Genomic DNA, 267,721 nt, shown 5'->3' with positions numbered 1-267,721 from the left:
TTCAGTCCCGGGAGCTCTGCTCGGGGCAGGAAGGGAAGCTGGAGCCCATCCCCTCCGAGGGGCCCCAGGGAAGACAGCCAGGCACACATGCCAGAGACTCTCTCGGTTCATCATTACTGATTATTAAAATATAAGTGAGCTATAACCTTTTACCAGGGAGAATGGCCTACATCCCAGAATCAGAAAGAACCAGCTTAGTGAGGATCTTGTGGACAACCCATATTCACTGTGCTGGAAATGAGCCTGGGATCCCTTCCTATGGAACATAGTGTGGAGACCTATGAAATAGAACTCCAATTTGACCCAGTAACTCCAATCATGGAAATATATCCCATGAATACAAAATAATAATAATAATAATAATAATAATAATATATTATTATTATTATTATTATTATTATTATTATTGAGTCTCTGTCTGACTTTGATTTTGATGCAATATATACAGAAGCTGGAAGGATTCCCATTTATTCAACTTTCTCAAAGAACCTGAAAGGACTGGACATAATCTTCTTCAAAGATATGGAAGAACTCACTTGTAAACCAGTCTGAGCCTGGACTTCTGTTTCATGAATAATGTTATTTACTTTTTTCATTTCCTTCTTAGCAATTGTCCTGTTCAGGTACTCTATTTCCTCTTGATTCAACATTGGGAAGTATTAGAAGTCCCAAAAGTTTTCAATTTATACTAAGTTCTCCAGTTTTTTGGTGAAAAAAAAAAGATTTTAAAAGTAATCTTTGATGATCCATTTAGTTTTTGTGGTATCTGATATGATAATGCTCCTTTAATGCCTGATAGTTTACTAGAGTTTTTTCTCTTTCTTTCTGAGTATTGTGAATGATTTGTTATTATTTATTTTCTTAAAGAATTACTCATAGTTTCATGGATCTTTTGGTTTCCATTTAATTAATTTCTGCTATCACACTTGTATCACTTGTCTTCCCATTGATCTTCGATTTGCTTGAGCGGGTGCCATTAACATCTCCATTTGTCCCTGTCGCGTGCTAGTGTAGCCCAATGATATCTGCTTGCTCCAGGAACAGGAAGAGCCTCAAACCATTCATTCAGGGTTTTGATGAAGAAGTCTGACCATCTCAGAGGTGGGCGGCCATGTGGTCTTTTGACATCCTGTGGATTCCAGCCAGTAACAGCTTTAGTCCAGCGGTCGTCTCTAAATCGCATTACATGCCCAGACCATCTGATTTTTGATGTCTTGGCAAAGTGCCCTTGATTCTTGACTGTCGATGGAGGTTGGAACTCTGGATTCTTTCTCTCACTTGAATAAGACATGATACTCCTAGCATAGCTCTTTCGATTCCTCTTTGCAATCAAAATAGCATTCTCATCCTGTTTGTATAGGGTCCAGGTCTCTGAGGGTCCCTGTATGTTAGTGCAGGAAGAACAGTGGAACAAAAAGTTGTGCTCGGAGTCAGAGGTCCTTTGTCCTCTTTACCACTTCTTGACGCTCTTGAAGATATTCCACACTGCTCTCTTCCTCCTGCGCAATTCTAGTGCCAAGTCATTCCTTATGTTGAGTTCTCGACCGAGGTGTGCATAGCTGCTGCATTCGGAGATGTCCATTCCATTGAGAGCAAATGGAACATCAGGGACTAGTTCATTTTTCATGAGCATCGTCTTGTTGAGGTTCAGCTGCAGTCCGACCTTTCCACACTCATGGTCGAAGTTGGTCATCATTTGTGCTGCTTGGCTAATGTTTGGCATTATGAGAACGATGTCATCAGCAAAGCGGAGGTGGTATCATTGCTGACCGTCTATCTTCACTCCCAATCCTTCCCATTCCAGTTGTCGCATGACATTCTCAAGGGTGGCACTGAAGAGTTTCGGTGAAATGGTATCACCCTGCCGAACCCCTCTCTTTAACGTCAACAATCACTTCCTTGTAGAATGGTGAGATCCTGATGGTGAATCTCCAATATAGCTCGTGGAGGATCTTGAAGTACTGAGTTTGAACATCCGGTTTGGCTAGGGCTTCAATGACCACTTTAGTCTCAACAGAATCCAAGGCCTTCTTTAAGTCGATGAACGTTAGACAGAGTGGCATCTTGAATTCTTGCAAAACTTCAGTAAGTTTGGTCACTGTGTGGATATGGTCGATCGTGCTGAATCCTTTTCAGAACCCACTTTGCTCACATGGTTGTCGTTCGTTTAGTGTTCTGCCTATTCTATTCAGGATGACTGGAGTGAACAACTTGTAGACGATAGACAGCAGTCAGATTGGGCAATAGTTGCCGATGTCGTGGATGTCTCCCATCTTGTACAACAGGACAGTACTGCTGGTTTTCCACTGGGACGGAATCTTGCATTCAATCAGGTAGCGTGTGAAGAGCCGAGCCAGTGTATTGATGAGTACTGGGATAAAAAAACTTATAGTTTCTGCTATAAGTTTTGTTATTTCCTTCACTCTGCTTTCTTTGAGTTCCTTTAATTGGTCATTTTATAGATGCTCAAGCTGTGCTGTTAGGATACTTATGTGAGTGCTTTCTCTGCTTCCTAATGAACACTTGCATTTCTATGAATTTTCCCTCTCAGAACCACTTTTGCTGAGTTCCATACATTCCAGTAGGTCATATCTTCATTCTCATTCGTTTTCCAAAATCTTGACTTCCTCTCTGATTTCCTCTTTGACCATTGGTTGTTCATTAGAGATTCATTTAATAGCCAAGTGCTTGAGCCGCACACCCCCATTTCTGTTTATAATTGATTTCCATCTTCAAAGCCTTGTGATCTGAGAGAATAGTTAATACTGTTTCTATCTTCTTGTCTTTAAGGAATATGTTTGTGCTCCAATATAATTGCCTACCTTGGAATATGTCTCATGTGCACAGAAGAATTTGTACTCAATTTTGTGAGGGGCAGTGCCATATATATATATATATATATAGACACATATATAGACATATATATGTCTATGTATATGTCTCTATATATATCTATATCTATGAACACACATATATAGGAAATGAGCACATATATAGAGACATATACATATACATATGTCTCTATATATGTGTCTATATATATGTCTGCTAGACTCATCTTTTCCTTTTTTTTTTAAACACCAGTGCTTACTTATTAGGTTTCTGCTGAGATAAATTATTTCAGCTATGAGATAGGAGTGTTAAACTATCCTACTACTACTATTGCATTACTTTCCATGTCTTTCTTCGTGTCTATTAGCAGTTGTTATAAATATTTTGATGGACCATCTTTAGGAGCATATATGTTGAATGTGAATGAGTTCTTTCTGATGTATTGAGAAATGATCCCTTTATCATTAAGAAATGGTCATCACCGTCCCTTATGGTCTTTAATGCTTAAATTTGAATTCTATGTTTTATGATAGAAGTATGACTACTCTGGACCTTTGAAAAGAGTTATTTTCCTGTAAATTATTTTTCCAGCCCAAGACTGTTACCTGACAGTTTGGGGATCTTTCATGTGGCAACAGAAAGTTGGGTTCCATTTTCTGGCCCTCCCACTTTGTCTCTTTTGTTGGTGAGTTCAATCCCCTGACATTGAGTTAGATTACTGAGATGAAGGGATTTTTTGTCATCATTTTGTACAAATTTTACATGGTTGTGAAGTCTTTTTGCATTTTAAGGTAGCCCCTTTAATGCTTCATGCAAAACTGGTTTCAAGGGTGTGAAATTCCTAAGCTGTTGCTTGTTCATAAAATATTATATCATTACTTCAAATATAAATGATAATCTAGCTTTAAATATGAATGATAATCTAGCTTTATAAAGTACTCTTGTTGAAGTGTTCATTTCATTTAGGTATTTTACTTTATTACATCCTCCTTCATTCTTTTCCTGGCCCATAGTATCTCATTTGATTGGTCTGCTGTGAATCCTCTGGGATTCCCTTTGTATGAGTTCCTTTCTTGAGCTTGTACTTGCAGTATTCTGTTACTGTCTTTGGCTTTTGTCATCTGATTACAAGGTATTTGAAAAGATATAAGAAAACAGATGTGCATCTCTTTATTGCAACACTATTGACAATAGCCAATATCTGAACACACCCTGAATGATCAAAAGATCAGTGGCCTATAGACAAAGTAGAAATACTACTCCAACTCTTTTTTATAGTATATAATTTTTTATTCATAAGCTTTTAAAAGTATTAATAAGAAATAGGGGATGAAAGATAGAGCACAGGGGTTAAAATACTACTCCAACTCTTGACAAAAAAAAGAGATATCTCTCTTTTGTGGCAACTTGGATAGAACTAGTTGGTATCTAGTTAAACAAATAGGAAAGACAAATGCAGTTTAATCTCATTTATCTATGGTGTATAAAGAAACTAAGAAAAGAAATGTATAAAAACAAACCCTTGGACTCTGACAAATATAATTGAGCTTATAAAATGAAGGGGTAGAAGTAGACTAAAAGTCACATAAAGACACTGGTCTTTAATAAATACTTTTGGTGGTTGGTACTAATACAATAGCTTTAATCACCAAAAGCATGAAAATTTGCACCATTATAAAAATAAAACCCAATCCAAGAAGCTAAACTATTAAAAAGAAGAAACAAAGTTTTAATTAATTAATTAATTAATATTATTATTTGCTGCAACTGCTGCAGCAAAGTCATCCAAAAGCCTTTTCCAATAACCAGATAAAGTCAGGGGAGTGACTTTTATGGTAACCTTTATTATTCAGAGTCGACTCCATTCAGTTACCTGTCTCCAGTTCATCCAAAGCTTCTAAGTTCATTCAAAGTTTGTTTCTCCCTTCCTGCTGTGATCTCTGAAGGCCCAAGTGGACTACCAATTAATTACTCTGCCAGTTATTCTCTGCTCTCCTTCCTAACTCCCTAGCAAGATAAGAGAATGGAAAGAACTGCAAAAAAAGGAGTTTGTCTTATTTGATTGTCATCGATCTATGACGAATATTTAAAGTTGAGTTTTTCCTGTAGGATTTTCCTTGTTCAATGAAAATGCTCATTCCTAGGAATTTGTTGTCAACCTTGATGCCCACACACGATTTCACTAATCACTTGGCTTTTTCTAACATCCTCCGGAGTCTGTTGAATGTCTTTGATTTATCTCCTCAAACTAACTGCTGTATCTTCCAAAAACACAGCCCATTTTCCATTTAGCCACCTAGCTTCAGTCACACATGTTGTTAGTCATATGAAACTTTTTCTCAGGTGTAAGTTAAATACTTATTCTACTTTTCAGAGATCATATTGTAGGTATTACTTACGCCCCATAATTAGACCTCAGTCAGAGGAAATGAACACCAATTCCGCTCTCTGTTGGGATTTGGGAAAGAGCATGAAATACAGAAATTGATAATTATAGTTGTGAAAAATTTCTCTAAGAGAATTTCACCTCCTTGCTATTTTCCAGATGTTTTGTTTCCAACCATTTCATATATCCTGCCTGTGAGAGTGGTTATAGGTTCAAACACTGGATTGAATCGCATCCATTGCACATCCTGTGATTTTCTTATAAATCTGTCTCTTGTTTTAGAACCTCAGCTTAAACTGAGACCAAATCCTATTTTATCTCCCATTGTACTCCTAGAAGACAAATCTGTTGGAGTGGCTGGCAGGGTGGTGCCCATAGCCCCGTTTCCAGCCACCTCTGTGTTTTCTCATGCCCTGGTCTTCTCTTCTTTTCCATTTTCTGCTAAGTGGTCCCTCTGTCTGGAAATTCACCTCCCAAGGCACCTCCTTCACATTAGTTATTATTTGATTCTGACTCTTCCCGATTGAATATTTCCTTGCTATATACTCCCACAAACCTGAAGATATGTTGCTTTTTTTATCTTAACATTTAGTCATTTAAGGCTCCAATATTAAGAAAGAGCCTATTCTACAGGAAATTGGAGAAATTCCCCGAATACCTGGGGTGTGTGCTCTCTTCAATACTTGCCACAGTTCTTCCACAGGTCCCTGCCCTTTGAGGGAACTCTTCCTGCTTGGAGAGATGGATGAGCCTGTTGCTTGTTGCCTACAAATGCATAGAATCAAACGTTGCAAGGTCTCATGTGGTGAGCTCTACTGTCAGTTGTGTTACAGCCTTTATGTACTTATTTTGTTCTGGTTCTTTATTTGAAGTAAAAGAGCAAACAAAGGCAAACTTTGAAAAATGGCTTTGATAAAATAACACAAACCCAGCATAGCCATTTTTTGATAAAATAATTTGAAATATCTTATTTACTAGTGAAAGGGAAATAATAGAAATAGATTAACTGTTGTACATATGAAGTTAGGAAGATATTAAAAGCAACACACTGCATTTTATTGTTACCAATGATTTATTTGACCACATGATAAATACTATAAAGATTCAACTTTCCTCTAGAGCCCAAAAAGGATGCCTTTTATTCACTTTAGACTAATATACTTTGGGAAATTATTTGAGTTTAAGAAGCTAATATTTAGAACAATTTTGATTAGATTGCATATTAAAGAGGGCTTATATATTCACTCTTAGTAATTCCCAATCTAATACTGCCAATGAGGAAACTCTGAACATCTGCCATCTAGAATACTAAAACATCACTCATTGATAAATGTGCAACATAAGCATCATATCTCACCCAAATGATGCGCATTTTTTTTTCTTCAGTCAGAGAAAAGAGCAAGTTCAAGATTAGTTATGTATTAAACAGTCCATTTGGGGAAGCTAATTAGAGAGAGAAGACCTTGAAAGAGAAGTCATCAGAAAATCCTTTCAGATGAATCTTTAGAAACTTAATTTGTCCTTTGTCACTGAGAGGAACACCTATGAAAAGTATGGGTTGCCCTCATCCAAAGACTGGTTGTGAGGTTCCAAAGATTTTCTGATCCTGAAGAAATAAATGAACAATAATGTTTATAAGATTGTCTTTAGGTGTACTGGAACCTTTTTAGTATCAAATCAGTAACAGGTGTGCAAAGTAAATGCCAAAAAATGTGAGATCAAAAATTTGCATTTTTCTTCTTTCCTCAGGACTTTGCAAGGTAGAGAATAAATAGAGCACATGCGTGGTCCAGTGCTGCTCGCCCAGCTGGAGTGGCCCGGGCCGTGGGGCAGATGAAGAAGGAAATGAGGGCCAAGCCCGTTGATGATCGGCTACCGTTTATTCAATTCTCCTCCCCATTCACTCCTGTCTCTCTCTCTGCTTCTCTCCAGGCCCTCAATCTGGAAGCCCCCAGCCCACTCTTCCAGCCTAGATAAATCCCCAAAGCATGAGGGGTTGGGGCTTACACATAGGTGTGGTTACAATCATAAAGTTAAAGTTCTTTCCCTCAGGGGATGCTGCTTCTAGGACAGATTCTCTGAGCAGGATGACCCACGCAAGGGCAGAATCCCATGGGTGTGTTTCTCCTCTCCTTTTCCAACAAACATATAAGCATTCATAATATTAATCATTTTGTATGGACACAAAAAGAGATGCATTAAACTTATAGACTTGCTCTCCTGGGGTCACTTCTATCACAGACTACAGCGCTTGGGCCAGATTAGTGTTTCCTATCCCTAGTAGGGTCCTAGTCTCGTTGTTACTTTTGGATCATGACAGAATTTGTCCATGATCAAGCTCTTAACTTATAGTTAAGAATCGTGGTGCTTTGGCCTGGCCCATTTCTTTTCTTTTTTCTTTTTTAAATTTTATTGAATCACCATGAGATAGTTACAAGCCTTCATATTTGGGTCACAATCTCACAATGATCAAACAACCATCCCTCCACCAGGGCACATTCCCCACCATCAATATCCCGAGTATACCCCTTTTCCCACCCTCCCCCTGCCTCCCTGGCAGACAATACTCCCCATACTCTCTCTCTACTTTTGGGCATTATAGTTTGCAACACAGACACTGAGAGGTCATCATGTTTGGTCCATTATCTACTTTTGGCATGCATCTCCCATCCCATCTGGTTCCTCCAGCCATCATTTTCTTAGTGATCCCTTCTCTATTCTATCTGCCCTCTCCCCCCCGCTCATGAAGCAGTTTTCCAGCCATGGGGCAATCCCCCTGGCCATTGTATCTACTGTCCTTGGGTGTCAGCCTCATGTGATGCTACCCTACACTCCACAAATGAGTGAAGTCCCTCTATGTCTCTCTCTTTCTGAATCATTTCACTTAGCATGATACTCTCCAAGTTTATCCATTTATAAGCAAATTTCATGACTTCATCTCTCCTAATAGCTACATAGTATTCCATTGTGTTCTACACAATGTACCAAAGTTTCTTTAACCAATCATCTGTTTTAGGGCACTCGGGTTGTTTCCATATTTTGGTTATTGTGAACAGTGCTGCAATGAATATATAGGTACAGATGTCATTTCTACTGTGCTTGTTTTGCATCTTCAGTATATATTCCCAGAAGTGGTATTGAGGGGTCATATGGAAGCTCAATTTCCAGTTTTTAAAGGACTGTCCATATTGTTTTCCAGAAAGGCTGGAACAATTGGCATTCCCACCAACAGTGAAGGAGCGTCCCTTTTTCCCCACATCCATGCCAGCACTGGTTGCTTTTGTTCTTTTGAATGTGTGCCAGTCTCTGTGGTGTGAGATGATATCTCATTGTTGTTTTGATTTGCAACTCTTTGATGATTAGGGATGTGGAGCATTTTTTCATGTGCCTTTTGGCCATTTGTATTTCTTTTTTGAGGAAAGTTCTGTCCCTTTCTTCTCCCCATTTTTTGATGGGTTGGAAGTTTTTTTCTTATACAATTCGACAAGAATCTTGTATATCCTGAATATTGATCCCATATCAGATGAGTATAGGGTAAATATTCTTTCCCATTCTGTGGGCTCTTTCTGTATTTTGGTCACTTTCTTTTGAAGTGCAGACGCTTCTTAGTTTGATGCAGTCCCATTTGTTTATGTATGCTTCCACTTGCATGGTCAGTGCTGTTTCATCCTTAAAGATGCTTTTAGCTTCAATGTCATGGAGAGTTCTGCCTACATTTTCTTCTATGAACCTTATAGATTCATGTCTGATATTGAGGTCTTTAATCGACTTTGATCTGACTTTTGTGCTGGCATTAGACAGAGGTCAGATTTCATTTTTTTTTTTTTTTTTTGCAGGTAGCTATCCAGTTTTCCCAGCACCATTTGTTGAAGAGGCTGGTTTCCTTGTTCCACTTTGCATTTCTTGCTCCTTTGTCAAAGATTAAGTGGCCATATATTTTGGCATCTGTGACAGGATATTCAACTCTGTTCCATTGGTCTGCGGGTCTGTTTTTATCCCAATACCATGCTGTTTTAATTACTACTGCTTTATAGTAGAATTTGAAGTTGGGGAAGGTGACGCCACCCATCTTATTTTTTCCAAGGATTGCTTTTGATATTCTTGGGGGTTTATTGTTCCATATAAATTTCAGGAGTGTCTTGTCTATTTCTTTGAAAAATGTCATGGGTATCCTGATAGGGACTGCATTAAATTTGTGTAGTGCTTTGGGCAGTATTGCCATTTTGATAATGTTAATTCTCCCTATCCATGAGCAGGGGATGTGTCTCCATTTCCTAGTATCCTCCTTCATTTCTTGAAGTAGTGTTTTGTAATTTTCCTTGTACAGGTCCTTCACCTCTTTGGTTAAGCTGATTCCAAGGTACTTGATTTTATGAGGTACTATTGTGAACGGGATTGTTTTTTTAATGTCTTTTTCTTCTCTTTCATTGTTTGTATATAAGAAAGCCATGGACTTTTGGGTTTTGATTTTGTAGCCTGCCATTTTACTATATCGACTTATTGTTTCCAGGAGCTTTTCTGTATAGTCTTTAGGGTTTTCCAAGTATTGTATCATATCATCTGCAAATAGTTATAACTTGACCTCTTCCTTTCCTATCTGTATGCCCTTGATATCTTTTTCTTGTCTAACTGCTATGACCAGGACTTCCAGTACTATATTGAATAGGAGTGGCGAAAGTGGGCAACATTGCCTTGTGCCCGATCTTAGAAGGAAGACTTTCAGTTTTCCCCATTGAGAATGATACTTGCCGTGGGATTTTGGTAGATGGCTTTGACTATATTGAGGAAAGTTCCTTCTATGCCCATTCTGCTGAGAGTTTTCATCATAAACGGGTGATGAATCTTGTCAAATGCTTTCTCTGCATCTATTGATATGATCATATAGTTTTTATTATTTCTTTTATTAGTATGATGAATTATGTTGACTGACTTGCGAATGTTAAACCATCCTTGCATCCCTGGGATGAATCCTACTTGGTCATGGTGTATGATCTTTTTGATGAGTCATTGGATTCTATTTGCTAATATTTTGTTGAGGATCTCTGGGCCTGTGTTCATCAGACATTACAGATATCGGTCTGTAATTTTCTTTCTTTGTGGTATATTTGTCTGTTTTTGGTATCAGGGTGATATTTGCTTCATAGAAACTGTTTGGTAGTGTTTTTGATACTTCAATTTCCGGAAAAGCTTAAAGAGGATTGGGAGTAAGTCCTCTTTAAAGATTTGGAAGAATTCACTAGTAAAGCCATCTGGGCCTAAGCTTTTGTGCTTGGGGAGACTTTTTATTACCATTTCAATTTCTTTGATGGTGATAGGTCTGTTCAGGTATTCCAGGTCTATTTGGTTCAGCCTTGGGAGGCTATAGGAGTCTAGGAATTTATCCATTTCTTCGAGGTTTTCATGTTTCGTGATCTCTGAGAATCCTTTGAATTTCTGTAATTTCTGTTGTAATGTCTCCCTTTTCATTTCTAATTTGGTTTATTAGGATTTTCTATCTCCCTTTTTTTTTTGAGTCTTGCTAGAGGTTTATCGATCTTGTTTATTTTCTCAAAAAACCAGTTCTTGGTTTCATTGATCTTTCGGATTGTTTTTTTGGTTTCCATCTCATTAATTTCTACTTTGAGTTTTATTATTTCCTTCCTCCTGTTCGGAATGGGCTCCTTTTGTTGGTCATTCTCCAAGGTCTTAAGCTGTGAGGTTAGGTTACTTACGTGAGCTCACTCCTCCTTCCTGAGGAATGCTTGTAGAGCTATGAACTTTCCTATTAACACAGCTTTTGCTGTGTCCCATAGGTTTTGGTAACTCGTGTCCTTATTGTCGTTTGTTTCCAGGAATCTTTTGTTTTCCTCTTTGATTTCCTCTCTAAGCCACTCATTGTCCAGTAGTGAGCTGTTTAATTTCCAGGTGTTTGATTTCACTTTCTGTTTGTGTGTGTGATTTATTTATAATTTCAGCGCATCGTGGTCTGAGAAGATCGTTGATACCATCTCTATCTTCTTAATTTTATGGAGGTATGTTTTGTGGCTCAGCATGTGGTCTATTTTGGAGAATGTTCCATGCACACTTGAGAAGAATGTATATTCAGCTTTTTGATGATGAAGTGTCCTGTATATATCTACTAAATACATTTCTTCCCTCAGATGCTGTATGTCCCTGCTAAGCTTGAGTCTGGTTGATCTATCAAGAGGTGTCCTTGCTAAGCTTGAGTCTGGATGATCTATCAAGAGGTGATAAAGAAGTGTTGAAGTCTCCCACTAGTATTGTGTTGCTATCAATGTCTTTCTTCAAGTCTATAAGTAGTTGTTTTAAGTACTTTGCTGGTCCTTTATTAAGTGCATATACATTTAGTATTGTTAGTTCTTCCTGTTGTACAGATCCCTTTATCAATAAGAAATGCTTTTGACTCTCTCTCGTGACCTTCTTCAGTCTGAAACCAATGTGGTCTGATACTAAGATGGCTATCCCAGCTTTTTTATGAAAGTTTTTCATCTTAGGATTGTTTTCCAGCCTTTAATTTTGAGCCTGTGTTTGCTCTGACTGTTGAGATGTGTTTCTTGCAGGCAGCAGAATGTTGGGCTCAATTTTCTAATCCATCCTCCCACTCTGTGTCTCTTAATTGGTGCGTTTAACCCATTGACGTTGAGAGAGATTATTGTGATGGGCTTGGTCCCATTTTTCTGTCGAAGTTTGGTTTATTTGAGGGTACTGTCTTGTCTTAAAGAAGCCCATTCAGTTGTTCTTGTTCAACCATGATTTTGAGTCTATGAAGTTTCTGAGCTGTTGTTTATCTGTGAAACTGTGTGTTTTTCCTTCTGTTATGAATGAGCTTCTAGCTGGGTAAAGTATTTTTGGTGAGGCATTTACTTCATTGAGTTCTTTCACTATATCCTACCACTGTTTTCGGGGCTGTGAGGGTTTCATCAGACAAGTCGGCTGTGAATCTTAAGGATGCTCCTTTATAGGCAATTTCTTTCTTTGATCTTGCTGCTTTCAGGATTTTGTCTCTATCTAAGATTTTGGTCATTTTGATCAGGATGTGTATTAGGGTATTTTTATTTGGGTTTCTTCTAGCTGGTACCCTTTGGGCTTCCTGAATGTGGTCACATGTTTTCTTCAGCTCTGGAAACATCGTAGCAATGATGTCTTTGACAATTTCTTCTTCATCAGTGTTTTCTTCCTGTATCTCTGGGATGCCAATAATTCTTATATTACTCTTCTTGCCTTCATCACGATCTTCTCTTGCCATCTGTTCCTGGATTGTCAGTCTCTTTTCCATTTTCTGTTGTTTTCTAGAGAGTCTCTGGACTTCATCTTCGAGCTCACTAATTCTGTCTTCAGCAGCTGTTACTCTGCTGCTGAGGCCATTGGTCTGGCCCTTTTCTATGCCAGGATAGCTCAGAGCTTGTCCTGGGTCTTTTCAGTCCCTCAATGGGACCCTGCCTTTGGGGTGCTAGGAACTGAGGGAAACTGAGGTTCAAGTCAAAAAAGCAGATGCCCAGGAATAAATAATATTCGAAGCCAGTTAAATCCCAAATTACAAAAGCATAATTCAACTGTCTTCCTTTCTCCATACAAAAAGGACATTGCTTTAAAGTAAACTATTCAAAAGACATAAAAAGAGGAGAAAGGCAATATTAACTTACAATATAAGTTCAGTGTCCTAGAAAGATCTGACCTTACAAATTAACAGAGTCTGATTAGGGGGGAAAGCTGATTAGCTGGTTGGGGAAGAGAGCATAGAGAAGTGGATACAGATCAACAAAGGAATGGGAGTGATTCGGGAGCACTTTAATGGGTGTGACCGGATAAACCTAAGCTCCCTGTGGCTATGTTATCCTACACATCTTTCTTTCTCTCTTCCTCTTTCTCTCTTTCTCTTTCTCTCTCTCTCTCTCTTTCTTTCTTTCTTTCTTTCTTTCTTTCTTTCTTTCTTTCTTTCTTTCTTTCTTTCTTTCTTTCTTTCTTTCTTTCTTTCTTTCTCTCTTCCTTTCTTTCTTCCTTTCTATCCTTTCTTTCTTCCTTTCTATCCTTTCTTCATTTCTCTCCTTTCTCTCCTTTCTTCCTTTCTCTCCCTTCTTTCTTTCTTTCTTTCTTTCTTTCTTTCTTTCTTTCTTTCTTTCTTTCTTTCTTTCTTTCTTTCTTTCTTTCTTTCTTTCTTTCTTTCTTTCTTTCTTCCTTCCTTCCTTCCTTCCTTCCTTCCTTCCTTCCTTCCTTCCTTTCTTTCTTTCTTTCTTTCTTTCTTTCTTTCTTTCTTTCTTTCTTTTTTTCTTTCTTTCTTTCTCTTTCTTGTGGTACTGGGTATTGAACTCAGGGCCTCACAAAACGCTAGGAAAGTTCACCACTAATTATCCACATTCCTGTCCTTCCCTCCCCTTCAATGCAGCTAAACTTGACCATGCCTCTGAACTTGGTATAGACAATACTTATGTAAAGGCCAATAGAGTCACTTCTAGGTCAAACTATTGCTATCGTTTTATCTTCTCCTCAAATTCTTTTTGCTTTTTTAGAGGCAATAGCTCTGTCCCAAAAGACAAAAAATATCCTATTGCCTTGGGGAGTTATTGCAGATATAGTTGTCAAAAAAGCTACAAATGTCTACAATCAATAATCTCATTTATGTGATTCTCTTCATTTATGTTTAGTTGCCAAACCAAAAATAATAGCCAAGATGTTAACAATCAGGCTTTATCAATGATTTTATAGTTTCATAATTCACAACCTTGAATCATTCTGGAGCAGAGATCCTGGAGCTCCTATTTATGTCTTAAGTTGGAAGGTTGAAGGGTGAGTAGGGGTCAGTTTGATCAAGTACAATTTGTACTTAATACAATAACTTTAAAATCATATAGCAATCAATTATCACAAAACTGACTTTCTCTTTTGACTGACTTTTATTGTTAATCAAATGCAAATTTGATATTTGCCAAATTGTACTCCAGTACTTTAGTATTTTAGCCTCCAATACAGCTGCATCAGCCCTGCCTGCACAGAGTTTGTAGTACTGTGGCATGGAAATAATAATTTCTATTTTATACCTGATGAAATTAAAACTTAGGGAGGTTAAGTAATTTTAATCTGGTCATTTGACAAGAAAGAACTGGTGAGAAAGAGAAAAGTTCTGAGACTGGCCTCATTAGAAAATATTTCAAGAAGATCAAGAAATTGAGTAATTGACCAGGAAAAGTTTGCTCTCACCTTTGCCCTGCAGCTCCTGCGTGAGACCCTGGGCGCCCAGGCTGTGCCACTCACTGCCATGTTCAAGACCTGAAGTCCATTCACAGGACAAGTTATTTTTCTGTGCTTGTTTCAGAGACAGGAAGCTGTAGTAAGTGGAGTTTACAAAAGGAAATGTATTTTTTTTTCTGTAAAAGTTCTACATTTTAAAAACATGAGTGTTGGGGCTGGAGACATGGCACATAGCAGTTAAAGTACTTTTCTTGCATGGGACCTACCCAGCACTTTCCCACCGCTGCTAGAGAGCAATCCTGAGTGCAGAGGCAGGAACTGTCCCTGAGCACCTCTGCTGTGGTCTACATACCCCCAAACTACCAAATAAACAAAAAAATGTGGGTGTTGCCTATAAGGTCAGCAGAAACACATTTTAAATTATTGAGAAAAAAAGCTGAGGTAAAAAGATTTATGTTATATTTACTATGCTATATTTATTTACATACAATTTCTTCGGGCCATGTTTTTAGAATTCTAAGGTTTATGAAAGTCTCAGCTTTTTTCGCAGGAGCTCTCCCGATAGAGTTCACAGGGCCTGCTGGGGGCATCTTGGCCAGTAGCTCAGGGCCAAGGGAGGAGCATGGACTACTGGACACTGAACTCTGGTCTCTGCTGCAAGGTGTTTGTGACCTCCCTGGCTCCCTAAAACTATTTGCTTTTATTTCCTTTAAAATATATTTAATAAACACCATGATTTACAAGTTATTCATAATACAATTGTATCAGGCATACGGTTTTCCAACACCAAACCCACCAGCTGTGTGACCTTCCCTCCACCAATGCCCCCAGTTGCTTCCCCTCCCCTGCCCAGCACATAGCCTTAGCAGGCAAATAACAAACGTACATTATATTGCTAGCTCTGAGAAGACTCAGAGCAATGACAATGCACTATCTGGAAATAAATCAATGGAAGTCCGTTTTGTGATGATTGATTGCTATATGATTTTAAAGTTATTTTTAAAAAAACCAATAGGATGAGGCATGTCTTTTGCATGCTGTAGGCCTTGATTTGACTCTAACACCACCTGAGTCACCAAACACTCCTAGGGGTGCATCTCTCTCAGAACCAATCTGAACATACTTTATGAACACTATGAGGTCTGGTTAAAAACAAACAAACAAACAAACCAAAATCCAGTTCTAGAAACTTTCTACCCCTTTTCATTACATTATCTTTAAATTTATCTGACTATGCTTTTATTGTTGAGCATTCAAGATATTTCCAGATGCTTCCTACATAATGCTTCATCCAGCTCATAATAGCAGGAATCTGACTGATAATGGAAGATATGAAATACCTGTTCTTAGAAAAAGCAGCAAAATTTAAGTTTACAGAGATAAAAGTATTAATAGATGGCAAGTTTATTTTCTATTTTAATACTCTTATTGATTGATTATTGGCATACAATAGTATGGAATATTTTCCTTTACTGATCACTGGTTTACAATAGTATGGAACTTCATAGGTTTAATATCACACCTCTGTGTGCATACTTTTCAACCACTTACATCAACAAATTCTAGGGCTGTCCCATGTGCAAGGTTATTTTGTAGTAATAAAAGCCTTGCTCCCACCACAATATTTTAAGCATGTTTAATCTTATCCATGCCAGTACTGATGATTTTGAAAAGATGCTCTAAGATGAACAGTTAAAAATGCTATATTAGTGGACTATTGGCATTAACAAGAAAAAAATGGTATCTTATTTAAAAAGTAGTTCATATTTAAAAAATTCTATTAGTACTTTTAATTAAAAAATTATTATTAGTGGTTCTGTAAGACATTACAGTGGGCAGGCTTCTTGCCTTGCATGCAGCTGATCCACGTTCAGTATCCAGCATCCCATATGGTTTCTGAAGCATTACAAAGAGGCATCCCTGAGCACAGAGTCAGGAGTAAGCCCCAAGCACCACAGGGTGTGGCCCCAAGAGACAGTGAATAACTAAATAATAATAATATTAGCATTTAACACAAATTAATTCCTTTACATTGACTCAATCTTGTGGAATCATTATTGTTCTTATTTTACAAATGAGGAAATTAAGGTAGAGACTGGAACCAGGGCACTTATCTTAGACTAGTAGGTATGAGGATCAGATCTGCACGCAACAGCTTTTGGGGATAGTTCTCTGAGCCTCTCTGGGTACTATTCTGCTTTCTAATTCTTTGATCGGTGAACAGTGACCTGTTTCAATATGAGTTCCACACTGACCTTCCCATTACAAAAAAAAAATAGACATCTAGAAAAGCTGGATAGCAAACCAACTTTCAGCAACTCAGAGTTTTGTAATGCTTCCAGCCCACTTGTAAATAGATATGTATGCACACAAATATGTATATGTATTCCCCACTTTTCGACAGTTCATGAAAAATAATTTTAAGTACCTTACCTCTTTAAAATAGGAGCCGAAGGCCCAGAGTAAAAGGACAACAGCTCAGGTGCTTGCCTTCTTCCTAGCCAACCTGGGTCCAGCCCCCAGCATCGCATATGGTTCCCTGAGCACTCCAAGTAATGCCTGATCAAGAACCAAAAGTAAGTCCTGAGCACTGCCAGATATGATGATAGGATGAACAAATAAACATAAGAGAACCAGAACGGACAAACAAACAAACAAAGATAAGAGCTGGGAAGCCAAGAGCCACACCTGGCAGTGCCCAGGGGACTGTGCAGAGCCAAGGCGTTCAGGACCTCAAGCTGCAAGACATTCGTTCTACCACTTGAGTTATCACCCCTGCTTGTACGAAATGCAGAAAAGCATCTGCTTTTATGAAAGACATCAATTACTAACTTTCTTCCAAAATTGACAGAACACAAAAGGAAGTTTTCTCTTCTAAGACAAAACCCAAAAAGTTCCATCAAGGTCTTGGTGTTCCTTGAAGTCTAATGTCTGAGTGAGCTGTGTTGATGTGGGAAATCAGGTGCCAGTGACCTATGAAGTGCTGCACGCATTCCCCAAGGCACTTGAGGCTCTGCCTGAAGCTTTACCCACTGGAAAGTGGGTAAAAGCTGAGAGGGGGGGAGGACTGGTGTGGGAGAAGGGCCCAGTCAGGCAACATTCTGCTGATGATGGTGATTTGATGAAGTCACAGGAGCACTGACCTGTCCTTTCTAAAACTCAAGAGAACAGCACCAGACAGCTCCGGCCCTTATTGGGCAGCATGTAGGACCAGACACGAGCAGTTTTTTCTTTAATTTGTGACTGACACCCAATTTCACACCAAGCACACTTTATAGGAACAGTTCTTTTTTTTTAAATGTTATTTGCTTTTTTAAAAAAAAATCTTTTTTTTTTTTCTGTCAGTGTGCAGGGCTTACTCCTGACTCTGTGCTCAGGGATCTTGGCAGGTTCAGGGTACCAGGGATAGAAGCTGGGTCAGCCATATGCAAGGCAAACTCCCTGCCCATTGTACTATCTCCAGTCCCTACAAAAACAGTTCATGCCACTAGAGGAAAGGCGGAAGCAAGAGGTGAGCAACCTAGCGCCTGCAGAGAAGGAGCTGTGAGTCCACCTACAGCAGCAGCATCTGCTTCCCCGCACTTGGACAGCATCAGTGCTGGCTTCACTGCAGCCATGTGACAGAGGTCTGAGAACCACAGGGAGGGTTTACTCTGGAAAACGTGGTGTTCCCTATAAGTGGCATTGGCTGAGAGGACAAGTCCCAATTATCTCTTTTAGAGATCTGGAAAGCCATGACATAAACCTGACAATCATTGTTGGAGATCTTTCAAAAACTTTATTTGAGGCACTGTGATTTTCCAATGCTGTTAATGATCTAGCTTCATGCATCACACCATCCATTATTCTCCCTCAGTGTCCCCTTTCTGCCACCTTTTTTGTAGTGTCCCTCCTTCCCCTCTTCCCCTTCTATCTCTCCCATGTGGTGAGCTTCCCACTAAGGACAGTTCTCAGTTTCCATTGCTTGTGGACATTCATTATTCCCTACTATGTTTCTTTATAGCCTATGTACGGGATAATATTCTATAGCTATCCCTTTCCTTATGCCAAACTTCACTCAGCAGGATATTCTCCATATTCATCCATAGGGCAGCAAATTGCATGATTTCATCTTTTCTGATAGCTGAGTAGTATTCCATTGTGCTACAACTTTTTTTCCCAGTCATTGATTCTTGGACATTTGGATGGTTCCCAAGTTTTGGCTAGTGTGTCTAGTACTATAATAAACATCAAAAAGCAAATGTATTTTCTGAATAGATTTGTGTGTGTGTGTGTGTGTGAGGGGTGGGTATTGATGCCAAGCAATGGAACTTCTGGGTTATATGGGAGCTCATGTTCTAGTGTTTTAAGGAGTTAAAGTCAAATTAAAGTATGATTTTAATTTTAAAAGTACATGTAGGTTTAGAGTTGGTTTGCAGGAAGTTTTGAATTCCTACCAAAATCATCTAATAAAATGCAAGAGCCAAAATAGTTCAGTTTATTCTATTTCAACCTTCATGTCAACAACAACGGGCCATAAACTTTTGTTATGAATAGCAGTTTGTTTAGAACATAGTACTGTTCTATTTTTGATTAACTATAATTCATGATGACAATTAATTGAAAATTTTATCTTTTTTGCATTTATTTTACTTTCTTTTTATGATTTATTTTATGGTGTAAATATATTGATATTCACATATTTTAGTAATTTTTTTGAGTTGGAGGAGACATACAACTCACTTGTCTAATCCTTTAGAAGGAATGGGTGATTTTTAAATTGATGTGAAATCTTTGTGTCTGTGAAGAAAAGGAGAATTCCGGAATTCCTACTCTACCTTCTTGATTATGTAAGAATGAGTTAGCCTGTATCTGTAATTTACATCCAGAACCTGGTTGTCTCAGTTTCTGATCCAGTTATAGCAATAGAAATGGGGTATTAAAATCTATGTTTCATAGTAAGTAGCATCAACTGGTTTATTTTTTTTATCACCAGCTTGTCAGAATTTCAAAAGAAACAGAATAATTTCCAGTCCTTAGGTGATGTTAGTAATTCATAGAATTAGCTTCAGACTCAGAAGCTAAGTTCATCTCAGTAGTCTGCGTCCAAGGATGCTTAAACTTAGTGTAGCCGTCAGAAAACATGAAGTCATGAAATTTGCATATAAATGGATCAACATGGAAAGTATCATGTTGAGTGAAATGAGTCAGAAAGAAAGAGACAGACATAGAAAGATTGCACTCATATGTGGAATATAATGTAACTGAGAAGTACAAGTTGGCAATGATGCAACTTCTGGCAGATATCTCTCTGGACTTAGTTACTAAAATACTAAAATACAGAAACCCAAAACCGAGAGGCCGCTAAGTGTGGTCACTCGACCTCATACCTCTTCATCCTCAGCAATGGAAAACAAATTATCTAATGCTTCCTTTTCAGCAGGTCTGACTTTAGGGGAGAGACTCTCCAAACAATAATAGTGAGTTTTGTTGAAATATTGTATGCAATCAAAGTGAAAGTAAAGTGAAATTTATTAGTTACACAGGGGGGGGGGCTAGGGGCGTGGGGGGTTAGGGGTGTGGGGGTGCGGGATGGAGCTATACTGGGATTCTTGGTGGTGGAATACGTGCACTGGTGAAGGGATGGGTATTCGAGCATTGTATAACTGAGATTTAAACCTGAAAACTTTGTAACTTTCCACATGGTGACTCAATTAAAAAAAAAAATCAAACTTAGTTCAAAAGGACCGTTTGGGAAGCAAAGCTGCCAGCTGCTGCTCAGCGCCTGGCAGACAGGGAGGGCCACTCCTCTGGCTCTTCTCTAGCATAATGTGCTCATGGCACCTGTCAGAACTCATTGCGTACCGAAGTCAAGCACTTACCTAGTCAGCATAAGCACAATATGAAGCATAAAAAGTAACTCATGTGGGGCTGGAGAGATAGCACAGCGGGTAGGGCGTTTGCCTTGCACGCGGCCGACCCGGGTTCAAATCCCAGCATCCCATATGGTCCCCTGAGCATGGCCAGGGGTAATTCCTGAGTGCAGAGCCAGGAGTAACCCCTGTGCATCGCCAGGTGTGACCCAAAAAGCAAAAAAAAAAAAAGTAACTCATGTAATTTAAGCAATTAAATAATACCCAAAAAGTTGAGTTAAGGGCGGAAACCAAACCCCATCTCTCGCTTTCTATCTCACTTCTCTTCTTCTTGTATCTCAGTTCTCATTCTCAGTTGACATTATTTCAGGTATACCCCTTACACAGAGCGGTTCCCTGGTGTTTCTGCCAGAGATTTCATGTCCCTGGGTTTCCAGCCCACCAGTGTTTGTATTGGGACTGATCTCTTGGTTCTCTTGGTTCTCAGGCCTTCAGACCAGACCACGGACTCTCCTGGACTGCTCTCCTGGGCCTCTACCAGGCACTCTCCTGGGCCTCCAGTTTGCTGACTCATCCCAGAGCTCTTGCAGCTTGTCAGCTGCTAGAATGTGAGTCAATTTCTCACAATCAATATCTGTATCTATTACACATCTATAATAATTGTTTCTATCTCTGTCTAACACTACCTTTCTCTCTAACCCTATGCCTCTACCTATATTTCCTAGTCGTTCTGCTTCTTTAAAGAATGAAACAAAAAGCAATGAAAACTCTCTACATTTCTTTTCTCTTAACATTTATACTGTGTTTGTGTGTGTGCACATGTGCCAGAAATTGAATGCAGAGCCTCACATATTAGAGGAATTTATGCTACCCTGTGCCACATTCCTGACCCCCTATATTCCTATTAAAGACCTGTGTTCTACATACTAACACCTTTTGCAGAGTTTATTCTTATCTTTTGGAATGCTACTTCATTTTATTCTTGGAGAACTTGGTTTATCCCATTTATAGATTCTAGAGGCACTGGAGTTTCACCACATGGACTCCTTTGGTTTCCTTGTGATAAAGGATATGTATCTTCATTTCTTTTTGGGGTGGGGTGGGGGCATACCTGGTGGTGCTCAGGACTTCCTCCTGGCTCTACGTTCAGGAATCACTCCTGGCAAGCTTGGGTGACCAGATGTGATGCCAGGGATCAAATCTGAGTTGGCTGCAGGCAAAGCATGCCCTTCCCACTGTACTATTGAGCCAGTGCCAAGATGAACCTTTCATTTCTGTTCACCTGCTATGTACTAACATGATATGAGGTGCTTTATGGACCATGACTTGAAAATACTTGGTTCTAAAAGCAACCAGTGCTGGTGTGGATGTGGGAAAAAGGGATGCTCCTTCACTGTTGGTGGAGATGCCGACTGGTCCAGCCTTTCTGGAAAACAATATGGACAGTCCTTCAAAAACTAGAAATTGAGCTTCCATATGATCCCTCAATACCACTTCTGGGAATATATCCCGAGGATGCAAAACAAGCACAGTAGAAATGACATCTGTACCTATATATTCATTGCAGCACTGTTCACAATAGCCAAAATATGGAAACAACCCGAGTGCCCTAAAACAGATGACTGGTTAAAGAAACTTTGGTACATTGTGTAGAACACAATGGAATACTATGTAGCTATTAGGAGAGATGAAGTCATGAAATTTGCTTATAAATGGATAAACTTGGAGAGTATCATGCTAAGTGAAATGATTCAGAAAGAGAGAGACATAGAGGGACTGCACTCATTTGTGGAGTGTAGGGTAGCATCACATGAGGCTGACACCCAAGGACAGTAGATACAAGGGCCAGGGGGATTGCCCCTTGGCTGGAAGACTGCTTCATGAGCGGAGGGGAGAAGGCAGATGGAATAGAGAAGGGATCACTAGGAAAATGATGGCTGGAGGAACCATTTGGGATGGGAAATGCATGCTGAAAGTAGATAATGGACCAAACATGATGCCCTCTCAGTGTCCATGTTGCAAGCTATAATGCCCAAAAGTAGAAAGAGAGTATGGGGAATATTGTCTCCCATGGAGGCAGGGGGAGGGTGGGAAAGAGGGATATACTTGGGATATTGGTGATGGGGAATGTGCACTGGGGAGGGATGGGTGTTTGATCATTGTGTGATTGTAACCCAAACATGAAAGCTTGTAACTATCTCATGGTGATTCAATAAAATTAAAAAAAAAATTTAAAAGAAAATACTTGGTTCTTTCACACAAAACAGGACACATTGTGGTCTTTTCCTCCCTTTTCCTGACCTTGCTTTATTACTCATCTGACCAACCAGTTCTTAATATTTTCAGACCTATGTTTGTTCTGATAATGGCTTCTTAGGTTCTGAGACCAGTCTCAGTAAACTAGAGTGATGACTAGAAAGAATGGTGAGACTGGATTGAGTGGCATGTTAGAGGTAAGTCATAGCAGAATTGGCCTCATAGGAGGATGTGAAGGTCAGGTAAAAAGCAGTAATGGTGATGCTTGCCTTACCTGGCAGTGAAATTAATTTCACTTGAGTCAGTAAGCCGTCTCTCCAAATGTCTGGTGCACCTTATAGGAGCCAGTTACTGTAAATGATCTGACGGCCCAGGTGGAAGGTCTAGTGCCATCACTGACTCTATTATCTGAAATAATAAAAAGTGACCGCCTCATTTTTCTTCAAGTTTTTCTCTTTCTAACTTCCAGGCTAGTTTTGTCCTCTTTCAGTCTTTGTTTAAACATTCTGTTCTACCTGGATTTTGTAAATTTTCATTGTCTCCCACACGCTGATCTACCATTACATCTCTCAGTTTCTGCCTTATACAAAAAAACATTCTAATGAAAGTACCAATGCTAGTTTCCAAATTCTCCTTCCAGCTCTAGCTGGGTCTCCACATGGCATTTCAACTTGATTTAGATTTTAAAAATGAAATTTAGCCTCATAAAGGCCACTGCCTAGCTTAAAACCCTCCAAAGATCCTGCCGCAACTAGAATACAGTCTGTACCCACTTCCATGAACAAAATGCCTTATCAGACATGATCTCACTTTTAACTCTAGCTTCTTTGACCTGCTCTCTGTTCCAATTATCTACCCAAGGTAACTTTTTAATCTTGAGTCCCAAGTTATTTTTATTTTAAGGACTTTTAATTATTATGCCTAGGATCTTGAAAATTCTGGCCTCTGTATTTTAAATTTTGGCCTTACACATACATGTTTCCACAACAGACACTGTCTCAGCTAGAGTTTTCTTGGCTGCTTTGCCAAATAGTCACCCTACACTCCACTTCATCCCCATGAGCACTACCTACATGGAACAACTATCAGTGCACTCTGCTCTTTCAATTCTTTGCGTTACAACAAGCTGTAATATATATTTTTTACTTGCTATTGTCTTGTTGACCACTAAGCAGGTGCCTTAAGACGAAGGGTTTTGTTCTAGTGCCTTCCGCTCTTAGAAGGCACCTGGTGCAGGTAGATGCTACTTAAGCATTTGTTGACTGAATGGATTCCTAAGGTCTGTACCAAATGTTAGCTTCTCATTCAAGGTGCCTTATCTGACTTTGCTAAGTCAGAAGTGGTAGCTCTTTTATCTGAATTCCTACGGCTATCTGTTCTCCTTTCCAGCTATCTTGGTCTCTGCATTTGCTTGTGAGTTTATTGCCTTCTCCTGGTTTCTCAAAGTCCTGGAATAGAATTTTATTGATCCTTTCATCATACCCCTGTGGTGCCTGGCATAGAATGGGTGCTCAATAAATTCCTATTGGACCAGTTTAAATAATTGAGATACTTTCAATAGACTAGGTGACTAAAAAATGTTCAAAAGGTTTATTTAAAAATAAAACCACAACGAGTAGTGGACTCTTTCCAAAAATGGGCACATTTCCCAGTCATTTTAGAGGTCTTGGAGAACAGCCTAAACACTGATCTTCACTGATCCAAATCGGCTTCATTAAACACTCCCTGGGCATGTGAGATGGATGGAATGTGAGCAAAGTCCTGACAGGTAAAGAGATGAGATCTCCTGCCTCCAGGTGTGCCTCCACTGCTCTTGGCCTCAATTAATGGCTCTGCCATGTAGCTTTCAAGAAGGAAACTGCTGTTCGTATGAGGGCCAAACAATGCTCCTTTGTCTGGACATTTTCGAAGTTCCCTTAGATAGAGGACAAAGTATGGATCTATGTTCCATGGGTAGGACTGCACTGCAAATTTTTGGAAAAATAAGGAAGGCTCTCCGGTCTGGGTGAGCGACTCAGATCGAATCTGGTGGACCTTTACCACTCTGGGTACATTTTATGTTATCTAAAAATTAATTAAGACATCTGAGACATATCTATGTTGTAGAAGGTAGATGAGTGTTTAGATTTCTTCTCTTCCTTTTATTATAGGTGAGAGCTCTACCTATTACCCCCTATCCCATCCCAGGTGGGCACTTTGACACACCTAAAATAACACACATACCTTGTGTGTATGTATATGTTGCTGATGGTTTAATTATATTATATAAAGGGAAGCTAATACTTGCCCTGTTAATTGGTATGACTAGTTAACAACAAAATGGTGTTCTCTTAGCATCTCTTACCTTTGTACCCATAAACAGAGAGTAGTTGAACTCTTGACATCATAACATGGAGAGAAGTGGCATGCTAGGTTAAGGTTAGTGTAGGGGAACAAAAGTTACACATCCTTAAAGAGGGAAAAAATGCTTATTTTTAAAAATTATTATTGAAGTTTATGGTGGTGCTAACATACTTTAGTTATAATATCGCTGCATTGCTGCATTACACTTAATGCCAAAATGCCAGTGTCCCTCCACCACTGTTCCTAGATCCCTTCTCTTCACCACTCCTTCCACCCCACTTTTATCATGGTAACTTCAATTCTGTTGTTAGAGTCTAAGAGTTTATTTCCAAGGGCCCAAGGATAGTACAGCAGGTAGTATGCTTAACTTGCATGTTGCTGAGCCCAGTTGAGGCTCCTCCAGCACCAGGAGCAGCTCAGAACAAGTAGTGACCCCTGAGCATAGCCATGTGTGGCCCAAAGACAAACAAGAGAGAGCATGCTCACTGGACTTAGTCATTCTCTCACTTTACCTCATTATATATAACACATGAATGGATCATCTGTAGTCTTCTTCCTGATTTATTTTGCTTAATATAAAAATATTTGGTTCTATTCAGAATAAAGCAAAATCAAGATCTCCTCTTTTCTCATAGCTGAGTAGAAGTAATTTTTCTGTTCAATCCAGGAATGAGAAAGAATTTAATCTGCGATAGACTGGCAATTAACATCAAAGCAATTACAATTCTCCTTTGAATACTCCACGGTAGCCAGAGTGAGGGGTCCCAGACATGGAGCAGCACCCGGGCATGTTCAGGGATTGCCCTGCACTCAAAGACACAACATGAGACACATGGAGACTACTCAGCAAATGAAGAACGGAAGTGGAGTAATACATTCACATTTTCATTCGTTCCCTAGGGCAGCCTGAAGAGTCTGTTACAAATAGGATAACTGAAACAAGCAGCAATGTGTTATTTCACAGTTCTGGAAGCCAGAAGTTCAAAATCAAGATGTTGATTCTTTCTGAAGGCCATAAATGAACTTTATGTTCCAAGGTTCCTTCCTTGACTTATAGATGGTGATCTTTGTCCCAGTGCATGCAGATCATCCTTCCTCTCTTGGTGTTTGTCACCACATTTCCCTTTATCTAAGAAGTACGTGAGATGGCTTGGAAGCTGCCCTCACATGCTGGGGGAGAGGGCAGCTCAGATAGAGAAGGGAACACCAACTAAAGTGTAGTGGAGGATCCACTCAGGATGGGAGAGGCAGGTTAAAAGCAGACTATAGACTGAACACGATAGCCACCCAGTATCTCCATTGCAAACCATAACACCCAAAAGGAGAGAGAGAACAATAAGTAATTCCCTGTCACGGGGGGTGGGGGTGGAGAGGACAGAACGGGGAGGGGGGGACACTGGGGCCATCAGTGGAGGAGAATGGGCACTGGTGAAGGGATGGGTATTCGAGCATTGTATAACTGTAACACAAGCATGAAACTCTGTAACTGTACCCTCACGGTGACTCATTAATAAAAAAATAAAATAAAAAATAAAAGTACATGAGAATACTACACTAATGTCCTCATTTTAATTTTGTCCCCTTTGCTAGAATCGCATGTCCAAACACTGTTGCATTCTGACGTACTGAGGGCTAGGAACTTCAACATATGAATCTGGGGTGGAAGTGGGCAGTATAACTCAATTGAATTTTATAATGATTCTGATATATGAAAGTCACTGATAGATGCTGTGCTCATAGCTCAGTAAAAGAGGAACTGAATTATAGTAAGATGACCATTTTTGTGCCAGAGGCTATCAGCTTCTGGGTCTAGACATGGAAATGAATTACATGGACACAAAAACTTCTAGTAGGGACTAAATAAAGGTTTAAGAAGTATACAAAATAGTAAGATTTATTTCTCCTAATAAATATTTGTGGCAAATTTATCTTTGGGTCAGATCATGGTGGACCAGAAAGGCATGTATTTCCTGTTTTCTTGAGGATTTATCCCCATAACCACTTGACCTCAGTTTTCATGTTCTGTCCTATCTGCAACATCTTTGTGCATTATATATCCTAGCCTGTCTTAGTATGTTTATGCCATTGTAAATATAACAGATAGATACATATACATCTCTCTCCCTCAGAAGCTCAGCTATGTCTGGGTATAACAGATTTAATTTGTGTCAAATCCATTGCAATGTCAGCTGTCAAGTAAAATAGCTATCTGTTAAAGTTTTGTTTAACAGATATTAAGGTGACAGGTGAATTGGTTAAGTTCTGTGGGTTTGTTTAAGTTTCATTTATGATTGTAAGATGTGAAAAATAACATGAATTTGTCTTGTTAATGAAGTTTATTAGAAAATGATAGAATAATGAAGGAAGTTCATAGGAAGAAATGACCATCTGCACTGACCATTCAATACTGTAAAAGTAAACGTAGAAAAATAATAGGAAACTATGGTGACATGTTACAGAACATTAATATTCCAGGGAACCCTCCCCACCTCTTTGTTTCTTTAATCATCCAGTTGCTTCTGTGGCTCAAGGGCACCAGGGCTACCCATGCGATGCACCACTAGGGCTTCACCCAAGTGAGACACACTTAGTACTGGAGTGAAGACACAAGCTGGTAATGGCACATTTTTCACAAGAAATTAGAAAAGATGACAAGGGCTGACAGACAAAAGGACGTTTTCAGTAAAGGCTTTTAATCATGTGTTAACAATGAACCACTCACTTTAGAGCCCTCTGAAATTTTCCCTGAAGCTTAACAAACAAATTTGAACATACTCTTAAAAATGGCTGCATAAATATTTTTCTTTGCCCATTTCAGAGCCTGCTATTCAGAAAGGCTCTTTGAAAACAATATTTTTATCTGTACCTCAGATTTCATCCATACCCATTAGCTGCTCAATTAGGCGAGACAAACTTTTAGTTGCATGCCAGGGGCTTAATTTAATTTGCCTGGGATAAGCAGTTGCCATAACTGTGAAGCCCTGGGTTTTTTAGAAATTAAACCAGAGTAGCGAAGCAAAAACTCTTCAAATACAGTGTGGAAATTGAAACAGACCACAGTTCATATTGTACAGGACGTTCAAAGCAATTTAGCAAGTACTATGCAGGTATATTAGGCATATCTGATCTTGTTTTTTTCAGTTACAGCTTTTTTTTTTCTGTTCTAATCATGTGTATTTTAAAGGAGAGCAATGGAAGTGACATCAGTTCATAGAGATGAAAGGTTTCCTGTGTGATTCTGTTTGCATTAAGCAAAAACAGATAACAATTTTAGCCTAAAGGAATATTTCTGGAAATCAAATGCAAATTCTATTAAGAACTTTAATAATCATAATTTTCAGTACTTTAGCATTTCTAAATACTGAAATCATTTGGGACTAAATGCTAAGAAAAAAATAAATTTTGAGAGAAGCTTCTTATTTGGTGATTTTAAAAAAGAATTTAAAACAACATTTAAGGTATATAATGCTTAAAGAAGGGAAACTTCTTTAACATGTTAATTCTTTTTTGGTGTGGGGTTTCCCAGCTCAAACTCAGAGGACAGAGGGGCCACTCTGGTGATATTGGCCATGTGGACTGGGCATTTGATTTCTAGGCGAGGTGATGCTGGAAGTGTGGGGAGTGGGGCCACTGCAGCCTAGCACCAGGGCAGGGTGACCCCAGGGACACTGACAGCAGGTAGAAAGGCCTGGCATTGAAGCCCTCACTCAGTGTGGACCCTGAGCCAGGGTTAATTCAGCTCCCAGATCCATGTCAGTCACTTGACTTCAGGCAACTCACATGACTATGTCTCGGTTCCTTGGCTTGTGAAAACATGAAAGAAGCACTTTGTTCTACAGACACAGGGTTGTCTTTATCAAAGGAGGAAAGGATAAATGTGACCAGCGTATTTCAGGTAGGGAAATGTGCAGGAAGGGTATAAATTGAAGTTGTGAAATAGCAGTCGTTTTTGAGGAAACTGGGAGTTGAACACCAATGAATCCGAGGAGTAGAGATGCCCCTGCAGAAGGCAGACTGGTTTTCAGCAGCATGAAAAGTAGAGCCACTGAGGAAGATGAATGGAGTCTTGTACCTTGAGGTTTTTTTTTTTTTTTGAAATGTGTTTCTTCTGCTGATTGTCGTGCTCTGCTGTCACTGATGGTGGAATTTGTTAAGAATCTTTGTGGGATCAGGGCCAGGGAAGAAATCATTGCAAATAATTGGCTGGCATTGATAACTGAGTCCCCTGACTGGGTCTCCCGCTAAGCCTGGTAGATGGGAATAATCCATGCAGCGTCTGAGAGTGATGAGGTGATAATTGAAGAGACAGAGTTAAAGTCACAGAAATTCACGAGATGTTCCATGCCCAAAGCTTCTCAGCATGCAGAATTTATTCGACAGGAAAACAGAATAGCAAGAAGGGATTGGCTGATGATTTCTTATTTGTAGATTCGCTTGCTTAATCACCAGTGAGGGAAAGTGACTACTTACAGGTGAGTTGCCAAAGTGAACAAACATGAGTTATGTTAAGAAATTAACAAAAGATGAATTCAGGACAACTTTCTGGAAAACTCAGTCTGGTGATAAGAGTCACTGGACTGTGAAATAGTCTTTCAGTGGAAAGGGGAGGCAGTGCCATCATTTAGGACATTTAGAACAAGACTAGCTAAAGCATCTGCTAGAATCTTATCCAGAAGGGAAAAATCCAGGCCTGGCAAGAACTGAGCTCGCTGATGACTGTCTGGGAGCTCTCACACCTCTCATTCTTGATGTTGAAAAGTTGTGGTCAAATCCCTGAACATTTTTGCAAGCACATTTAAGACTGTAAGCGGAGTGACTCATTAGTCATTCCAGTAATCTCGAGGATTCAGTGCCAGCTGTGGAATTTCAAGCAGATGTGGCAGCATAGAAAAGATCACCTTTTGGATTCATATTCCTTTTGTCTCTCACTTTGGATTTTTCCTTGGGAGAATATGAGCATATTTTTAAAGGGCAAGTTAGGTGGTGGGAGAGATGTTCAGGGAGGGAGGAAAAATCTGTCTCAGAGAGAAAGCTTCCAACTTCTAATTTATATTTCAGAGGAGAAAAATTTCAAATGTTCATATTTAAAAATGAGCTGTGCATTGGTACATTGATCTGACCATTATAGGGTTTTCCTCACCTCAAAAATATCGTCAACTTAACAGTTATATACCGTTAAGCATTATTCCTTTGTGCATTAGGTCTAGGAAATTGATAATTCCAAATCATCTTCTGTCTACTGTCTAGTTTTTAGTCTCTACTTTGACTATTTTTAACAGAATGAACTATATCCTTGATAAGACTTCTATTGGAGAAGAAATGCATTTGCAAGATCCTGCTGAAGAGAAATGATAAGAGTGCTCTCTTGGTAAGTTGCATGACCATCTTTTGGCTCGGGGTCTCTGGACTAGGTTAACTGGGGAAAGGCAGGTGCAGATGAAAACTGAAAACATTTGTTTTGAACAAACTTGTCAAAAAATTGCTTTACTTAATTTCCATAAGATTCTAAACAAGTAGCTTTGAAAAACCACTGTAAACTAGTCTAGTATTTCCATTGCTAGTCCCTGGTGCACAGACTGTGAGCAGAAGCAGGAAGAACCATGAATGAGGCCTGCATTTAAATGAGTTCTGCCCTGGAGAATTGCTACCAGATCTTTGACTTAAGAGAAGTTCCTTATCAGTATTTTTTTTCAATTTCTTTGTATGTGAAAATGTAAAAGAATTAATGTCCCTCTGTTATATAGTCCAGTGTTTTCATTAAAGGGAGAAAAGCACTAGAAAAAATAGTATACTTATTCTGAGATAAAAGCACTGGTATTAAAGAAATATTGTTCAATTAAAACCAACTCCTGTATCCAATTAAGAACTGGAGATCATCGACGTAAATATCATCATAAAAGGTTGCTGCATCTTAACTGCAGCAATTATGCATTTCCATCCTGCGTTATCTTGTCAGCTTGAGTTGTTATAACACAAATCCCAAAGATCGGCTGGCTTAAAAATGAGACATTAATTTATCACTATCTGGATTCTGTAAATTTCAAGACCAAGGTGCTGAAAGATGCAATTCTGGGTGAGTTTCCTCTTCCTGCTTTGCAGATGACTATACCTTGCTGTGCCCCCAGATCTGAATAGGAAGCATTTCTCTAGTGCTTCCATATATGAGCATGAGAGCCCCATTCTTGTGATTTATCAAATTATATCATCAATTTTCTCATCTCCACTGCATTGTCCAGGTCTACAAATATCCTTGATATTTTCTAACTTCAACTACAAAAACAAAAAGTGCTGATCTCAATTCATAAGTACTTTCCCACCAATGATCTACTTTCACTGATCACCAATTAAAAAAAATTTAGTGAAGAAGCTAGTTTTTATTGGAACTTATTTAGAAAGATGTGGGAGGCTAGAAAGGGAGAAATGTGTGTTCTCAGAGTGAAAGTAATTAGGCAAATAAACATAGAGTCAAGCAAGCAAGATATATGCTCAAAGAAAAGCACGGGCTGGAGCAGCAAGACCCCACTGATCATCTTGATGAAAAAAAAATAGCATTATCTATATTCTCCTTGCTTATCTTTTGGGTCTTTTAGCTCTTTCCTTTAGGATTTGTACTTAGTTGAATTTGTACTCTTATCATTCTGGCAAGAAGCACCAATCATTTCTGTATAGCATGATCTAGTCATCTTGTAGCTCTGATCATTGTGAAGTTTTAGCTTCATATAACAAAGATTTTAATTTGTTATTTTTTCAATTTTTCACTTATGATTTATAAAGATGATTAATTTTTTCACCAATTCTAGGTCATTGGAGTTTTTGGTTGCTCATTCTACATTTACACATCTATCTCCACACATTTATTTCCTTCCTTATCACAGTTTTGGGGTGCTCTATTATTTGTGTCTCATCTCTGTCTATACCTAAGGAATTTAGTTTTATGCATTTATATATGACTACATTTGCTAAACCCTATTATTTCAGTCTCAACTTCTCTGAATTCTAAACCGATACTATGGTACCTCATTGATGTCTCCAACATCTAAGCATTTTCTCGCTTACTATTTCTAGTACATCTACTGAGTTACTCAGATCAAAATAACAGGAGTCATCTTTGAATCATTAGCTTCTTTCATTGTCTAGACTTTTCCCATCAGCAAATCCTAGCCATTGTTAAAATGCCCTAATCTAAGCTACTTATACTTGAATTTCAAGCTACTATCACATTATGTCTATAATATATTTCAGATTAAGGCAAAAGCTTCCTAATGAATCTTCTGACTTTTGTTGGAGACATACAAATATCCAAGGTACAAATATCAACTTTAATCATCTTTATAAATCATAAGTGAAATCCTGGCACTTCTCATTTAAAATTCTCTATTATGTTCCTATTATACTTATTATAAAATCTAGATTCTTTGTTATGTCAAAAAATTATATATATATATGTAATTTGGTGGGCCACACCCACCTGTACTTGAGACTTACTCCTGGCTCTGTGCTCAGGGATCACTCCTGGTGGTGCTCAGGGGAACATATAGGGGACTGGGGATCAAACCTCAGTTGGCCATGTGCAAGACTTTACCCATTGTACTATCTCTCTGGCCCAAGTCTCATATAATTTAAATTTTACCCATTTATTGACTCTAATTTCCTATTATATGTTCTTGTTACATAGCCTGTTCTGGTTATATGAACTTTCTTAAGTTTGATCGATATACCCGAATAACTTCCTTAAATGTTCTTGCAGTTACTGTTTATTCTATCTGAAAGAATTTGATAGAAGAATAATTTCCTGTCACCTATCTAAAGTAATCCTTGACCTTGGTTCCTTGAACTCCTCAAATATATATAAATATATAAAAAATATACATATATATTTTTAGACCGCATCTGTAGTGTTTGAATTTACATATTAATCTTCTTTTTGGCTGTCTTCACAAATGAATATAAACTTTGGAATAGTAAGTAATTTTTTAAGTTTTCCATTTTATTTTTTTGTTTGGGGGTGGCACCCCTTGTAGCACTCCAGGCTTACTCATGATTCTGTGCTCAAGGATCACTCCTGGTGGTGCTCGGGGGTCCATATGGGATACCAGAGATGGAATTTGAGTTGGTTGTGAGCAAGGTAATTGTCCTACTCTCTCTGTACTTAGACTCTGGCCCCTGAGTTTTCTACTGTATCATCATCAGCTAGTAAGCCCAACATATAGTGTTGCTCTCCTATGGCCTGAATGTTTATCTACCCCACACTTCATATGTTGAAATTAGAAAGAGCAAAGGTAATGGAAATAGAAGGTGGGAGATTTAGGAAGTGATCTGGCAATGAGGGTGGAGTCCTCATGAAGGGAATTCTTGTTATTATGAGCTCCCTCATAGCCCCACAGAGCTCTCTCAATCCTTCTATCAAGTGACGACATAAGAAGAAAGTGCTGGCTATGAATCAGAAACCAAGCTTTCACCATAATAGGTTAGTTTTGGATGTTTCAGTCTCCAGAATGCTGAGAAATAAATTTCTATTGTTCATAAGATAGCCAATTAATGCCATTTTGTTCTAACAGACTGAATAGACTAAGCTCCCTACTAATCTTTTTGTATCATGGTAATTCACCATAGTCTTTCTTTTATTTTCAAAATTGCTTTATGCTTATGTTGAATGAATAGAGACTAAATCTGTTCTCTTAGATAACAGCAGACTAATTCCAAGCATGTTAGTCTATATTCCCATAGTGATGATGAATATCAATGTTTGTTTAGTGATACTCTTTATACCTGTGATTTTGTTCCTAAGAAGTCCTAGAAATATCAGTATATCTTGGATCACTGTATCACTGTCACTGTCATCCCATTGCTCATCAATTTGCTCTAGCGGGCACCAGTAACGTCTCCATTGTGAGACTTGTTACTTGGATGACAAAGGAAATTCACTACTTTGATGTGCCATGTGCCATGAAGTTGTGTTTTGGGTGAAGTTCTACAAAATTTGGGTTATTCTTTGTTGCTTACATTCTTGACATACAGATGTGTCAGTCTGGGGATGGTAGGTTGAAGAAATAATTCTAAGATTGGAGGAGAGTGATTTGGTAAAAGAGGTATTTAGGTCAAGGATTAGTCTGGTACGTTGAAGGAAGCAGAATCAAGGAGGGATCAAAGATCCCTGGTATAGGTCCCCTTTCCCACCCTCCCCATGCCTCCATGGCAGACAATATTCCCCATACTCTCTTTTTACTTTTGGGCATTATGGCTTGCAACATACACTGAGAGGTCATGGTGGTGGGGAATGTGCACTGGTGGATGGTGGGTGTTTGATCATTGTGTGATTGTAACCCAAACCTGAAAGCTTGTAACTATCTCACAGTGATTCAATAAAATTAAAAAACAAAAAGGAGGGATCAAAGAGATTCAGTGGGTAGAAGATGAAAGGTTACTAACAGCCAGAGACCAAGCGTGGCGGGGGCATAGTGCAGAGCGGAGGAAGAGACGCCCCCCAAAGAGGAGAGGGCAGTGGATAAAGGAGGGGCCCATCTCAGCATTCCCTCAGACAATTCTTTCCGGGACACTAATGATACTTAAGTATTCAGGAATTTATTAAGTGCACATATCTGTCAGGGTTTCTGATAGGAAACTAGAAATGCTCAAAGTGATCACACTATAACATGTATTTTGTCCTCAACAAACTGATATACACAGAGAAAATCTGCATTAAACCAAATAAATTTGCTAAATTTGTGGGAAATTAAAGGTAGTGGCAATTGAGATTATGGACAAGAGGAATGTCCGACAGATAAGGGGAAACTTTAAGTAAGTGTCCTTGGAAATAAGGAATCATATTTTAAATTATCTCATTGTGGAACAAGTGCTTCACTGTCAATAGGGGATTGTTTTCCTCTTTGTCCTTGCCTCACATCAGTAAAGAGTATGAATGATGAAATAGAAAATCTGAAGACAGCTAGACAGACACATTATTTCCCAGAGTGTCTGAAAAGTTTTACACAGGGGATCTCAAATGTAGGCAAATGTTTATAAATGATTTTCGTATCTTCTACATTCTTCATTTTTCCCCCTGGAACTCCTTGGAGAAGTTTACATGATATTCTGTTTGAAGTAAAATCAGCATGTGTCCCAAGTAAATCAACAACAGCTGTTTTCAATAGCATAGTGTATCCAAAAATATCATCATGAACCAGAGAAAGAAGAGCTTGAATGCTTATGTTTTCAGGTTTTGTGGGGGGACCGAGTATGACCATGTTGGGGGCCACAAGTGGACACAGTTCAAGTTGCTAGGCTATTTGGGCCATATTTAATAGAACAGTGACCTTTGGGGGAAGTTTTGGTATGATCTGAAGGTAGAAACACCAGCCCAAAGGGATCCCAGGTACATTTAACAAGTTCATGCATCTATTGGCTGAAGTTTTATTCAGAATCCTGAGTATTTTTCTAAACTGTCCAGAAAAATATCTCAATCTAAAATTTTCTTGAGAGAGACTCACAGCAGGGACTCTGTCACAAAACACTTGCCTGGACTGTGTGAGGCTCTGGTTTGTATCCTCAGAGCCCCGAGCCAGCTCTTGCTTCTGAACCCTACTGGAGGCAGCCAAAAGTGAACACAAACACTAAAATCTGCTTGTCTCCACCAGCAGTTCTTAGTATAATATGATAGTTGATTTTATTTTCTGTTGCAATGAATATGTAGAGTCGATGAACTTTACATTGCTTTAGGCTTAGCAGAGAACCAGCTGTTTCAAATTTGACCTTGCCTTTCATTCACGGGAATTCCTTGGGTGATGAATCTGGCATCCAAATCTGGCATGGAGTTCAGATTTTGGAGCAGGGGCTAGACCCTCATTTACCTCTTAATAGCTTCTTTGAGGAGAAGAAGATGGAGGAGGAGTTGTAGGAAGGGGAAGAGGAAGAAAGCTTTGCTTAAACATGGCTGCCAAAAAAGGCCTCACTCCTGAAACGGATCCACTGAGCTACAATAAGGTAACATCAGATTGAGTGGCACAGCCTAGAGTTTCAGAGTCTGGCAATTTTGCCTGAATGAGGGAGCTTAATGCTGCCCTACTTTGCAGATGTGATGAGGAGGCATCTCATATTAGTATATTAGTGGCAAAGCTACAACAGCCCCTTGTCTTACAGCTACCATCACCCCTCTTTTTTTGGATGGGGCACACCTGGCAACAGTCAGTGGTTATTCCTGACTCTGCTCTCAGAATTACTTGGTGACTCATCACAATTTTAAAAGTAGAATGATCCATTAATTCTACTCAATATTAGAATGAAAAGCAGTGTCTTAAAGAAATATTTGTATGGCAAAGCTTATTGCAGCATTATTCAAAATAGTTTCCATTGACAAACAACTAGATAAACAAAATATGGTATGCACACGTAACACACAGACTTACAAGAGAGAAAATTCTGACATATATTGCCACTTGCATGAAACCTGAGGACATTAAGCTAAATAAAATAAGTCATTCACAAAAAAAGACAAATGACTTTACTTCAACTAGAACTTAGTCAATTGTGTAGTAACAGATGGGGAGCCATGGTCGCTAGGAAGTAGGAGTAGGGGTTACAGAGAATAAATGAATATAAAGCTTCAGTTTTGTAAGAAGAGTGCTGAAGATAGGTTACATAACCATGTGAAAGGACTGTTGAATGGCTTTCATAAAAATGGTCAGGAGGGTATATTTTATGCAATGTAACTTCTTGCCATCACTCCTAATAGAAAAAACGATCTTTAAAAGAAGTTTTGGTGAGCTTTCTGAGCATCTCAGGGAACTGCTGCATTAGAGCCCGTGCTCCAGAGTCCCCAGACCTTATCCAGCGGTCCTTGGACTGAGAGCTATAAGCTGCACCACTGTCTGAGTGCTCTCTTGCACTAGGCCCTCCCCTGCCTGCGCTTCTGCTGGGAGAAGTCGCTTATCCTGCCCGTGCCCCACAAGTGACCATGGGCAGGGCTTTGAGCTCCTGCATCTGCGAGTGTATTTAGAACATTTATCAGTTAGACATATATGGCCCAGAGGAACTCATGAGAAAATTCCGTTTCTACCTCATATCAGAATTTTGCCTGATGTAGGTAGTGATGTGAATCCATAAAGGTCAGCGGCTCAGCTGGTGTCTGTCCCATTTTGGTGCTTTCTTCTTTGAAGTGCTTACTGTGGCATTTGTTTCAATCAATTCTTTTCCTACCTCATGCTCATTAGAATGACCACTTTTAATAAGTCTAGAGTTGCAGCTTGTACAGAAATTTGAACTTTTGTACACTGTTTGTGGCAATGTCAAGTGGTGTAGTTCAGTGGCTCATAAAAATTTGTAATTTTGGCCAGCATCTATTGCCACAGACAAAATTTGTAAAATCAAGTCACTCATTTATTTTAGAGTACTTTATGTTTAAAAAATTAGAAAAAAAAGCTTGCAAATGTCAATGTCTCTAGAAAGTTTTCTAAGCTGTAAAGTCCAAGTTGTATCCACCTATGAAAGCAGAACTCAAATGCCAAAGAAGCCTTTGAGTCTGAGGAGATAAGAGATTTTGCTCTTGTACATGTCCATAGCATTTTTATAGAAAAGTTCCTCCAACTATTTGTTCTTGTATTCTAGGTTCTGGTTCTGGATTCGGATCTATTTTCTATGTAGAGTCTGTAGATATGTGCATCTCTCACAAGGCCTACACACAGGAATGCTTACCAAGACTGAATACAAATACAGAACTAAAAAAAACAGATAAAGATGTAAAAATCCTATCAATTACCCCCAATGGCAACATTTCTGGCCCCAATCTCTGGGGTATTGCAGATATGTTTGGGTGCAGGTAGTGGATCCTTCCAGGTTCATTCCAGATCACCCTCCCTGGCAGCGGCAGCTCCCTGAAGGTCTGACATCAAGTGTGAAATTATTAATGAGACATGCAGAGTGGTTTCAACCACTTGCCCAGACCATCATGGGATCCAATTAACAGGTGTGGTCTTGAGCAGTGGGTGAGAATATTGCTCACGTGCATTCTAGCATTGCCAAGGGGGCCTTGCTGAGGACAAAGGAGGGGCAGAAACAAAAGAAATCAGGTGCTTCCATGCAGGAAGCAGAGAGATCTGTTGTGCTTGGAGCTCTAGACTTTTTTGTTTGTTTGTTTTTTGTTTTTCAAGCAAAATCATTTTAATGAAGAAACTGAAATGTGAGCATATTCAATTGATCAAATAAGGGATTTTTAAAGTGTTCAAAGGCCAGCAGCGGTATGGAGCCAATGCCACCACTAGGGAACAGGTTTTAAAGTATCACTCACAGGTCAGAGCTCAGGATAACTGGGTCTTTAAATGAATGCACAGAAAGATTCACACTCCTCCAGGACAAATCTTGTGCCAGTTCAGTGATTCCAAAGCAGTGAGTGTGGAGAATACATGCCCTTATAATTTTCTCCAGGTTTACCTCTACTTATTTCTGCTGCCTCTAGTTGACTGAAAGCAATAAGTGATAATCAGCAAGATAGCTTAGTTACAACAGTTTCTTAAGGACTGGAGAGAGTACAGTGGGTAAAGCACTTGACTTCACATGGCCAACCAGATTCCTTGGCAATGCATATGATTCCTACCCCCAGCACCACCATTAGTAATCCCTGAGCACAGAGCTAGGATTAAGACCTGAGCCTCACTTGGGAAAACAAAACAAAACAAAACAACAGGCATTAATATCTGTCATTTCAATTACAAAACAGAGAAAAATATGCAGGTGATGGAGAATGAAACTATTTGTGAAACAGAAGCAGTAAAATAGAGTAGTACAATGTCTAGGTATCAGGTCACAGTGGTTAAGAAGGGGTCGATACAGAAGGGTAAGAATTCATGAGCTTTGGGATATTTTGTAAAGATCATGCAAATGGAGTTGTGTTACAGATGTACATTGGTAAATATAAAGAAAGACAGGGACTTAAGGCGGCATTTTTACAACTTCACTGTCACTGTCACTGTCACTGTCATCCCGTTGCTCATCGATTTGTTCGAGTGGCACCAGTAATGTCTCTCATTGTGAGACTTATTGTTACTGATTTTGGCATATCAAATATGCCACGGGTAGCTTGCCAGGCTCTGCCGTGAGGGCTTGATACCCTCGGTAGCTTGCTGGGCTCTCTGAGAGGGGCGGAGGAATCGAACACAGGTCGTTTTACAATTTAAGCAAAATTTATAGAACTATTTTATTTATATGGCAATGCTCAGCGGTCACTCCCAGCTCTGCACACATGATTAGTCTTGCTGGTGCTTGGGATGCTGGGGATAGAACCTGGGTTGACTGGGGGCAAGGCAGACACTCTACCTGCAGTACTATTGCTCCAGCCCCATAATTTTAAAATAAAAATTTTAAGGTATTACCAGTCAACAAAGTTGAGGGGTCAAGTTGACAGTTGAATGCACAAGTCTAAAGTATATAACATAATATACTTTACGGGGAAAGTATTCACAATGCGCGCCTGTTATTCGCCAACTACAAAACCACGATGACTGCCATACAATGTTTTGATGGATCTATTACATCTTGCAGAAGGGCAATGGAGAAGATTATTCACAACTTCTACTTGGATCTCTTCTATAGCCATATCCACCTGCCCAAGTAGCAAATTCCGCAGGATGGATACGTAGTTCCCAATGCTCTACCTTCTGAAATCCAACATGCCATTTCGTTGGTAAAGTTGTGTACAGTACCTGGTCCAGACAAGGTCAGACCCTAACACCTGAAGAATATGCCACCAGTACTCGTCAATATGCTGACTAGGCTCTTCACACTTTACCTGTCTGAATTCAAGGTTCCATCCCAATGGAAAACCAGCAAGACTGTTCTGTTTTACAAGAAGGGAGACATCATTTGGGGTCGGAGTGATAGCACAGTGGGTAGGGCGTTTGCCTTGCACATGGCTGACCTGGGTTCAATCCCTGGCATCCCGTATGGTCTCCCAAGCACTGCCAGGAGTACTTCCCGAGTGAAGAGACAGGAGTGACCCCTGAGCAACGCTGGGTGTGACCCAAAAAGAAAAAAAAAGGAAGGGAGACATCCACGACATCAACAACTATCGCCCAATCTTCCTCTTGCCCATAGTCTACAAGTTCACTCAAGTCATCCTGAATAGAATAGGCAGAACACTAAACAAAGGACAACCATGTGAGCAAGCTGGGTTCTGAAAAGGATTCAGCACAAACAACCATATCCACACGGTGACCAAGCTCATTGAAGTTTCTCGAGAGTTCAAGAGGCCGCTCTGTCTAATGTTCATGGATTTAAAGAAGGCCTTTGATTCTGTTGAGACTGAACCCATCATCAAAGCCCTAGCCAAACAGGGCATTCAAACTCAATACATCAGGATCCTATGTGAGCTGTATTATGGATCCACCACCGGGATCTCACCATTCTACAAGGAAGTAATCATCAATGTAAAGAGAGGGGTTCAGCAGGGTGATACCATTTCACTAAAACTCTTCAGTGCCACCCTTGAGAACATCATGGGATGACTGGAATGGGAAAGAATGGGAGTGAAGATAGACGATCAGCAATGACACCACCTTCACTTTGCTGATGACATCATTCTAATAACACCAAACATTAGCCAAGTGGCACAAATGCTGACTGACTTCGACTGCGAGTGTGGAAATGTCAGAGTACAGCTGAATCTCACCAAGACAATGTGCATGAAAAATGAACTAGTCCCTGACATTCCATTTGATCTCAAAGGAATGAACATCTCTGACTGCAACAGCTATGTGTACATGGGTTGAGAATTCAACGTGAGGAATGACTTGGCACCAGAACTGTGCAGGAGGAAGAGAGCAGCGTGGAACACCTTTAAGAGTGTCAAAGAAGTTGTTAAGAGGACGAAGAACCTCCGGCTCTGGGCACATCATTTTGACTTCACCATTCTTCCTGCGCTAACATATGCCTCAGCGACCTGGGCCCTATGAAAACAGGATGAGAACCGTATTCGAATATCCCAAAGAGGAATCGAAAGAGCTATGCTTGGAATATCACATTTCACTCAAATGAGAGAAGCAATCTGGAATTCCAGCTTCTGTCAACGATCAAGAATCAGGGACACTGTCTCGTTTGCCAAGGCGTCGAAAATCAGATGGGCAGGACACATAATGCAATTTGGAGACAACCGCTGGACTAGAGCTGTTACCGACTTGATTCCACGGGATGTTAAAAGACCGCGTGGCCCCCCATCTACAAGATGGTCAGACTTCTTCATCAAAACCTTGAATGAATGGTGTGACTCTCTTCATGTTCCTTGAGTGAGCAGACACCATTGGGCTACTCTAGCTTGCGACAGGGATGAATGGAGATATTACTGACACCTGCTCAAGCAAATTGAAGATCATAGGATGAGAAGTGATTCAAGTGATATAACATTGAATCTTATTCTGAGATACAATTTCTAATTATCATTACTCTTTTTTTATTAGTGAATCACTGCAAGGTACAGTTACAGACTTACAAACTCATGCTTGTGTTTCAGTTATACAATGACCAAGTATCTATCCTTTCACCAGTGCCCATTCTCCACCACCAATTATCCCAGTATCACTCCCACCACCTCCACCCTATCCCCTCCACCCCACCCTGCCTCTGTGGCAGGGCATTCCCTTTTGTTCTCTCTCTGCACCTCAAAAGATACAGTGACCAAAGTACAAAGACAATCTACAGAATGGGAAAGGATATTCACTCAATACCCATCTCATAAGGGGTTGATATCAAGGATATATAAAGCATTAGTTGAACTTAACAAGAACAAAACATCAACTCCATCAGAAAATGGAGTAATGAAATGAACAGAAACTTTCTCAAGGAAGAAATCCAAATGGCCAAAAGGCACATGAAAAAATTCTCCTCATCACTAATCATCAGGGATATGCAGAAAAAAAACAACAATGAGATATCATCTCACACCACCACAGAGACTGGCACACATCCAAAAGAACAAAAGCAACCGCTGTTGGCGTGGATGTGGGGAGAAAGGGACTCTTCTTCACTGCAGGTGGGAATGCCGATTGGTTCAGCCCTTTTGGAAAACAGTATGGACGCTTCTCAAAAAATTAGAAATTGAGCTCCCATTTGTCTCAAGCAATACCACTTCTGGGAATATATCCCAGAGACGCAAAAAAGTATAGTCAAAATGACATCTGCACTCGTATGTTCATTGTAGCACTGTTTACAATAGCCAGAATCTGAAAAAAACCCGAGTGCCCAAGAACAGATGACTGGTTAAAGAAGCTTTGGTACATCTATGCAATGGAATACTATGCAGCTGTTAAAAAAGATGAAGTTATGAAATTTCCATATAAATGGATCAACATGGAAAGTATCATGCTAAGTAAAATGAGTCTGAAAGAGAGGGACAGGCATAGAAAGAGTTCACTCATTTGTGGAATATAAAGTAACAGAATGGGAGACTAACACCCAAGGATAGTAGAGATAAATACCCAGGAGGTTTGCTCCATGGCTTGGAAGCCAGCCTCACATGCTGAGGGAAAAGGCAGCTCAGATATAGAAGGGAATATCAAGTAAAGATTCTTTGGAGGACCCTCTCAGGAAGTGAGATGTGAGCTGAAAGTAGACTATAGATCGAACATGATGGTCACTCAATACCATTATTGCAAATCACAACACCCAAAATGAGCTCTAGACTTTTAAGTGAAGGACAAAGGACATGCTAGAAAAGCATTTCTCAACAGGGGCAAATGACTTCCCTGTAGGGCCTTCAGAATATTCCAAGGGGGTCACAGATAAAAATTGAAAATATGGAGGAGTCTGCAGCATGAGACTTGTTGCAACTTGTAGGACAGGCATCATAGGAGGGAAACAAGGTGGAGAAAGCAGATCGTAGTTAGAAAAAAGTTTGTGAAACCCTGTTCTGTATTTCACAATGGTTTTCTTCTCTCTGCTACACTCTTCTACCTTATGCTAAACTTCAGAGAAAAAAATGAAGTATACCTGATACTCAAAAGAGAAAAGGAGGTGTTTATTACTAGTGTTGTTACTTTCCCCTTGGAGGTTAATTTCTGTTCAGAATTCACTTCACAGTAGAATTCAGGCAGAATGTAAAATAAAATCAATAGAAACAACATTCCAATTGCAATGGGAAAGCAATCTTAACAAACCCTTCGTGATTTGCTCTGCAGGCAGAGCACCCTCAATTTCTCCTGTTGCAACTAGCCTGTCAGACTTCTCTGAGCACTTAGTACCTGCCACCTTATCTCTGCCCTTTCATCCACGTCCTAAGCCACTTTTCAGTGTCTATCAAACACAATGAATATAGAAAATGTGTTGTTTTGTGCAGTCTGGGTTACTGTATTTATCATGGAATCTTGAACAACCGTAGGGGTTATGAATAAATTCTGAAAACTGAAACCTTCTAACTTCCCTTCTATGGGGCATGTATATGTCTCTTTGGCAGCCAATGGTGAGAGGTGCTTCTCTTTGTACAATTTTCATCATTAGTCAAAGTTTATTTGTTTTCCAACTATAAGCAAAGCCTGGAGGACTCATTTGGATATTTCTGCTTGTTGGGATGTAGCATGGTGAATATGGAACAAAAATTACTAACAACAAAAATAGTACTTATAAGATGAGGGCAAACACGTGGGATCGTTCTCAGCCATCCCCGTGAAGAACCTGGCAGAAACTCTGTCTTTCTGTCTTCTCTGTTTCTACTCAACTGGCCCAGTCTTTTACTTTTGTATCAAAAGTGATTACAGATTTGAGCATAACTTGACTTTCCTGACTTCTGGAACTCTATGTTTAAATGATTTGGTTTTATGAAAGGTGATTTAGGTTTATATACTAGAAATACAGACTAGCACCCAAACCCTACAGTAAGTGCACACTAGGGGCAGCAGTGGTGATACTTATTGAGAGCCATTATCACCCGTATATAAACTGATTATAGGGTAGTCACAGTGCATTCAGAATATCCTGTGATTTAACATGTGTGAGATGGATAGAAGAGTTCTGGAGCTTTCCCTGCAGGGAACATAAAAAAAGTTGGACCAGATTTATGTGGGAACTTCTTCCTCCCTGACCCCTCTCCCCTCTTTAAAGCTTGTCTCCCCTCAAAATATGATTCTTAAAAGTAAACCAGTAATCCTGGGATGCTCCACTCATTTATTAATTTGTCTTTTAAGCATTTTAAAAGCAGCTTTAATGCACTGGCATGAAACTCTGGAGAGAGAAGCAGAATAGTAAGATATAAATACTAAGATATAAAATCTAATGACATGAAAATGTATCTTTCAGTTATCTAGTTATCTTTATGGGATTTATTCTAAGTATTTTGTTCACAGGATTGTAGAGGCTGAAAAGTCTCATGACCTGTAATTTGCAACTGGAGACTCAAGAAGGCTAGTGGTATACATTTTAGTCTGAGTCCAAGGGTCAAAGAACCAGGAATGCTTGGTGTTTGCTAGAACCTTATTTTTTAGTGTGGGGTGGGTTTGAGCCACATCCTTCTGTGCCCAGGGTTTAGTCCTGGCTCTGTACTCAAGAATCACACCTGGTGGGGTGTTGTGGGACCATATAGAGTGCCATACAGTGTGCTGGTGATCAAATCTAGGCCGGACACATGCAAGACAAGTACACTATATCTCTAGCCTCTGGAACCTTACTTGAAAGGTTTTTCTTCTTTTCTCACCACTTAAAGTGATGAGGGCCTCTCGGGCCCAAGGACCTTCCCTTTGCTTCCTGGGGTAGAATTCCCATTCTGAGGGCAGGATATGAGAGTTGTTTTCAGTTCAAATAGACATAGAATAGAATCAGCTTTCCTTTGCCTTTCTGTTCTATTTGGGCACTTTATGGGGTATTAGATGCCAGTTAAGCTTTGGAGAGAGGAATCTATCATATTCAGTTCCACCAATTAAGTTGTTATCTATTTCTGGAAACATATTTAAAATACACCCAGATATAATGTTTAACCAAGTGCCAACTCACCTTGTAGCCCTGTTAGTTGACATATAAAATCAGCCATCATAGCAGGTACCCATGTAGGACTGTCTTAAACTCAGCGTGTAAGACCACTAGACTCACTACTCTTTTACAGAGAGGAATGGCTTTTATCTTTTTACTCTTTCCTCTTTCCTTGACCTCTCCTCATTTGGTATGATGGACCCATGTGTAGCTGAGCTATGTTTTCCTGGCTTCTCAACACTGTAACACTCTCGTGCTGTTGTTCATTGATTTGCTCGAGTGGGCACCAGTAATGTCTCCATTGTGAGACTTGTTACTGTTTTTGGCATATAGAATACTCCACAGGTAGCTGGCCAGGCTCTGCCATGCAGGATACTCTCTGTAGCTTGCTGGACTCTCCAAGAGGGATGGAGGAATCGAATCCAGGTCGGCCACATGAAAAGCAATCACCCTACCTGCTGTGCTATCGCTCCAATCCTCAACACTAGTGCAAGCAACAATCTCCTCCATTTGGAATGGCCTTGCTGCTCTGCGTCTTCTACACATGCTTACCCTTCACATGTGAGCTGAGGGGCTCCCTCCCCTACAAAGCCTCCTAGAGCTCTTTGATTAAATATGGTTGATCCATTTCCAGTACTTGCTTTGGACCTTGTATACACAGTTTCAACAACTTGCTGAGAAATACATCTTGTCTGCGACTCTAAGTTCTTTGCAGACATGGACCACATATTTTCATTTCTCTACCTCCAGTGTCTTTCCTACAAGCTTGGAAGGTGCTTAACAAAGCATTGCTGAATTGCTGATTGAATAAGTGAATGATTGCATATATATATATATATATATATAACTAGTCACGCCCTAAGAGAGAAAGTGCTAGTTAGGAACTACCATTGATTAAATACATATATATATCAGTCATTGGACTATGCTTTCTGTGTTTATTATTCTGTCCAATATTATGCTTTCTGTGTTTATTATTCTGTCCAATATTATAGATGAGGGAACTGAGCTTGAAGTGGTTAATGAACTTGCCTGATTGGACATGGCTAAAAGACATTGGACTGGGACCAGACTGTGTCATCCTTATGAAGACCCAGCTGACCTGGGAATGTGAGCTTGTGATTTAGAATGCTATGGCTCTTTCTAAATGTAGTATCAAGCCCTGATGTATTGATGACTTCTCAATGTCTGTGTTGCAAGCCATAATGCCCAAAAGTAGAGAGAGAGAGTATGGGGAATATTGTCTGCCATGGAGGCAGGGGGAGGGTGGGAAAGGGGGGTATACCGAAGATATTGGTGGTGGGGAATGTGCACTGGTGGAGGGATGGGTGTTTGATAATTGTGAGATTGTAACCCAAACATGAAAGCTTGTAACTATCTCACGGTGATTCAATAAAATTAAAATAAATAAATAAATAAATAAATAAATAAATAAATAAATAAATAAATAAATAAAAACCCTGATGTATTGTTGTCAATGTATGGCCTATAATATTGGAGTCTTACCTATAACCTCTAATGATGATTTTAGGAGGAAGCAAAGTCCAGATGCTGTGTAATTGCAGTGCAGGATGTGCCTCATCAGAAGTTAGGTTACTGCATCATGCACTGTGTTTAATTGATGCCTGATCAAGTGCAAATCTCATTTGAATGTGGAAGTTAAAGTTCTCTAGAGTGAACTTGGAAGGACTTTGTCAACATGAGATAATTCTCTTCTAAGATAATGACTAAATTTAATATCATATAAGCCTGCTAAAGGAAATTCTCTTGAAGGCTGGGGTTCTGTTACACTGGTGTAAAAGTGTGTAGGGGCTGAACTGCCACAGAAGTCCTAGGGTGTGGAATGTGGTGAGCCAAGTATTTCCAAGAAAAGAAAGACCCCACTGAAATAGTGCCTTGGCCAGTTGGGCCTCTTGGAGAAAATGTAGTTCTATCCCAGGTAGCCACGAAGATGATATCTGAAGTCTTTTCCTGCTTAGGCACTTCTGGGAGTGTGCATTTTTAGTTAAGACTGTAGCACTGCATTGTTGCACTGTCGTCCAGTTGTTCATTGATTTGCTTGAGCGGGCACCAGTAATGTCTCCATTGTGAGACTTGTTGTTACTGTTTTTGGTATATCGAATATGCCACGGGTAGCTTGCCAGGCTCTGCCATGAGTTAAAGCTACTAAAAGTAATATGTGCACTATACAAAAATCTTATTTGTAATGTATTTTATGTATTTTATTTAACATGTATTTGTTGAATATTAAACATGTATTTTATGTGCGTGCAAGCATTTAACTGTCTTCTGTTATCTGGGTGCAGAAAAATTAGCCAATGAGTTTCTAGATCCTTTAAAAAGTTAATTTTTTTCATTTATTTATTTTTTAATAAGTGAGTCACCCTGAGGGTACAGTTACAAATTTACCCTACTTTGTGCTTGTGTTTCCCTCATACAATGTTCAAGAAACCATCCAGTGTCCCTTCTCCACTGCCAATGAACCCAGTATCACTCCCACCCTCCAATCCTGTCCCCCCCGCCCCACCCCGCCTCTGTGGCAGGGTATTACATTTTTTTCTCTCTACTTTTGAGTGTTGTGGTTTGTGATAGGGGTATTGAGTCGTCATCATGTTCAGTCTCTAGTCTCTCCCCAACCTTGATCATACACTTGAGGTTGTGTGTAGGGATATTCCATCCTGTTCCACTGGTCTGCAGGTCTGCCTTTTTTCCAATACCATGCTGTTTTAATTGTTACCACGTTGTAGTAAAGTTTAAGGTTGGGGAGGGTGATGCCTCCCGTCATCTTTTTCCCAAGAATTGTTTTAGCTATTCGTGGGCATTTGTTGTTCCATATGAATCTTAGGATTGCTTGATCAATTTCTTTGAAGAATTTAATGGGTATTTTTATAGGAATCGCGTTGAATCTGTATAATGCTTTGGGGAGTATTGCCATTTTGACAATGTTGGTTCTCCTTATCCATAAGCAAGGGATATGTCTCCATTTACTCATGTCCTCTTTTATTTCATGGAGTAGCGTTTTATAGTTTTCTTTGTAGAGGTCCTTTACTTCTTTAGTTAAGCTGATTCCAGGGTATTTGATTTTCTGGGGTATGATTGTAAATGGGATTGCTTTTTTCATGTCCCTTTCCTCTGTTTATTGTTTGCAAATAGGAAGGCCAGGATTTTTGGGTATTGATTTTATAGCCTGCAACTTTACTGTACAAGTCTATTGTTTCTTAGAGTTTCTTAGTAGAGGTTTTAGGCTTCTCTAGATATAGTATCATATCATCTGAGAATAGTGAGAGTTTGATTTCTTCTTTTCATACCTGGATGCCCTTAATATCTTTCTCTTGCTTTACAGCTCTTGCAAGTACTTCCAGTACTATATTGAACAGCAGTGGTGAGAGTGGGCATCCTTGTCTTGTCCCTGATCTTAGAGGAAAGGCCCTTGGCTTTTCCCCATTCAGAATAATACTTGCCACAGGTTTGTGGTAGATGGATATGACTATCTTGAGGAAAGTTCCTCCAAAACCCATTTTGGTGAGGTTTTTCACCATGAACGGATCTTGGATCTTGTCAAATGCTTTCTTTGCATCTATTGACATGATCATATGGTTTTTAATCTTTACTTTTGTTGATATGATGGATTGTGTTGATTGATTTCTGAATGTTAAACCATCCTTGCATCCCCAGGATGAATCCTACTTGGTCATGGTGTATGATCTTTTTAATGAGTGGTTGGATTCTATTTGCTAATATTTTGTTGAGGATCTTCACATCGGCATTCATCAGGGATATTGGTCTATAGTTTTCTTTTTTTGTGGTGTCTTTGTTTGCTTTTGGTATTAGGGAGATATGTGCCTCATAGAAACTGTTTGAAAGGGTTTCTGTTTTTTCAATTTCCTGGAAAAGCTTGAGGAGAACTGGCAACAGGTCTTCTTTAAATGTTTGGAAGAATTTGCCAGTGAATCCGTCTTGACCTGGGCTCTTGTTTTTGGGGAGACTTTTGATTACAGTTTTTATTTCCTTGATATTAATGGGTCTATTCAGGTATTCCAGGTCTTCTTGGTTCAGTCTTGGGAGATTGTAGGAATCAAGGAATTCATCCATTTCTTTTAGGTTCTCTTGTTTCGTGGCATACAGACTTTCAAAGTCTCTAATGATCTTTTGAATCTCCTTGGCTTCTGTCGTGGTGTCCCCCTTTTCATTTCTGATTTGGTTTATTAGGGTACTCTCTCTCTCTTTGCGAGTCTTGCTAGCAGTTTATCAATCTTGTTTATTTTCTCAAAGAACCAGCTCTTGGCTTCATTGACCTTTCAGATTGTTTTCTGGGTTTCCATGTCGTTAATTTCTGCTCTAAGTTGTATTATTTATTTCCTTTGGTCAGGTTTGGGTTCCTTTTTCTGGCCCTTTTCTAAGATCTTGAGCTGTGAAGTTAAGCTACCTTGTAGGCCCTTTCTTCCTTCATAAGGAATGCTTGTAGAGCTATAAATTTTCCCCTTAACACGGCTTTAGCTGCGTCCCATAGGTTTAGGTAGCTCATGTCTTCATTCTCATTTGTTTCGAGGTATCTCTGGATTTCTTCCTTTATTTCCTTCCTAACCCACTCATTGTTCAACACCAAGCTGTTTAATTTTCATTGGTTCTCCATGTTTGTGTGCGATTAACTTCTATCTTCATTGCATCGTGGTTTGAAAAGATAGTTGATACAATTTCTATTTTTCCGATTCTATTGAGGTATGTTTTGTGGCCCAGTACATGATCTATCTTGAAAAATGTTCCATGTCCACCGGAAAAGAATGTGTATTCTTTCTTTTGGGGGTGTAAAACCCTGTATAAGTCTATTAGGCCTCTCTCTTCCATTTCTCCTTTAGAATCAGTGTTTCCTTGCTGAGTTTTGTTCTTGTCAATCTATCTAGCGGTGATAAGGCGGTGTTAAAGTCTCCAACTATTATTGTGCTGCTAGCAATGTCCTCTTTAAATTCGATTGGAGTTATTTTAAGTATTTAGCTGGTCGTTCATTAGGTGCGTATACATTTAAGAGTCTGATTTATTCCTATTGTACATATACCTTGATAAATAGAAAATGACCTTCAGTGTCCCTTCGAATCCTTTTCAACCTGAAATCTATGTTGTTGGATATTAGTATGACCACCCCAGCTTTTCTGAGGGAGTTATTTGCCTGCAGGATTGTTTTCCATCCTTTGACTTTGAGTCTGTGTTTGTTCTGATTGTTCAAGTGTGTTTCTTGCAGGCAGCAGAATGTTGGGTTTAGTTTCCGGATCCATTTTGCCACTCTGTGTCTCTTAATTGGTGCATTTAGGCCATTGACATTGACAGAGATTATTGTCATGGAGTTTTGTGTCATCTTCTTTTGGGGTTTGTCGTTCTAATGGAGTTCTTCCTTGTCTTACAGTAGCCCCTTAAGTCTTTCTTTTAAGCTTGGTTTTGAGTCTATGAAGCTCCTGAGCTGTTGTTTATCCGAGAAATAGTGTATGGTTCCTTCGAATTTGAGTGAGAGTTTAGCCAGATAAAGTATTCTTAGTGAGGCATTCATTTCGTTGAGTTTTCTCACTATGTCCCACCATTGTCTTCGGACTTGGAGGGTTTCCTCTGATAGGTCTGCTCTAAATCTAAGGGGTGCTCTTTTGTATGTGATTTCCTTCTTTGACCTTGCTGCTTGCAGTATTGTGTCTCTATCTATGGCATACATCATTCTGACTATGATGTGCCTTGTAGTCTTTGTATTTGGTTCTCTTTTTGCTAGTACTCTTCGGGCTCCTTGGATCTGGATGCCTGCCTCCTCCAGCTCTGGGAATTTCTGATCAATGATGTCTTTCACTGTGTTTTTTTCATTAGGGTTACTTCCCTGTGCTTCTGGTACTCCAATGATTCTTATATTGTTTCTCTTAAGGTCATCCCATAGGACTCTGATTCACTCTAGGGACATTTTTTTTTATAGTTTATTTTTAATTATGTGAGGGTACAGTTACAGATTTATACATTTTTGTGCTCATGTTTATCCCTTACAAAGTTTGATAACCCATCCCTTCACCAGTGCCCATTCTCCACCACCAGTAAACCCAACATCCCACCCCCCCTTCCCAGTCCCGTCTCCCCCCACCCCACACTGCCACTATGGCAGGATATTCCCTTTTGTTCTCTCTCTCTGATTAGGTGTTGTGGTTTGCAATAAAGGTGTTGAGTGGCCATTGTGTTCAGTCTCTAGTCTATATTTGGCCCGCATCATCTTTCCCCCACATGACCAACAACCACATTTTACTTGCTGTTCCCTTCTCTGAGTTGCCCAGACTCTAGGGACATTTTGAGGTCTTTTGCCATTAGTTGTTGTTGCCTGCAAACTTTGTGCAGCTCATCTTCGAGCTCACTGATTCTATCTTCAGCTGTAGTCATTCTACTGTTGAGGGCACCTACTGAGATTTTTAATTCATCTACTGATTCCTTTACTTGTGTGACTTCCGTTTGTAGATTTGAAATTTATGCTCTCATTTCTTCCTGCATTTTTTGGTGGAACACTCCAATGCTTCATTTATATCCTCCCTTAGTTTATTGGATGTCTGTTCCATGGTTGCTTGGAGTACATTTACTCTCCTCAAGATTTCCTCTCTGAATTCTTTTTCTGAAAGGTTGTATATGTGGGTAGCCTCTGTTGAAGTTTCTGGAATCTTTTCTTCATCCTCTCTTCATGGAGGCGATTTTCGCTGTTTCTTCATATTGGTATGGAAGTATAGAGTTGGAACGTTCTAGTTGTCTATCCCTATTCCCTCTTGCTGCAGGAGGAGGGGCTCTCTTTGCGCTAAATTGATAATGGTAGCCTTGTTCCTATTCTAGAATTCTTCCTTACTCTTAGGCATTCATCCTGATTTATGTGGGGCCTCTAGTGAAGGTTTAAGGCTATGCTCTCCTTGCAAAGTTTCTATTTTTCATGGATAGTTTTTGTGAAGTTAGAATATCCTAATATACTACTGACATAGAGTGATTGAGATGGCCAGGGTATTTTTCAAAGGAACAGGTTATACAGATTATACTAAAAAAAAATAATAACTGTGTCCATGAGTGGCTACCGCTCTGGCATGAGGCCATGCCCCTTTCGATACCATGCCCCCTGAGATACAGGCCACACCCACAGTAACCACTTGGGACACTGGCAGTGCTCAGATCTGGGGGATCGTGGGAGAGTCAGGAAGAGCGGGGCCCATTTGAGAACCATCCAAAGCCCAGTAGGAGGAGTTCACGGTGGACCGATTACCTGCAGGACAGGGGCAATGCAGTTGGGGAGCGAGTAGAGAGGCATGGCGATGGGAACAGGGTCTCAATATTTTTCTTTTTGGATCACACCTGGTGTTGCTCAGGGGTTACTCCTTACTCTGTACTCAGGAATTACTCCTGGTGGTGTTCAGGGGGGACCACATGGGATTCTGGGAATCAAACCCAGGTTGGCCATGTGCAAGGCAAAAACACTACCCGCTGTGCTATCACTCCATACCCCCCAAATTAAATCTTCTTATATAGACTTTTAGCTTAACTGGGGAAGGATTTTCTCCTTTTTTCTTTTTCTTCCACTAAGAGTTACCTAAGATTTTAGGCTCATAAGAGTGCTTATCTGTAGATAATGGACTAAACCTGATGACCTCTCAGTGTCTGTGTTGCAAGCCATAATGCCCCAAAGTAGAGAGAGTATGGAGAATATTGTCAGCCATGGAGGCAAGGGGAGGGTGGGAAAAGAGGGGCATACCGGGGATATTGGTGGTGGGGAATGTGCACTGGTGGAGGGATGGGTGTTTGATCATTGTGAGATTGTAACCCAAACATGAGAGCTTGTAACTATCTCATGGTGATTCAATAAAATTTTTTTAAAAAATTTAAAAAAAGAGTGCTTATCTCTTGATTCCTAGGCCATTTGGAAGGTTGGACCATACAAGGATATGCCGTGGAGATCCTGGAGTAGGTGTTGGGATGGGGATAGTAGACTTACTATGAGGGCATTTTATTTACAAGGGACCATACAACTAGCTTCACTCAGAATTTCATTACAAACTTCATTTCCTGTTTACCTCAGTTTCTCTTTTAGGAAGATCTGGTATCTCAGAAAGAGGCAGCAGGATGTGCAGATGGACATAACTTACTGAACCTTTGCTGGTTGTCCACCACCACTGCTTCTGAAATGACAAAGTTCTATGTTCTATGGCCCAGTGGATTCAGAGGGAGGGTGGCCAGGCCTGGACTGAACAGTCATCTCTTGATGCTGGTTTTTCTGAGCATTAAGGAAGTAGGAGGCTGGAGAGAGCATAGAGCAGACAGAATGTGTAGCTTGCATGTATTAGGGTTTGATCTCTGATACCCCATACCCTTTAGCACTACAGGGAGTGATCCCTGATTCAACATCAGGAGTAAACCCGGAACACCTCCTGATATAACCTACCCCCTCTAAAAAGAAGAAAAAAGAATCAAGGAACCAGGCAACCCAAGAGTGTGCTAAAATGATTGGGGGTCAAAATTTATTTATGACCCCCAATCATTAGATTAGATATCATAACTCAATATTGAACAATATAAGAAAGTCTAAAATGACTGTAGATGCATACAAGCCTCTGAAAGACTGTAGGAAGAGGCCTGGGGTTGTGATAAGAAGCCAAAAAAGGCTTTGAACAAAATTAACCAAAGCTGGGTCTTAGCTAATAGGTCTGGATTGATGGAAGAGAGAAGGACATTCATATTCACAAAACCAAGAATGATTCTTTTCTTTAGAGACAAAAGAAAAATGCAGCGAATCTGAATCTAAGCCCTAGGATAAGAGAGCAGGTTGTGAGGGTCTGCAACTGTTAGCTCAGTTCTGTAGGGTCCTCTTGGGCAAGGAAAAGCACCCATGAGTCTCTGGAAAGCCCTGAAGGTCACTGAGCAGCCGAATTGCTGGATGCCACAGAGACTGTGCAGTCCCGGTCATAGCTTCTCCCTTAACCAAGTCACATTTGCTGCCACCGTAACCCCTTTGAAACCTGCCAAAACACAGGTGCACTTTTGTTTTGATTACAGACCCGGATGCTGGTGGGACGGCTGAGTCGTGAGGCCTCTGCTGCTTCTGCAGCTGTTGGATTCCTCGCGAGCAGGAGCGGGAGGGCTGCCCGTACCTCTGGAAGCTTTGGTGGGTGGTGCCTGGGAACAGGGTGCCGGCCTCTTTTTCGAGGAGATGCTGAGCGTCCTCCTTGTCCCCAGTTCTCTACAGTGCCCAGTGCTGACAGGAGGTCGGGACTGCTTTCAACTGAGCATTAGCCCTAATGGATTTGGCAGGATTTTAAAATAATCAAAACAAAGCAGGTTAAAAGGTTTGTGGGGGAGGGATGTGCTGATGGCCTGGACTCAGATCATAGATATGCCAAGCAACCAGGCCCAGAGCAGTGCCAAGACCTGCTGCCAAGGGCCTGCACTGAATAGAAATCTGGAGTGGCTTTATCAAAGAAATTATTAGTCCGTGATTAGAGCTGAAAAGAGTCACAGTCTTAACTTGTATTTAGCATTTCAGGTATAAGGTGTCCTGCATGGCACTAAATTAATCCCTCTGGGTCAGACCTACTCCAGAATGAATGGGGAAGCTTAGCCAAGTACTTTGGTGGAGAAAGATGGGGTGGTGAGGTAGCAGGGTGCTGTGGATGAACATACTGTGGGGAGGTGAAATTATTTGGTCTCTAATTTCAAACACCTAGGACATGTGTTACCACTAAAAAAAAGACTAAACGTTGGCCAGATTGGGCACTTAATTAAAAGAAAAATAGAATTGTGATTTTCCAAAAGTTACAAAAAGTACCTTTGAAAGGGTAGACCTTCATATTAGGGAACTTAAATTAGTAAACAGTGGGGTTGGGATGAGGGGACAAGAGGTGAGAGTAGTACAGGACACTGGGGTCTTGCTCCCCTTGATGGTAAAGGGGCAGGCTTTGTTCATCAAAATCGTAAATGCTAACTCTATTGTTGCCATGTTACTTAAAGTTAGAAAAGAAAGTGGAGGAGAACAAAAGAAATGCTTGGTCTTCATGAGGAGGGAGTACCCTGGAGTACCTAGGAGGAAGGTAGTCTTCCTTCACGTGCCCTCAGATCCACGGCCTTGAGTGGAGACACTGTCATGCAGGAGACATGGGCTTGCTTCTTCATCCCCAGAACAGAACCCAGCAATGCATCCGAGCAGATGCAGTGGGTTGCAGTGGGACAGCAGCTGGCAGGGGTGGGAGGGGGAATTGCCAATGGCAGATCCTGCTTTTGTTCTCCTTTCTGCCAGAGGCTTCCACCTTCATCTTGGTGCCTTTGTGCTCTAGCTTCGAATGCTTCTGGCAGAGACAAAAAGTTGTTGAAAAGATTCTTTGGAGGTGAGCAGGGGCATCAGATTCTGAAATAGGCCAGGCACTGGGCAAGCCGGGCAGCAAGTGGACGGGATCCCGGCCCAGCATGGCTTTGTAAAGAAAGGGCTGGCTCTGAATCGGGGCTGGGTTCTACCTTTGCTTGGCTCTGGTCATCTCAAACCAAGCAGAGGAGAGGACTGATACTGATAAAAAGGAGCTATTGCTTGTGACCTAAAGCAAGAACATGTGATGAGGCTTGGGCCAGGCTGACTCACCCAGGAAATGATGAGTCTTGGGCCTGGAAAGCAGTCAGAAAGCAACACTTTTTTTTTTTTTCTTTCTGTCTCACTTGGGGCCTTGCCAGACTCTGCTTGCCCATTTATCGCTGTATAGCTGCTCCATTTTCCTTTCACGGCACCAACTCTTGCTATTACTTTAAGTGTCAGAAGATGAACACCAGTTAGCCTCCAATTTTACTGTCTTCATTTCATGCAAACAGTTGAGCTGGTCCTCTCAGGGCCCATTGCAAGCCACAGAGAGGAATTTTTCATAGAAAGTTCAGATTAAGTTAGAGCGGGCTAAAAGGGTGCTGAGGGAAGGATGTGATGGCCTGAGTTCTGATCATATTATTACAGGCCTAGGAACCTGGGTCCAGAGCAACTTCAAGGTTCTGGTGAAAGGGCAGACAGGGAGGTGCTTATACAGAATGTTGGCTGAATTGACCCATCTTCATTAGGATTCAGTCTTGTGTGTTTGCATGTGTGTGGTATGAGTGCTAGGTAGAGATCTCTGAAGACTTAGATAGATAACCAGAGAGAAAAAGGAAAGGTGGATTCATCTTCTTTCTAGAAATTTTATTTTTTGAAGGTGCCTTCCTGCTGTGTAGGTCTGCAAAATTCCTCATTAGCATGGTCCTCCTGAATACAGAGATTTGATCCTAGATTATCTAATCATCCTCTGTCTTCCCTGTGTGGATAAACTGATATATGCCAGGAGCCTTTTGTGAATTTACATTTTCTTTAATATGCATTGGGCACAGATGGTTACCAGGTTGTCTCTGATACATAAGTCTTCTTTCATCAAGGGCTGATCAAAATTTAGTGCGAGCAGGTTTAAAGGGACAAGCTTTTAGGCTGGGAAATGTGCATATAAATAAAAATGTTGCTGTAGCGGCTCCATTGTTAATGAAGGAAAAATGATCCACGTCGTCTGCTGGGATAACAGTGTCTCTGAATATATTTATTTCAAGATTTAGGTGCTGGGGGAGCCGACCACAAATCACAGAGAAACCATTAATGAGCCTCTGTCCCTACCTGTTAAGCTTATTAACTGCCTGTTACCTACAGTTCTATATCCCACCTGGGGAAGCAAAATGGATGCTTTGGGAATGCAAAGGCTGAAAAATACAGGACTTAATCAAAAGCACAGGGGGAGCTTGGGTATGCAATCAGGACACTTGTGCTGCTGAGATTATTTGGGACTAGGAGTTTGCTGGGAGGAAGGAGATAATGCTGTCTGATCTGAGCTTCAGATAATTCAATTTACCCTTGTTTTGCATGTTTTCTCCCTCCCTGCTTGCTGAGGACATGAAAGGGACAGTCCTTGCCCTTAAGGAACCTGCATGTTAGTCAGGTGGGCAAAGTACACACCTGAATGAGCTCTGGCAAAGAGCAAGTTCAGGGTAGTTATGCAGAGGCTGCATGAATAAGTGATAAGGTAATAAAAATAGAAGTGATAGAGTGTTATAGTCCTTCAGTGGGAGAGAGGTCTTTGGTTTGGTGCTCTAGTTCTTTATTTTTTTTTTTCTTTTTGAGTCACACCTGGGAATGTACAGGGGCCACTCCTGGCTCATACACTCAGGAATTACTCCTGGTGTTGCTTGGGGGACCACATAAAATGCTGGGAATCGAACTGGGTTGGCTGCGTGCAAGGGAAATGCCCTACCCACTGTGCTATCACTCCAGGCCCTTGGCTCTAGTTTTTATAGATGACATTGGCTGTGAAATTGGTTTGATTCAAGCATTGGTTTTCACATTAATAAAAAAGTTTGAACTTGGCCATTTCTAAGAAATACTCATAAAAAGGACATTTTTAGGTGATGCTATTATGGGAACCATACCTGGCACAGTGCTTGGCAGACCAAGTCATTCCAGGTGATATTCTAGAAGCCATGAGGTGCCAGAGATCCAATCCAGAGTCTTTATTGCAAAGCTTGTGCTGTACCACTTGTACCACATTCTCAGTCCACAAAAAATCTATTTTAACATACTCATAAAATAGAAATAGGAGTATAAAATTATTGAGAGGAAGGGAGATTGATTAGCAAAATAATCAAGGGAAGTACAGGTCTTAAGTCCTGGTGAAGTAGTTGCTCTTGGCAGGCACAGGCCGAGGGTCCGAGAGCTGCAGATACAGAGTACCTGTATTGCCTTGTGGGAATGAAAGCCAGAGGAAAAGGAGGTGGTGGACGAAGGTGTATATTGTAGGAAATGAGTGGGGCTAAGGTTGTGAAAATAGTAAGCAATGGAGAGCTCAACACTTGAACCTACAGCTATGTTCTTTGACTTAAATATTTCAGAAATTTTCCCAGTTACTTCCCCACTATGGGGAAAAGTTCCACGTACTAGAATCAGAAACCATCCTTTTAAAGTAATTTGAAAGTGCAGATGAATAATGAAAATGAAAGATCCTTGGCTCATGATTAGCTAAAGGAATCATCTCAAATTTAAAGGACTGCTTAAATGAAAGAAGACACAAAATTGCATCAATGTGTCTCCATATGCTAATTATGGTGAATCTTCCTTGTTTTTATGCTGTTGTTAGAGTCATGTCACATCTATCACTTGATTTCAGATGTCAAGACCAATTGACTGTACCATAAACAACATGCTGTACATGTGGTAAATAATATTATTTAACTCAACTCTGGGGGAGGGGAATCTCACTTTCACCCCAATCACCATACTCTCTCAGAAGAGAATCAGGAAAGTCTTAAATTAATTCCTTACCTTCTGAGTCATTCAGGCATGTTTTGGAGATTCCATTGGGGTGGGGAAACCCTACCTCCAAAGTCCCACAGTGGAACCAGATCCATTTGGTCCACACCTTGCTTTAACAGGAGTTCTGGATCTGGGGGACTTGTGCAGGTGAGCACTGAGCCAAGGGATGGGGCCAGAGCCCTACCATCATGTGCACTTGTCCTGGAGCAAGACGAGCACCTTTGTGGCTTTTGTGGTGTCCCAGGAGTGCCCGCCATTTACCTGAACGCATTCCTTCCTTCTCCCATAACTCACAACAAACACTTGTTGGACTCGGGCCATAAATTCAGGCTCTAGAGTGAGCTTCACTGCTTACAAATACAACAACTCATCGTAGCATAACACTAGCTCCCAACACATATATTTAGAAAAAAATCACAAGGTAGTCATAGAAGTCAGAAATCACAAAACCTTAAATTGCAGCCAGAGAATAGAATGGGACATCGATATTAAAAGTCTTTCTGGAACCTTTATCCAAAACTCTAAACAGCTATCTAATAATAATAAAAGTGTCAGTGTCAGTTTCAACTGGGAAGGAGGTTAGAAAACACTCATCCAATTCCCTCAGAGACCTGCGTGGGGGAGGATAAGGGAGGTTAATTAGAAAGACTAAACACAGACTGCAGACAGAAGCAATGGGGAAACAGTTTAGAGCCCCATCAAATTAATGGAATGAAGATAGAAATCCAGAAGGCACTCAGTAGGACCTAGCGATATAATCTCTTAGATAAGGATTTCAAAAATTACATGCTGATATATTTAATGAGTGCAGAAAAACAATGGTGCAGGCAGTCAACAGAGTACAAGAAACTGTGAGAGCAGGAATGAGGAGACTGCAATCAGAACCGCTAGAACTGAAGAATCAGGTGGGTGATATAAAAACTCAGCACAAGGCCTGAGCAGCAGAGTAATAATAGCTGATTTTAAAATCTATGAGCTTCAAGATGAGATCCCAGAAGCCTCTAAAAAAACCAGAAAATTTGAAAATGTCTCATTTGCTTAAATGAACAGTACACAAGAGAACTGTGGAGTGAGTTCAAGAGGAACAATGAATTCCTGATCACTGAATTCCCTGAAGAAGTAGAAAGTGACACACACACAAAATATCATCAGTCGAATAAATCGTAGTTGAGAAATTCCCAGAATTGAGGAGTGCAAATGCCCAGACTCAAGAAGTCCTAAGGGTCATAGCCAAGGGAGACTCAAATAAAAACACTCATAGGCATATCACAATCAGAATGATGAAAAGACAATTTGGAAAATTGCAAGCAACAAGACTGAAGAAGTAAATTACACACAAAGAAGTTTCCTTAAGGGGCATTGGTAAGAGATAGGTTTGGAACATTGTATGATTGAAACCTAACCATGGACAACTTTGTAACTGTCTCTTTCATGGTGATTCAACAATAATTTTATAAAACTGAAAAAACCCTAAAATGAAAAAGATTTGCAGAGGACACTACAGGCCAGAAGAAAATGGTGGAATATTGTTAACAGAAACTCAATGATATGAACACCTCACCAAGAATATTCTACCCAGCCAAATGCTTCATATTTGAAGGATCAATACAGACATTTGCAGATAAGCAACTGCTTAAGAAGTTCATAGCTTGAAAATCAACTCTATAAGAAGAATGTAAGAGGTTTCTTTACAAAAAGAAAAAATCCAAACACACATAACTGCTGCAGAATTCTGGCAAGGAACTACATATGTCAATGATCTAATTCAGTGTAAATAGTCTAGAGGCACCCTTTAAGAGACACTGATTGGCTGAATAGTTCAGAAAACTGAACCCAATTTTCTAATGTCTAGTGACACATTATAATATTTAGGACAACACAGGCTCAAAGTTAAAGACTGGAAAATAATATTTCAAGTAAGAAAATATCTTTTAAAAGCCTGGGTTGCTCTGTTTACATCAGAAAACATAGACTTCAAGTAAAATCATCATAAAATCGTCATAAAGAACAGAAATGACCATTCCTCAATGTTTAAAGCATATATACATTATGAAGAACTCACAATTAACTGGTCAACTATTTCTCCTGATTGGTAGCAGAAATAAGAAGTTCTACAAAAATTAATCAGTAAATTTAAAACGAATGTCAGCCTCATGTTGTTATTCTATCGGTGTCGCAAGTCATAATGCCCCAAAGTAGAGAGAGAGTATGGGGAATATTGTCTGCCATGGAGGCAGGGGGAGGGTGGGTAAGGGAGGTATACCGGGGATATTGGTGGGGGAGAATGTGCCCTGGTGGAGGCATGAGTGTTTGATCATTGTGTGATTGTAACCCAAGCATGAAAGCTTGTAACTATCTCACGGTGATTACAAATAATAATAGTTATAATAAAGAATGAAGGACACAGAAATTGGTGTGTATTTCAGCTGAGGAAGCATGTGTCTCAGTCTGAGCCAGATGCAGCAATGAGAGCTTAGAACCATCTGACACATGACTCAACCTGCAGATTACTCATGAGCGAGGGTGGTGCCTCAGTAATAGTGTGTTCTGCAAGCAGAAGGTTGTTTGTTTTATGCATAGTTCTTGCTTCTATTTCCCCCTTTTTAACTTTTAGAATTTTTTCCAAGATGATATATTTTGTAATTTTTTCACGAATATATAAAGTTGAAGATTTACTGTAATGAGCTTCCATATGTTCTCTACCTACTTTCACCAATATTTATAATTTGTAATTGTGACTTTATTTCTCGTTTCTCTGTATTCACCATAACACATCCACATTTTTCTTCATCTCTCCCACTTCATGCCTCACTATTTTTCTTACTCTACTTGTTAAGTAATTTGAAGTAATTTAGTGTAGATATCTGAAAAATGAGAATACAAACCTACTCTATAATAATGATCAGATTTGGGAAATTTGACATTGATAAAATAATATTCTCAAATGCACAGCTTGTTTTTATTTATTTATTTATTTATTTATTTAATTTTTGTCTTTTGGTCATATCTGGCAGCATGTAAGGCTCATTCCTGGTTCTGCACTCAGGTATCACTTCTGGCCGTGCTCCGGGGACAATTTGGACTGCAGGAAATCAAACCTGGGTTGACTATATGCAAGGTGAGCACCCCAACTGTTAGTCTATCTTTCCAACCCCACCCACTTTACTTAAAACCTCAATGATGTCTTTTATGTCACTTATTTTTTCTTGATGCAGAATCTTATCCTGCATCAAGCAGGAACAATCTGCTCCTTGTTCTCTTTGAATCTGGTATAGTGCCTCAGTCTTCTGTCATCGTTTCTGGCACTGACATCTTGAAAGAGTACCTGACATTTGTTATGACAAAAGGACCCTCCATTTGTGTTTGGCTTCATCATGATCAATTCCAAGCCAGGCATCTGGGGCAAGAGCACTGCATGAGGAAGGCTGTGTCCATCTTCGTGTGTCATTTGGTGGGGAAGGGGGAAATGCTTGATGTCATTTTGTTCTTTTACTGGTGATGTCATTCAGGATATGATTACAGGGAACCCACTGTAATTTTACCACTTTCTTCTTTGTAATTAGTACTTGCAAACTGTGTAAATAACCTTTTCCCCATCAAGCTTTCATCCACTCGTCTAGGTCTTTCCAATTTAGTTCTCAGGGGGCCCCTGGGGCCATTCTCAGTGAAACTCAGTCCTGGTTTTCCCAGGTCCAGCAGTACAGGGGGCCACAGGTCTACTCGAGTAGTGCTTGGGAAAATGTGCAGTGCTGAAGACTGAACCCACAGCCCCCACATGCCACACATGCACTCCAGCCCTTTGAGCTATTCCCCCACTTCCCACTCAATGTTTTTTATAAGGTTTCATCCCAGGGTGCAGACCTGATGTTTCAGTATTTGAATTTGAAGGAGGCCAAAGACTACTAGGGCTACTCCCAGTGGTTTTGAGAGGGGTGGGGGCTGCATTATTTGGGATGATCTCAGCCGCATAGTCTACCATTTATGCTATCTCCACTATTATCTTGATAAATCTTGACTAGACTACGTATTACTGTTACAGTTACAGTTGTTAATGTTATATCAGTTTTTCTCTCCTTGGAATCATGAAACTATTTGAATGAAAATAGAAATGAGAAAAAGAAAAAGATCATCTACTTCCTCCAAGCCAGTGAAGCAAAAGGGATTCCTTAATCTCTTCAATTTGCCCCTTAATTGCACTTTTAGACTCTTGGATACCATACCATATCCTGGATCATTGTTTATTCTTCATTTTGCCATGGTCCCTACAATTTTTTAGTTGTTTTAGACCCTTGGTTTCCAATCTCTCAAGCTTTGGCTATTTCCTATGTCGGGGCTCAGAACAAAGGTTCTGAGCTGTGATAGCTGCACTTCATATTAATTGAGAAGGGAAGGGGGTGAAGCCCCTCCGAGGTCTGTCCTCAGGGCAGAATAGCTAAAGAATCCTCAGACATTGATTATTTCTGGACACATGACATCTGTTTATGCCTCATTATGCTAATGACGGTCTGCTCTCCAACTTTGGGTTATCCCTCTGCTTTACATAATGCCTATGTAGGAACCCAGAAGGAAAAGCTTCCCTTGTTCCCTTTGATACTTTTGGGCTGGTCTCAAGCATTCGAATGAATATAAGACTTATTAGGAGGAGACAATAGCACAGTTAACTACATACATATGGAGGCTCTACTTAGATCTAGATCCTTAAGCCAACAAATCAAAAACAAAGGTACATATATACCTTGAGCTAAAGAATGGGCTTGGGGCTTGGGGCTTCAAATCAAGAGAAGGGGAGTTGAGGTGCCAAGAGAACTCAAGTGACTCTCATGGCGAAGATCAGATATTCTGCAGCTGAATGTTTGCCATGTCATGCAGGTCAATTTCTCTAGCAGAAAGGTTTCACAGCACTGACCATGCAAGTGGAAGCAAACATAAAAAAAAATGGGACCACATCAAACTAAGAAGCTTCTGTATTTCAAAAGAAACAGTGACCAAAATACAGAAAGAGCCTACAGAATTGGAAAGAATATTTACCCAACACCCATCTGATAAGGGATTAATATCCAGGATATACAAAACACTAGTAGAATTGTATAAGAAAAAAACCTCCAACTCCATCAAAAAACGGGGAGAAGAAATGAACAGAAGATTCCTCAAAAAAGAAATACAAATGGCCAAAAGGCATATGAAAAAATGCTCCACATCCCTAGTCATCAGGGAGATGCAAATCAAAACAACAATGAGATATCATCTCACAGCACAGAGACTGGCACACATTCAAATGAACAAAAGCAACCCAGTGTTGGTGTGGATGTGGGGAAAAAGGGTTGCTCCTTCACTGTTGATGGGAATGCCAACTGGTCCAGCCTTTCTGGAAAACAATATGGAAAGTCCTTCAAAAACTAGAAATTGAGCTTCCATATGACCCCACAATAGCACTTCTGGGAATATATCCCGAGGATGCAAAAAAGCACAGTAGAAATGACATCCGTACCTATATATTCATTGCGGCACTGTTCACAATAGTCAAAATATGGAAACAACCAGAGTGCCCTAAAACAGATGACTGGTTAAAGAAACTTTGGTACATCTACACAATGGAATGCCATGAAGCTGTTAGGAGATATTTAGTCATGAAATTTGCTTATAAATGGATAAACATGGAGAGTATCATGCTAAGTGAAATGAGTCAGAAAGAGAGGGACAGACATAGGACTTCACTCATTTGTGAAGTATAGAATAACATGACATTAGGCTGACACCCAAGGACAGTAGATACAAGGCCCAGGAGGTTTGTCCCATGGTTGGAAGACTGCTGCATGATGGAGGAGAGAAGGCAGATGGAATAGAGAAGGGATTACTAAGAAAATAATGGCTGGAGGAATCATTTGGGATGAGAGATGTGTGCCAAATCTCAGTGTCTGTGTTGAAATCCATAATGCTCCAAAGTAGAGAGAGAGTATAGGGTATATTGTCTGCCATGGAGGCAGGTGGAGGGTGGGAAGGGGGTGTATACTGGGGATATTGGTGGTGAGGAATGTGCACTGGTGGAGGGATGGGTGTTTGGTCATCGTGTGATTGTAACCCAAACATGAAAGCTTGTAACTATCTCATGGTGATTCAATAAAATTTAAAAAAAAAGAAAGGTGTTTCAGGGGAAAAAATTGCTAATTCTGGATAAGACCTCAATTTTCATATAACTAAGAAAGTACTAAAACACTTATTCTTAGGCTATAGAGCCTTAATTGACCTCATTTCAAAATTATTCACTGACCAAAGCAGCATGTATTAGGAATACGTTCACTGGGGGGATATAACAGGCTCCACGGGAGCCTGTCCTTCATCTGGTGCACCGGTGCTTTGTTCATATCTCTCATATCTTGGAATAGCTGTGCCTCATAGATATTGATGTTAGACCTGTGAGGCGCAGAGTGGTTGACTTGGGATCATATAGTAAACCAAAGCGGCTAGATTCTGAGACCATTCTGATTTTTTGCACCATGTTTTTGAGACTGAGAAAATAAATTTCATAAAGGTCATGGACACAAATGTAGAATTACCTTCTGGCTTTCCAGCTAGCCTTCACAGACTAAATTTGGAATAATGTAGTGCTTTCCAGTGTAATGGTATTTGTGAGGTTATTCTCCCTGACAACCAACAACTCTTCTCAAATCATATTTCTCATGAGACAAAACAATGGCCACTGACAGACGGCAGTGGACAGCTGGAAAGGAATCAAGAGAGGATCCCAAGTGGCCAGTATAGAGCAACTGTAGTGGACGTCCTGACACAGAAACCCCTGAGACAAAGCTCAGAACGTAAAAGATGCTCTCACACTAATAAAATTGAAGAAAAAATCATGTATCATGCTTATTAATCTTGTTGGACAAAATTTTACCCCTGCACATCTGCTCTGACTCTAATAAAGACAGAGTGCAATGGTGTGAGGAAGTCATTCCATTTCAGTTTCGAAATAAGGAAGCCAGATACAATGACCCTTAAAGGTCTCCCCTAGTTTTATGAATCTAAACATGAGTAGTTACTGTAATCATCCTGCTCTAGAACATCAATAACTTCTTTGTTTATGTGACCCTGAAAACACAAGCTACACTGATGTTTAAACCACAATAAAAGTTTTTTAAGACAGCACTATCAAAATTGATTCACTTTCAGTAAAAATATTCTCCCAAGGCAAGGAAAACCTCAGATCATGACATATTCAGAAAACCAATTAATCACTTCATGAAAATATTAATGGGCCACAAAAATTGGAAGTAGAAACTAGGCAGGGAGTTTTCTGCAAAGCCTGTGACCCCAGGGGTGCTGGGGGAGACATCTGAATAGGTGACATCTTTGTAGGGTCAGCAGACAGTATTTGAAACTCCTTAGACTTCCTGATCTTCCTTCTTTTTCAGTCCGCATCTGTCCTTAATTTTCACTTCACTCTCTTCCTACTCGTAGCAATGTTTTTCTCATGTCTGCTCTATAGATCAGGCAGGAACATTAAGAATAAACAATGAGAAAGAAAGAGATAGAAGACACAAAAAAGAACAATAATAAGACATCAATCTGAAAATTATTTAAGAAAAGACTAACATATATTATAAGGCTGACAGCATGCAAATTCACTTTCCCCGTGTCTCTGCTTAGCTATTGCCTTTCGTACTGGTTCTTTGAAAAGTCAATTTATAACTTTAAAAATACAAATAGTAAACATTCTATCTTATTTTTTCTCTTTTTTTTCTTTTTGTACCTCCCAGGCAGTGTTTGGGACCATAAAGAGCCATTCTTAGCCACATCTAGCTAACTGGGCTGGTCAAGGCTAGGACCAAGAGTGTAGATTGGCCTGTGCCCCAGTGACTATTCCTAGCTGTTTATCCATGTGATCCTGGAGTTAGAACTTGGAGTTTGAACTGAAGTATCTGACACTCCCTAGCTTAGCTTTAACTCCACTTTGTTTGTTTGGGGGCCACACCTGGTGGTGCTCAGAGCTTACCCCTGGCTCTGCACCCAGGAATCACTCCTGGTGGCTTTATTCATGGGAGCATATGGGATGCTGGGGACTGAACCCAGGTCAGTCACATATAAGGCAAGATCCTTGTTCATGTACCATCACTCAGATCCCAACTTCACTTAAATATAAATTCTTTTTCTCCCACTTGAAAATTATGTTACATTTTTTTGACCAGAACAAGAAGGAATTCAGTTTACTAACCCTGAGCACTCTATACATTACAATTGCTGGATCCCATCCTAGGCCTCTGTCCCCACACTAACCATCCAGGGGTGTGAATGAGAAAACCCACAAAACTCCTACAAACAACAAACTTGTTCAATAATGTGAGAGTCTCCAAAACCAACACACAGAAACCTATGACATTCTGCTATACAACAATGAAATAAAAGAGAACAAAGTAAAATAAACAGCCCCATTTACACTTGTTTTCCTCCAAACCAAGAAGTTGATAATCAGCTTGGCCAAAGAAATGGATCTGTGAAAAAAAAAATAAATAAGAAAGAAAGAAAGGAAGAAAGAAAGAAAGAATGAATGAATGAAAGAAAGAAAGGAAGAAAGGAAGGAAGAGAGAGAGAAAGAGTGAATGATAAATGAAATAAAATAAGACTTAAAGAAAAACATCCACTGTATTGGATACAGATTACTAATGTCAAAATAGTACTCATGCTCAAAGAATATAGTGGTTTATTATACTGTAAAAAATATACAAGACATTTTTTAAAGTACGTAGAAAAATGCTGTTAAAATTTACATAAAGTAATATAACCCCCAAACAACCAAAATTATTATAGAAAAAAGATGGTAAGGTTCTCATTTCCCATACTTAACTTTTTCTTAGGAGGCTATAGTAACCTATGTGATATGGTACTGGAATAAAAAAACACTTTGAGATAAATAAAATGGAATTAATAGCCCAGATCCAAACCTTCAGGCATGTGAACAAAAATCTTTGACAAAGGAGCTAAAAGTGTAAGTAAAGTAGAGCTGGGAAAACTTGTTTCCCTGCTGTCATCTGGGAAAAAGATGACAGGGAGGAAAATTGGTTGATCAGATATAAAAATTGAATTCAGATATCTATTTCTTGCAACATGCACAAAAGTCAACTCAAAATGTATTAAAGACCTCAATATCAGACTGAATACACAAATTATATTGGAACAGGCAGAACACTTGATGACATTGAATTTAGAGGTATCTTCAATGACTCGGTGCCATGGGCCAAGAAAATTAAAGATAAGCAAATGTGACTACATCCAACTTAGAAACTTTGGCACTGCAAAAGAAACAATGACCAAATATAAGAACACCTCAGAAACTGGGAGAAAATATTTTACCAGAATTCATCTGACAAAGGGTTAGTATCCAAGATATATAAAGCATTTATAAAACTGATCAGGGGAAACATTGACCATCTCCTCAATGAGAGATGAACAGACACTTCCTCCAAGAAGACTTAGAAATCTCCAATAGCTATATGAAGATTTTATCATAATGTACAGGGTCTTCCCAGTGAAGCGGCCGCACAATAACTTGTAGCCTACTTCTCCCTCTGGGAGAAACTGGCAAGCTTCTGAGATTTTCCTTCCCACATGGAACAGCCTTGCAAGCTTCCATGGTGTATTCATATGCTAAATCCAGTAACAAGCTGGATTGCATTCTCCTGACCCTGAAAGATCCTCCAGTGCAACATCATTGGGAGGGGCAAGTTGAGAGAGACGTCTAAGATCTCAGGGAAAGGACGAATGGAGAGGTTACTGAGCCCGCTCGAGAAATCAATGATTAACGGGATTTCGTGATTGTGATTGTGGTTATAATGTAAATGCAAATTGAAACAACATTGAGTTATCATCTCACACCAGTAAGACTGGCACACATCAAAAAGAACAAAAAACAACTAGTGCTAGCCTGGATTTAGGAGAAAAGGAACCCTCATCCACTGCTAGTGAGAATGTTGATTGATAGAATTTTTTTGGAAAACATTTGGGGACTTCTCAAAAAAACTGAGAATTGAATTTTCATATAGCCCAGCAAGCAATTCCTTTTCTTAGTATCTTTCCCCCAGGCCCAAAAACTTCATTGAGAAAAGATATCTGTACTCTAATTTTCATTGCAATAACGAAAATCTGGAAACAACCCAAGTGTCAAGAACAGATGATTGGATAAAGAAATTGTTGTACATATACACAATTGAATAACACTTAGCTATTAAAGGAAAGATAAAATAACTGAATTTGCTATTATGTGGAGGGGTCTGGAGAATATAATGCTGGGTGAAATAAACCAGAGGAGGAAAATACAGAGAGTAATCTCTCTCATATATGGGATATAAAGAGACATATCAAGGGGATAACAAATTCCAAAAGGTAACAGTGCCTGAGAACTCTGCCAAACTGAGTTAACCTTCTTAGGAGATTAGAAAGGGGAAAGGGCTGGATCAGGGGTGTAGGATGAGGGAAGGCCGACAACAGTGGCAGAGGGAAGTGGACACTTTAAGGGAGGGTGTGGTGTTGGAACATTGGAAGCATGAAACCCCACCATTTATAGCATCTTAGTATAACCCTGCCATTAATAGTAAATAATAAATCACAGTAACTGAAAAATAGTAAAAACGTTATATCTTTCTGGTAAATAAATCTTTATACCATTATAAAATATAACAAAAAGTAGGAATTCATGTGAGATACCGAACTTTTACAGGGATTGTTGTTTTTGAATTTCCAAAAAGTTGTTCTCAAATGTCTGTTGATCTTTCCTGGGTAATTGTAAACTTCAATAAAAAGTTTGTTCCCCTGAACCACCTTCTCTTGTGCATTTGACTATTTCCGCCTCCTCTTGTTATCTCCTTGTTACAGTTTTGACTTTTTCTCTCTAATTGCAGCAGTCTGCCCCCAAAACAGAGCCATCTGAATCTCTTTCAATTGACACCACGTTTGGCTCTTTTGCCATGAGCAGACTCGACTTGGCTAAGCAACCTTGGAAAGGGACAATGGGCCTAGATCTAGTGACGCTTTAAAGACTGGTCATCTGGGCATGGAAGAATCTCACTTAAAATAGGGATTCTCTTAAGGCTGACAGGCTGTTCCTGGGCTAGACTACAGTTTGGTTAGGGAGCTATGGAGGAAGATTTCAGAGATAGTCCTGCCCTAACTTAAAATCCTAACCTATTCCAGGTTCCCTAATATAAAGGGGAGGCCATCAGGTAGAAGCAAAGAAAGGAAAAAATGTCCTTTGATATTTATCCTTTAGCCTTGACCTCTCTGGAGCTCCACCCAGCAGATTTTGAGTTGATTTTCTTTTGAGTTCACACTTGTTTCAGCTAGGGATTCTGGAGAGAGGGTAAGAAATGCAAAGACTATATTTGAACAGAACAGTTAAATTAGAAGGCAATTCAATTTTCCTCTTATGATATCCCAACAGTATGCCTTCCTTTGAAGCATGATTATATTTGTTTGCTTTTTGTCTTTGTTTTCAGCTTTGAATTTTTAGGGCTACTGGAGGCTCAGTGCTTATGGGGTGATGAAGAGTTTGGGCTCAAACTTGAGCTATCCATATGCAAAGTATGTGCCCAGCTCTTTGAACTGTCTTTCTGGCTCAACACTTGATTATTTTGAGTGACTGCATTAGTGGAACTGGCCCTGCCTATGTCCTCTTTCGGGTGGTAATTAGGGGTATAAAAATGGTTTTGTGACTTACATTCAACTGATAATTTAAATCTGTCAGGATTATTTTATTTTATGTCTTTTCTTTTATGTGTGGTGGACTGGCTGTAGGGGGCCCCTGTACCAGTGTATCAAGACACCATGTAAGTTGGTGACCCTGCATCATCATAAATCCATATGTGACCACAGGCACGTTTACCACTAAAAACCCCTTTTGTCCATGACCATCCAGTGATCCCTTCTGCCTCTTTGACCTGAGCCTCCACCTTTCCTTTGAATAACCACAAATTTGATCTTATAGTTTAACATTTTTTTGTTCTATTCTGTCTTCTTTTTTTTTGTTCATCTGTCTTGTTGCTCATGTGGCTGATGCAATCTGGTGTTTGACTTTCTCCCTGTGATATTTTCTTTCTTTACTTTTTTTTTAACTAAGCATAATATTCTCTGGGACCATTTACGTTTTTGAAAAATGGCAGGATTTCACTTTTCTAGAGCTCACCAGTATTCCACTGTGTGCATATATACACTCCTTATTCTTTATCTATTACTCAGTTGGTGAACATGTAAATTGTTTCCAATTCTTGATTATTGCAAACAAATCTGCAATAAAACATGAGGGTGCATATATCACTAAATCAGCGTGTGTGTGTTTTTTTATGATTCAAGTAAATGCCTAGAAGTAGGATAACTGAATTGTATGGAATACACACATATATACCTATGCATATGTACATATGAATCCAGGTGTGTGGGACCTGGGGCTGAGACTTCGAAGCCTACTCGGATCTGGATTGGACCTTTTCCACCCAGATTCCCCATTTTCCAGTAGCTAGGAGGTCACGCCCAGGGACTGCCCCCCATTCTCCCCCCTCCCGCCTCTGTAATCCCATCAATGGCCAACATCCAGAGACTTAAAAGCAAGCTCCTGAAACCTACTTCTCTGTCTGGGAGAACCAGCAAGCTGCCGAGAGTTTCCTGCCCACATGGGAGAGCTTCGCAAGCTCCCCGTGGCGTATTCATATGCCAAAACCAGTAACAATGCTGGGTCTCATTCCCCTGACCCTGAAAGAGCCTCCAATGCAACATTGTTGGGAAGGACGAGTCAGGAGAGGCTTCTAAAATCTCAGGGCTAGGATGAATGGAGATGTTACTGAGACCACTTGAGAAATTTGACGATCAACGGGATGATGATGATGATGATGATTTGATGATGATGTACATATGTATAATATTTTTTAAAAACTTTTTAAAAGAATACCCATAGTTTTAATCATAATTTTAAAACCAATTTGTATTTCTACCCATAGAGTGTAAAGATTTATTATTCCCAATACCTTTTCCCCATATCTATTTACCTTTAGCTTCAGTGTTTAAAAACCTTCTCCTAAGGCATAAATATTTCTTGAGTGATAGGTTAGATGATTTAAAATGTCTCCACCTTGGGCTGGAGCGATAGCACAGCGGGTAGAGCATTTGCCTTGCATGCGGCCGACCCGGGTTCAATTCCCAGCATCCCATATGGTCCCCTGAGCACCAACAGGGGTGGTTCCTGAGTGCAGAGCCAGGATTAACCCCTGTGCATTGCCAGGTGTGACCCAAAAAGCAAAAAAAAAATAAATAAAAAAATAAAAAATAAAATGTCTCCACTTACTTTCCTTATCCAGATAGTACAAATGTCAACATTTCATGGAGATATGAAATGGGGTCCTGTGTTTGCTCCCTAATACCCCACGTCCTCTGAGCATTTCCAGGTGTCTCCCAGCTGGCCCTCAGCAGCACTGGGGAGGTTTCCACAAACAATAAACCAAATGAAATAAAAAACAGCGCTTCATGGTACTTTTGTGAAAGTGACAAAATATTTTTATTCAGTAGAAGTACATTGGGCATGACCCCTGGGCCGTCGGAGACTGGAGGAATAAGGCAGAGCATCTCTTCTGGTTCTGTTGAGCCCAGAGTCCAAGGTCACAAAGTTCTGCATTACATGGGTTCCGTAGGACTTCACTCATGCGTGAGGCTTGGCCTAAGAGTGTGGAAAGTGGCCTGGAGTGTGTCAAAGGTTCGGTATGACCCCTGGGCCACCAGAGACTGGGGAAAGCAGGCAGAGAATCTCTATTCCTGGGTCCCATTGAGACCAGAGTCCAAGGTCACAAAGTTCTGCATTACATGGGTTTCATGCGACACGCCTGATAAGCCACCTCCTGCCGGCGCCCGCCAGATAATCTCCTCATTGGCCACCATCTGGAACTCACGGCTGCTTTTCCCAGAAGGAAGCATAAAATGAGGCCCCCATAACCATGCCACCAAACTCCACGCCTGGCTGTTTTCACTCGGGGCATCTCAGAGGGGGGCTGGTGAGAGCCCTCCCCACCCCAAGGGACCCAGCCCGAGCAGCAGACCTCCACAACCCAACCTCCGTCATTCTCCAGGCCGCTTTCCACACACTTGGGCAGAGCCTCACGCACAAGTGAAGTCCCATGGGACCCAGGTAATGCAGAACTTTGTGACCTTGGATTCTGGGCTCAATGGAACCAGGAGCAGAGATCCTCTGCCTGCTTCTCCCAGTCTCTGGTGGCCCAGGGGTCATGCCCAATGTACTTCTGCTGAATAAAAATCATCCGTCTATGCATTTTTAGTATAAAAATGCCCAAAATTCAAAATACTGAAATACAACCACTTTTTGACATTTTTCTTTTTACCATATTTTTCAATTTAGTATTGCTTTTTGACTTTTTGACACCTGTCCCAAGATATCTTCATATTTTCTTGTAACGAATCAGTTGTCTCCTATGATCTTGAGACTTTTAGTAAATTATTGGCAGTTATTATCAAGACGATCTCAAATACTCTATGATGAACTTGTAGAATTACCTTCTTTTCTCTATTCATCATGGTAGAAAAATTTGAATCTATTTCATTTCAAATACATCTATTTTAAGTTTCAGGCTATGTACCTAGAAAGTACTTAAATGCTTATTAACAAAATCCATAATATGCAGGTGAAAAAACTGTGACAGTATATTTTTCATCATTATTAGAAGTAGCTTTAATTATTCTCATTGCTTACTTTTTTCTTAACTAATTTTTTTACCATATTTATTTTTTTTTCTCATAAGTTGTCAGTGTAGAAATATGATGTGCTTTCATCTTCAAACTTACATTAATGAAATACTAGGATGTGTCAATAGAGCTTTTAGTGATATATTTTTTACAAAAAGAAAAATGTGAAAAAATGAAAGTTAAGCATGCATTGCCCTTCCTAATATATAGTTTCTGTTCTCTGGATAGCTTATTATTTAGTAACTGTGGGTCTAGTATCTTTCCTATAGCAAACAGAAGCAGCATAGGGTAAATCAGAATGATTAGTATGCAAAGCGCTGACTTGGGGATATTCACTATAGCTTGTCCTTTCAACGTGTCTTCTTTTGACATCTTCACCCTGGGTTTCCTGGCAACAGAGCACTTCACAAAAACAAAAGTCCCATAGACACTGTTTGCTGAATTCCATCAGAATAATAAAGACTGTTTTATTGAAGCAGTTGCTAAAGACAGTAATTTAGAAAAATAGCAAGACAGCAGCTAAATGTACTTGATTCAAAAGTGACTGACACTGAAAGAAAACCACATCCAATGATGATGTCTTTGGGTCCTTTAATTCCTCAACCATTTACAGGAAGATAGGGGAGTGAAGCGAGATGATTTATGAGTTATATTGGGAAGTCAACCATCATGACTGAACTAGACTAGAATATTCCTAAAAGGGCCTGTTTATATAGTGTGGGGCATATTCCCTGTAGGAGATGAGATACTTCTTGACTGACATGTCAGCACCCAAAAGAGATCTCTTTCTGGCCTCAAAATTCCCAGCTCTCCCTTTGCTTTCTTAGAGAAAGCCAGCCAGTTCTTCTGGGAGCACAGTAACTCTTTCTAGACCGTAGTAAGACATTTGTTAGAAATTCTGATGATCTAGTGCTATGGTAATGCAATTATGTGGGCCATATCAAGACACTTCACCCAAAGCTCTCTCTCCAACTCCTCAGTTGATCTGCATCCTGCTGTCCTACTGCCTGATTTTCTCAAGATTTCCCTACAGTTCCGTGTCTCCTTTTAGACCTTTACCCTACTTGTGCCCAGGGCAGGAAACCTGCTGTTTCTGAGGCAAGCTCCATTTTCATTCCCAGCTGCTCCTGTCTGACATCAAGGCCAGAACCTTAGTGAGATGAAGTCAAGGTTCCGAGAGGAGGGCTTTAAGCTCCTCAGAGAATCGGAACCCAAGCAGGCTGGTTCTAGGGGAAGACGTGTTTGAGTAGAGGGCCATGATGGAAAGCCTTTCCCCTTCCCTCCCTCAACTTGAGCTTTCTGATGACAGCTCTCTGTGCTTTGTGATCCTCATTCAAGGCCCCAAGTCTGTTTGAGTCCAGGTAATCAGGTAATTGAAGCAGGCTCTGACCCTGATTCTCATTTTCTGGTTAGCCTCTCCCCTGGGAATTGAGAAACAGAATTTGGTGACTTTTGTCTGTTCAGCTGTTTACACTCAAGGGGACCAACATTAACGAGTGCTCAAAAGCAGACACAGAAAGGGTCACAGATCAAAAACAGATGAGAGAACATTCGAGGAATTAGAGGGAGGGGGTAAGAAAGAGAGAGAGAGAGAGAGAGAGAGAGAGAGAGAGAGAGAGAGAGAGAGAGAGAGAGTAGAGATTCTGGGTAGCTTTCCAATTTCTACTTCTAATTTCTTATGGTCTTTTCCCCTGGGTTCCTTGTAAGAACAATAGCAGAAATCCTACTAGGCCTAGATAATTTGAGTGGGTTTTGCTTAGCTGCAGTTTTTCTTTTTTTTCCCTTTTTTTAGTTTTAACATACTTGCTTGTATTCTCTGATATACATTCTTCATCCCTCTCAGAGAGCCAGGCAAGCTACCGAGAGCATCCTGCCCACACAGAGGAACCTGGCAAGCTCCCCATGGCCCATTCAATATACCAAATACAGCGACAATAACAGGTCTCATTCCCCTAACCCTGAGAGAGCCTCCAATTGTTGGGAAAGACGAGTAAGGAGAGGCTGCTAGACTCTCAGGGCTCAGACGAATGGAGACGTCACTGGTGCTTGCGCGAACAAATCTATGAACAGTGGGATGACAGTGATATAGTGATACAGTGATACTTGAGCCATATCCCTGGCTCCTAAATCCAAAAATGTAAAAAGTAACCTTAAGGCCAGTATTGCTATCCTAGAAGTCTACCCCAATTTCTAAAGTTTAGTGGAACACTGGAAAGGGAGACCACCACACACAGAAGACATCATTGGGTTATCTGGTAAAAACCCAAAGAAAAACTAAAGGGAAGTTTATGAGTCACTTACCTTGCATGTGGCCAATCCAGATTCTATCCCTGGCACCACATGGTAGTCCGAGTGTACTTGGAAGCAACCTTTGAGCACAACTGGCTGGGGCCTCAACCTCCCCACAAATAAAATACAAACAGGAAAATTTAAATGCCTTGAAATATGAGCTATTTGAGAAGAAAAATAGGGGGAAGCACTGATACTTGGAACAGTTGTCTACTAGCACTTCCCTCTTCTCTCTTTCCCTTTTATTAACCAAAGATAAAAATTAAGATTAAAAGAGAGGCAGAATGTGAGAGCTGAAGAGGTAGTACAGCGGGTTAAGCAATTGCTTTGCACACAGCTGACACTGGTTCCATCCTTGGTACCACATATGGCCCCACACAAGTACCACCAGGAGTGATCCCTGAGCATAATCAGGTGTAAGCTACAGTTTTTCTAAGGAGAGGTGTGACCAAAGGCCCCAGTGCAGTGCCTTAGAGGTTGTGCCTGGCAAACGCAAGGCCCAAGTTTGACACTGGCCAGGCTCATGCAGCGAGTCCAACAGGTCTACTATCTGTGATCCCTGGTCCCAGGGGATTTCCATCACACCCCAGGTGTGTGAGCTAAAGACAAAGAAGCACTCCTGCACAGCACAAGTAGGAGCTGTGCAATCCACGAGGTAAGCACGTGTGTGAGACCCCCAATGACGTTGTTTGATCATGTTCAGCAGCTCACCAAGCCCTGGGACACTGTGAAGACCGTGGTCATATTCCAAACAGGAGACTGGATATGCACACCCCACAGTCACGTGTGCATCCAACCCCTGGTGGTTGCAATAACAGCAAGAGGAAAGGAAAGGGGGAGTGAATAAATGATTCAAAGTCCTAAAAGCATGACTTAAACAAACTGATCAAAGAGAGCTGCAGCACTAGGGACCAGAGGTGTTTAAGCCAATGTTTTGCCTGTGTTACCAGACATGAGTGCTGGCTCTGCTCAGACTTCTTACCTTTGGCAGCTCCAAGCACCCTGGTGGGACCTGCAGAGCAGAGGACTGGATTTATACTGTAAGAGTCCTACCCTAGTCTTTTGCCCCAGGTGGCTCCCTAACTGAGTGTTCTGCGCCCCTCCTGGCTTGCCCTAATTCTGGACAGAACAGATAGTGGTTCTGCTGTCCTCCCACACGCCATCTGAATCTCACACCTGGACACCCCTCCTTGCCATACACTCCTGATTCCTCCAGAACCCCATTCATCTCCAGCCAGTCAGCCACCCCACCTTCTGGAGGCGACACCTGTGCCCCTTTGGAAGGTCACTTGTGGATCACCAGATGAAATCCCAGCCAGATCCTCTCTCCTCTAAAATGTCAGCATTCTTGCTCTGCTATTGTGTGCCATTAGGGTAAGGGCAAGCTGACATTCTAGGGAGGCTAATGACTGGCAGCGGCAGGAAAGCGGGAGCCACACTGGGCTTCTGATCAAGTTGGCAGGTTTCTGTACCACCCGCTGTGGCAGTGCCTTCTCCCTCCAGGACAAGGCAGACCACACTCTCTAGCCATGAATAAAAGCCATGGAGTGCTCCAGGTTGGAGCTTGCTTTGCACAGAAGAGATTCTTGTATAATTTATGGCTTTAAAATGGGCAACACTAGATTGCTGGGCAGGAAAAAAAGGTTAACATTCTTGTGAGGTAAAGGTAGAATATTAGTGAGATAAATGCACTTGAGAAGTTCCTGACCATTCCCAGGCTTATCAGGAGAAAAAATGATGTGAATTATACTTTAAACCATCTCTTTGGAGCCTAATTTGACTTGCATTATTTCAGGGGCTGGCTGCAATCTCTCCTAGGGCATGAAACCCTGTTAACACGACCAGCATAGTCCTTAGGTGACTATTATCCCAGTAACATATTTCTTCCCTCTGAGTTTTATGTGTTCAAATGATATTCCATTTTGGTATATCACTTTTTGTTTATTTATTAGTGAATAGATAGCTGAATTATTTATATCTTTCAGTGGAATATGAATATTGCTGTTGTAAATATCCAGGTTTACCTTTTTGTGAATATATATTTTTCATTCATCTTGGGTATATAACTAGAATGTAATTGGCTGGGACATAGCCCTTTAAATTTTTTGAGGAACTTTCTATTCCTGTCTGTTTTTAAATTATCTTTAGATGTTTTAATAGGGTGAAAATCATTTTATGTCCCCACTATTAGTTTATGAAGTTTCTGATTTCTTTTTTCCTCCCCTACTTTGTTTAAACACTGTGGTTTACAGAGTTGTTCATGATGATTTGTTTCAGACATTCAGTATTCCAACCCCAACCTCATCACCACTGTCACCTTCCCTCCACCATTGTCTCCATTTGCCCCAACGATACCTCAAGCCTGCCCCCATTCCAGTCTCACAATAATTTATTTTATATTGCTTTTTATCACTAAATGGCTAACAGAAAGATAAAAATAAAATATTTCTGTAGAGGAAATTTGTTAAAATTTTTTTTAGCTTTTTGGGCCACACCCAGTGATGCTCAGGGTTTACTCCTGGCTCTGCACTTAGGAATCACTCCTGGCGGTGCTGGGGGGACCATATGGGATGCCAGGGATCGAACCTGGGTCGGCCGTGTGCAAGGCAAACACCCTCCCCACTGTGCTATCGCTCCGGCCCTGAAATTTGTTAAAATTTTTGCATGTCACCATATGAACATTAAGTCCTTGCCTAAGGGTTTGCAAAGTGGTTGTTGCAAACTAAGTCTTCTGTGTTAATACTTGTTAGTTGAGATTGGTTGGCTTCTACATTACCCCCTCCAATGTGGTGTGCTATTGTTGGGTTGTCAGTGTTGTAAAGTTCGAAAGTGTAGCTCCAGAAAATTCAGAATATTTAATTGGGCAGCCCTGTCAGAGGTGTGGCAGTGGCTTTTGGCAGGTGAGAGCAGCTGCTGGGGTTTTGTTATGGTGAGAGCTGGTCCATCCCCCTCTGAGATCACTGTGGTCTCAGCCCAGAATGGGCCTCAAGAAATCTTTGCAGCTACTTTATCTCTTTTGATATTTATTTATGAGTTTCTGAAAGAAGGCCTGTAGATGGCCTTACATGGCTGTAACTGCCATGTCTTCTGGAAGTATGGGGAGGTGCGTGTAGGTCACTCATCCCAACTCCACGAAGAGCCCTGGAGTTTTCAGTCAAAATTGAGATTTTGACTGAAATCTCAATTGATTTCTTGACATAATTGCCAACACTTAGCATCAAATAACATTGATTATAGATTTTCTTATGAGTGTGAAATAGTAGCTCATTGTGATTTTATTTTATAATTACTTGATAACTTATGATGTAGAATATTTTATGTGCTTTTTGATCATTTGTTCATCTTCCTTGAGAAAAGTCTACTTTAGGATTTCCTCAATTTTTAAATTAGGCATGCCTGTTCTGTTAACCCGTAATGTCCTGGCATGAGAATCTGAATGCCAAGCTGCCTTTCATTATATTGGCATAACAGTCTCCAGGGGTTCTCTGAGGAATCCTGTAGAAGTCAAAACTGTGAGATTTTTGCCATTTCCTTTCTTATTATACTCCTCTGGGAATATGTGGTCGCTTTCTTAAAAAATGGCTGCTTTCAGCTTCTTCCATGCCTATATAGACATGTCATTCCTTCACTACCCTACTAAAGCAGAGTATCTCAAATCTAAGCTTGCCCCTAACTGCCTTGTCTAACAGAATAAAGCAAGAGTGCCATTGTACATTTTGAATCTAAACTTTGAGCTTACACATTTTCTACATTCTCTTGTGAGTAATTTTCAAGTAGAAGTTGGTATCAATTCTCTTGGTTTTCAGTTTTTTTTTCAGACCAACGCAGATTTATTTTACTATAAGATACATTTTTTCTCATTTCAAATTATAACTTGTCTATAGAAAATATAAAAACTACAGGAAAAATATACACAGGGAGGAATTAAAAGGTAGAGCACAGAGGTTCTGGAGGCCATCGAAAATAGTCTGCAAGATACAGTTGTAATAGAAGCATTTGTCCAAACCCTTTTATATGGTACCTCATCGAGAGTGAACTCTGTGGTAAGTTGTAGACTTTAGATAAATATAATGTCAAAATAGTCAGGATTCTTAATTACAATTAAACTATAACTCAGATGGGGAATGTCGACAATGAGGAAGCTATGTATAATGTAAGGGCAAAAGGTATACAGAAAATCTTTTGTGAATTCCTCTTAATTTAATTGTGAAACTTAAAAGTTCCTAAACAAAGAAAATGTTTAAAAATCATATGTAAGATAATATGAAATTATTGGTAATTTGTTATGATATGCTCCTTAATGAGAAGCATCACTAACGTTTGGTACATATTGTTATAAACAGTTGCCTATGGTACTAAATTCACATATTGTCATCATCTGCTAACATTGATCTTTATATACTTTATAAAAAAATTGACTTAATTTATATGTACTTTTTCAAATTCTGTTACTGTCTCACCAAGTTCATTATTCTCCATTATTAACCTCCATTATTAGAAGCCTATGACTTCCTGAAAGAATATTAGAAAGAAGGTCTTTGATCTTAAGAGTTGCAAATTAAAGAAATGAACATAGAGGCTGGAAATGGTGAGAGAATGAGAGAGAAGTCACTATTTCTTCCTTAAGTGATTTTAAAATCTCAGATATTTAGTATATCTTATATGTCTATATTTTATCTTCAAAATTATTTCCTTAATATTTAAAGGACACTTTTTGTTAAAGGGTGGAAATGAATGAGCTCTAGAAGATCTTCTCCACATGAAAGCACTCAGCAGATGCCTTATTTAGTAAAACACTTCATCTAAATAAACAGGCAACCAACATGTATCTACAAGTTTTAGATGATGAGACTCAAAGACAATGAGTTCTGCTTCAGGTAGCACAGGAGGAAATGAAACCACTGAAGACTATTCCCCAACACTGACTATAAACCCCTGGGGTTAATTGTATGGATGGAAATGCAGGTGCTGAGGAGAATAGGTCAGAAGGCATCAGATTATGTGGCTGCGTGCTGCCTGCTATAGCATTCCCACAGAGTAGAACAACCAGACCAAAAGCAGCATGTCCTCGTGAAGCCCACAAATTATTTGTAGCTCTAGAGTTACATACAATACTAGATAAAATATCTCTTATGTTACTATAGCAAGGGAATAAAAGCAAAAAAACAGGGAAAATGTTATGCTGACAAATTCAAACCGTTGTAGCTATGATCAGTCAACAGAAAGTTGAATTCACAGACCTGTATAACTATCTATCTGAAGTCTATGCAACATTTAAGAAAATTTCTTTGGTCACTTTAGCACAAAAATGTAAGTGGATTGAAAGTAGTGAAAGTTAAGGTATCTCCTTGGAAACTACGTTGATTACATTCCTTTTTCACGTTATGAATATTGAAAATGTCATTTGTGACCTCCAAGCATGCAGAACAGAAGCCTGGGGCTTGATAAAACTTACGACATTTTTATTATTTTCTAGAAGGAGAAGGCTGGTATCTTTTTCTTTGTTGGAATATACTATCTTTGAGGATTACCAACACATCCTAAAATTCCACGCATGTTTGCTGTTTGCTGACACTCTCATCTTTAATAGCTTCTCACTATTTGCAATGTCCAGGTTTCTGTTATTAACCACAAAAACCTGCCATCTTCACATTTATAAAATATAATCTAATGAATTTACATTCACTGAAGAAAATTTCTTTATTACTTTCAATGTAGTAGGTGAAAAGGAGTACATATTTCTGGCAAGCCTGTTCCAATGCGATACCACCATGAAAAAGTAGCCATCTCAGCTCTAGCACCAATGTTTCTAGAGAGAATTTCTTGCTAATCTGGTTGTTGTAGCATTAATTGGAAAGTTCTCTGACTTTATTAGGTAGTACTCTTGGTTGTTTCCCGCACTGAATTAAGGCTAACTGACTTATTGATGGGAAGGGTATCTTGGCAAGTTTCCTGACCATGCATGCCAGTTCACCTCAAGTAATGTTAGCATTTGCACAAGACAAGGTCCAAAGTCCATGATTGGGAAAGGTAAGAAATGCAAGTTGAGGAGAAGCTCTCCCCTCGGCCCCTGCCCGCGGTCGGGGGCACACTCAGAAGTCCCCAGCCCCACCTGGCAGCTCTCAGCTATCTCACCCACCGTGCCTGACCCCTCCCTGTTCTCCGGGTAATTGGCACTTCCCCTTGGAGACCCCGCCCCACGTGGAGAAACTCTCTCCTCGCCCCCTGCCCCCGGTCTGGGCGGCTAGGAAGTCCCCAGCCCCTCCTGGCAGCTCTCAGCCATCTCGCCTGACCCCTCCCTGTTCTCCAGGTTAGGGGCGTGTCCTCTCGTCAAGGGGGCGTGGTCTCAAAAGTGGGCATGGCCTATTTCTGGCCGCAGTTGTTTCTCCCATTCCATGCATGGTGCCTGGGTCAAAATCGGTATAACCTATTCCTCTTAAGATACCCTGGTCATCTTAGTCACCACATGCTAATAGTTAATTAGCCTATCCCATCCTAATTTCAAAAACTCTACCAGTGAATACATCAAGCACAACAAAAAGTCCTTTTTAAAGACATCATAGCCCCACGTCTTCAATTGAGGCCCCTCATAAGCTAAGGTAGTGTGCCTGACAGTAAAGCCCATAACAACATGAAGAAACAGAAAATCCCCACCACCAGGAGAAATGGAAGAGAGGATCTCAGAAACCCCAACAGGGACTTCCCAGAAATACAATCTCCTCTCAGATAAAGAATTCAGAGAGGAAATCGTGAAGATGGTTCAGGAACTCAAAGCAACTATGGAACAAAAATGCAATAAATTAAGGGAGGATATGGATGCAGCGTTGGAACGGTCCACTAAGATAATCCAGGAAGAAATTAGAGCAGAAATCTCAAAGCTATGAACAGAAGTCACACAATTAAAAGAATCGGTAGATGAAATTAAAAACTCAGTAGGAGCCCTCAACAATAGAATGGCTACAGCCGAAGACAGAATCAATGAGCTTGAAGATGACTTGCAGAAAGCATATAGGCAACAACAAATAATGGCAGAAGATCTCAAAATGGCTCTAGAGCGAATTAGAGTGCTAGAGGATGGCCACAAGAAAACAACATAAGAATCATTGGAGTGCCAGAACCACAAGGAACCAATCCCAATGAAAAAAACACAGTCAAAGACATCATTGCTAAGAAATTCCCAGAGCTAGAGAATTCGGGCATCCAGATCCAAGGAGTCCAAAGGGTGCCAGCTAAAAGGGACCCAAATAAAAAATCCCCAAGACATATCATAGTCAGAATGATGTATGCCGTGGATAGAGACACAATACTGCAAGCAGCAAGATCAAAGAAGAAAATCATATACAAAGGAGCACCCCTTAGATTCACAGCCGACCTATCAGAAGAAACCTTCCAAGCCTGAAGACAATGGTGGGATATAGTGAAAAAACTTAATGAAATCAATGACTCACCAAGAATACTTTACCTAAATAAATAAACTCTCAGTTAAACTTGAAGGAACCATACACTATTTCATTTCACGGAGAAACAACAGCTCAGGAATTTCATAGACTCATAACCAAACCTAAAAGAAGCACTATAGGGGCTGTTGTAAGCAAGAAGAACCCCTACAAGCACAACAAACCCTTACCCAAAGATGGCGCAAAATCCCATAACAATAATCTCCCTTAGTGTCAATGGTCTAAACTCACCAATTAAGAGACACAGACTGGCAAAATGGATTCAGAGACTGAACCCAACATTCTGCTGCCTGCAAGAAACACATGTGAATAGCCAGAACAAACACAGACTCAAAGTCAAAGGATGGAAAACAATCCTGCAAGCAAACAACTCCCTCAAAAAAGCTGGGGTGGCTTTACTAGTATCGGACAACATAGACTTCAGGTTGAAAAAGATTAGAAGGGATAGTGAAGGCCACTTTTTATTAATCACGGGATATGTACATCAGGAAGAAAACACTCTCCTAAACGTCTATGCACCCAATGAGGGACCAGCTAAATTCCTCCAACAGCTGCTAAGAGACCTTAATAAATACATTGTGAGCAACACAATAGTAATTGGAGATTTCAACACTGCCCTATCACCTCTGGACAGATCAAGAAAATTAAAACTCACCAAGGAATTACTGGCTTTGAAGGAAGAAATAGAAGATAGAGGGCTAATAGATCTATACAGGACTTTATACCCCCCCCAAAGGAATACACAGTGCATTCCAGTGCACATGGAACATTTTCTAGAATAGACCATGTGCTGGGCCACACAGCATACCTCAACAGAATCAACAGGATAGACATTGTACCAGCTATCTTTCCAGACCATGATGCACTGAAGATAAAATTTAATCATGGACAGATGCAGAAAACCAAATCAAACACCTGGAAATTAAATAGCTCGGTGTTGAACAATGAGTGGGTCAGGAAGGAAATCAAGGAAGAAATCAAAAGGTACCTGGAAACAAATGAGAATGAAGACACGAGCTACCAGAACCTGTGGGACGCAGCTAAAGCCATATTAAGGGGAAAATTTATAGCTCTGCAAGCATATCTCAGGAAGGAAGAAAGGGCCCACATAAATAACTTGACTTCACAGCTCAAGGCCTTAGGAAAGGACCAACAAAAAGAGCCCAAACCAGGCAGAAGGAAAGAGATAATAAAACTTAGAGCAGAAATTAATGACATGGAAACCCAAAAGACAATCTGAAAGATGAATTAAACTAAGAGCTGGTTCTTCAAGAAAATAAACAAGATTGATAAACCACTAGCAAGACTCATAAAGAAAGAGAGAGAGAACCCTTACAAGCTGAATCAGAAATGAAAAGGGGGACATCACAACAGAAACCAAAAAAATTCAAAATATCATCAGAGATTACTTTGAAAATCTGTATGCCATGAAACAAGAGAACCTAGAAGAAATGGATAAATTCCTCGACTCCTATAATCTCCCACAGCTGAACCAAGAAGACCTGGAGTACCTGAGTAGTCCAATTAACATCAAGGAAATTGAAATGGTAATCAAAAGTCTTCCCAAAAACAAAAGCCCAGGTCCAGTCGGATTCACTAGCGAGTTCTGCCAAACATTTAAAGAAGACCTATTGCCAGTCCTTCTCAAGCTTTTCCAGGAAATTGAAGAAACAGAAACCCTCCCAAACAGTTTCTATGAGGCTCATATCTCCCTAATACCAAAAGCAAACAAAGACACCACAAAAAAAGAAAACTACAGGCCAATATCCTTGATGAACAGAGATGCGAAGATTCTAAACAAAATATTAGCAAATAGAATTCAACAACTCATCAAAAAGATCATACACCACGATCAAGTGGGATTCATCCCGGGGATGCAAGGATGGTTTAACATCTGGAAATCAATCAACATAATCCATCATATCAACAAAAGAAAAGATAAAAATCATATAATCATATCAATAGATGCAGAGAAAGCATTTGACAAGATCCAGCACCCGTTCATGATGAAAGCTCTCGCCAAAATGGGTATAGAAGGGACCTTCCTCAATATAGTTAAAGCCGTGTATCACAAGCCTATGGCAAGCATTGTCTTCAATGGGGGAAAACTAAGAGCCTTCCCTCTGAGAACAGGGTTGAGACAAGGATGGCCACTCTCTCCACTTCTGTTCAATATAGTACTGGAAGTACTTGCAATAGCGATTAGGCAAGAAAAAGATATTAAGGGCATTCAGGTAGGAAAGGAAGAAATTAAGCTCTCACTATTCGCAGATGATACTATACCTAGAGAACCCTAAAACCTCTACCAAGAAACTCCTAGAAACAATAGACTCATATAATAAAGTTTCAGGCCATAGAATCAATACCCAAAAGTCCATGGCTTTCCTATATGCAAATAATGAGAGAGAAGAAAGTGACATGAGAAAAGCAATCCCATTCACAATTGTGCCTCAAAAAATCAAGTACCTCGGAATCAGCTTAACAAAGGAGGTAAAGGACTTGTATAATGAAAACTATAAAACACTACTTCAGGAAATAAAAGAGGACACAAGGAAATGAAAAGACATTCTCTGCTCATGGATTGGAAGAAGTAATATTGTCAAAATGGCAATTCTCCCCAAAGCATTGTACAAATTCAATGTGATCCCTATAAGGATACCCTTGACATTCTTCAAAGAAATGGAGCAAGCACCCCTGAAATTCATATGGAACAATAAGCCCCCACGAATAGCTAAAGTAATTCTTGGGAAAAAGAAAATGGGAGGAATCAACCTCCCCAACTTCCAACTCTACTACAAAGTGGTAGTCATTAAAACAACATGCTACTGGAACAAAGGCAGACCTGCAGACCAATGGAACAGGGTGAAAACTCTGACACCCCCTCCCAATATATGATCGTCTAATCTTTGATAATGGAGCAAGAAATGTGAAGTGGAGCAAGGAAAGTGTGTTTAACAAATTGTGCTGGCAAAACTGGACAGCTACATGCAAAAAAATGGGCTTAGACCTCCACCTATCACCATATCCAAAAGTCAGATCAAAATGGATTAAAGACCTCAACATCAGACCAGAATCCCTAAGGTACATTGAAGACAAGGTTGGAAAAACCCTGCACGACATTGAAGCCAAAGGTATTTTCAAAGCTGACACGCTACTGGCCAAGCAAGTGAAAACAGAGATAAATAAATGGGGACTATCTCAAACTAAGAAGCTTCTGCACCTCAAATGAAACAGTGACCAAAATACAAAGACAATCTACAGAATGGGAAAGGATATTTACGCAGTACCCATCCGATAAAGGGTTGATAACAAGGATATACAATGCACTGGTTGAACTTCAAAAGAACAAAACTGCCAACCTGATCAAAAAATGGGGTGATGAAATAAACAGAAACTTCCCCAAAGAAGAATTCCAAATGGCTTAGAGACACATGAGAAAATACTCGACAGCACTAATCATCAGGGAGATGCAGATCAAAACATGAGATATCATCTCACACCACAGAGACTTGTCCACATCCCAAAAGACAAAAGCAACCGGTGTTGGCGTGGATGTGGGGAGAAAGGGACTCTCCTTTACTGCTGGTGGGAATGGTTCAGCCCTTTTGGAAAACAATATAGATGAATCTCAAAAAGTTAAAAATTGAGCTTCCATTTGACCCAGCAATACCACTCCTGGGAATATATCCCAGAGAGGCAAAAAAGGTATAGTAGATATGACATCTGCATTTCTATGTTCATTGCTGCTCTGTTTACAATAGCCAGAATTTGGAAAAAACCTGAGTGCCCAAAAACAGATGACTGGCTAAAGAAACTCTGGTATATCTACACAATGTAATACTACGTAGCTGTCAGAAAACATGAAGTCATGAAATTTGCATATAAGTGGATCAACATGAAAAGTATCATGCTGAGTGAAATGAGTCAGAAAAAAGAGACAGACATAGAAAGATTGTACTCATATGTGGAATATAAAGCATCTGAGAGGTACAAGCTTACAATGTTGCAATTTCTGACAGATATTTCTCTGGACTTAGTTACTAAAATACTAAAATACAGAAATCCAAAACCGTGAGGCTGCTAGTGCGGCCTCTCGACCTCATATCTCTTCATTCTTGGCAATGGAAAATAAATTATCAAATGCTTTCTTTTCAGCAGGTCGACTTTAGGGGGGAGAAACTTCAAATCAATAATAGTGAGTTTTTTGTTGAAATATTGAATATAATCAAAGTAAAGTGAAAGTAAAGTGAAATTTACCAGTTCCACATGCGGGGTGGGGGGCTGGGGAAGTGGGGGAAAGGGGGAGGTATACTGTGATCCTTGGTGGTGGAATATGTGCACTGGTGAAGGAATGGGTGCTCGAGCATTGTATAACTGAGACTTAAACCTGAAAGCTTTGTAACTTTCTACATGGTGATTCAATAAAAGAATAAATTAATAATAATAATAATAATAATAAAGTCTTCTTCATACTGGGTCTTCTTAATAAGGAGAAGAATTTTGTTGCTTTAAGCAGAATACATACATTTTTTTGCAGATTGACTGTATTTTGGTGATTGATTTTGTCAAAGTAAACACACAGAAGAATAAGTGATAAAATATTAAAAAAAAGAAATGCAAGTTGAAAAATAGTAGACTGCAGAGTTATTTTGACTCTTTCTGTAGACTTAGTTCCAATTCCAATTACAATTTTCTAAGTTCCGTAAAATAAAATGTAATATATTATTCTGGCAAGCTTGTTCAAATGTGATTCCACCTCATTGTTACTGCAAATTTATTTGAAACCTCAATAAATGTTGATTAAAGTGTTAAACTAGTATTAACAAGGATTAATGAAGTACTTATTAAGGTTGTTGGTAGAGATAAAAAAAGAAGAAATTTGAAGGACATTTTTAATACAGAGATTCCAAGAAAGTAATCCCATGAAAAGGGAAGGAAGAATTTGTGCAAGTATGAACTTAACTTTTGGGAGAGAGCTTTTAACTAAGTTCAAGGAACATTTGACTCAGGGCATCTGGGCTACAGGAGGAAAATGAAAATTAAAATGTTTAAAACAGTGAGACTTCATTAACTAAGATCTTAGTTTGTCTATATTTGCATCTCTTCCCACAAGTAAGCAGAAATAAACTTTTAGCCAGGTTGAACTTGGAACCTCAGGATTGATTGCTGGAGTGTCTGGACATGATCTGCATCTCAGATACAGATTCAGAGATATCACCTGGAAAGCTGGGTAGATAGAATAGGGTTTTATTTTATTAACTGCCATCATAAAAGTATCACCTTATTTTCTTAAAACCCACTTGATTTGGGACTCAACTGAGGGGATGTACATTCTCTTTCTTTGGATTCTTTTTACTTTTGGCATTGTGCCAACACCTAACATGGGATAAGAAGCTTACATGATGTATATACAAGGCAAAGTTCCTAAATTTTATTGTTGGCATAAGATACAAACCATCTGTATCTCCTGACATCTGGAGATTCCCTGCTTTCACGTTACTTGGGATGTGGATTGCTTTTACAAAGTGCAAGACTCTTCTGGACCTAGACTCTGCCCCCTTTTGCAACCTTGGAAACTTGTTTTTCTGAGATATTTCAACCTCAAACTACCATCAGGAAACAAGGCCAGGTAGGCCAACTCTGTGCATACTTGATTTTTTTGTTCCACCTCAGGAGAAACCCTGTCTGATGTCCTCACTTCTCCAACCCCCTATTTCTTTCATCAAATCCTCTTCTTCTAGGTGCATTCAGGGTTAAGAAAATAATCTGAAAACTTCATATGTTTCCTGTCTTTTACTCTGCCATGTACTTGCCTAAGGAAATAAATCAAACAGCTGGCTATCTGCTTTGAGGAGGAAAGGAAAAGTAAAAAGCTCAGGAAGGACTTCTACTTAAAACATGACACAGCGTCCTGTGGCTGCTTCATTCATGAACCTGAAAGGAATCAGAGAGAGAGAGAAGTTTAGTGTCTGATGCCTCGAACACACTGACAATCCTGGCGAGCCTGTAGGTTGCAGGCATGGAAAGTAAGTAGGACTTGGGGCCTGAAAGAGTTTGTCAGGCCACAGCTGTCTAGGTCTCAGCGCTCTTCAAAGGATGATCAGGGTTCTATGGATTGCTCAGGTTGGGTGAGGAAGCAGCACGAATGTATTTTGCTTTCAGCATTTCCTTCTGAAAGAGCTCTTCAGAGTGCCAAGATTCTTTCTCAAAAGAAAGTTGGAAAAGTCTGTGGACTGATGTCTTCTGCATTTCAGCTTCTGGCCATGTCTTGCCCCTCCCAGATCCAGGGACAGAATGTTATCATATTCAAGGTCTGGCAGAGTGGGAGTGTTGCGGGAGGTAGAAGGGGAATATTAGCTGATCCACCCCTGGACTGGATTTCATTATTGATGAACTGATAGAACAGAGAACATCGAGTTGATGATGCTCTTTCAAAATAAATTAGTCTTCTGGGCAACGAAAGGGAAACCAGGTTTGAGGGAATTGCAAAAATGGGTTCAGAAAAAGTCAAACCACAGAAAGTCAGGTACCACCAAGAAGTCTCAAGCATAAAGAAGTAGTCTTTGATTGAAGAATACAGGCAGCAGGGGCATGGCATCAAAGGAGATGATGTGCACACAACTCCCTCATTCAACGGTGGGCTGACCTCTGCCTACCCTGAGACATCAAGAGAGAGGTGAGTTGGGAGTAGACCCGGCAGTGATGTGATGGGGAGAGGGGTGGAGCAAGAGTCAAGGCAGAGCTGTTTTGTCTTTCTGCCAGTGTAGCCCTGGGTGCTGCCTCTACCTTCACTGCCCAGAGTGATGTGTTAGTGTCATTGTGGGTGCAGCACAGTCCTTCAATAGTCTGGACAAGACTGGGGGATCACAAAGGGTACGTAATGGCCACTATTCTGGGCAGATGGCTCTTCCTTTAAGATATTTTTTATTATTGAATCACTGAGATACACAATTACAAGGTTATTCATAATTGGTTTCAGTTATATAATGTTCTAACACCCATCCCTTCACCAGTGCACTTTTGCCACCATCAATATCCCCAGTTTTCCTTCTGCTCCTCCCCACTCTCCACTCCCTGCTTCTGTGGGAGGCACTTTTATTCTCTCTCTTTCTCTCTCTCAATCTATCTCCCTCTCTCTCTTTTGCTCTCTCTCTCACACTCATTCTCTCTCACTCTGTGAGTCTTTCTTTTAGAGCATTATGATTTGCAACACAAATACTGAAAGGGTATTGTGTATATTCCTTTACCTACTTTTAACATTCAATTCTTGTCTAGAATGATCATTTCCAACTCATTGTCATGCTGGTCCCTTCTCTATCTAACTGCCTTTTTGCCCCCAACCTACAGTGGCAAGCTTTCAACCATTGATCAGTCTTCCTGGCCTTGGATATTAGTCTCATACTATTTTTTATATCCCACAAATGAGTGTAGTAATTCTATGTCTGTCCCTCTTCTCTGACTCATGTCACTCAGCATGGTACTCTCCATGTCCAACCATCTATATGATGGCTCTTCCCTGATAGGCCTTCCCCCCACACCTGTGAAAGGCTATACTTTATTAATTTATATGCTTTGTTTGGGGCCCACACCTGGTGATGCTTGGGGTTACTACAGTTTCTGCACTCAGGAATTATTTCTGTTACTACTCAGGAGCCCATATGTGTGCCAGAAATAGAACCTAGCACCTGCATTGCATATGCACCCTACACTCTGTACTATTTCTTTGGCCCCAGGATACACTTAGTAAGTTGTGTTAAAGGAGATATTACATTAGGCTCTTTATTCATTTACTAAACTATTTTTTTTCGGGGGGCAATGAGGATGTCAATGCAAAAAATAGAGTTTCTGCCTTATTGGAGAACAGGAACAATAGGCAAATAAATGTTGAAATATAAATGAGGACATCAGGTGTTGAGCACTGCTAGAGGCAAAACAAAGCAGGTGAGCCACATCTGGGATGCCCTCCTGATAAGGGACATGTGAGGAGATGCAGCTGAGCACGGGGCTGCACCACTGATGAGGGAAGTAACACTTTGGTGGAAACCATAAAAAAAACCTGAAGACTGGAAGCAGGTGTGCCTGGGGAATAGCTGGAGGCCACTATTAGAGCTTAGTGTCTCAGTGAAGAATGTTCCCAGAAAGAATCTAATTTTATAGGTTATCATTAGTCAGGGGATAACATAGATAGCTGCTTTTTCAGTGTGGTTGAAAATACTAACAAATGCCAAGCAATTTAGATTGGATTTATTTTATTCTTGTCACTACACTTTTGTCACTGCAGAAGCTTTTTGATTTGATGAATCATATTTATTTATTTTTGTTTCTATTTGCTTGGCCAACAGCATTGAGTCACTGGTGTACAATGCAGATCTAAGTATAGCGATAGGGCAGCAGGTAGGGCGTTTGCGTTGCACGCAGCTGACCCAGGTTCTATTCCTCCCCACTCTTGGAGAGCCCGGAAAGCTACCGAGAGTATCTTACCTGCACAGCAGAGCCTGGAAAGCTCCCCATGGCATATTCTATATGCCAAAAAAAGTAACAACAAGTCTCACAATGGAAACGTTAATGGTGCCCGCTCGAGCAAATCGATGAGCAACGGGATGACAGTGATCCTTTAATTATCCCAAGTGTCAATTGTATTCCCAACTCATTTGTGAATTTCATATTATGAGATATGTGTGAAAATTTCACAAATGAGCTGGGAATTTTATAATTCACAAAGAATTATGCATTCTTGATCAATACTACAATTTGATAAATATTACCTGCATATTTCATTGCAAAGGCACTACAGTAAGTTGATTGTAACCTGAATTTCTTAGCTTTTTATAAAATTGGGGAGTGAACTAGTAATTCCCCCACAATAACTTACCTGTACGTTTGGTCAATTAAAAAGAATCAGCTATATTTGTATAAGCATCATTAAAATATGATGCTTAGTGGGAAAAGCCTCTTGCAGAATACTGAGCATGTTACCATGTACATCATTTTTTTGTGTGGTATCATGGATCAAATCCTAGAGGCACGTGCTTCACCACTGAGCTACATCCCTAGCAACCATTAATAAAAAATTTTAAAAATACATTCATGCTATATGTTAACATGTAGAAAATTCACTGGGAGGATGTAAATTATATTCATATTAATGGGTAGAGCTAGATTGGGAGGGGATGATCAGGAAGATTGCAGTGTTGTCATTTTTATTTTACACAGTAGAAAATCTAACACGCCACAGAGATGCCTGCAAAGCCCACGCCAGGGGCAACCCAGAGGGGGCCAGAGAGCCCCAAGACCAAAACCTCCAGAACTCAATTGCTGCCATGCTCATGACTGATCTCCACAGGCTCAGAAGAGCCTCCTCCATGAGTGAATCTGCTGAAAACCCCGGGAATGCAGATTTTGTGACTGAAATCTCCAGGGTTGCATGGAGTTGGGAATGGGTGACCTCCCCCTTTCTCCCTATGCTTCTCACATCTGGCAGTCATGCCCACTGGCACCATAGAAGCTCAATGGCTGTGATCCAAAGACTGACAAATAAATCTCTCAGAAGAAAACAACTCAAGGGCAACAAACCACAGAGAAGCTTCTGGAAACCAAAGTCACCATCCAGTTAAAAAAAATTAAATTGTCCTCAACTGTATCACCATATTTAAAATTTTAGAATTCCTGGGGCAACATCTCATACTCTACATTACTGATGTACCAAGACAAGGGCTTAATGACTCCAGGATGAAATACAACAATATTAACACATTTTCCTCTAAGGAAACTGTTTTTGATAATTTTTAGTGGATTTTTCAAAACAAGCAATACAAAATAAATTATTTAGGTCCTGCTTTTGGGGGCAGACTTTGGGGGTTGGGGTGAAAGCAATCAAAATATGGTTATGGGAAGATGTAATGGTGGTGGGATTGGTGTTGGAATATTAACTGCAATAAAACATTGTGAACAACTTTATAAAAATAAAATAAAATTAAAAAACAAAGTGAAAAATATAAAGCATATTGCGAAGTATTTTAATGGCAAATACCAGTTATTCATGGCTAATAATAGAATTATTTGTGGTTTACTTTTCTTTACACGTGCAACCAAAAAATCTTTTGTATGCCCAAGAGCTGAAACATTAATGGAAAGTGGAGACAAGGGAAATGGAGGAGCTTGAATAGCTCAATTATTCTGAGTAGAAAATGTTTCCTGTAAAATATGTGAGCTCCTGCTATTTCACCAGTTACTCTATGTAGCTCAGGAGACAATTCTAGTCAAAGTACATGCCGTTGCCTTTGCATGGTCTTTGGTTTTCCTGTAGGCTTCACGAGCTGATCTGGGACTGCCCCAGAGTACATCAGCTAATTCTCCCTAAAGCTTTCTCTCTGCCTTTGCTAGAAAAGTATGATTTCAGGTGAGGTTAATGGGCATTAGCTATACCAGTAGGTGGACTATATGGGGCTTGAATTTTAACGACTGAGCTTATGCTGGTACTGACTCAGGAGACTTACAAATAGGTAGATAGTGTCAAGGGCTGATCATTAACATTCCCATAAAAGCTGGAAGGGTGGGAGGTGGAGGGGTCAGCAGTGATCTGGAGCCCAGAGGCCCGAGGACATCGCCAGCCTGGAATTGCTCTCACTTAAACTCACATCAGTGGAAACTATGTGAAGACTTTAAATGAACAAATTGAGCTGATTCAACAAGACTGTGTGAACTTACAACCAAGTTCAGCCTGGAGAAATAATAAAGAGACAATTGAATTCAAAAGGGAGGGCCCAGTTGTTTTAATATCAACTTGCAGAAAGGAAAATGTCTTTCAAGTCCCAGACTGTTTAAGATTCCCAAGAATAGATTGTGGGATACATATTCTCACATATTTAAATATTTTTAATTAAAATTATTTTTATTGAAGTGACCTTATAACATTTGAACTTTCAGGCATAAATTATTATAAAATCAACATCAATGTTCGATACAATATGCATACTTATATGTGTATATTCTGTGCATATGTACATGTGGACACATACATAGTTATATACATAAATATATGCAAATGATTTATATATAATAACAACATACATTATATAAAATATATAAAGTCATAGATTATACATCAGTTCCTTAGATGCACTTATTATTAATAAGAGTGTGGTGAATGAATGTCATGAATGAAATTTAGTAAGACTGGTATTTATCTCTTAAATTTATTATTCTTGATGGATATTTGCTAACCCTTCTGACCTAAGATGAAGTTTCAGGGCAAACAGTAACCCCTAAGACAGCTGGACAGTGAGGGCTTGGTGAGAGCATCCCGGAACGGCAAATCTCCCACATCTTCTACTGGTTGGCATGTGGGTGCGGTTGTCAGATTGTGGAGCAGTCTTTTTGAACCAGGTTCCACACCAGGCACTAAAATAAATTTTATGTAATCATCACTATAAAATCTACCAAATTATAGTATCCCATTTTCAGAAGCAAAAGCTTAGACCTCTCTTTCTTTAGAGCCAGTAACTGGTCACTAGCCACTGTGGATTACCAAGGCTTGCCAAGGTAATTACTAGTAAGCATTCCTCTTCTCATACTCAGGAGCAGGTAGTAAGCTCTGTATCTAGTGCTGGCCTCAGGGCCAGCAAGGTTACCATTAGAGGTACGTAGAATACAGATACCCACTCCAGCAGTGTGAATCTCTTGAAGGGTCTGAGGCCAAGAGCAAAATTTTGGTATTGGCTTTGGAAAAATGAAGACTTAAGAGCCTTTTGAAGCAGTTAACATATATTACTGCTTTATTTAAAGTTTAGGTTTACAATAAAAAATGTGGTGGGAAGACCCGTGTGGGATGGGAGAGGCGTGCTCGAATCAGACTATAAACCGAACACATCGGCCACCCAAGACCTCCATTACTAACCACAACACCCAAAGGGAGAGAGGGAACAGAGGGGAATGCCCTGCCAAAGAGGCGAGGTGGAAGTGGGTGGGAGGGATGATGAGTCATCAGCGGAGGACGGGCACTGGTGGAGGGATACTCAAGCTGTATATGACTGAAACAAGCGCGAGGATATGTAAACCTGTATCTGTACTCCCACGGTGATTCATTAATAAGACATCAAACAAAAATAAAGTTTAGGTTAAATTTTTATTAATTGTACTTTATTAGGTAGGGCTTGTAAACCATACCTGATGGTGCCCAGGGGCTATTCCTTGCTCTGCTCCTAGGAGTGACCCCTGGCACTCCTTGGTAGGTAGATCACAGCAAGGTAATCCCTGACCTTCTGTACCTCCAGCCCTCAATAATTTTATGGCCTGAGACAGTTACTTAATGTCACAGAGTCAGACTTCCTGAGACTAAGGAATGATACCTCCCTGCCTGCTGGATCAAAACTTCAGAAGTACAAGGCAGGTGCTGTTACATGTGCCATAATTTTAGCCACAAAACTTGATGGCTTCAATTGGATTGAATGCAGTCAGGCTTTACATTATCTTATTTCACAAAGTAAGTTTCATTGCCTGAAGTTTTTTTTTCCTTATAAAGCCCCTATCCATCATTATTCAATCATCCACTATTTTTCAGACCTACCACAGCTGTTCTTCACAAAAGGTTAAGATTTATATTATATGAAACTGGGAGTACCACATTAGTTGAAGACAATTCTGAAATAATACTATCAAATCAAGCTGTGGCAAGCACCTTACCTGCCGTACTATCTGCCAGGCACCCAGATAATTTTTTAAAGGCAGATTGCCTTTTGTTTGTTAGGTCTGTGGTGAAATGCTCATGGTTAAAATGCTCGCAGTGAAAATGTTGCACCAATGAAAGAATTCACTCTGATTCCCAAACTGCAAGTAGGTATATTCATGCATTAAATATATACATTTTTGGTCATTGGACATAAACAGAGAAAAAAAGATATAAAATGGTCTAGATAGAGGGTCAACATGCCCCTAGTGTTGAGCTTCCAACTTAACAGCACAGAGCTTCCTGTGGAAAGAGAACTTTCCCTTTCTGCTGAACAAGGGGAAGAGTTCCAGGAGAGAACACAATTCTCCCATACATGTTTTGTTCTGTTCTGTCTTGTTTTTTATTCTGGGGTCACACTAAAGATTCTCAGGGCTTGTTCCTGACTCTACCTTGCAGATGTGAGGGCCAGCCATGAGCGAGCAAATGCAGTACCCGCTGTACTATCTCTCAGGCCGCATCCTATGCACATTTTGTAAGTAGTTGTTCCACGGACTCTGGAGAGGGCTCAGGTGGACTTCTGTGGGGCAGCTGGAAGGAAGCTACTCTGGCTTTGGGGTATGGTCAGTTATTCTTTGGACTTTTCCATTTTGCCCATCTCATTGTACAGAGCAAAATGGTCACCAGCAGAAAGAAACCCTCCATATCAACTTGAAAGGATTATGTCACAGCATCTAATTTTAGAGTAGTAATAAGGATACCAGCAGCGATTCTTATCAAGATTTACTGAAAATCAAATTAATTGTCTTCTCAATTTGTGATATTCTAAGGATATACAAAGTCATGCTAAGATCATCATCTATGTTATCAATTTGCTGGCTAGCTTTGTGACTCTTTTTAATAGATATTTATGTCATTGGTTGTCTGGTTTATACATACTCTACCTTATTTTCACTCTACCTTTTTCCTTTTAAGTGTTCTGTTAGATAGATAAGTGGGTCTTCAGTTTACTCAAATTTACTTATACTTGAATACATGACCTGTTATCTCTTTTCATTTTGGAGACTCAGATCAGAATCTGTTTAACTTCAAGAAATCTGTTTACCTGGTCTCCAGAATACTCGACATTTTTAAAATTTCCATTTCACAAACTTACCTTTAAAGAATGTATTTGGGCTCAAGTTACAGTAATAGCTTAAGATATTTCAAATTGTAGGAGTTCTGAAATATTCTAATTGTTTTCAGTTATAGGGAAAGAAATGGCTAATAAGCTAATAAGAAGCACTTGGGAAATCACCTCTACAAAATTTCATGCTGCTTGTTTCCATATCTCAAAGGCCCAGGGGTCTGAAAAATTAAACTCCCTTCTGTACCACAGAATATCTGGGTCCTGGATTTTGAGCCTTGATTCCAAAGGATAATAGTCTGCAATGGCCTACAAATTTCTACCAAATGGTTGAACTGGAACAGAGCAATTCTCTGCTATTACCAGCAATAATTTCCAGGAACTGCAGGAGTTTGGAGAATGCCATCTTTTATTAGTCAAATCTGAATACAAAGGACTTTTATTCATTTGGGTTCTGCGTTCTTGAATTTAAAGCCTCTGGATCTGACCCAAGCCTGTCAGGGTCAGGTCAGGTCCCTAAGTGCAGGGCTTGATCCCAGCCCCGTGTGGTCCCAAACCAAGACAGAATGGATCACTGGACCAGAATTGACCCCCTGGGAGAAGGCCTTACTGATGGGCAGAGGAACTGGTTAAACACCAGCTGGTAGCATGGCTGTGCAGGTGAACTTCTCTGCCTGCAATATTCCAGCCAGAGTCACCTTTGGCCACTACTGTTCCTAGTGAACTGTGACTATGTCTTCATTTTTCTTCTATAAAACTTGGGGGTTGTGAAATAATTTGATAAAATCACTAGCAGTAAGAGGTAATTGACTGATAAGGTTTCACTTAAAGAAAACCCCTATATTCTGGGATATTTGCATTTTAATAGAACTTCAGTCTTCATCCAAAGGAATGAATTCATTTTGGAAATAAGGAACTGGTCAACCAAGTAAAATTTTGAGCTTAAACAATTCTTTCTACTGCTCATAAGCCATAAAAGGCCACTTTTGCTACATGCATGAAGAAATGACCCTGCATAGTATATGGTCACTTGTAAAGAGAAAGAAGCAGGGTGCCTAAGTTCTTTGTTACTTGTTAAAGGCAATTTATGATTCTAAAAATAATTATAAATCATTCTTGTGTATAATGCAAAGTAAGACTTGATAAATTAGGGTGTTTTTTTAAATAAAAACAAAAGTTATTTTTATAGACAACAGTATTAAAAGTGATAAAAATGTGGCATTGTTGGAAAGGCTAAGTAGAAAGAGGCTTATAAAATCTCAGGGATAGGATGAATGGAGAGGTTGCTGAGACTGCTCGACAAATTTGACGATCAACGGGATGATGACGATGATGATGATGATGATGATGATGATGATTTAAAATGACATTTTTGTTTCTGGAGAGATAGTAAGGTGCTTGCCTTGCAGGTGTTCAACTACAGTTTGACCTGTGGAACCATATATGCACCATTCTGAGTGATCCCTGAGCACAGGACCAGGAGTAGTCCCTGAGTACTACAGAATATGGCCCCAAATTAAAACCAAAAATTAAAAATAATTTACAAATTTAAATTTAATGCCACTTCATAGTGTCTTGATAAAGTTAAAGAGGTAGTTTAGATCAGTATTTCCAGTTTAAACTCTATACCAGCAGCATCTGTATTACTTGGGAATATATTAAAGTGAATATACTTGCATGCCACCTAAAATCCGCCACATCAGAAATTTTGCAAATAATCCGAGCGGTTTGTGTTTTGCCAATATTTCTGAGTAGTCATGCATGCTAAAATTTGAAAACCATAGTTTTAGACAATTATTTTTGAACTCAACCTAATTCATAGATTATTACATTGAGGAGCAACAAGATTTGAGTATGAGCAGAGGTGGTGATTTTTAGGCACTTTTTTTTTTAGCGTCCTTTTCACTGTCCTAAAATAAGTTCCTTGGGCTAATCTGGCTAATGAGTGAGGTTTGCTCCAGTGTCTATGACTGACAGGCTGGCCAAATCGCTTCTGATTGTGTGGCTTTACCCTTGTATGGCCCAGGGGTGAGACTTGAACAACTTCAATCTCTTCAAGCCTCTGAGGGACCAGACTGCTCCAGATTCACTCTCTTTAAAAAGATCAGTATTCATTTTCCTTTAAAGTTTGAACTAGTCTACCTGACTTGCATACAAATAAGATGAATTAATTCATTACCAAAAGCTAGATTAAGTTCTGCAGCTGTTCCGCCTGGGGATCAAGTAGAGAGAAGGGCCGTACAACTGAAATGATTTTACCTATTGAGGCAATCTGGAAATGCAGTCTTATGAAGTAAGAAGCATTCAGAAATACTAAAATGGAGTGAAAAATTAAATAATTTCTGCACAAAAATGTTTGGGGTGCCACCAAACATTTCTCAAAGTTTTAGAAAGTAGCTACTAGCTTTTCAGCTGGCCCACCACAAGAGGAATAGGACTCAAAGGTATGGGAATGAAAATTCACATTCGAAATTATAAAAAGGCTGTGTAAATTTTAGGGCCAATACTAATCTTTATTACTTTAGCAATCTCAGTTATTGATTATCTCTGATTCATCACCTCTAAATTTGGCACTCTTCAGGAACTGGTTTCCTCGTGCCTGAAACTCCAGTGTAGGATGTCAACATAGACATGAATCCAAGCTGTCCTTCATAAATACAATAATCTAGCCAATATTTTATTTAATTATTTATATGCTCTTTTTGGAGTTACACTCAGTAGTGTTCCAGGAATCATGCAATGATGGACAGTGATTTTCTTATAATAGTGCTCCATTGATGTATGTAAAAGTCAGCCATAAAATTGTTTCTTTTCATTTAACATGTTCTTGCTTTCCAGCTTCTAAAAATGTTTTCTCCATATTTTTTGTTTTTTAGCAATTTTACTATAATGCTGTGAACTGTATCTGGAGCTCTTGCATACAAAGCCTTTGCTCCTGGTGTGAAATTCTCTCCCTGTACCTCTCCTGTCAATATTTTGTGTCCTGCTCTGTGCTGAGACTCTTCACCTGGTAGCTTCCTCTTATTTCTTGCCTTTGATTTTTAATTCAATGAGTAAGTTTTTACCCTCTTATTTGCCCTGTACTGGTTTGGAAGTTATATGAGCCTTTTCTTTCTTTTCTTATTTTCTCTTTTATTTTATTTTCTCTCCTTTCCTTATCTTTTATTTTTATTTTTTTTACAGACTTACAGCTTTTCCTGCTTGTGTTCCAGTCATACAATGCTCAAGCACCCATCCCTCCATCAGTGCCCATTCTCCACCACCAATGATCCCAGTATCTCTCCCAACCCTCACCCACCCTCCACCCCACCCCACCTCTGTGTCAGGGCATTCCCTTTTGTTCTCTCTCTCCATTTGGGGGTTGTGGTTTGCAATACAGGCGTTGAGTGGCCATCATGTTTGGTTTATAGTCTACATTCAGCACACATCTCCCATCCAGACCGGGTCTCGAACCACACTTTACCTGGTGTTCCCTTCTCTATCTGAGCTGACTTTTCCTCCAGCGTGTGAGACCAGCTTCCAAGCTGTGAAGACAACCTCTTGGTACTTATCTCAACTATTCTTGGGTGCAGTCTCCTATCCTGTTACTTTATATTCCACAGGTGAGTGCAATCTTTCTAAGTCTGTCTTTTTTTTTTTACTCATTTCACTTAGCATGTTACTTTTCAGGTTGATCCACTTATATGCAAAGGTCATGACTTCATCTGTTCTAACAGCAGGATAGTATTCCATTGTGTAGATGTACCAATGTTTCTTTAACCAATCATCTGTTCTTGGGCATTCGGTTTTTTTCCAGGTTATGGCTATTGTAAGCAGTGCTGCAATGAACATTCGAGTGCAAATGTCATTTCGACTATACTTTTTTTGCTTCTCCGGGATATATTCCCAGGAGTGGTATTGCTGGGTCAAATGGGAGCTCAATTTCTAATTTGTTGAGAAGCGTCCATACTGTTTTCCAAAAGGGCTGAACCAGTCAGCATTCTCACTGGCAGTGTAGGAGGGTCCCTTTCTCCCCACATCCATGCCAACAGCAGTTGCTTTTGTTCTTTGTATGTGTGCCAGTCTCCGTGGTGTGAGGGGGTAACTCATAGTTGTTTTCATCTGCATCTCTCTGATGATTAGTGATGAAGAACATTTTTTCATGTGCTTGTTTTTTATAATTTTTTTTCCTTTTTGAGTCACACCTGGGAATACTCGGGGGTTACTCTGGGCTTTGCACTCAGGAATTACTCCTGGTCGTGCTCAGGGGACCATCATATGGGATGTTGGGAATAGAACCCGGGTCGGCCGCATGCAAGGCAAACGCCCTACCCGCTATGCTATTGCTCCAGCCCCTTTCATGTGCTTTTTTGCCATTCATATTTTTTCCTTGAGAAAGTTTCTGTTCATTTCATTGCCCCATTTTTTTGATGAGGTTGAATGTTTTCTTCTTGCAGATTCCAACCAGTGTCTAGTATATCCTTGATATAAACACCTTATTTGATGGGTATTGAGTGAATATTCTTTCCCATTCTGTAAATTGTCTTTGTATTTTGGTCACTGTATCTTTTGCAGTGCAGAAGCTTCTTAGTGTAATATAGTCCCATTTGTTTATCTCTGTTTCCACTTGGTTGGTCAGTGGCATGTCCTTTTTAAACATATGGTTAGCTTCAATATCGTGGAGGGTTTTGCCAACCTTGTTTTCAATGTACCTTATGGATTCTGGTCTGATGTTGAGATCTTTAAACAGTTTTGATCTAATTTCTGTACATGGTGTTAGGTCAAGGTCTAAACACATTTTTTTTCTGCATGTGGTTTTCCAGTTATGCCAGCACCATTTGTTAAAGAGGCTTTCTTTGATCCACTTCATATTTCTTGCTCCTTTATCAAAGATTAGATGTTCATACATTTGGGGTTGTGTGTAGGAATATTCCACCCTGTTCCATTCATCTGCAGCTCTGCTTTTGTTCCAGTACCATGCTGTTTTGATTATTACTGCGTTGTAGGAGAGTTTGAGGTAGGGGAGGGTGATGCCTCCCATTGTCCTTTTCCCAAGAATTTGTTTAGCTATTGGTGGGTGTTTATTGTTCCATATGAATTTCAGGAGTGTTTGATCCATTTCTTTGAAGATTTTCATGGGTATCCTTATAGGTATCACATTGAATCTGTATTGTGCTTAGGGAAGAATTGCTATTTTGACAATGTTAAGTCTTCCTATCCATGAGCAGGAAATATGTTTCCATTTCCTCATGTTCTCTTTTATTTCATGGAGTAGCATTTTGTAGTTTTCTTTGTAGAGATCCTTTACCTCCTTAGTTAGGCTGATTTCGGGTATTTGATTTTCTGGGACAAAATTGTGAATGGGATTTTTTTAAATATCACTTTCCTCTGTCTCATTATTTACGTATAGCAAGGGCATGAATTTTTTATTTCATAGCCTGCAACTTTATTGTACAAGTCTATTGCTTCTAGGAGTTTCTTGGTAGAGGTTTTAGGATTCTCTATGTATAGTATCTGAGAATAGTGAGAGATTGATTTCTTTCTTTCCTACATGGATGTACTTAATCTCTTTTCCTTGCCTAATTGCTATTGCAAGTACTTCCAGTACTATGTTGAACAGAAGTGGTGAGAGTGGGCATCCTTATCTTTTCCCTGATCTTAGAGGGAAGGCCCTTAGTTTTCTCCGTTGAGGATAATGCTTGCCATGGTTTTGTGGTAGATGGCTTTGACTATCTTGAGGAAAGTTCCTTCTAAACCCATTTTGGTGAGAGTATTCACCATAAATGGATGTTGGATATTGTCCAATGCTTTCTCTGCATCTATTGAAATGATCATATGGTTTTTATCTTTGCTTTTGTTGATTTTGTGGATTATGTTGATTGATTTCTAAATGTTAAACCATCCTTGCATTCCCAGGATGAATCCCACTTGGTCATGGTGTATGATCTTTTTGATAAGTTGTTGGATTCTATTTGCTAATATTTTGATGAGGATCTTCGCATCCGTGTTCATCAGGGATATTGGCCTATAGTTTTCCTTGTTAATGGTGTCTTTGTTTGCTTTTGGTATTAAGGAGATATGTGCCTCATAGAAACTGTTTTGGAGAGTTCCTGTTTCTTCCATTTCCTGGAAAAGCTTGAGAAGAACTGGCAACAGGTCCTCTTTAATTGTTTGGAAGAATTAGCTAGTGAATTCATCTGGGCCTGGGATTTTGCTTTTGGGGAGAATTTTGATTACAGTTTAAATTTTCTTGATATTGATGGGTCTATTCAGGTACTCCAAATCTTCTTGGTTCAGTCTTGGGAGATGATAGGAATTCAGGAATTTATCCATTTCTTCTAGGTTCTCTTGTTTTGTGGCATACAGACTCTCAAAGTAGTATCTGATGATCTTTTGAATTTTATTAGTTTCTGTTGTAATGTCCTCATTTTCATTTCTGATTCAGTTTATTAGGATTCTCTCTCTCTCTCTTTCTTTGTGAGTCTTGCTAGTGTTTTACCAATCTTGTTTATTTTCTCAATGAACCAGCTCTTGGTTTCATTGATTTTTTGAATGTTTTTTGTTGTTGTTGTTGTTGTTTCATGTCGTTAATTTCTGCTCAAAGTTTTATTATTTCTTTCCTTCGGCTGGGTTGGGGTTCCTTTTGTTGATCTTTTTCTAAGGTCTTGAGTTGTGAAGTCAAGTTATCTATGCAGGCCCTTTCTTCCTTCCTGAGGAATACTTGCAGAGCTATAAATTTTCCTCTTAACACATCTTTAGCTGCATCCCACAGGTTTTGGTAGCTCATGTCTTCATTCTCATTTGTTTCCAGGTATCTTTTGATTCTTTTTTACTTTCTTCCTGACCCATCATTGTTTAACATTGACTTGTTTAATTTACATGTATTTGATTTGGTTCTCTGTATCTGTGTGTGATTAGCTTCTATCTTCAGCGCATCGTGGTCTGAGAAGATAGTTGATACAATTTCTATTTTTCCGATTCGAAAATGTTCCATGTGCACTGGAAAAGAATGTGTATTATTTCTTTTGGGGGTATAAGGCCCTGTATATATCTGTTAGCCCTCTCTCTTCTATTTCTTCCTTCAGAGCCAGTATTTCCTTGCTGAGTTTTGTTCTTTTTGATCTATCCAGAGGTGATAAGGCAGTGTTAAAGTCTAGTACTACTTTTGTATTGCTAGCAATGTCCTCCTTAAAATCTGTTATGAGTTGTTTTAAGTATTTAGCTGCTCCCTCATTAGGTGTATGTACATTTCAGAGTGTGATTTCTTCCTGCTGTACGTAACCCTTACAAATAGAAAATGACCTTCACTGTCCTTTCTTTTCTTTTTCAACCTGAAGTCTATGTTGTCGGATACTGGTATGGCTACCTCAGCTTTTTTGAGGGAGTTGTTTGCTTGCAAGTTTGTTTTCCATCCTTTAACTTTGAGTCTATCTTTGTTCTAATTGTTCAGATGTATTTCTTGTAGGCAGCAGAATGTTGGTTTCAGTTTCTGGATCCATTTTCCACTCTGTGTCTCTTGATAGGTGCATTTAGACCATTGACATTGAGAGAGATTATTGTCATGGGGTTTTGTGCCATTTTTCTATAAGGATTTGTTGGGCTTATGAGTGTTTTCTTTATTGTCTTCCAGGAGCTCTTTAATGTCCTTTTATTTTTGGTTTTGAGTCTATGACGTTCCTGAGCTGTTGTTTACCTATAAAACGGTGTATTGTTCCATTGAGTTTGAGTGAGAGTTTGGCTGGATAAAGTACTCTTGGTGAGACGTTCATTTCATTGAGTTTTTTCACCATATCCCACATTGTCTTAGGGCTTTGAGGGTTTCCTATGATAGCCTGCTATAAATATAAGGGGTGCTCCTTTGTATGTAATTTCTTTCTTTAACCTTGCTGCTTGTAGTATTGCGTCTCTATCTGCGGCATCCATCATTATGACTATACCTTGGAATGTTTTTATTAGGGTTTCTTTTACCTGGCACCCTTCTGACTCCTTGGATCTGGATGCTTGTATTCTCTAACTCTGGGAACTTTTCAGTGGTGATTTAACTGTTTTTTCATTGGGGTTGCCTCCCTATCCTTCCGGTACTCCAGTGATTCTAATATTCCTCTTGGAGTCATCTCCAAGTCTCTGATTTGCCTTAGAGGTATTTTGAGGTCTTTTCCCATTATGTGTTGTTGCCTGTGTGATTTCTGCTGCCCATCTTCAGGTTTGCTGATTCTGTTTTTGGCTTTCTACTCGAGGACACCTACTGAGCTTTTAATTTCATCTATCTAATCCTTCATTTGTGACATTTCTTTTTGTAGCTTTCTAATTTCTGCTCTCATTTCTTCCTGCATTTTCTAAGCTATCCATTCCCCCATTTATTTAATTTCTTCCTTTACTTTTTTGTATGTCTGTTCCATTGATTCTTTGAGTTCGTTGAACATCCTCAGCATTTCATCTCAGAATTCTTTGTTGGAGAGATCATATTTGTGGGTACCCCCTGTTGTGGATTCGGGACTCTTTTCTTCATCCTCTACTCGTAGTGGAGATTTGCACTGTTTCTTCATGTTGTTGTGGATATATACATGTAAAACCTTGAAGTTCACTGGCACTGTTCCCTCTTATTGTAGGATAAAATTTTGAATAAGCTGGGTCAACAGTGGTCAACCTTCTTTTTGTCTAGAGTATGTCTTTTCTCTTTGACATTATTCTGTGATTTATGAAAGGCATATAGTGAAGCATTGGAGGAGATGTTCTTTCCTATTGGGCTTTGTACAACTTGTATACACTGGTCTTTTGATGGAATTGGAGTAGGCCAGTGGATTATTGTCGTATTGCGTTTGAGGTAGTTCAAACGGTTTCCACAGAATTAGATAATAAAGGTTGGGCTGTGAGTTGCGAGTGCTGAGAATGGGAAATATAACTGCGGGGGCACGGGCCCCACAGAAGGCCACACCCACTTTTGATGAGGCCACGCCCCCTTCGGTGGAGGCCACACCCCAGCCTGTCCAGGTGTTAATGCCCCAATCCACAGACCTATTGAGATGAGCAATGGTGGTTGCATAGGGGCTGGGGGCAGAGGTGAAGGCAGATGCCGACCCCCACCCTCCACTGGTCCTGGCAGCAGTCTTTGGGGAACACAGAGTTGAACTGGCTTTTCTTTACTCCCCTCCCCTCCCCTCCCCTCCCCTCCCCTCCCCTCCCCTCCTCTCCTCTCCTCTCCTCTTTTCTTTCCCTTTTCAGGCCAGACTTCAATCTTTAATAAAGGCTTATGGTTTCACCAGGAAGACAGCCCACCAGGCTGAGTGCCTGCTTTGCAAGCTGGAGCCTAGGGCTCAGCAGACCATGTTTATGCACCCAGTTCCCAGCACCACGTGTCTATATGAGCTTTTTTCTATTTCTTTCAGTGACTAGAGATCTGACCAGATACATGTGATGTATAAAAGTCTAAAGTTTAATTTCATTTATTCAACCCTCTTGACTTGAGTGTTTTAAGTCTATTTTAAAAATCAAATGACATTAATATTTTCACTTTTACAAATTAATGTTAGTAATATCAGTTCACTTCATTTTAACTTGAATCTCATATAACGTGTAGAAATATTTTTCTTCTCTCTGAATAACCTAAATGAGAATATGCTAGCAATGAGCAACATTAGTCAGTCATATTAATGTCATAACTTCTCTCTAACCTTGAAAGATGCTTCACAGCACAGACTATAGACTTTTAGGTTGGCAGTGATTTTCTTATAATACGTTAAGGTTCTATTCTACTATTAATAATTCTCCATTGATATATGGAAAAATCAGTCATAAAGTTATTTCTTTGCATTTAATATCTTGTTTTCTAGCTTCTTAAAGTGCTCTCTTCATGTTTTTGTTTGTTAGGAATTTTACTATAATGCATTTAGTTAAGAATTTCTTGAAATTTATTCTATTTCTGATGCACCATATTTCTTAGACCTATAGATTTCTATGTCTTATTAGTTCATTAAAATGGTCAAAGTCATATCTTTAATAATTGTGATGCACCATATTTCTTAGAACTGTAGATTTCTGTCCTATTTATTCATTAAAATGGTCAAGTGATACCTTTAGTAATTGTCCCAGCCCATCTCTTACTCTAGTTCTTCAGTATTTATATCTTATCATTGTATTATCTTCATTCCTTACCTTCTATGTTGCAGTTTTTCTTTGTCACTGCCTTCAATATCATTGATCCTGTCTTGTTTTTCAGTATATAGTAAACATTTCGCAAATCTTTGTTGAATGAAATAGAATACAGAACTGAAGATTCTGGGAGGCAGGGAAGTAGTTCAGCAGTTAAGATACTTGCCTTGCATATAGCAGTTTTATGCCCAGTCTCACCTGTGGTTTCCCAAGCACTTCTAGAAGTGAGCCCTAAGCACAGAGAAAGACGAAGCACTGAGAGCTACTGCTTATGGGCCCCAAACAAACAGAAGTCCCATTTCTTGAAATTAGTCTTATATGATATGTACAATTAAAAAATCATTGTTCTTGTATGAGCATTTTACTTTTCTGTTGCAAATCCTGAGGCCTGTAGGTAAAGTAACTGGACCAAGGGAACAGAGCTTGGTATTGTTTCTGGATATAGAGCACATCTTTAAATCTAAATTCATCGTTCTTTTTAATCACAGTTGGATTTCTCACACAAATATAGATTATTATAAATCTGTAATGACAGTGTGTAAGAACTTATGATTTTTCCTCATTAGAAGTTGTAATACAATTTAAAACCTGTATTAATGTTCAATGAGAAATAAGGAATTTGGAAGAGTACTAGCAGAATGAGTGGTTGATTTTAGGACTAATTTAGGAAGTATTTTAATAGATTTCCAGAAAATTGGAACTCCTAGTGGAAAGCACTTTGTCTCATTCAATCATTGGTCTGCCCAAACCTTAAGTTACTGAATAAAATCAGTAGATTTACGAGGGAGAATCACTTATAGAAAATGGTATAGAATGTTAGAAAATGATAGAGGTTTATGCTAATATCTGAATAATGAGCCTTAAGATAAAATTTTCTTATCACCATTTTAAGAACAGTTGCAGTGTTATCTATATGAATAAGAAAAAATCCTGAAATTAATTAAAATCTGGAGATAGAAAATATAGTGAAAACTGGAAATACGATGAAAATACAAGACATAAGGTGGGAGAAAAATGGGAATGGGAGGGAGGATGTTTTCCAGTACCCGCTTTGCATGTGTGAAGTTCAAGTTAGAGCTTCCTTAGCACCAAAAAAAGTAATAAATAAACAAAGTCATGAAAATATGAATAAAATTAAGCAAGTGTCCTAGAATATTTTTTAATGACAAAATAAAACCCCAAACTTTTGTCATTGTTTGTTTCCTTTTGCTTTTGGCTATTTGAAAACTTTCTTGAAAATAATATTTATTAATGTTTTTGTTCGGTTCTCTCCATTGTGTTAGTTTCCAATGCAAAATCACAGAAAGATAAAGAAACATTAACTCCACAATATCCCCTTCCTCCTACTTTTTCTATCCCTAGCTTTGAAGCAGTGATTATTTCTATGTACCTGTTCATTTCTTCCCAATTTCCCTACAGAAAACTGTGCATGTGCATTTCTCCCCAAACACAAAACAGTGTTGATTAAAAAAAAAAAAACAGAAGGGAAATACTTTCATGTTCTTCTCTCCTTGAAGCTGTGAAATGAAAAGCGTTTCCACAATCTTAATCCCTCCTTCATATCAGGAACCTCACTGGCTCCAGGTCTCCTTGTGGGACTCTCTTAGGACAGGGCTTGAGAGGGCAGTGCAGACAGACAGAGGGACGCAGGAGAGGGCGGAGAGGGCCAGTAGGCAAGCACACGTCACACATTTCAGATATTCTGTTCTTTTGTTTCTTGCCTAAATCCTCAATGGTACAAAGCAAAGATTCAGAGCAATATATCCCCACTTTTCCTTCATTCCCATAGAGAATGTCATTCTATCACAAAATGATAAGATTTGACATGCTCCCTGAAGACCATCTCTTCCCAGGCAGCCATCTGCATTAAAACCATCTGTTCCCTTCTTTTGCTTATTAGTCATGTCCCAGAGAAACCAGTTCTTTTTACTAATCCTTAAAGACCATAAAGGATTATTGATCAGAAGTGGGAAAGGATGACACTTAGTGGCACCTCATCTCCAGCTCATGTGTGAGACAAAGCACTGAAATTTTGCTTAATTTTTATCACTACAGAAATCTAAACAGAAACACTTGTCACTTGGTGTGTATTTTCTATATTTCTCTCCTTTTTGCTTTAGATAGTTGGAATGAAAATTATGTTGTGGCTTGAAACAGCATACTGCTTATTTGTCATGAGGTTTTATGTTTTGATTATTTGTAATTAACATGAATAAAGAGGTGATTTTTTTCACACAAATACATTACACTTTACCCAAAATAAAGTTTATATCCTTTCCTCAATGTGACCTTAAGGCGAGTTTTTTAATTAGTGGCACAGAAAGAACTCTGGCTCATTGTCAGTCAGTCTATCATCCAGGTCTCGGGTCCCCAGAATGGCTGAGGTGGGACAGGTGTCCCCCCGCACCTCCAAATCCTAGGACTGAACTGCCTGACCTGAACAGCAGGCCAGGTATTGACAGAAGTGGTCCCCAGCTTTCCTCCATCTCCAGGCACTGGTGTGGAGGCCTCCCAAATATATGAGCTAATATATTTATTGATTTAGCCATTTAAATACTCTCTACACATATCTCCATTTGAAGAACCAACTAACCATACCTTAAAAATATATTTATTACTAACACATACCCAGGAACAAAGGACAAGCAACAAATTAAATAACAAAAATAATTTTGCTCTTAGAACTTTATTCTAGTAGAGAAAAATAGATTATAAATTGAACTACATAATTTGTCATTTTCATAGGTGTTTGCAGAAAAATTAAGCAATAAGGAGGATAAGGAGTTTTGACCTTTTTGAGAGAGGCATACATGGCATTGCTCAGGTCTTTTCTTCCTCTTAGCTGTGCTGAGGGGTCACTCCTGTGGGTGCTTTGAGGGAGACCCATGTGCAAAGCTAGGGTTTGAGACTACTCAGAGGTGTGGAGAGTAAGTGACTTAACCCCTATGTATTGCTGCTCTGTAGGGTCTGTGATGTGAACATCTATTTTGGGATTTTAATTGTGTAAATATATTTATCAAGGTAGTTTTGATTGGCAAGAGTTTGATTGTTCAGGAGCACAGTATTACTTCACCGTCCTTATGACCGCCTTCCCCTCTCCCAAACTCAGTTATTCGATCAGAGTAAAAGGTTTGTTTTCACTTGACTTTATATCTTCCTTTACTTTGCTTTTCTATGTACACCATAGATTAGTCCAATCAATCATTCTGTGTCTTTGTTTTTCCTTCTGATTAATTTTGTCTTACATGACTGCCATCAGTTCCAACTGTGTTGCAGCAAAAGGCAAGGTTTCACCTTCTCCTATACCTGAGTACTCCATTGTGTGTACATCACATATTTGAAATTTCTAATCTATATTTTTTAAAAAATATTTAAATTTTTTTGAATCACTGTGAGATAGTTACAAGCTTTCATGTTTGGGTTACAATCTCACAATGATCAAACAACCATCCCTCCACCAGTGCTCATTCCCCATCACCAATATCCCCACAAGGGTATACCCCCCCCTTTCCCACCCTTCCCCTGCCTCCATGGGAGACAATATCCCCCATACTCTCTCTCTACTTTTGGGAATTATAGCTTGCAACACAGACACTGAGAGGTCATCATGTTTGGTCCATTATCTACTTTCGGCACACATCTCCATCCCAACTGGTTCCTCCAGCCATCATTTTCTTAGTGATCCCTTCTCTATTTCATCTGCCTTCTCCCCTCCTGTCATGAAGCAGTCTTCCAGCTATGGGGCAATCCCCCAGCCCTTGTATCTACTGTCTTTGAATGCCAGCCTATTCTAATCTATTTTATACTTGAGGCAGCATGATCTACAATACCATTAATGGGAGGGTTTCATGCATACAACATTCCACACCACCCTCTGCTCCAGAGCATCCACTTCCCTCTACTATTGTCTTAAGGTCTCCTCCTGTGCCTTGTTCGCTATCTGCCCTTTGAAAGCTCAGTATCACTGTATCACTGTCATCCCGTTGATCATCGATTTGCTCAAGTGGGCCCAGTAATGTCTCCATTCATCCTAGCCCTGTGATTTTAGCAGTCTCTCTTTACTCCTCCTTCCCAATGGTGCTGCATTAGAAGCTCTTCAGGGTCAGGGGAATGAGACCCATCATTGTTACTGTATTTGGTATATTAATACACCACGGGGAGCTTGCCAGGCTCTCCTCCACGTGGGCAGTAAACTCTCAGTAACTTGCCAAGTTCTCCAAGAAGGAGAACTAGGCTATCAGATGTTGGGTGGCCGAATTGCAGCCATATACTTCTGGGAGCTTGGTTTTAAGTCTCTGGATGTTGAACATTGATGGGATTATACGGTGCAGGGGCAGTTTCTGGGTGTGACTGCCTAGCTACTGGAAAATGGGGAATCTGGGTGGAAGAGGCCCAGTCCGATCTGAGCAGCTTTGGAGATCTCGGCCCCAGGTCCCGCACATCTGGGTTCCTCTGCTGGCTTCTTCATGTGTGAGGTTCGTTCAAACATGTAGAGAGTGGCCTTGAAATCAAAGCTCAGTAATGGAGATTATTTCTCCAGTTCTGTTGTCTTTGGCTGTTTGGTATTTATTTACTATATTTCTTTATGTCACACATATGAAAGAGGATGTTCTATACCTGTTCCTCTTCTCACTAATTTTGCTCAACTTAATGCCTTCTAGTCTATCCACATAGTGGTAAGCTGTTGCATCTTTTCTTATAGCCATGTAGTATTGTGTAGTGTATATGTACTAGTTTCTTTCCCTCATAAGCTGTTCTTGGACACCAGTTATTTACAGATTTTGGATATTGTGAAAAGAAGTTCATTGGATATAGGAGTGCAAAAGTTTTTTTTTAAATAATGTTTTGGTGCCCTTAGGGTAGATGCCAAGAGTGGAATTGCTGAGGCATATGCAAGTTCAAGTCTTAGTTTAATGAGAAATGACCATATTGTTTACCAAAAAAGTTGAAATAGTCTACATTCTCATCAAAAATGGAAGTAAATTCCCTTTTCCCTACATCCCTGTCAGTTCTGGTTGTTTTGCTCTTTTTGATATATACCAGTCTCACTGGTATGAGGTGGTATCTTATTATTGTTTTAATTTGCATTTTACTCATAATAAGTGATGTGGAAAATTTTCCTTTTCACATACCTTTGGCATTCACTATGTCTTCCTTAAGGAAGTGGCTGTTTTTCTCCTCAATTTTTTAACTGTTTATTTGATGGGGTTGTTTCTGTTGTTAAGTTTCATGTATTTTGGCTCTTCACCCTTTGTCAGATGAGTAGTTGGTAAATATTTTCTCCCATTCTTTTCCATTCTTTGTGGGATGGGGAATCTTTAGATTATGGTTATTATTTCTTTTGTGGTGCAGAAGCTTTTAATTTGATGAAGTACCATTTGTTTATCTTCACTTCTATTTGTTTGACTGATGATATTGTATCATCAAAGATTCCTCTTAACTCAATGAAGAATTATCCCGATGTTTTCCTCAATATAATTTGTGTATTTAGGTCTGATGTTGAGGTCTTTTACCCATTGTGAGTTGAGTATTATTTATTGTGTGAGATAGGGGTCTAACTTAATTTGCATAGTGTTGTGTGTAATATATTCATTTTCACAATATTAATCCTTCAAATCCTTGCATCTTTTAAAATTTATTTTAGTTGTTACTTAGAGTTCTCTTTGCATAAGTCTTTTACATCTTTTGTTACTCTTATTCCCAGTTATTTTATTTGGGGGTGGGAGGAGTGTAATTGTGAACCATTTAAAAAATATATATCTCTCTTCAATTCATTGTTTCCCCATAGAAATTCCTTGGATTTCTCTATGCTTATTTTGTAGTCTGCCACTTTACCATACATGTTTACTTTTTCACAGACTATTTTGTAGAGATGTCAAGGTTTTCTAGTATAGTATTGTCACTGTCACTGTCACTGTCATCCCATTGCTCATCGATTTGCTTGAGCGGGCACCAGTAGCGTCTCTATTTTGAGACTTTGTTGTAACTGTTTTTGACATATCGAATACGCCATGGGTAGCTTGCCAGGCTCTGCCTTGCGGATGAGATACTGTCAGTAGCTTGCTGGGCTCTCCGAGAGGGGCGGAAGAACTGAACCCGGGTCGGCTGTATCCAAGGCAAATGCTCTCCCGCTGTGCTATCGCTCCAGCACCTAGTATAGTATGATGCCATTTATTAATAGTGACAGTTTGAATTCTTCTTTTCCAATTTAAATCTATTTAATATTTCTTTCTTGTCTAATTTGTGTGGTAAGGAATTCCAATACTACGTTGATTAAAAGTGATGATAGTGGGCAGACTTGTCTCATGCCAAATCAGAGGTATTTGTTTTTTGCTATTGAGACTGATATTTTTTGTGGGTTTGTGGTATATGGCTTTAAATATATTGAGAAAAGTTCCTTCTGTTTTTGTTTTATTGAGTATTTTTAAAATTTAGTCACATGAAATTACAAAGTTATTCATGATTGGGTTACAGGCCAAGAATGTTTCAATACCAATTCCTTTCTACAGTGTCCCATTCCCCTGAACAATAGCCTACAACATCCACATTTTCAATTATTACGAGTTTTTATCATGAGTGGATGTTGTATCTTGTAAAATATTAATGTATCTTTTCCCTTATTGATTTCATATGAGTCATTTTATCTTTCTTTATCTTTCTATATATACATATATTTTAATTATATGTCAATATTTTAATACATATTTAAAAGCAGGAAAGTTTTACATTAAGCTAGCAAAAAAAGATTACATGTAGCTTCTTTTTTAAACCCTACAATCAGAATGTAAGTCTTAACTTTCAAGGTTAAACTGTTCTATCTGATTCAAAGCTGAATCTGAGCGTTCAACCTCCTCAGACCTTCGTGTCTACTTCCTTCTAAGCCTAGATGTTAGAGCAGAGCCAGGAAGGGCTGGTTTAGTACTCAAGAGACTGGAAAAACAGCATTGGAAGCTCCAATTTCCCTCAGGTCTCTTGTGCTCACAGTGTCTTAGAGACTCCACATATGTGTGGTTGGATCCAAGTATAAACACCTTGGCCTGAACCATGATGCCCTTGGCAAATACAGAGTAATGTGAATGGTTCAGGGAACCAGGTCACAAATACTTAGTAGAATATGGCCTAGACAGCTGAGGAACGATAGACCCCCAACCCCAGAACAGTTTATCCACACAAAAGACTCAACCTGGGGAACTTCACCCAATGAAATCTGTGTGTTGTGAATCTCCCTGTTAGTGAGAATCAAGCTCTCTAGAACTCGAAAGGTAATGCTAGAAAGCCCAATATCTGAGAACAGAAACACCCCTCCCTTCAACTTTCATTAGCCAATAGGAATCTGGACTCTCAGAGGTTGTAAACACATCTTTAGTCAAAATAATGAGCAATGTGGCACCTGGCCAGATGGGTCATTGGCAGGAAAGCTGATCCTTTGTGAACTGGCTCTGGTCATAAGTGGCTCCCAGCTTGCTAACCTCCACATTGGGACACAATGTTCCTGCCTGTTGGTCACTCTGGGAGGACCCAGTCACTGGATACAGAGCGTGAGCTCTGCAGATAGATGTTTTGGTGTTCCCCAGCTTATATTTAATGAAGTTGAACCACCGCATTTGGAAACAATGACCCCTGATGTTCTGTTACTGAATTTTATTGGTATTTTGATTTTAAATTGGGCAGCAGAGATGACTTTGCAAAACGAGTATTTTTGCAAAGACTTAAAGGAACTGAATGAATGAGCCATCCAACTATCTGAGGGTAAAGTGTTATCATCAAAGAAGCAGTGAATGTAAAATTTATAGGCAAGAATGTACATGCCATCTTAGAAAAGCCAGAAAGCATGTGCTGCTGGAATGTCTTTAAAAACAGTGAGAGTAGTAGAAGTTAAGCACAGAAGAGAGTAGGAGAACAGAAAACATAGGATTTTGTATATCACTGAAACAATTTTTATTATGGGTGAGAATGGGGATTCCTGGAAGCCTTGAAGCAGAGGAGTGACATTATGTGACTTAGTTTTGGATTCTGTGTTGAGGAGCTTTATAGAGGGAGCGTTTACATGGATAAAGGTAGAAAGGAGAGAGGATGTAGACGAGTTAGAAAGCTGCTGTTACTGTCTCAGGGCAGAGCGTGAGCAGTAAGATGGTGTGCAGTGGCAAATCCCTTTGTGTTTTACTGGTTGAGTTAGGTGGATTTTCTAAAGGTAAGGAAGGAAAAATTAAGAATGATTATAGGATTTGGTCAGAGGAATTCCAACAATGGGTAAGATGTAGTCCACTAGCAAGAAGCCAGTTTGATGGGGAACTGAAGTTAAACAGATAACACTAGTTCAAATTTAGTTCTCTATATAGTTCAAGTTAATCACTTATCCAGCTTTTTGAATAGACACAATGACTGTTATTGTGTCTAGGGGCCAGAGAGGAGACAGTACAACAGGTAGGGCACTTGTCTTGCATGTGGCCAACCTAGGATTGATTCCCGAATCCCATATGGTCCACCGAACTCACGAGGTGTGATTCTGGAGTTTAGAGCCAAGAGTAACTGCTGAGTATCAGGGGATATATCCCCCCAAAAAACAAAAAATATTCATACCTCCTCTAATAAAAATCCCTTTCATAATACATTGAGAGACAAATATAACTTGCATATATTTTAAGTTAATTAAATTTTTATGTTTTTGATCCACAACCAGCAGCGCTCAGGGAGCTCTTCTGGTGGGGTTCAGGGGGCTTTATGTGGTGCTGGGAATAAACCTGGGTTGGCTACATACAAGACAAGTACCACTGTACTATCACCCTGGCCCTGCACATACATTTAAAGCATACTTTGATGCATATGTAAATATAGCTCTTTGAAGAAAGTTCACCAGGTCTAATATTATTTCTTGTATCCACCCTTATCTTTGATATATTTAGCTCAATCTTTTTACCTGAAGCCAGGAATTGGTAAATTAATCGATGTCTTAAGCATGTTAATACCCACAAGAAATTAAATTGATACCCAGAATTATTAATGATTTGATAAGGTACCACAAGATTCAGATAAATGTCCTTCTAAGATTGTTTTTTTATTTTTTTCATTAAACCGTATCAAGGATAAAAACTATAGTGATTTAAAATCAATGTCTAAGACTAAAGTAAACATCTGTGAGAATCAGAATAATTGTGAAGTTGTGTATTATAGGTATTTTTTTCTTTTCAGTGTTCATATTACTTTAAAACGTTTATCAGAAAAAACGTTGTCTGTTCCTTTAGCTTTATATATATGACTGAATATTTGATTTTTAAAAATAATTTTTAGTTTTAAAATATTTGTAAAGTTAGTTTACATTGTATTTATGCTTCTTGACATGTTATTTGATTATTTCTATGCCTAAAAGTTCAGGTGAGCTGAGGGTTTGAATAAAGAGTGTAATGTCTGGTCAGAACAGGCATCAACATGACCAACTGGAGTTACTTGAGTAGCACATTCACCTCAGTTTCTTCAAGGGAGAGTATTAGAAGTACAACGGGGGGAAAGTTTGGGACTAGACTGCAATTAGATGAAGACAAGGAAATGCAGTGGCTGGTGTAGGCCAGTGATATTGAGATGCAGTGGGATGATTTTCCATATAGAGATAGAGGTTTGGAAGATCCTTTTTGATTAACAAGTTCACTTCCTGGAACCTGTAGAGATATGGTTTGGAGTAAAAATTGGGTAAGAGTAGGAGTAAAATTGTACCTTTTTGATGTGGAATGATCATCTTTGGATTTGGGGGCTTGAAATTATTTGTATATAATATATATTTACTTATAGTATACAATTATTCATGTGTACCATATACTTACACAGTGTTTTGAATGCCACTTTGGTTTTTCATGCTTGGAACATGATGGGGCGCATTGAAGACAGAAACCATGGTTCTAGGAATAGAATATTTGCTCCAGACTCAGAAAGGAAAGCAGATGGAGGATACAACTTTTCTGTTTTCATAAGCATCTCTCTCCTTCTTTATTAACAGTATCCACTTCCTCTTACATGGATTCTCCTCCACTCAATGATACTTTGCAAGAATTGGCAAGCACATACCATGGTTGGCTTGAGAATGTACGTAGAAGCAAACTCATGTGATCATATTTATTTGATAAATTTGGCAGGAAGGATTCTTTTTTCCCCTTGGCCTATGGTCCAGTAAAAATTTAACTTCAGAGCTGCCAGTTTCTGAAAATATGGAGTAAAGCTGAGTTAATGAAGTAAATAAAGATAGAAGCCAAGATTGTAAATGGCTGAGGTAGAATGGATAAGATGGGGAAAGCATGCCATTTAGAGATGGGGTCTGCCTTTTTTGTTTATTCCTGTGTTCCTAGATGCACTCTATACTATCAAATGAGGGGCACCATTCATCTCAGACTTTGTTTCCATAATTTATTAAATCAAATCTTCAACAATCAAAATACTTTGAGTTTAGTTTCTGTCATTTTCAGTCAAATAATAAAGATTAATGTAGTACTGTATACTATCTTATGGGATTCCTAAACCTTATTTCATACATAGGAAGCAGGGAGGTGGTGTAAATGTCACTTATGTCACTATAGATTTTCTGTGTATATTTAAATTTTTAAATCTTACTTAATCTCCCTCCCTGCCCTCAACAAATTATAATCACTGCTCCCCTCTTTAGTTCTACTTTTCTCCCTATTCCTCATTTCTGAAGTTGGTCAGAAAAGAGTAGTTGAGGATGAAGTACCCCCACACAAAGAGAAGAGAAACAGCAATTATCTTAGTTAATCACAACTACTGGAATTGCAATTAGCTAAAGTATAATGTACAACATAAAAGAGGATTTAATGAAGTAAAACCAGTTGGGAGAGGTAGAGATCAGATGCTAAACTATATATCACATCTTCAACATGTGTTAGAAACTATCTATTACCTTGTTTAGTGTTTGTGAAAGACTTATAAACTAAATATCTAAGTCATATTTTTTTAGTCTGATTAATTATTTGTCTTTATTTAGTGTTCTTTTTTTTAATAATAAATTTATTTTTAATTAATGAATCACCATGAGGGTACAGTTACGGATTTATACACATCTGTGCTTATGCTTCCCCCATACAAAGTTCGGGAACCCATCCCTTCACCAGTGCCCATACTCCACCACCAGTAAACCCAGCATCCCTCCCATCCTCCCCAATCCCATCTCCCCCCACCCCACCCTGTCACTGTGGCAGGGCATTCCCTTCTGTTCTCTCCCTCTAATTAGCTGTTGTGGTTTGCAATAAAGGTGTTGAGTGGCCGCTGTGCTCAGTCTCTAGCCCTCATTCAGCCCGCAACTCCCTTCTCCCACATGGCCTTCGACTACATTATAGTTGGTGATCCCTTCTCTGAGTTGCCCTTTCCCCAGAATGTGAGGCCAGCCTCCTAGCCATGGAGTCAACCTCCTGGTAGTTGTTTCTACAATTCTTGGGTGTTAGTCTGTTGGGGTCTCAGCAGCCAGTCTGAGACCCTGGTCAAATCCCCTGCCCTTAGAGACAGAAACAGGCTCTCTTCAAACAGGGCCCCAAGGCCCTGTGCCAGCACTCCACCCAGAAGGGCTCCCTGGTCGAGGAGATAGTGGGATAAAACTTGAAAGTCACCGCTTGTCTGAGCTAAGCATACCCGGCCTTGGAAGGAGGGAACATAAATCATCAATTAACATCTGTAAAGGGCCTAGCAAAATGTTTTCTTCAGAGCTGATAACCAGGTGTCCATCTCACCCACTCCTCCCTAAAATTTCTTCTTTAAATATTGGTATGTGAGCTCAATAAAATGAGAGTTACTTGACTTCCAACTCTCCCTCCTTTGCGTGGTTCTTTCTTGATGGCGGCGATAGGGTGGCTGTGGTGCGCAGCGGGGCAGAGCAGAGGCTTCTTCCCTTCCCACTCCCTCTCCTATAGGGAGTAAGTCCGGTGGCTGGGGGATCATACTCCAGTTTGCCGGGGTCTAATGGCCAGGACCCTGACATTAGTCTCCCACTCTGTTATTCTATATGTCATAGATGAGTGCAATCTTTCTATGTCTGTCTCTCTCTTTCTGACTCATTTCACTTAGCATGAAACTTTTCATGCCGATCCATTTAAATAAAAAATTTGTGACCTCCTTTTTTCTAACAGCTGCATAGTATTCCATTGTATAGATGTACCAAAGTTTCCTCAACCAGTCATCCGTTCTAGGGCATTCAGGTTTTTTCCAGATTCTGGCTATTGTAAACAGTGCTGCGATGAACATACATGTGCAGATGCCATTTCGATTATACTTTTTTGCCTCTCTGGGATATATTCCCAGCAGTGGTATTGCTGGGTCAAATGGGAGCTCAATTTATAATTTTTTGAGAATCGTCCATATTGTTTTCCAGAAGGGCTGAACCAGTCGGCACTCCCACCAGCAGTGTAGAAGGGTCCCTTTCTCCCCACATCCTCTCCAACAGCGGTTGCTTTTGTTCTTTTGGATGTGCGCTAGTCTCTGTGGTGTGAGGTGGTATCTTGTGGTTGTTTTGATCTGCATCTCTCTGATGATTAGTGATGTAGAGCACTTTTTCATGTGCCTTTTGGCCATTCGTATTTCTTCTTTGGTAAAGTTTCTGTTCATTTCTTCACCCCATTTTTTGATGGGGTTGGATGTTTTCTTCTTGTAGAGTTCAACCAATGCTTTATATACCATTGATATCAACCCCTTATCTGATGGGTATTGTGTAAATATCCTTTCCCATTCTGTGGATAGTCTTTGGATTCTGGTCACTGTATTTTTTGCGGTGCAGAAGCTTTTTAGTTTAATGTAGTCCCATTTGTTGATCTCTGTTTTTACTAGATTGCTTAGTTCTGTGTCACCTTAGAAGATACCTTTATCTTCAATATCGTGGAGGGCCCCCTAACTGCGGCCCGCCCTCCCAGGTACCGTCCCAGACCCTCGGCCACACCCTCCCGGCCCCGCTTCCCGCCGCCTAGACTCCCCGAGACCCTGCAGCCGCCCTAAGTCATATTTTAATCAAAATTAAGAAAAATTAGTAATATTTCTTTATTCTTGTGATTTCTAGGTTTAGGATTCGACACTCATTCCATTTTGTTTCATAGCTTTAGCTTATTATAAAGAAAGCTAGAGAATGGTGGGATTTCTCACTTGTATCACTTGTATCACTTGTCCCGTTGATCTTCGATTTGCTTGAGTGGGCACCAGTAATGTCACCATTTGTCCCTGTTGCATGCTAGTGCAGCCCCATGATATCTGCTTGCTCCAGGAACAGAAGGAGCCTCAAATCGTTCATTCAGGGATTTGACAAAGAAATCTGACCATCTAGTTGGTGGGTGGCCATGAGGTCTTCTGACGTACTTCAGCTCTAGTCTAGCAGTTGTCTCTGAATCGCATTACATGACCGGCCCATCTGATTTTTGATGCCTTGGCAAACGAGACAGTGTCCCTGATTCTTGAACATTGACAGAGGTCAGAACTCCAGATTCCTTCTCTCACTTGAGTGATATGTCATACTCCTACCATAGCTCTTTCAATTCCTCTTTGGAGTACCCGAATAGCATTCTCATCCTGTTTGTGTAAGGCCCAGGTATCTGAGGTGTATGTTAGTGCAGGAAGAACGGTGGAATCGAAAAGATGTGTCCAGAGTCGGAGGTTCTTTGTCCTCTTGACCACTTCTTCGACACTCTTGAAGGCATTCCACGATGCTCTCTTCCTCCTGCACAGTTCTGGCACCAAGTCATTCCTCATGTTGATTTCTCGACCCAGGTACACATAGCTGCTGCATTCAGAGATGTTCATTCCATTGAGGGCAAATGGAGCTTCAGAAACTAGCTCGTTTTTCACTAGCATTGTCTTGTTGAGGTTCAGCTGCAATCCAACCTTTCCACACTCATGGTCGAAGTCGGCCAGCATTTGTGCCGCTTGGCTAACGTTTGGCGGAATTAGAACGATGTCATCAGTCAAGCGGAAGTGGTGTAATTGCCGACCTTCTATCTTCACTCCCATTCCTTCCCATTCCAGTCATCGCATGATGTTCTCAAGGGTGGCACTGAAGAGTTTTGGTGAAATGGTATCACCCTGCCGCACCCCTCTCTTTACATCAATGATCACTTCCTTGTAGAATGGTGAGATCCTGGTGGGTGAATCCACAATACAGCTCGCAGAGGATTTTGATATATTGATTTTGAACATCCTGTTTGGCTAGGGCTTTGATGACTGCTTCATTCTCAACAGAATCGAAGGCCTTCTTTAAGTCAATGAGTGTTAGACAGAGCGGCATCTTGAACTCCCACGAAACTTCAATGAGTTTGGTCACTGTGTGGATATGGTCTATCGTGCTGAATCCCCTTCAGAACCTGGCTTGCTTGCATGATTGTCCTTCGTCTAGTGTTCTGCCTATTCTATTCAGGATGATACAAGTGAACAACTTGTAGACGACAGACAGCAGGCAGACTGGGCGATAGTTTCTGATGTAGTGGATGTCTCCCTTTTTGTACAACAGAAGGGTCCTACTGGTTGTCCACTAAGATGGAACTTTGCATTGACAGGTAGCATGTAAAGAGCCGAGCCAGTGTATTGATGAGTACTGGCGGCTGATTCTTCAGGTGTTCGGGTCTGACCTTGTCTGGACCAGGTGCTGTACGCATCTTTACCAACAAAGTGGCATGTCGGATTTCAGAAGGGAGGACATTGGGAACGACATATCCATCCTGTGGAATTTGGTATGTGGGCAGGTGGACATGGCTGTCAAAGAGATCTGAATACAAGTCGTGAATAATCCTCTCCATTGCCTTTCTGGAAGATGTGATAGATCCATCAGGACATCAGAGGGCAGTCTTCTTGGTCTTGTAATTGGCGAAAAATAGGCGAGCGTTGTGAATACTTTTCCCGGCTTCTGCCGCACTGGCCAACACTGCTGCTCTTCTCTCTTTGAGGTCTTCCTTTATTGTTTCTCTGCACAGCTTTGCGAGCTCAGACATTAGCTTGTGGTTGCCTGAGGCTTGTGCCAAAACACATTGACAAATGAGCTTGAGAGTTTCTGAAGACAGGCGTCTGTTTGTGGCTTTCTCACTCTCAGCATTCACACCATAAGACACTTAATACCCATTATTCCTCCACCATATTTGATGGGGTTCAAATATGGTGTGAACCATAGTAACACCTCTAAGGGCAATTGGAGGCCGCCCTAAAAGCCTCCATCCTTCTTGGAGATCTCGGCAAGCTACCGAGAGTATCCCGCCCCCACGGCAGAGCCTAGCAAGCTACCTGTGGCGTATTTGATATGCCAACAACAGTAGCAGCAATCTGCCTCATTCACCTGACACCGAAAGAGCCCCCAGTATGGGATTTCTTATCATCTTTTTTTCTGCTCCCCATATTTTATGTCTGACTAGGTTGAAGGATCCTGGAACTTGAGACTTATACTGCGTCAGCACCCATGAAGAGAGAGTTTATTTCTATAAACTCTTGTTTAATTTCACTTCTGTTTCTCTTGTTTAATTTCACTTCTGTTTATTTTTTGGGCCAAATTTAGTTGTGCTCAGGGCTAACTCCTGGCTTTTTGCTCGAGGCAGTGTTTGGGGGGCCATATTCAGTGCCAAGGAGGGACCCAGCTTGGCTGCATGGAAGGCACTACCTCCCTGGACTCAGGCCCTTGTATATAAAAGTTAGTTGTAATGGAATAAAATATATAATAAGAGAATAAAATGTGAATGGACTCTTGTCTGAATCTAGAAATGGAAAGGTCAGGGAAGGAGGAAAAAGGGGGAAAATAAAGAGACAGTGAAGAGGTAACATAACAGGTAAGGGTCAAGGTCTTGAAAATAATAGTGCTTTATGAGGGGAGGTATATACATCCACATTTTGATACAGATATATCTAAACTTCAAAGTCAACATAGTCTTTGTATAGGCTACCATAGGACCCAAACTACAACAATTAAACTTCCAAATGTGAGAGAGAACCTGGAAATACTGGTGGAATCAAGTTGACCCTGGTAGTAGAATTGGTATTGGAACAGTGTGCCTGAAATATGCTACTGGCAGATTTTTCAAACACATTGCACAAATTAAAAATTATTTTTGAATGAGTTACACAACTTTAATTGTGTACTTTTTGTTTTGCAAATCCTAGAAGTCAACACTTAAGGAACTGGAAAGTACTTGAAAAACAATGTTTTACTTAGTTATACTGTGTGACTCAGATAAATTTTATTTTCTCTATATATCCTTTGAGATTTCTTTGTAGCCACAAGTAATAGACAATGCTATCAGATATGAAAGATTATGATCAGTCAAGTCTTTTGCTAGAGAGCTTCCCCTGTGAAATGTTCTCTCCAAATAGAGAAAGGCTTTTACCAGTTCATTCTGATCTTTTTTCTTTAACAAAAATCACTTTTATAGGTATAATTAGAGCTCATACAATATGCTCTGGTAGTGTTTTCTAGTCTACATGTTCTATTTCAGGGATCTCTGTCATTCATTTCTTTCAAAGGTATTTTTGAAAACTTCCCAAAAGGTACATGAATAGTATCTGTATATTGAAAACTAGACTTATGTTTATTACACATAAAACTCACTCGTGGCCAATAGTAACTGTCCTTGTTTTCTGTCCCAATCTGACTTGGCATAGAATTTACTCTGAACATGTACAGAAATTTAGAATTTTTCATCTCAAATTTTGAGCTAAATTTGGATTATGTCCAAATATATTACAAGGCCAAGTAACTTGAACACTGTGGAAAAACGCAGACTATTTGTGATGTTTTGAATTTCTATCCTCTAAGGCACCCTAAGTAGAGTGCCCTCAGTGCTAAATCCAGTCTTATGATTTTGGAAGTTTTTTTTATTGTCAGAAATGCTAATTTTTAAGAAAAGTTTTATCCCCTATTCAGAGGCACATGTGTCCTGGGACCCAAGTTCAAATCCCAGCACTTTAGGATTCCCCAAACATCACAGGTGCATCCTTAGAGGCCTCCAACTACTGCTGGGGTTGTTCTCCTGGTCTACATTCGAGGGCCATTGCACTGAACCAGCAACTGAGTTGGTGAGAGAGTATTGTTGGTCGTGGCCCCTGAGCTCTGATTAGGAGGTACTCCCAATGAAAAAACCACTGTTTCCTGATTTACTGTTGGTTTCTAATATTACATAGTTTAATAGTTCAGCTTCACCCTGACTTCAATATATTTGTATACCAAACTATACACATCACCTAGTTTTAGTGTCATTACAACATTCAATTGACTCCTGTATCTTCCCTCCCACCCATTTCCCTTCTCTAGTAGCTGCCATATTCTCAGTCTAAGTCTTATTATGCTGTGTTTTGTTAGTTTATTTACATTGTTTACATTACATACAAATTTCACCATCTGGCATTTATCTTTTTCTTATTTATGTTGCTTAACATAGTCTCCAATTTTTTTTATCATAACCACAGGTTCCATTCATGTTATAATTTTATCTTTGATAATATCTGAATATATATGCCATGGTTGTTTATCCAGTCATCTGATGACTACTTAGATCATTTTCATATTGTGATTATGGTGAATAGTGCTACAGTGAACATAGGGTGCATATTACAAGTTTTGTGATAAGGGGTGACTAAGGAAGTCGTGACTAAGGAAGTCGTCCAAGCGGTGCTCAGGGCCCCTTTCAGTGATTCTTGGCCAATCACACTTACAGTTCAGTGCGAGGGTCCAAGAGTAAGTTGTTGCTCCACACCTGTACCATGGATTACCTGGGCCACTCCAGTGGTGCATGGGGCCCTCCAGGACTCCAGAGATGTCACAGGATCTCCTGGTGCTGGGGGCCTAAGATCAGCTGAAAGCAAAGCTTGCTTCTTAACCAGTGTACTAATCCCCAGCTCTCCATTTCCTCTGGGGGTCAGGATGTCTGTGGACACTCTGTGTGTTGCTCAACACAGGTGTCATGGAGTTTATCTATGTGAATAGTGTTTTCATTTGCTTTGGATAAATACTTATAAGACATTTCTGGTTTCTATTTTTAATTTGCCATGTCCTTTCCCATACAGGCTGTACCACTGATTCTCCATCTTAGATGGCTCTGAGCAAGCGGGGCTGGCTTCCCCTCTCAGTGTGGAGTCTACACGGGCCCCCAGGACCTCACCTCAGAAAGGTCCTGCAGAGTTTACTGAGTCAGCTGTACTAAGTAACCACAGACTTGATCGCTTCCTTATGCTTTGAGAGGTTCTAAAAGAGGGTTCTTATTTGTCTCTTCCTGTTTCTAGTGGCTTTTAACTGCATGATTGCCTTATTTAGTTCTGTCATGAACTCCTGAATTTGGGAGTTAAAACCTTAGTTGTTATCTGTAGCTTTCTTTATAGCTAGTTGTGATTAGATGCTCTACATTGAACTTGGACATACCTATTTTAGATTTGAACTTGAAACCATCTCAAAGAAATGAAGAATTGAATTTAAGAATAGAAACCAGAATCCAAAAACCTTATCATTTCAAGAACAGTTGTCCTTTACCTTCCCCTCTCCCCAAAACTAGAGATAATGACAACTGTTCTTTTCTTGTCTTTCTTTCTAGATTCTAGTAGTTAGTTTCAGGTTTGTAGATGCCGCTGGGAATCAGGTCATGAGGGGACTCATTGATTAGTCACTCTGGTACCCACCAGTCTATAATATACACTTCCTAAATTATGCTTTCTTATTTGTTTTCTCTATCAAAAGCAATTTCTGTGACAGTCTACCAGCCACCTTGTCTCTTGGTTGACCGACTCTCAAGTGACCATGTAACTTCATAATTGAAAAATCATGCATTTGTCCAAGAAGTTTCTGGATTTTATTTACTGAAATTAGTATTTTGAGGTTATAGTTAGAAACAAGAGCTGCTGATTGCCAGTTGCAGATTTTCTGCTTTTGTTACTAGGAAGTATCCTTTTCTGCTTTTCCTATTAAAGTAAAACATACAGAAAAAATATGTGTAAATTATAAGCATATTGCATGAGAAATTTTCACAACACCCAGAATTAAAAGCAGAGTATCAGGGTTGGAGCGATAGCACAACGGGTTGGGTGTTTGCTTGCACACGGCCAACCTGGTTTGATTCCCAGCATCCCATATGGTCCTCCAAGCACCACCAGGAGTAATTTCTGAGTGTATGAGCCAGGATTAACCCCTGTGCATCGCCGGGTGTGACCTCCAAAGCAAAATAAATAAATAAATAAATAAAAAGCAGAGTATCACCAACACCCAAACTCTCCTCCACTAATCCTGATTTTTAATTTTAATGTTTTTTGATCTGAACCTTACATAAATACAATATATGGCATATGCATATATGTATAACAATGTGTATACAGTCACTATATATTTTTGTTACATTATATTTCTTTACATTTCTAAGTTAACAGACTGTACTTAGCAATTTTCTCACCTCACCCAATACAGCCTTTGGTTTTATATCATTATAAAGAGAAAAGAACAGTTGGAATAATAGAGATAGAGCATTCGGGGGCTGGATGGACTGGGGGATTGGGCCACACCCTACTAGCACAAGGGCTACTCCTGGTTCTGTGCTCAAGGGTCAGTCTTGGTGGTGCAGGGAATAGGGACTATATGAAGGGATTGAACCAGAGAGAGCCACAAGCAAGATAAACCCCTGAACATTTGAATTGTTTCTCCAACCAAATTTGTCTTTTAATGGATTCTTGCCAATTCCTAATGCCTTGAAAGAACAAAAGCTATACTTAGATTTTGGAGATCTAAGATAGTCCTGGTGTGTAGAAATGAAATTTGAAAGATAATTATTTGGCATTTATAAAATATGCTAGAAGATAACTGGCTGCATTGTAGATTGTAGGTTTAGTTACTATAATGCCCTCCACCAGAAACAGGAATGTGGGTTGCGTGGGGATTTATTTGTAGGGCTTTCTATAGTCAAGGAAGCTTCTGTTTTGTCAAAGCAGGAAAAACATTGTGAGAGTTCACCTCTGTCCAAATTTTTACTGCATGATTTCCTCTTGTAATCAGATATTTAGCAGTAAATTGCTAGGCACACCCAAGTTACAAGAATAAAGCCAGACTACATGTATGTGCTGTTCATAATGAAGAATATGTACTACATTTTCATCAATTATTTGGGTCAAAGAGTTTTGTTACTATCTCTCCTTGTATCCAGATAAAAACTTAAACTCACAAAATGTTGAAGAATGTGCCTTTGATAAAGTAAGAACACAATAAAACTTACTCATATTCTGTCAGTTATTACATCTGCAGAAGCAATTTATTTCAGAAGACATTTAATTGCATGTTTAAATAGGTTGAAAAATATATATGAATATAGTTACAGTCATTACAAGGAAAAGCATACAAACAGAACACCAATTTTCCAGTAACTTTCACAGAGAAGGCAAGGAATCATCTTATGGAAGTGATTTGTGTCCTTACATTAGTTAGGAGGTGAATAATGCTAGAAGTATTGGGTATATAAGTGTGGCATTCTGTACTTATGGTGGCACATGTGCCACCCTGGAAGACTATGCCATGTAAAGTTGTTTGCTTCTGTAAATGACATCTAAAGTTGTATGGTTTTGTAAAACTTTCTTATGCATGGTAGAGAGTTTGTCATGTCAAACTCTATTTAATATTTCATTGATATGTGAATTATATTTATGACTTACTGAGTGAAATTTGCCTGCATATGTGCTATGATAACTTTAAGACCTCGTAGGTAAAAAAAAATGCATTCAGATAATCATAGCAATATAGTTCACTGGATCTTGAAGTCATGGAGATTTAATGGAGGTCCCCTCTACCCACCAATGAGTCTTGCATAAATTTTTGAGTTTAAGAAAATTCTAGATGTAATGTCCTAAAGTGTGATGGCCTAAGTGTAAGAGATACAGTAGGAGTGGAGGACTGAGCACCAGGGGCACAAGTTAATTTACTTGGTCAGTTTAAATCTAACCCATTGAAAAGGTATCCTATCACAATAGATAACAGAGGGCTGAGGTACAGTACAGTGGCAAAACATTTTGCATATGGCCAGCCTGTGTTCCATCCCCAGCACCCCATATAATCCTCTGCACTCTGCCAGTAGTGATCTCTGAGCACAGAACTCGGTATAACCTAACTCTCCTCGCACCAAAGAATAAAATTAAATGATAGGATGATTAGGGGTAAGAGATGGCAGCAAAAAAAAAAAGCCAGTCATACTCTATCTTTTCATATACCGACCTATGCCCAATTAGACTACAGATCACATAGTGTTTGTGTGCCCAGGCAGATGACAGAAACAGGCAGGGTTCAAATGAGCAAACAGTGACAAGGTGCTGAACTAAGGATCTCATCCATGCATATGTGGCCATGGCCAGATGGGAAGGGAAACTAAGAAGTCAAGGACTCACTGGCACAGTCCAAGAAAGGCTAATGACCAGATATCAGACAGGAGAGGTGGGAACTGGAGAGAGAATGGCATGGGGAGAACAGGGCATCAGACACGAAGTGAACAGATGGTAAAAGATAGAAACTTAGAAGCCATGTACTGGACCAGGCATCATGGGACAGGACAAATGACATCATCATTTGTATCACTTGTATCACTTGTCTTCCTGTTGGTCATCAATTTCCTCCAGCAGGCACCACTAATATCTCCATTCATCCCTGTTGCATGCTAGTGTAGCCCAATGGCATCTGTTTGCTCCAAGAATATGAAGAGCCTCAAACCGCTCATTCAGGGTCTTGAAGAAGTCTGACCATCACTCAGAACGATATTTCCAGATCCATCCATATAGGAAAAAATTGTATGTATGATTTTGTCTTTTCTTATAGCTGATCAGTCTTCCATTGTTTATATGTACCCTAGTTTCTTTTATAGAGTCTTCTGTTATTGTACACTGGCGTTGTTTTCAGATTTTGGCTATTATGATTAGTGTTTCAATGGTTATAGTAACACAGATGTCTTTTTGGAATAGAGATTTTGGGTCCTTAGAGTTGATAGAAAGAAGTTGAATTTCTAGGTCATATGAAAGCTCAATTCTTAGTTTTATTTTGTTTGTTTGAGAAATGTTCATATTGCCTTCCCAAAAAAGTTAGACGAGTCAATATTCCCACCAGTAAAGTATCCCTCCACCCCTACATTGATGCTAGCACTGCTTGTTTTTGTTCTTTTTTGTCTGTGCCAATCTTACTGGTACAAATGATGCCTCATTGTTGTTTTGATTTTCCATTTCCAATATGACAAGTGGTGTATAGCATTTTTCATATACCTATTGGATGTCTCTATGAATTTTTTAGGAAATGTATGTTAATATTTTATAACCATTTTTATAATATTACTTTTCTCTTTATAAGGTTTATAAGTGCTTTTTATATCTTTCAGGTGAGTGATGGGTAAATATTTTCTACCAGTCACTGGGGTCTTTATTCTCTCATTGTTTCTTTAGCAGTGCAGAAGTTTTTTAATTTTATGTAGTCTCATTTGTTTTCCTTTACTTCCATTTTTTTTGGCAATTGTCATTGAAGTATTGAGAGTACCTCTAGATTTAATGTCATGGAGTTTTCTATGTTTTCCCTAATGTAATTTTACATATTTAGTTCTTATATTGAGGTACTTAATCCATTTTTAGTTGACTTTTGTGCATGGTGCAAGAAAAAGGATTCATTTTTTGTGTGTGTATGTGACAAAGAGTTTTCCCAAAACTATTGTTATGTAGGATTTCCTTGCTCTATTTCATACTCTTTGCTCTTTTGTCAAAGCTTAGCTGTTTATATACCTTAGGATTTGTCTTCAGACTTTCAATTTTATTTCATTCTTCTATAGTGCAAATGGAATGTTCTCCAAGATAGATTATATGCTGGGGCACAATGAAAGTATTCGTAAAGTTTCCAAAATAGAATTATGCCAGCTATTTTCTCAGACCATAATTCCATAAAACTAGAAATTAACCATAAAAAGCAAGTGTGGAAAGCTCAAACATTTAGAACCTGAACAGTACACTGCTAAATAACTACTGAATCAAAAAGAGAATCAAAAAAACAAATAAAAACGTTACTATAGACAAGATGATAGTTTGTGCCTTCACCATTGCTTGTGAAGGCACAAACTATGAGAACTTACAGGGCACAGCAAAAACATTACTGAAGGGAAATTCATAACAATGAAGGTTCATGTCAGGAATGAGGAAAAACTCAAATCAATTACCTAACTACACAGCTGAGCACACTAGATAAAGAATAGCAAATGAATCTTAAAATCAGCAGAAAAAGACAAATTATAAAATTAAGAGCAGAAATTAATGATAAAGAAATCAAGAAAATAATACCAATGGTACATTAAACCAAGTGCTGGTTGTTAAAAACAACAACAAGAGCTGATCCACAAAGACTTACCTAGACTCATGAAAACAATAGAGAAAACACTAGTAAATCAAATATGGGATGAAAGGAAAAATTAAAACAGATGCCTCATAAATACAAAAGGACATAAAATATTTTTATTAAGAACGCTCTGCCTTCTAGCAGGAGAACTGTAGGATGACATTGCTTTGTCCTTTCCCCCCTTGCCACAAGGAACTTTTGTTTTTTTAAATTTTATTTATTTTTTTATTTTAAATTTTTTTTTATTTTTAAAATTTTACTGATCATCGTGAGATAGTTACAATCTCATAATGATCAAAAACCCATCCCTCCACCAATGCACATTCCCCACCACCAATATCTCAGGTAAACCCCCTTTCCCACCCTCCCCCTGCCTCTATGGCCGACAATATTGCCCATACTCTCTCTCTACTTTTGGGCATTATAGCTTGCAACACAGACACTGAGAGGTCATCATGTTTGTTCAATTATCTACTTTGGCATGCATCAAGGAGCTTAGGTTTATCCCAGTCATACCCATCAAGGTTCTCCTGAGTCACTCCTATTCCTTTGTCTATCTGTAACCACTTCTCTATGCTCTCTTCCCCAAACAATTAATCAGCTTTCCCCCCCGATCAAACTGTTAATTTGTAAGGTCAGATCTTTCTAGGACACTGAACTTATATTGTAAGTTAATATTGCCTTTCTCCTCTCCTTATATCTTGTGAATAGTTTACTTAAAGCAATGTCCGTTTTGTATAGACACAAGAAGACAATATGCTTTTGTAACTTGGGATTTAATTGGCTTTGAATATTATTCATTTCCGGGCATTTGCTTTCTTGACTTAAGCCTCAGTTGCCCTCAGTTCCTAGCACCCCAAAAGCAGGGTCCCGATGAGGGATGGGACGGACCCAGGGCAAACAGTGAGTTATGTGCTACCAAGGCATCAAGACGGGCCTGGCCCCAGGAGAACAACTCTATAAGCTTAATGCATCTCTTATTGTGTCCATACAAAATGATTAATATTATGAATGCTTATGTGTTTGCTGGACAAGCAGAGGAGAAACACACTCATAGGATTCTGCCCTTGGGTGGGTCATTCTGCTGAAAGAGAATCTGTCCTAGAAGCAGCATCCCGTGAGGGACAGAACTTTAACCCTATTGATTGTGACCACACCTATGTGTAAACCCCAACCCCCTCATGCTGGGGGTATATAACTAGGCTGGAAAAGTGGGTTGAGGGGAGAGATCGAGAGCCGGGAGAGAAGCAGAGAGAGAGAGAGACAGGAGAATGGAATAAACAGAACTGATCAATCAACCGGCTTGGCCCTCATTTCCTCCTCCATCTGCCCCATGGCCTGGGCCGCTCCGGCTGAGCGAGCGGCCAGGGACCAACCCCCTGAAACCTGGGGCCAGGCCAATGGGGAGATCCCACGTTGCCCCCTGGCAGATGTTTTTTACAGAGAACATAGATAAAAGGGATTTATTCTTAGAAATATGAAACCTTTCAAGATTGAATAAGGAGGAAGTAGAAGGAATGAACAGATCAATATGAAAAAAGATAATTAAAAACAATAATTAACAAGAAAACATCAATTAACAATTTCCCCAAGAATAAAATCCTGGGTCAAGATGGGTTCATTTGTGAATCCTACCAAACCTTCAAAGAAGACGTACATTTCAAGTTCTACGTATACTTTTCAAGTTCTTCCAAAATGGTTGTGTAGGAACTCATTCCAGAAGGTTCTACAAAGCCAACATTACCATCATACAGAAATCAAACTAAAAAGTTGTTAAAGTTCAAACAGTGCCTTATGTATCATTGATATCAACCCTTTATCAGATGGATATTGGGTGAATATCCTTTCCCTTTCTGTAGATTGGCTTTGTGTTTTGGTGACTGTATCTTTTGAGGTGCAGAAGAAGAAAACATCCAACCCCATCAGAAAATTGGGTGATGAAATGAACAGAAACTTTCTCAAGGAAGAAATATGAATGGCCAAAAGGCACATGAAAAAAATGCTCTTTATCACTAATCATCAAGGAGATGTAGATCAAAACAACTATGAGATATCGCCTCACACCACAGAGACTGGTGCACATCCAAAAGAACAAAGGCAACCGGCATGGATGTTGGAAGAAATCCACTGGTGGAAATGCTGACTGGTTTAGCCCTTCTGGAAAACAGCATATGAATGCTTCTCAAAAAATTAGAAATTGAGCTCCCATTTGACCCAGCAATACCACTTCTGGGAATATATCCTGGAGAGGCAAAAAAGTATAGTTGAAATGACATCTGCACTTGTATGTCCATCGCAGCACTGCTTACAATAGCCAGAATCTGGGAAAAAAACCTGAGTGCCGAGAACAGATGACTGGTTAAAGAAACTTTGGTACATCTACATAATGAAATTATAATACAGTGGTTAGAAAAGATGAAGTCATGAAATTTGCATACAAGTGGATCAAAATGGAAAGTATCATGTTAAGTGAAGTGAGTCAGAAAGAGAGGGACAGACATAGAAATATTGCACTCATCTGTGAAATATGAAGTAACAGAACGAAAGACTAACACCCAATAATAGTCGAGATAAGTATCAGGAGGTTTGCTCCATGGCTTGGAAGCCGGCTGGGGGAAAAGGCAGCCCAAATAGAGAAGGGAACACCAAGTAAAGGTGGTCTGGAGGATCTGCCTGGGATGGGAGATGCAGGCTGAAAGTAGACTACAGACCAAACACGATGGCCACTCAATACCTCTATTGCAAACTGCAAGATCCAAAAGGAGAGAGAGCAAAAGCGAATGCCCTGCCACAGAGGTGGGATGGAGAGTGTGGGTTGCGGGTGGTGGGAGGGATGCTGGGGTCATCGGTGGAGGAGAATGGGCACTGGTGGAGGGATGGGTACTTGATCATTGTATAACTGAAATGTAAGCACGAAAGTTTGTAAGTCTACAACTGTACCACATGGTATTTCACTAATAAAAATTTTTTAAGAAAAGGTTATTAAAAAAGAAAATTATAGACTGATATCTCTGTCAAACACTAATGCAAAAATCCACAATAAAAGAATAGGAACTCAAATCTAACAACATATCAAAAGGATGATATACCATGATCAAGTAGTTTTCATTCCAGAGATGCAAGGATGCTTCAATGTACACAAATCAATTAAGGGACTATACGATATCAACAAAGAAAAACATAAAAAGATCATATCACTTGATACTGAGAAGCCTTCTGACAAAATTCAACATCCATTTAGGATTTTAAAACTTTGACAGAATTCAGATAGATAGCATGTTTCTTAGGATAGTAATGGCTCCTGACCTGGTGCAGTATTCTGAAGATCAATACTTTTTCCTTGCACTGCAGTGTTGTCCTAAACAAAACAAAACAAAACAAAACAAAACAAAAAAACCAGGTAACTAAATGTGTGGAATCTTCAGTTATTCTATTCTATTCTACTATTAATTTTGTTATGTTTTACTATTGGTTTTTGTATCTTTGAGTATACATCCCTCAATTCCTCAAGATGGATTGCCTTGGTATTGCAAGTTCTTTAGGTTTTCCTACATTTGATAGTAGCATATAAAACATAGAATTTTAAAAAATCTTAATTTGTACAATCTGTGGGATTTTTGTTTGGGAATGCATTGAATCTATTCATTTTTAGGTTATTGGCAAATTCACAATAACAAACTATAATTTATGCATAAAGTAAATATCTCCATCTATTAGAATTTTAATTTTTAGTTTTAGTTCTATATTTTACACGAGAAACTATTTACATTTTGTTAGATTTAATAATAGGTATTTGATATATTTAATGGCAACAATAAGTCTTATCTGTAAAACTATTTTTACTTCTTTAAATATTATATAAGGTGGTCAGTAGCATATTTACCTGCTTTGTTTCAAAACTTTTTATCAGTATGGAAATGATGTATGAGGACAATTTATTACTTAATGATAAAGAAAATTTATCATTTATGGAATAACAGTCTTATGACAGACTTCCCCAGTGTTCCACATCTCCCCAATCCCATGGGGACAAATCACTGTGGGCTCAGGTGATGCTGCCCACACAGGTCTGCTTACACTTGAGCAATAATAAATTTTAGAAATTCTTAATCTTGCAAGAGGCTGATACAAACCTGTTCATTCTCTTTGACAGAGAGGAGAGAGAAAGAGATTAAGTATTTTCTACAGAAGGTAAGCAAGTGACTCTAGAGATATAACTAAATCAATTCAGAATCATACTTTTTCCTGTGTCAGAGGCATTTGCCTTTCACACTTTACTAGTCAATTTGACTTCTTTCTTAGAAAACCAGGGGTACGCAACAATGAAGCTACTTAGTAAGGATTTTCTTTAAACCTACATAAATTCACATGACAATTCTAAGTGTTGGTAAATTTAAAGTTAATTAATTATTGAATTTTCAATGTATGTCGCCACACCAGGGAATATAACAGTTCTATTTTTACATTTCCAATCTTTACACCTTGACTAGATTATCTGATCTCACTTTACTACTTGGAATTTCCTGTAACACTGCATGGGAACAGTCCTTGACTTATTCCCCATTTCAGGGGAAAAAAGTACGTGTGATTGTAGTTAATGAAGTACTCTTGTTTTTCTTGTTTTCTAAGAAATTTTATTTATTTGGTTTTCTGGATGGGAAAATTCTGCCAAGTGGTGCTTCAGAGGCCTATGATCCTTCCATGATTCTTGATCAATAAGGCAAGTGATTCACTGCAGTGTTCATCTATGAATTTTTTCTATTTCATCTATTAGTTTTGCAATGATGCAGTGCTCCTGAGGTGCTGAGGATAACTGGGCATCTGCTCCATATGGTGTTGCTCTGGACTTTCAAGGCCACATCCTGTAGTGCTATGGACCCATGATTCTTGTGGCACCACGTAGAGCCTGGGACTGAACCAGGATTGGCCACAGGCAAAGCATTTGCCTTATTTCCTAAGCACTATATTATCTCTTCAGCTCCTGCTGACAAGTTTTTTAAGTGGGTATTGGATTTTTGTCAAATAATGATTTTGCTTATTTTGACAGGTAGTTAAAATGTCTCTAATTTTTTCCTATTAATACAGTCAATTATATTAATACATTTTTAAATAGCAAACCACTTTCCCTACCAGAAGCTGCATTTTGCCGTGATTCTGCATTCTGTACCTTATATCTCTGGGAGAGAGTTTCAAACCTTGATTTGTAATTTCTATATCTAAGTTCATTAGAGAATGTATTCTGTACTTCCCAGTTTTTTAAAAAAAAATTTTTATTGAATCACTGTGAGATAGACCATTATAAAGCTGTTCAATATCGGGTTTCAGTCATATAATGTTTCAACACCCGCCCCTCCACCAGTGTACATTTCCCACCACTGGTGTCTCTGGTTCCCCCCCCCCCACCTCCGCCCCCCCCCCACAAACTTTCCAGTTCTTACGTTTTTGTTAGATATTGATATAATGGTTAGTTTGGCTTCAATAAGTGAATTTGAAAGCATTCACTGCACCTTTTTTTTCCCTGGAAATATTTGATATCTGCTCTTTAATCCCAAACATGTTAGTTCTTTGACATGTTGCTGTTATTGAAATAATTCATCAGTGAGTACATCCAGAAAGTCTTTGCTTTTACTAATAAACCAAGTTGCATTAATAAATGTAAACTACTTAAGATTGTCAAAATGTATTTTGTTTTTTTTTCACCCTCAGTGGAAAAAAATCAGATTATTTTCTCTATTTTATTCTAATATGGGCTGGAGTGATAGCACAGCGGTTGGGCTTTCGCCTTTCAAGAGGCCGACCCGTGTTCGATTCCTCCGCCCCTCTTGGAGATCCCGGCAAGCTACTGAGAGTATCAAGCCCGTACGGCAGAGCCTGGCAAGCTACCCGTGTGTACTGGATATGCCAAAAACAGTAATAATAAGTCTCTCCATGAGAGACATTGGTGCCCGCTCGAACAAATCGATGAGCAACGGGATGACAGTGACAGTGATTCTGACATGCATTGATTTTTGAACTTATCTTTACTACATTCTTCTTTCTAGTTTTTAGGATTACTTGCATTAATTCATTTAACTTTTGAATGAAAATATCAAATAATTTATTCTTTTTTAGCCTTTTTAGTATATCTTTTGAAGATCACAAATTTTCCATTGAGTATTATTTTAGTTATATAAGCAAGTTTTACATTTGATGTATATTTATTGTCATTTGAAGTTTATTCTCATTTGAATTTTGAATTTTTCAATTCTATACGGTATGATATTTTCAAGTTATTAAAAGGCTTGAGGTTTTTGTAATCTTTAACATATGGTTTACTTCAAGCTTTTTTCAATTATATCTAACTTGACCATCATGGTAAAAAAGAATTAAAACTCTGAAAACACTAAAATTCCTCAAAATTTGTTTAAATGTGTTATGAGTCATTTTGTAATCTATTGTAAATAGATTTTAAATAGATTGTATGAAAATCATTCCATGTGAACATCAAGGATTTTATATTGTTCGTTTGTTCAATGAACAATATATGATTAGATCCATTTTAACTATATTTTAACTCTTTAATATCTTTTAGTTTTTTTTTTTTTGCTTTTTGGGTCACACCCAGCGATGCTCAGGGGTTACTCCTGGCTTTGCACTCAGGAATTACTCCTGGTAGTGCTTGGGGGACCATATGGGATGCCGGGGATCGAACCCGGGTCGGCTACGTGCAAGGCAAACGCCCTACCCGCTGTGCTCCAGCCCCTCTTTTAGTTTTTATGGCTAGATATTTTTTCCTACTGCTTCACTTATTTTAGTCTATGTATCACTGTATCACTGTCATCCCGTTGATCATCAATTTGCTCAAGTTTGCACCAGTAACATTTCCATTTGTCCTAGTCTTGAGATTTTAGCAGCCTCTCTTTACTTGTTCTTCCCAGTGGTGCTGCATTGGAGCTCTTTCAGGGTCAGGAGAATGAGACCCATTATTGTTACTGTATTTGGCATATTGAATACGCCACAGAGAGCTTGCCAGGCTCTGCTGTGGGGGCAGGATGCTCTCGGTACCTTGCCAGGTTCTTGGAGAGGAAAAACTAGGCTGTGAATTCCAGAATTCACAGAATTCTGGAAGCTTTGTTTTATATTCTCTATATCTTGGCCATTTATGGGATTACATGGTGCAAGGGGAAATTTGTGGGTGTGGCTGCCAAGCTACTGGAAAATGGGGGATCTTGGTGAAGGAGGCCCAGTCCCAATCTGAGCGGACTTGGAGATCTCAGTAATGGGTCCCGCATAGGAACATTTAATATTTTTTGTTATAGGTCATTTAATTCTTGGTGGGGAGGTTAGAGTCACATATCATGGTGACATGAGACCTTGCAGTGGCAGGGATCAAAGCAAAAATTCTCCCATGCAAAGTAGTCAGTCCTGTGAGTTCATTTTAACATGTGTACACACACAATACTGCAACTTTTGTTAATTAGACACATATGAACATGAGCCAACCCCAATGGCACAGACTGAACTCAATATCATACAGACACATAGACAACAGAGACAAAAAATAGATACAAGGATGTCTAAAGACTTAGTATATCTTTTTAATATCTGATGATAATACAGACAGGAATGAAATGACATTTAGGGCATTGTAAATTTGGGGAATCATTGAAAGTGAAAAGGTTATTATGTCTGCATTGAAATTTGCTGTTTGTCTTCCAAAAGTCTTTACAGTAAATTTATAGCAATTCAGGGTCTGACCCAGAACCATGGGTTACATTTATAAATCCTTTTTAATCTATGAGAGCCCTCCCTCCCCAATGGATGTTTTCTGAATTAGAAACTTGAGCACAAAATTTCTTAAATGAACACCGGGATTGATGGAGTTTTTGGTCATGATGTCAAGAACAGAGGATAGGGAATTGTTTATTTTTTATATATTTATTTATTTTAATGTATATATTTTTATTATAGTATAATAATAAACTTTTTAATTTTTATTGAATCACCATGAGATACAGTTACAAAGCTTTCATGATCGGGTTACAGTTGCACAATGTTCCCAACATTCATCCAGTCACCAGTGTACATTTCCCATCACCATTATCCCCCGTATCCCTCCTGCTACCTCCTAACTTCATCGATGCCTGCCTCTATGGCAGAAACTTTTTTCCTCTCTCTCTCTCTCTCTCTCTCTCTCTCTCCTTTTGGGCATCATGGTTTGCAATACAGATACTGAGAGGCCAGTGTGTTTGGTACTTTACCCACTTTCAGCGCACATCTTCAAACCATCATAATTATAATAGTGCCTTCTCTATCTCAGGTACTTTTTGCCTTAGACCCTGAGGCAGGCATCCAACTGTGGACCAATCCTCCTGGCCCTTGTTTCTATTTCCCTTGGGTGTTAGTCTCATACTATGCTTTTTTTTATATATCCCACAAATTAGTGTATTCTGTTCCTCGCTTTCTGACTTATTTCACTTAGCATGATACTCTCCATGTCCATTCATTCATACATGAGTTTTTGTGATAGCTGTAAAGTATTCCATTGTGTAGATGTACATAGCTTCTTTAACCAGTTGTTTGTTCTCAGGCACTCAGGTTGTTTCCAGATTGTGGTGGTTGTGAATAGTACTTTAATGAACATACAAGTGCAGATGTCTTTTCTACTGTATGTTTTTGCTCCATGAGGGTATATTCCCAGAAGTGGTATTGTTGAGTCAGATGGAGGCTCAACTTCTGGTCTTTTGAGGAATGCCCATAACGTTTTGCAAAAGAGATGGGCCAGTTAGCATTCCCACCAACAATAAATGAGAGTCCATTTCTACTTGCATCCATGCCAGCACTGGTTGTTCCTATTCTTTCGGAAGTGTGCCAGTCTCTGTTGCATATGATGATATCTCACTGTTGTTTTGATTTGAATCTCCCTGATGATTAGCAATATCAAGCATTTTTTTCAAGTGCATTGTGGCCATTTGTATTTCTTCTTTGAGGAAGTTTCTGTTCATTTCTTCTCCTCATTCTCTATGGAATTGGAAAAGACAAGGTTGCCCACTCTTGCCACTCCTATTTGATATAGTATTGGCAGTACTTGCCATAGCAATTAGGCAAGAAAATGGTATCAAGGGCATCTAGATAGGAAACAAAGAACTCAAGCTTTCACTATTGGCAGGTGACATGATAGTGCACTTAGAAAATCCTCCAGAGCCTACCAAAAAAGCTCCTAGAAACAATAGATTTGTATATTCAAGTGGCAGGTTCCAAATCAACACCCAAAAGTCCCTGGCTTTCCTGTATACAAATAATAAAAAATAAAAGAGAGATATTTTTAAAAATTCCGTTCAAAATTGAGCCTCAGAAAATCAAGTACCTCAGAATCAGCTTAACTAAAGAGGTGAAGGAACTATATAAAGAAAACTACAAAACACTATTGTAGAAAAAAAAGAGAACATGACAAAATGGAGACACATTTCCTGCAAATGAATCAGAAGGATTAACATTATTAAAATGGCAACACTCCCCAAAGCATTGTACAGTTTCAATTCAGCCCCTATAAAGATAAAAATGATATTTTTCAAAGAAATAGACATAAGACTTCTGGAATTCATATGAACAATGAATCCACATGAATAGCTAAAGCGATCCTTGGGAAAAAGAAGATGGGTGGCATCACCTTCCCCAACTTTAAACTGTACTACAAAACTCTACAACCTCTTGGTAGAGGTAGTAATCAAAAGCACATGGTATTGGAATAAAGACAGACCTGCCAACCAATGGAATAGAATTAAATATCCTGGCACAGATCCTCAAATATATAATCACCTAGTCTTTTGGAGCAAGAAATGTGAAGTGGAGCAAGGAAACCTCTTCAACAAATTGTGCACAAAAAAACTGGACAGCTACATGCAAAAAAATAAACCAAGACCTCTCCCTCTCTCTAATGCCAGATCAAAATGAATACCTCAACATCAGATCAGAATCCACAAGGTACATGGAAGAAAACAGGGCCAGGACCCTACACAATATTGAAGCTAAAGGAATTTTTAAAGATGACACACCACTGAACCAAGCAAGTGGAAGCAAAGGTAAACAAATGGGACTAAGAAGCTAAGAAGATACCGCACCTCAAAAGAAAGTGACCAAGATACAGAGACAGCACACGGAATGCGAAAATTATTTACTCAATACCCATCTGATAAGGGGATAATATCCAAGATATATAAAACACAGAACTTTATTTTTCTTTTAAATATAATAGTTCTATTTGTTACAAAGATTATAAAACCATTGCTTCTAATATGTTTTGAAATTTTTCAAATGTGAACCTTTACTAAGAGCAAAGTTATATTTTAAAGACATGTTGCATGAGTACAAATTAGATCTATTGTATTTCTTCTTTCTTGTGGATTACTCATTTATCATTATAAAGTAATCCTGAAATCTGGCAGAGTTCTTTCATAAAATTTTTCTTTATCTGTATATATCCATGATAGATCTTTGTAATCTATGGTTTATTATTTTTCATCCTTCTGTTTTCAAACTTTCTTTATCCTTACACTTTAAATATGTCTCTTGAAATAAACTATAATCAACGAATGCACTTTAAAGTCATAGAAAAGGGCTGGAGCGATCATAGTGGATAGAGCATTTTCCTAGCATGCAGCTGGCCTGCCACCACTTAGATTCCTCTAAGCACTGTCAGGAATGATCCCTGAGCACAAAGACAGGAGTAAGTGCTTAGCATTATCGTGTGTAGCCTAAAACCAAAAGTAAACAAATAAAAACAGAACCAAAAATATTTTATTCTCTTTTAATTTACATTTCACACAATATTTGAGCTTTACTTTTCATTTTATTTGACTTACTTTCTGTATTTATTTATCAAATATATTTTATTTCTATATTTCCTTATATGTTCTATTTTTAATTTTTAGAGATTGAATCATTAGTATTTATTTTGATCTGAACTAGTATTTAACATGTTCTTAACTTCTAGATCTTTGAAAAATATTGACTAATTCACCACTTATGGCTCTTTTTTCATTTTCTCATGCATTTTAATTTCTTATATTAAGTCATTTATATTTTACAATATGTTTAGTTTTTCAATGTTTTATTTTATTTTGATTAATTCAAATTTTAACCATCATGATTTGTCATTTTATAATACTGCTAATAATAGGGTTTTATGCATACAGTATTCCAACACCAGATCATCCAATGTAGTGCCCATTTCCCTGTGCTATTTTCAGTTTCATAGATGGTGAGATGGGCCCCAACCCTAGCATCTCTCCATCCACACCTACTACCCGCCTTTCAGTGCCCTGGTAAGCTATACTCTTGTTGGCCAGTTTTTAGATTCCAATGCTTCCGACCATTTGTTCCATTACTAAGGAATTTTATATTCCACATGTGAGAAAGATTATTTTATATCTGTCTCTCTCCCTCCTGGCTGAATTCCTTGAATTCTCTGAGCATGATCCCCTCCAGTTTTACCCATGTGGCAACAAATGGCATAATTTCATTTTTTCTAATAGCTGAGTAGTAATTATTATATATAAGGATTATATATAGTAATCTATTATACATATGATAATATACATAGTAATACATTATATTTGGTTGTATATGACACTATATTAATTATACAAAGTAATTCATTATGTAAATGGATTTTGTATAGATTATATATGGATTATGTATGTATATGCATTATTTATATATGCATTATATATATCATGGTTTTCTTACCCAGCTGTCAGTTCTTGGACACTTAGGTTGTTTCTGGATTTGTGCTATTATGAGTAGTGCTGCAATGAACATTGCAGTGCAGTTGTCTTTTCTTAATAGACTTTTTTGGCCCTTAGGGTAGAAGCCAAGAGTGGGATTTCTGGCTAGTATAAACGCTCAATACTAATTTTTTGATAAATGTTCATATTATTTTAAAAAATGTTGAACCCGTTGACATTCACTGACATAGCAGTGAATGAGACCCCTTTCCTCCACGTCTCACTGGCATGAGGTGATATATCATTGCTAGTTGATTTGGATTCCCTGAGATCAGTGATGTAAACCATTTTGTCATATAAATATTGATTATCTGTATGTCCTCTTTTAGAAAGTTTCTGTTCAGGAGCAGAAAAATAGTACAGAAGGTAGGGTGTCTGCCCTGCAGGTGGCCAATCCAGATTCATTTCCCAACATCTCATAATTGTCTGCTGGGCACTGCCATGAGTGGTCCCTGAGAACAGAGCCAGGTGTAAGCCCTGAGCTTCCGTGGTGTGACCAAAATGTTCACCTCTTTTCTTCATTTATTGATGGGATTACAATAGAGATAACTATACATTCAGATAACTTTCTACAAACTAGCTAAGCATGAAATGGAGCAAGGAAAGCCGCTGCAACAAACGGTGCTTGGGACTGGTCAATCATATGTAAAAATAATAACTCAGACCCCTACCTCAGATCCAACACTAAAGTCAATTTGCAGTGGGTTAAATACCTAAATATTAGACCTGAATCTATAAATCATATCAAGGAAAACATAGGCAGAGTCTAGGAAATTTAATTCAAAGGTACCTTCCAACAATTATGTCATTATTGACGTAAACAGAGGCAAAGAGAAATGAGACTGCATCAAATTAAGACACTTCTGTGCTGCAAAAGAAATGATTATTAAAATAAAAGACAATACTTTCCTACAACCCACCTGATAAATATATCCAATATATACTGGTAATTCTTAAACAAGAAAATAATAAAAATTCTTTAATTTTTTTATTAAAAGTTTATAGATTAGGAGCTGGAGAAATAGTTCAGAGGGTTGGGCACTTGCCATGCATGTGGCAAATACAGGTTCAGTCCCTGGCATCTCATCTAGTTCCCATGCACCACCAGAAATGATGGCTAAACACAGAGCCAGAATTAACTCTCTACATTGCCAAGTGTGGCCAATTTTTTTTAAAGTAGGTTAGTACAAATTTTAAGTTTGTAAAATAAGTTTTGTGTTGAAAATCAGCTTTAATCTTTTAAAATGTCTTTGATGATAAAGTGTCTATAGTTAATCTGAATAAATAACATATTTTAGGACATATTTAACAATTAATTTAGATTTAGAAAAGTTTTTAAAAGTTATTTTTCTTTCCTCCCTCCTTTTCCACTATAAAGATATATTCTTTGATGATTTATAAAATTCTTATTAATATTTTTAAAATTTAGACACCTGATTTCCAAAGTTTATTATAACAGGCTTTGGGGGCATGCAGTGTCTCCATCTCTAATCCCACCTCATGACCCTCTAATCCCTCCCCCAGTGACCCCAGCTTCCTTTCTGCTGACCCCATCCTGATTCTTTGGCAGTTACATTTTAAGTTTCATTATTGTCATTTGAGTCCTATGCTTTGAGTTGTGTTGTGTCTAGTGGCTTGTCTCTATCCCAAAAAAGAGTCCATGACCCCTTACCCTTGTCCCTACGTTACCTCCAGGACTCCACTTATTGTTTCTCACTTCATTTCTCTCCTTTCTTGGCATATTTATTTCTGTATCCTATAGTCAAAATTTTGCCCACTTTAGAGACCTTCCATTCCCTAGACAATTCATTATATAAATCACAGATAAGTGACAACACCTGGTATAACTGTGCCCATCATATTTCCTTCAATTAATCTCATATCCTTCAGTTACATTCAAGTCTCAGCAAATTGCACAATTTCATAATTTCTTGTGATTGCATAATATTTCATTGTGCACATTTACTACAACTTTATTATCCACGCTTTTGTCATTAGGCACCTGGCTGTTTCTATCTCTTGGTGATTTTACTAAGTTTCCCAATGAACATACTTGTCATGTATCTTTTCAAATGAATGTTTTGTTCTTGGGGGCTAAATACCAATGGTATTGCCAAATACATCAGTCTTTTGCGGAATCTCCATATTATTTTCCACAATATGGACCACATAACATTCCCATAAGCAGTTTATGAGGGTTTATTTTACACCACACTCCCTTCAGCACAGGTGTTCTGATCCTTTAGATATATGCTTATCTCACTTGCATGAGGTACTATCTATTATTTTAATCCGAATTTCTCTGAGAGTATGTGAAGATAAATTTTTTTCACATGGGTGCTGGCCATTCAACTTTTTTTTGAGAAATGTCTTTTTATTTCCTCTCAATTTCTATAGTATTATTTGATTTATTCATGCTGATCATTTTTTAGTGCTTTCTTGGACAAATTGTGTGGAAGTATTTTCTCCCATTTGATAGGGTTTCTTTTGAATTTAACCTGTGTTTCTTTTCCCATGAAAAATAAAAAATTTGTGTGTGTAGTCCCATTTGTTTCTTTTATTCTATTTGCCAATAGGATCATACTGAAATTTCCTTTAATGTTCAAAGCCTGGCAAGTTCTGCCTATATTTTTTGTTAGTGAATTTCATGTAATCTGATATTAATCTCAGTCTGTGATCCACTCCTACTTGACTCTTGTGTAAAACTTTGGGATAAGATTCAGTTATCTAGATTATTTTCTGTTCTTTAATTAATTAATTAATTTTAAAGTTTGGTTTGCTACAATTTTTTAAGGATTTTTGCATTGATGTTATGAGTGCTATTGATAAGCATGACATTTATTTTTAAGATTATCTGATTTAGGTATTACATAATTTTGGCTTTTGGATAATGTAATATTATGTAATAGAAGCTGTTATGTATGATTCCTATTTCTTCAATAGTTTGAAAGAGTTTGAGGTGTATAGGTTGTATGACTGAAAATTTGATAGAACTCAGCAGTAACCTGTTTGAATCAGAACTTTCATTCTTGGAGAGATTTTAAATTTCTGTTTCAATTTCCTTGCTTGTAATTGGGCATTTTAGATTTCCTACTTTCTTCTAGAAGTTGTGTGCTTCAGAAAATTATCTATTTCTTCTACATTCTCTAGTTTGGGAATGTAGAGTTCATAATAATCTCTAATATATTTTGTGTGTCTGAGGGTCTGTTGTAATTTCTCTTCTTTTAGCTCATCTAATGTTTTTTTCTATTTTTATCATAAATATAGCTAAGGATTTGTCTATATTCTTTATTATTTCAATGAATCAACTCCTGGTTCCATTGTCTCTTTGTACTGTTTTCTTGATTTTTATATATTGATATCTGATCTTTTTTTTATTGAATCACCATGAGATATGCAGTTACAAAGTTGTTCATGATTGGATTTCAGTCATACTTCACCTTCACTGGTGTACATTTTCTACGACAAATATCCCCGGTTTCCCACCCAAGTCTGCCTATATAACAGACACTTTCTTCTCTCTCTCTCTCTCTCTCTCTCTCTCTCTCTCTCTCTCTCTCTCTCGTTCAGGTACTAAAAGGTACTAATCATGTTTGTTCCTTTACCTACTTTAAGAACTCAGCTCTTGCCCATAGTTGCGATCTAAATTTTATTATTTACTAGTTTTAGGGTTCATTTTTTCACTCCTTTTTTAGGCGTTTAAGATTAATACGTAGGTTGTTAATTTATGCTTTTTTCTTTCGCCCTTATTTAGGTCTATCCTGTTACAAGATTTCTCCTTAGTACTGCTTTGCTGTGTCTAATAGATTCCTGCAGTTTCTTCATTCTAATTTGTTTTGAGGAATCCTTTTATTTCTTCTTTGATTTTTCTATGACCTAGTTGTTAGCTATAAGTATTTTGTTTGGTATCCAAGTATTGAAGCTTTCCCTCATCTTTGTATAATTAATTCAACCAACACAGTATTGTGGTCTGAAAATGCTATATAATATATCTATATTTGTCACTTTATGTATGTGTTTTAATGCATTATGTTATCTATGTCTGGATAATGTTTCATGTGCACTAGAGAAGAATGAGCATTCTGCTTCTTGAAGGTGGAGAGCCCTCTATATGTCAGTTAACCCCAGTCTTTCCAGCTTTTGATTTAGAGTTCTTGTTTCCTTACTGATGTTTTATCTGGTTGATCTGTCCCATGATGAAAATGGAGTGTTGGTGTCTCCCACTATTACTATTACTGTGTTTCCATCTATGTGCTTTTAAGTTCTGTGAGCAGTATCTTTATACTTTCTTGCACTGTGTTGATAAGCATCAGGGCTCTCTGTTCTACTGATTCCTTAACCAGTACATAATTACCTTCCCTATATCTTATCACATTGTTTAACCTTAAAGCTTCTTGTTCTGGTTTAAGTGTAGCTGTCCCTGCTTTTTCTTCTCACCATTAGTTTATATGATTGTTTTCTATCCTTTCACTGTGACCTGTGTTTATCTGGTGAATTCAACTGTGTATAATTTTCTTTTCTTTTTTTTAGGGGGGCACCCCATGGTCCTCGGGAATTACTCTTGGCTCTGCAATCAGAAATTAGTCTTTGCAGTCCTCAGGAGACCATATAGGATGCTGGTGATTAAATCTGGTGTGCAAGGCAAGAGACCTACTTGCTATACTACTGCTCTGCCCCCAAGTGTGTACCCCTTAAGCAGCAGAAGGGTGAGTTTTATTTTCTAATCTATCCAGTCACTCTATGCCATTTTATGGGGTAGATCAATCCAGTGGCAGAGAAATTGTCAATGTAAATGAAGTAGCCATTTTGTGGCATTTGTTTGCTTTTGAAATTGATCATTTGATTTTTATAGGTTGCCCTTTTGTGATTCTTATAGGGTTGGTTGAGATGTAGGAACTATTACTAGCTCTTGTTTTTCTGAGAATGTTTCAAACACTCACACATATTTAAATAACAGCTTTGTAGTGTTGTGAACTCTAGATAGTGATTTCTTTCTTTCAGTACTTTAAATATGTGATTTCAGTATCTTTTGCTTTTATTACTCTTCATGGACTGGAGTGATAGCACAGCAGGTAGGGCATTTGCCTTGCACGCGGCTGACCCAGGTTCGATTCCTCCATCCCTCTCCAAGAGCCAGCAAGCTACCAAGAGTAACCCACCTGTACAACAGAGTTTGGCAAGCTACCCATGGCTTATTCGATATTTGATATGACAAAAACAGTAACAAGAAGTCTCATAATGGAGACGTTACTGGTGCCCACTCAAGCAAATCCATGAACCATGGGACAACAGTGCTACAGGGCATTACTCTTCATGAGATATTTGTGTGATGATTACATTATTTTTCTTGATTTTGAGTTTTTGTTTCTCTTTGATTCTTTAAGTAACTTGTCTCTCTTCTTTGGTTCTAGACATTTTTATTATAAGATCTCTTGGTGTTAATGTGTTGAATTTACTTTATTTTGTATACTTTGGGTGTCTTAAATCTGTGAAGACATCTCTGGGGACCTTCTGAGCTAGATTCTTCCACATCATTTTTCCCTTTTCTCCTTTTCTTCTTCTGGTATTCCTTTAAGTTAGGGATCTTCCCTTCTGCTGTTGTCCTCTAAATAGATTACATAATTTTTCATTCTTTTCTGTTTCTTTCCCTTTGCCTTCCTTATTATTGGTGTTTTGCCTTTTGTTCTCATATTTGCCGATACAATTCCCAACATTCCCTGCTATTGTATTATAATTCCTTAAATTCCATTCGTATGAATTATTTCATATTCTTAATCAAATCTTCTTTGTTTCTTGAAATTCTCTTTCAGTGATTCCTTAATTTCTATTACCACTGTATCAAGTATTGATTTAAAACCCTCATTCACCAGGATTAAGGATTTTGATGAAATTGAGGACATACCTGAACTTCTGTCCCTGTCTGCTGGCCTGCTGAAGCAGATGAATTCCTTTGTTTTCCCATTGTTTTTAAAGTTTTTTGGGTATTGATGGCAGAGCTTCAGATTCTGGAGACTATGAGTGACCAACTTTGTTTACCACTATGATACTTCTTTGTCTACCTCAACTTTATTTGCCTCTATTGTTCGATCTCCCTGCCTTGTCAGCATATGTAAGGGATGAGATAGTTTCTTTCTACTAATAGGAGCCTTTGTGGATATATATTGGTAATGAAGCAAGACCCTGTGAGTTCCCAATCATCCTTAGAGTAGGAGATACGGGAGAAGTACAGCTGAACCTGGTGGCTCAGTGCATGTGGCCAGGCAGGAAGCTTGCCAAGGGAACTAGAGTGGAGGGCTACTGATCCTGGGCTCAGGACACACACCCAGAAACGTGTGGAGGTTGACACACAGATCCTAATGGCATGGGAAGGTGGGGGGAGAGGTCCTGGTGGCTTATCATTGATAACAGAAGATTAATATTTTGTTACCCATGTATCCAATGCTTAGTTATAGATAGATTTTTCAAATTCCAAACTAAGTTTTTTTCATTGTTATGACACAGCTTTTCTATTTTGAAATTCATGTATTAGTCTTGGTGATTTTATTTTTATAAAGTTCTTTATTTTGTCAGAGATTTCATTTTTTTATAAAAAGTGTTAGTATACATTGTTTCATTATATCTTTTTTGTTTTATTCTTGCCATCATTTTTTACTTTCTAGTTATATGGCCTTATTTTTAAAATATATTTTATGAGGGAATTTTATTGATTCATTTAAAAATGGAACACCATGTAAGTTAGTAATCTTACTTTTTATCTATGTAATAAAATTATGTTGCCTAAAAGTAAAATTACTGGACATATATTAGGAACCTTTCATGCTATAAAAGAACAAAACTGAAAGCAGATATTTTCCTGATATAATCCAGATCCATTTTTGTGGGATGATTATTGATTATAATTTATCTGTTCTTCTGTTCTGGTGTCACAGTTTCATTCTTTTGTTCCCTTTTCCCACTCCACTTCTCTTCATGTCTTCTTGTTTTAGGAAGACAAATGCAGGGTCGTTTTGAAATTACTAGCCGCTGTAGTAAGAGGCAATCCAGTTGTCATCACTGTAAATTGAATAATATATCCAGATAAAGTGTTTTGAGCCATAGTGATGGCATAGAGGATTGACATATGCTTTTCAAGTGGGAGACACAGGTTCCATATCTAATGCTGCATGATTTCCTGATCACCACTGGGAACAACCATCAAGCAAAGAGCCAGAATTTGCCCCAGTCCCCACCAGATGTGACTGCCACAACAAAGAACATGCAACTCAAAGAAGCTAACATTTAAGAGATACCATAGCCCTTTTTTTTATGATATATTGTAGTACTTTCAGGAAAATTTCTTTAGTTGAAGAGCTCATTCCTGTTTTCACGTGAGCATTAATTTGCATTCTCAGGGCTTGAACTCATTTCTTCTGCATAAAAGGCAAATGTACCTACTTCACTACATCTCCAGCTCTGGAACAATGGTATTAAGAGCCAGAATGAGGCTCACTGTAGGCTGAAGACATAGTAAGAAATTACTTAGTGATTATTTTTCTTGATTGTGCTCTCTTGACCTACTTTGCTCTCCTGATGATATAGAAGTGATCAATTTTTAAAACCATGTAGTAACTACTGTCATACTAAGTATCAAAGAGATTATTTTCCTGTTTCTTTATATGTCTCTTCATTTTTTATTATATTATAGAGGTTATGTTGATTCATGTATAACTTGTTTCTATCTTCACTTCAAGAGTTTGATAATCAAATAAGCTAATTGTACCAACAATTCTGAATCATTTGGAGATTGCTTTTACCTTGTTTCCTTTTTGTGATATATTTTAGAGTTATTAAGATTTTTATTTAATTAAATATGTGTTGCTCTAATCCTACTCCTAAGGAGTGAAACCTGTGGGATATCTCTGGGATGTTCTGAGTAGCAGATCAAATTGCTTTACTTCAATTGATCAAAACACAAACATTCCCCAGATACAAAATCTGGAAAACTATTAAGCTTATTTTTCCTGGTAAATTTGGCAAACCATTGGAATCATTAGCCAATGCATGTTTCTCTTGTTACACAATCAAAAACACAAGATATTTAGAGATAATTATGTGTAGTTTTTCTCTTTTGTCCTTTAAATCACACTGTATTTGCAGCTACAATCTATTTTAACTCCTAAAATAGATGTGTTCACAATGTTTGCATTGTATTTTGGAAAGTGTACTTGTTCAATGCTAAGAGTATTGTAAGCCTACCTCATTATGCTTCCCATATTTTTAAGGATTAGTCTGAAGCTACCTATTACTCAATTTTTGCATACATTTGGTTCTAATATTTTGTTGTTTTCTAGTTGCCTATGCAGAGAAACAAATAATATGTCAGCTCTTATATCATGGATAGAAATAGAACATTAGCCAATACTGCAATTAATCAAGAATTATTTTTTAACAAAAAATCCAAGGAAGGACTGTAAAGTAAAAATCTGCTACTTTCTTCAGGAACTAGTAGAACACAAATATGCTGCATTTTTTTAGTTGGAGATGTTTAGACATGGACATATGGCCTTTTTCTTTTATTTAATTTAAATTTAATTTAATTTATTTTAAGGAATCACTGTAAGAGGTGTTTGTGATTGTGTTTTAGTCATATAAAGTTCCAACACCATCCTTCCACCAAATTTTTAAAAGATGTATTGATTTCAGTATGAATTAATGTCAATCTCCTTAATAAATCATTGCCTCTACATCTTTGTTACCATTTTTCAATCACTAAGAGATACACTTGGCAAGGCTGTTCATGATCAGGTTTCATCATACAATGTTCCATCCTTCCGTCAGCATACACTTTCCACCATCAGTGTCCCCAGTTTCCCTCCCCAACATGTCCCAAGGCAGGTACTCACCTTCCTCTCTCCTCCCCCCCGCCCCCGCCTTGGGGGCATTGTGGTTTGTAGTACAGAATAAGTGGTTATTATGTTTGTTCCTTTACCTACTTTCATCAGGTGGTTCTTATTCATAGTGATCATTTTCAACTTTGTCTTAGTGGTCTATTCTCTATCCCAACAGCCTTCTCCCAGCACTTGAAGCAGGATTGCAAACTGTGGACCAGTACTCCTGGTTCTTGTTTCTACTGTTCATGGGGATTAGTCTATTATTATTTTATTTTCCACATACCACGAATGAGTGGTACCATAGTTTCTTTAAACAGTCACCTGTTCTCAGGCACTCAGGTTGTTTGCAGATTCTGGCTATTGTAAATAGTTCTGCAATGAACATACAATTGCAGATGGCATCTCTGCTGTGTGATTTTGGGTCCTCAAAGTAAATTCACAGAAATGGTTTTGCTGGATCATATGGAAGCTCCTGCTTTAGCTTTTTGAGGAATGCCAATGTTGTTTTCCAAAAAGACTGGAGCAGCTCGCATTCCTACCAACAATGGAGAGTCCTTTTCTCCCCACATATGAGCCAGTACTGGTTGCTCTTGTTCTTTTTGATGTGTGTCTTTGTTATGTGAGATATCTCATTGTTATTTTGATTTGCATCTTCCTGATAATTAGTGATGTAGAGTGTTTTTCATGTGCCTTTTGGCCATTTGAATTTCTTTGAGGAAATATCAGTTCATTTCTTGTCCCCGTTTGTTGACGGCATTGGAAGATTTTTTTCCTTGTAAACTTCCACCAGTTCCTTCTATATATTGGATATTAACTCCTTATCAGATAGCTATTTGGTAAATAATTTTTCCCAATCTGAAGTCTGTTTTTGTTTCTTTGTTACTGTTTCTTTTGACATAGAGAAGATTCTTAGTTTAATGCAGTTCCTGTAGCATAACATTGGTTTGTCCTTTCTCCTCTGCTGCAAAGAGCTTAGGTTTACAGAGTAATACCCATCGCAATGCTCTCAAAGCACTCCCATTTTCATGGTATTCATCTTTAGCTTCTCTGTGCTCTGCTTCCCCTCTCTGTTAATCACCTATATCTCCAAATCAGACCCCATAACTTGTAAGATCAGATCCGTCTTAAGGACTCTCAAAGTGAAATACTGCTTTCTTCTTTCCCTTATGTTCTTTGCATAGTTAATTTTAGAGTGATGTCTTTTTTTGTAAAGACACAGGAAGACAGTTAATGCTATTCTTTTGTAACTTGGGAATTAATTGACTGTGAATAATATTTACTCCTGGGCATCTGTCATATTTACTCAACTTAAGCCTCAATTGCCCTTAGTTCCTAGCACCCCAAAAGCATGGTCATGATGAAGGACTGGATGGACTCAGGGCAAGCTGTTAGCTACCCTGACATCAAAATAGGTTAGGCGAAGCACCATAAAACTTATAAGTTAAGAGCATGATTGTGGACAAATTCTGTCTATCATGACACAAAGAGAAGTAACTGGACAAGGACCCTGCTAGGATTAGCAAGGACTAATATGGCCTGAGGACTGTGACCTTTGATCGATAGTGAGATGTACCTAGGAAAGTCACCCTTCAAGCCTAGTATATCTCTTATTGTGTCCATACAAAATGACTAATATTATAAAGAAGCAAATTTACGATGACTGTTTAAATGTATATGGACTAAGGAAAGGAGAACTATGCCCTTTAATGAAATTCTGCCCTTGTGCAGATCTTCTAGGAGGCGATCTTTGTCCTAGAGGAGCTTCCCTGAAGAAAGGGCTTTCATATGTATATTGTGCTGTCTCACCTGTGGGTATTTGCTATTTCCACCTTGTACATTGGGCTCTTGACTAAGGGAAAACCTGGGGAAAGTAGGAGATGGGATGGAGTGCAGTGTGAGACTGGAAAGGGGTGCGCAGTGAGACTGGAATAGGTGTGTGGGGAGAATGGAATAAAAGGTGAGATGGAGATTGGAATAAACGGCAACTGATCACCAATCAACCTGGTGACTCTATTCCCTCCCTCAGGCATCTATTGGTGGCAGCAGCAGGCCAGCGTGGGGAAGTGGCTCATGGCCACCATGGTGAGAGTGCCCAAGCACACTCTGTGAATCCACAGTACCATTGTTTATTTTTACTTCCACTTGCTTAGTCAGTGGTGTTTTATCTTTGAAAGATTCCTTTAATTTTATTTTTTTAATTTTTAGTTTTTTTTTATTTTTTAAATTTATTTTATTGAATCACCATGTGGAAAGTTGCAAAGTTCTCAGGCTTATGTCTCAGTTATACAATGCTCAAACACCCATCCTTTCACCAGTGCACATATTCCACCACCAAAAAAAAACACCAGTATACCTCCCATCCTCCCACCCCCTAACCCCCCACCCCCCCTGCATAACTGATAAATTTCACTTCCTTTTCTCTTTACCTTGATTACATTCCATATTTTAACACAAAACTCACTTTTATTGTTGGAGTTTCAACACAGAACTCACTATTCTTGTTGGAGTTTATCCCCCAAGAATATGGCCCTATTGACAAGGAAACATTTGATAATTAGTTTTCCACTAATGAGAATGAAGAGATATAAAGTCGCACATCTGCTACTTATTATATCTCTTAATCCTAAAAAATTTAGGATTTCTATATTTTAGTAATTCAGTCCAGAGAGATTTAAGTTGGAAATTGCATCATTTCCCTTCCTGGAGCAGCATGGAGCAAAAGCTTAGTTCGCAGTCTGGAGACATGGCTGCAAGCACTCGCTGGGACCCCAAGTAATATAGCTGGCTCTGGATTCTGGTCGTTCAGCAGCAAAGCGGCTGTGCAAAGGCATGGCCACCTGGGTCGAATCTCAGCGGAGCTTGAGCCGGCACCAGCCCTGGCCCGAGACTGCCCAAGCATCCCATTGTTTCAAGTTCAAAACACATATTTTTTTCTCCCACGCCACCGAGTTCATACCTGTTTAAAAGTTCCATAAAATGGCGGACGCCACACCACTTCCTCCGGGAAGGAAGAAAAACCAAGGGAGAAGGATATTTCCCCCCTTAGCTGGCATGGGGCAAAAGCTTAGTTCACAGTCTGGAGACATGGCTACAAGCACTTGCTGGGACCCCAAGTAATATAGCTGGCTCTGGATCCTGGTTGTTCAGCAGCAAAGTGACTGTGCAGTGGCATGGCCCATATTCCTTTAATTTTAATGTCACATTGAAAGAGGAGGTCACATTCTCCTCCATGTACTTTATGGATTCAGGTCTGATGTTGAGGTCTTTAATCAATTTTGATCTGACTTTTGTATCTGGCATTAGAAAGAGGTCTGAGTTTATTTTTTTGCTTGAAGCTTCCCAGTTTACCATGCACCAATTGTTCCTTGTTCCACTTCACATTTATTACTCCAAAAGATTAGGTGATCATACATCTAAGGGTCAATGTCTGCATATTAAACTCTATTACATTGATCTGTGGGTCTGTCTTTATTCCATTACCATGCTGTTTTGATTATTACCTCTTTGTAGTAGAGTTTGAACTTGGGGAAAGTGATGCCTTCCATCTTTTTTCCCAAGAACTGCTTTAGCTATTCCTGGGGGGTTTTTCATGTGAATTTCAAGTAAGTTTGATCTATTTCTTTGAAACATGTCATGGGTATCACTACAGGGACTGTACACATTGAATCTGTATAATGCTTTTGGGAATGTTCACATTTTGACAATGTTAATCCTCCCAATCCATGAGCAGGGGATGTATTTCCATTTTCTCTGTCCACTTCTGTTTCTTGAGATGGTGTTTTATAGTTTTTCTTGTATAGGTGCTTTACTTCTTTACTTAAACTGATTCTGAGGTACTTAATTTTCATCAGCACTATTGTGAATGGGATTGTTTTTCTTTTTCTTTTTTTTAAATGCTGAAAGTTTTTAGTTAATATGAGGATCAAGATAGTGTTATCCATGATTAAAGATCAACTGTTAGCAATTCAAGCAACTTATGTTGCCTAGATTGAATTTACATACTAATAAAAACCCAGAACATTTGATGTTTAACAAAAAATCTTATCTACAATAAAACGAAACTAAAAACATACATATCTAATTCTAGTCTTGGGAATGACTGTATGTATGTGCATATCCAGTCAGTTATCTCATCTTACAAGGACTGCTCTACAGTAAAATAAATAATAGCTTACCATTAATTTTAGTCCTGACATTGTAATGTGAAGAGCTATAGATATAACCTATCTAAACACACCCTGTGGTTTTTTTTCTTTTTTGGGGGGAGGTCACACCCAGCGATGCACAGGGATTACTCCTGGCTCTGCATTCAGGAATTACTTCTGATGGTGCTGAAGGAACCATATGGAAAGTTGGGAATCAAACCTGGGTCAGCCATGTATACAAATAAATGCCCTACCCACTGTGCTTCAGGCCCTATTTATCGTTTTAAATTTTATTTTTCATAAAGTTGTTCACAATAATTGATTGCATTCAATATTTCAACAGCAATTTCACCACCATTAAACATTCCCACCACCATTATTTTGAATTTCCTCACCACCACTCAAGCCTGACCCACAGGCAGATACTAGATAATTTAAAATGTATTGCTTGCTTTGAATAGCATTAGATGTCGTGTGACCACAAAAGCAGCCGTATGTTCCTGGAATTGTAAAGTTTTAAATAACTGGGGTCTAGAGATATCTCTGGAGCAAGATGATTGGTTCCAAGATTCATTTGTGAGTCTCTGGATTATAGCAGTTAATGCACTTGAATGGCACCTGGAGGCTGCTTATGGGTGTGACACCCAGGACCCTGAAGGGGTGGGGAGATGGGAAGGAACAGCCCATCCCTAATCCTTTCAGGCCTGGAGTTTTCAGGCCTGTGTACCTGGGTTTTTTATTGGTTCTGGAGGTTTGTGGCTACTGGGATTCATAGAGGGGAGATGGAGGGATAATGCCTGTTCCCTTCTGAGGCACCCTTGTGAAATTCGCCTGGAGCAAGCTCCAGAACATCTCTGGACAAGCTGCTTGGTTTTACAATCTATACGTGAGTTATGATTTTTCTACTATTTCTCTCTTCTCTTTCATTCACTGTATCACTGTCATCCATATTGCTGTATCATGTATCACTGTTCATTGATTTACTCGAGCAGGCACCAGTAACATCTCTTTTACACTCAGCCCTGAGATTTTACAAGCCTCTCCTTAACTAGTCTTTCATAACCATTGGAGATTTTTTCCAGGTAAGGGGAATGAGACCTGTTGTTACTGTTTTTGGCATATCAAATACGCCACGGGTAGCTTGCCAGGCTCTGCCATGCGGGCGGGATACTCTTGGTAGCTTGCTGGGATCTTTGAGAGGTATGTATATAACTGTTACTGTATTTGGGATATGAATATGCCATGGGGAGCTTGCCAGGCTCTCCTGAGCAGACAGTAGACTCTTGGTAGCTTGTCAGATTCTCCAAGAGGGAGAACTAGGCTATTAGATGCTGGGGGCGGTCTCTGGGTGTGACTGCCTAGCTACTGGAAAATGAGGGATCTGGTTGGGAGAGGCCCAGTTCCGATCTGAGCAGCCTTAGAGATCTCGGCCCTGGGTCCCACATAGCTGGGTTCCTCCGCCGGCTTCCCCATATATGAGGCTCATCTTGATGTGTAAAGAGTGGCCCTGAGCATGGCCGTGGCTGGGTTCTGGAGGTCCTCAACTGTCGAGGCTCTGCTGGAGGGGGAGGGAAATGCAACCCGTCCCCTCTGAGGGGCCCCAGTGAAGACAGCCAGGTGCAGGGGCAAGAGACTGTGTCACTCTCTTCTGGAAGCTTGGTTTTATAGTCTCTGGATGTTGGCTGTTGATAGGATTACATGGTGCTGGGGGTAGCCTCTGGGTGTGACTGCCTAGTTACTGGAAAATGGGGGATCTGGTTGGAAGAGGCCCAGTCTCGATCCAAGCAGCCTTGGAGATCTCAGCCCTGGGTCCCGGAGTCTCTTTCATTATTTGCATCTAAAATCTATGGACACTTGGGTATTGATTTTGTAACCTGCCACTTTACTACACAAATCTTTTTTTTCTTAGGAGCTTTTCTGTAGATTTTTGGGATTTTCTAAGTATAGTATCATGTCATCTGCAAGTAGTGAAAGCTTGACTTTTTCCTTTCCTACGTGGATGCCTTTGACATCTTTATCTTACCTAATTGCTATGGCAAGTATTTCCAGTACTATCTTAAATAGGAATGGTGAGAGTACGCAACCTTATCTTGGGCCTCAACCTAGAGAGAAATCCTCTAATTTTCCCTATTGAGAGTAATACTTTTTTGTGGGCTTGTGCTACATTGCTTTGACTATGTTGAGAAGAGTTTCTTCAACTCCTAATTTGTTGAGAATTTTAATCACGAATGGGTGCTGGATCTTAGCAAATGCTTTCTTTGCACCTATTGATATGACCATATGATTTTTAATCTTTTTCTTTTTTGATATTGTGTATTATGTTAATTAACTTGTGAATGTTAAAACATCCTTGCATCCCCAGAATGAATCCCCCTTGGTCATGATGTATGATATTTTTGATGAGTTGTTTGATTCCATTTGCTAGTATTTTATTGAGTATCCTTGCATCTGTGTTCATCAGATATATTGGTTTGTAATTTTCTTTTATGTGGTCTCTGTCTGCTTTGGGTATCAGGGTGATATTTACCTCATAGAAAATGTTTGGGACTGTTTATGTTTCTTCAATTTCATGGAAAATCTTGGAAAGATGGGAAGCATGTCCTCTTTAAAGCTTTGGAAGAATTCACTAGTGAATTTATTTGGGCTTTTGTTTTGGGGATGACTGTTGATTACCATTTCTATGTCCTCAATAGTGATAGATGTGTTCAGGTATTCCAAATCATCTTGATTCAGCCTTGGGAGGTTATAAGGGTCCAGGAATTTATCCATTTCTTCAAGGCCTATGGACTCTCAAAGTAATCTCTGATTATCTTTTAAATTTCTGTGGTTACTGTTGTGATATCCCTGTTTTAATTTGATTCAGTTTCTTATGGTTCTCTCATTCTCTTTTTCTTTGTGAGTTTTGCTAGTGACTTATTGATCTTGTTTATTCTTTCAAAGAACCAGCTCTTGACTTCATTGATCTTTTGGATTGTATTTTGGGGTTCCAGCTCATTGATTTCAGCTCTGAGTTTTATTAAATCTTTCCTCCTTCCCAGTATCAGATCTCTTTTGTTGGTCATTTTCCAAGATTTTAAGCTGTGATGTAAGGTTACTTATGTGGGCTTGCTCTTCCTTTCTGAAGAATGCTTGTGGAGCTAGAAACTTTCCTCTTAACACAGCTTTTTCTGTGTCACATAAGTTGTGGTAATTCATGTCCTCATTTTCGTTCATTTCCAGGAATCTTTTGGTTTCCTCTTTGATTTTGTTTCTAAGTCACTTGTTGTTCAGTAGTGAGCTGTTTAATTTCCAGGTGCTTGATTTTACTTTCTGTTTGTGTGTGTAATTCACTTCTATTTTTCAGCACTTCATGGTCAGAGAAGACATTGACACAATCTCTATCTTCTTAATTTTTATGGAGGTATGTTTTGTGGCCCAGCATGTGGTATATCATGGAGAATGTCCCATGCACATTTGATAAGAATATATTCAGCTTTTTGAGGATGAAGTGTCCTGTATATATCTACTAAGCCTTTTTCTTCTGTTTCTTCCCTCAGATAGTTTGTCTTTACTAAGTTTGAGTCTGGTTAATCTATTGAGAGTTGATAAAGTGGTGTTGAAATCTCCCACTAGTATTGTGTTGCTATTGATTTCTTTCTTCAAGTCTATGAGTAGTTGTTTTAAGTATGAGTAGTTGTTTTAAGTATTTTGCTGGTCCCTCATTAGGTGCATTTAGGAGTGTAAGTTCTTCCTGATAGATAATTTCCTTAATCAGTAAGAAATGACCTTCATTGTCACTTGTGACCTTCTTCAGTCTGAAATCAATGTGGTTTGATATCAGAATGGCCACCCGAGCTTTTCTGAGAGAGTTGTTTGCCTGTAGTATTGTTTTGCAGCCTTTATCTTTAAATCTGTGTTTTTTCTGACAGTTCAGATGTGTTTTTTATAGGCAGCTTAATGTTGGGTTCATTTTTCTGATCCATCCAGTACTCTGTGTTTTTTAGCTGGTGCATTTACCCCTTTGATATTGAGAGAGATTATTGTTATGGGGTTTTGTTCGATCTTTCTGCCAAAGTTTGGTGTATCTCAGGGGCTTGTCTTAAAGTAGCCTATTTAGTCATTTTTGTAACCATGGTTTAAAGTCTATGAATTTCCTGAGTTTTTATTTTTCTGTGAAACTGTGTATGTTCCTTCTGATATGAATGACAGTCTAGCTGGGTCAAGTATTTTTGATGAGGCATTTATTTCATTGAGTTTTTTTTTTCACTTTATCTCACCACTATCTTCAGGCCGAGGGTTTCATCAGATAAGTCAGCTGTCAATCTTAAGGATGTTCCTTTATAAGCAATTTCTTTGATCTTGCTGCTTTTAGAATTTTGTCTCTGTCTAAGGTTTTTGTCATTCTGATCAAGATGTGTCTTGGAGTCTTTTTATTTGGACTTCTTCTAGCTGGTACCCTTCAGGCCTCCTGAATCTGGTTGCAGGTGCTCTTCAGCTCTGGGAACGTCTTAGCAATGATATCTTTGATGGCTTCTAATTCTCAGGCTTTTCTTCCTGTCCCTCTGGGACTCCAGTAATTCTTATGTTTTTCCTCTTGGCTTCATCCCGATTTTCTCTTGACATCTGTTCATTGATTGTGAGTCTCTTTTCCATTTTCTGCTGTTTTCTGGAGAGTCTCTGCACTTAATCTTGGAGCTCACTGATTCTGTCCTCAGCAGCTGTTACTCTGTTGTGAGGCCTTCCCACTGAGTTTTTCAATTCACCTACCTGACTTCTTATATCTGTCATTTTCTGTTTGTATTTTTCTCATTCAGCTCTCATATCCTCTTGTATTTTAACTAGCAGTGTTTCTCTGAGATATTTACATATTCTTAACAAGCTGATTATTACTGGTTGGGTCATATAGACTAGTGTCTTCACTCACTAAGCCTTGTATGTTTCTGCATTGCTTTACCATGGTGACCTCTGCAGTTTGACTTCTTCCGCTCACTATTGCTTTTGTGTTTAGAGTGGAAATGTTGATTGAAGTAGGGGCCAATGGTCTATTAGCCTAATATGGTTTGGGTGTTTAGGCTGCCTTTGGAGTTTTGAATAAAACTTCTCTATCATATCATGACATATGATAGGAAAGCTTAACCGGCACCCATGTTAGATCTTTTTACCTGAAATATCCAAATATTTGCATCAGCAGATTACATAAGCATTTCGGTTCTGCTGCTAGCTGTGGCCTGTACCTGCACACAGGCCTCAGTGTGCTCCATAACAACATAATACTTAGCACACCATTTACCAAAACAGGCACAGTTTAAAATACACTGCATTAGTCATACACATAGTACTTACCTATTTCCTGAAACACTGGCGAGAAAGAGACTGGAAATAGAAAATGATGGCTTAAATTTGCAAGAGCATTTCATATCTTGCATGTCTTTAATGTAGTTTTCATAACTCTCTATCTCAATTAGAAGAATGCCAGTGTTAAATCGTGAGATTTTTTCAACTGTTGTCAGTCAGTTATGTGAAGTCGGAAGAAGAAAGGTTGTAACCTTCAAAGGGAAGTCTATTACTTTCCTCCCTACTCACTTTGGTTACCCAGGGAAGTGCTTGGGTGATTCAGGACTGATAAAATGTCTTCTATAAGCATCGAATGGTCTAAATTTTATGTTTGACCAGCTACAAAGGCACTTGCCAAACTGCACCTAAGTTCCACTTGATCTTCATGGCATGGCAATTTATTCCTGCCACTTAATTTCTCAAAGAGCCATGGAATTGAAGTGTAGACTGAGGCAATGAATTCTATTTGCTGGAAAAGGAAAATCAGTCCTTACTCCTACTCAGGCCCATCACAGAAAATAATTTCAGGAGGACATAAATAGTAAAGCAAAAATGTTTTATTTGAAGATCATAATGAAGAAAGGAAAGAGAGAGGAACATATTCATGAGAGTGTGCAGGCTCACCATGAGGGGAGAGAGCTGAGACTACACATCCCTCGGTTAAAATGCAGGTGAGTCTCCAAGATGGACAATGTGTGCCTCCAGTCTTTGAAAATTTGTTTTATACATATTTTTCTCAAACTGCTAACAGGGAATTTTCTTTGTAGCTTACTGTGACTCTGTTTCTAAGGTGTTATCAAGGGGAAGGGCTTTGAACTTTTGGTGTTGCTTCATGTCTTTACCGCAGCCTTTGTTCCTCTGAAGTTTCTCCTCTCTTTGGGAGGTCTGGACTTCTCTGGGGTGAGTATCAGTCAATCTTACAGCCTCAGTTCCTCTGTCCACAAAGTGAGTATGGTCTTAATACTGTTTACTACTTTACAGTTAGTGACACAGTTTCTTCTTCAAATCACATATTTAAGTTTTACTACTTCCCCAAAACCCATTTCCAGTCCTCATGATCCTCCTGTCCACCACCCTCCCTACCCTGCACGTCATCCCCACGCCAGCCCTGCACTCACCTTATTAGCTGCCACTACACTTTCATGCATATTTTTTATTATTTTAAGCCTATTGAATGTTTTTCAATGTTTTTCTTTGAGTCATGTCAAGGTAAATTGAGGGTAAGGATTAAAGATTCTAAATAGATGAGAAAATGTTTATAATTATCTGGGTAATAGGGTAATGAAGATCCTTTCCTTCCTTCCTCAGTATCAACTTTGTGGGCATCCCGTATTCCCTCAGCTGACATCAAACTGAAGGGTTTTTTCTTTCTCACTAACGCCTCTGAGAACCATGCCTTTATAGCCCTTTCATATACATAAATTCATCTATCTTTTTTTCTATTTATCTCTAGCAATAATTCCTGCTATTTAATTTCTTGTTCATTTTAGTTGATTGTCATCATAAATTTTCCATTACCATGGACTTCTTGCTTATTCTGAGTCCAGCTTCATGCACGACACTTGTGTGTGAACTTATAATCTGTAGCTATTCATAAAAGCAGTTGGACCTCTCAGATCCCCAGCCTTATTTGACAGTTCCTCAATACACTGCTTGTGTCTGTGGTTCTCATTTCAATTTTCTGTGTTATTGCTGACAAAAACCTCTAAACTCACGCTCCAGGGTCCTTGATGGATTCCCACATGTTTTTCATCCTATTCATTTATTTTATTTGACTAAAAACTATATTTTCATATCAAATTCATTTATTTATACTTTATCTCTCACATTAAAGACACAAAGATGAACACAAATTGTCCAAACACTTTGTTACTTATATATATATTAAATTCGTTTTAATTTTCTGTTCTTTCTGCTTAGGAATAATATTCTTTCTCATTACTGAGGATAAACTCTCTATATAATTCTCAAGCTTTTGAAGTCTTCATCACTTCTTTCCAAACAGCTGCTTTCTCAAGGCACAACACTCACAGTATATTTGCTTCTGATAAATTTGGTATTTGCTTGTTATATTCACTCTTCTCTGACTACACTTTTATCTCTTTTTTCACTTAGTGGGCTCTCATTCAAATATAATAACTCATAGTTGTTATTTCTCTGGGATATGGTGCCGTCAGCAGGTCAACCTGTACCTGTGGGGTGAGTGCATCAGCATCCTGATGGTGCCTTCAGACTTCCAGATACCACCAAATTGCTGCTGTGCCTTTGGCCAGACCTTAACAACTTGGGCCAAGTTTACCAAGAAATTAAACATCCAAAAGTTAGGTATGTGGAAAACACACCCACATACCACCTCCGGCTCAGCTATATAAACTCACCTCTCAGAGAGGCTGGCAAACTACTGAGGATATCCCGCCTGCATGGCAGAGCCTGGCAAGCTACCCGTGACGTATTTGATATGGCCAAAAACAGTAACAACAACATGCTCTTCATGTTCCTGGAGTGAGCAGATGCCATTGGGCTGTGCTAGCATGAGACAGGGAATAGAGATGCTACTGGTGCCCACTTGAACAATCAATGAGCAACAGGATGACAGTGACAGTGACACAGTGCTGTTACTGCTAATGACCTTCTCTTTGGAATTTATTCCTTCAATATTTTTTTAGTACCTATACCTTTTAAAATTATTAGTGATGGCTAAGATGATCCATAATGTGGCAACAAAGGTAAGACCAAGAAAAATGGGCTGATGATTTTAGTAAGACTGTGGTGTGACTGGGAGCTGGTGGTGCAAACCCTAGTCTGAGGCATGGCCCCCTAAGGTAAATACCAATTCTGGAGGACATAAGGGAAAGTTCCTAAATTTAGCTATGGAATCAATAATTTAGACCTGGGAAGACATCACTACACAAAAGCAATGGAAATTGAACAAGTAGTGTGGCAATGAAGTAGTTATTTCTGACCTTTAACACTGGTTCATGAATAAGGATCATTTGTTTCTAAACTCAGATCTGACCCATGCTTGATTTGTTTAATAAGGCCAAATAGTGAAATATTAGGGCTTGGAGTAGAGAAATTTTTAATTACTATTATGCAGATGGTACCAGCTAAAGATGGAAAGTGACAACACAAATATGCCTTCCTGTAGCTCATGGGTTACACTTTACATGGGTAATGAGAAGAAATGGAGGTGGCCCAAGAGCAAAACCTGTGAGCTCCCGTGGATAATGAACTTTGGAGGTGTCCTGACCAGACATCTTTTTTATCTGATGATTGACTAATCACCTCTTTTGCCATGAAACCAAGTTTATAAATCACCTTTTATCAGTCATTGTTACTGGTGCCTGCTGGAACAAATCGATGAGCAACGGGATGACAGTGACATTTTATCATAGAAATAAGAAATCAATGTTAACTATGATTATGAAAAGGATGAGTACCTGAAAAAAGTTTAGTTAACATATTTGGCTCAGGGAGAGAAATTTGAAATGGTTAACCACTATCCTATAGGTGTTTTTCTTTTCTAATGACCAAAGTGTCAGTGGATTCAGTTACAACTTTCATTGCCTAGGTGTGAGAAGGCTCAGTTATAACTGCCTGAGTGAGCCAGCAGCGTTATGTGGCAGGGTTGGCAAGTCTGGCTTTTGAGTCAGAGATGGAACAGCCTCATGGTCTTTCTGGATGCCTGTCAGGCAGGATGGCGTAGCTGCTGCTCACTTGGTTTCCTAGTGGAATTCCGCGATGTAGTCTAATGCATTCTTGAAATCAAGATCGTTGCCCCAAATAATCCATTATTCCCTACCCTTTCAGACACTCCAGATATTACTGCCATAGGGAGTAAAACAATCACTGCCTAATCTGGTTCTACTACTAGTTGAATCAGCTGAACAAGCATTCCTTAAAAGATAACCAGATTGAGGATAACTTGTGATAGTATTACTGACCACAGGACTCTCTCCATTACTTACTCAACTGAAGATGCAATCTAGGAAGACGCACCAGAGAATTACAACCATTAGTGATCTGAGTGGTGGGGGGAGAACTAAAGGGATTGAATGAGTTAGCTAGTTGGGCTCAGTGTGAGGTTTGTTCTGTAAGATTTCCATGTGTTCTTGCTTTCTCAAAGCATTTAATAGGAGATGAAGCAAAGAACAGAGGATTCATATACTTATTTATGTAGGCATATTCAATATTTCTTCTAGAATTCATCATGAAAATGTAATAGGATTTGATTGCCTCATCCTTTACCTAAGCACAGCATTTAAATGTATGTGATGTGTTTATCTTGTATGCGTATCATGAATTTTTTCAGTTTTATGTTAGATTTTTTATATTATTGTTATACTTTTAAACAGCAGTAGACACAACTTCTTTGTTTTTATGAATATTTACAGTAGCTTTCACAGAAGACTTGGATATTCCATTAGTTATGTGTAGTGGACATGGTGTATGTGTGTGTTGTAGTTTGACTTAAGGAAAAGATGAACATTGCCCCATCGAAAGCACACAGATGATCCTCACTGGTGACTTTTCAGACTCTGCATTTCCTTTACTTAGTGAGTACCTGATTCTACTACACAACTTCACTAAATGACTAAAAATTTGCTATATGGCACAGAACTACTACATGATACTATTAGATTAATTTGTATGTTCAGATTCATTTTAGTCACTTCTGGTAATACTACAGGTTCTCCTATTTTATTTTTTTAATTTCCAATGCTTTATATTAACTTAATCACCCAAGGTGGCTTCGTTGAGAGCTCTATAAATAATAAGGCATATAAGTAGCCAGGATTTAAAAATCATTTGCAAAAAATTGCTATGTCAATGCCCATAGTGATGTTGACTATATCTATTCCTCAGAAAGTCCATTTTATTACCTCAGAAGTAAGCAACCCTCTTAAGAACTTTTGCTATACACTAAAATATGAACCATTATGCACCATAATGGAACCTCCTCCAGGGTAAAAGTATTATTCCCAACATCAGAGAATTGAAAATGTAACAGGTATTAGAAAAGGACCTGTGCTTCATCTCAGAGTTGTGCACAGTTATTTTTAATTTGGTTCTTGCCTCTGTTTTGAACTGAGTCTTGTTTTTGAACTTGGAAGGAGATTTTCAAGGGCGTTTCTTTTTTTCTCCCTAGTGCCTGCATACTGCTCAGGCTGCCTCTGTCAGCTGTGCTATTCTGACTCTATTTATTGCTTTCATTTATCCATGCCTGCTCTTTCAGTACCTCTAAAACATCTAACTCCTTTAAATCATACAGTTCTGCTCTAAGCCTCCAACTCTCCCGCTCATATGATAGTATCAGAAAACTTTGAAGTGGAAATATTTTCCTCTCTAGGACAGTCTCTGGGTATCAGCACAGAAAGGATTTCAAACATGATAATGAGAAAGTTGGGATAAGTTAGACTCAATTCCACTTACCATTGCTGTTTAAACTTATTCTTCAAGAACTGTTGTTGAGGGGCAGTGGAAGAGGCAATTTCCTTCCCTAGATCAGAAGCCTGCATCAGATGAAGTTTATTTCTTCAGCTAGGGTGAGTAGAAATGAAGGGAACCTTAATTTGTTTCAAGATGGATACCAGCTTGTGTGTAGTGGGAAGTGGTATTGTTGATGCTTCATAACAATTGGTGCTGTCCGTTATATTTTACAAATGTCTCCCATCTAACTCTACCATGATACAGGTCTACAAAATAATGCTATATGTATGTGCCAGTTATAAATTTGCTTATATAACTCAAATGTTCAAATATATTTAATTTATTCACATGTTACAAAATATACTCTTTTAAGAACTGTACAATTTAGTAGATTTTAACATATTAGCAAAGTTGTGTGCTAGTATCACTATCTATTTACAAAAATGTTTTGTTAATCTAGAAAGAAATTTTTGTGCCTAGTAACAGTGATCCCCCCATTTTATCTTCTATTTTACCTTCCATTAGACCTTGGAATCCAATAGTTTACTCTTTTCTCTCGAGATTTGCCTATTTATATCTTAGTACTTTATGTGATTTAGTTATATTCTATATGAATGTTTAACATAAAATAAAGTTCACTTCTTTTATAATATTTATTTCTTTATATGGTCAAATAATATTCCACCAGAAGAGTATATCACATTTTCTTTATTTATTAGTTGTTGAACATTTAGGTTGTTTTCAATTCGTGACTATTATGGATGACACTGCTATAAAAATTTGTGTGCAAGTTTTTGAACATTCATGTACATATGTCTTCCTCTCTTTGGTGAAATGGATTTTCTGGGACATATGGTAACTATGATTAACTTTTCTGTGAACTGCCAAACCGTTTCCTAAAGCAGCTGTACCATTTACATTCCCAGCAGCAATCTATAAGGGTTCCAATTCCTCCACATCCTTGCCAAGGTCCTTTCATTTGTCTTTTTAAACTTGCAATAATCCTAGTGAGTGTATTGTGGACTAATTGTGGTCAAGTCCTATACCTTTATACCTATAAGTCAGCTTTTGATTGTCAACTTCCATCCTACGAGGCTTACACATGGTAAGTTTTGTTTTTTTCTACTTGAGGTTGTGACAAGATTCTGGAAGGCTTAAACAGAGCTGGGATATGGTAGGTCAGGAACTAGTGATCTCTAAATTATCCACAGATAGTGCTTTTGGCTATCAGTTGACCCAGATGGTCGATCTGTGCACAAAACTCCCCTCACCCTCATAGAATGCACAAATGTTACATCGAAACTGTAGACTTTCACCATCACCAGGGCATTTCGTGGTTGTGTTCTGCTCCATTCTTCTGTGATCCTAGCATTTAGAGGACTATAGTACCTACACATATATTTTCTACCACAGAACAAATTCTCAAATTCTCCTTTAATCTCCAAAGAATCTGATTTGAGAAAAAATTTCCTCTTCACTAAACTCCCACCATCTACTCTATATTATATACAGCTTAAGATTTCAAAATGAAAGTCATGAAGTGAATATTTTACAAATAGACACACACACACACACACACACACAAATTCCTGCCATGTCATATACTTCCTTTTAGGCAGTAAACATAAGGTCTTGTTTCTGCTAGTTTGGGGAAAATTGAAACATTTTCAGGCAGAATAGTTCTTTATTTAGGCTCTTTGAATTGATAACATAGAGGAAACAACTCAACCTCTAAGTCTGAAAAGGTTACATTAATTTAGTTACTATATACCTGACTACTTTCCCACCAGTAGATTTCCTTTTTCTCCGTATTCCCAACAACACAGTTTGTTACCAGTTTCATTGGCTTTAATATTTCACTTGTGGTTATCCAGTTTTCCCAGAACATTTGTTGAAGAGACTACCTTTATTTCATTTCTTTCAGATCCTTTGCCAAAAACTAAATGACCTAGATGTGGAGATTTGTCCTTGAGTATTTTATACTGATCTATTACAGTACAATGGTGTTTTGATTACAGTAGCTTTATAGTACAGTTTCAAGTTAGGTACTGAGTACCACCCAGTTTATTTCTCAGTATGGCTTTTACTATTTAGGGTATTTTATGATTCTATTCAAATTTTATTACTCACTGTTCTAAGTAGTTAGAGGATGTTGTCTGGATTTGGATGAGGATTGTGTTGAATCTATATAATTGCTTAGGTAGGATTGTCATTTTGACAGTATTTATTTTTCCAATTCATGGGCATGAAATACTTTTACAATTCCCTAGATATTCTTTCTTTGTGATTTAAAGTTTTCAAGGCATAGATCTCCCATCTCATTTGTAAAGTTGATTCTTAGGTACGTGATGTTTTAGGACACTATTTTTAATGGGATAGACTCTTTGATTGGTTTATTATATTGATTTGTTATTTGAAAATAGAAGTTCGACCAATTTTTGTGTATTGACTCTGTAGCTGGCTGTATTTCTATTTTGCTTTATTGTTTTTGGAAGCTTCTCTTCAGATTGTTTTGGGTTTTCTATGTATATTAACATGCCATCTACAAATAGTGATAATTTAACTTTACCTTTTCTAACTTGATTCCCTTTGATTTCTTTTGCTTGCTTCTATTGGGAATCAAACCCAGGATCTAGAAGACATATCTACTAATAGTGAATGAGTTTCCTTTTGCAACATCCTTGCCAACACCAGTCATTTCTAGTCTTTGGGAAATATGCCAAAGACTATTGTGAGAAGATATTTCATTGTCATTCCGACTTGCATAAGTGACGAAGACCACTTCTTAATTTGTCTACTAGTCCAACATATGCCTTATTCAGAGAAGTGTCTGTTCATTTCCTTTAAAGACTTTTGGATCACACTTAGTAGTGTTAGGTTGTTAACAGTGTTAGGTTGCTGCTGTCTTTGGACTCAGGGGAACATGTGACTCAGGGGATGGAACTGGGATCAGCTGTCTGCAAGGCATGCACATTAACCCCAGCATAAAGTTCCCAGTGCCTTCTCTCTCTATTTTGTTTAAATTCTACTTGTTTGACTGAAGCATCATGATTTACAAAGTTATTCATAATTGAATTTTTGACATACAACATTGTAGCACTGATCCCACCACTAGTGAGAACTTCCCTCCAATGTTTCCAAATTCTCTCTCATATCTGCCTGCTTCACCCCCATCTGGTCGGCTTCCTGGGCACATTTCTAAATTCAGTTGTTAAAGTTTGGGTCTTTTAGTTTCAGTTCTCTTTGACTTAGAAGTTTGGACATTTAGCTCTATTATTTATTAACATCATTGCACCTTAATCCCCTGACATGCTCTGCATTGCTTCTCATCTGTCTCTGCTCCTCTCTGCTCTTTCTTCCTTCTCCTTGATCTCCTCTAGGGCAGAGGTTGACCTGGTCATCCAACCTTTAAGGCATTACATTCCCTCATCCAGTTATGTTACATACAACATATAAGATATATCATCTTGTATCTATGTTTCTTCTGGCTTTACTCATTCAACATGATGCCTTGCAGTCCCACACACGTTGCAGCAAATTGCATGATTTTATCATTCCTTACAGCTGTGTCATATTCTATTCTGTATATATACACTGAATCTTCATGGCCCATTATCTGTCATTGGACATTTAGGTTGATCCAAATCTTAGCTATTGTACATAAGAATCATACTGCAATGAGTAATGGTGTGCATATGTCCTTTTGAATTAATGATTTTTCTATCCTGGGGATAGATACCCAAAAATAAAATTACTAGGTCATGTTCTGAATTAATTGAGCATCCTCTATACTGTTTCCCACGAAGGTTGAACCACCCAACATCCCCACAAGCTATAGATGAGAATTTATTTTTTAATGTATCCCCACCAGTAGAAATTGTTCCCAGTAGTTTTGATATGTGTCATTTTCATTACTGGAAGATGATATCTCATTGCCATCTTCATCTTGATTTGAATTTCCATAATAATAAGTGATGATGAGCATAGTTTGTTTGCCATAGAGAAAATTTTAAGATTGCTGTGGTCCCATTTGCTTATTTTGATTCTGTAGCCTTTGCCAGTGGCTTCATATCACTGAACATTCCTTTGATGTCTAGGTCTTAGAACATTCTGCCTATATTTTCCTCAGTGCACTTTATGGATTCGTGTCTGATCCCACTGCCTTTGATCCACTTTGACTTGAATTTTGCATAAGGTATGAATATGGCTCCAGTTTTAATTTCTTGCATGTGATTATCTAATTCTCCAAATACCATTTGTTGAAAAGGCTATAAATGGAATAAAACCATTTCATACTCTCAGAGCCTTTTGTCAAAAATTATCTAACCATGGGCACTGGCCCCACCTGCCGCCAAGATGTGATCCCGGGGACCACACGTGTGTGCGGCCTCTCTGCAGCTGCTCGAGCATGACTCCAGTTGCCAGCTAAATTACTTTCGGCATAGGCAGCTCCTCGCAGAATGTCTCCAGACTGAGAACTAAGCCACGGCCCCATGCCTACCCAGGAGGGGAAAGGTATTTCTCTCTCTTGCCTCTTCCTTGCTGAGGGTGAAGGGCGTGGTGACCGCCATATTATGAGGACCATAGATGGGGTTTACAAGCTTGCAATGATCCAATATCTGAAAGAAATCTTCCTGAACTTAGTTGCTAAAGTACAGAAATCCAAAACAGCACGGACGCTACTGCGGCCGCGAGACCTCATATCTCTTCACAATAGGTCTGACTCCTAACAATAATAGTGAGGTTTGTGTTGAAATATTGAATGTAACCAAAGTAAATAGAAAGTAAAGTGAAATTTATCAGTTACAAGGCGGGGGGAGGGGTGTGGGGGGCGGGATGGGAGGTGTACTGTTTTTTTTTTTTTTTTGGTGGTGGGATATGGGCACTGGTGAAGGAATGGTTGTTTCAGCATTATATAACTGAGACTTAAGCCTAAAAGCATTGTAGTTTTCCACATGGTGATTCAATAAAATAAAATTCTTTAAAAAAATTATCTAACCATATACATAGAAGTTTATACTTAGATTTTCTTTTGTGATCCATTGTTCATACAGTCTCTTTTTAATTCCAGTGCTATGATGTTTTGATTGCTATGGTATTAAAGCATAAATTCAAGTTAGGTAGTGAGATGTCTTCCAGTATCTTATTTTGAATCTGCTTTCTCCACTTAAGCCTCAGTTGCCCTCAGTTCCTAGCATGCCAAAAGCAGGGTCCCGACGAGGGACGGGAAGGATCCAGGGCAAGTGGTGAGTTATGTGCTACCCTGGCATCGAGATGGGCCTGGCCAAAGTGCCTAATTCTTAACTATAAGTTAAGAGCTTGATCATAGACAAATGCTGTCATGATCCAAAAGTAATGATGAGACTAGGACCCTGCTAGGGATAGGAAAGACTGTTCTGGCCTGAGCACTGTAGTCTGAGATTGAGATGGCCCCAGGAGAGCAATTCTATAAGCTTTAATGCATCTCTTATTGTGTCCATACAAAATGATTAGTATTATGAATTCTTATATGTTTGCTGGCTGAGGAGAAGAGAAACACATTCATGGGACTCCGCCCTTGGGTGGATCCTCCTGCAGAAAGAGAATTAAGTCCTAGGAGAAGCATCCCCTGAGGGACAGGAACCTTACCCTATTGCTGACCACACCTATGTGTATGCCCCAACCCCCTCATGCTTTGGAGATTTAACTAGGCTGTAAGAGTGTGTTGGGGGCCAGATCCACAGATCGAGAGAGAGACCGAGAGCCAGGAGAGAGGCAGAGAGAGAGAGAGAGAATGAAGTAGGATGGGGGAGAAAGAAGCAGGAGGAGAATCAGAGGAGAATGGAGATGAGATTGGAATAAACTGCTAGTGAGACCAACCATCTTGGCTCCGTTCCTTCCTTCGCCTGCCACATCATCGCCATCAACCTCCCCGGGGTGGGGAAGCGGCCAGAGACTACCGAACTCGGGTGCCGGGAGAGTCAGCGCTGCTGCCCTAGGCCCTGTGCTTGGCTCGGTGTGGTGAGGCACTCTTTCCCTCGCCCGCGCCTTTCTTTTTATTTTTGTGTTTTACACAACACATTCCCTGCTCATGGATAGGAAGGATTAACATTATCAAAATGGCAATACTCCCAAAAGCACTATACAGACTTAATGCGGTCCCTATCAGGATACCCACAGCATTGTTCAAAGAAATAGACAAAGCGCTCCTGAAATTCATACGGAACAATAAATCCCCACGAACAGCTAAAGGAATCCTTGGGAAAAACAAGATGGGTGGCATCACCTTCCCCAATTCAAACTGTACTATAAAGCAGCAATAATTAAAATAGCATAGTATTGGACTAGAAAAAGACCTGCAGACATATGGAACAACGTTGAATATTTTGTCACAGGCTCTCAAAGATATAATCACTTAATCTTTGATAAAGGAGCAAGAAATGTGAAGTAGAACATGGAAAGCCTCTTCCACAAATGGCACTGGGAACACTAGACAACTCCCTGAAAAAAAAAAAAAGAACTCTGTCTAACGCCAGGCACAATAGTCAGATCAAAGTGGATTAAAGACCTCAATGTCAGACCTGAATCCATAAGGTGCATGGAGGAAAATGTAGGCAAAACCCTACATGACATTGAAGCTAAAAGCATCTTTAAGGATGAATCACCACTGACCATGCAAGTAGAAACAAGCATAAACAAATGAGACTACATTAAACTAAGAAACTTGTGCACCTCAAAAGAAACAGTACCAAAATACAGAGAGAATTCATGGAATAGAAAAGAATATTTACCCAATAACCATCTGATATGTGATTAATATTCAGGATATACAAGATGCTAGTAGAATTGTACAAGAAAAAACCTCCAACCTCATCAAAAAATGGGGAGAAGAAATGAACAGAAGCTTCCTCAAAAATGAAATTCAAATGGCCAAACGGCACATTGTTAAAAACTAAGGCACGCCGAGGGGCATGTGCACTTGCGGGCTCTCTGGGCGGCTCTGTCTCACCACCCATGTTGGGTGCTCTGGAACCCCTGTGTGTGCTATGGGTCAAGGGCAGGTGATGGAAGGAAGAAGGCCAAACTGGTTGCTCAATCAGTTTATTTCGTTCTCTCTCTCTGCTTCTTCTGAGTCTGGGCCTCTCTCTGAATCTTCTATCTCGTTCTCTCTCCCCTATCTTCTTCTCTCTTCTTCTCTGCCCCACAGTCTCAGTTTATATAGCAAATTACATAGGGCAGTAGCACAAAGGTGGGTTTAACATTGACAAATCAGCAAAGAAGGGTAAGACCATTTCTTGAGGAGATTAACAAGATCTCATCTAAGGAGATCCACTCACGGGTGGGTGTGATTCCAAACATGGGTGTGTCAGGGTGTGAGCTAGTAATCTGCTTAAATAATTATAGTTAACCTACTTCTAATATTTCTAGCAATGTCATTCTGTATGAGTACAGTAAGAGATATAAAGTTTGGTTCTTCCTGAGGGCATCTCACAATACATTCCAGACCTCAGTCCTCAGGCCAGGTTAATCTTCCTAACCCCAGCAGGGTCCTAGTCTCGTCGTTACCTTTGGATCATTACAGCATTGTCCATGATCATGCCCTCAACTTATAGTTGAGTATTGTGGCACTTTGTCCTGGCCCATTTCGACGCCAGAGTAGCACATAACTCACCGCTTGCCCTGGATCCGTCCTGTCCCTCATCGAGACCCTGCTTTTGGGGTGCTAGGAACTGAGGGCAACTGAGGCTTATGTGGAGAAAGCAGATGCCAGGGAATTAATAATATTCAAAGCCAATTAAATCCCAAGTTACAAAAGCATAATATTGTCTTCTTGTGTCCATGCAGAAAGACCATTGCTTTAAGGTAAACTATGCAAAAGGCACTAATTTACAATACAAGTTCAGGATCCTTAGAAGAATCTAATCTTACAGAATCTGATTAGGAACAGGTGATTAACTGGTTGGGAAGGAGGATGCAGAGAAGAGTTTACAGATAAACAAAGGAATGGGAGTGTCTCCAGAGCACTTAAACCTAAACTCCTTGTGGCAAGGGAGGAGGGACAAACCAATGTTATCCTACATGAAAAAATGCTCTCTACATCACTAGTTAGGTAGATGCAAATCAAAACAACAATGAGATGTTATCTCACATCACAGATACTGGCACACATCAAAAAGAACAAGAACAACTATTCTTGCATGGATGTGGAGAGAAAGGAACTCGCTTTCATTATTGGTGGGAATGCCAATTGGTCATACCTTTTTGGAAAACAATATGGACATTCCTTTAAAAACTAGAAATTGAGCTTCCATATGGCCCTGCAATACCATTTCTGGGGATATATCCTGAGGGTGCAAAAAAGCACAGTAGAAATAACATCTGCACTTTGTATGTTCATTGCAGCATTGCTCACAATAGCCAGAATCTGGAAACAACCCAAGTGTCTGAGAACAGACGACTGGTTAAAGAAACTTTGGTACATCTACACAATGGAATGCTATGCAGCTGTTAGGGAAGATACAGTCATGAAATTTGATTATAAGTGGGCGATTGCAGGGAGGATCATTCTAAGTGAAATTAATCAGAAAGAGAGGGGCAGACATAGAATGACTGTATTAAATTGTGGAATATAAAATATCATAGTATGAGACTAACACCCAAAGGCAGTAGATGCAGGGCCAAGAGGATTGCTCCACGGTTGAAAGCCTGTCTTATGAGCAGAGGGAGAAGGCAGCTGGGATAGAGAAGGGATTACTAAATCTACAATGGTTGGGTGGGAGATGTGTGCTGAAAATGGATAAAGCACTAAACATGATGACCTCTAATGTCTGTATTGCAAACCATAATGTCCATAAGTAGAAAGAGAGAGTAAGAGGTAAACTTTCTGGCATAGAGGCAAGAGGAGGGGAGGGGTAAGGTGTTGGTGGGAAGAGACACAGGGGGCATTGGTGGTGGGAAATGTGTACTGGTGGAGGGATGGGTGTTTGATCATTGTATGGCTGAAACTCAAACATGAATGCTCTGTAAGTGTAACTCACAGTGATTAAAAAAATTTTTAAAGGAAAAAAAAGCCTTGAAAACTTGATTGACATGACGTTTGCATTTGGTACATATGTAGATATATGTATTGATTTTATGTATTGACTATATATATATGTCTTGGTCAATAGAATTCTCTTGAACAATAATAGTGTTCATATCTCTCTTTAGTAACTTTTTATAGATTGGATTTAATTTGGTCTGATATAAATATGGCTGTCCCAGCTTTTTCCCCCCATTAGCTTGTATAATTGTTTTCCATTTTTTTTTACTACGAGCCTGTGCCTATCCTGTGAATTTAGATGTGTTTCCTGTAAGCAGCAGATGGATGGAATTTTGTTTTCTGATCCAACCTGCCAATCTGTGCCTTTTGATGGGAGAGTTTAGTTCATTTACATTCTGGGATACTTTTGATATAAAGGACTGTGTTGTCATTTTACTTTGTACCGTTGTGGGTTATACATCTGGTTATTTGATTTATATAAGTGGCCTTTCAGTAGTCCATTCAGTAGTCCATTCAGAAATCAAATCCACAGGTTTGATTTCCACAAATGTCTCCAGCTCTTTTTTGTCTGAGAATGTTTTTATCACTCCCTCACATCTAAATGAGAGCTTTTCTGGGTAGTAGACTCTAAGTTGAGGGTTTCTTTCATTCAGTAATTTGAATGCCATTTTACTATTTTACCACCTGTATCATTTCTTCTGGGAGATATATTGTGAATCTTATGTTATTTTCCTCATATTTAAGGTTTTTCTTTTCTCTTGCTGCTTTCAGAAGTTCTCTCTCTTTGATTACTTGTGCCTTTGTGTTGTTTTGTTTGAGTCTATTTTGCTTGATACTCTTTGGTCTCTTGCATCAGTGCAGCTCCTCTTTTACAGAGAGTGAGGGAAGTTCTCATCTATATCTTTCCCTCCACTCACTTCCCCTTTCTGTTTATCTTCACCTTCTGGTATTCCTATCATTTGGAGTCGATTGTTCCTTCTCTGTTCATTAAATACCTCACATATTTTCCATCATTTTGTTTTTCTTTTCCTTTACAACTTATTTTTTAATCAAGACGGGCCTGTATTTTGTCTTCAAGTTCACCTAAAATTTTTCCCCCTGTTATACAATGTTACTATGGCTTGCTAGTGTGTTCTTTAGCCTTTTCGTTTCCATTATTATGAAGTCTCTCATCTTCTGAAAAAGATCTCTGAGTCTGTTGAATTTCTCACCTAGTTATTGTTTCATTTTGCTGGCAAGTGCTTGCTTACTCTCTCTTGCCAGTGCAGTGAGTGTTGACTTTAGGTCCTCATCAACCAGGCTCCAACATCTTGGTGGGCTTGTGGTCTTGTCTGGTTTTCTGTCTGCTTTTGCAGCTGAGTTCCTTAGTTGAGTTTTGTGAGTTTTAATGTAGAGTTTAAGTTACTTGATAACAAATCTGTTAGGTTGTTAAAACCCAGTGACTACTAATACTATTCAGGTTTTTCAGGTTATTTTCCTAGTAGTGTTTAAGTATTCCCTCCTCCCCTCCCCACCCCCCCATCCCCACCAAAGTAGTCAACTAGTTACTCTTGAGTTAACTGACATTGAAGTCAGTGTAAAGGTTGTGAACTAAGAATACCACTTCCACCTGCCCCCAATATAAGATATATATGAAGTAGCACTGTAGCACTGTCGTCCCATTGTTCATCGATTTGCTCGAGTGGGCACCAGTAACATATCCATTGTGAAAGTTGTTGTTACTGGTTTTGGCATATTGAATATGCCACAGGTAACTTGCCAGGCTCTGCTGAGTGCGTTAGATACTCTAGGTAGCTTGCTGGGCTTTCTGAGAGGGACAGAGGAATCGAACCGGGATAGGCCGTGTACTAGGCAAACACCCTACCCATTGTGCTATCGTTCCAGTCCTATATGAAGTAATTTCTTCATATATACCATGAGTCTGCAGTCTTAGGTTTGGGCTGCAGGTTCAGGTCAGGTCCCAAATTTTCTTTCTGTGTGGTTGTGTGAGTTTTCAGGCTGCAGTGCATGCACCAGGATTAGAGGATACAATGATGCACATGGGGGCCACTTCCTGGCATAAGGGCAAGATTCTATGATGTGACTGCAGGATCTGGTCCCCATGTCTTCTTTTGTCCTTTCCCCATTTTATGGGGTTATTAGTTTTTTTCTGTTTTTGAGCTTTTTGAGTGATTATATTTCATGGATATTAGTTCTTTATGTGATATATGAAAATATTTCTTAGTTTCAGTAGGGTGTGCTTTTATTTTAAAGAAAGAGGTCCTTTTGCCATTTAAAGCCTCCTGTATTTGTTCCCATTTGTTTATATATTATTTTTGTTATTTTTTCCAATGGAATAATATCATTGAAGACACCCATTGAAGACACATATTGAAGGTCTATATCCTGAAGAGTTTTGCCAACTTTACCTCTCTATAGTCGCTGGACTATGATCTAATCATGACATATTTAATCAAATTTGTTAGCTTTTTTTATGGTGTGAGAAACAAATACTGGTACATTTTTTCAACTGTATCTATTTTATCCAGCACCTCTTATTGAAGAGTTTTCCTTTTCTTCTATTTATGCACCCATTTCCTTTTCATAAACAGACTTTCCATAGATCAAAGTGCTTATCTGCACATTCTAAATTATTTTTCATATTCTTAAGTTTATCTTTGTGAGACACGCGGGGCCTCATGGGATGGGGGTGAAGCTGGCTCTCTACTCCCCCCCTCCCCGCCCCAATGGCCTCTCTGGCTCCTGATCAAGCTGCTTAACGGACATGATCACAGAGACTCAGAAAAAATCTCGGAACCCAGCAGCTTTGGGCAGAAATCCCTCCAGATTTGATTATTAAAATTTTAGAATTCCAAAATCGTGTGGCTGCTACTGCAACATCATATGCTATTCATAATCAGCAATAGGAAACAAATTGTCTAATGTTGCCTTTTCGGCAGATTTTAGTGTTGGAGTAAAATCCCAAATAATAATGGTGGGCTTGGTGTCCAAATATTGAGTGTAATCAAAGTAGAGAGAGAGTAATGTGGAAATCATCTGCCACACAGGTAGGGGAGCGTGTGGAATGAGGGTTATACTGGGGGTTTTGGTGGTGGAAAATGTGCACTGGTAAAGTGTAACTGCTCTCACGGTGATTCAGTAAATACATTTATAAAAAAACAAAAAAATAAATAAAGTGGAATTGCCAATTTAAAAAAATCTGTCTTTGTTTCACTACCACAGTTTTGAGTACTATATTTTAGAGTACAGTTTTAAAGTTAGGAAATTCAATATCACTGCATCATTTTTCTCATAAATTATTTGGCTGTTGTGGGAATTCAATGATTCTACAAAAGTTTTGTAGAGCTTGTTCTAAGTCCCTTAATATTTCCATTTGAATTTTTATGAGAATTGCATTAAATCTGTATAATGCTTGGTATATTACAATTACAATTTTAATTCTTCTAATTCATGAACATATTTATTTTTCCATGGAATATTCTTCTATTTTCCGGTGTCTTCTTTTTATCAATAGTGACTTATAGTTTTTAATATATACGTTTTTTACATCTCTTATAAAGTTATTGCTAGAAATTTCTTCTGAGTAGAGCTCATTATTTACCTTTAGGAATGCAACAAATTTTTGTGTATTTATTTTTTACCCTAATATGGCACTGTTTTAATTTATTTATAAGTTTTCTGGTGAAGTTTTTGGGTTTTTCTATACATATTAACATATCATCTGAAAATAGTAACAGTTCAACTTTCTCTTTTACACTTTTAAAATTTTTATTTATTATTAATTTTTTAATTTTTATTAGTAAATCACCATGGGGTACAGTTACAAACTTATAAACTTTCATGTTTGTTTACATTTGGTTTACATCACTTCACCAGTGCCCATTCTCCTTCATCAATGTTTCCAGTATCCCTCCCATCACCCCCACCCCAATCCCCACCCCTCCACCCTGCCACTGTGGCAGGGCATTCCCTTTCGTTCTCTCTCTGTTGAATGTTGTAGTTTGCAATAGAGGTATTGAGTGGGCATCATGTTCTGTCTATAGTCCACTTTTGGTACAAGGCTTTCAACCCAAGTGGGTCCTCCCAACGTTCTCTACTAGGTGTTCCCTTCTCTGTCTCTGCTGCCTTCTCCCCCAGCATGTGAGGCCAGTGTCCATTCTGTGGGGCAGACCTCCTGGTTCTAATATCTACTACTCTTGGGTGTTAGTGTCTCATTCTGCTCCTTTATATTCCACACATGAGTGCAATCTTTTTATGTTTGTCTCTTTCTTTCTGACTCATTTCACTCAACATGACGCTCTCCATGTTGATCCACTTGTAGGCAAATTTCATTACTTTATCTTTTCTAACAGCTGCATAGTATTCCATTGTGTAGATATACCAAAGTTTCTTTAACCATTCATCCGTTTTTGGGCACTCCGTTTTTTTCCAGATTTTGGCTATTGTAAATAGTGCTGCAATGAACATACAAATGCAGATGTCATTTCTACTATACCTTTTTGCCTCTCTGGGATACATTGTGGTATTGCTGGGTCAAATGGGAGCTCAATTTTTAATTTTTTGAGAATCAACCATATTGTTTTCCAAAAGGGCTGAACCAGTCAGCATTCCCACCAGCATTCCCACCAGAAAGGAGAGTCCCTTTCTCCCCACATCCGCGCCCAAACTAGATGCTTTTGTTTTTTGGATGTGGGCCAGTCTCTGTGGTGTGAAATGATATCTCATTGTTGTTTTGATCTGCATCTCCCTAATGATTAGTACCCAATACCCATCTGATAAGGGGTCGATATCAAGGATATACAAGGCACTGGTTGAACTCCACAAGAAGAAAACTGCCAACCCAATAAAAAATGGGGTGATGAAATGAACAGAAACTTTCCCAAAGAAGAAATCCGAATGTCTGAGAGGCACATGAGAAAATTCTTTTTTACAATTTTGATGTTTGTAATTTCTTTTTCCTGTCTAATAGCTGAGATAAAGATTTACAAACTATATTGAGTAGTAATGGAGAAAGGGAAGTGGACATTCCTGATTTAAGCCTAATTTTAAACTAAAGATTTTATGGTTTTAGATTTTGAGTGTGATGTGTCTCTGGATTTGTTGTAAATGGCCATAACTATCTTGAAGAACATTCCTTATATCTCTATTTTATTAAAGGCTTTTTTAGTAAATTACAATTTTATCTTCTTTGTCTTCATCTGCATATATTGATATGATCATATAAATTTTTCTTTCCTTTTGTTGACATGATGTATCACATTGCTTGATTTGTGTATGTTAAACCATCTTTGCAACCCTGGAATGAAGTCCACTGGATCATGTATGATTCTTCCATTACACTATTGGATTAAATTTGATGATGTTTTGTTGAGTATCATTGCATTCATGTTTATCAGATACTTTCATCTGCTTATAGTCCCACCCCTAGCCATCTTATTATCTATTCTGATTGGCTACCTGTTCCATGAGTGAAATTCAAAGTGAGCTGGTGCTCCACACTTCTGGTCCTTCATCAATATGGCCCCTGTGGGCCCACAGGATAAGCCTAGAAATGTACAGTTAAAAACCACATACATGGAATTAGGGGTACCAGAGGGAACCAATAAGTGAAGATAGCAGAGAAGTGGCCAAGAAAAGAAAACAGTTGAAAAGGGTTGAGAAATAACATTAAATATTAATTTAGACTAAAAATATGTGTTTAACTACCATTATATTTAATTTTCTTTGTTCAAAAATGTCCTGTTTATTGATGAGATCATGTGCCTTTTTCTTGGGTCACTGAGGTGAGTTTGCAGTATTTTATTGTTGTCATGTCCTGGAATCATAGTCTCATCTCTGACATTTTTGTCTGAATGAGTCCTTTAAATTTCTTATCACTCTTTTGTTTTAGTTTATTGAATCTCTTTTCCAATTATTTCTTCAGTTCAGAGAACATCAGAGTTTCCCTGAGGTCTTTCTTGGACAACACTGAAATTTCTGATTAATTTGAGGACTTTCCTAGGCTACTGTCTCTGTCTGTTAGTGTGGCTTAATTTTTACTTTTCCCTAATATTCATGCTGCTTTGTGAATGCTGAGTAGAGTTCCAAGTTTCAGAAGACCTGAGCAGTGATTCAAGGCTCCTGTTCACAGGATTGGGCTAGTGGTTCTGACTATGCCAGTTTCTCACCAATACCAGCTCAGGAGGAACAAGTCCAGGGGCTCTTTCAGGGGAGGGAGCACTGGAGTTTAGTTGAGTGGATCCATGGGGAATCATCGTAGACTTGGTGTACCAAGATGGGTGAAGCTGCTCTGGCACTCTTTCTGGAGGTGTGTGTCTGTGAACTGTTGTCACAACAAGTGCTTGCCTGAGCCTAGTTTTCTTTAGTTGAATCATTTTGATTTTAATTCAGCTTCTATCATTCTACTGTTGAGTGTCCCAATTACATAGTTTTGTCCTAACACAGTATTCTTTTTTAAAAAATTTTTTATTAGTGAATCACCATGGGGTACAGTTACAGACTTACAAACTTTCGTGCTTATATTTCAGTCATACAATGGTCGAGTGCCCATTCTTCCACCAGTGCCCACTTTTCACCCCCAATGGTCCCAGCATCCCTCCCACCACCCCCACTCCATCCTCTCCCCACCCTACCCTGCCTCTGTGACAAGGCATTCCCTTTGGCTCCCCCTCTCCTTCTGGGTGTTGTGGTTTGCATTAGAGGTATTAAGTGGCCATGATGTTTCGTTTATAGTCTACTTTCAGCCTCTCGCTCCCATCTCAAATGGGCCCTCTTAGCACCCTTCTCTATCTGAGCTGCGTTTTCTCCCAGCATGCAAGGCCGACTTCTAAACTGTGGAGAATTCCTCCTGGTATTTATCCCTACTGTTCTTGGGTGTTATTCTCCCATTCTGTTACTTTATATTCCACAAATGAGTGCAATCTTTCTAGGTCTGTCTCTCTCTTTCTGACTCATTTCACTTAACATGGTACTTTCTATGTTGATCCACCTATATGCAAATTTCATGACATAATCTTTTCTAACCACTGCATAGTGTTCCATTGTGTAGATGTACCAAAGTTTCTTTAACCAATCATCTGTTCTCGGGCACTTGGGCTTTTTTTTTCAGATTATGGCTATTGAACATATAAGTATAGATGTCATTTCTACTATACCTTTTTGTATCTCTGGGATATATTCCCAGAAGTGGTATTGCTGGGTCAAATGGAAACTCAATTTCTAATTTTTTTTAAGAAGCATCCATACTGTTTACCAAAATGGCTGAACCAGTTGGCATTCCCACCATCAGTAAAAGAGAGTCCCTTTCTCCCCACATCTTCGCCAACACTTGTTGCTTTAGTTCTGTAGGATGTGTGCCAGTCTCTGTGGTGTGAGATGGTATCTCATTGTTGTTTTGATCTATATCTCACTGATGATTAGTGATGTGGAACATTTTTTCATGTGTCTTTTGGCAATTCGAATTTCTTCCTTGAGAAAGTTTCTGTTTATTTCATAGCCCGATTTTCTGATAGGGTTGGATGTTTTCTTTTAGTGGAGTTCAACCAGTGCCTTGTAAATCCTTGATATCAACCCCTTATCAGATGGATATTGGGTGAATATCCTTTCCCATTCTGTAGACTGTCTTTTTAATCCGGTCACTGTATCTTTTGAGGTACAGAAGCTTCTCAGTTTAAGGTAGTCCCATTTGTTTATCTCTGTTTCCACTTGCTTGGCCAATGATATGTCACCTTTAAAGACAAATTTAGCTTCAGTGTTGTGGAGGGTTTTGCCAACCTTGTCTTCAATGGACCTGATGGATTCTGGTCTGATGTTGAGGTCTTTAATCCATTTTGATTTGACTTTTGTGCATGGTGAGAGGTAGAGGGCTGAGTCCATTTTTTTGCATGTAGCTGTCCAGTTTTACCAGCACCATTTGTTAAAGAGGCTTTCCTTGCTCCAATTCACATTTCTTTTCACATTTATCCCCTAAAGCTGCATAGTATTCCATTTTGTAGATACACTTCACATTTCTTGCTCCCTTATCAAAAATTAGATGATAATATATTTGAGGGTATGTGTCAGCATATTCAACCCTGTTCCATTGTCTGCATCTCTGCCTTTGTTCCAATACCATGCTGTTTTAATTATTACCGCTTTGTAGTAGAGTTTGAGCTTGGGAAAGGTGATGCCTCACATCTTCTTTTTCCCAAGGATTGCTTTAGCTATTCGTGGGAACTTATTGTTCCATATGAATTTCAGAAGTGTTTGCACCATTTCTTCAAAGAATGTCATGGGTATCCTTATAGGGATTGAATTGAATTTGTATAATGCTTTGGGGAATATTGCCATTTTGATGATGTTAATTCTCCCAATCCATGAGTAGGGGATATCTTTCCATTTCCTCGTGTCTTCTTTTATTCTTGAAGCAGCCTTTTGTAGTTTTCTTTGTACAGGTCCTTTACCTCTTTTGCCTCCTAAGTTGATTCTGAGGTACTTGATTTTCTGAGGCATACTTGTTAAGGAGATTACTTTTATCATGTCTTTTTCTTTTCTCTCATTATTTGCATATAGGAAAGCCATGGACCTTTGCATATTCATGTTATAGCCTACAACTTTTCTATACAAGACTATTGTTTCTAGGAGTTTCTTGTTAGAGATTTTAGGGTCTTCTAAATATAATATATCATTTGCGAATAGTGAGAGCTTGATTTCTTCCTTTCCTACCTGAATGCCCTTAATATCTTTTTCTTGCCTAACCACTATTGCAAGTACTTCCAGTACTATATTGAACAGAAGTGATGAGAGTGGACATCCTTGTCTTGTCCCTAATCTTAGAGGGAAGGCTTTTAGTTTTCCCCCATTGAGGATGATACTTGCCATAGGTTTGTGGTAGATGGCTTTGACTATCTTGAGGAAAGTCCCTTCTATACCCATTTTGGTGAGAGTTTTCATCACAATCGGGTGCTGGATCTTGTCAAATGCTTTCTCTGCATCTTAATATGATAATATGGTTTTTATGTTCTTTTGTTGATATGTTGATTATGTTGATTGATTTCCAAATATTAAACCATCCTTGCATCCCTAGGATGAATCCTACTTCATTGTGGTGCATAATCTTTTTGATGAGTTGTTGGATTCTATTTGCTAATATTTTGTTGAGGATCTTCGCATTCATGATCATCAGAGAATCAGCCTGTAGGGTTTTTTTGTGGTGTCTTTGTTTGCTTTTGGTATTAGGGAGATATATGCCTCATAGAAACTGTTTGGGAGAGTTTCTGTTTCTTCAATTTCCTGGAAAAGCTTGAGAAAAACTAGCAATAGGTCCTCTTTAAATGTTTGGGAAAATTCGCTAGTGAATCCAAAAGCTAGTGAGCTTTTGTTTTTGGGAAGACTTTTGATTACAGTTTCAATTTCTTTGATATTAATAGGTCTATTAATGTATTCCATTATCTTCTTGGTTCAACTTTGGGAGATGATAGGAATCTAGGAATTTATGCATTCTTCTAGGTTCTCTTGCTTTGTGGCATACAGACTTTCAAAGTAGTCTCTGATGATCTTTTGAATTTCTTTGGTTTCTGTTGTGATGTCCCTCCTTTTCATTTCTGATTCGGTTTGTTAGGGTTCTCTCTCTCTCTTTCTTTGTGAGCTTGGCTAGTGGTTTATCAATCTTGTTTATTTTCTCAAAGAAACAGCTCTTGGTTTCATTGATCTTCTGGATTGTTTTTGGGTTTCCATGTAATTAATTTCTGCTCTAAATTTTGTTATTTCTTTCCTTCTGTCTGGTTTAGGTTCCTTTTGTTGGTTCTTTTCTAAGTTCTTGAGCTGTGAAGTCAAGTAATCTGTGTAGATCCTTTCTTCCTTCCTGAGAAATGCTTGTAGAGTTATAAATTTTCTCCTTAACATGGCTTTAGCTGTGTTCCATAGGTTCTGGTAACTTGTGTCTTCGTTCTCATTTGTTTCCAGGTATCTTTTGATTTCTTCCTTGATTTCCTCCCCTATATACTTATTGTTCAACATTGAGGTGTTTAAGTTCCAGGTGTTTGATTTGGTTTTCCATGTCTGTGCGTGATTCTATCTTCAGTGCATTGTGGTCTGAAATGATAGTTGATACAATTTCAATCTTCCTGATTCTATGAGGTATGTTTTGTGACCCAGCATGTAGTCTATTTTGGAAAATGTTCTCTGTGCACTGGAAAAATTGTGTATTCTTTCTTTTTGGGATGCATAGCCCTGTATAGATCTTTTAGCCCTCTCTCTTCTATCTCTTCCTTCAAAGTCAGTTTTTCCTGGCTGAGTTTTAATCTTGTTGATCTTTCTAGAGGTGATAGGGCCATGTTGAAGTCTCCAGCTACTATTTTGTTGCTAGAAATGTCCTTGTTAAGGTCTGTCAGCAGTTGTTTTAAGTATTTATCTGGTCCCTCATTAGGTGTGTACACGTTTAAGAGTGTGATTTCTTCCTGCTATACATATCCCTTGGTACCACTGTATTCTTTAGCTCAATTATTTCTTTTGAGTTTTTGTTCTTTCCTTGTCCTTGATAAGTTTTCTTTCATTGATTTCAATTCAATAAGCATCATTATGATTGTTGCTTCGAGGTCTCCATCCTAAATTCTGATGCACTTTGTTCTTCCCAGAGTTTGTCTTCATTTATTAGTGCAGGTATTTATCCTCTGTATTTCCTTCTGCCTGGTGCTACATGAGGGTTGATGATGAGATTCCATGGTATCACAGGCCTGGAAAGTCATTGCAAACTCATGATAACAAATTGCAGGCAGTAACAATGACCTTGAGTTTGTGTGGACAAAATTGACTGCCAAACTTGTGTAATGAGAACTCAGCAGTAGTGACTGCACCAAGGTCATGTGGATTTTAAAGGCACCCCCATTCACAGTTGCTAGTGAACAGCAATAATTGTGATATTAGTCAAGAGCCCCGGGAAGCTAATTGGAGTTCACTATAGCAGTGTCCAATAGCAGCTATTGCAGCAAGCAGACCTCGTGACTACCAGTAGGTAATAGTTCACAGGCACCCAGATCAATCTCAAGGGCAAACTCAAACAGACACTATTAGTTCCTTGTGATTTGAAGTTTTGAGTGTTTTTCGAGACCCATGTTACTAAGTTTCAGCAGGTCTGTACAGCAAACAAACATTTAAAATTTCTGGTCTTGGGTGGGGACATAGAAGCTTGAGCAGTTGGGGTGCCTTCCTTCACAAGGCAAAGTGGGTTTTAATCCCCTGAACCCCATATTGTCCCTCAAGCTCTGCCAATAGTGAGCTTTGAGTGCCGAGCCAGGAGTAAACTCTGAGCACAGCCACGTGTAGCTCAAACACACACACAAAGTTCTGATCTCGAGTCACCTACACTTCCAAGTTAGGTAGACCTGGCCAGCATCAGCAGCTTAAGCTCTCAAGTGTTCAGTTACCAATGGACCAAATTTGTACAAACATGGAGTCTCCTCAGGTTTAACATGTACCAATGCATCAAATTTAACATATCCTGGGTGACAACTGGAACTGAGCTGGCATAAATGTCTTCTGTGGGTTAAGTTTGAACAGGTCAAGGGCATTGCTTGTGATACAGCTGGAAAAAATGTACAGACTTGTAGAGGGTCTGTGAAGCTAAGACCAAGAGTGAATAATGCTTGGGGGTGTCAGGGTGTCAAGGTTAAGAGAATCTCAGGCCAATCAGGGACTCAATTTTGTCAGTTTTCCTGGCAGCTCCCAGATTTCATTGTTCTCATCACTTAGATGTGGATGTAGGTCTCTGGAGACTTAGTCACAAGGCATGGCTTCTTAAGCTGAATTCACTTGCTACATAGGTCTATTTTGGGGAGGGTGTAAGGTGTTTTCTTATGAGAGGGCTGCTGTTTTCTTGCCAGACATCACATGTGGACTGGGCAGAGCAGATCTTTCTGCAGACTAGAGTTAATGTAAGTGTTTCTTCGCACCAGTTATTTCAGATTTTCCCCTTTGAGTGGGAGGAATCCACTGTAGATATTTGTCCTCAGGATATATTCTGAAGAAAATCAAATATGTCATCCATCAATAAGATTATGACAAATCCTGGTGTATAACATATTAGGTCATATTGTATTACCAGCAACCTTTTTTCCTGAATGCATATAGTATACATATCCTGTATATAGTATCCTGATCAGTATATAGTAATAAGTGTGAGTGCTGTACCTCTGGGAATAGAGTATAACTCTCATGACTGCCAAGAGGTGTAAGCTGTGGGTATATGGACTTTACTGTGCCAAGGACTCCTTTTCCATTTCTACTATAATTCTAAGTAATACACTAGTCTCTAAGTCCCTAAATAATTCAGTAGCAGTCTTGGAAATTACACCTCTCCCCATGCACCATCATTACAATTAGCATGACTTAAAGCGTTCTAGATATAGTTTAGAAATTTATCCTTCAGGGATAGAGCAGCAGAGACTACCCATGGAGGGCTCTCATTTGAAGAGTTTCCTCTGCCTGCCCTGATTGGCAAAGCCCCAGTGAGAAAAAACAACAACTCCCTTTTATTATAATGAGTTGGGGATGCTAATATATGGCAGTCAGTGTTGTTTGCAATCTATTTAAATTAAACATTAATTTGCACTAGCTCCCTGAAGAGTCTGTGTCATACACAAAAAGCACAGTTTCATAAATTTAATAAACATCTAAACAAATACATGCCTTTATGCATTTATACCATTTGAAATTTCTGCATTTTCACAAGTTCATTCTGTATGGTTGCAAAGATGGCTATTTGTACTTATTTGTGCATGAGTAATCCCTCCAGTTTTCTTGGAAGTAAAGCCAAAGGCAGACATTGGCTGCTTCTCCACACATCTTTATGTGTACACAGGGATCTATAAATATGAATGCTCCTACTTTCAGAGTCTGAAAATAAAAAGACCAAATATGTTTTGAATGAAAGTAGACTTCCTTTCAATTCATATCTGCTCTTTTGAAGATATATTAATAAAACCCCTTTAACCATCATTTGTTTATTTTGGAGGCATCAGTGTATTTAGCCCTTTCTAGGGAAGAACAAAAGTATATTGGAAATCTCTGTTTGACATACAGTGATACCAAATACCTACTTATAGTGGTGTTTTTATTTTTGCTTTGATTACTTTGACTATTTTATGTCTTTGTTTCTTCTGCGATCATAAAAGTCTTGGTATATGTTTTTCCAGGTAGGTGGAAAATCTTCCCTGTGCATATATCTTGTTCTTTAGAAGGACATTCTTCAAAATAACCAAACAAGTGTTTTCCTTACATTGCTTCTCTTGGAAGTCAGGAATACATCCTCAGCTAGGCTTCAGACAGCCATTTCTGTCTTCTCCATGTGGGAGAAACCCAGGATCCTTGAATATCCCCTTCCCACCTTTGTAACCTCTTCCTTTTTTAAAAAAAGATAATGTTAGTATGCACTTTCAGAGTAAAGATGTGTCTTGGCAGACTCTGGAAAGGCATGTGGCAGTCTCCTTAGAAGATCGAGCTCCTCCGCTGGGAGCATTTGTCTTTGAAGCTTTGTCTGTGGAATGAAATGAATTTTTCCCCAGTAGAAGGAATTCATCTGCCAGCTGGAAAAGGGACTTACTTGTGTACTGGGAGTTTTTCCCTTGGGGAAGGGGACTGGAAGAATTAAGAGTGAAAGCATCTTAAGTACAGCAGCTGAAAGCAGGGCTTTCCAAGTGACTGCACCAGCGCTCCACCAGGTAGCCCCAGAGGTTACGAGGAAAGACCCCACTTGGCACCTGACTTAATGGCGATCCTGAGGGAAGAGTTGTTCTGCCTGATTGGATTCATCTCTCTCCACTCCCTGATTTGCCCAGGAAAAACAGGAAAGGAGCTGAACAATAAAAATGTTTAATACACCAATATCCATTCTCAATAAAGTACCTAAAATACTTGTGATTCCTTTCGCTGCTGATTTTACCATTGCCAACATATTGCCAAAGAAAGCTTATATTACAGATTACAAACGTTCAAAAGGAAAAGTGAGACAAGTGGGGACGTTTGCACTTTTTTTGACTTTTGGGGGATACCTACGTGAAGTTCCCTTTGATTTATTTTTCAAATATATGGCGGTGAAGCAAAATTTAAAATGACAATTATGTTTAAGACATATCTTTGCTAGAATAGATAGGAAAAGTCTAGGGCAAAGTAATCCCTTTTACTTTTGGCATCATCACTGTCATCATTTATGTTCTGCTATTACTCAAGAGTCTGTAGAAATCTTTCTGGAGGTACTTCAGTGACTTTTGCATTGGCCTGGGTTGACTATGTGAGGCAGGTGCCATAGGGCAGAAAAATTTGGAAAAAAACCTTCAATCTCAAATCATTTCCTTTAGACACTGTGAAACCAAATGCTTTACAAATTCTGACTTTCACTCACAGTACCTTCGAAGAACAAGCTGCCAAATTGCACAACAGCACAATTCAAAACCTGAAAGGTATGAAATCCTGCTGCAGGAGCCCCATCATGGGAACCAAGGGTTCCTGCCACTTACGGTCCAGTTTTTCCATAAGAATTCTCTCCTGGCTTGGAAAAATATAGTTCCCACTTCTGTGCTCCATCATGAGAATACCCTGATAACATCTTGAAGTATCCTCAATAGCAATTATATTTCCTCTGACAATGCTAGTTGGTGTCAGTACATCACCTCTCCCAGGTTTACTGGGCTGTAGCAGGATGTCCTGCTCAACTCTGCCACTTCCTTTGTTTTCTTCTAACCCACCAAAGCTTGAAGACAAGAGTAAGCCATGAGCCTGGTGGGTGTGATCTACCCAAGAAAAATGAATACTAAAGATTAGCATTAACATATCAATCTTCCCCTTTACAACCGAGTAAAAGATTCTTACATAGAAAACCCATAGAAAACCCCAATGCACAGTTAGGGGAAAACTCTGTAAAATCAGCTTTTAAAGGCAAGTGAAGCACAGTCCCCTTCCTGGTGTCCAACAGCATCTCAACATGACACATGTAATCCTTTTATTTATTGCCCGATGGTAGAGCTCATCCTCAGCTCAGTTACCTCTGGAGAAGTCTGTGTTCTCTCTTGAACGTGTCAATATCATTCCTATCTCAGGGCTCTCTAAATAAACTAATTCTAGTTTATTCTTCATCTCCTGCTGGAATCTATCTATACAAGAGTAAAAACATGGGGGAAAAAGAATGAAAGTTAGACATTGCACCTGGGAGACAGAGTTTATAACTGATATTTCCTTTATAATTGATATTTATAATTGATGTTTCTTTTTCTGCAAAAAGCAGTTTCTCATTTAATGGAGAAATTAAGCCATATGACAACACAGTGTTCCCAAGCATTTAAACCTGCCAGCCTGTGTTTCCTTCTGCCATTTTCCATAGCAGCACATTCTCATCAGTCCCATGGGATTTGGCCAGTAACTTAGACGTGCGTTTTGCTAGATGATGAGTATCACAGCTGTAAGAGGATTCAGTTTACTCCTTATTTCACCTAATTGCTTCCTTAAGTCAAGGCTGCTAATTTAATTGCTAATGCATTTTGGGGGGCGGGGGGGCTGCTAAATTATTTAATTTGTAATGAGCATTAAATTTTTTGATCAGTGCCATAGTTTCTGATTATTAGAAGTCCTAATAAATGTATATGTAACTTTGAATCTCCATAGATGTTGGTGTTCAAACTGAAATGACACTTTCAAGCAGAGTATTTTTTTGAAAGCTCAACATAAGAAAAAATACTTTGATCAAATTAAGAATAAACATTTTAGCAATTTACTTGGATAGTACAAAATTTTACAGAAAGGAAATCCTTTTTATATCTGCTCCCTCCCCTTTTTGCAATTCAAGATTATCTTGTTATTGATAATTTCTACAGAAGAAAGCAATTCTGACAGAAACTTACTATAATTTCAGAATATTTGTAGCATTTATTGAACCTTTTCAAAGGATTAGGCTCCTTTTATTCTAAGAAAATAATTCAATTAGTTTACCAGCAAAGCATTTTCTGGGAATGAAATCATTTTATAAATAGTAGGACACTGAATAAATATTCTTAGCCCCTCATATTTTTTCTGAATTGATTCTAGTCATGCAGAGTCTCTTGCCCCCATGCCTGGCTATCTTCACCGGGGCCCCTCGGAGGGAGTGGGTTGAGTTTCCCTCCCCACTCCAAGCTGAGCCCCCGCAGCCGAAGAGCTCCGGAACCCAGCCACAGCCATGCTCAAGGCCCCTCTCCGCACGTTTGAATGAGCCTCACACATGCAGGAAACAGCAGAGGAACCCAGGTGTGTGGGACCTGGGGCTGAGATCTCCAAGCCTGCTCGGATAGGGACTGGGTCTCTTCCACCCAGATCCCCCATTTTTCAGTAGCTTGTTGGTCACATCCAGAAACTGCCCCCTGCGCGGTGTAATCCTATCAATGGCCAAGATCCAGAAACTATAAAACCAAGCTCCCGGAAACTTGTAGCCCAGTTCTGTCTTTTGGAGAACCTAACAAGTTACCAAGAGTTTCCTGCCCTCATGGGAGAGCCTGGCAAACTCCCCATGGCGTATTCATATGCCAAAACCAGTAGCAATGATGGGTCTTATCTTATCCCCCTGACCCTGAAAGAGCCTCCAATGTGGCACCATTGGGAAGGACGAGTAAAGAGAGGCTTCTAAAATCTCAGGGCTAGGACAAATGGAGATGTTACTGAGACCGCTGGAGAAAACTGGTGATCAATGGGATGATGATGATGATGATGATGACGATGATGATGATGATGGCGATGATGATGATGATTCTAGTCATTAAGCATGAAAACAGTTTCAAAAATAGCACTGTAGCACTGTTGTCCCGTTGTCCATTGATTTGCTTGAGCGGGCACCAGTAATGTCTCCATTGTGAGACTTGTTACTGTTTTTGGCATATCGAATATGCCACGGGTAGCTTGTCAGGTTCTGACGTGCAGCCAGGATACTCTCGGTAGCTTACCAAGCTCTCCGAGAGGGACAGAGGAATCTCGAACCCGGGTCAGCTTGTGTGCAAGGCAAGCACCATACCCACTGGACTATCTCTCCAACCCAGTTTCAAAAATAGCTAAGAAATAACAGTATGTCTCAAAATGATGTCAGAAAACTTCTAATGGAAGTCATTTGGAGCCTCAGTAGTTTCTGAATTCTTGGCACTGACTTTTACCTAAAACTGCATAGATTTTAGAAGACAGAAAAGGGAATTGTTGAATTCCTTTGCCAAGAGTTGATTTGGTATAATCTTAGCATGAGGTCAGGTCATTGGAATGTACCATGAGTTCACACATGGCAAGTGCCTGAGTCTTTTGACGTAACTACTTTGGGTTACTATAAAAGCTGAAATGGTATTAATAAACAAGGGAAATTTTGCTCATAATTGGAAATATCAACATAAAGGTATGTTAAAGTAAATGCGTGAATTTGGCAGCAGCTCTTTTGGCCTTTGCTTATAGACTCCTGTTGTTTCCATTTCAGTACAGATTCTTCTGAATTAGCTCACTAACCACAGTGTTATCTCAATTATTCTCCTCTTTATTATTTTACATATGACAGAGAGAAGATAAAATGCAGCAATTCATTAGCATAAAAAGATTTATTTTAAACTGGAAATTAAGATACTAAAGATACTTTTATATATTTTGATATTAAAAGTGCTTTCTTAAAGTGTAAAACTTTCAAAAAGTACAAGACTAGTAGAATGAAACATTTGTGTAAATTTCTGAGTGCCTGGACTTATTTATTCATGCCTGGCATTCTCCTAGATGTGATTTTATACAAACTATAAGATAATTGAAGTGTCTCCAAATAAGATGGGTTACAGTTAAGTCAAAGAGGAAATAGAAACATGGTGAACAGAAAGTGGCTGTGAAAAAGTGGAAAAATGCATGTGGAGGTCACACAATTTTATAGGCCAAACTTGAATTAGTTAGTGTCAACTGATGTGGCACACAATATTGTCTATTTCTTGTAACAAAATTTCTATATAATTGCAATCTTTTTCTGATTTGTAGGTGGGTCCACATTACATTAGAGGCCTAGGTACAGCAGTTAGGCAACAAATGAAAATTTTGTTTGTCTGTTGGTCTGTATTAATTTTTTTAAATAATGTAGGAGTACTGCTATTTGTTCAGCCATTGATTAAGCTGATTGAATTGGGCATGAACTACATTACTTTTTTATTTTATTGCATCACTATGAGATAAAGTTACAAAGCTTTCATTTTTGAGATTCAGCCATACAATGATGGTATACCCATCCGTCCACCAGTGCACATTTTCCACCACCAATGTCCTAAGTATTCCCCCTTCCCTCCACATCCCAGTCCTCACCCTGCCTCTGTGGCAGACAATACTCTCTAATTTTGGGCACTATGTTTTGCTCGTTATCGGAATAACAATAGCACTGTAGCAAGACTCTCAGAGAGTCTCTTGCCCACATGCCTGGCTGTCTTCCCCAGGGCCCCTCGGAGGGGATGGGCTCCAGCTTCTCTCCCCACCCCGAGCAGAGCTCCTGGCAGCCGAAGACCACCGGAACCTAGCTACAGCCATGTTGGAGGCTCCTCTCTACACGTTCGGACAGGCCTCATGCATGAAGGTATCGGCAGAGGAACCCAGCTCTCAGAAGCATTATCTTTAGCCTACTTCTCCCTCTAGGAGAAACTGGCAATCTTCTGAGAGTTTCCTGCCCACATGGGACAGCCTTGCAAGCTTCTCATGGTGTATTCATATGCAAAATCCAGTAACAAGCTGGATCTCATTCCCCTGACCCTGAAGAGCCCCCAGTGCAACATTGTTAGGAGGGCTGAGTCGAGATGGACTTCTAAGATCTCAGGGAAAGGACAAAATGAAAATGTTACTGAGCCTGCCTGAGAAATGGGTGATTAACGGGATATTGTGATATTGTGATTGTGTGTGATTGTGATGTTTTGCTCTAATTTTCCCACCACCAGTCAAGCCTACCTGCCGGGGCAGACTCTAGATAATATATTTTCCATAGCTCATTTTGAATATCGTGAGAGCTCGTACAAACATTTCATGATTGTAAATGTAAATTTCCGTATTGTAAATGGTGGGTTCTAGAGACATCTCTGTATTGCACTAATCCATTTTGGGATTCAATTGGGTGTCTCTGGGCCAGGGCTGTTGGTGTGCTAAGATGGCACCCGGAGGCCAATTATAGGCATGACAGCCAATCTGTTGGGCTGATGGGGACCCAGGGAGGGAACAGCCCGGGTCCTCTGCTGCCATGTGGCCTGGAGATTTAATCCTGGAACTCGCATACCTGCACCTTGCTTATGCAAGCTCTTGGCCACTGGTATTCTATCTGGAGTAGGTGGGGAGATTTCACCTGCTCCATCTGAGGTGCCCCGGTGAAATTGGTTTGGTATGGGGCCCAGAGAAATCTATGGTGCTGTGATGTCTTCCTGGACTTGTCTCTGTGCCTATGGGCCAGGGCTATTGGTACGCTAAGATCCACATTACAAAATTTTCAGCAGATTATATCTTGATGAAGTCCATCCTGAGATGGTGGAGTCAGGCTTGGGGTATGGCGGCAATTTTGGATTGTGGATGCAAGTGGCTGCCTGAGACCTTGCTTGGGCAGACACAAGCCAACCCGCCCCTCCAATTTTTTCTGGTCTATTCAGCCATGTATGGATCTGAGCTTAACTGTGGCTTTTAAGCTCTTTTGAGACTTATTTATGGGTCTCTGAAGCAAGGGCAGTAGTAGAGCTTACAGGGTGGTGCTGGAGTTGGTTTGTGGAGGTGACTGCCAGGGTGTCCATGAGTACTGGGAATTTGGGGAGGTAGCCCATCCCAACTCTGAAAAAGCCTGGAGATTTCTGTCACAAAGCCCATATACCAGAATTTTCAGCAGATTATAACTTGGTGAGGTCTGTCCTGAGACGGTGGAGTCAGGCCGGGGGTATGGCGGTAAGTTTGGTTTGTTGAAGAAAGTGGCTGTTTGGGGATCTGCTTGGGCAGGCCACCAGGTCAACCTGCCCCCCTCTGATTTACCTCAGTCTGTTCAGCAATGTGTGGGTCTGAGATTAACTGAGGCTTTTAATCTCTTTGGATATTTATCTATGTGTCTCTGAAATAAGGCAAATAAATGAGCTTGCACAGCTGAGCCTGAGGTGGTTTGTGGGTGTGGCTCCCACATACCTAACTTTTGGCCGTTTAATTTCTTGGTAAACTTGGTCCCAAGTTGTTGGGCTCTGGCCAAAGACACAGAGGCAATTTTGGGATATCAGGAAGCCTGACGGCTGATGCTCTCACCCCACAGGTACAGGTTGACCTGTTGGCGGCACCACACCCTCAACATATGAAAATTTAAGGGATTCAAATTGTAAAAGAAAAAGTAAAATAATCACTATTTGCAGATGATATGATAAAATACGTTGAAGACCCTAAATATTCCACTAAAAAGCTCCTAGAAACAATAAATAATACAGCAAAGTAGCTGGCTATAAAGTCAATATCAAAGAGCATTCACATTCCTATATGTGAGTCATAGAAAGCCACCAAGGGAGTCTATTGCATTCAAAATAATGTCAAAAACTTGACATATCTAGAAATCAGCTTTACAAAAGATGTGGGAGATCTATACCATGAAAACCTTCAGTTCCTTAACAAAGAAATAAAAGACTTAAGGAAATAGAAAAGTATTCATTGCCCACAGACTGGAAAAATCAATATTGTCAAAATGACCACCCTATTTAAGCTCTGATAGAGATTTAACTCAAGCCCCACCCAGTTTCTGATGACATCTTCAGGGATGTAGAACAGGACACCACTGAAGGGAAGTGGACACAGGAGGAGGGACAACTGCTGGAACTTGGTGTGCCTAAAATTCAACTATGCATAACTTTGTGATCATGACACCTGAATAAAAAATGTAAATTAAAATATAAATAAATAAAAGTAATGATGAATAAAATAAATTATTTCACTTTTTCAAAAACTTGTGAAATAGTTTGTTTGGTGAACTCACTCATAAGACCATCTGGGTCTGATCCTTTATATTTTGGGAGACTCTTGATTACTGTTTTGATTACCTTTTGCTTGTAATTTCTTGCTTACTGTGACTTCCTGATTAGTTTTCAGAGATCCAAAATAAGTTCCGTTTTCTCTATGTTCTCCAACTTAGTGGCATAAAGATATTTGCACTAGACTCATAATCCTTTCTGTTCCTGTGGTAAAATCTGCAACTTCCCTCATTTCTTCTCCTATTAATAGGGGTTTCCTCATTTTTATTAAGCCCCACTAGTATCCAAGTTTTCTTCTTCTTTAGTCCTTCTGTAGGACCAGCTCTTTATTTTATTGTCTTTTGTTGTCTGCCGAGTTCTATTTAGTTCATTTCTACCCTATTTTTTTCAAAATTTATTCTTTTCTTATTCTTTTGGGTACGTAATTTAGATTGCATATTTGAGATCTTTCTTGCTTCCTAATATAAGCCTATGTTACTTGAAATTTCTTTCTCAGCACTGATTTTGCTAATTTGATGCCTGATATGTTTTGATAGTTCATGCCTTATTGTTATTTACTTCAATTTCTTGTTTTCTATTTAATTTCTTCATTGACTCAACTCTTATTCAGTACCATATTTTTTCAGTGCGCATATAATTGAGGGCTTTAAAACTTTTGGTAGTTGAATTTTTTAAAAATACAAAAAAAGATAGTTTATATAATTTAAGCCTTTATGACTTCACTGAAATTTATTTTATGTTCCAACATGTGGTCTTTCTTGGAGAATATTTCATGTTCATTTTAGAAGAATGCACATTCAGCTCTTCGCAGGTGGAGATAACCAATTATGTCTATTAAGCACAGATCTTATAACGCTTCACTAAACTTGTTCGTTTTTTATGATTTCCAGTTTACTTAATTTGTCCATTGATAAGAGTTGGGTATTAAAGTCATTTACCATTAATGTGTTTCTTAATATCTTCAATTATTTGATAGTTGCCTTATTTTGGTTAATGTACCAGATAGTGATAGGATATACGTTAAAAGATGTTGAGTCCTGTTGGCAGAATGATTCCTTAATAATTGGCAGGATCTGAAATAAGGAACCCTTACATCATTTTGGAGTGTAAATTTGTTCTGTCTCTGTGGAAAATGATATGGAAAGTTCTCAAAAATTTCTGAAAAAAAGATCTGCAAGTTAACTCTGAGATATCAAGCTAAATAACACAAAATACTGCTTTGAAAACATATATGCAGGAGCTGGAGTGATAGCACGGTGGGTAGGGCATTTGCCTTGCACGCAGGTTCGATTCCCAGCATCCCATATGGTCCCCCGAGCACCGACAGGAATGATTCCTGAGTGCATAAGCCAGGAGTAACCCCTGTACAACTCAGGGTGTGACCAAAAAAGCGAAAAGAAAAAAAAAGAAAATACATATGCGTACCTATGACCACATGATACTATGCAAAATAGCAAAAATCTAGAAACAAACTATGTGCCCAAGCACAGAGTGGATAGAAAAACTATGTATATAAACATAATGGTATATTGCTCATGTATAAGAATAGATGAAATCTTAGCTTTTGTTACAAGGTGATTGGAACTGGAAGCAGTAATATTAAATAAAATAAATCATAACGATACAGATAAATACTAAATGATATTACTGAATTGATACATGGTATATAGAGAAGCAAAGATGTGGGATGAACAAAGTTAACTGAGCACAAACTCTTGCTCTTTCACCACAGAACTGAGCTGACTAGAGATAAAGAAAGAAAGAAGGCAGGTTGTGAAGAAGAGAATTCTAGGGGTGTGTTGTGAGGACATTGCTACTTTGAATGTGGGTGTGATAATGTGATAACATATATTTTAAAGTGAAGTTAAATTTTCCCCCTAAAACATATCACTGTATCACTGTCACTGACATCCTGTTGTTCATCGATTTACTCAAGCGGGCACCAGTAATGTCTCTATTACACTCAGCCCTGAGATTTTAGCAGCCTCTCCTTACTCGTCTTTCCAACGATTGGAGGTTCTTTCAGGGTCAGGGGAATGAGACCTATTGTAACTATTTTTGGCATATCAAATACACCCTAAAACATATTTAGTATTATAAGTTTACTTAGGTAAACTTTTAGAAATGCATATGGAGAATTTTTATGGCTGTGAATCCTGAAGCATATGGGACAAACTGGGATGCTTTATCTTGTGAGATGAAACCCTGAGAATCAAGATGCCAGGAACTCGCAAGGCAGCGTCTTCAGTGAAAACCTCGCCAGGGCCTTGTCTTGGTTTTAGATTGGTTCTTCAGTATAAAGTTATGATTGTAGATGTTCTTAATCTTGCCAGCTATATATTTTTAATAATCTTTCATGTTTGTTTTGGCGCCACAGATTGTGATACTCTGGAACTGCTCCTTACTCTGTACTCAGGGGATTTATGTAATTCCAGGGATCCAACTGGACTTGAAGTAATCTCAACAATTTTTTTTTAGGCTCATAGAGCTTTAGGCATTAGTTCACATTTAAGGTGAGATATGTTAGAAAAAGTGAAATAGGGGGTATCTTGAAAAAATATCTATCTGAAGGTTTTTCAGAAGACTGATCTACAAATTGAATCGTGTTAAATTTACCTTGTTTCCTGGGATAGTTCTGTGAAGTATTTGGAGTCTTTTAATGACTAGAAATTAGTGATCTGGGATCAGAGAGATGGTACAGTGTGTGGGCATCTGCACACCACAACCCAGGTTTGTTCCTATTACCTCATTGGCCTTTTGAGCCCCACTAGGAGAACCCCTGACTGCAGGTTCAGGAGGAAGAGCTGAGAAAACATGGGTGTGATCACAGAACAACCTCCCAAGCCCCCCAAAATTAGTAATAAATTATTAATTTTTCTGGTGTTGTGGCTTAGTTGTTGAACCTTCCCTGATACCCTGGGTCTGAATTCACACACAATCTTGAAAGCAAAATATGAAGTGAGGGGAAACAACAAAATTAGTAACAAAGTTGATGAAGTTGCTGTGTGTGTATGTGGTGTGTATGTGTGTGTGTGTGTTCAGTATCTTGATTTGATCATGTTACCATCTACTTAGTAGAGTCTTTATTGGACAGGTTCCAAAAGGCCTGGCCAGCCTGATAGCATCAAAAATTTCAAGTGAATTGTATGATGTAGGAGGGGGGATACTTGGAGATTATTTGGCCTTTCATTTCTGAGTTCACTTGTAAGGGGCTCCAGAGTTTACTGTTCCGCTCCTTTGTGAAGAGGTGCAAAGGAGGACACCACAGTTATGCTTCAGTCGCTTCACTTCCAAGGCAGAAGTTGGACACCAGAAGCCTGTGATCCACTCACACTGCCGTTTTTCCTAAACTCTTTTTTTTTTTGCATATTGTATCTTTTCACTTTAGAAATAATTTTGCCATCCGGGTACTGTGCCCACTCCTCTAATTCTTGGAATGCACACTATTTTTCTGTAGAAACAGTCCAGGATCAGTTCGTAACATTCTTATTTTAACTTCTCCTTTAAAGATACAGGGACCATGTCACACATTATTGTGCCACATGGCAGTGCGTGATGCATATATGGGTCTTTGTGGACTTGGCTTCTGGGAGGAAGGAAGGAGGAGCTGAAAGCTAAGAATGTGATGACGATGGTGGATCAACATTGTGTGAAATAATGCTATTGCTCTCCACTCTGAATTTAGCTGAATTGCTGTTAATGTAACAAAAACTAAAGTTTCTTTCCATTCTTGTGACCATAACTGAAATTTCTTCTGAAAACACCTATAGATAATATTTATTACAGTGCAGTCTTTGCAACCTAATTTCTCTGACATATTCTATGAGAAAATTATTTTCTCTCTGATCTGAGTTCCAGGTAAGCATTCCTCCATTAATTGACCAGGAAAAGTTGCTTCTAGGATTTGGTTATCCACTGATTGCAGTGGATGAAACAGAATTTCTGTGCCCTCTTCCCATTTCTCTACATTCAACAAAGCGAATAACTTACATGATTTTTTAAATAGCTGCAAAACCTACTTAATTCTTGGAAACTTTTCTTCCTTCCTCCCTCCCTCCCTCCCTCCCTCCCTCCCTCCCTCCCTCCCTCCCTCTCTCCCTCCCTCCCTCCCTTCCTTCCTTCCTTCCTTCCTTCCTTCCTTCCTTCCTTCCTTCCTTCCTTCCTTCCTTCCTTCCTTCCTTCCTTCCTTCCTTCCTTCATTCCTTCCTTCCTTGCATTCTCTATTTTTCTATTTCTCTCTTTTTTGTTCAGGGCTTCCTCCTGACTCTGTGCTGAAGGATCACTCCTGGCAGCTATGAGGAACCAAATTTGGTGCCTGGGATTGAACCCAAGTAGGGAGGGTGTGTGAAAGACAAGCACTTTACCCACTGTATGCTTTGTCCAGCCCCTAGTTCTTGGAAATGTTTTCAGGATTATATGTAGCCCTTTTCTATCTCTGGAGCTGAAGACAGCTCAGAGTCGCAAAGTAACCCTTTATTTTCAGAAGATTTTATACATAACTTAGTTGGGTTGAAAAGTACTTTCTTTTTCTGCACAATCTGTATATTTGTGCATTGGGTAGACTGGGAGCACCTGTAAGGGTAACTAGAGGCCGCTCTAAAAGCCTCCATCCCTCTCGGAGAGCCTGGCAAGCTACTGAGGGCATCCGTCCCTCTTGGAGAGCCTGGCAAGCTACCCATGGCATATTTGATATACCAAAAACAGTAACAATAATGGGACTCATTCCCCGACCCTGCAATAGAACCAATATGGCAGCATTGGGAAGGACAAGCAAGGAGAGACTGATAAAATCTCAGGCCTGAACTAGGCTGCCAAAAAGAAGAAGGACTAAAATGACTGTACTTTCAATGCATGTATGTTGGCATCGGAAGCGTCCATCGAGGACCTGATGGTGCAAGCACAGAAGGTGAAGTATGATGTTATTGGACTGACTGAGATGAGAAGGCATTGATCACATCATGCCATTTTCAACATTGGAGAAGAACAGTTCCTCAGAACATGCGATGGTAGATGCCTCAGTGCTGTCGGTGTCCTTGTCAACATGAACTTGGTCTCTATCTTCATTGTCTATGCACCAACACCCAATTATGATGAAGAAGAAATTGAGAAGTTCTACCAGGAGCTGGAGAAGTCCTATAAAGAAGACCACACCGTCTTCTACAAGGTCATTGTCAGTGCTTTTAATGCCAAGATAAGACAAAGAAGGTCACCCGTAAAACTCCACATCAGAACCCATGGCCCAGAATGCAACGAACAGGGTGCGAAACTGTCTGAGTTCATCATGTCGACCAAGACCATCCATGGTAACTCATAGTTCCAGAAGGCCGAATCTAAACACTGGACATGGGAGTTTCCTGATGGACAGTTCCACAACAAACTGACCACATCATATTCAATCGATGGTTTTGCCTGACTGGTGTCATTGTTGTCCCAAAATTCCAAATGGGAAGGAAACCACCATCTCCTTCATGTGAAATTCTAATTCATGGAGTGGGGAAAAAGGTAAAGTTTTAGAAAAGAACTCGCAGAATGACCACCAACTGGAAGCTCTTTGGCACTATTGTGGCAATATGGGAAGATGCTGTCATTGATAACATCAACAAGGAATACGATCAACTGGTTTAGCACCTCCATGACTGTGTGAGGAATGCTGAGAGTGAGAAAGCCACAAAAAACATGCCTGTCTTTGGAAACTCTCGAGTTCATTTGCCAACGTGGTTTGGCGCAAACCTCAGGCGCCAAGGTAACATCCGAGCTCACAAAGCTGTGCAGAGAAGTGATAGAGGAAGACCTCAAAGAGAGAAGAACATCAGTGTTGGCTGAAGGAGCAGAAGCCCGGAAAAGTATTCGCAATGCTTGCCTATCCTTTGCCAACTACAAGACCAAGATTGACTGCCCTCCAACGTCCTGATGGATCTATTACATTTTCCAGGAGGGCAATGGAGAAGGTTATCCACAACTTCTACTCAGATCTCTTTGACAGCCATGTCCACTTGCCCACATACCAAATTCTATAGAATGGATATGTCGTTCCCAGCATTCTCCCTTCCAAAATCCGATACACCACTTCATTGGTAAAGAAGCATACAGCACCCAGTCCAGACAAGGTCAGACCTGATCACCTGAAGAATCTGCCACCAGTACTCGTCAATACACTGGCTTGGCCAAAAGTAGAGAGAGAGTATGTGGAATATTGTCTGCCACAGAGGCAGGGGGAGGGTGGGACAGGGGGGATATACATGGGGTATTGGTGGTGGGGAATGTGCACTGGTGGAGGGATGGGTGTTTTATCATTGTGATACTGTAACCCAAACATGAAACCTTGTAACTATCTTATGGTGATTCAATATAATTAAAAATTAAAAATATATATAAAAAATACACTGCCTTATTTATTCACATGCTACCTGTCTGAATGCAAGGTTTGTCCCAATGGAAAACCAGCAGAACATTTCTGTTGTACAAGAAGGGAGACATCCACAACTTTGGCAACTATCACTTGATCTGCCTATTGTCCATTGTCTACAAGTTGTTCAGTAGAGTCATCCTGAATAGGACTGGCAGAACACTAGATGAAGGACAACCATGCGAGCAAGCCGGGTTCCAAAAAGGATTCAGTACGATTGACCATATCAATACAGTGACCAGGCTCATCAAAGTTTCACAAGAGTTCAAGATGCCGCTCTGTCTAACGTTCATAGATTTAAAGAAGGCCTCCAATTCTGTTGAGACTGAAGTGGTCATTAAAGCCCTAGCCAAATAGGGCATTCAAACAGTCCACCAAGATCCTCCAAAAGCTGTATTATGGATTCACCACCAGAATCTCACCATTCTACAAGGAAGTGATCATTGACGTAAAGAGAGGGGTTTGGCAGGGTGATACCATTTCACCAAAACTCTTCAGTGCCACCCTCGAGAACATCATGTGATGACTGGAATGGGAAGGAATGGGAGCGAAGATAGACGGTCAGCAATGACACCACCTCCGCTTCACTGATGACATTGTTCTCATAACACCAAACATTAGTCAAGTGGCACAAAGGCTGGCCGACTTTGACCATGAGTGTGGAAAGGTTGGACTGCAGCTGAATCTCAGCAAAACATTGTTCATGAAAAACGATCTAGTCCCTGACATTCCATTTGCTCTCAATGGAATGAACATCTCTGGAGGCAGCAGCTATGTGTACCTGGGTTGAGAACTCAACATGAGGAACTACTTGGCACCAGAACTGCACAGGAGGAAGAGAGCAGCGTGGAATGCCTTCAAGAGCATTGAAGATATGGTTAAGAGTATGAAGACACTCCAGCTCCAGGCAATCTTTTCGACTCCACTGTTCTTCCTGCACTAACATATGCCTCAGAGACCTGGGCCCTACGAAAACGATGAGAATGCTATTTGGATATCCCAAAGAGGACTCGAAAGAGCTATGCTTGGAGTATCACGTTCCACTCAAGTGAGAGTAGGAATCTGGGATTCCAACCTCTGTAGACGGTCAAGAATCAGGGACATTGGCCTGGTCTGGGGTCCGGAGCAATCTCCAGCTGGCGGTGCCTGCCGGAAAGGCCCAGATTCTTCACTGCTGAATGTGGCAACATGGCACCAAGGGCGGGTCAAGGGCGTGGCTTCCGTGGCCAGGGTGAATTGGAAACTGGGCTGGTGCCACATTCCAGTGCCCCCCGTGGTTTGGAAATGGCCTTTTCCCCCTGGACAGTGTGACGACCACCACCGTTCAGAACCAATTGGACAGAGAGGTAGGAGTTTGCAGTGATGGGACGGGAAGCATGGGGAGTCTTGAGATGGGAGAGGCAGAACTGGTCCTGCCTCCTGCCCAAATGAGACCCCGAGAGGTCGCCCATGAGCAGCTCCTCCCCTCCTGAACAGCCATTATCCCAGTGCCACAGAAACCAATCTCATAATGAAGCGGCTGCTGACAGAAATACTTCTGGACTTAATACCAGAATTCCAAATCTGGGTGGACACTTTTGTGATCGTGCAACATTATATGCTCTTTGTTACCAACAATAGAAAACATACAAGCTAATTATGCCATTCCGACAGGTCTGACTGTTGGGGGAAAAACTCCAAATAATGATAGTGAGTTTCCTTTGAAAATTGAATGTAATCAAAGTAAGGAAAGAGTATAGTGAAAATCATCTGCCACACAGGCAGAGGGGGAGTGGGAGGGTGTATGCTGGGGTTTTTGATGGTGAAAGATGTGCACTGGTGAAGGGACGGGTGTTTGAGCATAGTATGACTGAGACTCGATCCTAAAAGCCCTGTAACTGTTCTCACGGTAACTCAATTAAAAAATAAATAAATAAATAAAAGAATCAGGGGCATTATCTCGTTTGCCAAGGTGTCAAAAATCAGATGGACCAGACATGTAATGTGATTCAGAGATGACCTCTGGATTAGAGCTGTTACCGACTGGATTCCACAGGACGTTAAAGACCACGTGGCCGCCCACCAATGAAATGGTCAGACTTCTTCGTCAAAACCCTGAATGAATGGTTTGAGGTTCTTCCTGTTCCTGGAGCGAGCATATATCACTGGGCTACACTAGCATGCAACAAGAACGAATGGAGGCATTACTGGAGCACACTCGAGCAAATCGAAGATCAATGGGTATGTCAAATGATACAAGTGATCGTCATCATCATCATCATCATCATCATCATCATATTCTTCATCATCATCATCATCATCATCCCATTGATCGTCGAATTTCTCGAGTGGTCTCAGTAACATCTCCATTTGTCCTAGCCCTGAGATTTTAGAAGCCTCTCATTACTCATCCTTCCCAACAATACTGCATTGGAGGCTCTTTTAGGGTCAGAAGAATGAGACCCAGCTTGTTACTGGTTTTGGCATATTAATGCACCATGGGGACTTTGCGAGGTTCTCCCATGTGGGCAGGAAACTCCTGGTAGTTTCCAGGTTCTCCCAGAGGAGAAGTAGGAAACTCCCGGTAGTTTGCCAGGTTCTCCCAAAGGAGAAGTAGGCTATAAGATATAAGATATATTCCAGGAGCTTGCTTTTAAGTCTCTGTATGCTGGTCGTGGATAAGATTGCACAGTGCTGGGGCAGTCCCTGGGTGTGACCACCTTGATACTGGGAAATGGGAAATCTGGGCTGAGCAGACCCAGTCCTGATCGACCGACAGGAGCCCATCCCCTCTGAGGGACCCTGGGGAAGACAGCCTGGGACCTGGGGCTGAGACCTCCAAGACTGCTCAGATTGGGACTGGGCCTGCTCTGCCCAGATTTCCCATTTCCAAGTAGCTAGGTGGTCACATTCAGGGGCTGCCCCCAGCGCTGTGTAATCTCATCCACGGCCAGCATCCAGAGACTTAAAAGCAAGCTCCTGGAAAAGAGTGACACAGAGAGTCTCTTGCCTGCGTGCCTGGCTCTCTTCCCCGGGGCCCCTCAGAGGGGATGGGCTCCAGCTTCCCTCCCCACCCCGAGCAGAGCTCCCAGCAGCCAAAGATTCTGGAACCTAGCCACAGCCATGCTCAAGGCCCCTCTCCAAATGTTTGGACAAGCCTCACGCATGAAAGTATTGGCATAGGAACCTAGGTGTGTGAGACCCGGGGCTGAGACTTCCAAGGCTGCTCAGATCAGGACTGGGCCTGCTCTGCCCAGATTTCCTATTTCCCACTAGCTAGGGGGTCACACCCAGGGACTGCCCCCAACACCATGTAATCCCATCCTTGGCCAGAATCCAGAGATACAAGTGATACAAGTGATAAATCAGGGCTTAGAAAACTAAGGTTTGTGAGATAAATCTAATCAACTGTATATTCTTTTATGACCATGAACTAAGAATTAGTTTCACATTTAAAAACATTTACTTATATTTTGGGGGGGGGCACAACCAACTGTGTTCAGGACTTATTCCTGACTCTGCAGTCAGGGATCAGCCTGGTGGGCACAAGGAACTATATAGAGTGTCAGAGATAGGACCTTGGCTGGCCACGTGCAAGGCAAGTTCCCCACGCACTGTAGTATTGCTGTGGTGCCGAGTTTCACATTTTTAAAAGTTAAAGAGATCAGAGATCTTCATTAAAATTTGTTCAAAAGTTGAGAACATCTAATCTTTTCTTTTTAAGCCTGATTTATTTACTACTTGTTTACTATTTGTATTTTTGCTTAAAACATGGTTGATCCCACTATGAACTCTTCAAAATACTACAATTTCAGGATCTTTCATCCTCACATTACAATATTTACAGAAATGCTGCTTCTCTAGTTTTCAAATGATATAGACCCTTATTTGGTGATGTTGTAATTCGTGGGTCTTCTAATTGGGTACTCCATACTTGGTGTAGTGTTTTTGCATACTTGACTAGGGCTCATCACAGCAGTGCCCAGTACCACGATCATATTCACCAGTGTGGTGCTGTGCTAGAAATCAAACTCATGCTTCAAGCCTTCAAGACAGATGTTCTCTCATCAATGTACCGTAGGCCTCAAAACCAGAATTGTAAGTTGATTTCTAGTTTATGGGCCTCTAATAAGGAAAAAAATTATACATATACATATATATATAAATATGTGTGTCTACAAATGTATGCATATATACATATATACATACATACATACACACATATGGATAGATGTGTGAAGGAAAGAGAATAAGAATTGAGAAAGATAGAGAGAGATCAGACCTTCAATTCTTGGGTGAATCTTATCCACAGTAAGAGAGCAATGTAGTTTTACATAAAATTCACCAGTCTAGTCTCATAAAAAACTACTCACAGGATTATCTATAATAGTATCTGACCAAAGAGTTGACCTAGGCAAGTTGATATAAAATCAACATCACACTGTGTCTATCTGATCTTAAGAACATGTGGTTAAGTCTCACACCAAAAGGTTTTGATGATCTCAAAAGTAGGACTACTCAAAATGAATTGGAAATGCCCAACAGCTGTATTCGAGAAGTAATAAATGCCATTCAGGTGGAAATAATTTCCATTTAAAAGTCCCACAAAAGTCGCTACCTGTCTAGGAATTAGCTGTCTGAATACTTTTCCCTGTGTTTATGTCTTTGTTGTTATGTCTCTGTAGAAAAGTGTTCCTATGCTTTTCCCATATAAAAAGTATATACTTTCTAGAGGAAGGATTCTGATACTCTTTATTTTCTGGTTTCTTTCATAGACAATATTGCAGCAGAATATTAAAGATTTTTGTCCAATGTGAGATGGGTATCTTGGAGTCTAGCATATTTAATGTATGGTCTTAATAACTATAGACTTTTAAGTTGAAGTAAAATATTGCTAAAAATAACTTAACAATTATAATGCACTAATCACTATTAAAGTTAGCGAATAGATATATAGTATTGAAATATCTATTCTAAAAGTCTAATAGAACTAATTATAACTAAATTACTTTTAAAGGATCTTAAAAGTCGATTTTACAGTTTCTACATTGCAGACCTTGAAGGACCATTTCATAGCACATTATTTACTCTCCTTTCACATGTGTTTTTTCAGCAGCTTAGAAATAACACTATGGAATTAACATTTCTTGCTCAGGCTTATGGATGGTGGTGTTTTGGCACATTCTGCATGGGTATTAAATGCTAGTATTTAGTCTAATATTTGTAGTATTAGTATTTGCTGATATGCAATCCAGGAGTCTCCCCTTAGCCTAAAACACAGCATAGAAACCATGTCTTTGTATTATTTTGCCTAGGTAATCAGGTTGTCTGAAGAAGTGGAACTGAATGAAACCATCAGGAGTAGTAAGAGGTGATATGGAAAGTTGTAAGGTCTGTTAAACTGTGTTTGGCAAAATTTAATGGTGGTGATATATCAAGATTTTAATTTGCCTAGTGATGTATCTATTCACCCATACGATGTATCTGAGTTGAGTTTGATATAATTTACTATTGCTGGTGATTACTTTGATTCAAAAGCTGATGTATTTACAAGAATTCAGGAGCAGGTGTTTGTGATTCAGCATTTCTCCAGTGTCTCATTCAGTATGCCTTAGAAGGTTGTGTATCATATTTATAGGAACTCCATTACATTCAAAATAGAATAAAATTCTCCCAGGGCAAAATCTCCAAGTTTGTTGTGGAAATCACTAGGTAATCATGGCCATAAACATGCAAGTTTATAATTCTATATTTAAATTTCTATTTTTTCTCTTGTTCTTTCTGAATCATCCTGCTGCTTGGAGAGAGATACCATTGAAAAGCTTTTTTGCTTTCTCAACACCCCAGGCTTGTTTTTTCTTGCATCCCAATGGTGGTATGTAGCAATTTAAGTGTATAAAAATGATGCAAAATGAAAATCTTGGCATGTCATGAGAGGGCTTGATGGGACACAAAGTGAGGCCTCAGTGATGCTGATGGATGTTAGGGTGAAACTGTCCAGCCCCCTGTGCCTGTAGACCTTGTTCTTCAGGGCTGTGAATAAGATGCTAACATATATTGCTGATCCCCTAGCTTCAGGGAGCTGCGTCTAGGCTCAAGTTTGATTTCAGTTCATAACTCCTGGAAATATTTTCATCTTCATCACTTTAGGCTGGATTTGAATTGTTGACTTGGAAGTAAAGTGTTCTCCATTCCAGACTGAAGATTTTTCTGTTTGGTTTTTCTGTTGTACTAAGATCTTGGACTGATATTGAATGGCTTGAGGAAATCATAACATTAATTCTGTTTTGTGTACAGATGCCTAAGTAACAAGCTGTAGTTTGAGTAGGGTCCTTTCCATCTTATAAAAATAAACAGTTAAGGTAGAGCTTTTTTACCATGAATCCAAGGTCAAAGGTAGGGCATGAACTACACAAAAAGGGGTAGATTTATTACACATTTCTACACAAAGGAAAATCATACATTTTTCTATTCATAAATGTGTGCCCAACAGATAATCTAGTTACCTCATTTATAGTAGTAGGATATGCTAATTGCTTTCCACATTATTTATCTGTCCTATGAGTCTTGAGTCGACAAGAAGACTGCTTGAGTCCTGAGGCTGCTTACCTTAAACATTACAGTAACTACTGTGCTTCTGTCTCCATAAGTGTTTCATTGTCACTTCTGACTGAATTCCTGTTTTGTTCAACTTTGAAGTTGTCAGTCTTTTCAAAGTTTACATGTTTCAGAAAAGGTTCTGAGGGAAAAATTTAAACATATTAGCATGGCTTTTCAAAAATTGCATGTTTTCTATATTCTTGTGGATATTATATATTCTTGAGTGAACAAGATACACAGGAAACAATTCTGTGACTTATTCCTGTGCTTTGTCGCACAATAAATTTACACATGTATGCATTTCCTTTCATGAATAATTTGAAAGATTATACCAGTGACCTGAGTAGGTAAAACATCAAGTAATTGTCCCCTTGCTTACTTCTAATGTTTATTGAATATGCTATATCAGGTACTGGGAACAGATTCCAGGGGCAGAAAGTATGAACATAGTCCTATTCTCTAGAAATTTCTAGATGTTCTTTTCTGGTGGAAGCTAACAAACTTTAAAACAGCAAGCTAAGTATGTGAAAGTATATATGGAGAAGAAGGCAGTATAATTAACACCAGTTAACAATAGGAGATAAGAGAATAGGAAAATTATTCACAAAAGAAAAATAGTTTAGGACAAGCTATAAAAAAGAAAAATATTTTCCAGGTTGCTCAATGGTGCATCCCAAACTAGAGTTCTCTTACCATTGTTTCATGGAGAAAGAAACTGAGGTTAAGGAAGCCTTGGCTCCATTTGAGTTGTGAAACTGGTGGAGAGAGTTGTATTGCTTGAACAAAGATGTTTCTGCTGTTGCCATTATACCATCACAGAACCCAACAGCTAACTGTTTATATAGTTTCAAATCTTAGTATATTCTATAGGAGCAAAAAGCGTCTATACATTCATCTTGTTTGAATATGATGAGGCACTAAAACCTTAGGGAGAATACATAAAATCAATTCACATCTAAAAATTTAATTTAAATGTATAAACCTTGCATAATCAAGTATAAGTTTTAAGTATATAGCTTGATTAATGTTTACAAAATGGACCTATCTAAAATCAAAAATTAGAACACTACAATCTCCTCCATGTCCCTTCATGTCAACTCACAGCAACCACACCTGCTAGGAATTAGTCACTGCTCTATTTTTGACCCAAATTAACTTAACATACTTCTGAATTTTATAAAGATGTAATCTTAGAAAATGTATTTTTGTGTGTGACTGGCTTTCATTTCTACACTTTATGTTCAGCCAAATTATAGCACATAGCAAGAATTTTGTTTATCATTTTTTCATATATTTCATGGTAGGAATATAGAAATAATACTCTACCCCCAGTTCACTCCCCACTTTTTGTTTGCTTGGAGGCCTCACCAGCAATTCTTAGAGTTTAATCCTGGCTCTGCTCTCAAAAATTACCACTGGTGGTGCTCTGGGGACCACAGGAACTTCTAGAGATCAATTCCTTGACGGCTGCGTGCAGGACAAATGCTCTAACCACAGTATTATGGCTCAGGTCCTGTTTTGTTTGTTTTTTGTTTTGAGGGCCACATGTGGCAGTGCTCAAGGCTAACTTGTGGATTTTCACTCAGGGTTCACTCCTGGCCAGTATGGGCACCATATGGTGTGCTGGAAGTCAAACCTGGGTCAGTCACAAGGAAGATAAATGTCCTACCTGCTGTATTAACCATTCCGGTCCCTGAATAGAGTAATTCCCTCTTATTCTGGGCTTTCCTTTATGTTGCTTTATTCACTTGTAATCAATTACAATGTGAAAATATTATTTTCAGTGCAATATTGTGAGAGACAGAGAACATATTCCCTTAAATTTTATTATAAAATATTGTTACGTTTTATTATTAATCACTGTCACTGTCATCACTGTCATCCTATTGTTCATTGACTTGCTTGAGCGGGTGCCAGTAATGTCTCCATTCATCCCAGCCTGGAGATTTTAGCAGCCTCTCCATACTTGTCCTCCCAAACAGTGCTGTATTGGAGGCTCTTTCAGGGTCAGGGGAATTAAAGCCATTATTATTACCGTATTTGGCATATCAAATATGCCACAGGGAGGTTGCCAGGCTCTGCTGTGAGGGTGGGATACTCTTGGTAGCTTGCTGGGCTCTCCACGAAGGACAGAGAATATATATAAGACAACATAAGCAAGTATGTTAAAACCAAACACATGTGTGCTGCTTTAGGTATATCGGTGGGCTAGACTATAAGAGTTCTTTTGGCTGAGAGCTTCTGGGAGCTTTGTTTTATATAGTCTCTTTATCTTGGCCATTGGTGGCATTACATGGCATCGGGGGCAGTTTCTGGGTGTGACTTGTAGGAGAATAAATATTACTATTACCCTTTATCCCTCCAAACACAACTCAAGGGCTTAAAATTGTTCGAACATGATGGCTGCCAGAAAGAGAGGGACAGACATAGAAAGATTGCACTCATCTATGGAATATAAAATGGTAGAGTAGGAGACTAATACCCAAGAATAGTAGTATATAATACCAAGAGGTTGGCTCCATGGCTTGGAAGCTAGCCTCACATGCTGGGGGAAAGTCATCCCAGACAGAGAAGGGAGCACCAAGTAAAATGTGATTGGAAATCCAAAGCAGGGAGGGAAATGCACGCTGAAAGTAGACTAGAGACTGAACATGATGGCCACTCAATACCCCTACTGCAAACCCTAACTCCCAAAAGAAGAGAGAGAGAGAACAAATTGGAATGCTCTGCCACAGGGGCGGAGCGGGGTGTGGGGGATGGGATAGGGGGGTGGGAGGGATACTGGGTTCATAAGTAGTGGAGAATAGACACTGGTGGAGGGATGGGCTCTCGAACATTGCATGAGGGAAAAACAAGCACGAAAATGTGTGAATCTGTAACTGTACCCTCACTGTGACTCACCAATTAAAAAATAAATAAATTATAAAAAAAATGATGGCTGCTTAGTACCTGTGTTGCAAACCATAACACCTGAAGCGAGAGAGAAAGAGGGAATGCCCTGCCACAGAGCGTGCAGGGGTGGGAGGGTGGGCAGTGGTGGTGGCGGTGGTGGTGGCGGAGGAAGGGATACTGGGAACCTTGATGGTGGAGAGTAGGCACTGGTGGAGGGATGGGTGCTCAATCACTGTATGACTGAAATGCAGTCACGAAAGTTTGTAAGTCTCTGTCTGAAGGACAGAGAATTGTTGATCCTCAGCAATAAGTAAGCCCCCCAAAGGAGTTACCCCTAACTACACCTAGCACTAAGACAATACAACAGATACCCCTAACTACACCTAGCACTAAGACAATACAACCAGACACCCCTAACTACACCTAGCACTAAGACAATACAACCAGACACCCCTAACTACACCTAGCACTAAGACAATACAACCAGATATAGGCTGTCAGACAGAACAATCTGCTATATTTTATAAAAGCAGGAAAGTTAAAGATTAGACATCAGTTGTTTAGTATACCACAATCCCATGTTTAATCCCCCAACATTGCACATAACCAATGAATATCCCTTGTTGAAACACTAGCTCTTCAACCCCACCAAGACAAAACTGTATGCCAAAAAATAATAATAATAACTCACGCCTTGCTAATATGAATACAGAACTAACGTAACACCAAGAATCCCAAAACTCATTCTACAGGAAAATATGTACACACATAAAGCTAAAAAGCAAAATGATTCTATAACCTGTAAAGTAAGATCTGTACCAAACATACCAAAGCCTAAACGCATTTACTAACCAGGCACTAATCCCTGATCAGGTCACAAACTAACCCCATAAGTAGTCAAAAGCACTAACCAAGAAATAATAACACTTGGTTAGTGTTATTATTTATAGTCATTGTTAATATTTCATTATACCTAACATATATTAAACTGGCATAGGTTGGTATAGAAAAAATATAAAAAGTTTTGATTTTATTTCAAGTTTTAGGTGTCCACTGGGATGAAGCCTTCAAGAATAAGAGGGGACTATTATATTCCACACATATTATTTGATTTTATTGCCAATGAAAATTTGGGTTATTTTCAGTTGGGTCTGTTACAAATAATGCTTCTAAGAACATTTTGTGCATGTCTTTTATGCACATATGTGAACATTTCTGTTGAGTATATTTCTAGGAATTGCATCTCTGTCTCATGAAATATGTATGGTCCAGTTTTAGTAGTTACTCCTACATGTTTTTTAATGCAGTATAATTTTTTCAATGTCTTTTAATAGTAGTATTAGTAATTTGCTATTAGACCAGTAAGTTACTTATGTCTTTTAAAATAAATCTTTGCTTGTCTTAAGGTCATTAACATGTTTTTCATATTGTCTTCTAGTATTGTTTTTATTTTTCACACACAGGTATGCAATTTATTTAGAACAGACTTTCATTAGTATGATTTTTAGAGAAGCAAACATGCATTTTTTTCATGTGTATGTTGAATCAATCTAGTGCTATTTATCAAAGTAATCATTTTGCTATTGCATTGCCATTTTACTCATGCCAAAAATCATGACAGCATATGTGGGAATCTTATTCTAGGCTCTCTATTAGGTTTCATTGGTATTAGTTTTCTACCAATGCACAAAAGTAATGGTATGCAGAGTCATATACTTTCTAATGATGAGACCATTTTTATTTTATTGCTAATTTTCTGATAGAATTTCCTATACCTGGTTCTTTAAATTTCCAAAAGAATGCTTGAATTATTACCAGAATTATGATGAGTTAGTTTGGAAATAAATAAAGTTTTAGGAAAATGAATATTAAGACTATAAATGCAATATTTTATATATTTATCAATAAATTTCTCTCATTCATTATGTATATCTTTATTCCTAGATATTTGAGAGTTTGTGATATTAATGTTAAACTCCTGATAAAATTAATTTATAATTTTTATAATATAATATATACTATATTTTTTCTAATATATACTAGTAATATCTACATATAATCTAGTGATTAAGTTCATGTTATCAAACTGTTAATCCACTCATTGTAAAATCTTTGATAATTGTTATCTATTGTAATGATGACAAAGACACAACTTTAGATACATTTCTAGAGTTTAAATTGATGGGATAACAAAGCTCTAATATTAAAATTAATAAACATAAAATCAATTTTACATACAAATCAAATATCTGACCACACAGTTGTTAACTTCTTTCTAAAATCTATTAAGCTGTTCATTGCTAGTTGAGCCTTCTGTGTTATATTTTTGTTTGTTGAGTTTTGTTGGCTTCTATTTTACTTTTCCATCTAATTTGCTGTGCTCCTACTGGAATTTCAGTATTGAGGAATTATGAAATGTTGCACTGTTGAGTGACATCAGGGTCTATGGTATGGACCAATAGTCAACATAGCAGTGGCTGAAAGTGGGCATAATTGCCAGAGCTCCCAGAAGTATGGGATGTGGCGGGGGGATGGGGGGAGACGGGGTAGGTGATGCCCACACTGACTCCAGGAAGATCCTTGAGTTCTCAGCCTGGGCACCTGGTAAATGCAATTATTTGCAGTTTGGTGTCTTTGGAGAAAGTATTCATGACATGGTAGAGTTGAGCCTTTAGAGTGGCTGTGGCCATGGGATGGGGTGTGGGCATGGCTGCTGAGGTTTGGTTGGGCAGGTACTAGGTCAACCCACCTCCCAAGGGTGCCCCAGAATTTTTATTCATAGAGACTAAAAATTTGGTTTGGACGAGCCTCATGCATGAAGGAACTGGCAGAGGAACCCAGGTACGCGGGACCTGGGGCCGAGATCTCCAAGACTGCTAGGATCGAGACTGGGCCTCTTCCACCAAGATTCCCCATTATCCAGTAACTAGGCAGTCACACCTAGAAACTGCCTCTGGCGCTGTTTAATTCAATCAACGGCCAACATCCAGAAACTATAAAGCCAAGCAATGTGGCTGCATGACATCTAATAAACTAGTTCTCCCTCTTGGAGAACCTGGCAAGCTACCGAGAGTTTACTGCCTGCACGGAGGAGAGTCTGGCAAGCTCCCTGTGGCAAATTCATCTGCCAAATACAGTAACAATGATGGGTCTCATTTCCCTGACCTTGAAGAGCCTCTAATGCGGCACCATTGGGAAGGATGAGTAAAGAGATGCTGCTAAAATTTCAGGACTGGGATGAATGGAGACGTTACTGGGCCTGCTTGAGCAAATCAATGATCAACGGGATGACTGATACAGTGATACAGAGACCGGTTTTTCTATGAATTTAGCTACTTGGCCTGCGTCTATTTGGAAATTTAGTTGGGAATTGGTAGAATAGTGTAGGTGGGTGAGCCAGCTTGGTGGCAGCTATGAAGGAGGGCTAAATTTTGTAAGTTTTTAATGCACACATTAAGTAATCTGTAAACAAGTTTATTTTCTTTTTTAAATAAACTAAATATTTGCATTCTGCCTCCAAACTCATGTGTTGAAATCTAACACTCAATGTAATGCTACTTGGGCTGTTTGGGGGTGACTGAGTCATGAGGGAAGAAGCATGATAAATGGGATTTTTGACCGTAAAAAAGAGAAAACAGGGATTAGAACAATAGTACAGAGGTCAATACTCCTGTCTTGCTTGCAAATGACCCTGGTTCTAGCCCTGGTACTGCATATGACACCCTGAGCATTGCCGGGAGTGATCCCTGAAGACAGAACTGAGAGTTAACCCTAAGCACTGCACTGTGTCCCCAAAAATCAAGAGAAAGACACCAAAGAACTCTTAATATACTTGCCAAAGCATATGTGTAAATATTTATATCATATATATTTTGCACAATGTATTAAATATAGCTACACATATGTAATTGATTTATTTCTTATGAATAAATAGTGTTTCTTGTAAGTGGTAATAGGTCAGTGGTATCTTTCCCCCCTGGATTTGAGACAAGAAGGTGGTTTTTAACATGTCAAGATAGAAACTCATGCCATTCATTATAGGTGTGTTTTCCATAACCTCTACTTGGGTGACAGAGGCTCCCTTCCGTTCCTATTCTGCTAAGCATGAAATATCTATAGGGCAGATAAATTAATCATCTGGGAGGAGGAAGTAAGTTGGCAAGAGTTGGCAAGAAAATCTGCAAATGTCATTGTAGTATAGCTCCCTTCCAAACAGTGACACACCAGGAAAGAGTTAAATTTCCTAAAAAAAGAAGTAGAGGGGCAAGAGAGATGCTACAGCCAGGAGGTACTTGCCATCCACAGAGCTGACTGGAATTCTTTCCCCAGCACTTCTTATGGGTCCTAGTCCTCTGCCAGGAGTAATACTCAAAAACCTGGAATAAGCTGGGAGAACTGCCTGGTATGACACAAAAACAAACAAACAATAAATGGGGAAAAAATAGATGACAGTTTAAAGTATGGATGCTGAAAGGAGTTTCTTTTCTTTTGTTTTCCCTGACAAGTCATATTTTTCCTATATTCGTTGATCAACTGGAATGACTCCTTGATATCAACACAGAGAATAGTTCATATGTGCCCTTTGTATGATGATCAGAGAACCTTTACTTCTAGTCTCTTTTGCTGGCAGAGAGTCTCTTGCCCGCACGCCTGGCTGTCTTTCCCGGGGCCCCTTGGAGGGGATGATCTCCAGCTTCCCTCCCCACCCCAAGCAGAGCTCCAGGCAGCCAAAGACCACCGGAACCTAGCTACAGCCATGCCCGAGGCCCCTCTCCACACGTTCGGATGGGCCTCAAGCATCAAGGTACCGGCAGAGGAACCCAGGTGTGTGTAATCCCATCAACGTTCAACATCCAGAGACTTAAAAGCAAGCTTCCAGAAGCAATATCTTGTAGCTTACTTCTCCCTCTGAGAGAAACTGGCAATCTTCTGAGAGTTTCCTGCCTACATGGGACAGCCTTGCAAGCTTCCCATGGTGTATTCATATGCTAAATCCAGTAACAAGCTGGGTCTCATTCCCCTGACCCTGAAAGAGCCTCCAGTGCGACATCCTTGGGAGGGCCCAGTCAAGAGAGACTTTTAAGATCTCAGGGAAAGGACAAATGGAGAGGTTACTGAGCCCTGTTCGAGAAATCGATGATTAACGGGATTTCGTGATCGTGATCATGATCTCTTTTGCTGGAGATCCACTTTTCACAGTGTGGGTGACTGGTGAGCAGACCAATCTGCTCCATGCACCTCTGCAATAAATGCTAATTGTCCTCACATTTAGGGTGGTTAAGGCCTGATATTTCCCTGGTTCCTTGAGAATTTTCTCCCCCATTCCTCAAATTTTGCAGTAACAGTTGTGCTGTTGGAGCCTTAGTGATTAACAAAGTATCAAACCACCCCCAGGTACCTTATAGAATTGCTTCTCTTGGGGCATCTTGAGAATTTTCACTTCAAATATGGTTTATTAGTACATCAAGTAATGACTTGCTTCTTTCTCCCTATTTTTATGGGTACATTTTAGCGGGAAAATATCTTCAGGTCATATGTTAGGCAATTTATCTTTGTTAACACAAGTACATGGTAATGAATCTTTATAATATTAGCTATATGTTGAACCAGCTGTATCTCTGTATTCACTTTGAGATTAGGTAACCCCACATTTCTTTCTTTAGCTTTCTTTTAAAAAGCTCAAGATAATTTATTTTGTCTCTGTATATCCTTGGCATAATTCTGCCTAAAATAAGAGCAAGATCAATAAGTTCTAGAGTTTTATTAAGCTTTTTAGGAAGCAGGATATTTGCTCTATTGGGTAGGGTTAATCACCATCCTCAAAGAATGACATGTTGGATGATAGGTTTCCACACAAGTTTTACAATTGTTGTCTTTAATACTGTTCTTTAGATCATTAACCTTTCTTTTGGAGGGGATGGAGCACATCTGGCAATACTCAGGGCTTACTCCTGGTTTTGCACTCAAGGATCAGTCGTGCGGTGCTAAGGAACCATATGGAATGCCAGGGATCTAACTCAGGTCAGCTGCATGCAAGGCAAATACCGTATCCACTTTAGGGCACTCTTCCCCCTCAATAACCTTTTTAAGGGATACATTCTTCTCTTACATACATGCAGACCAGTTCTTGGTGTTTTTGAAAAAGCCAAAGTAAATAATCTTTTTAACACACATACTTTAGTCTATTTTTAGTTTACCACATTTTACTATCACTCTCTCTCTATTTCTTTTGATACGTATAATTGTGACTATCTTATCCGCCATGAAGCCTACGTCAATGCATAAGTAAAGTTGAATGATAGATAGACAGACAAAAATTCTGTATGTAGGGGGTATGATGCTGCCAACAGGTCAACCTGTACCTGTACCTGCAGGGCGAGTGCATCAGCAGCCTGATGTTGCCTTCAGGCTACCTGATATCCTAAAATTGCCGTTGTGCCTTTGGCCGGAGCCCAACAACTTGGGACCAAGTTTACCAAGAAATTAAATGGCCAAAAGTTAGGAGCCATGCCCACAAACCACCTCTGGCTCAGCTATACAAGCTCATGTATTGGCCTTATCTCATACCCAAATATAAATCTTGAAAGAGACCAAAAGCTAGTTAATCTCGGATTCACACATGGCTGAACAGACTGGGATAAGTCGGAAGGGGCCAGGTTGGCCTGTGCCTGCCCAAGCAGAGCCCCCAGCAGCTACTTGCTTCCACAATTCAAAATCTTCTACAATTCAAAATACCCCCGGCCTGACCCACTGTCTCAGGATGGACCTCACCAAGATATAATCTGCTGAAAATTTGGTATGTGGGTTTTGTGACTGAAATCTACAGGCTCTCACAGAGTTGTGGTGGGCTACCTCTACCCACGTCCCAAAACACATGAAAGCACTGGCAGTCACCCCCATGAACCACTCAGTGCTACTCTGTAAACTCAATTACTGACCTTGTTTCAGAGGCCCATAAATAAATCGCCAAAGAGATCAAAAGCCAGAGACACAGCAGTGAGTCCCGGAAGACAGCACAGAGCCAGAGATCTCTCCGGGCCCCATACCGGGCCAATTTCACCAGGCACCCCAGATGGAGCAGGTGCAGTCTCCCTGCCTACTTCAGATGGAATCCCAGTGACCAAGGGCTTCCACAAGCAAGGTGCAGGTATGCAGGTTCCAGAATTAAATCTCCATGCCATAGAGGGCAGAGGCACTGGGCTGTCACTCCCTGGCTCCCTGCCCACTTTTGGCCTGGCTGTCAGCCTATAGGATCAGCAGCCCTGGCCCAGAGACACAGCAGCGAGTCCTGGAAGACAGCACAGAGCCAGAGATCTCTCTGGACCCCATACCAAGCCAATTTCACTGGGGCACCCCAGATAGAGCAGGTGTAATCTCCCTGCAGTCTCCCCTACAATCAAGAGCTTCCACAAGGAAGCCCAGGTACTTGGATTCCAGGATGCAGATTATCTATGCCACAAGGCAGCAGAGGTGCTGAGTTGTCCCTTTCCAGCTCCCCCTGGGGTGTCACCTCCACAATGCGCCTCTGAACACCATCTTAGAGTACCAATAGCCCTAGGCCACAGATGCCCAACTTAATCCCAAAATGGATTAGTGCCCTACAGAAACGTCTCTGGAACCCAACCATCTACAATCTAGGATTCCAGAAGTGAGTAGCTGTGGCACCCAAAATATTCAATATCAGCAATGAACAATAGATGATCTAGCATCTGTCCCTGGAAGGCAGGCTTGAATGGTGGTGGGAAAATTCAAGCAAAACATAATGCACCAAAGAAGAGAGAGAGTATTGGGGAAATTGCCATGAAGGCAGGGTAAGGATTGGGATGCGGGTGTGTGTGTGTGTGCGGGGGATGGGGGGCGGTTACAGGGGGATACTTGTGGTGGAAAGTGTGCACTGGTGAAGGGATCATTTTAAGGCTGAATCTCAAACATGAAAGCTTTGTAACTGTATCTCATGGTGTTTCTAAAAATGACAAAGTAATGTGGGGTTCATACCCAATTGAATCAGCTTAATTAATGGCTGAGTAAATAGCAGTACTCCTATATTTTTAAAAAATTGTATGTGGGGATTTGAATTTGATCTCAGCGCACTGACCATCACTGAGAGTAACCCCTGAGGATAGAACCAGGTATAACCCCTGAGCAAACCAGGTGGGGCCTTCCAAACTGTCAAATGAGATGGTATGGCAGGTATCCAACTACATTCTACTATAGATAGTCCTATATACTGAACTTAATTTAAACTGAAAAAGTAATTGTATGTATGGGGGAAAATCACCCTACAACTTGGACAGACCCTTTAATCTATCTGGTTTTTCCATGTTTCTCTGAGTTTTTGCTTAATTTTTTTAAAATTTAGACCCATTGTTTACAAAATTGTTGACAATAGAGTTTCAGGCATACAATGTTCCTAGTGCTAATCCCACCACCAGAGACCACATAGCTCCAGTAATGAGCCCAGGTTCCTTTCCATTCCCCAATCTGATGTCTTGACAGACATACTTTTAAGTTAATTATACATTTATTGCAGCACTAATTGCATGCTTTACAGTAATGTTGGATCTAGTTTATAACTATTTAGATATAAACAGATGCTTCATTTCTACACAAAAGAACGGCCTATGACCCCTCCCCATGACCCCTGACTCAAGACCTCTTCTTGTTTTCACCTTCAATATCTTTTCCTTCCTGGCACTTTCAGTTTTATAATACAGAGGCGCTGTGTTTTCCACTACTGATACATTACATCCGCTAGATACATATATGTCAAAGATTAATGAGAATATGCAGTATTTATCCTCATTCTTTTGGCATAATTCACTTAATCTGAGGACCTCCATCTCTATCTAAGATGCAGTGAATCGCATGACCTTATCATTCCTTGTGGCTGTACAGTATTCTGACAATGAGATATCATCACCTCATACAAGTGAGAGCAGCATATATAAAAGGACTAGAAACAATCTGTATTGACAAGGACTTGTGAAAAAGAAGCATTGGTGCTCTGCTGAAGTGAATGATGTGTGGTCTAGCCCATATGTTCTCCAAAGAGAACAGAGATACCATTTACCCAGTGATCCCACTTCTTGGTATCTACCTCCAAACACAAAGCAACATTAGGAAAGGTATATGCATATCTATGTTCATTGTAGCACTTAGTACAATAGATAGGATATAAAAACAACCCAGTTAATCAATAACAAAAAACTGGGTAATGAAGTTGTGGTACATAAACACAAAGTAATTATTAATTTTTATTTTAGGCAATGCAATTTACTATTTTTATTAGTGAATCACCGTGAGATAAAGTTAGAGACTTACAAATTTTTGTGCTTTTGTTTCAGTAATACAATGATCGAGTACCTATCCCTCCACTGGTGCCCATTTTCCACCACAAATGGTCCCAGCATTCCTCCTACCACCCCCACCCTACCCTTTCACCCCACCCTGCCTCTGTGGTAGAGAATTCCCTTTTGCTCTCACTCTCTCTCCTTTTGGGTGTTGTGGTTTGCTACAGAGGTATTAAGTAGGCATCGTGTTCAGTCTACAGTCTATTTTCAGCCCATATCTTCCATTCCTAGTGGGCCCGCCTAACACCCTTTGCTTTATGATCCCTTCTATATCAGAGCTGCTTCTTCACCTGGCATGTGAGCAAGCTGTGGAGAAATCCTCCTGGTACTTATCTCTACTATTCTTGGGTGTTAGTCTCCCATTCTGTTACTTTATATTCCACAAATGAGTGCAATCTTTCTATGTCTGCCCCCCTCTTTCTGACTCATTTCACTTAACATGATACTTTCCATGTTGATCCACTTATATGTAAATTTCATGACTTCATTTTTTATAACAGCTGTATAGTATTCCATTGTGTAAATGTACCAATGTTTCTTTAACCAGTCATCTGTTTCTTTAACCAGTTTCTTTAACCAGTAAACTCGGGTTTTCTTTCCAGATTCTGGCTATTGTAAACAGTGCTGCAATGAACATATAGGTGCAGATGTCACTTTCAGTATACTTTTGTTTTGTTTTGTTTTGTTTTTTTGCTTTTTGGGTCACACCCAGCAATGCTCAGGGGTTACTCCTGGCTTTGCACTCAGGAATTACTCCTGGCGGTACTTGGGGGACCATATGGGATGCCGGGGATCGAACCCGGGTCGGCCGCGTGCAAGGCAAACGCCCTACCCGCTGTGCTATCACTCCGGCCCCTCAGTATACTTTTTTGCATCTCCAGGATATATTCCCAGAAGCGGTATTGCTGGGTCACATGGGAGCTCAATTTCTAATTTGTTGAGGAGCGTCCATACTGTTTTCCAAAATGGCTGAACCAGTTGGCATTCCCACCAGCAGTGAAGGAGAGTCCCTTTCTCCCTGCATCCGTGCCAACACTGGTCTCTTTTGTTCTTTTGGATGTGAACCAGTCTCTGTGGTGTGAGATGGTATCTCATAGTTGTTTTAATCTGCATCTCCCTGATGATTAGTTATGAGGAGCATTTTTTCATGTGTCTTTTAGCCATTCGGATTTCTTCCTCGAGAAATTTTCTGTTCATTCCATCGCCCCATTTTCTGTTGGGGTTGGATGTTTTCTTTTTGTGGAGTTCAACCAGTGCCTTGTAAATCCTTGATATCAATCCCTTATTAAATGGGTATTGGGTGTATATCATTTCTCATTCTGTAGACTGTCTTTGTATTCTGCTCAATGTATCTTTTGAGGTACAGAAGCTTCTCAGTTTAAGGTAGTCCCATTTGTTTATCTCTGTTTCCACTTGCCTGGTCAGTGGTGAGTCCTCTTTGAAGATACCTGTAGCTTCAATATTGTGAAGGGTTTTGTCGACCTTGTCTTCAATGTACCTTATGGATTCTGGTCTAATGTTGAGGTCTTTAATCCATTTTTATCTGACTTTTGTGCATGGTGTTAGGTATAAGTCTGAGCCCATGTTTTTTGCATGTAGCTGTCCAGTGTTGCCAGTACCATTGTTATAGTGGCTTTCCTTCCTTCACTTCACATTTATTGCTCCCTTATCAAAAATTAGATGATAATATATTTGAGGGTGTGTAAGGATATTCTACCCTGTTTCATTGGTCTACCACTCTGCTTTTGTTCCAGTACCATGCAGTTTAAATTATTACCACTTTGAGGTTGGGGAAGGTGATGCCTCCCATCTTCTTTTTCCCCAAAATTGCTTTAGCTATTCATGGGAGTTTGTTGTTCCATACGAATTTTAGGAGTATTCTGTCCACTTCCTTTAAGAATATCATAGGTATCCTTATAGGGATCATATTGAATCTGTATAATGCTTTGGGAAATATTGCTATTTTGACAATGTTAATTCTCCCAATCCATGAACAGGGAATGTGTTCCATTTCCTCGTGTCCTCTTTTATTTCATGAAGTAACATTTTGTAATTTTCTCTGTACAGGTCCTTCACCTCCTTAGCTAAGCTGATTCCGAGGTACTTGATTTTCTGAGGCATGATTGTGAACAGAATTGCTTTTTTCATATTACTTTCTTTTCTCTCATTATTTGCATATAGGAAAGCCATGGACTTTTGGGTATTAATTTTATAGCCTGCAACTTTACTATACAAGTCTATTGTTTCGAGGAGTTTCTTGGTAGAGGCTTTGGGGTTCTCTAAATATAATATCATCTGCGAATAGGGAGAGCTTGATTTATTCCTTTTCTATCTGGATGCCCTTAATGTATTTTTCTTGCATAATCGCTATTGCAAGTAATTCCTGTACTATACTGAATAGAAGTGGTGAGAGTGGGCATCCTTGTCTTGTCCCTGATCTTAGAGGGAAGACCCTTAGTTTTTCCCCATTCAGGATAATGCTTGATACAGGCTTGTGGTAGATGGCTTTGACTATATTGAGGAAGTTCCCTTCTATGCCCATTTTGGTGAGAGTTTTCATCATGAACATTGCTAGATCTTGTCAAATGTTTTCTCTGCATCTACTGATATGATCATATGGTTTTTATCTTTACTTTTGTTGATATGATGGATTATGTAGTTGACTTCAGAATGTTGACCCATCCTTGCATCTCCAGGATGAATCTAACTTGGTCATGGTTTATGATCTTTTTGATGAGTTATTGGAGTCTATTCACTAATATTTTGTTGAGGATATTTGCATCCGTATTCATCAGAGATATCGGTTTGTAGTTTTCTTTTTTTGTGGTGTCTCTGTTTGCCTTTGGTATTAGGGTGACATGTGCCTCATAGAAATTGTTTGGGAGTATTTCTGTTTCCTCGATTTCCTGTAAAATCTTGAAAAGAACTGGCAATAGGTCCTCTTTAAATGTTTGGAAGAATTTGCTAGTGAATCCATCTGGACCTGGACTTTTGTCTGGGGAGAATTTTGATTGCAGTTTCAATTTCCTTGGTAGTAAGGGATCTTTTAGGTATTCCAAGTCATCTTAGTTCAGCCCTGGGAGGCTATATGAATCCAGGAAATTTTTCCATTTCTTCTAGACTCTCTTGTTTCGTGGTGTACAGACTTTCAAAGTAGTCTCTGATAATCTTTTGAATTTCTTTGGTTTCTGTTGTGCCCCTCACCTTTCATTTCTGATTCGGTTTATTAGAGTTCTCTCTCTCTCTTTCTTTGTGAGTCTTGCTAGTGGTTTATAAATCCTATTTATTTTCCCAAAGAATTAGCTCTTAGATTCATTGATTTCGGATTGTTTTTTGGGTTTCCGTGTCATTGATTTCTGCTCTAAGTTAATTATTTCTTTCCTTCCGCCTGATTTGGGCTCCTTTTTTGGTCCTTTTCTAAGGTCTTGAGCTGTGAGGTCAGGTTATTTATGTGGGCCCTTATTCCTTCTTGAGATATGCTTGAAGAGCTATAAATTTTCCCTTTAACACAGCTTTAGCTGTGTCCCATGGGTTCTGATAGCTCATGTCTTCATTCTCATTTGTTTCCAGGTACCTTTTGATTTCTTCCTTGATTTCCTCCCTGACCAACTCATTGTTCAACATTGAGTTGTTTAATTTCCAGGTGTATTCTTTGGTCCTCTGCATCTGTGCATGATTAACTTCTATCTTCAGTGCATCATAGTCTGAGAAGATAGTTGATACAATTTCTATCTTCCTGATTCCATGGAAGTATGCTTTGTGGCCCAGCATGTGATCTATTTTGGAGAATGTTCCATGTGCACTGGAAAAGAATGTGTATTCTTTTTTATGGGCATGCAAAACCCTGTATAGATCTATTAGCCCTCTCTCTTCTATTTCTTCCTTCAAGGCCAGTGTTTCCTTGCTGAGTTTTGATCTTGTTGATCTATCCAGCAGTGATAAGGCCATGTTGAAATCTCAAACTACTATTGTGTTGCTAGCAATGTCCTCTCTAAAATCTGTTAGCAGTTGTTTTAAGTATTTCGTTGGTCCCTCATTAGGTGCATATATGGTTAGGAGTGTGAGTTATTTCTGCTGTATGTATCTCTTGATTAGTAAGAAATGGCCTTCGCTGTTCCTTCTACTCTTTTTCAATCTGAAATCTATATTGTCTGATAGTAGTATGGCCTCCCCGGCTTTTTTGAGAGAGTTGTTTGCTTGCAGGATTGTTTTCCATATTTTGACTTTGAGTCTGTGTTTGCTCTGACTGTTCAGATGTGTTTCATCTAGACAGCAGAATGCCGGGTTCAGTTTCTGAATCTATTTTGCCACTCTGTGTCTCTTGATGGGTGCGTTTAGACCACTGACGTTGAGAGAGATTGTTGTTATGGAGTTTTGTGCCATTTTTTCTCTAGGAGTTTGTTGTGCTTGTAGGAGCTTTTCTTTTCTTACAGGAGCCCCGTTAGTCCTTCTTTTAAGTTTGGTTTTGAGTCTATGAAGTTCCTGAGCTGTTGTTTATCCATGAAATTGTGTATGGTTCCTTCGAGTTTGAGTGAGAGCTCAGCTGGATAGAGTATTCTTGGTGAGGTATTCATTTCATTGAGTTTTTTCACTATATCCTACCATTGTCTTCTGGCTTGGAGGGTTTACTCTGACAAGTCTGCTTGAATCTGAGGCATTCTCCTTTGTATGTGATTTCCTTTTTTTGATGTTGCTGCTTTCAGTATTGTGTCCCTGTCCATGGCATCCATCATTCTGTCTATGATATGTCTTGGAGTCTTCTAGTTGGCACACTTCTAGCTCCTAGGATCTGGACATCTACATTACCCAGTCCTGGGAAATTTTCAGCAATGATTTCTTTAACTGTGGCTTTTTCATTATCGTTGCCTCCCTGTCCTTCCAGACCTCTGATGATTCTTATGTTATTCTTATTGGAATCATCCCCTAGGTCTCTGATTTGCCCTAGAGCTATTTTGAGGTCTTTTCCAATTGTTTGTTGTAGTCTGTTGGCTTTCTGCTGCTCATCTTCAAGCTCACTGATTCTATCTTCAGCTGTAGCCCTGCCCGATGCCCGCTGGATGCTGTGTTGAGATCGGGTCCTGGGGTAGGCAATGCAATTTACAATGAGGATAAAGACAGGGTTTCATGCATCAAACACTAAAACACCATCGCTCTATTAGTGTCTGCTTCTTCATTGTTCCGGAATCCCCTCGTTTGTCCTATTGTCCCTACATTCCCCCTATATTTATATGATTTGTACTAAAAAAATTACCAGTTTTTGTCATCTTTGGACATTTGTTGGTTCCTTATTATGTTTAAGTTGCAGATATGAGAAGGTCATTCTGTATTTACTCCTATTCTTATGACTGACTTCACCTGGCATAATAATCTTCAAATCCATCCATCTGGCTGCAATTGTATGTCTTTGTCTTTTCTTAAGGTCAAGTAGTATATATTGTGTATATGTACTTAATTCTTTATCCAGTCATCTGTTATTGGGTGCTTGAGTTGTTTCCAAATTTTGGTTACTGAAATTGTGCTGCAATGAACACAGGAGTACAGAGTCCTTGCTAGATAGAAATGTTAGGACCTTGGGATAGATTCCAAGAAGTGGAATTGTTGGATCATATGAAAGATCAATTCCTAGTTTTTTTGAGAAGTGTCCAAGGATGAACCAATCAACATTCCCACCAACAGTGAGTGATGGTCCCTTTCCCTCCACATCACTATTAACGCTGGTTGCCTTTATTCTTTGTGATGTGTGATTGTCTCATTAGTGTGATATGATCATTCATTGCTCTTTTGCTTTATGATGATAACTGCTGCAGAGAATTTTAAAATATGCTTTGACCATCTTTATGTCTTCTTTGAAAAAGTATCTGTTTATCTCTTCTCATTTCAATGGGATTGATTAATTTTTTCTTATAAAATTCTACTAGTGATTTGTGCACCTTGGATATTTGGGCAAATGTTTTGTCCCCATCTGTAGGATGTCTTTATTTTGGTCATCACTTTCTTTCACTTTCTTTTCCTTACTTTTGCAGTGCAGAAGCTTCTCAGTTTGATTCAGTCTCATTTGCTTATCTTTTATTCTGTTTCTTTGACCAATGACAATGAATCATTGTAAATTCTCTATATTCAATGTCATGAAGTGTTCTATCTATGTTTTCCTTAATATGACTTTTATGGTTTTGAATCTTTAATTCATTTTGATTTGATTCTATGCACGACTTTAGAATGGATCTGAATTAATCTTTTATGTGATCAACCAGTTTCCACAACATTATTTCTTTTTTTTTTTGGCTTTTTTGGGGTCACACCTGGCAATGCACAGGGGCTACTCCTGGCTCTGCACTCAGGAATTACCCCTGGCAGTGCTCAGGAGACCATATGGGATGCTGGGAATTGAACCCGGGTCAGCCGCGTGCAAGGCAAACGCCCTACCTGCTGTGCTATCTCTCCAGCCTCCAACACAACATTATTTCTTGAAGAGATTTTCCTTGCTCCACTTCATACATTTCGCTTCTTTCTCTAAGATTGACTGTTCATATATGTGAGAATCTCTCTCTGGACTCTCAGTTTTATTTTATTGATCTGAGAGTCTCTCCTTATTCCAGTTACACACTATTTTGATTACTACAGTTTTATAGTATAATTTGAAAGTGGGTCAGGAAGAATCTCCCATTTTCCTTCCTCCTAGGATTGCTTTAGCTATTCTGGCGGGTTATTACTCCACACAGAATTCAACAGTGTTTGATCTGTATCTTTTAAAATATCACGGGCATTTTCATAGGAACTTCATTGTATCTGTATAGTGATTTGGAAGTATTACCATTTTGACATTGTCCTTCCAATGTGTCCTTCCAATCCATGTATAGGGTGTGTGTTTCCATTTCCTCATATCCCCTTTTACTTGTTTTAATAGCGTTTTAGAGTTTTCTTTGTATGTCTTTCATCTCTTTTGTGAAATTGAATCCTAGGCATTTAATATTCTGAGGAACAAGTGTGAGCGGCATTAATTTCAATTTCTATCCTTTATTGCATTTTTTGAACATAGAAAAACCAGGGGATTTTTGTATTGATTGTCCAGCCTGATAGTTCATGGTATAAGTCTATAGTTTATATAAACTTTTCTTTGTATATTCTTTAAGGTTTTCCAGGTGCAGTATTATGATATTTGGAAGGTGAGGGTTTGACATCCATCTACACTTTAGATGCACTTAGATCCATTTAGATACATTTCTTGTCTAATTGCTAAGACAAGAACTTCCAATACGGTATTGAATACTAGCGGTGAGGTTGAGCACCTTTCTTTGGATCTAATTAAGAGAGAAGTCTTTCACTATTTCACCATTGAGAATGATGTTTTCTGAAGGTTTGTGGGAAATAACTAATAATGCTGAGAAAAATTCCTCCAACCCCAATTTTATTGAGAGTTTTATCATATTTGGGTGTTAAATCTTGTAAAATGTTTTTGGCATTTATTTATATATCACTTGTGTCACTTGATCTCCCTTTGATCTTCTATTTGCTCAAGCGGGCGCCAGTAATGTCACCATTTGTCCCTGTCACATGCTAGTGTAGCCCAATGATATCTGTTTGCTCCAGGAACAGGAAGAGCCTCAAGCCGTTCATTCAGGGTTTTGACAAAGAGTCTGACCATCTCGTTGGTGGGCAGTCGCACGGTCTTTTGATACCCCCTGCAATCCAGTTGGTAACAGCTCTAGTCCAGCGGTCATTTCTGAATCACATTACGTGTCTGGCCCATCTGATTTTTGATGCCTTGGCAAACGAGACAGCATCCCTGATTCTTGGTGGTCAACAGAGGTCAAAACTCCAGATTCCTTGATATTCCTGTATTGATATAATGTATTATACTAATTGAACCCAAACTGCCACTTTACTTAATCTATATGCTAATTTTTCTTTTCTTTTCTTTTTCTTTTTTTGCTTTTTGGGTCACACCAGGCGACGCACAGGAGTTTTTCCTGGCACATGCACTCAGGAATTACTCCTGGTGATGCTCGGGGAACTATATGGGATACTGGGAATCAAACCCGGGTCGGCCGCGTGAAAGGCAAATACCCTACCCGCTGTGCTATTACTCCAGCTCCTGATATATGCTAAGTTTTCTTCCAATATATCAAAATGTTCTGTAAAGAACATATTCTGGGTCTGGAAAGAGTACAGTTGGTTGGGTGTTTGCCCCACATGTGGCCAACCTACCTATGTCTGACTCCCATCACCCTGTGTGGTCCCCCAAACCCTTCAAGGAGTGATCCCTGAGCTCAGAGATACTAAGCTCTGAGCACAGCAGGGTGTGGCCCACCATCAAAACAAGATCTGATCCCAGTCTATGTCTAGTAACTTGCATCTTTTTTCTCATTTATATTCAAATTTCTTGAAAATCCCTTTACATCTGTCATTTCCCCTTTTCACTGGTCACTGATTGATTGCTCACCTGGCAACAAACAACAATGAGTTCTCTCCCCCGAAGAGCATTCACACTATCCCATCAATTAACTTCATGTTTTGCAGATACTCTTTTCCTCTTTATTTTACAATGCTAGCAGTTCCCTCTCTCTTAAAACTCTCTTCTAAATTTTCCCTCCTTGCCTTCCCTTTGCTGTTCATGGTTGTGATGGTCAGAGTGGCAATCACACATTGGCTATGTTTCCTGGGTCTTGCACGTGCTGTGGCCCCAGATATTATAATGGTTTAGCCATACACTACCCCTGATCATGTGGGGCCATGCCAAAGCTCAAACTCATGGCTTCACACATGAAAGGCGAGCACTGCTCCATTGAGCCACAAGCCCTGGTCCTTTTAACTTTGTTAGCATTTATTTCCTCTGGGTCTTCTGCTATGTCTGGGCATTCTTTTGTCTCTATCATTTTCTCCTTTCCTCATGAGCCCTCTAAACCGACAGTGTTCTCAAACTTTTCTTTCCTCTTTTCCACATGGACTTCCCCAACCATTAAATATGATTGACATCATTTTACATGGAGCACTCTCTCCTCTCTGGGTCTCTCAGACTCCCACTTATATGAATTTCTCTTACTTACCAGAAGTCAACATGTTCTCTTTCCTACGCTCACTGCATCTATGCCTTAAAGAATAGCTCTCAGAAGCCCAGAAAGAAATGAGCAATCTCTGAATTTTCATTCTTTGCCAATACGTTTTCTTATGTTTTATCTTCTCCTAATCAGCATGGTTTCCATTCCATTATTCTTATTGCCATTGCTATATTTTACCTAGTTGCCTACAGTTTTCTAGATGGTCTTTTATTTCTTCAGCCTGATCTTACCAAATTTAACGTACATCTATATTCCCCATGTCAGGATAGTCTTTTTGAGATATAAAACCATATTAATTTTTTCCAAAAATTATCTGTAGAATTTATTTATGTATTAACATTAATATCTGATTTGATTGCATTGAAAAAGTCAATTGTATTTAAACTGGGCTGGGGGTGGTTGTTGGGCTATACTTGACAGTGATCAGGGCTTACTCCTGACTCTGCACTCAGGCTCACTCCTATCAGTCCTTGACCCCAGAGAATAAACCCAGATCCAGCTGTGTGCAAGGCAAACACATTAATCTGCACTATCATCTCTTCAACCTCCTGAAATTCACCTTTAAAACAGAACTAACAGAGTTAACAAAATAACTAAGATCTAAGACTATCAAAGTCATTTTTGAAGGTTAGGGTACACAGGCCTACAATATTAATATCAAGGTTTGTACTAAATCCATATTAAGGCAGGGCGTTCCAATAATACATAGAAGAAAATCCAGAGAGAGCGAGACTCACTCATAAATGTCACTGTGATCTTGACATAAGGCCTATTCTTTAGGGTGCAATGGGGAAAAAAGCCTTCTACTATTTGAAGAGGACAGATTTAAATAGGTAAATAGAATGTATGCATTTTTGATGAACTGGAAGGGAAAAGGTTTGAGACACTGGGGGTTATTCATTTAAGTTCACCACTACAGTCATCCAGAGAGTAGGAAATATTTGGTTGCTGTCAGAGGTGAGTGAACTTTAGGACTTTCAACTGAGACTAGAGTTTCCCCATAGTTCAACTCTGAGATTGAAGACTACAGAAATTTGACTCCCAAAAAAACCTCCTACCTAAGTAAACTGGTTTTTCCTCTGCTGAGGATGAATTGTTCTTACCTTTACAATATTTTTAAAATTTTCAGTTTTGGTGACAGCATTAAAAGTACACCTTAAAGCTTCCTGGCAGAAAGGTTTCATAAAACTCCATTTCTGATTCTTAGCCTTGGATATTAAGGGCCCAAGAAGACATCTAGTATCAATTGCACTGAAGGTCAGTGGAGAAGAGAAGAGACAATCAGTGAAGATGCTGGAACCACACAAAATGCCAAAAACTACCTCATGTTGTACATGTCTATTAGCTGAGTATGTTGTCAGTTAAAATAGGAAGGACCTCTGGTTAAAAACAGAACAAACAACAAAAGAAAAACAAAAATCCAAAAAATGAAAACTTTTAGAAGAAATAATAGAGGAAAAAGGAAAATTTTTTCCCTTTATGTAGGAATATTTATGATAGACATAGATAAAAAAACCTCAACTATAAAATACATGACTAACTTAATTATATAAAAGGTAATAACTTCTGTTTCTTAAAAACATTATAAAATGCAGATAATAAAGTATTCAAATATGCTTGACACACATATAACAAACAAAAAATGATCACTACACAATATATATGCAACCCCCAGTTTTCTAAATAATAATATAGTCCAATTCTCATAAAAATATCTTTACTCTCTTCAGCATCTGGGAAATAAAAACTAAGTTTACATTGAAATAATATTTATATTCATAAATATAAATCATTGAATCTGGAATAATCCTGGCATTTTTTACCACTATATCTTTTGTATGTTTCATTACATAAATACATTAAAAATAGATTCTCTTTTCAATTTTTAGCTTCATTAATGATTGCCCTATGTTCAAAAAATGTTGGGGAGACATTCTTATATAATGAGGTTGGAAGAACAAATTAACAAATGTTTCTGAAAATCAAAATAAATTTGGGATTATCTTAGACATCTGAAAATTAAAACTATACATGATAATTTGCATACTCAATATGTGAGCCATGGAAATTCATGTATATGTGCTTGGGAACAGACTCACAGGACATGGTTTTTAACAATGAACAGCACAAATTCTTTAGAATGAATTACCAAGAGAATGGGTATATAAATTGTGTTCCATTTATAAGACATTGAAAGCATAATATGAATTTAAATGAAAACATAATATGAATGAAAACATAATCCTGACTTGAGGGGTTATGTCAGGTTTCCCCCTGCTCATGAAGTGGAAAACTGGGGGTTGGCTGCTAGCCATCCAGGCTTGACTGTACACAGCACTGGTCCCAGGAAATTCGCTAGCTTCAGGGACATTTTTTGTGACTCAGGATGGCCACTTTACAGCCCAGGTCAGGATTCCTCCTCCCATGAAGCCAGTGATGGGATATAGTGAAAAAACTTAATGAAATGAATGCTTCACCAGCTATACTTTGCTCAGCTAGACTTTTATTCAGATTTGAAGGGACAATACACAACTACATAAATAAACAACTCAGGAACTGCATAGACTCAAAGCAATCTTTTAAAAAATATTAAAAATTCATTTATTTAACTAATTCAATGTCTAGTTTTTTGAAGAATGTCCCTATTATTTTCCAAAGTGGCTGGACCAGACAACATTTGCACCAACAATGAATTAGAGTCCCTTCCTCCCTGCATTTATGCCATCACTGGTTGTTCTTATTCTTTTGCATGTGTGCCAGTCTCTGTGAAATTCTGGCCACTTCAGACTTTTGTGAAAACAATATGGACATTCTTCAAAGACTGGAAATGAAGCTCCCATTTGACCCAGCAATACCACTACTGAGAATAGATTATGGGGGACCAAAAACACACAGCAGAAATACCATCTGCACTCCTATGTTCATTGCAACACTATTCACAGTAGGTAGAATCTAGAAACAACCTGAGTGCCCAAGAACAGACAAATGGGTAAAGAAACTATAGAACATCTACACAATAGAAGCTACTCAGCTGTTAGGGAAAATGAAGTCATGAAACTTGCCTCTAAATGGATGGATATAGTGTCATGCTGAGTGAAATTAGTCAGAAAGAGATAAAAAGATATAAAATGCCTGCATTCATTTATGCCTTATAAAAATATTATAAGGTTAATACCCAAGGCCGGGAAAAACAGGGACCAGGGGGACTGGTCAATGGTTGGAAAGTAACACAAGTGTTTGGGGAACAGATGGTAGTTAAGGTAGAGGGGAGTCCATTATGATAACAAGAGTTGGAAATGATCACTCTAGATGAGAACTGAGTGTTGAAAGTGGGCAAAGGAATATACATACCTTTAAGCATCTGTATTGCAAACCATAATAGCCAAAATGAGAAAAGTGGGGCAAGAAGGGAGGGAGGGAGATATAGTGAGAGAGAACAGAGAAGTGCCTTCCATAGAGGCATGTTGGAAGGGGAGTTGTGGGATGGTGAGAGGGAAACTGGGGGTATTGGTGCTGGTGGAAATGTACACTGGCAAAAGAATGGGTATTGGAACACTATATGACTAAAACCCAATTATGAACAGTTGCAATGGTTTATCTCATGGTGATTCAGTTTAAGTTTTTTTAAAAAACAATCATTACAAGAAGAAGTACAGGTTTTAGTTTAAAACAAGATGAATCCCACAAACAAACCTCATCCCTGCAGAAAGATAGCACAAAACTCCAATGAAAATAATCTCTCCCAGTGTCAATGGGCCAAATGCATCAATTTAGAGACACAGAGTGAAAAGATTGATTTGAAAATTGAACACAACATTCTGCTGCCTGCAAGAAACACACTTGAACAGTCAGAGAAAACACAGACTCAAAGTCAAAAATTGAAAGACAATTCTTCAAGAAAACAACTCCCTCAGAAAACAGCCATCTGATATGCTGGGCAAATCAGACAACATCGACTTCAGGCTGAAAAAGTTATAAGAAAAAGCAAAGGTCATTTCTTAATAATCAAGGAATATGCCAAAATATCCAAGAGAATGAACTCACTATTTTAAATGTATATGAACTTAATGAAAGCAAAAATTTTAAAACAACTGCTGATAGATTTGAAGAAAGACATTTATAGCAAAGAAGTAGTAGTTGGAATCTTTAAAATTGCTCTGTCACCTCTTGATAGATAAACTAGACTAAAACTCAGTAAAGATACTTTTCTGAAAAAAAATGAAAAAAGAGGGTTTATATGTGTATACATATGTGTACATATATATGTAAATACATGTGTGGGGAGTGCTCCTCAAAAAGCTGAATACACATTCTTTGAAAATGCACACGTGACATTTGGGACATTTCCACAATGAACAATATGCTGGGACACTAAACATAGCTCCAAAAAGTCAAGAACATAAAAATCCTATCAACTATATTCTCAGACAATGATTTTCTGAAAATAGAAGTTAGTCACAAACAGAAATGAAGAAACAACAAACACCTGGAAATTAAAAGTGAACAACAGTTGGTTTAGAAAGAAAATCCAAGAGCAAATGAAAATATTAATGGAAAAAAGGTGAATAACTGTACTATCTAACAGAACTTGTGGGATGTGGCAAAAGTGGTCTTAAGAGGAAAAATTCATAGCTATGCATTAATCCATCAAGAAAGAAAAAAGGTAACTTGAATAAATTCATAAGCAATTTGAATACAAAATTTCAAAACCTGGAAAATAATAATCACCAGTAAAAGGGAAACCAAAGCAGGGAGGAGAAAAGAAATAATAAAATCTAGAGCAGAAGTCAATGAACTGCAATAAAAAGTAAATCCAAATATCAATTAAACCAAGAGCTGGTTCAATAAAAAAAATCCCAAGATCAATAAACCACTTTGAAGACTCACAAAGAAAGAAAGAGAGTCTTAATAAGTCAAATTAGAAATGAAAAGGGAGACATCACAACAGACACTACAGAAATTCGGAAGCTCATCAGATACTATTTTGTGACTCTTTATGCCATGTAATAAGGACCTGGAAGAAATGGATACATTCTTGGATTTCTATAACCTTGCAAGGATGAACCAAGATGATATGAAATACCTGAACCTATCACTATCAAGAAAATTGAAATAATAATCAAAAGTCTTCCCTAAAACAAAATCCTAAGACCAGATGGATTCAGCAATAAATTCTTCCAAACCTTTAAAGAGGACTACAGTCAAATCTTTTCTGGCTCTTCCAGGAAAGTGAAGAAACAGAAATACTTTCAAATAGTTTGAAGCAAACATCACCCTAATAGCATAAACTGACAGAGGTACAACACACAAAAAGAGAGTTACAGGCTATATCCTTGATAACAACAGAGGTTAAATCATCAATAGACACTAGCAAATAGAATCCAACAACTCATACAGTAGTTCATACACCATGAGCAAGTAGAATTAATCCTGGGGATGCAAGGATGGTATAACATATACAAGTTAACCAAAATAATTGGCCATACAAATAAGTTAAAAATTATGTGATCATATAAATAGATGCAGAGAAAAGTGTTTAGCAAGATCTGTCACACATTCATAAATTTTTCAACAAATGGGATCGGAAGAAACTTTGTTCAATATAGTGAAAACTATTTACCACAAGTCCAGAGCAAACATTATTCTCAAAGGGCAAAACTAGAAACCTTCCTGCTAAGATAAGGAACAAGACAAGTTTGCCCACTGTCATAACTTCTATTGAATATAATACTGGAAGTACTTGCCATAGCACTTAGACAAGAAAAAGATATCAAGGGCATTTATATAGGAAAGAAGTCAAGCACTCACTATCTGCAGACGGCTTGATATATATTTAGAAATTTAGATGTATATTTATAAATTTAAGTTCTTAAGTTGGTACAGTTCTTTGGCATTTATTCAACTTCAAACTGTGCTATAAAGCAGTAGTAATTAAAGCAGCATGATATTATTAGAATAAAGTCAGACCCTAAGAGCAATCAAACAGACTTGAATATCCTCAGACAGACTCTGTGGTATATTATCAGCTAATCTTTGATAAAGGAGTAAAAATATATGAAATCCTTTTTAACAAGTGGTATTGGAAAAAATGGTCAGCTACATGCAAAATGTAAGGCCAAACTTCTTTCTAATGCAAAAAACTCAAATAGAAATGGATTAAAGACCTTCATATCAGAGCTGAATCCATAAGGTTTCAGAGAGAAAAATGTAGGCAAAACTCTCCATGACACTGAAATAACAGGATCTTCAAGGATGAGCATCATTGACCAAGCAAGTGGAAGCAAAGATAAACAAATGGGAGAGGGGATGGGAAGAATGCAGTTAGGACAGAGCAGGGACCACAATGACAATGATAGTTAGAAGTGATTACTCTGGACAAGACTGAATGTTGAAAGGAGATAAAGTGATATGCATGACACCTTTTCAGTAACAATATTGAAAAACACAGTACCTAAAAGGATAAAAGGGAAAGAGAGAGACAGAGAGAGAGGGAGAAAAGAAAAGTATCTTCTATAGAGGCAGGCAGAGGGGTTGACTTAGTGGTGGGAAATGTACATGGGTGAATTGATAGGTATTTGAATATTGCATAACTGAAACTCAATCATGAAATACTTTGTAACTATATATCTTATAGTCATTAATTAAAAAATAAAATTAATAAAAATTTTATATTGAATAAAATGTCCTAAAAGATCATAAACAATATGCCTCATAAACAATAAAATAATGCTCAAGAACAAAAATAAGCAATATTTGTAGACACACATATATTTTAATAAAGCAATATTTTAAAACCAAAATAATGATAAACAAAAGATTCAGCAGAGTGTTTTCTGTCTGTTAAAAGAGGAGAGGATGAGATAAAGTATAGGAGAAATACAAAGAGATGCAGTTTATTAGAACTTTATTCATAGGCTGGTATGTTCATGAGAGTTAATAGAATATACTTTGCAGCATAAAATCATAGTAGACATAATATAAAATACAAAGGAAAATTATTCTAATTCTAAGGTGTTCAGCTAGTTTTAAGCATGAGCTACCATCGTTTTAGTCACCCATTTAATTTCATTTTCTTTGCATGAAGAGTTGCTCATCAGTTTTCAGTGTTCCAGCAACCACGTCTGGCGATACTTGGATGCTTGGACCACACTGTGCACTGCTACTAAGGATGTGCTGCTTCTTGAGCCTGCAGTGATGGGACACTGAGCCCACCCCAGCCATCTCAGGGAGCCATGTACTCACCAGACATTGGGACTTTATTCTCTGGCCCCTCCCTTTCATTTCTGATTTATATAAGTAAATAATTATATACAAAAATGTTATCACTGGTGTATATGACATCAGTGGCTACACAATTGTTAATATTAGCTTTAACTCAATGTCAGAAGTATAATGAAATTAAGTAAACTGTGATACTTTACTAAACTTTACTAAAGTAAACTGAGATACTTTACTAAAACTGAAGGAAAGGTAACATACACCTGGGGATTTATGTGCCAACACCCATCGGGGAAATGATCAAGTGAAAATGACAAAGCGGAGTCAGGATCAATGACTATGGCCTGTTTGTTTTCTTCTGAAATCTTAGTACATTTACCTGCTGTAAGGAATGGAGTGAAAAGCAAAACAAAATACAGGAGGAAATAATGTTTTGCCTCTCTTTTGAATCCTCCATTATCTCTTTATTTCTTTGGACAAGGTTCCAGGGTATTAGCCAGGCACAGCAGCTTCTCTCTTAGGCTTTCTATTATTCTGCCTGTGCAGACCATATCCTGTGATACTGCTGCAATGCCCACTGTAATACTGGCTTATCCCTCCTCCAGGCCAGAGCCCCTTCCTGTGCACACGCCACTTCCCCAGGCCTTGCTATTTCTTCTCTCTGTCTTTGCCCAAGCCATTTCCTTCTACTGAAAATCACATACTTTGCCTTTTTCTGAACAACTTCTTACCAAGAAGTCTTTTCTGAACCTGAAGTTGGAGATTGTCTTTGTCCATTTAGGCATAGGTCCCTCGTGGCAATTATAATACTCATAAAAGTTCATGTCTTCTCGAATCTGGAAAAAACCCGAATGCCCCAGAACGGATGACTGGTTGAGGAAACTTTGGTACATCTATACAATGGAATACTATGCAGCTGTTAGAAAAAAGGAGGTCAAGAATTTTGTAGTCAAGTGGATGGGCATGAAAAGTTTCATGCTGAGTGAAATGAGTCAGAAAGAGAGAGACAGACATAGAAAGATTGCACTCATCTATGGTATATAGAATAACAGAGTGGGAGACTAACACCCAAGAACTGTAGAAATAAGTACCAGGAGGTTGACTCCATGGCTTCGAGGCTGGCCTCACGTTCCGGGGAAAGGTCAACTCAGAGAAGCGATCACCAACTACATTGTAGTCGAAGGCCATGTGGGGGAAGGGAGTTGCGGGCTGAATGAGGGCTAGAGACTGAGCACAGCGGCCACTCAACACCTTTATTGCAAACCACAACAGCTAATTAGAGAGAGAAAACAGAAGGGAATGCCTTGCCACAGTGGCAGGGTGGGGTGGGGGGGAGATGGGATTGGGGAGAGTGGGAGGGACACTGGGTTTACGGGTGGTGGAGAATGGGCACTGGTGGAGGGATGGGTTCCCAAACTTGGTATGAGGGAAGTATGAGCACAAAAGTGTATAAATCTGTAACTGTACCCTCACGGTGATTCTCTAATTAAAAATAAATAAATTTTAAAAAAAAAAATTAAAAGACTGTAAAAAGGTCCCCTGTAAAATAAAAAAAAAAAAAAAAAAAGTTCATGTCTTCTCTAATAGACCTTAAAGTATTTGGTATTAAATTTTATATCTTCAAAATATTACACAATGCTATCCATAACTTGTCATAACTCTTCATAATCATTAACATAAAGAAAATCAATGTGTGTGGAACACACTGTTTTGAGCATAAACTCCTTCATTGAATGGTGCGTGGTTTGTCCCTTGGGCTGGAGTGATTCTTCTTTACCTACTTAACTCATTAATCACTTCATCAGAAACATTCCCTGCACTGAGTAGATGGCTTTACTCTTGTACTTCTACAGCTCAGTTAATCATGCTTATTGCAGCTGTGAGTTTAAATCAATTTATATCATTCCTTGACTGTTTTATTCTCCTGTAGTCATAAACTATAAGCTATAGCATATGTCATAAACTATAAACTATATGACTGTCATTATCAGGTTTGATCTTTTAGTTAGTATACTCCTACACTACTATTTAGGATAAGGAACCAATGTATATTTGTTGAAGGAATGAATGAACTGGGAACATTGCTAGAATTCAGGGAAAAAGAGTATGTCTGAAGAGTTAGTAGGGAATGAACAACTCAGTCTACTCTGACTTACGTCCATGAGGAAGGCTAAACAGCAAACTATTCCAGGATTTCTGTGGATATACATGCAGCTGATATGAAGACGGAGAATGCAGAATGGTCCTTGTTTCTGGGATCTTTTCTCCCTTCCTGGACTCAAATTTATATATCAGTCTGAAGAAAAGAAAGTGTGAATAAGCAGAAAGAGTCATTTTAATGAGAAACATACAAATACATAATACACATTGCTCTGTCGCTTTGTTGACAGTAACACAAGTTTACAGTGGGAGACAATTTTTTCTCCCTAATCAAATAGGGTGTTTTTTGTGTAGGCTGATTGAATGGCTTAGGTGGAATGCAGGGTTCCCTTAGCTTAAACTTAAATCCTCATTTCACATCAGATTCAGTGTTGATGGCCAGACAATCAGGAAGCTTTTGTGTATGGGAGGCGGGGTGGGGGTGGGGTTCCAGATCCAGCAAAGGGAAAATAAAACAGGCAGGTCCTGATGAAGCCCTCAGAAGAAGCAATAACAGACTTGGAATCCGAACATGAACTACGTTTTGTCTATGTGAAGTGTAAGACAGTGGATATAGGAAACTTTTTTTGTTGGCTTGTTTATTTGTTTATATATTTTGATTCGGGAACCAAGCTCAGGGCTCACTTCTGGCTTGGGACCATTTGTGGTGCTAAGGATTAATCTACTACAGGCTCTATGCAAAGACATTGCCTGACCAAACCACTGTACTGTCTCTCCTGCCCTGGGGTTTTAAAATATTAAATTTTGATCTATTTGTCCATAGGTTTCTGTGTTCTGGGAGTCATGAGTATGTCATCTGACTTCTCTGTGTTTACAGGTAAGATCTAATTTCTGAATTATTTAAAGTTTTCCACTGGATACAGTCCCTAGTCTCCATTTTCAGTGAGTCATAGAACTGCTCTATTTACATAGTTTATAACTTGACTTTTAAAAATAATTCTTGGGTTGGACCATCTGGAATTAATACAAATTATTGATGTTGACTCTACCATATTTTATTTTGGTGATTCTCTTAGTTTTCAAACTTAGATGATACATACAACAGTTATTAATTTTTCATGTTACACAAGATGGCCTCTAAGACTTCATTAGATGAGCTTATGTTGTCAAATGAATATGCTAAATTGGAAAGAGCAAAGGCATTTATTGCCTCAACCTATTTCCTGAAGTGGGTTTAATTTTTTGTTTCTTTTACCTTGAAACTACTTTTATTCTTATGGCTTCAACTCTGGAAGCAATTTTTTACTAACCATTAGAACTCTGTGGGACTGGAGTGATAGCACAGAGGGTAGGGTGTTTGCCTTGCACAAGACCAACCCAGGTTCGATTCCTCTGTCTCTCCCGGAGAGGCCGGTAAGCTACCGAGAGTATCCCACCCACATGGCAGAACCTGACAAGCTACCCTTGGCGTATTTGATATGCCAAAAATAGTAACAAGTCTCACAATGGAGACATTACTGGTGCCCGCTAGAGTAAATTGATGAACAATGGGACAACAATGCTACAGGGCTATTAGAACTCTGGAATTGGAAGACCACTTTCACATTAACTTGAACTCAGATGCTAATGACAATACTTCTGTTTGGTTTCCAACCAAAGACCCTCCACTGGGTGCAGGGGAAGCAGCCTACAAATGTGGGGGTGCACATCAAGGGATTTGGGGTGTGTTTTGGCTCTTCCATGCATTCTGTAATCCTCAGGTATAATGAAAAGATAAACAGCATAGACCAGTGATTGGTGATGGTGGGACATATCAGAATAAATATTGCAGTAGCTAAACAATATCCACACAAATAACCAAACCCACGGGCACAAAGACTGGATACATATCAGAAGGCAGAGGAGAAGGCTGTGGACCGGAACCAGAAATTTTTGTCTATTTGTTTTGGGACCACACGGAGCAGAGCTCAGGAATTTCTGCTGGCTCTGAACTCAGGTATCACTTTTTGTTGGCTCAAGGGGCTATTCGGGATGGCCGGGGTCGGACCTGGCTCAGTTGTGTGCAAAGTACCCTACATACTGGACTCTGGCTCTGGCCCCAAGAGCACAGGAACTTCTGTAGGACTAAGTGGCCTGAGGAACACTTCACCATTTTGTACCTGCAGAAAAATTGCCATATATCTGTTTTCATCTCTCCTCACCTTTCTTCCCCCGTTGACCTGCTTTCCACTTCTGATATCCTTTAATCAGACTGATATCTGATACTTCTTTATCAGAAACCAAAGACTCTTCATTGGTTTCCACCCATAAATTAGGCTTCTCTATTTTCAGATATTTACATTTCACAGCCTCAGGTAGTTTGGATACTGATTTTATTGGTTTAATCCACAAGGGACCTGTGACCTCCTAATTAGATTTTTTCTTTTTTAGGGTACCAAACTACCCCGTTCCCACCTCCCAATGCCATTACCTTTAGAAAGTATGGTCCAGAGACAGCCCGCACACTTACTGGTGAGTCTATTACTCCAGATTTCAGGCGGATGAACATCAGAGCTTGCTGACATTCACTCTGTCTGGCCTCATTGGATTGAGGATGGTTCCTCTTCTACTCAATCCACCAAACTGCTGCTCTCCACAGAACTGGGTGACTCATTTGCTACTATTCTCCAAAAGGAAACATTTTTTCTTGTTCTTATTTTTTTTATTGTACTTTAAGAACATGGTGGCAATGGTATAAGTGTTTGTGGTTTTCTGTGCCAAGTCATTGAGCCTTTGGCAGCAGCGGAGTCTCCAGGAGCCTCCTCCACAGCCCGGGGCCCTGCCAGTCCTCCTCCTCCTCCTCCTCCCCCCACCCCTACTTCCTGGTCATCTCAGTTTTGTAGACAAGTCCAAGGATTTGTCTTCAGATAGACCTCTCCATTCCCTTGTGTGAGTTTCAGTAGAAAAAGTGTGGGGTCACACGAGGACCGCTCCCCTGGCCAGCCCACAGTGATGGACAGACGAAGGATTGGGGAATGGAGAAACAGAGCCTGGGCCCCAGGCTAGTTGGTAGCCAGTTTATTTCTCTCTCCTCCCCAGCATAGTTCAATTTCTCCCCTTACTGCACAATTGTAGTTGTAGTTTTGGTCATAGTCCTGGTCATCATAGTTTCATCATCCTAGTCTCCTCTTAGCCTCAAAGTCCTCTCCTTCTTTATATCCTTCCTAGTTTCATTGTAGTCTCATAGTCCTCATTCCATTCTGGTTCCCATCTAGTCCTTCTCTTCATCATAGTTCCCACTCTCCCCTTTACAGCATAGTTATATAGCAATCATGAAGGGTGGGGGTACCCATACGTGGGGTTAGACATTGCCATAACAACAGAGGTAAAGCCACTCTTTCAGGGAAGTTCTATGGGATTAATTCAAGGGCAAAACCTCATCTGAGGGATCAGCACTCTAGATTACTGAGATATCTGCTCAAGGGTGGGATTCCATCCAGGGTGAACTGATTTATCCTTTCCTCAGCTTGTCATCTATTTAAATAATCATAGGAAATGATTTTTAAAAATGTAAATGATTTTTAAAAAATCATAGTGAATTTACTTCTTATACCATTTCTAGTTATTTTATATGAACACAGTAAGAGACATATTTATTAACTTAAAGGTTGGCTCTTCCTGGGAACTTCTCCCTATATATCCCAGACCACCATCCTCACGCCAGATTGCTCTTTCCTAACCCAAGGAGGGTCCTTATTCAGTTACTTCTTTTTTAGGTCATGACAGTTTGTTCCATGATCATGCTCTTGTTATGCTTACGGTGCTTAGCTTGTCCCCTTTTGATGCCAGGGTAGCTTACAGATTGCTCTCAGTCCATCTAGTCTCTTAGTTGGAACTAAGGTCAACTAAGGCTTAAGTCACATAAATATGATGGATGCCCAGGGGTAAATATTATTTGGAGTCAATTAACTCCCATGTTACCAAGGCAGAGTATCAAATGTCTTCCTATGTCTATACAAAAAGACCATTGCTAAACAAGCCATGAAAATGACATAAAGGAAAGAGAAAAGCAATAGGAATAATAGTCGGAATGGGGTGTGCCTCAGGGGCACTGGGAGTAGCTCAATAAACCTAAGGTCCCTTCGGGAGGAGCAAGGACAAACTAATGTTATCCAATACCCTTGTTTTGTTTCTCAGTATACCATAGGTTGGTGATATTATAAATTATTTGTTCAAACAATTCATTTGTTTTGGAGTTCACATTACTTTTTCAACAGTGGAAAAGGGCTATTTCTGCACTTCCACCCACTTTTCCCTGGTAATGATAGTTGTGCTATTTTGCAAAGTCCTGGGTTATTTACATCATCAGCATCAGCAAAGTTTCAGTTGGTTCAGTTATGTTATTATCTTTATCACTTTTTTTCTTTTTGAAAGATAAAGGTATCGTCTTACTATGCTGTTTCTCTTGTACAGCCTCATACCTGTGCATACCACACCATCATCACCTCTGCAGACATATCTCCTACCCACCTCATGCAATCAGCTCCTCTACTCAATCTCTCTCCCACTATAACTACCATGTTGTCAGAATCTGCAAGCTTTCTTTCCCTTTGTAACTTATTAAATGTTAGGCTTCTCTCCAATTAAAGGAGTTATATTGGTACTTTATTTTTTTCCAATTTCTTTATGTTTTACTTATTATATGACAATTTTCCCCCTTTCATCTCTGCACTCAGGGAAAACTCCTGGCAGGACTTGAAGAACATATAGGCGATTGGGGATAAAAAAGTGTAGACTCTGTGCAAGGAAAGTGCCCTATATACTGGACTATCTCTCTGATCCTTTATATGGTAATATTCTCTACACCATACAGAAACATAATTGCTGCTTTGTAGCAAGCTTTTTTTTCCCACATAGACGTAATTTTATTCCAACCATTTCCTGTATAAGGTATTATAGCATTCTATTGATTGGATTTCCCAATATCATTCATCATGCTTGTTATTGCTGATTATTTAGATATTGGTATACTTTCAATTCCACATTAAAACCTGTATTTTGAATTTGTTTTAAGAAATTATTCTTATTGAAGAGATGTTAGTTTATAAGAAGTAAAGATTTGTAAGTTTCAGGGGTACAATATTATGATCCATATGACTGAAGTCCCACTATTCTTTCCAAACACTACGCAGCCCAAAATTTCCTTTGCCCATTATCTATCCTCTTTTTTTGTTTCTTTATATATGTATATAATGTTTATATTAGATTGCCTGGCTCTTTTTTCTGTTTTATTTCACTTAACATGTCCCTTTACAATTTAATCCATAATGTACCAAATGGCAAGATGTCATCTTTCTTATAGCTGAATTGTATTTCATTTTGCAAATTTATCACAACATCTTAATCCATTCCTCTGTCATTTGTATGCTGGGGTTGTTTCAGGTCTTAGCTATTATAAACAGCACTTCAATGAACATAGGTAACCTTTGTTTTTGTGTTTCATAGTTAAAAATCTAAGAGTGGAATTTCTGGATTACATGGCAATTCTTTCTTAATTTGATATTTTTTGTGAGGGGACAGTATTTAGGTCTGACTCCTGACTCTGTGCTCAGGATACACTCCTGGTGGTGCTCAGAGGACCATGTGTGGTATTGGGAATCAAACCAGGATAGTCCATGTGAAAAGTAAATGCCTTGATCTTTGTTTCATTATTTTGGCCCTTCTATTTATAATTTTTTGGGAAATGTCCATACTATTTTTCATAGCAACTGAACCAATTTACGTTCCCACTAGGAGTGGACAGGGTTTCTAATCTCTATATACCCCCAGTTCTGGCTCCAGTGCTCACACATCTCTCAGTTCAGAGGGTCCCCAGGGGCTCACACTCCAGCTGTGAGGCCTGCACACACCTGGCTCTAGTGAGCAGCCATCACACATTTCATTGTGGGACGCAAACAACACAGATATGAGAAGTAGGCTTGAAGGCAGCATTAGATTATTAGGGTCACACCTGGTGGTGCTCAGGGCTTGGCACCCAGGGATTACTCCTGGCAGTCCTTGGTTGACCAGATAGCGTGCCAGGGATCAAACCCAGGTCAGCCACATGCAAAGTAAGTGCCCTATCCTCTGTACTATCTTACCAACTTTTGAAGGCAATATCAGGACTGAATTTATGACCTCATGCTTGAAAGGCAAATGTTTATGGCATAGATCCATTCTTTAAATCCCCCAAATCCTGTTAAATTATTTTTAGAAGGATGAAGTACTGCACTAGAACAAATCAGATTTTAGTGAATAACAATAGAGGGAACATAAGTATTGTGAAAACAAACATAACAAAAGTAAAACAAAGTTCCCCAAGACAAATAAACCAACCTAGTATGATCTGTCAAATCTCTTCAAAATTGTTCAGAGTGAGGATTCTAGTTCTTTGTGGAAAGTTAGGGTTAATTTCTTTAAGGAAACTGTCAATATTTGTGTGTTTGTGTAGTCATGCACACCTATTCCTCCAATCTGGAAAAAAATCTTTTATTATCAAAAAGAATTTGTTTTATATGTTTCAGAGACATATATGTAGCATATTCCCTACAGGCTTGTGTTTTGTGAATCTATATTACTAACTCAGAACTAGAGCAAAACTGCTTGTTGAATCATGTTATAGCAAATGAATACAGTTGTACATTGTTTAAGGACACTTCTTTTAATGGCAAATCCCATATATGAGGTCGTTTCTATCTAGAAAAGGTGTACAAAAGGGTAGACCATCTCTATCAGTAATTGCACAATCTTGGTGGTCATACAGCATGATTATCATAAAACAATGAAAACTAAGGATAGATTTCACAGAACCTGCCCTGCAGTGACGCAAGACCCTATTACAATTTATTTAGCTACACTCTGCTATTAGCTATTTAGGTCCTGATATATTATCAATTATATTTCATATTCAATTTCCTATTTTTATGCGTGTTTCCAGATTTGGGGCTACATATAACTATGTTCAGGGTTTACTCCTGATTCTGTGTTCAGGGATCACTCCTAGCTGGGTTTGGGGGAGTCATATAGTTGCTGGGGATTAAACCTAGGTCATCAGTGTACAAGGCAAGCATCCTATCTGTTGCACTATTTCTTTAGCCTTTCAATATAATTTTCTAATTAGGTGGTTTTAAAATAGTCTCCCATAATTCCATAAGACTTAACTATAGCCTAAAGCTCCAATGTCCGGAAGGCTTGATTTTATTAAAGCTGATATAGACCTAGTTGGAATACACTCAAATTTTTTTTCCGGGTGTGATGGCATGCCAATTTAGTCAGGCAAGGAAGTGAGGGTAAAAATATCAATTGACAGAGAATAAAGAAAAGGAAGTTTTCAATAGATTGATGTTCAGTTTTCCATTTTCCCCTATATGCTTGACCTGGGTCTGAATTGTCCTTATTCATTTATTATAAGTTTACACACCCCTAAAATTAACCCAGAGAGAGTAAGGACTGGTTAACGTTTTTAGACAGAGTAAAGAATTCTTTTCAGCTACTAATCACATTTTCACATTTTGTCTGCCTCTTTTCTCCTTTCCTCTGATTGTGATACAAGCGTGTAAACCCATTCCTCATTCATGGGCACTGGAAGCCAGAAGAAGCTTGACTTTTTTGTATCTCTTTTCCTTTTGTCTCTGAGCATGTGTGTCTGGACTTTTCAGGTAGGAGGATACCGAGCTTTACACCTTTCCAAGGCCAGCTGGAGCATACTAATGCTTGCCCCCTGGGTGCTTGTAATTACAGATACGGACTGTTTATATCAGGGATGAAAGTAGGTGAACAGCTGTGGCTGCCAGACAAAAGATAGTGCAGGAATGAGAATGTCAGTGTAGCTTTTTCTGACTCTAAATTCATTTGCCTTGTTTCTTTTCTTTCTCTCTACCTTTCCACCTAATCTTTCTATCACGGAACTACAGCATCTTCCTCAAGACTTTTATGTGGTGACCCTTAGGGGAGAGGCAGGGAGAGGCATCTCTCTGTAAGATCGGAGTCTTGGGGAGTGCAGTCAGGGAGGAGATGGCAGAGTCATGGAATACAAATAGAAAAGAAGAACACTGTCACTCTTGTGATAACTCACTATGAACACTGACTAGAGTGTTTCAGGGATTTTCATTCCAGGGTTCTGATTCTTAGCTGGGTATTAAAATATATGCTGCAAGGTTAATGATGTTGTGCCCATGTCAGAGTTTAATACTAAATGATTCTCCCTGTCTCTGGGGATTGAAATGAATGATGCATTCTGCACCCAGCAAGACAGTCCCATGATCCTTCTCTGCATGGTTGGAGCACAGTTCACTTATGCGCCCCTGGCTTAACAGCCTTTTATTCTTGTGTTGCCATTCCTCTTCTTTCCTTATCTTTCAGAACTGCAAGTGGCTATTTGTTCCTCTGCATGCCTTGCAGCTCAGTGCTGAGATCATTTGCCCCTCCTGGCTCTATTGAACATCGGTCAAAGAGTGAGGAAAGAAGTTAGACAGCTTCCCTCTTTTCCAGCCTGTCCTGGCTTTATGTGGGGGCAGGTGGAGGCAGCTTTGATAGGATTTTGTGGGCACATGCCAGGGTAGCTTTGCTACTTCCTACGTGTGTGTTTCCTGTGACCTGGCACTTTGACAGCACCATTTGTTGTCATCGATTTCTGAATTGCTCAGAAGGCTTGAGGAATCTGCAGGCAGTTTCTTAAATCTTTCAGGAGCAAACCCTTTATACTACCCTGCTGGGACCTGCCAGTCTCTTTTCTTACTAGAAAGCATCTCATCCAGGGACTGAATAAGCATTCAATAGTGGATTCCATATCACTCAATAGACATTTATTGAGAATTACTTGCAGTTAGACTCAATGTAAGGGCAAGAAGGCATAAATATGATGGGGTTCTTGCCTTTCACAAGCTCAAAGCTATAAAAAGAGAAAACTTTTATAATACCTTTGGACAATCCAAGTCAAAGTATGGTAAAAGAATATGTTTATAGCAGGTCACTGAACATAATTTGATTCTTTGTAATGGAGACTTTAAACAGAGGATGTATAATCAAGGAAATTTGACCATAGGCTAATTTATATAAAGGGAAGTTAAGTTTATATGGCATATTTCTTACCACAATCTTGTCATCAAACTAAGTGAGCCCTAGAAAGTTCAAATATTAGGACTGGAGAGATAATACCACAGTTAGGGCATTTGCTTTCATGCAGCTGGACCCGGCTCAGCCTTGGCACCCCATGAGGTCCCCTGAGCACTGCCAGCAGTGATCCCTGGGCACAGTCAGGAGTATGCTCTGAGAACTACCAAGTATGACCCAAAAAATGTTTTAAAAAACTTTTAATATGAAACCAATATTTCTATTCCGAAATGCATTTTCTCACTTATTTCAGTTTAGAATTTCTAATAGCCTGAACCTATCCAACACTCAGAGAGATGCAATCTGGAACAGAACAACCTTGCAGCACAGCCCATGCTCATGTCTACCTCACTCCGACTGGGACACTGGGACTCACAACATGAACTTCATGTCTACATCTTTGGAATAGGGGTAGACAGCGCAACCAGGATAATCCCATACAGACAAGGGGAGAATATGCAAACTCTCCAGACTGGCCCTGACCAGAGCTGATTCCACCCCCCCCCATACACATCTCCATAGACCTTAAAATGGTTATGTTTGAAGGCCTGCAGAAATCAGGAGTGTCTGTGGGCATACGTTAGGGATTGAAGATTGGTAAGAGAAGCATTTTTATAGTAAAGATAAAGAAGACTGTTATGATTTGTCTTGGACTGAATTTCACTTAGTTCTGTCTTAGTTGGGAGGCCTCATCACAGAAAGCTTAAACAGCAGAAAATAATTTTCTCACCATTCTGAAGGCTGGAGGTATAACATGAGGGTGTCATCAGGGTTGAATTCTGGAGTCTTTTTTTGCTTGATTTGCAGTTGTTTTTGCTTTACTTGCAGTTTCACTCCCATGGTCTCACCTGGAGATAAGGAGAGGAGCTAGCAGTAGATCTCTAACAATTCTTCTTATAAGACCTCAGTCCCTTGAGACCATGAACCCTGTCCTCATGACCTCATTTGACTCCCATAACCTCCCAAAGGCCACATCTCCAAATCTCAACACTTTTGAAGCTAGAATTTCATGATATTGATTTATGGTGTGGGTGTTTACATCCAGTCCCTAGTGTATCTGGTTCAAACATATCAAATGCTTTCCTTTCCCAACATGTCACATAAATAAACTATCTTTTATTGTGTGATTATAGTCTTTCATTCCTTTCCTCGGTTCCACTATTTAGAAAGCATTACTTTTCCATGACACCTTCACTGTTTTGGAATTGTAAATAGTGCCCTGGGTGCTCTCTTCAGTTCTCTTTGGTATGGGGAGAGGGAAAATTACAGTGGGGAGGTGGCGGTGGGATTTTAATGACTTCATTTCCAAAATTAGAGAATAGTTAGATTTTAAAGGTGATCACAGTTTTCTTTCTTATCCCCTTCTTCATTCATTCTACCCACTTTCCTGTTCTTCTTTGCTTGTTTCTTTTCACCATTTTCTCTTTTGGAAATATCTATGAAACTTTTTCAAGAGAATTTACTATGGGCTAACACTGTCACATTAAGCTTCTTGTATGAACCTGACAATATCACAAAGTATGGATAAGAGAATCAAATTAATTCACCTTGTCTGGTCACCTCAAGGCTCCACACTACAGCCCCCAGATGCATTTTCTGCACTGTGCATGCCTTCTGTTCCCCAGTCTTGTCTTTGCTTAATCTTACGTTTAATATGGAGGACATTCTACCCTAGCTCATCAAGACGGCAAGAGACATTTTTCTGTTTACACTGAACTTGTAGATTAGTAGTCACAGGAGCTCCAGATAATCTACACATCAACTCGTCCAAAATACTCAGTTTCTGTACTCTGTGAATGTTAAGGAAATATATAACCTTCATGGGTCAAATTAAACGTTATATAATACCTTTAATATGCCACTGTTAAATTTGGTGAACTTAAATCTGAGGTTCCTTCTTCCTCCCCAGGTCACTTAGACTGGAAAGATTCCACTTCCTGTATATGAAGTTTTTAGGAAGTCCTGTCTCTAAAAATTTCAGTTTCTGGTATCCTAGGAATTTTTCTGAATTACTAAAAGTAGGTGACTATGTTAATTAATAGAACTTTTCCTAAAATAAATAGTTCTAAATAAATCATTGCCACTTCCCACTCATTTAGATAAACTGATCTTAATTAGGAGGATGACTTTGAGCATTTGTGCCAAGGGATTTTTCTTTCCAGTTTTGGCAGACAAAGTGGAGAAACAAATTTATAGGATGTGTCTATGAGGGCTCATTGCTCAGGCATCTGTTTTTGTCACTTCCCCATAGAGACAGCATTACTTTGCTTCCAGGGAAACTACAGCCAGGAGGGCCTTTGTGTCCAGAGACACTAAAGACAATTGAGATTTACTGCCATCAATCCCTGAAAACTCCTGATTAGTTAGGTACTCTCCATCTCCTGCACCCAGGGCTGCATTGGCACCACAGCTGTCTCCTGGTCTGGATCACCTTTCTCTGCCAGAGGTTCTGATGCCTGTTAAATTCATTATCCATACTACAATTCCTATGGTAGACACATATTCCTGGGAAGAGTAGGTAGATTTGAGGTTTGAGGTAGAATGCTAACATCAATCCCTGTTTTGCACAGGAGCGTGGTTGCGTGTCTCAGCAAAGGAGAGGTTCTATTATAGTTTCACCTGATTTATTTCAGAAATTATTTGAAATTTTACATACACACACTCTTTCTCTCCCCCTCTCCAGAATCTACAGTAATAGAATTTTCTGTTTAAAAACTGCAGCGCTTGTCAATGGCTGCTAAAGCTGTGAACAGAAGCATCTACGGTGTAGTTTTTGTTTTACAGAATCTTATTTTATAAATAATGACAAAAGTATCATTTATTTATCACCCAAGACACATTGGATGCATTTCCAACGAATTTGGTTGTATAAAAATAGACACTAAATGAAGCAGAAAGGATATGGAATATAAGTAGGAGTCTATTAAATTCAGCTGTCATCAATAATGTGATTTTAGGGAAATTCATTTTCTTTAGGTGATTTCCAGTTGCTTCTTTATCTCCTTTTCTACAGGACAAAGAATCCCTTTTTTACAGGACTGTTTCCTTTCTCACAGGACAGTCTAGCTGCACATACTCCCTGCAGGGCTTCTTCCTTCCCTGAGAGGTGCCAGAAGTTGTTAGCTTTTGTCATGAACCTCATTACTGCTGCATGTAGGTATTCTCTGCCAAACTATCTTTGTGAGATCCCAGACCATAGCAAAGTTATTTAAAATATATAGTGTTAAAACTTGAATTAGTAAATTTAGAAGAATTCTTTGCTTTTTTCTCATGCTCTCAGCTTGCTACTATTCTTGAGTTTTTTATTTTATGTTTTAGCTTGGAGAAATGATGTGGAAGTCTGGCCTTTCCAGTTAACCTATACATTTCATGTGTAGACAAGGACTTTACTTAAGTACAATAGTTTCACCCTAGGCTTTCCTCTTCTTCTCTGTACTAGAACACTGGTGGTCCCTGAAGGGTTGCAATCAGACAAAGAATGAGGGGGAAAAAAAAGGTATGCATATACGATTTGATGGTTGATACTGTCACATCTTGGTATCTGAAGTGTGGGAAATATTTGGAGCACTCTATTTCGTATCTTTTACAATCATGTTTAATAATGGTAAGTGGATTTTTGATAAGTAACTATTATTCCCTTGGAATAAGATTTAGGACAACTAAAGCTAAGTATTCCTTTTGCACAGTCTACTTCTTGTTCAGTGAAATCACGTCTTAGTCCATTGAACTTTGAGGAAGCACCTATTCTTTTTTATGCCTTCACAACAACTGACCAACTACAATAACTCCCCTATAAATTTTTTTAGAATGATTGAGACAACAGTTTTCTTTGAACAAAGAGCCAAGAGACATGGATTAAGCTTCAGATTAGGGGAGGGTATCATTTAAGTATCTCTTCAGTGATTTTGAACAAGCACATTATAACTTTTTTGTGTGTAAAATAAAATTTCATATACCTCACATTCCTATTTTCACTAATTTTTAATTTTTTTAAATTCTATTGTGAATTAGAAATGGTATCCAGCAATCATCAAACTTGTTCTCAATCATACACATTAAAAGTCTGACTTTGCAACATAGACAAGGCTAGTCATATACCTTATCATTTTTGTCAAAGCTGTATTTCTGTGTTCACTAGAACATTTTGTTTTACATAAAAATCAAACCTCTGCCGTTACCTTCATGCATGAGGCTCATCCGAACATGTGGAGAGGGGCCTTCAGCATGGCTGTGGCTAGGTTCTGGAGGCCTTCGGCTGCAGGGTCTCTGCTCGGGGCGGGGAGGGAAGCTGGAGCCCACCTCCTCCAAGGGGCCCCAGGGAAGACAGCCAGGCATGTGGGCAAGAGTCATTCAGACTAGCCTCATGCATAAAGATACCGGCAGAGGAACCTAGGTGTGTGGGACCCAGGCTGAGACCTCCAAGCCTGCTCAGATTGGAACTGGGCCTCTTTCGCCCAGATGCCACATTTTCCAGTAGCTAGGCGGTCATACCCAGTGCCCCCAGCGCCATGTAATCCCACCAATGCCCAACATCCAGGGACTTAAAACCAAGCTCCTGGAAGACATCTTATAGCCTACTTCTCACTCTGGGAGAACCTGGCAAGCTACTAAGAGTTTCCTGCCCACATGGTGGGCAAACTCCCCATGGTGTATTCATATGCCAAAATCAGTAACAGTGCTGAGTCTTATTCCCCTGACCCTGAAAGAGCCTCCAATGGGGCATCATTGGGAAGGACGAGTAAAGAGAAGCTTCTAAAATCTCAGGGCTAGGACGAACGCAGACATCACTGAGACTGCTTGAGAAATTCGACAATCAATGGATTGATGATGATGATGATGATGAAAATCAAACTGAATATTGGAAAAAATTATGACTCATCAATTCACAAATGCATTTGCAAAAAGAACTATCATGTGTATCACTTGTCACATGTCATCCAGTTGCTCATCGAATTGCTTGAGTGGGCACGAGTAATGTGTCCATTTGCCCTGTCTTGTGCTAGTGTAGCACTATGGTGTCTGCTTGCCCCAGGAACACGAAGAGCCTCAAACTGTTCGTTCAGGGTCTTGACGAAGAAGTCTGACCATCTCCTAGGTGGGCGGCCATGTGTTCTTTTGACATCCTGTGGAATCTAGTTGATAACAACTCTAGTCCAGCAGTTGTCTCCAAATTGCATTATATGTCCAGCCCATCTGATTTTCAATGCCTTGGCAAATGAGACAGCACCCCTGATCCTCGATCAATGGAGGTTGGGACTCTGGATTCCTTCTCTCACTTGAGTGAAACATGATACTCCAAGCATAGCTCTTTTGATTCCTCTTTGGGTGACCCAAATAGCATTATCATCCTGTTTTCCTAGGGCCCAGGTGTCTGAGGCATATGTTAGTGCAGGAAGAATAGAATTCAAAAGATATTCCCAGAGCCTGAGTTTCTTTGTCCTCTTATCAACTTCTTTGAGGCTCTTGAAGGCATTCTACACCACTCTCTTCCTCCTGTGCAGCTCAGGTGCCAGGTCATTCATAATGTTGAGTTCTTTACCCAGGTACACATAACTGCTGCATTCGGAGATGTTCATTCTGATAAGAGCAAATGGAACGTCAGGAACTAGTCTGTTTTTCATGAACATTTTCTTCTTGTGTTTCAGCTGTAGGCCAACCTTTCCACACTCACCGTCGAAGTCGGCCAGCATTTGTGCTGCTTGGCTAATGTTTGGTGTTATTAGAATGATGTCAACAGCAAAGCAGAGGAGGTGTAGATGCTGACTGTCTATGTTCACTCCAATTCTTTCCTATTCCAGTCATCACATGATGTCCTCTAGGGTGTCACTGAAGTTTCGGTGAAATAGTATCACCCTGCTGAACTCCTCTCTTTACGTTGATGATCACTTCCTTGTAGAATAGTGAGATCCTGGTGGTAAGTACATAATACAGCTCATGGAGGATCCTGGTGTACTGACTTTGAACGCCATGTTTGGCCTGGGCTTTGATGACTGCTTCAGTCTCAACAGAAACAAAGACATTCTTTAAATTGATGAATGTTAGACAGAGCAGCATCTTGAACTCTCGTGAAACCTCAATGAGCTTGATCACTGTCTGGATATGGTTTATTGTGCTGAATCTTTTTCGGAATGTGGCTTGCTCATATGGTTGTCCTTCATCTAGTGTTCTGCTAATCCTATTCAGGTTTATTCGAGTGAACAAATTGTAGACTGACGGACAACAGGCAGACTGGGTGATAGTTGCTGATGTCGTGGATGTCTGCCTTCTTGTATAACAGAACGGTCCTGCTGGTTTTCCATTGGGATGGAAATTTGCATTCAGACAGATTGCATGCAAAGAGCCAAACCAGTGTATTGATGAGTATGGGTGGAAGATTCTTCAGGTGTTCAGGTCTGACCTTTCTGGACCAGGTGCTGTATGCTTCATTACAAATGAAATGGTGTGTTAGAGTTTGGAAAGAGAGAACGCTTAGAACAACAAATCCATCGTGTGGAATTTGGAATGTGGGCAGGTGGATGTGGCTATTGAAGAAATCTGAGTAAAAGTTGTGGATAACCTTTTCCATTGACCTTCTGGAAGATGTGATAAATCCATCAAGACATTGGAGTGTAAAAAACTAAGGCTCGCCGAGGGGCATATGCACTCTCAGGCTCTCCAGGCGGCTCTGTCTCACCGCCCACATTCAGTGCCCCGGAACCACTGTGTGTGCTGTCGGTCAAGGGCAGGCGACGGAAGGAAGAAGGCCAAACCGGTTGCTCGATCAGTTTATTTCATTCTCTCTCCCTGCTTCTCTCCCAGCTCTCGGTCTCTCTCTGGATCTGTGGATCTGGCCCCCGTGAATCTGGCCCCCCAGCCCACTCTTACAGCCTAGTTAAATCTCCACAGCATGCGGGGTGGGTGGGGTTGGGGTGTACACATAGGTGTGGTCACCATCAATAGGGTAAGGTTCCTTTCCCTTAGGGGATGCTTCTCCTAGGACTTAATTCTCTTTCAGCAGGAGGATCCACCCAAGGGCGGAGTCCCATGAATGTGTTTCTCTTCTCCTCAGCCAGCAAACATATAAGAATTCATAATATTAATAATTTTGTATGGACACAATAAGAGATGCATTAAAGCTTATAGAATTGCTCTCCTGGGGCCATCTCAATCTCAGACTACAGTGCTCAGGCCAGATCAGTCTTTCCAATCCCTAGCAGGGTCCTAGTCTCATCATTACTTTTGGATCATGACAGCATTTGTCTATGATCAAGCTCTTAACTTACAGTTAAGAATTAGGTACTTTGACTATCCACAGAATGGGAAAGGATATTTACACAATACCCATCAGATAAGGGGTTGATATCAATGGTATATAAAGCACTGGTTGAACTCTACAAGAAGAAAACATCCAACCCCATCAAAAAATGGGGCGAAGAAATGAACAGAAACTTTACCAAGGAAGAAATACGAATGGCCAAAAGGCACATGAAAAAGTGCTCTGCATCACTAATCATCAGAGAGATGCAGATCAAAACAACCATGAGATACCACCTCACACCACAGAGATTAGCACACATCCAAAAGAACAAAAGCAACCGCTGTTGGAGAGGATGTGGGGAGAAAGGGACCCTTCTTCACTGCTGGTGGGAATGCCGACTGGTTCAGCCCTTCTGGAAAACAATTTGGACGATTCTCAAAAAATTAGATATTGAATTCCCATTTGACCCAGCAATACCACTGCTGGGAATATATCCCAGAGAGGCAAAAAAGTACAATCGAAACAACATCTGCACATGTATTTTCATCGCAGCACTGTTTACAATAGCCAGAATCTGGAAAAAACCCGAATGCCCCAAAACGGATGACTGGTTGAGGAAACTTTGGTACATCTATACAATGGAATACTATGCAGCTGTTAGAAAAAAGGAAGTCAAGAATTTTGTAGTTAAGTGGATGGGCATGAAAAGTTTCATACTGAGTGAAATGAGTCAGAAAGAGAGAGACAGACATAGAAAGACTGCACTCATCTATGGTATATAGAATATCAGAGTGGGAGACTAATACCCAAGAACTGTAGAAATAAGTACCAGGAGGTTGACCCCATGGCTTCGAGGCTGGCCTCACGTTCCGGGGAAAGGGCAACTCAGAGAAGCGATCACCAACTACATTGTAGTCGAAGGCCATGTGGGGGAAGGGAGTTGCGGGCTGAATGAAGGCTAGAGACTGAGCACAGCGGCCACTCAACACCTTTATTGCAAACCACAACAGCTAATTAGAGAGAGAGAACAGAAGGGAATGCCCTGCCACAGTGGCAGGGTGGGTTGGGGGGGAGATGGGATTGGGGAGGGTGGGAGGGACGCTGGGTTTACGGGTGGTGGAGAATGGGCACTGGTGAAGGAATGGGTTCCCGAACTTTGTATGAGGGAAGTATAAGCACAAAAGTGTATAAATCTGTAACTGTACCCTCACGGTGATTCTCTAATTAAAAATAAATAAATTATTAAAAAAAAGAAAGAAAAATACAAATCAAAATAAAAAGAAATAAAATTGAAATGTTATTAAAAAAAAAAAAGAATTAGGTACTTTGGCCAGGTCCATCTCGATTCCAGGGTAGCACATAACTCACCGCTTGCCCTGGATCCTTCCCGTCCCTCGTCAGGACCTTGCTTTTGGGGTGCTAGGAACTGAGGGCAACTGAGGCTTAAGTGGAGAAAGCAGATGCCCCGGAGGGAATAATATTCAAGGCCAATTAATTCCCAAGTTATAAAAACATAATATTGTCTTCTTGTGTCTATACAAAACAGACATAGCTTTAAAGTAAATTATTCAAAAGGCACAAGAAGAGGAGAAAGGCAATATTAACTTATATAATATAAATTCAGTATCCTAGGAAGGTCTGACCTTACAAATTAGCAGAGTCAGATTAAGGGAAAGCCTCGGATTAACTCTTTTGGGGAAGAGAGCATGGAGAAGTGATTATAGCTAAACAAAGGGATGGGAAAGATTCGGGAACACCTTGATGGGTGTGACTGGGGTAAGCTTAAACTCCGGGGAAAACCGGGACAAGCTACTTGTGGCAAGCAGGGAGAGGACAAAGTAATGTCATCCTACATTGGAGGGCAATCATCTTGGTCTTATTGTTGGCAAAGGACAGACCATCATATATTAAAATATATTTAACGTAATTTGAAATTTTAAAACTAATATCACAGTAATTATAAGTTGTGTTTGTTTATCATGTTTGTAAAATATAAGTTCACCAAAGCAGCTAGTATTAGTGGTGTTTAGGAAAACAGTATATTGTTGGTGGGGTTAACATATTTTAAAAAATTTTTTATTGAATCACTATGAGATACAGTTACAAAGCATTCATGTGTGAGTTTCAGTTATACAATGATTGACCCATCCCACCAGTGCACATTTTCCACCACCAATGTACCCAGTATCCCCTCGTCTGTTCCACCCTTCTCCCTGTGTCTGTGGCAGACAATTTACTCTTTTGGTAATACTTTTGGGCATTATGGTTTGCAAAATAATTACTGAGAGGCTATCATGTTTGGTCCTTTATCTACTTTCAGCTATATCTCCCATCTCTAATGATCCATCTAACCATCATTGGCTTAGTGTTCCCTTCTCTATTCCAACTTCCTTCTCCCACAGGCTACCAACCATGGAGCAATATTCTTGGCCTTTATGTCCACTGCCCTTGAGTATCAGTCTCATATTATGCTATTTTTTTATTCCACAAATGAGTGCAGCCATTCTATGTCTGTACCTCTCTTTCTAACACATTTCACGTAGCATGGTACTTTCTATGACCATCCACTTATAAGCAAATTTCATGACTTCATTTTTTCTAACAGCTGCATAGTATTCCATTGTGTAGATGTACCAAGTTTCTTTAACTGGTTGTCTGTTCTTGGGCACTGGGGTTGTTTCCAGATTCTGGCTATTGTGAACAGTGCTACAATGAACAGACAAGTGCAGATGTAGATGTCATTTCTACTGTGCATTTTTGCACTCTCAAGATATATTCCAAGAAGTGGTACTGCTGGTTCATATGGAAGCTCAATTTCTAGTTTTTAAAGGAAAGTCAATATTGTTTTTCAAAAAGACTGAACCAATTGGAATTCCCACGAACAGTGAAAGAGGGCCTCTTTCTCCTCTCATTTGTGCCAGCACTACATGTTCTTATTCTTATTGATGTGTGCCAGTCTATGTGGTGTGAGAGGATATCTCATTGTTCTTTGGATTTCTACATCGCTAATCATCTCCCTGATGTTTAGCGATGTAGAAAATATTTTCATGTGCATTTTGGCCATTTTTATTTCTTTTTTGAGGAAGCTTCTGTTCATTTCTTCTCCTCATTTTTTGATAGAGTTGGAGGATTTTTTCTTGTACAGTTCTACTTGTGTATTGTATATCCTGGATATAAATCCCCTATCAGATGGCTATTGGGCAAATATTCTTTCCTGTTCTGTATTTTGGTCACTGTTTTCTTTGAGGTGCAGAAGCTTGGTTTAATGTAGTACCATGTGTTTATGCTTGTTTCCACTTCCTTAGTCCACGGTGTTTAATCTGTAAAGATGCTTTTAGCTTCAATGTCATAGAGGGTTCTGCCTATATTTTCAACCATGTACTTATGGATTTATGTCTAATATTGAGATCTTTAATCCACTTTGATCTGACATTTGTGCATGACATTAGGCAGAGGTCAGAGTTCATTTTTTTGCAGGTCATAGCACAGTTTTCCCAGAACCACTTGCTGAAGAGGTTTTCCTTGTTCCACTTCACATTTCTTGCTCCTTTGTCACAGTTTTCTGATCCATCACGCCCCTTTGTGTCTTTTAATTGGTTTGCTTAGCCCATTAACGTTGAGAGAGATTATTGTTATGGGGTTTTATCCCAGCTTTCTGCGGAAGTATGGTGTATTTCTGGGACATATCTTGTCCTAAACTAGCCAATTTGTTTTTCCTTGTAACCATGGTTTTGAGCCTATGAATTTTCTGAGTTGTTGTTTATCTATGAAATTATGTGTTATTACTTTGCTTTGAATGAGAGTATGGCTGGGTAAAGTATTTTTGGTGAGGCGTTTTTTCACTATATACCACCACTGTCTTTGGGCCCTGAGGATTTCATCAGATAAGTAAGCTGCAAATCCTTTTTTTTTCAATTTTATTGAATCACCTTGAGATAGTTATAAGTGTTCATGTTTGGGTTACAATAACACAATGATCAATCACCCATCCGTCCACCAGTGCACATTCCCCACCACCAATATTTCGGGTATACTCCCCCTTTCCCACCCTCCCCCTGCCTCTATGACAGTTAATATTCCCCACACTCTCTCTCCACTTTTGGGCATTACAGCTTGCAACACAGACACTATGAGGTCATCATGTTGGTCCAATGTCTACTTTCGGCACACATCTCCTATCCTGACTGATTCCTCAGGAATCATCAGTGGACTGATTCACCAACAGTGAAGGAGCATCCCTTTTCCCCCACATCCACACCAGCACTGGTTGCTTTTGTTCTTTTGAATGTGTGCCAGTCTCTGTGGTATGACATGATATCTCATTGTTGTTTTGACTTGCATCTCCCTGATGACTAGTGATGTGGAGCATTTTTTCATGTATCTTTTGGCCATTTGTATTTCTTTTTTGAGGAAATTTCTGTTCCTTTCTTCTCTCCATTTTTTGAAGGTGTTGGAGGTTTTTTTCTTGAACAATTCCACTAGTGTCTTGTGTATCCTTGATATTAATCCTTTATCATATGGGTATTGGGTAAATATTCTTTCCCATTCTGTGGTCTCTTTCTAATATTTTAGTCACTGTTTCTTTTGAAGTGCAGACACTTCTTAGTTTGATGTAGTCCCATTTGTTTATGTTTGCTTCCACTTGCATGGTCAGTGCTGTTTCATCCTTAAAGATGCTTTTAGCTTCAATGTCATGGAGATTTCTGCCTGCATTTTCTTCTATAAACCTTATAGATTCATGTCTAGTATTGAGGTCTTTAATTCACTTTGCTCTGACTTTTGTGCCCGGCATTAGACAGAGGTCAGAATTCATTTTTTTTTTTGCAGGTAGCTATCCAGTTTTCCCAGCACCACTTTTTGAAGAGACTTTCCCTGTTCCACTTTGCATTTCTTGCTCCTTTGTCAAAGATTAAGTGGCCATATATTTGGGGCTCTGTGACAGGATATTCAACACTGTTCCATTGGTCTGCAGGCCTGTTTTTATCCCAATACCATGCTGTTTTTCTACTGCTTTGTAGTAGAGTTTGAAATTGGGGAAGGTGACGTCACCCATCTTCTTTTTTCCTATGATTGCTTTAGCTACTCATGGGGGTTTATTGGAACAGTGCTCTTAAACTGTATCACTGTATCACTGACATCCTGTTGCTTGAGCGGGTACCAGCAATGTGAGACTTATTGTTACTGTTTTTGACATATTGAATAAGCCACAGGTAGTTTGCCAGACTCTGCATGTGGGCAACATACTTTTGGTAGCTTGCCGGCCTCTCCAAGAGGGAGTGCTCTTAAAAGTAGAGATAATCATTTAATGGCAAAATAACTAAATTAAGTTTCCAAACCCTAGTTAGTGTTTCTACCCCCGTGCCAGACTGTCTTAAACAGGACCTCTTGGAGGATGGGTGGATTGAGTTTTTCTTGCCACGCCAAGCAGAACTACAGCAGCTGAAAACCTTCAGAACCCAGCTACAGCCATGCTCAACGTCACTTTCCACATGCTCAGACGAGCCTCATGCATGAAAGAACTGGCAGAAGAACCCAGGTATGTGAGACCCGGGACTGAGATCACCCAGATTCCCAGTTTTCCAGTAGCTTGGCAGCCATACCCACAAACTGCCCCTGGCCCATGTAATCCCATCAATGGCCAAGATCCAGAGACTATAAAATAAAACTCCCAGAAAAGGGCGGCTGCATTCGTGGCTGTGCCACCTCTTGTAGTCTAGCTTACTGATGTACCTAAATCTGTGTACATGTGTTTGGTATCAACATACTTGCTTGTATTCTCTTATATACATTCTCCATCCCTCTCAGAGAGCCCAGCGAGCTACTGAGAGTATTCTGCCTGCACGGCAGAGCCTGGCAAGCTCCCCATGGCAAATTCAATATGCCAAAAACTGTAACAATACTGGGTCTCATTCCCCTGACCCTGAAAGAACCTCCAATATAGCACCGTTGGGAAGGATGAGTAAGGAGAGGCTGCTAAAATCTCAGGGCTTGGATGAATGGAGATGTTACTGGCGCCCGCTTGAGCAAATAGATGAACAGCGGGATGACAGTGATGCAGTTAGAGTAATAGCAGTTGAAATAAGTGTTATGGATCAGTTCTAGATTCTGTACCTTATGCTCTTTTATTGACTAACTTCATAGTCAGAAGACTGGAGGTTTACTGCATTTATCAATGAGTCTATGGAAGGAGCGAGGATTAATGAATGTAAGACAGTTGCCACCTGATGCATATTGAGCCAGTCTGTGAAGTGTAAACTTCTACTGTATTAAATCATTGACATTTTGGGATCAGTTGTTAAAGTAGCTTGTATTAGACAAATAATATGTAATTTAGCTCAAAAAGGAGGAAGAATAGGTTTTTAATTAATTTATTTTTCAGATATACTCTGTATAGATAGCATACTATTCACACATATTAAATAGGACTCATATTATCTGTTTCGATGTAAAAACACATAGACCAGTTTCTGAGGAGTGGTAAATACCAAACTAATAAGAATGTATGCCAAACTAGAATTGGGTACTGTAGCAACCAGAGAGTTTTGCTTTACATTATTTTTCGTTTGGGGGGATCATAATCAGATATGCTCAGGGCTTTCTCCTGGTGCTGCACTCCAGACCCCGGTAGGGTTTCAGGAACCATATGGACACTCTGTGCAAGGCAAACTCCCTACCTACTGTACAATATCACCTGGCCCCTATTATTGAAACTGCTATGAAGAATATGGGGAGAATATTTCTTAAGTAAGTTGTATAAATAAAATTATAGAAGAAACTGGATTGAATCTCTGGGCAAGTACCTATCTAGAACTTCCCATTTTTGTTTTGGGCCTCATTAATCTGAGGAAAATAGATATAACTTTTTTATCTTGTTCTGTTTGCAAATATCTCACAATCAGTAACCTTTGTAGGGAATAATTATAAAATTATGGGTTACTTTCAGCATAGCTGTGAGGCTTTTTAAGAAGTAAAACCAGACACAGATAACTTTAAAAATATTCTAGCAAATTGATTATGATAGCAAAGATAAAAGTGGATTCCAAAATATTGTGGTGGGGCTGCTAATGTAACATCAGAGAATTACTGTCTTTTGAACAAATCTGGATTCATTTAACTGTCCTCATTGATAATTACAAAACTGATCATGACATAGTAACTTTCCTCAGACTGAAGAATAACTTCTCATTTGAGTAGACTTTGGTAAAGCAATGGGAGCATATTTTCCTTCTGTACTAGTTTCTGTGTCGATGAAGTCACTAGGGCATGGGAGTAAGTCTGAAAAGCATCTACCACCACGGGCCTGAGTCAAGAGCGACATGCTGCTACCTACTTCCCCATCCACTGTTCCTAAGCCTCTGTCATCCCTCACCTCTGTGTCCATGCCATCTGTCAGCCCATCCCTGTGTCCATGCCATCTGTCAGCCCACCCCTCTATTACCTACGCCTTCTGTCAGCCCACCTCTCTATGTCCATCCCTTCTGTCATCCCACTCCTCTGTCTCCATGCCTTCTGTCAGCCCATTCCTGTGTCCATGCCATCTGTCAGCCCACCCCTCTATTGTCTATGCCTTCTGTCATCTCTCATCTCTGTGTCCATGCCATCTGTCAGCCCATACCCGTGTCCATGCCTTCTCTCGGTCCACCTCTCTGTCTCATCCCTGTGTCCATGCCATCTGTCAGCTTATCCCTGTGTCCATGCCTTCTGTCAGCCCACCCCTCTATTGTCTATGCCTTCTGTCATCTCTCAAATCTCTGTGTCCATGCCTTCTGTCTCAGCCCATTCCTGTGTCCATGCCTTCTGTCAGCCCACCCCTCTATTACCTACGCCTTCTGTCAGTCCACCTCTCTATGTCCATCCCTTCTGTCATCCCACCCCTCTGTGCCCGTGCCTTCTCTCAGCCCACCCCTGTTCCCATGACTTATGTCAGCCCACCCCTGTGTCCATGCTTTCTCTCAGCCCACCCCTGTGCCCATGCCTTCTATCAGCCCACCCTCTGTACCCAATTCTTCTGCAACTCACCTCTCTGTGCCTATGACCTCTTTCTTTTGCTGTTTTGTCACTTGTCTGTTGACACTTCTGCTCCACTTATCTGGTGCCTCCTCAGCTACTCCATGGATTACCAGAACAACTATCTGTTCTCAAATTCTCAGAGAAAAATTACCTTTCACATTTGGACTAAACTGTTGATTTTTCCTACCACACCTCCTAAAGCTTTAACTTCACATCATGCCGCTGACACAACTCACTTCTTTCCAAGAAGTGGGAAAGCCAGGTAGACTCTAATACATTTTTCCCCTTTCCATTTTCATTTCACTCTCCAAAGCTGGGTTCAATTTGATTTGATGCTTTTAATTTATTATCAATTCAGAGTTTCTTACTCAGTTCTTTTCTGTAGTTACTGCCAGAGCATTTAATAATATTCAGATAATATAGAAATATTTCTATCTCACTGAGCTTTTGTATGCAGTAAAAAGGGGGGTTGACATGCCAACATATTTTATTATAGTGTCTTTTTCTTAATTTCATGCATTTTGCAAGAGTTTATAAGTGCTACAAAATATCAAACAGGTGGAATTTAACCTGGCACTTTAGAATGACATGATAAGACATTCACTTTGAGAATGATGCAATTGGCAGCTTGAAGATAAATTAGAAACCAGATTTGGGAGAACAGAACTATTGTCTGAGAAAGTCCCTGTGTCCAGGATCCTTTCCTTTTAGCAATTACAATCCAACCATCAGCTAAGCTTACATTTGATTCTAATATACACAAGTTAAAATCAAGATAGAAGAAAAGCAGCAGAAAAAGTCAAAATCCCTCCCCACTGTGAATTTGATTGCTTTCCACTGGGAAACTTCATTGCAAAAGGAATTATGAACTAAGTTCAAGTGATGAAATGATCCAGCATGTATAAATGGATAGGACTGCTATTTCTGCAGATCAAACTCTCTTTATTGACTCAATGTCTCTGTTGCTGTCATCCACAGTTTGAAAATTTTCTCATTCTTACCATCTTTATTTTGAAGTTCCCTATTGCTCCCTTATGTGACCAGCTCATAGACTCCTCATACACCTATGTCCTCTCTTTTGCTATGACCTATGCATTATGCATCTCTCATGATACCTTAGAAAGGCAATCCTTTATCCTGTGCAATACTTCCTCTCTCTTTCCCTTTCTCAGAAGAAACTCTAAATCATTTCTTTCACCTGTGAATTTCACTGCTGTCTAAGACCTCTTTGAACCCCTGGATGATTCTTAATATTTGGATGCTTCAAACGATTATACTGTTGTTTTCCGTTGACATTATTTCCTTTTTCGTAAGGAATTTTAAAGTCCCACTTTTTTTTCTGATATATTGGGATTCAAGTTAATGGCTTTTATCTTCACCTCCCATACTGAATTGAATACTAATTTTTTCTACACAATTTAAGCAATATTTTTTTACTCAAGTAAGTGCAAGGTTTGAAAAGGAGAAAAAAGGTTGGTATCATTAAAGAATGGACATGCATGTGGCTTATGTAAGATAATGCTTCAAAAATAGGAAACTAATAAGGCTCTTACATACCAAATTGGAATCTTGAACTTTATATTAAAAGCTGTATAAATATTTTAAACAAAATGGGTTTTGTTCAAAATTGCAACTTAACTGCTAGAAGATCACTACAGAATGGATTAAAGAGAAAATTGGAAAGGAAAATGAGGGTGGTAAAGCTCTGAACTCATCTTTGTTTAAGAGAATGCCTTTCTCTTATATTATAACCCTGTTTGGATCACAAAGTTATGGTGACAATTTGTCGTCTGAGATTCAATGACACTCCTTGTGCTATTGTTGTTTTGTTATAGAGCCATAGTTTGTGGTGATCAGGACTTCTGACTCTGTTCTCAGGGATTCCTCCTGGTGGGACTCAGGGGACCATATGGGATTCTGGGTGTCAAACCCAGGTAGGCATTTTGTAAGGCAAGTGCTTTACCTGATGTACTATCTCGTGGGCCCTCACACATGTGTTTTCTTTATAAAGGGACTTCCCTTCCCATTTAACAACATAGTGTCTTAGTCAGCTGAGGTACCATAATAGAATACCATAGACCCCATTGCCTAAACACATTCTTTTTTCCCCCCTCATAAATCTAGAGACTGGTAAGTTCATAATTTAGGTGCAAAAAAATCCTACTATTGGTGAGCACTTTCTTTTTGACTTGCATGCAGCTGCCATTTCACTACGTATTCTCACAACCTCTACTTTGTATATTGAGAGAAGTATTCAGGTATGCCATGTGTGATCAGCTCCTTACCTCCTGTGTCACCTCTGCCTGCCTTGTATTCGGGTACTGATTAGCATTGTGTAAGCATACAGGATAAATATTTTTGAAAGTCTCATCTTAGGAAAATGGCCTTGGCAATTTTCTTTAATGGAGTGAAATGAAGGTTTTTTATTAATTTAAAAACTTTTTTCTGTATTTTTGGGTCACACCCAGAAATACTCATAGATTACTTCTGGTGGTGCTTTGGGACCCTGTTAAACCTGGAACAAGACAAGTGTCCTACCTGCAGTCCTATCTCTTTGGCCCCTACTGGAAACAGCTTAATTAACTTTACTGTGTGTAGAAAGACATATGAAAGGATGGAAGGGGCCCCTTGAATCAAATGTCTGACAATGTTGGGAATATGGGTCGGCATCCCAAGCTCCCCATATACCAGCAGGCTGTTCCGTTCACCTGTGATTAGTCACAAGGTTGGTCATATTCCTGGATTCCACCAGTCAGTTCAATAATATCAGACTAAAAAATAAGTATTGTATTTGGAATTAGCAAAGTCTCATTAATCTAGTGTCACCAGAATGATAAAAAGGATTCGGATCTGTTTAAAGGCCAAGAAAGGTTACAAGGTGACCAGTATGGTTTGCTGCCCATTAGCCTCCATTCATAGAGTTGTATCCTCTAGGATTTTATATTTACATACATGTACATAAATATAAAAATAAGTCCCTCTCGGAGAGCCCTCAAGCTACTGAGAGTATGTCACCCACATGGCAGAGCCTGAAAAACTCCCTGTGGTATATTCGATATGCCAAGAACAGTAACAACAAGTCTCATATTGGAGCCCATTACTGGTGCTTGCTTGAGCAAATTGCTGAACAACGGGATGACAGTGACAGTGCTGCATTCTCACAACTTCTTTGTATATTGAGAAAGAGAGAGTAAGATAGGGAATGAGAGGGGAAATGGTCTTGCACAAATCTTAACTAAAGGGGTTCCATCAGAAATCTCCAGGCTTGCCTGGAGTTGGAAATGAACAACCTCCACCCATCTCCCTATTCTTCTGGTAGCCTGGAAGTCACCCCCAGGAACTGCCTCTGGCTCCGTATAAGCTCATTCATGGCCATGATTCAGAGACTCACAAATCTCTTGGAAGAGAGCAACTCAAGGGTAACACACCACAGAGAAGCCTCCGGATTCCAAAGTCACCATTCAGCTAAAAAAATTGAACTAACCCCAGCTGTATCACAGTATTTAAAATTTTAGAATTTCTTGGAGCACACAAGACATCTTAAACTCTATACCACTGACCTAAAAGAGCTTAATGGATCCAGAGTGAAATACAACGATCTTCACACATTTTCCTCTAATGAAAATTTGTGGGATCAATTTTAAGGGATTATTTATAACAATCAATACAAAATAAATTATTTAGGTCCTGCTTTGGGGGGCAGACTTTGGGGGTTGGAGTGGAAACATTCAAAATATGGTGGTGGGAAGATATAATTGTGGGAGTATTGGTGTTGAAATATCAAATGTAATAAATTGCTGTGAACAACTTTATAAAAATAAAATAAAATTTAAAAATAAAATAAAAACTTATTCCAAACCTTAAAAAATAAAGTAAAATAAATAAAGCTGTCCCATTTTTATAAGGTCTCATAAAACTTTAATTATAGCTCAAAGACATCCACTCTGAATATATCACATTGAGAACTAATGGTCTGAGATGTAAAAGATTGAGTAACTCATACATTTAATTCATAATAAACTTTGTTTTCTGTATTAATTTCAGGTAACTGAATTTTCAGCTTTATTAAAATATATACCTTCTGTTCTTATCTTTTATGTTTTCTCTATACACATAATACACAATCATTGTGACTTCACATGTATGTTTTCATTTTACTATGTTTTTCAAAAACTTTTAAAATATTTTTATTAAAGAACCATGATTTTAAAAGCCATTAATAGTTGAGTTTTAGATTATTATATTGTTGCACAGATTTCATCAACTATGTCAACCTTTCTCCACCAATATTCTCAGGCACCTTTCTAAGTTTGGTTTTAATAGTTTGGGTCTCTTGATTTCAGTGTTGCTGACTTTGTGGTTTGGATACTTGGTTTCATCATTCTTTAACATCACCTTTGAAACT

General features: G+C 39.3%; 1 long non-coding RNA gene across 1 annotated transcript; it reads left to right on the top strand.

The window, feature by feature from the left end:
- Positions 1-29,969: 29,969 nt before the first annotated feature.
- LOC129400084 (uncharacterized) lies at positions 29,970-239,804 on the top strand. Its single transcript, XR_008627424.1, has 4 exons — positions 29,970-30,223; positions 61,170-61,241; positions 146,130-146,305; positions 239,764-239,804. It is a non-coding gene; the product is annotated as an uncharacterized LOC129400084 (long non-coding RNA).
- The last annotated feature ends 27,917 nt before the right edge of the window (positions 239,805-267,721 follow it).

Source organism: Sorex araneus, chromosome 1, assembly GCF_027595985.1.
Source record: "Sorex araneus isolate mSorAra2 chromosome 1, mSorAra2.pri, whole genome shotgun sequence".
In the NCBI taxonomy this organism is placed as follows: Eukaryota; Metazoa; Chordata; class Mammalia; order Eulipotyphla; family Soricidae; genus Sorex; species Sorex araneus.
Note: the sequence above shows the minus strand (reverse complement) of the source record. Positions and strands in the feature narration are given on the sequence as shown.